The sequence below is a fragment of the Pyrenophora tritici-repentis genome, chromosome 5 (assembly GCF_003171515.1).
Source record: "Pyrenophora tritici-repentis strain M4 chromosome 5, whole genome shotgun sequence".
NCBI classification, from domain to species: Eukaryota; Fungi; Ascomycota; class Dothideomycetes; order Pleosporales; family Pleosporaceae; genus Pyrenophora; species Pyrenophora tritici-repentis.
Genome location: NC_089394.1, coordinates 2,972,142 through 3,240,179, shown reverse-complemented (window position 1 = coordinate 3,240,179; position 268,038 = coordinate 2,972,142). Strand labels below are relative to the sequence as shown.

General features: G+C 51.1%; 93 protein-coding genes across 93 annotated transcripts; 44 read left to right on the top strand and 49 right to left on the bottom strand.

Annotated features, from left to right (window-relative positions):
* Positions 1–597: 597 nt before the first annotated feature.
* On the bottom strand, positions 598–2,895 carry PtrM4_112160 (uncharacterized protein; the record flags this gene model as incomplete). Its single annotated transcript, XM_066107966.1, has 1 exon — positions 598–2,895. The coding sequence occupies one exon, from the start codon at positions 2,893–2,895 to the stop codon at positions 598–600; it is 2,298 nt and encodes a 765-aa protein (XP_065962415.1).
* A 906-nt stretch (positions 2,896–3,801) lies between these two features.
* On the bottom strand, positions 3,802–5,415 carry PtrM4_112150 (uncharacterized protein; the record flags this gene model as incomplete). The annotated part of the gene is made up of 3 exons (XM_066107965.1): positions 3,802–4,131; positions 4,810–5,064; positions 5,185–5,415. The coding sequence occupies 3 exons, from the start codon at positions 5,413–5,415 to the stop codon at positions 3,802–3,804; spliced, it is 816 nt and encodes a 271-aa protein (XP_065962414.1).
* An 835-nt stretch (positions 5,416–6,250) lies between these two features.
* PtrM4_112140 (rve multi-domain protein) lies at positions 6,251–10,780 on the top strand (the record flags this gene model as incomplete). Its single annotated transcript, XM_066107964.1, has 1 exon — positions 6,251–10,780. One exon carries the CDS (start codon positions 6,251–6,253, stop codon positions 10,778–10,780), a length of 4,530 nt encoding a protein of 1,509 aa, XP_065962413.1.
* Positions 10,781–11,238: 458 nt separating this feature from the next.
* On the bottom strand, positions 11,239–14,091 carry PtrM4_112130 (uncharacterized protein; the record flags this gene model as incomplete). Its single annotated transcript, XM_066107963.1, has 1 exon — positions 11,239–14,091. The coding sequence occupies one exon, from the start codon at positions 14,089–14,091 to the stop codon at positions 11,239–11,241; it is 2,853 nt and encodes a 950-aa protein (XP_065962412.1).
* Positions 14,092–14,963: 872 nt separating this feature from the next.
* PtrM4_112120 (uncharacterized protein) lies at positions 14,964–16,019 on the bottom strand (the record flags this gene model as incomplete). Its single annotated transcript, XM_066107962.1, has 1 exon — positions 14,964–16,019. The coding sequence occupies one exon, from the start codon at positions 16,017–16,019 to the stop codon at positions 14,964–14,966; it is 1,056 nt and encodes a 351-aa protein (XP_065962411.1).
* Positions 16,020–16,743: 724 nt separating this feature from the next.
* Positions 16,744–17,727, bottom strand: PtrM4_112110 (uncharacterized protein; the record flags this gene model as incomplete). Its single annotated transcript, XM_066107961.1, has 1 exon — positions 16,744–17,727. The coding sequence occupies one exon, from the start codon at positions 17,725–17,727 to the stop codon at positions 16,744–16,746; it is 984 nt and encodes a 327-aa protein (XP_065962410.1).
* Positions 17,728–18,825: 1,098 nt separating this feature from the next.
* Positions 18,826–20,502, top strand: PtrM4_112100 (uncharacterized protein; the record flags this gene model as incomplete). Its single annotated transcript, XM_066107960.1, has 2 exons — positions 18,826–20,387; positions 20,496–20,502. 2 exons carry the CDS (start codon positions 18,826–18,828, stop codon positions 20,500–20,502), a joined length of 1,569 nt encoding a protein of 522 aa, XP_065962409.1.
* Positions 20,503–22,380: 1,878 nt separating this feature from the next.
* PtrM4_112090 (uncharacterized protein) lies at positions 22,381–24,390 on the top strand (the record flags this gene model as incomplete). The annotated part of the gene is made up of 1 exon (XM_066107959.1): positions 22,381–24,390. The coding sequence occupies one exon, from the start codon at positions 22,381–22,383 to the stop codon at positions 24,388–24,390; it is 2,010 nt and encodes a 669-aa protein (XP_065962408.1).
* A 42-nt stretch (positions 24,391–24,432) lies between these two features.
* PtrM4_112080 (uncharacterized protein) lies at positions 24,433–24,741 on the top strand (the record flags this gene model as incomplete). Its single annotated transcript, XM_066107958.1, has 1 exon — positions 24,433–24,741. The coding sequence occupies one exon, from the start codon at positions 24,433–24,435 to the stop codon at positions 24,739–24,741; it is 309 nt and encodes a 102-aa protein (XP_065962407.1).
* A 4,731-nt stretch (positions 24,742–29,472) lies between these two features.
* PtrM4_112070 (FabG, Dehydrogenase with different specificities (related to short-chain alcohol dehydrogenase)) lies at positions 29,473–30,617 on the top strand (the record flags this gene model as incomplete). Its single annotated transcript, XM_001942110.2, has 4 exons — positions 29,473–30,003; positions 30,060–30,246; positions 30,302–30,418; positions 30,475–30,617. 4 exons carry the CDS (start codon positions 29,473–29,475, stop codon positions 30,615–30,617), a joined length of 978 nt encoding a protein of 325 aa, XP_001942145.1.
* A 262-nt stretch (positions 30,618–30,879) lies between these two features.
* PtrM4_112060 (uncharacterized protein) lies at positions 30,880–31,608 on the bottom strand (the record flags this gene model as incomplete). The annotated part of the gene is made up of 1 exon (XM_001942109.1): positions 30,880–31,608. The coding sequence occupies one exon, from the start codon at positions 31,606–31,608 to the stop codon at positions 30,880–30,882; it is 729 nt and encodes a 242-aa protein (XP_001942144.1).
* Positions 31,609–32,957: 1,349 nt separating this feature from the next.
* PtrM4_112050 (uncharacterized protein) lies at positions 32,958–33,508 on the top strand (the record flags this gene model as incomplete). Its single annotated transcript, XM_066107957.1, has 2 exons — positions 32,958–33,483; positions 33,504–33,508. 2 exons carry the CDS (start codon positions 32,958–32,960, stop codon positions 33,506–33,508), a joined length of 531 nt encoding a protein of 176 aa, XP_065962406.1.
* A 1,054-nt stretch (positions 33,509–34,562) lies between these two features.
* PtrM4_112040 (Dimer-Tnp-hAT domain containing protein) lies at positions 34,563–36,757 on the bottom strand (the record flags this gene model as incomplete). The annotated part of the gene is made up of 5 exons (XM_066107956.1): positions 34,563–35,068; positions 35,113–35,284; positions 35,336–35,959; positions 36,009–36,662; positions 36,707–36,757. The coding sequence occupies 5 exons, from the start codon at positions 36,755–36,757 to the stop codon at positions 34,563–34,565; spliced, it is 2,007 nt and encodes a 668-aa protein (XP_065962405.1).
* A 799-nt stretch (positions 36,758–37,556) lies between these two features.
* On the bottom strand, positions 37,557–38,760 carry PtrM4_112030 (DNA-pol-phi domain containing protein; the record flags this gene model as incomplete). The annotated part of the gene is made up of 4 exons (XM_066107955.1): positions 37,557–37,842; positions 37,889–38,216; positions 38,265–38,604; positions 38,650–38,760. The coding sequence occupies 4 exons, from the start codon at positions 38,758–38,760 to the stop codon at positions 37,557–37,559; spliced, it is 1,065 nt and encodes a 354-aa protein (XP_065962404.1).
* A 510-nt stretch (positions 38,761–39,270) lies between these two features.
* Positions 39,271–39,842, top strand: PtrM4_112020 (HHT1, Histones H3 and H4; the record flags this gene model as incomplete). Its single annotated transcript, XM_066107954.1, has 4 exons — positions 39,271–39,304; positions 39,340–39,459; positions 39,508–39,690; positions 39,739–39,842. The coding sequence occupies 4 exons, from the start codon at positions 39,271–39,273 to the stop codon at positions 39,840–39,842; spliced, it is 441 nt and encodes a 146-aa protein (XP_065962403.1).
* Positions 39,843–40,660: 818 nt separating this feature from the next.
* Positions 40,661–42,561, top strand: PtrM4_112010 (Trichoplein multi-domain protein; the record flags this gene model as incomplete). Its single annotated transcript, XM_066107953.1, has 2 exons — positions 40,661–42,480; positions 42,534–42,561. The coding sequence occupies 2 exons, from the start codon at positions 40,661–40,663 to the stop codon at positions 42,559–42,561; spliced, it is 1,848 nt and encodes a 615-aa protein (XP_065962402.1).
* Positions 42,562–42,679: 118 nt separating this feature from the next.
* Positions 42,680–43,102, bottom strand: PtrM4_112000 (uncharacterized protein; the record flags this gene model as incomplete). The annotated part of the gene is made up of 2 exons (XM_066107952.1): positions 42,680–42,978; positions 43,024–43,102. The coding sequence occupies 2 exons, from the start codon at positions 43,100–43,102 to the stop codon at positions 42,680–42,682; spliced, it is 378 nt and encodes a 125-aa protein (XP_065962401.1).
* Positions 43,103–43,304: 202 nt separating this feature from the next.
* PtrM4_111990 (uncharacterized protein) lies at positions 43,305–46,141 on the bottom strand (the record flags this gene model as incomplete). The annotated part of the gene is made up of 4 exons (XM_001934064.2): positions 43,305–44,313; positions 44,341–44,894; positions 45,325–45,786; positions 45,833–46,141. 4 exons carry the CDS (start codon positions 46,139–46,141, stop codon positions 43,305–43,307), a joined length of 2,334 nt encoding a protein of 777 aa, XP_001934099.2.
* A 713-nt stretch (positions 46,142–46,854) lies between these two features.
* PtrM4_111980 (uncharacterized protein) lies at positions 46,855–48,507 on the bottom strand (the record flags this gene model as incomplete). Its single annotated transcript, XM_066107951.1, has 2 exons — positions 46,855–47,433; positions 47,614–48,507. 2 exons carry the CDS (start codon positions 48,505–48,507, stop codon positions 46,855–46,857), a joined length of 1,473 nt encoding a protein of 490 aa, XP_065962400.1.
* A 444-nt stretch (positions 48,508–48,951) lies between these two features.
* PtrM4_111970 (rve domain containing protein) lies at positions 48,952–54,253 on the top strand (the record flags this gene model as incomplete). Its single annotated transcript, XM_066107950.1, has 2 exons — positions 48,952–49,263; positions 49,601–54,253. 2 exons carry the CDS (start codon positions 48,952–48,954, stop codon positions 54,251–54,253), a joined length of 4,965 nt encoding a protein of 1,654 aa, XP_065962399.1.
* Positions 54,254–57,113: 2,860 nt separating this feature from the next.
* On the bottom strand, positions 57,114–57,302 carry PtrM4_111960 (uncharacterized protein; the record flags this gene model as incomplete). Its single annotated transcript, XM_001942282.2, has 1 exon — positions 57,114–57,302. The coding sequence occupies one exon, from the start codon at positions 57,300–57,302 to the stop codon at positions 57,114–57,116; it is 189 nt and encodes a 62-aa protein (XP_001942317.2).
* Positions 57,303–57,930: 628 nt separating this feature from the next.
* On the top strand, positions 57,931–58,905 carry PtrM4_111950 (Pfs, Nucleoside phosphorylase; the record flags this gene model as incomplete). Its single annotated transcript, XM_066107949.1, has 1 exon — positions 57,931–58,905. The coding sequence occupies one exon, from the start codon at positions 57,931–57,933 to the stop codon at positions 58,903–58,905; it is 975 nt and encodes a 324-aa protein (XP_065962398.1).
* Positions 58,906–58,917: 12 nt separating this feature from the next.
* On the top strand, positions 58,918–61,099 carry PtrM4_111940 (protein conserved in bacteria protein; the record flags this gene model as incomplete). Its single annotated transcript, XM_066107948.1, has 2 exons — positions 58,918–58,930; positions 59,043–61,099. The coding sequence occupies 2 exons, from the start codon at positions 58,918–58,920 to the stop codon at positions 61,097–61,099; spliced, it is 2,070 nt and encodes a 689-aa protein (XP_065962397.1).
* Positions 61,100–63,142: 2,043 nt separating this feature from the next.
* On the top strand, positions 63,143–63,718 carry PtrM4_111930 (uncharacterized protein; the record flags this gene model as incomplete). Its single annotated transcript, XM_066107947.1, has 2 exons — positions 63,143–63,173; positions 63,234–63,718. The coding sequence occupies 2 exons, from the start codon at positions 63,143–63,145 to the stop codon at positions 63,716–63,718; spliced, it is 516 nt and encodes a 171-aa protein (XP_065962396.1).
* Positions 63,719–65,239: 1,521 nt separating this feature from the next.
* Positions 65,240–65,848, top strand: PtrM4_111920 (uncharacterized protein; the record flags this gene model as incomplete). Its single annotated transcript, XM_001942285.2, has 1 exon — positions 65,240–65,848. One exon carries the CDS (start codon positions 65,240–65,242, stop codon positions 65,846–65,848), a length of 609 nt encoding a protein of 202 aa, XP_001942320.1.
* A 1,194-nt stretch (positions 65,849–67,042) lies between these two features.
* PtrM4_111910 (GlcD, FAD-FMN-containing dehydrogenase) lies at positions 67,043–67,693 on the top strand (the record flags this gene model as incomplete). The annotated part of the gene is made up of 1 exon (XM_066107946.1): positions 67,043–67,693. One exon carries the CDS (start codon positions 67,043–67,045, stop codon positions 67,691–67,693), a length of 651 nt encoding a protein of 216 aa, XP_065962395.1.
* Positions 67,694–68,591: 898 nt separating this feature from the next.
* PtrM4_111900 (uncharacterized protein) lies at positions 68,592–68,897 on the bottom strand (the record flags this gene model as incomplete). The annotated part of the gene is made up of 1 exon (XM_066107945.1): positions 68,592–68,897. One exon carries the CDS (start codon positions 68,895–68,897, stop codon positions 68,592–68,594), a length of 306 nt encoding a protein of 101 aa, XP_065962394.1.
* Positions 68,898–72,454: 3,557 nt separating this feature from the next.
* Positions 72,455–77,584, top strand: PtrM4_111890 (uncharacterized protein; the record flags this gene model as incomplete). Its single annotated transcript, XM_066107944.1, has 1 exon — positions 72,455–77,584. One exon carries the CDS (start codon positions 72,455–72,457, stop codon positions 77,582–77,584), a length of 5,130 nt encoding a protein of 1,709 aa, XP_065962393.1.
* A 386-nt stretch (positions 77,585–77,970) lies between these two features.
* On the bottom strand, positions 77,971–79,915 carry PtrM4_111880 (ZnF-C3H1 domain containing protein; the record flags this gene model as incomplete). Its single annotated transcript, XM_066107943.1, has 3 exons — positions 77,971–78,225; positions 78,274–78,660; positions 78,743–79,915. 3 exons carry the CDS (start codon positions 79,913–79,915, stop codon positions 77,971–77,973), a joined length of 1,815 nt encoding a protein of 604 aa, XP_065962392.1.
* Positions 79,916–82,159: 2,244 nt separating this feature from the next.
* Positions 82,160–83,614, top strand: PtrM4_111870 (Trichoplein multi-domain protein; the record flags this gene model as incomplete). Its single annotated transcript, XM_066107942.1, has 2 exons — positions 82,160–82,588; positions 82,631–83,614. 2 exons carry the CDS (start codon positions 82,160–82,162, stop codon positions 83,612–83,614), a joined length of 1,413 nt encoding a protein of 470 aa, XP_065962391.1.
* A 4,311-nt stretch (positions 83,615–87,925) lies between these two features.
* PtrM4_111860 (Dimer-Tnp-hAT domain containing protein) lies at positions 87,926–95,296 on the top strand (the record flags this gene model as incomplete). The annotated part of the gene is made up of 3 exons (XM_066107941.1): positions 87,926–93,132; positions 93,557–94,245; positions 94,362–95,296. The coding sequence occupies 3 exons, from the start codon at positions 87,926–87,928 to the stop codon at positions 95,294–95,296; spliced, it is 6,831 nt and encodes a 2,276-aa protein (XP_065962390.1).
* Positions 95,297–96,168: 872 nt separating this feature from the next.
* On the top strand, positions 96,169–97,821 carry PtrM4_111850 (uncharacterized protein; the record flags this gene model as incomplete). The annotated part of the gene is made up of 1 exon (XM_066107940.1): positions 96,169–97,821. One exon carries the CDS (start codon positions 96,169–96,171, stop codon positions 97,819–97,821), a length of 1,653 nt encoding a protein of 550 aa, XP_065962389.1.
* Positions 97,822–98,499: 678 nt separating this feature from the next.
* PtrM4_111840 (rve multi-domain protein) lies at positions 98,500–103,029 on the bottom strand (the record flags this gene model as incomplete). The annotated part of the gene is made up of 1 exon (XM_066107939.1): positions 98,500–103,029. The coding sequence occupies one exon, from the start codon at positions 103,027–103,029 to the stop codon at positions 98,500–98,502; it is 4,530 nt and encodes a 1,509-aa protein (XP_065962388.1).
* Positions 103,030–106,891: 3,862 nt separating this feature from the next.
* Positions 106,892–108,032, bottom strand: PtrM4_111830 (uncharacterized protein; the record flags this gene model as incomplete). Its single annotated transcript, XM_066107938.1, has 2 exons — positions 106,892–107,428; positions 107,883–108,032. 2 exons carry the CDS (start codon positions 108,030–108,032, stop codon positions 106,892–106,894), a joined length of 687 nt encoding a protein of 228 aa, XP_065962387.1.
* A 263-nt stretch (positions 108,033–108,295) lies between these two features.
* PtrM4_111820 (uncharacterized protein) lies at positions 108,296–110,152 on the top strand (the record flags this gene model as incomplete). The annotated part of the gene is made up of 1 exon (XM_066107937.1): positions 108,296–110,152. One exon carries the CDS (start codon positions 108,296–108,298, stop codon positions 110,150–110,152), a length of 1,857 nt encoding a protein of 618 aa, XP_065962386.1.
* A 2,492-nt stretch (positions 110,153–112,644) lies between these two features.
* PtrM4_111810 (SEC6, Exocyst complex subunit SEC6) lies at positions 112,645–114,936 on the bottom strand (the record flags this gene model as incomplete). Its single annotated transcript, XM_001935595.1, has 1 exon — positions 112,645–114,936. The coding sequence occupies one exon, from the start codon at positions 114,934–114,936 to the stop codon at positions 112,645–112,647; it is 2,292 nt and encodes a 763-aa protein (XP_001935630.1).
* A 329-nt stretch (positions 114,937–115,265) lies between these two features.
* PtrM4_111800 (zf-CSL domain containing protein) lies at positions 115,266–115,568 on the top strand (the record flags this gene model as incomplete). The annotated part of the gene is made up of 2 exons (XM_001935596.2): positions 115,266–115,460; positions 115,512–115,568. The coding sequence occupies 2 exons, from the start codon at positions 115,266–115,268 to the stop codon at positions 115,566–115,568; spliced, it is 252 nt and encodes an 83-aa protein (XP_001935631.1).
* A 178-nt stretch (positions 115,569–115,746) lies between these two features.
* PtrM4_111790 (CyaY, Protein implicated in iron transport, frataxin protein) lies at positions 115,747–116,402 on the bottom strand (the record flags this gene model as incomplete). The annotated part of the gene is made up of 2 exons (XM_001935597.2): positions 115,747–116,004; positions 116,061–116,402. 2 exons carry the CDS (start codon positions 116,400–116,402, stop codon positions 115,747–115,749), a joined length of 600 nt encoding a protein of 199 aa, XP_001935632.1.
* Positions 116,403–116,593: 191 nt separating this feature from the next.
* On the top strand, positions 116,594–117,238 carry PtrM4_111780 (APS2, Clathrin adaptor complex, small subunit; the record flags this gene model as incomplete). Its single annotated transcript, XM_001935598.1, has 2 exons — positions 116,594–116,745; positions 116,794–117,238. 2 exons carry the CDS (start codon positions 116,594–116,596, stop codon positions 117,236–117,238), a joined length of 597 nt encoding a protein of 198 aa, XP_001935633.1.
* A 761-nt stretch (positions 117,239–117,999) lies between these two features.
* Positions 118,000–118,470, top strand: PtrM4_111770 (uncharacterized protein; the record flags this gene model as incomplete). Its single annotated transcript, XM_001935599.2, has 1 exon — positions 118,000–118,470. The coding sequence occupies one exon, from the start codon at positions 118,000–118,002 to the stop codon at positions 118,468–118,470; it is 471 nt and encodes a 156-aa protein (XP_001935634.2).
* A 3,151-nt stretch (positions 118,471–121,621) lies between these two features.
* PtrM4_111760 (Na+-H+ exchanger family protein) lies at positions 121,622–122,854 on the top strand (the record flags this gene model as incomplete). Its single annotated transcript, XM_001935600.2, has 1 exon — positions 121,622–122,854. The coding sequence occupies one exon, from the start codon at positions 121,622–121,624 to the stop codon at positions 122,852–122,854; it is 1,233 nt and encodes a 410-aa protein (XP_001935635.2).
* Positions 122,855–123,143: 289 nt separating this feature from the next.
* Positions 123,144–123,740, bottom strand: PtrM4_111750 (uncharacterized protein; the record flags this gene model as incomplete). The annotated part of the gene is made up of 2 exons (XM_066107936.1): positions 123,144–123,566; positions 123,636–123,740. 2 exons carry the CDS (start codon positions 123,738–123,740, stop codon positions 123,144–123,146), a joined length of 528 nt encoding a protein of 175 aa, XP_065962385.1.
* A 780-nt stretch (positions 123,741–124,520) lies between these two features.
* PtrM4_111740 (uncharacterized protein) lies at positions 124,521–129,116 on the bottom strand (the record flags this gene model as incomplete). Its single annotated transcript, XM_001935602.2, has 3 exons — positions 124,521–124,741; positions 126,923–127,012; positions 128,402–129,116. 3 exons carry the CDS (start codon positions 129,114–129,116, stop codon positions 124,521–124,523), a joined length of 1,026 nt encoding a protein of 341 aa, XP_001935637.2.
* Positions 129,117–130,779: 1,663 nt separating this feature from the next.
* PtrM4_111730 (Utp12 multi-domain protein) lies at positions 130,780–132,103 on the bottom strand (the record flags this gene model as incomplete). The annotated part of the gene is made up of 2 exons (XM_066107935.1): positions 130,780–131,320; positions 131,376–132,103. 2 exons carry the CDS (start codon positions 132,101–132,103, stop codon positions 130,780–130,782), a joined length of 1,269 nt encoding a protein of 422 aa, XP_065962384.1.
* A 1,151-nt stretch (positions 132,104–133,254) lies between these two features.
* PtrM4_111720 (Transcription factor involved in chromatin remodeling, contains bromodomain protein) lies at positions 133,255–136,126 on the top strand (the record flags this gene model as incomplete). Its single annotated transcript, XM_066107934.1, has 4 exons — positions 133,255–133,454; positions 133,549–135,238; positions 135,407–136,019; positions 136,068–136,126. 4 exons carry the CDS (start codon positions 133,255–133,257, stop codon positions 136,124–136,126), a joined length of 2,562 nt encoding a protein of 853 aa, XP_065962383.1.
* Positions 136,127–137,534: 1,408 nt separating this feature from the next.
* Positions 137,535–139,074, top strand: PtrM4_111710 (TIP49, DNA helicase TIP49, TBP-interacting protein; the record flags this gene model as incomplete). Its single annotated transcript, XM_001935605.2, has 4 exons — positions 137,535–137,687; positions 137,742–137,961; positions 138,011–138,558; positions 138,607–139,074. 4 exons carry the CDS (start codon positions 137,535–137,537, stop codon positions 139,072–139,074), a joined length of 1,389 nt encoding a protein of 462 aa, XP_001935640.1.
* Positions 139,075–142,981: 3,907 nt separating this feature from the next.
* PtrM4_111700 (PnbA, Carboxylesterase type B) lies at positions 142,982–144,596 on the top strand (the record flags this gene model as incomplete). Its single annotated transcript, XM_001935607.2, has 2 exons — positions 142,982–143,206; positions 143,256–144,596. 2 exons carry the CDS (start codon positions 142,982–142,984, stop codon positions 144,594–144,596), a joined length of 1,566 nt encoding a protein of 521 aa, XP_001935642.2.
* Positions 144,597–148,584: 3,988 nt separating this feature from the next.
* PtrM4_111690 (HepA, Superfamily II DNA-RNA helicase, SNF2 family) lies at positions 148,585–152,290 on the bottom strand (the record flags this gene model as incomplete). Its single annotated transcript, XM_001935610.1, has 2 exons — positions 148,585–150,593; positions 150,643–152,290. The coding sequence occupies 2 exons, from the start codon at positions 152,288–152,290 to the stop codon at positions 148,585–148,587; spliced, it is 3,657 nt and encodes a 1,218-aa protein (XP_001935645.1).
* Positions 152,291–152,727: 437 nt separating this feature from the next.
* PtrM4_111680 (ArgD, Ornithine-acetylornithine aminotransferase) lies at positions 152,728–154,281 on the bottom strand (the record flags this gene model as incomplete). The annotated part of the gene is made up of 3 exons (XM_001935611.1): positions 152,728–153,801; positions 153,852–154,091; positions 154,141–154,281. 3 exons carry the CDS (start codon positions 154,279–154,281, stop codon positions 152,728–152,730), a joined length of 1,455 nt encoding a protein of 484 aa, XP_001935646.1.
* A 1,971-nt stretch (positions 154,282–156,252) lies between these two features.
* On the top strand, positions 156,253–157,638 carry PtrM4_111670 (uncharacterized protein; the record flags this gene model as incomplete). Its single annotated transcript, XM_001935612.1, has 2 exons — positions 156,253–156,756; positions 156,811–157,638. 2 exons carry the CDS (start codon positions 156,253–156,255, stop codon positions 157,636–157,638), a joined length of 1,332 nt encoding a protein of 443 aa, XP_001935647.1.
* Positions 157,639–157,883: 245 nt separating this feature from the next.
* PtrM4_111660 (amino acid aldolase or racemase) lies at positions 157,884–158,396 on the bottom strand (the record flags this gene model as incomplete). The annotated part of the gene is made up of 1 exon (XM_001935613.2): positions 157,884–158,396. The coding sequence occupies one exon, from the start codon at positions 158,394–158,396 to the stop codon at positions 157,884–157,886; it is 513 nt and encodes a 170-aa protein (XP_001935648.2).
* Positions 158,397–159,646: 1,250 nt separating this feature from the next.
* PtrM4_111650 (Glyco-hydro-16 domain containing protein) lies at positions 159,647–161,040 on the bottom strand (the record flags this gene model as incomplete). The annotated part of the gene is made up of 3 exons (XM_001935614.2): positions 159,647–160,081; positions 160,139–160,682; positions 160,733–161,040. 3 exons carry the CDS (start codon positions 161,038–161,040, stop codon positions 159,647–159,649), a joined length of 1,287 nt encoding a protein of 428 aa, XP_001935649.2.
* A 1,340-nt stretch (positions 161,041–162,380) lies between these two features.
* On the bottom strand, positions 162,381–162,786 carry PtrM4_111640 (Tymo-45kd-70kd multi-domain protein; the record flags this gene model as incomplete). The annotated part of the gene is made up of 2 exons (XM_001935615.2): positions 162,381–162,620; positions 162,697–162,786. The coding sequence occupies 2 exons, from the start codon at positions 162,784–162,786 to the stop codon at positions 162,381–162,383; spliced, it is 330 nt and encodes a 109-aa protein (XP_001935650.2).
* A 983-nt stretch (positions 162,787–163,769) lies between these two features.
* On the bottom strand, positions 163,770–164,345 carry PtrM4_111630 (rRNA processing protein Ipi1; the record flags this gene model as incomplete). The annotated part of the gene is made up of 1 exon (XM_001935616.2): positions 163,770–164,345. One exon carries the CDS (start codon positions 164,343–164,345, stop codon positions 163,770–163,772), a length of 576 nt encoding a protein of 191 aa, XP_001935651.2.
* Positions 164,346–165,101: 756 nt separating this feature from the next.
* PtrM4_111620 (Robl-LC7 domain containing protein) lies at positions 165,102–165,689 on the top strand (the record flags this gene model as incomplete). Its single annotated transcript, XM_001935617.2, has 3 exons — positions 165,102–165,191; positions 165,244–165,592; positions 165,643–165,689. 3 exons carry the CDS (start codon positions 165,102–165,104, stop codon positions 165,687–165,689), a joined length of 486 nt encoding a protein of 161 aa, XP_001935652.2.
* Positions 165,690–165,770: 81 nt separating this feature from the next.
* On the bottom strand, positions 165,771–166,320 carry PtrM4_111610 (uncharacterized protein; the record flags this gene model as incomplete). The annotated part of the gene is made up of 3 exons (XM_001935618.2): positions 165,771–165,832; positions 165,880–166,196; positions 166,244–166,320. 3 exons carry the CDS (start codon positions 166,318–166,320, stop codon positions 165,771–165,773), a joined length of 456 nt encoding a protein of 151 aa, XP_001935653.1.
* Positions 166,321–167,236: 916 nt separating this feature from the next.
* PtrM4_111600 (Redoxin multi-domain protein) lies at positions 167,237–167,887 on the top strand (the record flags this gene model as incomplete). Its single annotated transcript, XM_001935619.2, has 3 exons — positions 167,237–167,286; positions 167,382–167,799; positions 167,852–167,887. The coding sequence occupies 3 exons, from the start codon at positions 167,237–167,239 to the stop codon at positions 167,885–167,887; spliced, it is 504 nt and encodes a 167-aa protein (XP_001935654.1).
* Positions 167,888–168,272: 385 nt separating this feature from the next.
* PtrM4_111590 (actin-related protein 2-3 complex subunit 4) lies at positions 168,273–168,929 on the bottom strand (the record flags this gene model as incomplete). The annotated part of the gene is made up of 4 exons (XM_001935620.2): positions 168,273–168,281; positions 168,332–168,376; positions 168,425–168,877; positions 168,927–168,929. The coding sequence occupies 4 exons, from the start codon at positions 168,927–168,929 to the stop codon at positions 168,273–168,275; spliced, it is 510 nt and encodes a 169-aa protein (XP_001935655.1).
* Positions 168,930–169,221: 292 nt separating this feature from the next.
* On the top strand, positions 169,222–171,130 carry PtrM4_111580 (ubiquitin carboxyl-terminal hydrolase 14; the record flags this gene model as incomplete). Its single annotated transcript, XM_001935621.2, has 4 exons — positions 169,222–169,237; positions 169,293–169,704; positions 169,754–170,997; positions 171,045–171,130. The coding sequence occupies 4 exons, from the start codon at positions 169,222–169,224 to the stop codon at positions 171,128–171,130; spliced, it is 1,758 nt and encodes a 585-aa protein (XP_001935656.2).
* Positions 171,131–171,560: 430 nt separating this feature from the next.
* On the top strand, positions 171,561–172,606 carry PtrM4_111570 (Rad21-Rec8 N terminal domain-containing protein; the record flags this gene model as incomplete). Its single annotated transcript, XM_066107933.1, has 6 exons — positions 171,561–171,579; positions 171,661–171,697; positions 171,754–171,894; positions 171,953–172,087; positions 172,161–172,528; positions 172,602–172,606. The coding sequence occupies 6 exons, from the start codon at positions 171,561–171,563 to the stop codon at positions 172,604–172,606; spliced, it is 705 nt and encodes a 234-aa protein (XP_065962382.1).
* Positions 172,607–172,903: 297 nt separating this feature from the next.
* PtrM4_111560 (TT-ORF1 domain containing protein) lies at positions 172,904–174,334 on the top strand (the record flags this gene model as incomplete). The annotated part of the gene is made up of 1 exon (XM_066107932.1): positions 172,904–174,334. One exon carries the CDS (start codon positions 172,904–172,906, stop codon positions 174,332–174,334), a length of 1,431 nt encoding a protein of 476 aa, XP_065962381.1.
* Positions 174,335–175,798: 1,464 nt separating this feature from the next.
* On the top strand, positions 175,799–178,500 carry PtrM4_111550 (DUF262 multi-domain protein; the record flags this gene model as incomplete). Its single annotated transcript, XM_001935623.2, has 5 exons — positions 175,799–175,904; positions 175,953–176,015; positions 176,065–176,100; positions 176,153–176,315; positions 176,364–178,500. 5 exons carry the CDS (start codon positions 175,799–175,801, stop codon positions 178,498–178,500), a joined length of 2,505 nt encoding a protein of 834 aa, XP_001935658.2.
* A 719-nt stretch (positions 178,501–179,219) lies between these two features.
* Positions 179,220–180,208, top strand: PtrM4_111540 (FabG, Dehydrogenase with different specificities (related to short-chain alcohol dehydrogenase); the record flags this gene model as incomplete). The annotated part of the gene is made up of 2 exons (XM_001935624.1): positions 179,220–179,289; positions 179,343–180,208. 2 exons carry the CDS (start codon positions 179,220–179,222, stop codon positions 180,206–180,208), a joined length of 936 nt encoding a protein of 311 aa, XP_001935659.1.
* A 544-nt stretch (positions 180,209–180,752) lies between these two features.
* PtrM4_111530 (His-Phos-2 multi-domain protein) lies at positions 180,753–182,504 on the bottom strand (the record flags this gene model as incomplete). The annotated part of the gene is made up of 3 exons (XM_001935625.1): positions 180,753–181,179; positions 181,252–182,054; positions 182,145–182,504. 3 exons carry the CDS (start codon positions 182,502–182,504, stop codon positions 180,753–180,755), a joined length of 1,590 nt encoding a protein of 529 aa, XP_001935660.1.
* Positions 182,505–183,160: 656 nt separating this feature from the next.
* On the top strand, positions 183,161–184,513 carry PtrM4_111520 (LldD, L-lactate dehydrogenase (FMN-dependent) and related alpha-hydroxy acid dehydrogenase; the record flags this gene model as incomplete). Its single annotated transcript, XM_001935626.2, has 1 exon — positions 183,161–184,513. One exon carries the CDS (start codon positions 183,161–183,163, stop codon positions 184,511–184,513), a length of 1,353 nt encoding a protein of 450 aa, XP_001935661.1.
* Positions 184,514–185,000: 487 nt separating this feature from the next.
* Positions 185,001–188,282, bottom strand: PtrM4_111510 (WD40 repeat protein; the record flags this gene model as incomplete). Its single annotated transcript, XM_001935627.2, has 2 exons — positions 185,001–187,691; positions 187,740–188,282. The coding sequence occupies 2 exons, from the start codon at positions 188,280–188,282 to the stop codon at positions 185,001–185,003; spliced, it is 3,234 nt and encodes a 1,077-aa protein (XP_001935662.2).
* Positions 188,283–189,075: 793 nt separating this feature from the next.
* Positions 189,076–190,683, bottom strand: PtrM4_111500 (Major Facilitator Superfamily protein; the record flags this gene model as incomplete). Its single annotated transcript, XM_001935628.1, has 5 exons — positions 189,076–189,875; positions 189,923–190,055; positions 190,107–190,369; positions 190,424–190,567; positions 190,656–190,683. The coding sequence occupies 5 exons, from the start codon at positions 190,681–190,683 to the stop codon at positions 189,076–189,078; spliced, it is 1,368 nt and encodes a 455-aa protein (XP_001935663.1).
* Positions 190,684–191,797: 1,114 nt separating this feature from the next.
* PtrM4_111490 (SpoVK, ATPase AAA+ class) lies at positions 191,798–197,532 on the top strand (the record flags this gene model as incomplete). The annotated part of the gene is made up of 3 exons (XM_001935629.2): positions 191,798–193,627; positions 193,891–195,770; positions 195,819–197,532. The coding sequence occupies 3 exons, from the start codon at positions 191,798–191,800 to the stop codon at positions 197,530–197,532; spliced, it is 5,424 nt and encodes a 1,807-aa protein (XP_001935664.2).
* Positions 197,533–198,398: 866 nt separating this feature from the next.
* On the bottom strand, positions 198,399–198,652 carry PtrM4_111480 (uncharacterized protein; the record flags this gene model as incomplete). The annotated part of the gene is made up of 2 exons (XM_066107931.1): positions 198,399–198,452; positions 198,554–198,652. The coding sequence occupies 2 exons, from the start codon at positions 198,650–198,652 to the stop codon at positions 198,399–198,401; spliced, it is 153 nt and encodes a 50-aa protein (XP_065962380.1).
* Positions 198,653–201,237: 2,585 nt separating this feature from the next.
* Positions 201,238–201,549, top strand: PtrM4_111470 (uncharacterized protein; the record flags this gene model as incomplete). Its single annotated transcript, XM_066107930.1, has 3 exons — positions 201,238–201,369; positions 201,424–201,489; positions 201,547–201,549. 3 exons carry the CDS (start codon positions 201,238–201,240, stop codon positions 201,547–201,549), a joined length of 201 nt encoding a protein of 66 aa, XP_065962379.1.
* Positions 201,550–201,918: 369 nt separating this feature from the next.
* PtrM4_111460 (uncharacterized protein) lies at positions 201,919–202,150 on the top strand (the record flags this gene model as incomplete). Its single annotated transcript, XM_066107929.1, has 2 exons — positions 201,919–202,023; positions 202,079–202,150. The coding sequence occupies 2 exons, from the start codon at positions 201,919–201,921 to the stop codon at positions 202,148–202,150; spliced, it is 177 nt and encodes a 58-aa protein (XP_065962378.1).
* A 751-nt stretch (positions 202,151–202,901) lies between these two features.
* PtrM4_111450 (ADAM 8 precursor) lies at positions 202,902–206,053 on the bottom strand (the record flags this gene model as incomplete). Its single annotated transcript, XM_001935632.2, has 3 exons — positions 202,902–202,938; positions 203,777–203,967; positions 204,029–206,053. The coding sequence occupies 3 exons, from the start codon at positions 206,051–206,053 to the stop codon at positions 202,902–202,904; spliced, it is 2,253 nt and encodes a 750-aa protein (XP_001935667.2).
* Positions 206,054–206,780: 727 nt separating this feature from the next.
* Positions 206,781–209,180, bottom strand: PtrM4_111440 (acetate--CoA ligase; the record flags this gene model as incomplete). The annotated part of the gene is made up of 6 exons (XM_001935633.1): positions 206,781–206,843; positions 206,933–207,207; positions 207,258–207,387; positions 207,435–207,695; positions 207,744–208,938; positions 209,098–209,180. The coding sequence occupies 6 exons, from the start codon at positions 209,178–209,180 to the stop codon at positions 206,781–206,783; spliced, it is 2,007 nt and encodes a 668-aa protein (XP_001935668.1).
* A 1,284-nt stretch (positions 209,181–210,464) lies between these two features.
* Positions 210,465–211,881, bottom strand: PtrM4_111430 (uncharacterized protein; the record flags this gene model as incomplete). Its single annotated transcript, XM_001935634.2, has 4 exons — positions 210,465–210,517; positions 210,569–210,850; positions 210,909–211,776; positions 211,831–211,881. 4 exons carry the CDS (start codon positions 211,879–211,881, stop codon positions 210,465–210,467), a joined length of 1,254 nt encoding a protein of 417 aa, XP_001935669.2.
* Positions 211,882–213,897: 2,016 nt separating this feature from the next.
* Positions 213,898–216,576, bottom strand: PtrM4_111420 (Dimer-Tnp-hAT multi-domain protein; the record flags this gene model as incomplete). The annotated part of the gene is made up of 1 exon (XM_066107928.1): positions 213,898–216,576. The coding sequence occupies one exon, from the start codon at positions 216,574–216,576 to the stop codon at positions 213,898–213,900; it is 2,679 nt and encodes an 892-aa protein (XP_065962377.1).
* Positions 216,577–221,244: 4,668 nt separating this feature from the next.
* PtrM4_111410 (uncharacterized protein) lies at positions 221,245–222,710 on the top strand (the record flags this gene model as incomplete). Its single annotated transcript, XM_001935636.2, has 3 exons — positions 221,245–221,646; positions 221,719–222,101; positions 222,158–222,710. 3 exons carry the CDS (start codon positions 221,245–221,247, stop codon positions 222,708–222,710), a joined length of 1,338 nt encoding a protein of 445 aa, XP_001935671.2.
* A 33-nt stretch (positions 222,711–222,743) lies between these two features.
* PtrM4_111400 (Dimer-Tnp-hAT domain containing protein) lies at positions 222,744–225,275 on the bottom strand (the record flags this gene model as incomplete). The annotated part of the gene is made up of 1 exon (XM_066107927.1): positions 222,744–225,275. The coding sequence occupies one exon, from the start codon at positions 225,273–225,275 to the stop codon at positions 222,744–222,746; it is 2,532 nt and encodes an 843-aa protein (XP_065962376.1).
* Positions 225,276–225,728: 453 nt separating this feature from the next.
* On the top strand, positions 225,729–226,331 carry PtrM4_111390 (uncharacterized protein; the record flags this gene model as incomplete). The annotated part of the gene is made up of 1 exon (XM_066107926.1): positions 225,729–226,331. The coding sequence occupies one exon, from the start codon at positions 225,729–225,731 to the stop codon at positions 226,329–226,331; it is 603 nt and encodes a 200-aa protein (XP_065962375.1).
* A 304-nt stretch (positions 226,332–226,635) lies between these two features.
* On the bottom strand, positions 226,636–228,966 carry PtrM4_111380 (DUF726 multi-domain protein; the record flags this gene model as incomplete). The annotated part of the gene is made up of 2 exons (XM_001935637.2): positions 226,636–226,656; positions 227,065–228,966. 2 exons carry the CDS (start codon positions 228,964–228,966, stop codon positions 226,636–226,638), a joined length of 1,923 nt encoding a protein of 640 aa, XP_001935672.2.
* Positions 228,967–229,340: 374 nt separating this feature from the next.
* On the bottom strand, positions 229,341–230,620 carry PtrM4_111370 (Pex14-N domain containing protein; the record flags this gene model as incomplete). The annotated part of the gene is made up of 2 exons (XM_001935638.2): positions 229,341–230,144; positions 230,198–230,620. 2 exons carry the CDS (start codon positions 230,618–230,620, stop codon positions 229,341–229,343), a joined length of 1,227 nt encoding a protein of 408 aa, XP_001935673.2.
* A 251-nt stretch (positions 230,621–230,871) lies between these two features.
* Positions 230,872–232,784, bottom strand: PtrM4_111360 (AceA, Isocitrate lyase; the record flags this gene model as incomplete). The annotated part of the gene is made up of 3 exons (XM_001935639.2): positions 230,872–231,970; positions 232,020–232,308; positions 232,370–232,784. The coding sequence occupies 3 exons, from the start codon at positions 232,782–232,784 to the stop codon at positions 230,872–230,874; spliced, it is 1,803 nt and encodes a 600-aa protein (XP_001935674.2).
* Positions 232,785–233,304: 520 nt separating this feature from the next.
* PtrM4_111350 (GltA, Citrate synthase) lies at positions 233,305–234,925 on the top strand (the record flags this gene model as incomplete). Its single annotated transcript, XM_001935640.2, has 5 exons — positions 233,305–233,352; positions 233,407–233,425; positions 233,477–233,633; positions 233,683–234,661; positions 234,713–234,925. 5 exons carry the CDS (start codon positions 233,305–233,307, stop codon positions 234,923–234,925), a joined length of 1,416 nt encoding a protein of 471 aa, XP_001935675.1.
* Positions 234,926–235,406: 481 nt separating this feature from the next.
* On the top strand, positions 235,407–238,210 carry PtrM4_111340 (BglX, Beta-glucosidase-related glycosidase; the record flags this gene model as incomplete). The annotated part of the gene is made up of 2 exons (XM_001935641.2): positions 235,407–235,991; positions 236,039–238,210. The coding sequence occupies 2 exons, from the start codon at positions 235,407–235,409 to the stop codon at positions 238,208–238,210; spliced, it is 2,757 nt and encodes a 918-aa protein (XP_001935676.2).
* Positions 238,211–238,633: 423 nt separating this feature from the next.
* Positions 238,634–238,828, bottom strand: PtrM4_111330 (uncharacterized protein; the record flags this gene model as incomplete). Its single annotated transcript, XM_001935642.2, has 1 exon — positions 238,634–238,828. The coding sequence occupies one exon, from the start codon at positions 238,826–238,828 to the stop codon at positions 238,634–238,636; it is 195 nt and encodes a 64-aa protein (XP_001935677.2).
* A 1,479-nt stretch (positions 238,829–240,307) lies between these two features.
* On the bottom strand, positions 240,308–241,277 carry PtrM4_111320 (TYW3 domain containing protein; the record flags this gene model as incomplete). The annotated part of the gene is made up of 2 exons (XM_001935643.2): positions 240,308–240,805; positions 240,852–241,277. The coding sequence occupies 2 exons, from the start codon at positions 241,275–241,277 to the stop codon at positions 240,308–240,310; spliced, it is 924 nt and encodes a 307-aa protein (XP_001935678.1).
* A 169-nt stretch (positions 241,278–241,446) lies between these two features.
* Positions 241,447–244,302, top strand: PtrM4_111310 (DUF2461 multi-domain protein; the record flags this gene model as incomplete). Its single annotated transcript, XM_066107925.1, has 8 exons — positions 241,447–241,978; positions 242,028–242,143; positions 242,192–242,210; positions 242,256–242,293; positions 242,441–242,534; positions 243,069–243,277; positions 243,805–243,945; positions 244,183–244,302. The coding sequence occupies 8 exons, from the start codon at positions 241,447–241,449 to the stop codon at positions 244,300–244,302; spliced, it is 1,269 nt and encodes a 422-aa protein (XP_065962374.1).
* A 2,849-nt stretch (positions 244,303–247,151) lies between these two features.
* On the bottom strand, positions 247,152–247,376 carry PtrM4_111300 (uncharacterized protein; the record flags this gene model as incomplete). The annotated part of the gene is made up of 1 exon (XM_066107924.1): positions 247,152–247,376. The coding sequence occupies one exon, from the start codon at positions 247,374–247,376 to the stop codon at positions 247,152–247,154; it is 225 nt and encodes a 74-aa protein (XP_065962373.1).
* Positions 247,377–249,205: 1,829 nt separating this feature from the next.
* PtrM4_111290 (Atrophin-1 multi-domain protein) lies at positions 249,206–250,552 on the top strand (the record flags this gene model as incomplete). The annotated part of the gene is made up of 3 exons (XM_066107923.1): positions 249,206–249,304; positions 249,399–249,644; positions 249,701–250,552. 3 exons carry the CDS (start codon positions 249,206–249,208, stop codon positions 250,550–250,552), a joined length of 1,197 nt encoding a protein of 398 aa, XP_065962372.1.
* Positions 250,553–256,315: 5,763 nt separating this feature from the next.
* Positions 256,316–256,750, bottom strand: PtrM4_111280 (uncharacterized protein; the record flags this gene model as incomplete). Its single annotated transcript, XM_066107922.1, has 1 exon — positions 256,316–256,750. One exon carries the CDS (start codon positions 256,748–256,750, stop codon positions 256,316–256,318), a length of 435 nt encoding a protein of 144 aa, XP_065962371.1.
* Positions 256,751–256,765: 15 nt separating this feature from the next.
* Positions 256,766–257,731, bottom strand: PtrM4_111270 (uncharacterized protein; the record flags this gene model as incomplete). The annotated part of the gene is made up of 1 exon (XM_066107921.1): positions 256,766–257,731. One exon carries the CDS (start codon positions 257,729–257,731, stop codon positions 256,766–256,768), a length of 966 nt encoding a protein of 321 aa, XP_065962370.1.
* A 1,182-nt stretch (positions 257,732–258,913) lies between these two features.
* On the bottom strand, positions 258,914–259,762 carry PtrM4_111260 (FabG, Dehydrogenase with different specificities (related to short-chain alcohol dehydrogenase); the record flags this gene model as incomplete). The annotated part of the gene is made up of 2 exons (XM_066107920.1): positions 258,914–259,518; positions 259,570–259,762. The coding sequence occupies 2 exons, from the start codon at positions 259,760–259,762 to the stop codon at positions 258,914–258,916; spliced, it is 798 nt and encodes a 265-aa protein (XP_065962369.1).
* A 637-nt stretch (positions 259,763–260,399) lies between these two features.
* On the bottom strand, positions 260,400–261,224 carry PtrM4_111250 (Amelogenin multi-domain protein; the record flags this gene model as incomplete). The annotated part of the gene is made up of 1 exon (XM_066107919.1): positions 260,400–261,224. The coding sequence occupies one exon, from the start codon at positions 261,222–261,224 to the stop codon at positions 260,400–260,402; it is 825 nt and encodes a 274-aa protein (XP_065962368.1).
* Positions 261,225–262,347: 1,123 nt separating this feature from the next.
* Positions 262,348–267,278, bottom strand: PtrM4_111240 (MgtA, Cation transport ATPase; the record flags this gene model as incomplete). Its single annotated transcript, XM_066107918.1, has 5 exons — positions 262,348–263,443; positions 263,494–263,723; positions 263,772–266,711; positions 266,768–267,138; positions 267,212–267,278. The coding sequence occupies 5 exons, from the start codon at positions 267,276–267,278 to the stop codon at positions 262,348–262,350; spliced, it is 4,704 nt and encodes a 1,567-aa protein (XP_065962367.1).
* Positions 267,279–268,038: the final 760 nt, after the last annotated feature.

Sequence of the window (268,038 nt, the reverse complement as noted above, 5' to 3'; positions counted from 1 at the left end):
TCAATAATGCTGCCTTTTTTTATCTCCAACTGCCAAATGCCAATGTACTATCCACTGAGGCATAGCCGCCTGTAGCCGTCACACGCTGGCCGTCGAACAAAAATTGCATGACGGAGACGTTTTGGCCCTGGCGATCACTAGTTAAAGGCGTTTGTGAGTTCTCCGTGCGCTGTTACGACAGACGCTGAACATGGTACCACCATCACCGTCTTGCTGCAAGACCGCCAATTCCTTCTGCTTCCATGGCCAGTTATGCTGGCAACAGCCTTCACTTAATCATCTCTTTTCTCTTACCCAAGGGCTTATAATATGCCACTTGCAAGGCGTACTGGTGGTAGTAGAGGTGAAACAGGTGGGGAGGAGGGATATATAGTTCTGTCTCTTATGCAAAAAACGGCAGGACGGGTACCCGCTGTTGTAGTGGAGCAGTGATCGGAATGGTCTGGTCTGGTCTGGTCTGAGGGTACAGACCAGACCAGACCAGGTGCTTACATAAGGACCGGTCCGACCAGACCGGTCCGACCAACAAGACCGCCAAGAATGAGGCTGAAGCAAAGAAGGAAGCCGAGGAAATGTGTTTTACTACTGACTGTCAATCTAGTCGTCTTCGTTCTCACTATCCTCGATATCGCTGTTCCCCTCAGCTTGGGGCTTTCCATACCAGGCCCGGAGACACTCGCACGCTTCTATAATATCTGCCTTCAGCCTACCACGGCGATCGACGATAGTAAGCTTCGCGCTACTAAAAAGACGTTCGCATTCATCCGACATAGGCGAGATCGCAAACATGTCTAGAGCGAAGCGAGCGAGATCTCGTTGGGAGTCGTAGCGAGATAGCCAGTACGCAATAGCCTCATTGCAACCTGCCTCTTCGTTATGAAGCCGGTCAGTAGAGATGTATTGTTCATACAAATCAGTTGTAGAAACTGGAGCGTCTATTCGAATGCGCTTATGTTCCCGCTGGCGATCAAATGCTGGGTCAGGATCTCTCTCCTTCCTGGCTGGTGGTGGCAGCATCTCGACAGGGTACCTTCCCTTATACTCTGTCTCCCAGAGATGCTTCACCGCTAATTGTGCGTTTTCAAACCACCTCTTCTTCTCTTCGTCGCCATGAAGAACCCACTCTTGCCTGAACCATCCCCACTTGCGATATGGATCAAGGATTTGAGCCGCATAATATGCCGGTGGAAGGTCAGTATCTTCAGGGAATCGATTTTGCCAATTCAGCTGCTGATTGTTATAGTACTCAACGCACTTTAACCAAGCAGCATCAGCGCAGCCTTGAAGGTACTTCCATGTAAAGTTGTTATCGTCCTCAGTGTGGATGTCGTGGTAGTGATCCTTCGTCTCGCTTATCTCCCGGAGAAGGCAGTCCAAAGTTGAAAACCAGTCCGCAAGTGACGTCTTCTTACCTTCAGAAAGCAAAGTTGCAGCATAGAAGTCTTTGAGAGCGAGTTCAATCTTTTCAAGCTCAAACCAGTGCTGTCCATCAAGCTTAAAGTTCGCGATCCCTACGGAGCCCTTTCCAGGTACATGACGAGCCGAGAAGAGCTCTAAACGTTCTCGAACATTTAATGCACGTGTAATCGAATAAAACCATGAGTTCCAGCGGGTCGAGTTGTTCTGGATAAGCTCAAGCCCGTCGAATTGCGAAAGATCTCCGCCGATAATAATTGTAGCAAACTCCTCACGCCGTTGTGGAGTAAGCCTGATGTATCGCACCAGGTTGTGAAGACGACCCAAACATCCGAACTTCTTCCAGAGCTCTTCCACCTTCGTATAGTCGCCACGTTGATGATGCTTCTCCAGCTTCGCAAGATACTTCTCACAGTTTCGCCCCATAAGGAACGCCTGGCAACAGAGGTTGATGACATGGCCCAAGCAACGCAGCCGGCGATGACGACGTTGTTTTGACTTCATCCATGGGCAGAGATCCTTGAGTATAAACTCAACAGCGGTATCATTTGCCGAGGCATTATCCAGCATAAAGTATCCAATCTGATCTCCGCTAATGTCGTATTCTTCCAGCAATTCAAGGACCACCGATCCAAGATTCTCTCCAGTATGTTCGCCGTATATACGTCGCATACCTAAAGCGGTAACACGTCGCATGCCGGTAGTATCAATCCACATAGCGACGACGCCTAGGATAGCGTAAGGGTTTGGTGAAGTCCAGAGATCAAAGGAGATAGAGATCCTACTCCGTGAATGGTGTAGGTCCTCCCTAAGCTGTTGCTTCTTCGATATGAATGCATTCATTACCCAGCTTCGGATAGTCTTCGCAGCCTTCGGGAGGTGGTTGAGTAGTGCCGGATTTAAAAAGAGGAGTAGTTCACGAAAGTACTGGTTCTCTAATTGAAAGAAGGCGATATGGCAGTACACAATCCAACGAATTAGAAGCTCTTTAAACTTCTCTACTGACTCCTTCCAGAAAAAGATGCTGGAAGCAGCCCCATCCTTTTGCTGGTCGATTATAGACTTCCGTACAGAACCCTTTCGCTTGATGCCACTCTGGGGATCAATCTGGTGCTTCTGTTCCAGGTGATTCCGGATCCTAGAAGTGCCATTGATGACAAACAACTCTTGCTTGCTCTTCCCAACCCTGCACTCATGGCAGTAATACACCTCTTTCTTATCGCTATCTCGAATGTATTGGAGTCCGTACTTCCAGATGTGTGATGTACCTTGACGGAAATCCTTCCTTGCAATTATTGCACGTTTCACGTACGTGATACCGCCCTGCACGAACTCATCTGGAGATTCGTGATATTGAATAGGAGTGGGTGATAGTATAGGGGTGGGTGATGACGTGGGGATAGGAGATGGAGTAAGAGACGTTAAATCTAGTCTTATAATATTCGATGGGGACGGTGAGGTTGGTGTTGAAGGCTCCATAACAATAGTATATAAGTAGGTTGTTAAGGACTTGATTGTTCTATGTAAGTAGAAGACTTACCTTGATCTTAATGACTCATATTGTGCTAAATTTTCTGGCTAGATTAGTCTAAGATCTAGTCACGTGGACCTATTTATAGCCGGACCGGTCCGATCATCTAGACCGGTCCGACCACGGTCTCAAAAAATCGCCAGACCAGACCAAGTCTTGGCGGTCTAGACCAGACCAAGACCAAGTCAGACCAGACCATTCCGATCACTGTAGTGGAGGGCGTGGTGGATGAGAGGGAAAAGGAAAAAGCTTCGCAGCGCTTTCAAGTACCCTCGCGACCCATGGATCGCTTTCAAGGGGCCTTTGCATACGTAGTGTATGGACAACGGATGAGCCAGGACAGCAGGCGAGCTACTTCGCAAAATTTGAGCGTTTACAAAAATGATGCTTTTCAACAACGAGGAATTGCTACTACCGGTACCGGTACAGTCCGTGCGCAGTCAACGAGCCAGTTCAGTCAACGAGCCACCCCACCAATATGGGACGATCAAAAAGATGAGGTTATTAAGCCACACGCAATAGCTATTATCGTGAGATTTTTTAGTGTATTAATATATAGAAGCTTCTAGAGCGTTTGCACTACTTATATCTCGCGGGCGTCCTGAGTTTGCGGTTGAGCAGGCCAAATTTGGGTGGGGGAGACGCCTCAGGTAGACCAGCGTCAACCTGACTTAATGCAGCACCAACACGACGACGCTTTGTCGGTTTTTTTGCTACTTTGTGTGAGGCTTTTCGCTTAGGCTTATTTGCTGTATCGCGACTTTTTTGAGTGGTTGCAGCTTGTTGTTGTTGCTTTTTGAGCGCCCGTTCTGCTGCCTTTTCTTCAGCGCGCTGTTTCTGCTTGCGATCCCTCTCTATTTTGGCTTGTTGTCGAGCCGCCTTTGCGGCTGCCTGATCCTGCTTTTTGTGAGCTGCTTCTGCTGCTTTCTCTCTCTATCGCGAGCTTTTTGGAGTTGTAGCTCCGCGGCTTCGTCTAGTTCTGCGGCCTTGCGCGCGCGGACGCTAGCAAGCTTCCTAGGACTATAGAATACAGCTCCGCCGTGCCAATCGTCGCCCTCTTGAGTAGTTAGTGTTGTTGATTTAGACAGGCGCGATCTTATAAGGTCGAGTTCAGCGCGTAGCTCCGCGTTTTGGAGGTGGAGAAGCTCGTTGTTAACCTGCAGCGAGTGCAGGCCTTGGGACAGCTGTTTAGCTTCAAATTTGGCCTTGTTAGCCACCGCAGCGTCAAAAATTTTGCGCAGTTGAGGCTAGCTATCGCCGTCGCCTTGCTCTCTAATTCCTGGCTCGTCATCTTGTTGTTGTGGGTGGTTGTTGAAGCGTTGAAGTACTGGGTCTGCGTCCATCGGCTATACGCCTGTAGCTTGAAAACTCTTTAATATAAGATCGTGAGTCATCGTAGAGCTCTAAGCTGGCTAAAAGTTGCTGTAGAAGTCGCGTTTGGTGATCCTTGAGAGGCCTTGGGTTCGCTGGAGGCGTTGGGTAAGCTCCTCGGTGTAGTGCTTTGAAAGTGGCGAAAAGAGCACGACATCTAACGGCTGCAGACTGTGAGTTGAATGAGGTGGATAAACCATAACCATGATGCGTTTAGCTTCACAATACTCTAAAAGATCGGGCGTGAGGTGGCTGGCGTGGTCGTCAAGGATTAGAAGGCGCTATTGCCGGCGAGCTTTGGCTGCTGTATAGCGTTCGAAGACCTGTTGAAGCTAGGCAAGTCCTAAATTATTATTTGACCACCCCGAAGCCGAGTGGGATACGAAAACTTGGTGTTGATCGGCCGACAGGTCGTCAACCTAACTTGATTGAACCCTAGAGATGCCCTGGTAGATGAGAGCGGGCGGCAATGCCTCTCTAGAAGCGCATACGCAAGCCAGCAGCGTTACCCATTCTCTATTGCTATCTCTTATCGCCGCGGTACGCTCCCTTGACTCATAAACTGCCTTAGAGAAGATCCTTTTCCTGCGGTAGGCGATGCTGATAAAGAAGCCCTTCTTATCTATATTGTACGTGTTGCGCTCTTTAATCTTATGTTCTCGCATCTTAGAGTGTAGCAAGTTGAAGTACAACTCGTATTTACGCTTGTTGTCAGCTAGGTGACGCTCACGATCCATACTGGTGTCCTATTTGGTGATAAGCTCGTCGGGATGACGGTGTTGAAACCGGGTAACCTAGCTATCGGAGACCTCATGCTGCGCAACCGCGGTGCCGAAATTTCTTAAAATACTTCGTGTAGGTGGTACACCGTCTCTTGTAGGCCCTTCTATATATCCGATAAGCTCATCCTCTTGTTGTGGGTTGAGGTTTCGTCGATCTTCGGCCGCCTGTGTGTCCCTGGGTCGCTGTGCGCCCCGGTGCCTCCGCGACAGCGTCGTTCGATCAACTCCGAATATTTTTGCAACTTGGCGGTATGAGAACTTATCTCCAGCCTTACGCGATTCGATATATTTAATCGCTTCTTGAATCGGGTCCATGGTTGTGGAGTTATGACGCGTTGAAGTTGGGTGGGTTCATGAGGCAGCGGGGGTTGGGGTGGCTCGTTGACTGAACTGGCTCGTTGACTGCGCACGGACTGTAACGTGTCCGTGCGCGTGATGCGCGGGGAACACCATATCCACTACTTCAAAAATGAAGCTATTAAGCCACGTATATAAGCTGTTATTATACGAATTTATAGAGGGGGAGTAATTAGATGCTTGCGATCAACTTGTACTATCTATATTTTGATGGGAGGTTGACGTTGCGGCCACGTGATGTGAGCTTTGATTGTTGATGTTGATGTTGATTATGGTTTAACGCCCTATCTGTAACCTCCCATAGGGTATTCGGGCGGGTCCCGCCGTGGTCTTATAGTGCTGTCGCACTTGCCTCGTGGAACCTATTCCTAGGTGTTTTGTATCTAAGGGGAGTGATGTCCTGCCTATATACATGTTCGTGAAAAGGACTCCCGCCATTTGAAGCCGTTTTCCTACAATATTCTAGTATTTCGTGGCTTGCGCCTTTGATCGATGCAGTACTGTCGAGACGCGGTGAGAGCCTTCACTAGTATTCACGGTGAATCAGGCTTCCCGTGCTCTGATTGGCCAGGCACTGATTAGTCAGCTGCTCCGTGCGCGCACCATAGATATTCTCCCTTCTCCCGTAGCTCCAATACAACAAGTTCACGCACGTTTTCTCCACCTTCATCAGGTTATGAGCCCTCCTCTATCACGATAAAGTGCTCTAGAGGTGCGATTTCCGCAGCAGCAGAACCGATCAGTTGAACACAACATCAGTCACTCGCGCGACGACGACGACGATAAAGTCACGATGGCGCCATCCACAGCGATGGACGCGATCCCAAAGCTACAAGCAGATGGTAGCAACGCTTACCACTGGGAAGCAGCATTGAAGCTGTACGCAAATATTCACTCTATCGGAGGTCTACTCGACGGCAGCTACATGGTCACATACCCAGAAACACCTCACTATCAAACTGAACCGACAACTACGTCATCGGCATTCAACACGCCACAACTTCTGCTTGACGCTCAGCAACGCGTACGAGCCCACAACAAAGAAGTTACTACACAGTACGACAAAGACTATGAGCTCTATCGTATTTACAACTCCCGAGAATCGTCTCTCACCTTGGCTATACTCAATACAGTACCAAGATCAGTATGGGACAACGTCATGAACCTGCCCACAGTGAGGCAGAAGTACGAAGCTATTACAGCTCGTTATCGTGAACAAGGCGTCACTGAAGAGTGTACTATCTGGGCAGATTTTTTCAAGCTGAGAGCTCAAGACTGCCCCTCTACAGCCAACTTCACCGACAAGTTTAAAGCAGGACTTGCAAAGCTTGACGTCATCGCAGACTGTAAGCTATCTAACAAAGCTCGAGTGTATCAGTTCATTCTTGCTATCAACAACGCCTACCCGGACTACGGACGCGATCGCCGCGCTGATCTGCGCCGCAACGTTACTCTGAACGTCGATCGCATGTGCAGCGAGCTCATTGACGAGGCCCGCCGCGACGACCCAATCAAGACCATTAACACGTCTATCCGAGCTTCTGGGGGTGACAACAACCGCAGTCAGCCTCTTGGTGATAACAACGACGCCAACAGAAGCGCCACCCGTGGCCGCGGCAATCGAGGCAATGGGCGAGCCCAGCGCGGACGAGGTAGAGGTTCTGAGGGTGCGACTCAGAGACCTACAAATACCTCCCCATACTGCAAGCACTGCGACTGCAACCATACTGGAGGAGGTGATAACTGCTGGTACACCTTTCCTCACCTCGCCACTGAAGCCTGGCGTCAGCGCCAAGCTCAACAACAAGGCAAACAACAGCCTACTAGCACCAACGCCGCAGCTATTAATGCTGAAGGCTTTGCCTTTACAACGGTTCATTTGTCAGAGAAGGTACAGAGTCTCACCAAGGAGACCTCTAACTTCAAACAACGATTCATTATCGATACTGGAAGCAGCGATCACATCTGCAATGATCGCAGCAAGTTCCAAATTCTACACGACACTGCTCCTGCTACAATTAATACTGGAGCCGGACCTATTACTGCTAAGCAGGTAGGTACCATTCAGATCACTGTCGTCACGTCAGAAGGTGTACTCAACAAGGTCTCCTTCACTAACGTGCTATACGCTCCGGACATGTTTGTATCAGTCCTCTCCCACTCTAAACTACGAGCGAAAAATCTCTATTACCACGGCTGGGACAGCAAGCTGTACCTCATGCCATCACAACAAGAGATCGCCTTCACACCTGAGATCGACAAGATCCCTACGCTCCTCCTCGCCAACACAGAGCTTGAGGCAGCTCGCGCGTTTGCCTTTGCAACCGCCGCAACCACCAACCCAACAGGTGTACTCGCTCCCTATCGCGAGATTACTCTCCAAGAGCTCCATGAGCTGTTTGGCCATGCCGACCCCAAAGCTCTTAAGCTTCTTGTCGCCAACACCACCGGCCTACGTCTCACTACAACACAGGCATTCTCATGCGAGGCCTGCATGTTATCCAAATCGAAGAAGCAGATCTCACGACGGTCTCCAGCCCGCTCAACCACGTTCCTCCATCGTATTCATATCGATATCGTTGGACCAGTGACGCCCGAAGGTGTCAACGGTGAGCGCTACTGGATACTGTACACCGACGACTACTCACGATACCGCTGGATTGATTTCACAGACTGCAAAGCAGCAATCACATCTAAGCTTATACAACACCTGGACAAGATGGAAACTCAACACCACGTTCGAGTGTCGATCGTTCACATGGACAACGACAACATGTTCCTCAACCAGACGACTGGGCGTTACTTCAAGGACAAAGGCATCATCTCCGAGCCTTCCACCGCCTATACACCCCACCAGAATGGAGTCGCTGAAGCCAGCAACTACGTAGTGGAGGTCCGAGCACGCACAATGATTTTGGCGGCGCCTCACATATCTAAGTCATACTGGCCATACGCAGCCCAGTACTCTATCGACGTCCTTAACCATAGCGTCAGCTCTGCTGTACTAGACAGTAAGACACCAAGACAGCTGCTATTTGAGCACATGAAGGTTGCAAACCCTGTGCCTAACCTATGCTCCTTCCGCACCTTCGGAGAAGCTGGGTACGTCCATCAACCAGTACAGCGACGAGTTCAGAGCGCCAAGTTCGAACCACGATCGGTCAAGATGTACTTCGTCGGTCGAGAAGGATCACGGATCTACCTTATGTGGGATCCAGTCACACAGTCCATACACCGTACGAGCAGTGTTGCTTGGCCTAAACACGACGTCAAAGCTGTAGTCCAAGAAGACACAGCTACAACCAAACCGGATCAATGCTTCTATATCCAAGATCCACCGCCAGCACTAGATCCCTCTTCATTTCCACACCATGAAGTCTCTCTCCCGGAGCAAGGTAGTGGTTATGTATTTGACGGACTAGAGGCTGAAGCGCAGTCTAGCTTTGACTTTGACGCGGACATTGACAACTATAACAGTCTTAACGAGGTTGCTAATGCTCGAGCAACACCTCAGCGTCGGGATACATCCCAAAACGCTCCACGTCACGACGAGATCAGTGCATCATTTGATGCCCGTAACATACTCGATGGACGTCGTCGCATCACTCGACCGCCCAACCGATACGCGGCAGTCTCTCGTTGCTTTGCTACGGCAATTACAGAGGCAACAACAACAGACTTACCGCCTGAGCCTGCCACACGCAAGGCAGCACGCCTTCATCCATACAGCAAGCAATGGATCGCTGCTGAAGATGAAGAGCTCGTATCACTCGACCAGAATGGCACATGGGAGACCACAACCACGATCCCTCCCGACGTATACGCCCTGCCTACTAAGTGGGTATACAAATACAAAGTCAAGGACGATGGACAACTCGAGCGCTTCAAGGCTCGACTGGTTGTCTGTGGCAATAGGCAGGAGACCGACTTCTGGCGCGAAACCTACGCTGCAGTAGCTCGCGCAACTACACTGAAAGTCCTTCTCGCCCTTGTCGCAACCGAAGACTTAGAATGCGAGCAAGCAGACGTTGTTACCGCCTTTCTCAACGGTAAACTAGACAAAGACGAAGTAGTCTATGTCCGCCTGCCAGACGGACGCAAAGCCAAGCTTATCAAAGCTTTGTACGGCCTGCGCCGCTCACCACGCCTCTGGTACAATGAGCTATCGAGCTATCTCAAGGGTATCGGCTTAGATCCTTTAGAGTCAGATCCATGTGTCTTCAAACACCTAGACGGCAGTCTTATCCTTGCGTATGTTGATGATATCATCTTCATCACAGCTACGAAGCAACGCATGAAGGAGATCAAAGAGGCTGTATACAAGAAGTACAAGTGTCGAGATCTAGGACCAATCTCTCACTACCTAGGTCTCCGGATCCGACGCTCACGACCATCCCGACTCATCGAGATCTCAATGGAGTCATATGTCGACAAGCTTGTAGAGGAGTATAGTCGTCAACACGCGCTCCCTCGCTACACGCCGCTTGATACCTCAGTACTCAAGTTGAAGCTGCGATCTCCAACTGATCTTGCAACTCAACAACAAATTCAGAACTACCAAAAGGTTATTGGCAAGCTGCTGTATCCAGCAACCCAACTGCGAGCCGATATATCCTTCCACGTCGCCTATCTCGCCCGCGCTATGAGCAATCCAACTCAACAACACTACGAGTACGCAATCCAGATCATCGACTATCTCAAGACCTTCAAATCTCTTGTAATGAGCTATCGAGCTACATCTCCACACGCACGCATGCCTATCACCATGTATGCGACATCATACGATGACAACAAGAACAACACTAATCCTACGCTACACCTACATGGCTACAGCGACGCCTCATTTGCTGACGGCGAGGACCGCAAATCAACCTCCGGATACTTGTTCAAACTTGCTGGAGGTACTATCTGTCACAAGTCAGTCAAGCAAAAGCTAGTTACAACCTCAACAACTGAAGCTGAGTACGTTGCTCTTACCTACGCCGCTAAGGAGGCTACCTGGCTGTACCGTCTGCTACACCAGCTCGGTTACAACGGTACAGATACCCATCCTATCCTTATCTACGGAGACAACGCTCCATCTATACAGCTACTACACTCAGAGGGTCATCACGAGCGTACAAAGCACGTCGATATCTACTACCATTACATCAAGGATCAAGTCCGCGACGGCAACCTCTACGTAGAGCATGTACGAACTCATGAGATGGCTGCTGACGGCCTCACGAAACCTCTTGAACGACAAGCCCACAGCAGGTATCTACAACAGCTAGGCCTTACGACTCCAACTATCGAAACAAAGGACTACAACAAAGGTGGATAGAGCAGGACTATCAGGTCCTGTGGGGGTGTGTCGAGACGCGGTGAGAGCCTTCACTAGTATTCACGGTGAATCAGGCTTCCCGTGCTCTGATTGGCCAGGCACTGATTAGTCAGCTGCTCCGTGCGCGCACCATAGATATTCTCCCTTCTCCCGTAGCTCCAATACAACAAGTTCACGCACGTTTTCTCCACCTTCATCAAGTACAGTAACTGCTTTTTAGAGAGAGAAACGAAAAAGTAACAAGAGGCAATTTGAGATATAATAAAAGGTTTGAGAGAGAGCGTGTGGGTTGTGGCATCTATGCGGCGTTTTGCCGCGAATCCTACACTGAATAATGCCAAGGAATTCAGCGGGTCTTGTGAAATTCAAGAATAGAAATCACTCGTCATAGAAGGAGTTCGTTACCTTCACGAAGGTCTCGAACTCTTGTGGCTGGTCTATTAATTGCGCGAGGTACGCTAGGCCTTCCTGTCTTGTGCGAGGGGCACGATGGGGCGTAGAGGCCACTTCTTGAAGTGTGTTGTGGCTCTCTTGCAGAACACTAGGTGTTCTGGCGTCTTGGGCCTGCCGCATAGGCATTTCGAGGTATCCTCGTGGTTGAATTTTCGGTGGTACCATTCAAAGTCGCCGTGCGTTGAGCGTATCATAAGGACTTTCGCGAGTATCCTTCGGGGTAGCCATAGCGCTGCGGGCGTGCGCCTAGTATCGTATGGCAGCTGCCATTGCGTGTACCATGCTGATAGCCTACTGCTCTTATCCTTCCACCAAGTGTCCCTTGTATGTTCGAGGAGGCGGCGGCCTACTGTTCGTATACCGGATCTTGTGGGGGAGGCGGCCATGCCGTATGGCTGGTGCGGGTCTTTGGCCTCGTTGTCAGCCAGCTGGTCGGCGAGCTCGTTTCCAACAATCTTCATGTGTCCCGGCGCCCACCGCGTTTTCACGTTGTAGGCCTCCATAGCTCCATGGATTTGGAGGAACGCCCATTGGGAGGAGGTAGGGGCGGTTCCGCGTATGCCCCATATTACCGCAGTGCTGTCTATGCAAAGTACGATCTCCCTCTGGCTAGGCAGTGAGAGTTGTAGTGCGTGTTTGAGTCCTCTGCACGCGCCTATAGCCTCCGCATCGAAGACGTGGCTAAGGGCATTTAGTGAGCCTTGTCCAGTCGCCACGGCGGCCTGGCCCTGGTATATAGCGTACCCGTAAGTGACCACCCTTGTACCGTTGATTTGTTGTTCAGACCCGTCTGAGAAGACAGTGATTGTCTCTTGTCCAAGAGACTCCCACCAGATGGTGAAATTCTGGGCAGCAATGTCCTTTCCTTGCCCTTGCGTTGGATCCTGCCTCGACCCGTCTGAAAAGTGAGGGCTGGCTAGGACGTTTCGGGGTGTGGCGGGTAGCAGTTGTGCTACGCGCTGAACCTTCGATCTTGGTATCCGTCGGTTGCCCGCTGCGCGTCCTCGTATGACTAGTGGCAGTGTAGTTCTATTAGTAAGTGGGTGCTTGTCGTCTATCGTGCGTAGGTGAACTGCAAAGCGGAGCTTGGCCTCCTCTAGCGCCACCTGTGCCGACGGCATCGCAGCTTCTCTTAGCAGTACTGCGTTTGGTGTTGTCCTCCACGCAGGGAGGATTGCCTTCGTGGCTGCTATTAGTGCCTGATCTATCGTGGTTAGGTGCCAGCCTACCCTAGTGCTGACCGTGGGTTTACGGGAAACCCTTGCAATTCGTGGGTTCTTCGTCCTGCCCTCGTACCATGTTTCGGCTCCGTATAGTAGTATGGGCAGGATACATGTTATGGCTGCCTTGCGTAGCGATCCTGCTGGAGGGCCGTGGGCTGTGTTGGCGAGGCTCCGGAGATGGTTCGCTACTTTCCTAGCTTGCGCCGCCCTTTCTGCGACGTGCTTCTTGAAAGTTAGTCCCCTATCAAACCACACCCCAAGCCAGCGCAGCGCTGTCTGGCTTCCCCCCTGCGCAGGGGCTATAGGGTGAATTGTTTGATCTTCCAATTGGATTGGCGGCGCATGTAGTCCTTTCTGGCGCGTGAGGTGGATCAGCTCCCGTTTCTCTGGTGCAAACGTGATCTTGTTCGCAGCTCCCCATTCATTGATAGATTTGAGGTCCTCTGCTAGCAGTGCGACGTTCTCGTCTAAAGAGTGGGAGACCCGGTATAGGTTGATGTCGTCGGCATACCCGAACCGGAGTTTTCGGTCCTGGTTGAGTAGTTCAGCTAGGTATAGGGTGTATAGGACCGGTGATAGCGGCGATCCCTGCGGGGTGCCGCAGGCCACTCGATGTACAGGTGTAGTGACATTGCCTAGGCGTACTCGCACCCTCCTTTCCGACAGGAAGTTCTGGATAAATTTCCGGAGTAGGGGTGGCCACCCTTGTTGCCGCATTCGGTGTAGTAGCCTGTTTTTCAGTAGCGCGTCAAACGCCCCTTGGACGTCTAACGTGAGCATAGAGACATGCTCGTGTCTTGACCAAGCCATCTCCACGTCGTGTGTGAATGCGGTCGCCAGGTCCATCGCAGAGCGTTTTGGCAGCGCTCCACCGTGCTGTGGGCTTAGGATGTCAAAAGCCATAGCTGTGTGTGCTATGCGCCTTGCTATGATACGCTCGAGTCCCTTCCCTAGACAGGACGATAGGGCAATTGGTCTCATTGATCTGGGTGAGGACTTATCCTTCTTCCCGACTTTGGGTATCATGGCCACTTCTACCGTCTTCCAGGCGGCTGGGTAGTGGCCTTGTTCCATGCACGCCCGGTAGATGCCTAGCACTAGGTGTCTAATGTGTTCCCAGCATGCCTTTAGGAGTCGGACGGTCACCTGATCGGGTCCTGGGGAGGTGCTAGATACTCCAATCACGTAGCGTTCAGTCTCCTCCATCGATATGTATGTGTCCCATGGTAGTGGCGTGGTTTGCGGGTCGTTGTCAAGAGGCGGTGGTTCTAGGAGGTCGTCCTCCGCCGAAAAACGGTCGAGGATTGCCTCTCTAAGTGCCTCAGCTTTCTCGAGTGGTGCTGTGATTGTCCTACCTTCGATTACAAGTGGGGTGTCCCGTTGGTCGAATGATAGTTTATGCCAGCCTACTAGCTTGTATAGATCTTTGTCGTTATTACAGCCGTCTATGCGCTGCTGCCAGTACGTTCTCTTGGCTTTTCGTACCGTAGCTAGGAACGCACGGGTGGCTTCTGAGGGGGATTGGCCATAGTCCGACTTTTCCTGGATATGCCGCTTATACGCCACTCTACAGTCCTCTGTCCACCATGGGGCGGAGTGGCCTTTTTCTCTATTTGGTGTTCCCGCCGCGTGCATTGCATCTCCTATAGCTTGGGTGATTCTAGCTATGCTTGCGTCGATTACGTCCGCTGGGGCGCTATTGCTAATTGGCTGTACGCCTACTGTGTAGAGTTGAACTAGCCCGGCAAACCTATCTATGTTTCTCTCGTGGACCCGGTAGTGATGCTGTTCTAGCACCGCTCTCCCTCGGCTTGGAAGGACAGTCACTAGGGTGAAATGGTCTGACCCTGTATACATATCTTCGCGGACTGTCGTTCTAGCGAAGGGTATATTTGAGAAGGATACGTCTAGCACGTGTCCCGCCCGATGTGTTGGGTTACCTGCCTCGCCGATGTAGGGTATGTCGTTCTGAGTGGCCCAGCGGGCGATCTCTGCCCCCCTATTGGCCGACGTGGAGCCGGGCTCAAAAAGTTCATGGCGGGCGTTTAAGTCACCCCCTATAAGGCAGTTACGGGGTGGCGTTAAAGCTGTGAGGTATTGAAATGTCGAGTCATTCTGTGGCTGCCTATAAACATTCAATATGCGGTAGCCGTTGGCCTCGATCCATAGCACATCCCGGCTGATGCGTGGGTGTATAAGAGTAGCCCTTATATTTGGGCTCTTACGGGTATAGGTGAGCACCCGTGGTCGGTCAGTTCCCCACGTTGTGGGGTTGTTCCAGCTTATCACTGGCGATATCATATGGAATCCTGGGTGTGTAGAGGTCCGGGTTCCAGTGAGAGTAAAGGGTTCTTGGATGCATACTATGTCTATGTCTGCTTCCCATGCACGTTCTAAGGCTGTAATGTGGCAAGGCGAGCTTCTGGCCACATTCACCCAGCATACCTGCATTTGTCTGTGTCGGTGTGGCGTGGTTTCGCCGGGTGAATTTGCGGGTTGTGCCCTCATTACGCACTAGATCCGAGGCTCATTTCAGTGTCAGCGTGCTCAGACGATGACGTATTAGGGTCTTGGTCAGCGGTGCTAGGCTGCACGCTTCTAGCAGACATTCGCGCTAGGTTGAGGTCTTGCGTAGTTGCAGCTGTTCTCTTAGACCTCCTAGTCCCTAGGGTGGTTGCGGGCTCTCTAACAGTGGCTGTGTTTAGGTTGTTTACGTCTTGTCGGCTTCTTTTACTTGCGTCCGTAGGTGTTCCCACAGGCTCAGTAGTATTAGCTATGTCGCCGTCCGTGATTTCAATGGAGGTTTCGACCGTGCTGCCTGTCTGTCTTCCTCTAGCTGGCTGCATTGCCTCAGAAGCACGGTCACCCGCCTCCCTAATGACTTTTAGTTCCCCCTTTGTGGGTTGGATGAGTCGGCCGTTCGCCCTCGTTGGGGCTGCTGGGCACTTGTCGTGGGTTGCTGGAAATGGGCCGTGGCAGTTGGCGCACTTTGGTGTGTCTTTGCATTGTTCTCCGTGTGGTCCCTGGTGAGTTGCCGTTGTTTTGCTGCATGTCGTGCAGCGGGCTGGCCTTGTGCAGCGGCTGGTTTTGCAGTACCCTAGGCAGCCTGGGTCGTGCAGCATTGCAGGTGAGTTCTTCTTTATCTCGTGCGCGTAGTCGCCCGTCCCAAATAGGCGAAACGATCGTACGGGTCTGGTGAAAGATATAATCCAGGTTGTCCTTCCCTCCGTGGGTCCATGTCTGGAGGGCCGGCAGCTCGCCGGTTCGATCCCTGTCTGGGACAGAGCTTCGCTGACTATATCGTCTATTGTGGTGGGTATACTTTCCCCTGTGATAGTGCGGTATGAGCTTTCTACGCCCTGGACTGCATAGTTCACCCATCGTTCAGGTAGTCTTGCGCTCTCGCCCTCTACCGCTCGGATCATGAGTTCGCGATTCTCCTGCCCCATAAGCAGGGCCTTGATTTTGTCGTTGCGGGGCGTAATCGCCCAGCCAGTCTTGATATGTTTTGCCGTAGGTATGTCGGAGGGGGTAATTTCCTTAATCGCCTTTACAATAGCCATGCGGGCCGCAAATGGTGATGCCCGTTGGAGCCGAGCCTCCGCTCCAACCGCTATAAGGATACGGTTGTCAGTGTTTAGAGGTCGCCTAGGAGTTTGAGCTAGCTGCTTTGGGGCAGCCGTGGCCGCTTTCGTCGTAGCGGCCCCCCTTGCTGGGGGGTTGGATTTTTCAGGGTCCTAGCTACGTCCGCCCAGGAGCGGTGCGTAGTGTCAGAGTCGCTCCCTGAGTTTGGGGCGTGATTAGGGGCGTGATTAGGGAGGTGTTAATAGCCCTTAGCACCTTCTGTTGAAGGTCCTTAGCCACACGGGCTCCGTCTGGGTCGGTGTACTTCCCAAGGCATCTGTCGACAGCTGTCGCTAGATCCGTTATGATGGAGTGGTGGAGGTTTGTAGCTTTTTGGGCTGCCTGAATCCGCTGGCGGACCGCTTCAGAGACAGCTTGATTGTAGGAGGTGGGCGCAGTGCTACCGATAGAAGGTTCAGCACGAGTATGTGCTCGCTGCCTCCTCTTGTTGCCGCGCAGGTCAGTATTAATAGGGCTCTCAGGCTCCTCTGATCGTGTATGGGGGGTTGGGCACTCCGTGGCGCCCTCTCTGGAGTTTCTACATTAGCCATTCTAACCACCTCCGCGAGAGCAGAAAGCGGTTATTTAGCTGAGGTAGTTACAGGCCGCCGTGCCGTTAAAATGATGTAAAAATCGTATAATTTTATAAGGGTCCCAAATTCCTTAAAAGTTGGTGTTCGGTGATGTGAGCTTTGATGGAGGAGCTGGAGGCTCTTCTTGAACTTGAGCACCAGCGCGAGCAGCCTCAACGCGTTTTTGACGCTTGTTGTTCGATGAGGTAGCTGCTGAAGCTCTCCTCTTTCCCTTTTGGGGTAGTTGTATAGCTTTAGCAGCGTCTCTCTCCTCCTTCTGGCGCGCGCGTTCAGCTGCTTTCTCAGCTCGCTCAAGCTCCCTCATCTCCTTGAGTCTCTGCCTCTCCACACGCCTCTCCTCGAGCTCATCTTGACGCTGCAGTCGAGCCTCCTCGCGCTGCTTCTTGGACCGTGCTTTTTGGAGTTTCTCCTCCGTCTCATCTCGCTCCCGTACTGCTTCTCTAGCTCGAGCCTCACGCAGCTTGCGAGGAGACCAGAAGACAGAGCCACCGTGATACTCCTGGCGCTGTTGAAGGTCAAGAGCTTTGCCCTTCTTCCTGTGCTTCTTTTTATGTTGAAGAGCCTCCTTTAAGCCCTCGTTCTCATGCTTTAAAAGCTCATACTGCACAGAGAGATGGTGAACGCTTGAGCGCAGCTTTCTTGCCTCATACTGATGGCTATCATTAACAGCAGCTCGTACTAGCCGATCGAGCTTTCTCCAGTCATGATCAGAGAGCCCTGACGATGAGCTTCTCTCAGCTTCTGGCGTGCTAGCAAATCTACGAAGGATAACGTTGGCATCCATCGGCCAGATCCCAGTGGCTTCGAAGGCCTTCAATATGAGGCTCTCTGTGAAGGAGGATATCCAGGCGCTCCAGAAGAGCGGGAAGAAGTCCCCTTTCTTGATTGGAATAAGGCCTTGAGCCTTATGGAGATGGTTAGTGAGCTCGTTAGAGTAGGCTTGAGAGAGTGGCTTGAACAGCACTACATCTAGCGGCTGGAGCGTATGGGTCGAATGGGGAGGAAGGATCATGAGGAGGATCCTATGGCGATCGCAGTACTTAATAAACTCCATCGTGAGGTGAGATCCATGGCCATCAAGGATGAGCAATCTCCATCTACCTGATCGTTGCTTTGTAGAGCGATCAAACACCTGCTCCAGCCAAGCTAGGCCTACGTTATCATTTGACCAGCCTGTTGGAGATGATGAGACAAAGACCTTATACTCTCCTGCCTTAATATCCTCTACCTAACTTAATCGTATAGCTCCTTTCTTAGCTGCGTAGATAAGGGCTAGAGGCAGCGAGCTCCTATTAGCGCAGCAGCAGGCCAGGACTGTCAGAAACTCGCGTGATCCATCCTGGAGAGATGCTCGAACCTCCTTCTTCTCCCACTAACGCCTGCTAAATATCCTCTTGCTTCTACCTACTAAGCTAATCAAGAAGCCCTTCTCATCTATATTGTATATATCTCGAGCCTCTAGGTGGTATTGGGTGATCTTTCTATGCAGCAGCTCGAAGTAGAGTCTATACTTTGACTTAGAATCAGCCAGGTGGCGCGTACGATCCATGGCGCTGGTCCACTTTGAGATAAGATGGATCTCGTGTCGGTTGATGAAGCGAGTAACCCAGCTCTCGCTGAGCTGCTGATGGGCTACTTCTGATGAGAAATTCCTAATCATCTCCCTCATAGGGGGTAGGCCTTACTTGGTAAGCTTAGTGATATACCATACAAGCTCTAGCTCTTGATGTGGCGCGAGGGATTGTTTGTCGGCTGTATAGTCGGCTCTCAAGCGTGAAACGCCTCGGTGTCTTCGGCTTAACGCACTCCTTGATACGTTGTACTTATCAGCATATTGCTGGTATACAATTTTATCTCCAAGCTCTCGCGATTCGATTGCTGCTAACGCTTTGTCAATAGCTGCCATGCTGGTTGAGTTATGACGCGTTGAAGTTTGTAGGTGTTTCAGTGTTTTGGTGTTCGGCGTGCGCGCTGCGAATCCGTGCGCGCTGCGCACGGGCACGTTAACGTTAACTTAAGTTAGGTACCTACTCAACACCCCGCTTCAACACCCTGCCTCAACACCCTGCCTCAATACCCTGCCTCAACACCCTGCCTCAACGCCCTGCCTCAACGCCTCGGATCCACTTCAAGCCCGACTTCCACCGGCCCCATGTCTACTATCAGCAAAAAGAACTCGAACAAAGAGTATCGTGAGAGAATAAAAGAGCGCACCAGAGCAGGACACTGTGGCTACAGCCTTTCATGTTCAGATGCACCCGGACAACACACATATTGTGAATTTCACCGTCGCCATCGAGCTACTAAGCAAAGAGCAAAGCGCGCTGAGAATATCCACAGGCACGCATCGACAACTAGTCTAGAAGATTCTCGCGACGTGACGCGCCAAGCTCCATCGGCTCCACAAGCACAAGCAGCATTGCCCACGCGCGCCGTCCATGCGCCAAACGTATCGTGGCAGAAACTATTTTGGGTTTCTTTCCCTGACACAAAGCGACTCGACGAGACGGCCACTCTCGCTATCCAGCTTTTCCCCGAGGACCGCGAGAGCCTTGGTCACGATCCCTGGCTAGCAGAAGCCTGTTCGATGACATTGCACAACACTGTCATACCGTCTGGTAACGAGGACTGCTTCATACACCAAGGCCTAGTCACGGCACTAGCCACAAAAGCACTGGCTCAAATTTCCGTCGATGTGCATACATGGGACTGGCTGGCAACCCAACTCCAAGGGAACCTACTGTCCAGGTCCTGCACAGATAAAGATGGGAATGCGCTGCACGGCATACTATTCCTGCATTGGACCACCAACGAGCCCACGAACCCCACCCTAGACAAGGTCTACAACACGGTACGCCTGTTAAAACACATCCACCCAGCATCGTTTCGCGTCTACCCAAACGAGAATGAAGCCGAGCAAGAGAGGAACAAGCTAGGGGACATTCGGGCCTTAGACGAAGTCGCTTCTTCGTCGCCGCAAGAGTTTTCTTACCGGCCCAGGACATGCTATGGGCATGGTCCATGCAAGCTCCGCGGTTACCAGACAACGGTCCACAAGAGGACACAGAGTGGCTGCGCGACGCACGTCCATGTTCGGAAGCGTGGGGACCATTATGAACTTACCTGTCAGCCAGAGGCGCAAATGCTGGAGACTACGTCGCAGAACAGCCGAGGTCGGAAAAAGAAACCGATAGTGGCGTCAAAGTCATCTAAGACACCAGCACATAGTGCTGATTATTCGGCACATTGGTTCCACCAAGAGTTCGTCCCGTCACTACAGAGCTGTGAGTTTCGAGTCTTCATTGCCACTGAACCAAGCAAAAAAGGCATCCGAGGTCGGATTGGTCAGGTTATTGCCATTGCGAAGACTTCCTTTAATAGTGATACACAAGCACTCGCGGTACGAGAGTTCCTTCCAGAAGACTTAGAGCCCGCATTGACCCGGTTGGATCTCGTTCGATTTGCCCTCTTTGTCTTTGAGAGGCTACGCGCGCGACCAGACAGTATGATCTTCTTTGAGTCTCTCGAAGTTGGCGTGCGTCTTGATATCGGCGTTGCCAACACTAGGACTGCTAAAAAGGCTTTCTTTGTAAACGAAATCACACGGTGGTACGGAGCACACTACTTCTCTTATCACATCTGCGCAGAACCAAAGACGCAAATATGCAAGGCGTTTGCGGGTGCCTTTGCCATGGTTATTAACTCTGGTACGGGGTGCGTATCCTAGTCATGTTGTACTCCTGCACGCGACTCCTGTGATAGTCCGGTGTGCTCCTATAGAGAACAAGGGTCTTTTTATAAGTAGGGTCCGGTTTTACGGAGTTATTAAATTATGCCAAGCCATGATTGCAGTCAGTATTGTAAATCAAGGCGGTGTTTCTAGTATAGGTTTAAGTGAATCCCGTGTGCTCTACCGCTGGAGTTATGAGAGTCACTGTAATGATAAAAGGTCGGTACAAGACTAACAAAACTCCATCTAGCTACCACCCGCTTTAACGTTAGCCTTACCGTGTCTGCACAAAATGAGCTGGTTCGAGTAATGAGTCACCCACAACATCAACACATATACACAAAACACATCATAACTTCACCCCGATGGATTCAATTCAAAACGCAATTCGAGGTATCAAATCACGTAAAGATGCTGCATCTTCTTAGCTATCGCGACAAGGCAAAAAAGTATAGAGTTGATCGGACGACGCTCGCTCGAAGGCATAAGGACTAACGCCAGCCCCACATGCACACCTACCTTTCCTTCCGCCCAAAACACGAGATACAGCTTATACGATACTTCTGGGCAAAGCTGACGCCATGGTTCATCTGATATCGTTTCTCGTTTGCTGTATCTAATGCTGGGTACTGCTTAATCTGACTTTATTTTTGAAGTTAAGATGTGTCCTCCAGCTCTGCGAATTGCTTCTGCAGTATGGCATGATCTCTGTCTTTCTTTATCTGCTCCTTCTATCCATACCATAGTCTACCAATAGCTTGGTGATATCCTTTTATTTCTGAAAGACGGAGATAGGCATTGGTGTAGCGGTGGGCCTAGCTGCAGAGACTCTCTTGCTGAGCGGTAGCCTCTTGCCAGATCCGAATACACTAGAACTGGTGGTCGTTACTGAGGATCTATATGGTGTTGCAGCACTTGGGTACGGTGCAGGGCGTTGTCCTGGGCGGCGATGAAACATGCTGAGCAGATAAGAGCCTTCTAATGTTAGACCGTAGCTACCTATGCAAAAACAGGATAAAGGGCTTACTTCTGAGTAGGGAAGATCTATTTTGGGTACTTGGGCCGGTATTGTGCGGGAAGATAGTCGAAAAACGCCATCGGGTCTTAGGGCATCCGATCCTAGACACCCGTGTGGGTCACGTGACTGTGCCAATCAGGGGTCGAGCAGCGTACCGGTTTTTCGTGTGGGGGGGGCAAGACAAGACAAGATGAATCATGGCGACATTAAAATGCTCACAGTGAGATGTACACCACCTAGACTAGACGAGCAACGATACGCGATCTTGCGCCCTCTTTTGTTAGTATAGGGGGTTTAAAAAGGGGAAAACTTTTTCGGACAACCCCATCTACTATTCGGACAACCCCAAAAGTCCAGATGAGACGAAAGATCAGACGACCAAAATAAGCCGTGAAAAAGATCTACATAATCGACACCTGTAAATTTATTACCCAATTAGGCAATTTCTTTCTAATAGTTCTCAGAGGTTGCAGTGTCTGCCAGAAGCTAACGTTTACGCGAGAGTTACGCGAGGCGCTACCCTAGTATTTTGTAGGTCGATAACTACTGTTAATATTGAAATCTTTCGTCGTTTGGGTGCTTTCCAAGGTCTCCTTTTGACGATGTCGCTTTTTGATGGGGGACGCTGCGGCGTCCGTGCGCACCACCGCGGAAGTGCCAAGATCAGGGTCCAACAGCCGAACACCAAAATCTATTAAGACCTCCAAGTTTTGAGCCCCAGGTGCAACCCCAACATCGACCCGTCGCAGCACTTTTATCGTTCGGTAATTACGAAACAGGATCCCGCGATTCCAAAACACCAAAAATCTCCTAGATCCAATTTGTAGCTGTGTGGAAACAATTCATCGCAATATTGTGGCTTCTCCCCACCCGCTCAGGTGGGGTCGGCTCTCCGATCGCGACTACCCCACGAACAACAACAAATGCGTTGATCCCTCCACCCATTCAAAACCTCGAAAATGACCGAAAACGAGCCTTCCGACAGTGAGATTGATGCCTACGCGACAACATGGGATCCTGACCGCGAAGATCTTCGTTGGGTACCACCCGGAGCTGCTCTTCCCGCCCTCATCAACCTCCCAACCCATACTGAAGCTGTTCAGGAAGCAAATCGCCTTTTGATGAACACAGGATTCGCCATCAGCATTAGGACCCCGCTCTACACGAAGCCCTCAAGGGCAAACCCGGTGAGGACAGTTCGCGGAGCTGTATTGCGGTGTGCACAAGGTAGAACGTATAGCTCGACTGGTAGCAACAAGCGGAAACAGAGCTCCAGAATGACTGCCTGTGAGTGGAAAGGACGCATGAGGTGGGTAGAAGCCGAAGGAGCTTCTGGAGCTTCTGGATGGCAATTCACTTCGGAAGATGGGCGTCACAACCATCCTGCTGCTGGTGTACTTGCTTTGCCGCAGTTCCGGAAGCGCGATGAAGCTTTACTAGAGCGCATCAAGGGCGCGAAGAGCAATCGCGACTCAGCCATGAAGATACTGAGAAAGGAACGTTCGGCGGGAGCCAATATAACACGCTCAGATGTATCAAATGAGTTGGCGAAGCTCCGCCGCGAGGAGCTTGGTGGCCGTACACGTATTCAAGCGCTGGCTGAGTTCCTCTCAACATACTCTTGTGATGACAGCGGTAACGAGGATACCAAGTTCTGGCATAAGATAACCCAGGATGATCAAGGTCGTGCCCGTATCATTTTCTTTGCTCACCCACGCGCCTTTGAGCTTATCAAGTGTAACCCAGACGTTGTTGAGATTGATGCTATGTACAAAACGAACGCCTTCAACATGCCGCTGGTTCATATCGTGGGTATCACTTGCCGGGCAACAACGTACGACATTGCGTACGCCTTTGTCCCAAATGAAGCCGCGGAGACCTACCTGGAGGTCGTACAATACCTGAAGGAGCTCTTCGACTACCTCAGCGTCTCCCCAAAGTGTTTCTTGACCGATCACGATAGGTCTCTTAAAGCTGGGTTATCCGTTATCTTTCTAGGCATCCCGCAGCGTCGCTGCATTTGGCATATATATCAAAACGTCCAAACTGAAGCTGTGAAAGCTTGGGACGTTCGGAGGGTTGCTACAGCGGAGGAGAAGGACGTTATCGAGAAAGCCAGGCTTGATTTCATCCAGGTTTGGCAGAGCTTAGTATCCTGCCCTACCGAAGATGCCTTTTGGGCTTTAAAGGAGCAGATTTGGGAGAGCTATGCTGGCTTTCCAGCGCTTCTGCAGTACCTAAAAGCTCACCAGTTGCCCCATTACCACGAATGGGCAGAGTGTATATGTAAGTTCTTTCCCGACTTTGGCCAGAAAGCCACCTCTCGCGTTGAAGGAGCTCATCGCCAGCTGAAGCTTTCCCTTACTTCCTGGAAAGCTGGCCACATTTACGACGTCGTTTTGGACATCCATCAATTGGTGCTTGTACAGCGAAATGAGCATGACGGACACCTACAACTGGATGAAGCCAGGCATGCAACTGACTGCCTCCTGCTCGAGTTTGCACGCCTTCATCGAAAGGTAAGCCACCAAGGCCTCCGTAAGCTGAAGGAGCAGTTACTGCTAGCCAAGGATGAGCGTTATGACGAGCTTGAGGAGTGTTCAGGCGCTTTCTCTATGAAGTTTGGGCTGCCTTGTAAGCATACACTTCACCGTCAACTCAACGAACCCGGGGGACTCGTTATTGATCCAAAAGACGTTCACCAACACTGGTGGTATCACCCGCCGCACGCACGCGGTGAGGAGGTGCAAGACGAACGATATATACTTGATCCTGAAAAGATAAGGCCTAAAGGACGCCCACAGGGTTCCACAACAGTCACCTTGCCTTCAACACAAGTCTCTCAAAGCCTCCGCGGACGCCAACCTCAACGTCAACCCCGAGAAAAGACGAGGAACGAACACGTACAAGCTACCCAGCAAACCCAGCAAGCTGAGGAAGCTTCTGACGACGATATAGAGCCTCGCTGAGGCAACCGACGTCGTCAGCTAACCCAGAAGGTCCTGGAGAACATGCAGGACCCAGTTGAGATATCCTCTGCCGAAGAAAGCAGTTCTGACGATGAGGTAATCGTCCAGGAGGTTTTAGTTACCCGTACAGCCAAGAGGGTCGTCAGGAAGGTTACCAAGAAGCCAACAGCTAATGATCGTATCCTTGGTGTACTTGAAAAGGTTCTGGCAAACCAGGCGGAGCTTTCCAAGCGTCTCCAGGCTGTAGAGAAGCCTCAACAGGTTTATGATGACTTTATTAACATTAACAGCATCGATATTGACCAGGATTCACCCCCCAAACAACCCAGGAAGAAGCGCAAAGCTCCATAACCCAAGAAACCTTCAATTCACCCCTCTAAAAGACGTCGAAATAGTAGTTAAGAAGACTAATGCTCAGTCGGGCTTGCTTGCTTGAGCAGCTCACAATTATTTGGGTATACCGGAGCTATTTAGACCAATGAGAGGCCTCCGTTATAATTAAAACGCGTACAAATAGCGATTGCTACAGGTACTGTAAGCCCTAGGTTGCGTACGCCTTCGTACGATTCATTGTTAGGTCAACCCAAGGGTTCATCTCATCCAAAAGTCTCCAAAAGTTCATTGTTTTTCATGCGATTTCGTTCTACGGCGTTCATGGACGTTATTAGAAGCTGCCAGAAGCATCCCCGACCGCGATATACCCTGGGTTTGCTTTGTATTGGCTAGGTTGGTGTTGGGGGCTCCATTTTGAGTTTCTTTCCGCATACTGGTTACTCCAAGATCATGCACAACTCCACCACCCCTTGATCAATCTTTTTTGAAATTTTACTACATCACAATCAATGCCATTGAAATCAGCTCCTAGCTTTTGGTATAATTGCGCCGTGACGTGGAGGTGTGGTGTGGCCGCGGAGGTGGTGGAGGATTTGGGTGGGTTAGGTGGCAAATGTCACCAAAATACGACATTTTCCACTCAAAATTGGGGAATAGTATATTGATTTCGGAGACCCAGAAATTGACACTGTTGAGACCCCTACGGGAGCTGTCGAGACCCCTACCCAAAACCTTATTTCTACAACAAATAACCCAATTAGGCAACTATCGAAAGGTGTCGATTACTGTAGATGTTTTTCACGGCTTATTTTGGTCGTCTGATCTTTCGTCTCATCTGAACTTTTGGGGTTGTCCGAATAGTAGGTGGGGTTGTCCGAAAAAGTTTTCCCTTAAAAAGCTAGGTTGCACGCTTCACGAACAAAAAATCCTCCCATCTCATCTCACGCTGGCAGTTAGCGATGAACCGGGATCGTCATAAAGCTAATTTATAAGCGAAGTAAAGCTTATAATTTAAGCTGTGACACGATCAGATAATGTCACGGTTTGGGGTCTGTCCTGCAGTCGCAACTCACATTTGTAATGGAACGATGCCTATTTGGGACTAGCACGGTTGACGTCACCCATCTACATAAACTTTCCATAGCTTGTACAATACAACCTCAGTTCAATCCTTCAATTCTCCGCACATGCGCACTGTTCACTCCACCGCAACAGATAAAGTAGTACAATGTGGAGCCTCCCACATCTTTAATAAGGATGAAGAGGGTTCTTCATTGGAGTACTTGGCTGGTCAAAATTGGTGTCTTACAAGGTGATCTCTGATCGAAGAGGTATTACTGCAGCTGTCCAGGACGGCTCAAGATAGTGAGTAACAATCTTAGTTTGCGTTTGTTCGGACGGCACAGCTCTAAGCCCAGCTCTCATCTTTCAGTCATCTGCTGGAGCTCGACAACCAAGCTGGGCGAACACAATCTATCCAGAAAGGAAATCAGTATTCATCAGCTCATCTCCCTCTAGTTGGACGAACAACGATATAGGTACTGCTTGGCTTAAGGGGGGTTTGAGGGGAGAGATCAGACAAAAGCTCGCACAGGATACCGATTACTAGTCCCTGACGGCCATGGATCTTATTATCTATTGCAACTGCAACAAGATCCCGTTAGCGGTATTTCTCATGCATCCCATACGATTCAGCCGCTTGAGGTTGGAATGCTCAAGTCTCTTTCAACTGCCTATTCAACTGAGCTTTCATCACACCTTCATAGAAGCCAGGGGCTTCTCCCAGTAGTGAAAAGAGACTTCCCCCCGGTCTTTTGGCGTACCTGGAGTGCTACTTTTAAGCCCTTAACCATCATGAAGTCCCTTGAAGCAACTCGGATACACCCACCTAACCCCGAAGTTGTACTCAAAAGATTCTGTGAGGTATTAAGTCTATATGGAAGTTCAACTACTGTAATCAATGGAGACGATTAGCTTAAGATTATATTTCTCGATCATCGCGTCTAGTAGTTCGAAGTGGGGGGCTGTAACTATCGTGATTATCAGCCAGTCAGCGTTTGCGATCAGTATTCGTGGTGTTTTTTTGGAGCGAGATGGGCGCTGTTACGTTCCAAGACTTACAAAATGTTGCGGTTTGTGAGGCAAGGGTATTGCGCATGTCACGTGCGTTGTCCTGGCGCTCCTCCCTCTCCTCCATGAGCACCTTCTTCCCTCACCAGCATCAGAGATACGTCATGTAAATAGACCCTGATTATGGCTACATATAAGGTGGCCATGAAAGCACAACAGACAACAGAACACAATATACTCTGATGACTGCCTCGCGCGGTTACACTTTGATTGACTGCATATATGTCGGCCGGGCAAGCCAGTCTCCATGCATTCACTTCTCACCAGTTAGCTCTCCTCTTATAGGACTAGCTCCTTCTGCTTAAGGGCTAGCCTCCTCTAGGCAGCACCCCGCACCATATAGCTAGCACTTCACTGTTCTCAATACAACAACGATTTCGCCCACTCAGTTCCCCGATAGCTAGTGGTAATGTCGTGAGGTCGATCTGGTAGTTACACAGAGAGAAAAATCACAAAACAATTTACTACAAGCCAGGGCATGAAGTATGTTCATAAATCGGATGGGTTAAGGGGGTCAGATGCTTAAAACTTGCGGGCTGCGTAATGCCGGCTACCCTGCCACAAAAGCTCGCTTGTAGAGTACCTTAATCTGTGATGAAACACGTTCATCCTGAGTAGGCAGGCACGTAGAGGCGAGACAACGCCGCCAAGCGGTCGACAACAGGGTCGCGAAATGCTGCAAGCGAAAGCTGAAGAACAGTGCTCCCCTCATCCATCTCTTTTGAGATTGCCCAGCCTCATATGAAACGACGAAGAGATAGCTATTGAAGCCCCGCCGCCGCTGCTAGATGGTTGCTAGCTGCTGTGATCACTGCAGAAAACCGTTGTGCCGCCACCGCCGCTTCGAAAGCCATTTTAGATGTCCCTGACCGCGACAGCAGCGCTTCTAATGTGTATTCCACCGTTAGGCCCGCATAGCAGCTCTCTATATAGCAAGAGTTTGCATATGAGCGTGGTATGGACCGTACATAACCGACCCGTTCCTGTCGTAAGTGGCTGCCCCCGCCCTGCCGCCGACACGAGCTCGTCCCGCCTCGCCTTCGCACACGGATACACCCACAATTGATATTGCACCGTTCTGTTCAGTCGCGCATCGCGTCCAATAAACAGGCCTAAATTTAGACGCACACAATCCAGATTGATAGGATTACATTGATAAAGTGGGTACGTATCCAATCACGACATTTACTGCTAAAAGACATCGTGACAGTGACACTTCCTACCCGTGGCGCTCCACCTCTCTCACGATTGTTACGTTTTTTCGTTCCATCGTATGTCCCATCGCTTTCGACGGTTTCCGCTGTACTATTTTGGCTTTGTCTCGGCCACGATTGCTGCAGGTTCCTCTCCTACTACCATTGGATGCGCCTACTGTTGGCATTACTGCAAGAAAGGCACAGGCTACTTACTACACTTGTAACCATACACGCGGACTTTTCCGTAACAACGACGACAGCGACAATTACGCCGGGCTTGATTTTAAGCCTGTGCCATACCTTGAGCGGCGCCACATTGCGCGTAGTGGGCACGGCGGGCTTTGCACAGCCCCACCTTCCGTGTATAGCTTAGCGCTAGATGACCGCTGCAATTGGTCCCTCCTTATGCGAAGAGCAACCCTGTGAGCCGATGTTGCCCAATGAGAGCGCAAGTGTAGCAAATATCCAGACCTTACGCTACCTTTCATTGGCCAACATCGGCCCACTAGGATATTCGTCGCGCAGGGAGGGAGGTTAGCTTGTCAACAACCAGACCAGCAGATAGGACAGTGTAGGTGAAGTCTCACAAGTTGACTCAATTCTGGACTGTATTGGTGTGGTCGCGTTAGGGCTGCCCGAGATATCGGCACACAGCTTGATCAAAAAATATGCTTAAGCAGCTGCATCAGACAAAGCCAGCAGACAAAGAAACGTATGTAGAAGCTGGCAAGCGCCGCCAAATTATCCTTGGTAAACTGTGGCCTTCCTCAGGACTGCAACCAGCTATTGTAAGGGATCAATGACGAAAAGTTGGCTTTACTGCGCCTCCTGCTACCAGGAGCATGCGATATTTTAAGGGATCCACGCTAGACCCAAAGCACGTAGATTAGGGGGTGGCGCCACACTAGACTGCAACAGGAGAAAGTCAGCACCTGATTCGCGTTACACGAACGCGTTTTTGGGGCAAAATGCACGATTACCTGACTAGGAAAAATCAGTGGTTGATACCACGAGGCATCTTATACTAAGGTCGGCTCACTCAGTCCGCACTCACCGAGGTTCGGGCAGTCATAGCCGAGCCGAGAGCCATCCTCTTTGCGATTGAAGGAGCTCAGCGTATAGCATTCGGATTGATGGTTTGTAAGAGAGGTAAGAATTTAGTGCGCTTTTACCGCGCTTTTACATGGCTCGAATAGGTTGTCACATTCTTAGTTCACCTTCTAGCTGGAACCATTACAGTTAGACATGATCCATGTGCTAATGAATGTGGCACAGTTTTGTGGATTAATTAGTCCCTATGGACATAAATGCTCTTGTTTTCCCCAAACTAATGTTGACTTTGCGAATTTCATGCTCCAAGCTGATCCCGCCATCCTTTCTGAGCCAACACCCCCGAACATAACACACCATTACAATTCAAGACATGGCCTCCCTATCTGCTAAAGGCATAGCTAAGTCCTATGCATCTGTGATCCAAGGCAAGGTCATTCTCACCACAGGTGTTTCGCCTTCAGGGTTGGGTGCCGCCTTCCTTAAAGCCATCGCAGCCTTACAACCAGCGCTACTCATCTTGGCTGGCCGCAACATTTCCAAGGTCAAAGAGACCGCAAGCCAACTAGCCGCTGAAAACCCAACGATCTCGATCAAATCGCGCATTCTCCAACTCGATCTTTCATCATTGGAAGCTGTCCGGACCGCTGCAAACACGGTCAATAGTTGGTCTGATGTTCCACACATCGACGTTCTTGTCAACAATGCGGGCATCATGGCTACAGACTACGCACTTTCTCCTGAGGGGTACGAGAGTCAATTTGCAACGAACCATCTCGGGCCGTTCCTCTTTACGAACCTTATTATGGGCAAATTGCAGGCCTCAGCTGCACCTCGAGTGGTAATGGTGAGCAGCGACGGTCATAGGCTCGGTTCGTTCCGTTTTGACGACTACAACTTTCATGTAAGCTCTGGTCCGCATCATCCCCTGACTTGTACTAAGGCTTGAACAATTTTCAGCACGGAGAGACGTATAACAGGTGGCAAGCATACGGCCAGTCCAAGACGGCAAACATGCTCATGGCCATCGCACTAGCAGAGAAGCTAGGCGCCAAGCATAATCTTCTGTCTTTCAGTCTTCACCCCGGAGTCATCGGAACTGGTCTGGGCGATCACATTGACTGGAACGTGGAATATCTGGCCTTGCGTAAGTCCTTGGTATATTCACATCAAATCCAACGCGAAGGCTCATTTATTGTTAGAAAAGGTTGACCGTTTCATGGGCAACGCGGAGGGCTGGAACGCAAACTTTGATTTCGTCTCGCACGACGAGGGCTCAGCCACCCATGTAGTTGCTGCATTCGATACCGAAATCTCGGGTAAGTACAGCTGATTACGTTGTTTAAGGTCGTAATGATCATGCTGATGTTGACAGGGCGAAATGGCGCTTATTTGGAGAAGGGTGAGATAGTTGCCGATGACTCCAACCGCATTAAACCCTGGGCGACCAGCCGTGTTGAGGCCGAGAAGTTGTGGAAACTGAGTGAAGGACTGGTGGGACAGACCTTCTCTTACTGAGCTACGAGCCCCAATTATCTATCGCTATACTGTTTTCACCAACGCATATATACGTACTCAGTCGCTAGCTGAAAGACGGTTAGGAATTTCAAGATCTTCTGTTCACTGGTTGAAGCCCACCCAGAATACATGGGTAGCATGTTTTGGAGAGAGCTCTTAAATTATCACGGTGGTAGCATGGGAGAAAACACATGTTATTGTAGTTGTTGAGAGAAGCCACCTTCTATTCATAACGCCCGAGTAGCAACATCAATAAGATACTCTAGTCATCTTCCTGACATGCAGTAAGTTGTTCGGGTAAGTTCTTATCGATCTCGTAGTTCTCTTGGAACAGTCGCTGCCTTTTTTCCATCTGCACTGGTAGCATTTCCTCCAAAGCATCGAGTTGCATGGCCGAGTGTCGGCTCTCAAGCGTCTTCAACATCCGTGCCCAACCCGCTTGATGTGATGTTTCGGCCATGCTCTGAAGCTCGCGGACCCGTGCCTCCAGGATTTCCAATATTTCTGCACTACTTGTGCCCAATGTAGCTCCTCTAAGCGGCACCTGAGGGCCCTTGTGCACCCACACTAGGTACTCGGCCACAGCAGACGAAATGCCTGCAACCTCCATCTGTGTAACGAGAAAATTCGAGCAAAGCGACGTAAGTTGGCTAACCATGTTCAGGCACTCTTCCAACTGCTCGCTGTTCTCACACACAAGACTGCACACCGCTGTCTGAGCTGACGTGTTCAGTGCGCGTACTTCGCGAAGACTTGGCATACGGGGCCGATGCCCATAATCTCGGGCCAATGAAAGTCCGTTCGTCCCGTCTGGTGAGGTTGTACACCCAAGCTGAGACGGTGGATGATCGCTTCGTTTAGAAAGGTGAGGAACTTGAAGACTGTCGAATATGTGACCTTCGAATAGGTCTAGGAACTGGGTCCAGGATTGCAAAGCTGAGGGCTGAAAGAGACCATTGGTGTCCAACGCCGGTTGCATGGTCATGGACATAGGTGTGAGGTCTGAATCGTCGATATCAATGCTAGTTTCAGAAACTGCGATTTCCTCGTTTTCATTGACGGTAGTTCGGGGTCGTTGCCCGAGATGCGCTTCGGCACGGTCTTTTTGGTTAGCAAGATTTCAGCGTTGATCCTTGTGTAAGACCGAGAACAGGGACATAAGTCCGAGAAATGCTTGACCTACCTAATCGCGTTTTCAACCCTTCAATCGTCTAAACAAGATCAGCTTTTGTGAGGTTGTGGTTCAAACTATAGACACATTTCTCCGCTCCTCGAATACACCTATCCAGAAAGACTTACGATTAGCAGATGCTTCAATTCATACCAGGAAGAATGTCTCTTACCTTTGACAAGGGTGCTCTCCATCACATCTCACTTTACGGTCCCGGCATATCCTACATGCAACTCTCCGCGAGCTGCTCATTACTACGCTGCTTGAACAAGGAGGATCGTAGATACTGTAGGTCAAGTCGTGTAACAGCTACAATGTAGTACTCTGCGCACCTATCTATAGCACCGATGCCGTTGTAAAAGAACTGTCGCGTATAACTAAGAAAGGAGAAGGTACTAGCTATAAAGTCTAGAGAGGGCTTAGGGTTGGTTCTCGGGGATAGAACGATATCAATGAATGACTACTGATCCTTCAGGACGTGAATCGTAACAACGGCACATCGTTAGACAAGTAACCACAAGATACGCGGTCATGTTCAAGCCACGTAGTGTTAGCGTTGATTAACCCCTACTCGGGTTTAGCCGCGTTTTGCGCAGCTATGCCCAGTGCAGCAGGTAGGATGGCGAAGATGCGGTTGCATAGGTCCCTGTACGTGCTGCAGCGGAGGATGTGGAAGGGGCTGGTATCGAGCCTGATCTTCTCGGTTCGCAGCTGCACTAGGTGGAGAGAAGACGGACACAGACAGCAGCCAGCACACGCGCCCATATCGTAGTCCGGAATCGTTGCCCAAGACACGCTTCGGCACGGTCTTTTTGGTTGGTGAGCTGATAGATTGTTGCCACCATGATGTGATTGGCGCAAACTGTTGAGAAGGATCGAAATGGACTGGTGCCCCTCCCACGAATCGACGTGCAGCCTTCACATAAAAACGGGACATGGTGCTTGCGCAGTTAGATGCTCCTTAGTGCATGCATCCTGAAATTACAGTCACAAAAAGCTGGCGTCAAGGTACACCATGACTACCGACGCACAAGTAACGTGCCCGTGCGCAGTGTGCCCGGATTCACAGTGTGCCCGGATTCACAGTGTGCCCGGATTCACAGTGTGCCCCGCAGAACACCAACGCGCGTCTCAACACCACAACTCCAACGCGCGATAACTCTACAGCCATGGCTCCAATTGATGAGGCAATTGAAGATCTAAAATCGCGAGGTTCAGAAGAACAATTTACATTGAAGGAAGTTGCTGAAAAGCATGGTGTTGACCGGTCAACTCTGGGGCGGCGATGGAGAGGCGTGACAGGGCCTAGGGATGCCGGGCATGCCAGCAGGCAAGCTCTCAACCCACAACAAGAGTCAGAGCTTGTACGATATATTGAAGGACTTACAAACAAAGGCCTACCTCCTACAAGAGAGATGATTAGGAATTTCTCATCTGAAGTAGCCCATCAGCAGCTCAGCGAGAGCTGGGTTACTCGCTTCATCAACCGACACGAGATCCATCTTATCTCAAAGTGGACCACCGCCATGGATCGTACGCGCCACCTGGCTGATTCTGAGTCTAAATACCGTCTCTACTTCGAGCTACTGCATCGAAAGATCACTGAATACCACCTTGAGGCTCGAGATATATACAATATGGACGAGAAGGGCTTCTTGATTGGCTTGATAGGCAGAAGCAAAACACAAAGACACTGTAAAGTGGCTAGGTGTCAGATTGAGGCGAGGTTTTGCTCCATGATCGAGCCGATGGTGGTTGGGGAAGGACATGAGACCCCCAAACCAGGGCTAGCGCCGGGACTTAGCACTGCCAAGCCCGAGGCGAGGCCACCTCCCACAGACAGAGCCGTAGACAGAGACAGACAATTGTCAAATATTCACTCTCATTTGGAATACTGATGAAATGGGTGATGATCGTGATGATGTTCATTATTGATTGTGTGTCGGTTCTGTCTACGGTTGTGGGCACACCTAGGGGGTGCCAAGCCTTCCTGTGATCTGATTGGCTCTCACAGATGCTGGGTCGCACTAGTCTGACCTCGACCAGATTTCAGGCCTTAAATCTGACAACAATACACACTTGATCCCATCCATAAAAATCTGACAGAAGGACTTCTGTATCTTAGGCTAGTGCATCGAGTTCTGTGCCTAGAAATGCTGTTTCTTAGTATCTATCTGCAATGTGTGACACTACGTAGAGACTATCGTCTATAGTACGCTGGTAAATGGGTCGGGGTTGGGTTGGGGTTGGGTTACCTTAATAGGTAATGACTAGTTCCAAGTTAGCCTAGTCATTACCTATTAAGGTAACCCAACCCCAACCCAACCCCGACCCATTTACCAGCGTAGTCTATAGTTACTTTAATAATCGTCTTCTTTCCTAGTTTAAAGGACAGTGTGTAGGAATTAAAACGACCCTTAAGGCCTGCTGCGCAAATTCGTCTCCCCGATAACAAATTTGTGACGGTTCATGAGGTAAGGACATCCTAGATGCCACTACGCTGGCAAATGGGTTGGGTATACCCAGTCTTGGGTTGGGGTTGGGTTGGGGTCGCACAGACCATGGGTTAGGGTTGGGTTGGGGTCGCACAGACCATGGGTTAGGGCTGGGCTGGGGTCGCACAGACCAAGTGGTAGGGTTGGGCTTGGGTTGGGTTGGGTTGGGTTGGGGTTGGGTTATATTTTTTGGGTACTTTAACGGAACAACACTTAATTAAGATAATGTGTACACGTTGATGATATAGTAGATACATAAAACGAGATATATTAACACAGCTAATTATCACGGTAGCGCTGAGGACGCTGGCGCTTTCGAGGTGGCAATTGACGCTCCTCCTGGACCTCTTCCTCCGACTCTTCTTCTGTAGTCTGGTTCTCCTCATCTATATCGAAGGTATGCTCTAACGAGGCTGGAAGCTCAAAAAGATCATTAACCTCGTCAATTGGCTCTCCATCCTCCCCTAATTGAGCAACTAGGTAGTCTAGACCCTGTTCTTCCTCTTGAGATATTGTATCCTTAAGAACCATTATCTGCTGTATTGTCCGGGCAGATAGTCGGTGCCTCCGACTACCAATAACATCCTTAGCAACATTGAAAACTCTTTCAACCCCAACCTGAGCAATTGGTATTGCTAGTATATCCTTCGCCACTTGGGATAGTCGTGGGTAGGTAGGCTCGTTCGTCTTCCACCACTCTAGAATATCGAAAGAGTCATCTGTCATTACACAGGCAGTACTAAGGTAGGACTCTCCTTCTTGGCGGGTTGGGCCAGTTGTCTTGTCTGATTCTACTAGTGAAGAGTTCTGGGAAGAAAAGCTGTTTAACGCTGATGTAGGGGAGGAGCTGGCTTTCTGAACCACTCATTCCCAAGTGACCTCCTTTTGACTATGCTAGAGCCTGGGGTTGAACCTCTCCCGTCCGTATTATCATAACGATCAAGGTAAGCAAGAAATTGGCCTCGGTAGAGATGCTTGTACTGTGGCTCCCATGAATCGTCCTATAAGCGTAATTAGAGCGTGACTGTGATAAATAGCTGTGATAATCATACTTCATATGCTGTAAGCTTCTGCGTTGGATCAAGGATAGTGGCACAATTAAACAAGAACCCACGTTCTGCGTCTGTCTTCGAATAGTACTTGCTCAGTTTTAGACGACCCCTGTCAGCTGCAGCTCGTACTACGTCTAGCCATTCCCTATCATCTTGATTTTCTTCATCCTCATCTAGGTCCTCTGACATTTTGTCCAAGAAATCAAACAGTCGATTGTACATTAACCAAATATACTGAATCTGGGGCTTCTCGTTCTGGCTGAGGAAGCTAGTTGCTGTTTTAAACCGTTTAAGCATCTCAGTAACGAGTTCGAGATGATGCCACTCAGTCGAAGATAAGCGGAGGCGTTTAAGATCCCGGAAATCAATCTCAGCCATTTGATTGTTGTCTAGAGAGCTATCCAGGTGACTACCTGGCCTTAGCAAGATTTCTTGTTTAAGCCATTCATCAATATATTTTTGGATTTTGAGCGCGCGCTCTAACATGTCGTATGTTGAGTTCCATCGGGTTTTCACGTCGCGGATAACAGATAATCGCTCCTTTGGCGGTAGATGTTGTTGTACCGCAATAAACCGCTCAAAGCGTTGAGGTGATACGTCAATAGCGATACAAATCGCCCTTATCTAGTCTATTATTAGTATGTGATAAATGAATGTGTTAAAAGCGAAATACCTTGCGAAGGGAATTTGGGACTGAAATATGCGTCTCAATGTCCTGTATATGACGTCTCTGTAGGGTATCCCTTGCTCCTAACTCTGTAGTTGCTGCTAGCCGAAGGTGTTGGATAATATCCTGGACAACGAGGTTGATAATATGGGCAAGGCAAGGGATAGTGTTTTCTCTGGCACTCCACTGAATGTCGACTTCTTGGAGTTTAGACTGGAGAGTGCGAGCAAGTACGCTATTGTTACTAGCGTTATCACAAGTAATAGCTAGAAGCTGGGTTTTGGTCTTTGTATCCAGAAGAATATGCAGTACCTCGTCTGCCATAGAAGTACCGGTGTGCCTGCCGCGCATAGGGAGAAAGTCAAGTAGCTTTTCCTGAAGTTTCCAGTCTTTGTTAATGTAGTAACCCTTTACCGCAAGAAAGCAGAGGTGATTAGCTGCAGACCAGGCATCTAAGGCGATTGAGATCTTTGTTGATTTTCCAAGATCTCGAAGGATAGACCTTTTTGCTTCCTCATGTTGACTCTTGAATATCGTCTTGAATTTACAACGACTAATTATCACAGTATCTGGTCGAAGGAACCGAAGAAATCGATGGAAAGATGGTCGTTCAACTGTTCGGAATGACCAGTTGCTGTCGATTACTACCCGTACAAGCTCCTTTTCAAAGGTAGTAGTAGTGTAAGCTGGTATTGATGAAGTACTGTTTCTTTGTTGACGTTGGGATAGAGTAGAGGCCGATAAGTCTGCCTCATTATGAATAGGAGTAAGGACATTTCGACAGCTTTTTGTTTTAAGATGAGTAATAAGGTGCTTTGTCCCAATACCACCTAGATTTGGATGCTGGAGTGCAAGACTACAGTTGTAGCAGAACACGTAGGGGTGGCCAGTTCGAAGCTCAGCAGCTTCTCCAAATCGTAACCATACTGTGCCATAGCGAGTAGGAGAGTTCCATCGTGGGTTATCATTTTTAGGGTTTATACCCCAGCTAGTATTACTCCACCACGCTGTCCATGTCCCTAAGATCTCACTTACACTATAATCTTGCAGAAAACGATTATTTGGATATTTCACTAATCCAATCGTTCTCCTGTCACCCCCTTTGTAACCTGTGGAGAATTGATTTTTAAACAGTTGAGGTCCTCCGGAAATTCAATATTAGTAGGATTAGGCATAAGCTCAATAGACTGTGCAGCTATGTCCATCGCTTCTAGAAAGTAGTAGAATAAGGCATTAATAGTAGTAGCACACAATAGGAAAAAGTTGAGAAGTTTAAGTTTGGATGTAGGACTCAAGGCTTCTCACGCTCCTCTCAGCTTTGCTTGCGCTATGACGCCTGTAATTTAACTTGAAACCTTGGCATATTACTAGCGGAATATCATTTTTAATGCCTCATAGTAAACACAGAGATCGTCAGGAGTGCACGGATATTAATCTGCATAAATGACAGATCACAATCTTAAGTTAAGATTATATGGCGCAATAATCCGTGTTAATTGGTTGTGATAACTGCTTACTATCCCTCAATGCTTGAAAGTGTCTTAGCCTAAAACTCTAATTATCAGACTCAGAAGCGGCATCAGAATCCGGAAACCCCTCAAACTCAGAGTCCTCAGATTCCTCAGACTCCTCAAGCGCTGCCTGCTTCTGTACAGCAGCCCACTGGTCGTCATCCTCGTACTCGTCTTCAAGTGAATTGAAATGCTCCTCAAGATCAGAGTCATAGTCAACCTCTTCTTCACACTCATCGCTATCGTCACCTTTAACGTACGGCTTATCACCCTCCAGCTCAATATCAGCGTCACCAAGTAAGTCGAGAATGCTAGGTGGCTCCCGTTGCCTTATTATATTAGTATCTCTGTGATAAAAGGATGTGATAAACTTACTGCCAGTCATTATCAGTTACGACTTTCATCTCATCAGGTGTAAGTTCCTCCACGAACTTCTCAAACTCTCTCTTAGCCTCCTTGCTCTCAAAGTCGTTGTTGTTAAGCTTTGCTAATCCTTCTTGATAGGTCTTTCGAAGAATCTTTTGCAAAACACCACCTGAGCCGTAAATTCTTGCTATTCCTCTACCACTAATGTCATGGGTGGGCTTGTCATCTTTGCTAAGCACTTGCGCAATCGTGATCTCGTGTTTTCTCATATCCACCTGCTTAGTGATCGCATCCCATTTACGATGCACATGAGTTAGGTTTGTCTCTAGCCATTCAGCTATAGTCTATTAGCAGATGTCTATGATAAACAGCTGTGATAACTTACCAGACTTTTTCTGGGTAAACCGCTTCTTTGAAAGTATATCCCACTCTTTCTCTAGCAGCTTAGCCTGTCTAGCACTATTTGCTAATTTATACTTAGGCTGTTGCAAAAGCGATTTCTTCAGTTGGTACTTCGCGGAGCGGTCGGCTGTTCTAACGCTTTCAAGTACCTTCTCCTCTTTATCGAAAAGAGCTTTGCGTTCACGTTGAGCAATAGCACGGGCGCTACCACTCAGAGAGCCAGTATAGGGGACGCTCAAATTGATAGGTCGGCCTTTTCGTGAACCCCCACTACCTCTTTGATCTAAGATACCGTCAATCTCGTCAGCTTCACACGCAAATCCCTGCTTATATTAGCATAAGCTGTGATAAATGGCTGTGATTATTACATCGGTAAGCTGCTCCCACTCATCTTGTTCGAACCCAGGCGGAGGTTCAAGTTTGATGGCTGGAACTAGGCCTTCAGGTACGTCGCCGACTTGCTCTTTCGCGACAGGCATGGCGGGGACTGTGATAATGCGCTGTTGTAAATGGGGTGTTTTCAATGTAGTAAAGAGAGTTATTAGGTGTTGGGAGTTACTGGGCGTCAGGGGCTGGAGAAATGGGTAGACAGCATTATGCTCACCTAGAAATGGTCCGTGCGCTGCTGCCTGCGCTAGCGCGAAAACGCGGAAATTACCCAAAATGATCAACACATCGATGATTCCTTCATTTTTGGGCTGCACGCATGCGCGAGCTCGGCGTTTATCACAGCAGTTTAACACGTTTGTATGATATGCTCGCTACTGATTTTGCAACAGAAATGGTTGTATGCGATCGTGAAACAGCAAATTACGTCATGCAGTCCGTGCGCTGCTGCCTTTACTAGTGCGGAAATCGGGAAATTGCCGTCGCCCAAACTTTCCAGCTACCTAACTCTTTCAGCCTACTACTTTCTTAATTGTCGACCACATTTATCACAGTAATTAATCACATACGTCGCCTACGTTCATCATCTACTCTACTACGCAATGGCAAGGACAAAACCACGGCCTAAGGTCACCGGTAAAGCCGGCCGGGTGGTCCTGATGGCAAGACAGTTACTGGCGGCAAGCCGGCTCAGAAGGCCCTTGCTAGTAAGGCTAGACGTCAAGTAGCAGGAAAGTCTACGCGAAAGGCACCTGTAGCTGTTAAGAAGAAGCGCAAGTTTAAGGCCGGCAGTAGGTTATCACAGTCGTTTATCACAGCTATTTTCTAATTTAGCTTAGCTGTCGCATTACGGGAAATCAAGAGATACCAGAGAGGTTTTGAACTACTCTTGCGAAAACTCCCCTTTTCCCGCGTAGTGCGCGAATTTGCACAGGTGCACAAGGCCGATATCCGCTTTCAACGATCTGCAATCGAAGCTCTTCAGGAAGCTACAGAAGCTTTCTTAGTTGGTTATTTTGAGGGTATAGTCTATCTACCCTATACTATTTTTCATTTAATAACTTTTATAGACTGCAACATCAATGCTATTCACGCAAAGAGGGTTACTATTCAAGAGAAGGATTCTCAATTGGCTAGGCGCTACTTTGCGCGCGAGTTACTAGCTTTTCTCTAGATTATAAGATATATCTAGATACACGTGCTTAAATGCTAGCTGGCGAAGCCTCTGTATATTATAAATGAAACTAGTTAATGCTACACTGTGTTAATCTACTGTGATACTATATAAACTTTTCTTTTATTGAAATCTATATTATACATCTTGCAATTTTTTTACTATAACCCAACCCTAACCCATGGTCCGTGCGACCCCAACCCAACCCCAACCCAACCCTAAGCTTGGCGCTGACAAATGGGTTGGGGCTGGGTTGGGGTCGCAAAATTTCTAACCCAACCCCAACCACACCCCGACCCATTTGCCAGCGTAGCTACAGGCTTGCAATATAGCGGTAAACGCGACTAATCTATGCCGTTAAAGTTGTCGGCAAAGCGATCATCAAGACCCTTGTCGCGATCTGTGAAGGTCGTCCGAAGATGATCTTGGGTTGGTTCTCGGGGATAGAGTGATGCGATGGACACGAGGGTGTATAGCACGATTGGTAGATCGATGTAATATACGGGGAGTTGAGAATCAAGTACTAATCCTTAGATTTCAAAGTTGAACACAATGAACCGTAAGGGCTCATTGCCTATTGTTATATACTAACGAATGTCCTATGTCCTATACGTCCTACGTTGTCCTACACTGTCCCATGCGTGGGACATCGTGGTACATCGTGGGATTCCTTGGGACACACGTGACATGTCCCATGGTGGCGTTCCGCCAAGCTTTAACGTGTCTGTGCGCGTGATGCCCATAATCGCGTGCCGCACACCCCGCAACATCAACACCAATCCACCCTTACCACTTCAACCACCCATAACTCCACAACCATGAGTTGTATCAACGCTGCGATTGAAGCTATTGAATCGCGTGATCCCGGAGATAAATTTACATACTCTGAGGTTGCGCGCCGCTTTGGTGTTGATCGCTCTACGTTGTCGCGACGCCATCAACAGATCCGGGGCTCAAATGAAGCCAAATCACGTAATCAGCAACTCCTTCACCCACACCAGGAGCTACAGCTTCTAGAGCACATTGACGAGCTTACTGAGGCTGGCTTACCACCGACGAGGACTATGATCCAGAACTTTGCTAGTGCTATAGCCGGAAGGGCTACCTCCCAAAGCTGGGTGACGCGCTTCTTTCACCGTCATCCCGACGCGATTATATCACGTTGGTCAACTGGTTTGGACCGCAATCGCCACCGGGCTGATTCTGTATACAAGTACGAGTCGTACTTTGATCTACTATCTACTAAAATGGCTCAGCACCATATTCGGGCGCAGGATGTATATAATATGGATGAGAAGGGATTCCTTATTGGAGTGACGGGGAGGAGTAAGAGAGTGTTTAGTAAGCAGAAATATGAGACTGGGGGCTTTAAGAAAGTGATACAGGACGGCAACAGAGATTGGATCACTGTTATCGCTGCTATATGTGCTGATGGGAGTACGTTACCGCCCGCGATTATATACGAAGCTACTTCGGGCAACATGTACGCCAGATGGGTTGATGATATCGCAATTGACGATCCAGTCTACGTTACCTCAAGTCCCTCAGGGTGGACCAATGATCAGGTAGGCCTGGCATGGCTCGAACAGGTGTTTGATCGCCATACGAAGGAGAAGGCCGGCAATCACACACGCTTACTCATCCTTGACGGCCATGGGAGTCACGTTACTATGGAGTTTATTGACTATGCGATCGCCCACAATATTATGTTACTCATACTACCCCCCCATAGTACCCATACGCTGCAGCCACTCGATGTGGTAATGTTCAAACCTCTGGCAGCCGCGTACTCACTCAGCTTGCAGCACTACCTCCAGGCGAGCCACGGTCTCTTAGCTGTGAGGAAGGATGACTTCTACCGTCTTTTCAAGCCTGCCTGGGACTCCTCTTTCATTAAGAAGCACGCGTTGAAGGCATTTAAAGCCACTGGGATAGCTCCTATAGATCCCGAAGTAGTACTTAAAAAGTTCCGAAAGTCAACACTAACAGCACCGCCGCCACTAGTGAACGTGAGTAGAGCTACTATCACGAACCTCATTAATCAGGCCTACGATCCGAGCTCTATTGCGGCCAACAACCTCTCAGAAATACTCCTCCGCCTCCAGGCTGCCAAAGAGATCGCCGAGTACGAGAAGGACGCACTGCGCGCGGCGCTACACGTTCACCAGAAGCCCCGCAATCGGCACGAACCTCCCCTAGATCTACAGCAGCGAAAAGCGTTCCATTCAGGGGCAGTTTGGTGGTCGCCGTGCAAGCTTCGAGAGGCCCGCTTCAGGCAGCTAGTGAAGGAGAAGGAGAAGGAGAAAGAGCTACTTGATAAGATAGAGTTGAAAGAGGCAAAGGAGAACAACAGGATCTATCAACTTAAGATCAAAGAGGCAGCGCGGGCGGCGCGTGAGGAGGCAAAGAAGGTGCGGGATGAAGCCAAGGCTGTAAAGGCTGCCGAACTTGACGCCAAACGACGCGATCGCGACGCTGCAAAGGCTATACAACAACCCCAATCGGGCAAGCGTAAGGCTTCAAAGCCCGCTGCAAAGCAACAGCCAAAAAAACGACGCGTGGGTGGTGCTGGCGGTGGCACTCTGGCTGAGGTGGCTGCACCGGCTCCCCACCAACAACCACCCGACGCGGCCGGGCCGTCAATACTCCGGCAAAATATAGATAGACAAAGTTGTAGAGCTACGTCTATAGATCAATACACCGGAAAATCTCGCGATAATAGTTATTGTACGTGGCTGCACAGCCTCAACTTTGCCGTCGTCGCGATATTGGTGGGGTGTGCGGCACGCGATTATGGGCATCACGCGCACAGACACGTTATGGGATGCGGGGCAGGCTTACGTCATTGGTCCTTGTACACCTTTGTACGCCTTTGTCTGAGAAGGGATTCCGACAAGGTCTCCATCCTTCTGCCCTTCATATCTTGCACTGTGTCCTCTCCTTAGGTTCGTAACACGATCCTCGTTGCCGTCCTCGTCGTCCTTAATTATAGCAACTGTCGCGGCGCTGCTGCCCTCGGTTAGCGCTACGATAGCGGCTTTAGGCTGACTCTCGCGCAACTGCGATTCGAAGGTGGGCGGCTCGGTAGCCTGGGACGCGACAGTCGCCAGGGCTTTGCGCGGTGATAGACGCTGAGCTGGCTGTTAGCTCTTATTAATGTGGATAGGCTGCGACTCTATACTGCGAGCAGCGACCTTGGCGCGCTTGTTTGGTGCAAACGCGTCTCTGCGCGGACGTTTAGGGGGTCGAGTAGGCGGCATAGCGACGATAGAGGCAAGTGTAACACCAAAAACGCGTTGGTATACGCGAACAGGTGGGCTTTAGCGGCTTCAAAACGGAGATGATTACATCAAGGTTAACCTGTTTTATCAGTGAGTGCCCCACGAACACCAGCGAGGCGTACGCGCAGCGACGTAGCTCAGCACCACAACACAAATTTTGTACTCTTGCAACAGTATAGTATTATTCAGAAGCGTCACTATTATTTATATCCTCAATTTCTACCTTGCAGGTGCGAGAGTTGTGCCCAATCTCACCGCAACGGCCGCAGCGTCGCCCTGCGCGCACCCTCTTCGCCGGCTCCTCACTCTCCTCACGTCTGCCACCCTCCCTTTCAGCAATTAAGTCTAATACCTCGCCGACTGTTAGTGTCTCCTCTGCCCGTACGTAGCGTCTCTTGCGACTTTTACGCTTTGTTGCTGCTTCAGTAGCAGTATTAAGGCGCACTATCTCTGCGCGCATCAACACCATCTCATGAGCCATCTGCTGCGCGCCTTTTGTCAGCTGCCGCACCTGCTCATCAAGTGAACTTGCTGGAGACCCTCGATGGATTTTCATCCTGTTTCGAACCAGTGTTAATTGCGCCTCCATTTCTTTGGCGTTGCGTGGTGTTTTCGCCTCCCAAGCGGCGTCGACTTGCTGTGGTGGAGTTTGCGTACGCAGCTGCACATCCAGCTTCGATAACACAGCCTGTGGATCATGTGGAGACAATCCAGCGCCTCGAAACCCTGCGCAAGCATTCTCTCTTGTAAACGCCTTCTCAAAAGCTACTTCAAAGGCTGGTAAGAAGGTCTGTTTGCTGATGTGGTTGATGCGATCGCGTGCCAAGGCTGAGATCTGATCACCGTACGCGCGCTTCAATGGCGAGAAACAGGCGACGTCAAGCGGCTGCAGGAGGTGCGACGAGTGTGGAGGCATACAGAGGGCAATAATCTTCTTCTCCTTGCAGCGATCCTGGAAATCTATCGAGCAATGGCTCTCGTGGCCGTCGATAATCAGCAGCCTATACGCTCCTACAGGCCTCGCATGCGTATCAAAGTGATCAAGCCAGGCGAGCGCTAGATTGTTGTTCGTCCAGCCTGTTGGGCTTACTTGAATAACCCAGTTGCGTGGGAGGTCCTCAGTAAACCAGTTAGAGATAAGAACCTTGCCGGCAAAGATGAGGAAGGGTGGGATAACACGCCCTGTTGCGCTGACGCCCTGTATTTACGTAGTCCACTCGCGATCACCAGGCTGAAGCTTCTTCGCTTTCCCAGGTTTCTCTATGCCTGTCACAACAAGTTGTGAAGATATCTTGCCCATCAGGAAGCCAGACTCGTCAAAGTTGTACATGTCGTCGTCCACAATACCGTACTTCGCCTTCATGTTCTGAACCAGCGTGAACCAGGGCTCGATGATCGCTGGGTCTTCACAGAGAGCTCGCTGGTGATCGTATGGACGAGTCCAGCGCGTGCGCAGCTCAGGTGTACGCTTAATAAACCTGTCAACCCAGCATTTACCAACAGGCTCACCGCCGCGGTCGCGCAGCAGTCTATCAGCCATATCTTGTACGTGTAGCTTTGAGGGCGGTACTCCACGTAGGTTCTCGTCAAGTATACGCTGCAGAATCACTTCCTCTTCTAGCTTCGTCAGGCGCTTTGATCTGGGCTCGCAGTCGCGTCTAGAGGGCTTCCCGTCGCGTCGTCGTTGTATCGTCCTACGAGGAACGCTGTAGACTGCCTCAGCACGTCGCAGGCTCGTAATCTGGTCGCATTTAATGTCAGAGAGGGCAAGCTGCACGTCAGCTTCAGTATAGGGCTTGTGAGGTTGTGGTTGTTGAGACATTACGTGTTGAGTGTCGCGCATGCGCTTCGCTGGTGTTCGTGGGGCGCTCACTGAGGTGGGGCGCTCACTGATAAAACAGGTTATGTTTAAATTATCAAATGTTTCTACCAAGCTGTTGTTGAGATCTGAAGGTGCGGTTTTCGTGTTTTTTGGTGGGTTTTGGGGCTGGCCGATGACTGATACAATACGTTACTCCTAGGTAGGCGTAGATGCTGACAATTATACATCGAAGCAATAAACACCCGTTGCGCATGCTCGAAGTCGTCTTCTTCTTGAAAACGCTAAAATGTATGGAAACTCTATCGAAGCGCAAGAGCGACAATACAACAGGCATTCAGGGAAACCCAATCATCCTCTTCCCACTCAGAAACCCACACACGTTCCTCTGCACAGCATCGAACCTCACCGCACCACAGCTTTCGCTCTCAAGATGATTGAACAGCGCCGCAAGCGCCCGGAACTCCCTAGCACATGCCCTGCCCGGGCAGTGATACACCTTCTCCTTATGTACCGGCGAATTGACGTGAGCGTTCAGACTCTTGAGTTCCCTGAAGCCCTTGTGGCACAAGTAGCATTCGTAGAGGCGCGTGTCGCAATTGTAGGATGCAGAAGTAGCCGTGATGCTCGAACCGGAGTCGGGGTACGTCAGGAGCTTCTTTGTGATGAGTTGGTTCGGGTCGCGGCGGCGGACTTCGGCCAGGATGGTGTCGCGGTTGAGCTGGCGAGCTTTTGAGCACGAGCCGGTTTCGAGGTGGTGCGTTACACCTGTGGCTGTTGCGAAGCCGCGTTTGCAGAAGGGACATGTGATGTTAGAGCCGCGGTGGATACGGCTGTTGAGATGCTACGTGGGATCAGAAACGGCATGTGGCTGAGGGGTCCAAACTCACAATGTGCAGGTTGTTCTCGTTCTCGAAACCCTTGTTGCAATCGTTACAGTAGTGGTTGCGCCAGTGGCCGTGGCTGTTCATGTGCTGCTTGATGCGGGCAAATGTGTCATACCACTCATCGCAGGCTTCGCACTCGTACCTGGGACCGTAGTGTCCTTCGTCCTGCTGGTGATCTTCAAGGTCTCTCGAGTCGTAGAAGGCAAGATCGCAAAAGTCGCACTCGAATACGTGGCCGACTGCGTTCATGTGCTGTCGGGCCGCGGCCCAGCTGCTGAATCGTCTGTCGCATTGCCCGCATTCGGGATACATCTTGAGGCGAGATAGTATGAATTGGCTGTGGCGCCTCTAGACGGATTGAGAATGAGGACAGTGTAGAATCGGGCCAGTTGAGTGACGAATTGTCACGGTGTTAGTATGTACAACTATGTGACTATGCCCAGAGAAGGACCTATACCTATTTTGGACTAGCATTATTTACAGTCCCCACTAGATAACTCACCGTAGCTTCACCTACGAAGTACATATCACAGTTCCATGTCTCCACTGCCGTATCACGTAGTACACCTGACCGTTGCTCTACACATCACCGCTTTCCTACTACATACATTGTTCATAGCAACATACAATAGAAACGCAGTTCGATCCTTCAATTCCTTCTGCATATGCGCAGTTTTCATGTCAGACTATCCACTATATATACCTTCATGCTACAACTGCAGGAAGGTCGGCCTTTTTGTAGTTCGACATTTCACACCGCGACAACACTATAATAGGATTTGATGTGACCGCATGAGAAGTACGTCGTGGTTAAATCATGATGCATAAGCACAGGGTTCTGCTTACGTTCTGACGGCTGGAAGCAGGGTGTCCTGTTGCATGCAAACGGCTTCAGAATGTGTGCCTCCCAGCAAACAGAATGCTGCGATCACCCAATGTCGGGATCGGGTGGCAAAGCATGGTTATCGGTTACTGGTACGAAGGAGCTCGTTTTTAGTGAGGAATATTCGGCCCGTGCGCCAACTTCACATTCTTGGCTTAGGTAGAGCTTGGCGGCGGGGTAGCTCCTGCAGGCTACGGTAGTGGGTAAAGCGCGACTTGTCGTTGCAAATGTGAGTATCCGCGCAGTTGTCGAGACGAAAGTAGCTATCGTTTTCGCGTTTTCGTGTGGTACTTAACGCATGTCTAGAAATGGCAAAGGAAGCCCTAGGCCTAGTCTGCCGCGTACCTGTCAATGTGGCAGAACTGGCTTGGCTTGTCGCCTTCTCAGACTGATCATCTGCGTTGTTGCTATTCCAGAAATCAGGCAGTGCGATCTTGCTGCGAGAATATCTTTTCTCTATCTTCTCGCGCTGGCGATTGCTTCCTGAGATGGCCGTGATTACTTCCGATTGTACGTGAACTTGTGGTCTCCATTTGGCCGGAGCCTTTGCAGGGTTAAGGTACCAACAATCAGCGTACTTGTGTGCTTGTCCGCAAACACAGTCTCGAAGACAGCTCGGCTGGGTCGCAGAGACCGAGCTCGATCCAATCACCTCTCGCTTCCGCCGTGGCTGTCCATCCTCCTCATCTGACGTCTTCGGATCACGACCGTGCTTTCTGCCCTGAAGCGTAGCGTGAGCTGCGCGACCTCTTGCTGCTTTATGTAATGGTGTGGAGAGAGGGGGAGGACTGCGCTGAATTGACTATCTGAGGTGGGGTGAGCTACATATATAGATGACCGTACATGAGCTATCCCAACTCGTATTAGAGTGGATCTGGGCAAGGCCCAAACCGTTACACACTTTATCGCTCGGAGGTGCCATGCTCCGAAATTGCTTGATGCAGAAGCTTATCGTAATCCTATTATTAGAGAGTGTTGGCTTCAGCCTACGGAAGGATCTGAGGGTCCTGTCAATCGTGTGCTGTGCTCTTTGTACCGCGGGAGCATCGACTTCGTCGACCGCATCGTCAGAGTTAGCATCACTTGAACCGCTCATTATGGTAGAACCACTGCTTGCTTGTTCTGGGCTGATTGTGTTCAGCGCTGTGATAAGTGCATCCGAGACTCTCTTCATAACCATTGCCGTCTGGCTGATGACAGACGCTTGGCTTTCGGATTGCGCGTCTTTTGACTTCATGTAGTTGTAAAATGGTGGGTTAATATATTGGCACGCTTCAACGAAAGCTTCGCATATCTGCGGCTCGCTGAGGTTCTCGATCGTGTACCGTTTGGCACTGTTGACGAGTGAGGGCCATCGGCCAAGCCACTTGTCCAGGCTTGTGTTACCAGGTCCTTTCCTGAGCTTCTCAAACTCGGTTCGGATGTCTTGCCTTTGGTCTTTCGCGTTCGGCTGAATGCTTTCTGAGAGTGCGACAAGCTTGCTCCTCACGTCATGTTTGCCAAGGTAGTGTTGCTTGAACTCTTGACAGACAGTGTAGTCGATGCGATCAGATACTTTGTCGTATTTCTTCTTCCCAGAGTCGAAGATGCTTTGCAAGCTTTGGAACTTCTGGATAGTGTCCTTGCTTGCTGAGTCTAATGGTTTTGTTGATGTGAAGACAAGGTTCTCGATGCCTAGCGGATCGCAGTACTTCCAAACCTCGTTCCGCTTAGCAAGGTCTTCGATGGAGTTGTACCAATCGATCCAACCGCTGCGAGCGTTGAGCATCGGTAGATTGTGTTCCCTCGTCGACATCATAGACACGTATTTAATTGCTTCTTGATACTTGTCGTCTTTTAACTTAAGGTGGTTGTCGTTGTTCAACCCTCGAGTGTTCTGACGATCGCGGGGATGCGGGGTTGCGGATGCGACCCCTCACTTTTTGTTGGGATCGCGCCGACAATTGCAACCAGCAGCGTGCTTGCAATGAGCAGTTAACAGAGATAGTACTGTCTGCATAGGCTGATAGTGCTGCAGAAGGAAGGTTGACCGGGCTCATGACTGTCGCACGGTTGGGTGCGGGTATTGTGGACAGAAAAACTAGGAGAGAGTGTATCTTCTATTGTTTGTAGCATTCTAGCTGAGCTCATATACGAAAGAGCTCGTTTTTAGTGTGTCCCCACCCAAACACCGAGATGCCGGCTTCCATCCCAAACCTGTAAAATAATCTCAACATACCCACCACAATACTCTGGAAACATGAGTTTAAACCGCAGAAAGCCTTTCAAATACAAGCTTACGCGTACTCTTCGAGTTTCTAAAACTTCTCGTACCGAAATCCCTCCAGAAACGCGTGCATTCATAGCTGGTGCAGCATTACTCGGGAATGTCAGCCACCACGCTATTGCCGCAGCCCTCCACCGCGACCGCTCGGGTATATCAAAGCTTATGAAGAGGATAGAGGACAAGGCAGAGAGTGGGGGCTTCGATCTATGGGACCCAGTCCTATTTCAGGATGACATTGGGCGTGGGGGACCCGAGGTTCTGAGCCAGGAACAGAAGGATGAGATCGTCCGTGTCGGCCATAGGGCTTATCCCTTGGCTCCTCTTTGGGCAACCAGGCAGCCACCTATTTACCCGCTAGTACCTTTACGGCCTAGCTCCTTCTCTCCTCCCACTGCGTATATAGACCTCTTCCCGATAGCTCTAATACGACATGATGATTCTCCCCAACCTTGACGCTTGACAGGTTATGAGCCCTCACCCGCTCCCGTAGTCGCTCACGATAATTCTATTAGATATTTTGACGACCCGCGCGCCTCATCACGATCATCACCCTCCCCGCAAAACAGCTCGGTGACGTCGCAATCGCGCGCCACTTTAGCAATCGCGACCCCGCAACTTGCAGCTCATCGATCGCTTGGACGACGACGAGCTCCTCGCTGCTCACCGCCAAAAATCGCTAGCCGAACGGTCTTCGACGTCCGCCGCGATGGCAACTTACACCTCCTCCACAGCTGTCACAGCGCGCCTTGCAGCCGACGGCAAAAACTGGAAGGACTGGATTAAACAACTCATCAATTACGCAGCCGCCGATGGCGCTGTAGCCGTCCTAGATGGCGCTCCGCGCCCAGAATTTGACGCTACAGACGACAAATATCGCATTACCGCCATGCAGCGCCCGATCACTCATCCATTAGGCACCTCAACAGACGTTATCCAAGCCGAGCTTGACCGTGTCGGCAAACTCAACAAGACTATAGGACCGTTCAACAATGAGGCTCGACAGCTACTTAAAGAGGACAAGCTTGCGCTTGACTCATGGGTCGCCCGAGATGCCCGACTCCAAAACACCATACTCTCATCCATTGACAAGCCTCTCGTAGCTCAGGTGCGCACTTGCCCCACCGCCCACGATATGTACAAGGCTCTCAAGGACCTAAACAGCAACGGTGACTACGCCAATGCTGCTCTCGCGTGGACTGCCTTCATCGACCTCCGCGCTGAGACCCAACCCACAGTCCGCAGCTATATTGGAAAGTTTCGCGAGACAATTAATGACATCACGGTACAAGGCATCACACTTGGATGGAAGAAGCCTTCAGCAGTACCTGGTACATCCGCCGACCGCGACATCGAAGACCTGCTCATCATCCACTTCCTTCACGGCTTAGCTCGTGTACTCCCACAGTGGGTAGAAGCTCGCAATAACGACCTCCGCCAAGGCCATACATGGTCTATCGACACGCTCGTCGCGTCACTCGAGGATCACCTACGCCATGCCCCAGATGAGCCCGTGAAGACTTTCCTCTCCGTCTCTAAACAAGCGGAGGAGAAGCGCGTTCTCACACGCCTAAATGGCCGCGGCAATGGCAACAACAGCAACCAGAACTCTACTCCTACTCCTTCGTCTCTGCCGACGCGCAATAACAACCAACAGAAGCGTACTCCTCAGCCTGTTGGAATGTGCGATCACTGCAAGCGAGAGCACCCAGGACCTAATGAGCTTTGCTGGAAACTTCACCCTTCTCTCACCCCAGATAATGTTAAGAAGCGCACCGCAGACAATGCCGCTAAGAAGGCCGCAGCTGCAGCAGCTCGTACAAACGTTACAGTGGCCAAGAACAGCAACGACGACGATGCTGATCAGTACGATGCTCACTCATACGTGACAGTCGCCACCTTCGTCTCTCCGACTCTCCTCAAGAAGGCAGTCTCCAATCACGACTATCAACAGCGGTACTGCTACGACACTGCCGCTAACCGGCACGTCTTCAATAACCGCTCGAAATTTTACGAATACGCTCCAATCGACAATGACGTACACGGCTCTACCGGATCAACCACCGCCGCCGGCGTTGGCACTGTACGCCTTGAAGTCGTCAAAGCCGACGGAACAACAGAGAAGATCTCACTCCAAAACGTCCTCTACTGCCCCGATTTCGCCACCAACGTCATCTCCCAAGCTCCATTCAAGCGCGCGGGAGTGTGGTATCACTCGGGCAAGGACAAATTGTACACTGCCTCAGATGAGGAGCTAGCTTACTTACCAGAGATCGACGGTATACCCAACTTTCTCGTAGTTACAGAATCCTCCAAGGCGCCGGCCGCTCTCTCATACGCCTCTCTTGTTTGCTATCGAAGCTCTGCCGATGAGCCCTCATCCTCACGGCCAGCCACCGACTGGCATCATATCATGGGACACGCTGGAATAGACGCTATTAAGGACACTGCAAAAGTTGTACATGGGATGAAGCTCACTACTTCTACCGTCACCAACTGCGAGCCCTGCGGCCTCTCCAAATCAAAGCGAAATATCTCTCGAATTCAACAAACTCCACCCAATACAGCGCTTGGCAAGGTCCATGTCGATGTCGTCGGCCCCATCACTATACCTGGAAAAGATGGAGAGCGTTACTTCATGCCTATCACGGATGGCAAGTCACGCCGACAGTGGCTATTCACATCAGACAGCCGCGCTGTACTAGGCCAACAGCTTATTAATTGGTGCAAAGCTATGAAGGCCAAAGGCTTTACCATCACTATCCATACCGACAACGCTCGCGAGTTTATTAACGCCAGCAACAAGCAGTACTTCGATAGCGTGGGCATCGAGGTAGTTACGTCACCACCTTATGATGCCACTCGCAATGGTATTGCAGAGCGCGCCAACGGTATCACAGAGGATCGAACTCGCGGAGCTCTTATTGCAGCCAAGCTTCCTATAAAGCTGTGGCCCTACGCAGCCAAATATATGGCCCGCATTCACAACCTCGTCTCCAACAGCAACCTCCCAGGAAAGATCACTCCTTTAGAGGCCTGGAATCGCTCTATAGGCTACCCAAACCCAGTCCCAAACGTCGCCAAGATGCACGCTTTCGGCCATGTTGGATACGCCCATATACCCGCCCAGAAGCGCGTTAAAGGTGACAAATTTGCACCTCGTGCTCACAAGGGCCACCTCGTCGGTATGATCGGCGAGAACATCTACCAGATGTGGATCCCAGAGACTGATGAGATCGTTACCACCGCCTCCGTGCGGTTTGATAGCTACGACTCACCCTCCACTCCTCCATTGTCTCCCATCATCGGCCCTTCACCATCACCGAAGGTGCTCCCATTTAAACCTCTCATCAACCGCCTCGCCGACGCCGCTACAACTCCACCCGCTCCTCCGCAAGATGGTGATGGCGGCGATTTGGACAATCATCAGCTACCTCGTGCTGATGGCGGAGATGGCTTTGATGGTTTCGAGGATGATGATGAAGCTCCACCAGCTCCTCCAACCCGTGGTAACAACAAGGCAGCGCGTCGACATGAGATTAACGCGGACCTCAACCCAGCTCATATCATACACGGCCCTCGCAATCGCCGGGCACGTGCTTTCTTCACTTCATCTACTTTTGATCGCTGCTTCGCCATGGCTCTCGTCAAGCCCACTCTCGGCTCAAAGCTTTCAGAACTTCCACCGGAGCCTCGCAACTATCGTCAGTTTCTCAAACATCCTCGCCGCGATGATCTACAACTCGCAATGGACGATGAGTACAACGCTCTTATCGCCAACGGTACTTGGCGCCCTGCTACGGCAGAGGAGATTGCCAAGTATGAGATCATCCCAGGTCAATGGGTGTGGACGTATAAAGGCAACGCTCAAGGCTATCACGTGAAAGACAAGGCTCGCATGGTGGCTTGCGGCAACAAGCAACAAGAATCAATTTGGTACCGCGAGGTTTACTCCTACGTCGTCCGAACTTCTACGCTCCGCATCCTCCTCGCCCTTGTGGCTTACTTCGATCTAGAGTGTGAGCAGATCGACATGATTACTGCTTACCTCAACGCTCACCTCGACGACGATGACGTTGTCCTCCTTCGCCTGCCCGCAGGCTGTACTGGCTTTGGGAATATTGTTCGCCTTCGCCGCGGCATGTACGGCCTCCGTCAGTCAGCCCTATTGTGGTACAACGACCTCAAGGACTCTCTCAAAGATCTCGGCTTCGAGCCCATCGAAGCAGATCCCTGCGTCTTCGTCAACCCAACAACAAAGGCCATCATAGTCGTGTACGTTGACGACCTTATCCTTATTACACGTGACGTGACCTCTATGAAGGCACTTAAGTCACAACTCCTCAATCGATACAAGGCTCGTGACCTTGGCCCAATTGGTTTCTACTTGGGAATTCGAATCCTCCGCGATCGTCCCAACCGCTCTCTCTCTATGACGATGGATAGCTACGTTGATCGCATTGTCGATGAGTATCACCTCGCCAACGCTCCAAAGGCAGACAACCCCCTCCCAAAGTCGGCCCTCACCCTCATCAAGCGTGATGACATCGCCGACAACAACCTTATACAGCAGTACCAATCGCTCGTCGCGAAGCTACTCTATCCTACCTCCATTATTCGCTGTGACCTAGCTTGGCACGTGAACTTCATGGCACGCTTTGCAAACAACCCTACGTTAGAGCAACTGTCACTGCTAAAGCACATGCTCCGCTACTACAACGGCACGGCAACTCTCGGCATCAAGTACCAAGGTGACCTTAAAGACGCTAATATGGACGACCCAGATCACATGATAGGCCTTAAGGCCTACAGTGACTCCGCCCATGGCGACAACAACGAGCGCAAGTCGTCCTCCGGCTACGTCATCAAGATGGCTAGAGGCGTCGTCTCATACAAATCGTACCGCCAGCGCCTCGTTACTCTCTCCTCCACAGAATCAGAATATATTGCCATGACGTATGCTGCCAAAGAGATCAATTGGCTTCAACGCCTACTCTCTCAGGTTGGATACGTCGGTAACGACCTCAAGCCCTTCAAGCTGTACACCGATAATCAGCCAGCGCTTAATATGATCCGCAAGGACGGCCATCACGAGCGTACAAAGCACATCGACGCGTACTTCAAGTATACAAAGCAGCAGTACAAAGACGGCAACCTCAAGCTCGACTATCTCCCCGGCGTAGAGATGCCCGCCGACGGCCTTACGAAGCCTCTCGACAAACAAGAGCACGCTAAGTTCATTGGCCTCATCGATATGGTGAACGTTCCCCGCATGTAGTCTCTCAAGGCACCTCCAGCGAACGTCTCTTTACGATTTCCTATACATTTCATTCACTCAGATGGCTTGCCACCTGGTTCCGGGGGGTGTGTCGGCCATAGGGCTTATCCCTTGGCTCCTCTTTGGGCAACCAGGCAGCCACCTATTTACCCGCTAGTACCTTTACGGCCTAGCTCCTTCTCTCCTCCCACTGCGTATATAGACCTCTTCCCGATAGCTCTAATACGACATGATGATTCTCCCCAACCTTGACGCTTGACAGTCCGCATCACAACGCAAGATCGCAACCACCGCGAGGAGGAGCCATGGCAGCCAATAAAGCATCGCCAGCTTCATGCTATCGCGCCTAATCTGAGCATTTCTACATTTGAGAATGTCATGTATAGAGCTGGTTACAAGCGCAGAAAGCCAGGCTGGAAACCACCACTTTCATCTACCCAACGCCAAGAGCGATTGAGATGGGCCCTTGAGCACAACCCCGATCGATACGAGGTTGGTGATGGACTTGGCTTTGACTTCCGCTGCGTGGTATTTACTGACGAAACACCAGCTCGAGTGGGAGAAGAGAGAGGCATGATCCGTACATGGGCGCGCGATGATGAAATTTACAACGACGACGTACGCCACGACCGCAATCGTCGAGACTGTTGTATACAATTCTTTGGGGCTTTTAAACACAACTTTAAAGGACCTTGTCATTTATACTTTCATGAGACTCAAGAGGAGAAAGAGGTAGCGGAGGAGCTTCTAGAGTTGGAGAATGCAGCCACTCGAACATCCTCCAACCATGCCCAACGAAGGGCCCGCGCAGCCCTCCAGGAGCTTGGTGAGGTAGATATAAACTTCGTACATCTACTAGAAAGCTTGAGCATATCAAGAAACATGACTATCACCGCGGTATTAGGTCAAGAGGAGGGGTGGATGGGTATCGCCACCGCGAAGGAGCTCTTAAGAAGGTCGCTCCATGGATTAACTCCCTCAAAAGTCGAGGAGTTGCATGTTACTTACTTGAAGATGGAGCTCCTCCTCACAAGTCTCGTATTGCAAATGACTACCTACAAGTTCAGAAGATTGAGAAGATGGCTTGGCCAGGTCACAGTCCAGATGGGAACGCATCTGAACATGCCTGGTCATGGCTGCGGCGTCATGTGACAAGGCAATTCACACCCTCATGTACTCCACAACAGTGTCAACAACAATGGGAGGCTGAGTGGGAAGCTCTGCCTCAAGAAATAATCAATAGGTGGGTGATGGGGATTCCTAAGGTGGTGCGTAGGATCATTCAAAATGAGAGCAACAACAACTTCCATGGGTGAGGCGCAACTCTAGAAAATCGCTATATTAATAGCTCTAATACAATCGAATAACCTTATCTTTTTCAGCTGTAAAAATGAGCGCGTTGTGTTGTTGCTTCATTGTTTTGTATGGCTGTGCAGCCAAAAAAGTGAAGTTCCTACATGGGTGGGGACACACTAAAAACGAGCTCCTTCGTACCCCAGCCAATACCTCAGCCATGACCTCAGCCACAGGGCTCCTGCACGTATTGGGAACAGCCTCACAACGAAGCTCAGTTCTAATGTGTTCGTGTCATTCCCAAGCCGGCTACGCCGGCTGCCGTCATCCGTGTGAAGGTCCCAGCGATGAGTCGCACTCGTAACGCACGGTACATTTGCAATGGCTATCAGAGGAGACATCGGCGGGGGTAAGTCGTCGCTGTCTTATGCAAAAGAACTGCAGCATAGCATCGATGCTGGTGGCGTTGCGCTATGGCTTATTTATCAGGCTGTGCCACCGAGCACCAGTTAAAACCCAGTTGCTGGTACAGATGGTTTCCTTCTCTAGCGGCAACGGGAGTAAGCCACCGTGATGCCCCCAACTTGCTCACCACCACAAACATAAGGTTGTTGTAACGCGTGCAATAGGTATTATCCTAAGATTTTTTTAACAGAGTCATTTTTATCAGGCTTGCAACCACTTTGTACTAATTGTATCTACGTGGGAGGCGGATAGGGCGGCCGTGACTGCTCAACTTGGGTGCCCCTCGTTACATGATCAATTCCGAATACTTCCGGAGGCTGCTCCGTAGTGGGTTCCGACTCTAGGGGGACCCTATTCATCCATATTACCGTTCCTCCTCGTGACTTGGAGCTCCGACACAGACTATACGCAAGTTTTCTTGTATGTGGTATCTTGAGCCGGGTTCCGACCAACACAACTGCATCCACATTGTCTAAAGCATCTTGTTCCCATGTCGCCGCGATTTCCTCAGCATCTGGGCTTACCTCTCCATAGAGTAGGATCTTGGGCCGCAAAACGCCAACAGGCAGGCCCCTCTTGCCTCCCGATTTGCGCCTTTCGCTCTTAAGACGACACTCTTCGCAAGGAAACCCAAAAGTGTCATCGTAAACCGCGAATGGTACGTGCTTCGTTTTGTGACATATTGTGTAGATGAACGTATCCAACCGTCCGTGCAGCGAGATGGTCCGACTAGATAACTTATGTAGGGAGGTATCTAGACAGTCGATATTTTGGGTGTAGTGGCGAAGAAGACGGGAAGTACTGGCAAGCTCATCCAGAAAGTGGTGGAAGGGAGTGGGCTGTGCTTTCGAGCATATATTGTAGAGAGCACGACTCCAACTAAGAAATTCCTCGGACCAGATAGCAGAGATGTCTAACATATTACGACTGGACATTGTGGTCCTAGAGCGACTCTGGAAGTCGTCCACTACCAGGAGGGTTAACAGACGAACGTACCACAATCTCTTAGTGACTCACCTCCAGCACTTGTAGAGATCCCAGCACCCGTTATAAAGACAATCTTGTTCTTGTCTTGAACAATTTCCCGTAATGAAGGATTGTTCTAGGAGAGAGACGGGCCACTGTGTGGAATGCTGTCGTCTTCGACGAGAATGGGGAATAAGAAACTACTACCCGGACGAAGGCCATTTTTGTCGTCGTCGTGGTTAATTGAGTCGAGTTTATTGCCCCGACCATCGGACGCATCTACATCCTCTTTTTCGGGCACTGTTGCCGGTGAGGCGTCGTCCATCTTGACGTCATGCAGGTCGACGGGCTGGATCCTTTTGTTTTGCAATGACTCAGATTCAGACTCGGAGGAAGCAGAGGAGGCGCTGCTGTCGTCAGAGTCTCGGATGGTTACGACTTGTTTTGACCGAGTACGCCTCCCGTGGTTCGACGCATTAAGGAGGACCTTGGAGGGAATGCGCCGAGATGAGCAGACGTAGACGATGTCGCGACTTAATTCTAAACTGGGAGTACGAGGTCGCGCTTAAGATACGCTTGTAGTAGGTTTCCTAGATAGCTAACCAACCTTATGCGAAAGCAAAGTGCGCGTTGCGGTACCATAAGTTAGATCCCGTCCCCTACGCCCAGTTTCGCGTAACCGCCTCATCACGCGTAGCCGCCCCCAGCGTCGCGCCAGAACGGCCCTCGCAGCCCGCCAGACAGCGTCTCTCATAGGCCGCCATATAGCACTGCAGCATTATAGCACAATATGCGCAGCAGGCTGAGACGGCCAGGCTAACACGGCCAGACCGAGATGGCCAGGCTGAGGCGACCAGGCTGAGGCGACCATGCCTTCCTGCTGCACTTATCTTTGCTGGAGCAGCCTGCCATCGCCTCCTGTTTCTGCTGTGTTCAGTTGCAGTTACACAAACATGGCCGGCACTAAGCCTACTAGCTGCGCCGACTACCACGTAGCATGGATCTGCCCTGTCGCCGACATTGAGCTTCTGCCTGCGCGCCTGATGCTTGACGAGGAGTACCCCACCCCGCTGTACGACACGCACTACGATGAGAACACCTACGTCTGCGGCACTATCAGCGGCCATGCAGTCGTCGTCGCAACCTGTCCACCAGGCGAGACGGGCAACGTCAACGCCGGGCGCTTGACGGGGTCGATGTTCAAGACGTTTCCCAACATCCGCATGGCAGTGCTTGTGGGCATTGGAGGCGGAATTCCTGGCCTGGCTGTGTCGGAAGACTCCCTCGAGAACGTCCACCTTGGAGACGTGGTGGTAGGATGGCCGGGCGACGGCAAGCCCGCGTGTGTCTACCATGAGCGAGGCAGATGGAAAGTCGACGGACAGTTTGAGATGGTGGGCACGATGGGAAACCCAGACTGGAGGCTGACCAACGCGCTCGGCTTCCTTGCGGTGGACTACGAAATGGGCAAAACGACGTTTGAAGATCAGCTTGCGAGACTACAGCGGTCCAAATCAAAGAAGAAGTTCACACGCCCTAGACTCAAACACGACAAACTCTTCAAGACGACGTACCGTCATGCCGGCGACTATAGATCGAATTGCACAACGTGCGACCCGAGCGAGCTCGTCCAGCGACCCCAACGCAGCGAGGAAGAGCAGCACACGCTCGTGTTCCATCGAGGGAGGATTGCCACTGGCAATGCGGTTATCCACGATGGCGAGCTGCGGGACCAGATCAGGGCTCGATGCGACGGGGCGCTCTGTGTGGAGATGGAGGCGGCAGGCGTCGACGCGAACAGACGATGCCTAGTCATCCGCGGCATCTCCAACTATGCGGACTCGCACAAGAGCGACATGTGGAGGTCATACGCGGCTGGCAACGCGGCTGCGTTTACGAGAGAGCTGCTATGCAAAATTCAGCCATGAGAAGTAAAGAAGATGGAACCTGAAGGTCAGTAGTAGCTCTATCTAGTTGCAGATTGTGTTTTCTATAGCATAGCAGTGGATTAATGTAGTCCTTTGTTAGCAGTTGACACGTTGCGCAGTGTGCTAATGTAGAACAGTGCTATGGCTCGTCCCATTACCTAGACCACAGTCCTTTGTCGGCCGCACGACTCAGCTTGCCCAGCTTAGTACACACATATCGTTACAAGGCTGCCACCGACTCGCTATATATGGCCTCGGCGGCTGCGGGAAGACAGCCCTTGCTCTCGAGGCGGCTTATCGGGCGGGAGAGCAGCAGCCTGCGCATGCCATCTTCTGGGTACCAGCGGTCAGCCGAGAGAGCTTCGAGCAAGCGTACCGAGAGATAGGACGGCTGCTGCGCATACCGGGCATCACCGGCGCCAAGGCTGACGTGAAGCAGCTCGTCAAGGCGAGACTGAGCGACGAAGGCTTTGGGCAGTGGCTGATGGTTGTCGACAACGCAGACGACGTCGACGTTCTTTTCGAAGTAGTCGGGGAAGGACGCAGCGGAGACCGGCTAATTGACTACCTCCCGCACAGCCGCAAAGGCTCCATCGTGTTTACTACCCGGACCCGCAAGGCTGCAATCGACCTGGCTGAGAATAATGTTATAGTGCTGGGTGAGCTGAGCGAGAGAGAAGCATTGGAAATGGTAAGAACACGCCTGATTCTCGAACAACAATATCAAGTTGAGGATGAAGTGACGGTCCGCGAGTTTCTGGGCATGCTCGCCTTCCTTGCTCTTGCGATCGTCCAGGCAGTAGCGTTTATCAACCGAAACGATAGTACGCTTTCTGGCTATATTCGACTATACCGAGCGAGCGAGGAAGAGGCAGGCAAGCTTCTTAGTAAAGAATTCAAGGACCAAAGCAGATATGAAGAGATTGAGAACGCTATCGCTACAACGTGGTACATCTCTTTTGAACAGATTCAGAAGCATGACAAAGTAGCTGCAGGCTACTTGTCGTTTATGGCATGTACAACAAACAACAACATACCTCTCTCCATGTTACCAATCGAGGGATCGGAAGTGGAACAGATTGAGGCGATAGGGACGTTGAAAGCATATACCTTCATCACTGAGCGACAGCCTCAAGCAGATAGGCACAAAGCGCAAGAACAGCAGGAACACTCACTGAAATCAACTGCGGCATTAAACGTCCACCCCCTAGTGCACCTAGCAATGCAGGGTTGGCTAAAGGCTCATGACCAGTGGTTTGGCTGGGCCGAGAGGACAATGATGCGGCTAGTAGAGGTTCTCTCTCTTGGCGAAATTAGATTAAGAAAGTCCTGGATGCCATATTTGCCACACGCTACATGTGTCGCGGATATCCATGAAATCTTAGAGTCGGAAGGTAGATTAACACTGCTGAAACAGGTGGGACGTTGGGAGCATGTGCTGGGACGGGATCGAGCAGCAGAGAAAGCTCACCGGCACGTGCTGAAAAGACAAGAATCTACGTTAGGAAAGGAGCACGTGGAGACGCTGGCGAGCATGAGCATGCTGGCACATACACTATGCGGCCAGGGAAAGTACGCAGAGGCAGAGGTGATAGATCGAGAGACGCTGGCACTAAGGGAGAAGGTGTCAGGAAAAGAGCATCCAGACACGATAACGAGCATGACCCACCTGGCACAAGCACTTGGCGGCCAGGGAAAGTACGCAGAGGCCGAGGCGATGCATCGAGAGACGCTGGCACTAAGGGAGAAGGTGCTCGGGCATGAGCATCCAGACACCCTGGCGAGCATGAGCAACTTGGCGCTAGTGCTGGACAAGCAGGGCAAGTACGAAGAGGCCGAGGCGATGAACCGACAGACGCTGGCGCGGCGAGAGAATGTGCTGGGGCCTGAGCATCCAGACACCTTGACGAGCGTGTACTACCTAGCTCATCTTCTTGCGAAACAGCATCGCGTCGATGAGTCTTTACTTCTTTACCAAAGGGCATCCGCTGGGTACGACACCGCCCTTAGAAAGGGCCATCCGACTGTCTTGGTGTGCGACCAACATTATGCTGATCTGTGCGCGACACAAGAGCAGCGTCGACCTGCCTGTTCTCCTAGCACGTTAGATAGTGGTGCAGTAACATCTACAAGCAAGAGATCAAGACTGTCACGTGGTCTAGCCAAGATTGGCATTAAAAGTTTGAAACATTAAGTTTCAGTGCGCCAAAGGATTGCATGTCTAATTACTTTTCCCCCTTAATGTCGCTTCTATGTTACCTGCTTTAAACTGCAGGGTTGCAGACCCGTCCCTCTCTCTATAATTAAGCAACAAAAACCCCTTACAGACCTCTACTAAGTAGTGCACTTTGTCTTCCTTTAGTGTTGCTTTAATCTTTCGTGGCGTAGCATACTCGCTCCTTAATACTAGTTACACCTACTGAGCATTTGACCCCTTGTCTACCTACAAGAGATGTTAGTAATATTGTGTCTCTTATGTTCACTAACGAGATTCTGCGATCTATTCTGCGAGCTTGCCCAAGGCAAGCAAAGCGCGTATTTCAGTATGGTACGATACGCAGATATCTGAGCACGCTACTGCATGCCGAGAGCATCCATAACGCCATGCCCGTGTAGACGAGTTTTAGCGATCTTGCTGCCCGTATAGAGAAACTGCTAGAAGCCACATTCCACACCTTAAGTTGGTCCCTAGAGCCTGCGATCCTGATTTTCAAGATATAGGCTTTCTTTCTAGACCTCCAAGCGGTTAACTGAGACGGTTCGTCGCGCGTGGACAGGAGTATCTAAAGGAGGCTGATTGTGGCGGTTATGAGGAGAAGCGGATCACGTGTGCCACGTGATGGTGATACATCGTGTAAACAGACCCTGCTGCTGCCTTCGTAGAAAAGCGAGCAGACAGAACACGAGAAGACACAATATAAAAAATATACTCTGATTACTGCCTCGCGCGGACACGCTTTGATTGACTGTATTCACTACAACACTGATCGATAGTAGTAACTGTCACGGTTTGGGGTCTCTCCTGTTCTGCTTCTGCAGTCGCAACTCACTTATGGTAAAGGCGCGATGCCTATTAAGGGCTAGTGCTGTTGATGGTCACCCACCTACATATACAGTTCGTAGCCTCACACAATACCACCTCAGTTCAATCCTCAATTCTTCAAGCACCCACTATCCCCACAACGGTCCATAGAAGTACTCCACTTGGATGTGAGCCTGTCTTCGTGTCGGTAGAGGAAGCGTGTAACCCAGCTTTCGGAGACAGGCTGTGCAGCGACATTAGACGCGTAATTCTGCCAAATGGTCCAACGTTTGCAGAGCCTAACCCCTCCTGAACAAGCGCATACTAAGTGGGCCAATGTGCTGCGTGGGATTAAAGGCGAGCGGCATGCAAAAAGCGGAAGCTGCAAGTGCATGTGAGTGTACGTAGATTCTTCGTTGTATTCAAACATCCTAATTAGTTGATAGATCCAACATCTCACAATAGTGGTAGAAGTAGCTAATCGCAAAGAGAGTTAGTTGTCGGAACCCGCGCTCAGAACTATTCATAACCGTACAGCCCCTACACGGCTATAGTCCGCAACAAGCAAGTCAAAGCCTTAATTAAGCCTCTATTAATAAGGAATCGGATCACTTTCTGGGACGTGTCTCCATGCACGGATATTTATTAGATTTGTTTGCCACTATCAATAACAATTAAGCCGGCTTGACTTGCTTATTGCGGACTGTGTACACGGCGCTAGTACTTGTTAGGTAAGTATCCTGAACAACGACTGTGCGCTGTGAATAAATCATGTGTAAGAACCGGAAACCGATTTCGGTCAGCACTGTAGGCGTTTGCAGGTACCGCCATGACAATGCTAAGAAAGTGGGGCAGCAGTGGAGCGTCTGCTTAAAAGCAGGAATGGGGCCATATGCGAAAGGGAATCCGCCCACGATGTGCTTCCGCTAACATCACATTAGTTGATGCGTCGCCAAATCACTTTGGGAGGACAGTTCTATTAAGGTCGCTCCGATAGCCTCTAGAAACCTTATATAGGCAGACTTGTCAACAATCAAGCCACCGATCGGCTTGATTATTGACAAGTCTGTATACGGGTATCTCTGCTAGACAGAGAGGACTAACCCGCAGTCGCTCCTTCATACCCAGACTTCACGACACTCTTTTCTACAATCCTTACTTTTACGTGAGCGACACAAGCGTTCTCCACACACTCCTTTACGTACTTTCTTCACCATGAAGTATGGTGTACTTACCCTTCTTCTCAGTGACTTCACACTGTGCGCCGACTCCACGCCCCATACCGAAGACAACAGCTGATACACAGCCCTGACGGATAAGGTCCTCGTTCACATAGCACCAACAACAGCCTCTTGCGCTGGCGCAGAGTTCCTCGAGGAGTGCACAGATGCGACGCAAGCAGCAAGAGCTATCAACGCGGCCTTCGAAACGTATGGAATCTCCTCGCTCAGGGAAAGGGTTAGCTTAGTGGCCGACATACTTTTCGAATCGGGCAACTTCAAGTACAACAAGAACCACTATCCAGGCAGGCCGGGGCATGGCACAGGGATGATGGCGATGCCCTCTTTTGTCAAGCCCTATGCGGAAAGCGTCGCTGGTGCCGTCGCTGTCGCGAAGGCGGAAGCCGCCGGAGGGGACACGGGCCTGGACGCGCTTCTGGAGTTGGCCAACGGCAACGACGAGAAGAGTTTTAGGATCGCGGCTTGGTTCCTCAGCACACAGTGCGCCGACTCCATTCAACCCGGGCTGGTTACGAGAAAGATAGATGGATTGCACAACCGTAACCGCTGAACGTGATACGTTGTGGCTGGCTACAACGCAGATAATGAACGGCGAGATCTAAGAAAATATCAATTATGAATTTCATAACAATAGTAGTTACTCCGTCTACATTTCCCAGTTCAGTGATTTGCAGTTGGGGTAGGTTTGGAAGGCACACTACACTCTGCGCGTGATGCTCTTATCTGCATTTTCACAGCTTACGAATTTCGTTCAGATCACCAGGCTAGTGATAGATCTTGCCGACAAGCTACGCTGATGACTCGCCCTCAGTCGCAGGCCTCATCTTTCTCCGAACCGCTAAATATGACTTAGACATGTTTCTTAACGTTCAGGCATCGCCGAATGGATTAGATGTGCAGATGCTTTTGTTGGATAAGGATGCAATAGCAGGTTGGGTCAGCGCTCGGTGTCAAAGAGGTTCGTATTCCTCGAGTGCTGAGATGTCTAAGAGCCGCACTGTGCGCCGTGGCTGGGACGGCCCCCACTAATTGCCAGGCCTTAGACAGCTCTTATATCCGGCTGTGCAGGCAGCCATTTCCCTAGTCCTGCTCGTCCCCGTCGCAAAGAACCATGCGAGACGCTACAACGACAACCTTTGTAAATCTGTTCTATCTGCTGGCACCTTGCCCACTTGTGCACTCCTCTAACTTGAGTTCACAAGGCAAACACTGCCTCAGCGCAGATGGTGAGGCGAGGCGGCACAGGATGCTGGGCGCTTGATGTAGCCAGCAGCACCTTCTGCCTGGTTGCATGCACTGCCTCGCCAGGCTGCCTTCACTGCCTTGTCGCAACTATATTATTCTAATCTCACTACCACAAAAGTCGTTTGCGCCTCTAATTACCCAAGGACAAACCCCAAGCTGCAAGCGCCATGCGGCTTCTCCATTTTGACGCGCTGGGCAGACTGATCTTGACAGACTTTCGCGGCAAGCCGATCCCGCCCTACGCTATCCTATCGCACCGATGGAGCGCCTTCGAAACTCTTCTCGAAGACATATCAAATGGAAACTACAGAGAGAAAGAAGAAGGCTACTGGAAGCTCAGGTTCTGCGCCGAACAGGCGGCTCGGGACGGGCTGCAGTACTTCTAGATCGACATATGCTGCATTGACAGGTGGGTCTACAACGAGTGCTCGAAGGCGATCAACTCGATGTTTCAGTGGTACCGGAATGCGGTCCGATGCTACGTGTTTCTGTCAGATGTCTCAGTATCTTCTGCGACAGAGGTGTTCCAGCGCAGCAGCTAGGAGGCATCTTTTTGGGGGAGCGATTGGTTCACTAGAAGTTGGAGGCTCCAGGAGCTGATCCCGCCAGTGTTAGTCGAGTTCCTCTTGCGCGAAGGACAGCAAGTAGGTGACAAAGTATCACTTGATCGACTACTACACGATGTTACCAGCATTCCGTTCGCGGCACTGTGAAACTGTCCTTTAGACCAGTTCAGCACATGTGAACAAGGCGGTGGGTTGAGAATCGCATAACAACAGAAGAAGAAGACATCGTGTACTGCCTGCTTGGAGTTCTTGGCATCTCGATGCCCTTTACGTATGGCGACGGACAGGAGACTGCACGAAGGAGACTGCAGGCCGGGATAGAGGCAAGCGGCAGCGCACCATCAGTCATTCCATTCTCACAAAACGAGTCTTTCGTGGTTTGTGAATCACAGCTCGCCGAACTCGAAGCAAAGCTTTTTAGCTACGACCAGACCACTACTACGCTATCAATAGTCGTGCAAGCGGCAGCGTGCATGAACGCTAGTAGTATGACGTTGCAGCAGCACCAAGCACAGCTACCTGAGCACAAAAAAGCAGCTCTCGAGTACAGCGATGACTCGTCTGAAGGCAAGCTGCGGGGATCTGGTCTGGAAATCACTGTGACTGCTACACTATTTCTCTCTATCAGCCAAGTCCGCCATGTTAATGCGATCGCTGCAGACTATTTCTTGCTTGCTGCATGCGTAGATCTAAATGACATCCCGCTCGATCTTCTAAAGGCAGCTTCGCCACGGGCCAGTGAAGATGCCATCAAAGTACTTGACAGGTATGTGTTCGCCACCGGGCGACCTGCTGAGTCAGCACTCAATGTTCATCGACTCGTCCATCATGCGCTGCGAAAGAGGCTGCAGGTGCAGGGACGGCTCTAAGAATGGATTCAACGCACAATTACACAGCTACTCTGGGGGTTTCCAAACAACGATCACGGTAACAGAAGCAAGTGGAGACGACTGCTTCCGCACACACAGTATGTTCTGTCGCATAGTTAGAGTGATAATGACAAGGAGAGATTAGACCTTGCATGGAACTGTGCAATGACTCCGTAAACTCTCATGCACTTGCAGTTTCCGGTTCTTGCAAGCAATCAATCTTTCATCCCACTCTCGCCTAATGACCGAAGAGCGCTAGCTCTTGTCAGCAGTTCCTTTTGTAGAGACAACAGTATCTCCTAGCCAATTGAAATCAGACGCTTACAGAATCTAAGATGTTTTGGGCAAGCACTCACGAATCGAGACGGTAGATCGTGTGGGATGAAAGCCAGGCAGCATGCAAAAAGCGGAAACTGCATGAGAGTGTATTCTAAAGTGCAGTCATCATTAGATGGAGAATGACCAATCACATAGACTACTCTGCAGCGAACATCTAGCGCTAAGCCATATACAGAAGGTGGGGCTATGCAAAACCGTTGCGCATCTGCGTGGAGGGGTGAAGCCGCAATCGCTAATGATTGTAGGCCAGCGCATCCACTGAAGCCGAGCACTCGGGAGAGAGACCATGCGTGAAGCAGTGGAAAATCATGTTTTTGTGGATAAGCCCGCGATACCTACAGTGGTACAGTGCTGACCAAAATTGGTTTCCGGTTCGCGCACATCATTTGTTCAAAGCGCATAGTCGTTACTTCCCTGACAGGTACTAGCGCCGTGCAGGGGATGTACGGTTATGAATGGTTCTCACTATAAGCAGTCCTGGACTTTCTCATCGCCAATGAACCTGCTGAGGAATGTCGAATGGCCGGTATATGCGTAGCGGAAAGGAGTCGATAAGACAGGCCTGCCGTGCGACTAGCATTCAGTACACGCGATGGGATAGATGCTGGCTGTGTGACCACGTCGTCTCCTTCCCTCACGGTCACAATGAACGAGCGATCCAAAGTCCTGCCAAAACCTTGATGGAGCTTACCCAGGGCTAATGGCATGAGCGAGAAGATCCGTAGGTGATCATGTCCTCGTTTACTGACTGTGTTCTTATCTTGCTCTCGCCGCGCACTCACTGCACGCGTGCTCAGGTTCGTCGCTTCCTTACTCGTACAAGCCCAGCCATCACAGATGCTATCCCTTACTACAATGGAGTACAATGACGAGCTATGGGGAAGGCATCGACGAGCCGTTCACGCGAGATGTGAGAGTATGAGGCAGGCTACTCGGGATCAAGTAGGCCTCAGTCTTGCGCAGAAAGTACCCTGTAGTGCCCCCAGTCAGCTCTTGGGCCTCAACCAGGTAGTAGAGATTGATCGAGACAGATTCATCGCTTCGGTCGAGCCAAATGTCACCATGGAGGCGCTAGTTCAATTGACGAAGATAGAGGGGCTGATCCCCACCGTAATTGCTCCTTCGAGGGCCACAACTGTAGCGGACGCTTTTGCCACTGCGACTTTCGGATCTTCGTCTTTCCAGTTCGGGACTTTTGATTGCGCAGTTTTGTCTCTTGAGGCTGTCCTTCCTGATGGACAGTACGTCATGGCAAAGCTCGGTGATGGTGATGATGCAGATCGGCTGTTCGAAATTTTAGGCGCGCCGGACAGCCCTGCCCTAATCACACTACTAGAAATTGCGCTCACCCCAGCGTGGGGTTATGTCGAGATGACCTACTGGCCCGTCTCTTCGGTATCGGGCGCAAGGCTCCGAATGGAGCCTAAAGGACCCAACTCGCTAATTCTCGATAGAGCGGCGGTGGATGAATCCACCGACTTCGTGGACAGTGTCATGTTCGACTAGTCCTCGGGTGTTGTTGTCACTGGGCGGCTCACGCCCGCAGCAGATCGTATCCACAGCCGCTTTAGGAAGAAGCACACATTTGTGCAACATGCCAAGTCGATTTGTAGCGCACTACGGTACAAACATGAATCATACGTTGAAACGGTTCCACTGGAAATCTATCTTTTCCGGTATTCTGACTGTCTTGCAGCGCCAACGCGAATAAAAAGACGCTCTGGCGGCCGCAGAGACAGCTCAGTAATCCAAGATTGTGTTAGGTTGGTACAAGATATTGTTTTGCCTACCGAATCTGTGGAGCCGCACATACAGAACTCCCTCTTGCAAGAGTCCACTTGGCCGATCAATATAGCTCGAGTCCAACCACACAGCACATTTGGCAGGCGTAGACATGACATGAGGGCCACGTTGGATTCTGTTCTGTGGCATATCCGAGCGCTGAGTTCGGACCTACCGCGCAGTAGCAAAGCCAGATACAGTACTGAGCGAAATCTGTTTCCGGTCCTTGCACATCGTTTGTTCACAGCGTACGGTCGTTCTCTAGAATACCTACCTGACAGGTACTAGCGCTGTGCAGAGGCGGGTTTCGACAACCAATGCCCTTTGCCATTAGTTGCCTCTATCAGCAGCGTGAAATACTAGATCTATTTACTAATTAACATAAATATATACAACAAAAACTCCACTTAGCGCTAGCATATATGTGACGGTTATGAGGAGAAGCAGATCACGTGTTGGTGGTCTGGTGCTGCTTCCTCACTTTATTGAGCACCTCTTACTTCAGCTGGATTATAGATACGTCATGTAAACAGACCCTGCTGCTGCCTTCGTAAAAAGGCGAGCAGACACAATACTACAACATATACAATATACTCTGATTACTGCCTCGCGCGGTTACACTTTAATTGACTGCATTCACTGTGACATTTGCACCGCTGTGAGCGCCTGTTAACTGAGGCAGCGCAATAGGCAGATCAACAAGCTTGCCGTCCGTATTTACAAAGTGGGCGACAACGCCGAGAAAGCCGCGCTTGCTACCTTTTGTCGTCCACGAGTCAAAGCTTATATGTATCTTGCTTAGCGACTGCGACAAAGCCATAATAATCCGCGGCTTAAGGTGGTCGTATACCCGGAAAACGTATCGCGCAACGCTTGTCCGCGACGTCCAGATCGCGCGGGCTGCGTCGGGATTGGCAGCCTCAAGCATGAGGCGAAAAGCTGGTGTTTCAAGCTCGCGGAGTAGGTAATTGTTTTCAAGAAGCTATGTAACAGCAGCAGCTCGAAAAGCATAGATATTAAAGCCCGATAGGTGGTTGGCGAGCTCCTAAGTGAGGCTAAGTTTACCGTTAACGATTACCTAGCGGAGACGCGATAATTTAGCTAGTTCTGGTTGCTTGCCAGCTGCCCAGACTGAGTGGGTTTTAAGGTGACGAGCTGCTGCGGATACAGCGTCTGTAACAAGGTACACTCCTCTGCTATTAATGTCGACCTTCTTGCGTCGATAGCAATCATGACAGACCCAATATATCTGGCTAGGATTGCGGCGGAGAGCAACACGATAGCCGTAATCAAACACCCAACTTCTGCGATTTGACGGCGGATCTAACAGTACCATATACTTTGGGATACGCGCCCAGTCTAACCCAGTATAGTCGTCCTCCAAGCGGGCGTCCAGACTCGTATCTAATTTAGCTCTATCGTTATCTACTAAGGCTTCTGTAGCGGCTTGGCTGCTATTAACGGTGGGCGCAACGATCGTGGATTTAGGTTATGAGTCTCGAAACTGCGACTCAAAGGTTGACGACGATACAGCGGATTGGGAGGTAACGGCTGCCTTAGTAGCTAGGCTTGTTTTAACGCGTTTACGGCTAAGAGCCGCGTGGGATTTATGCGCGCGCTTCATCGCAGAGGCAAAGAAAAAAGACTGTAACACTAAAAATTGTTGAGAATATCTGGGTTCAGTCCAGGGTAGAAGGTGATTGAGAGTCACGTGATGTGCTGGTGTGGCAGGCACTGCCCGGTGGGCAATAGCACCCACCACAACAGCAAAAGTCCTAGAGACACTCAACACGATAGTCAATACAATACGTTGCAGCCACCCCGCCTTATCCCTCCTCCCACTCGGTTATCCATAGTAGTCATACTACTAGAGGGACCTTGTTCCAATAAAAATGATACATATATAGGATTGCTAGACGCGTTGTTAACGCGTTGTTGACGCGTTAAGGCGGGCGAGGCGAGGTGTTAGATCAGTTTTGGTGCTGACTAAGGTTGAAAATCCAAAACTCAACACTAAAAAGTATCGCTAACATGAAAACAGGTTGCCTAGTATATAGCGTCAAGCCGATCAAGCCAACCAAGCCAACAATGACCTCTGGCTTGGCTTGCTAACAAATTTGTATGGCTCAGCTTGGCTTGTTCGGTGGCAAGTATGATGGCGCATTCACTGGTTGTAGTGCACAACCAGGTTGACAAGGTAGACCTCCTCACGATTTATACACAAATCCGGCTGACTGTACTCACACAGCAGAACATCCAGGCAGGCTTCCAGACGACAGGGCTTATCTCTCCTTGTCCAGACATAGTTCAATCTTGAAGTGTACCGAGGGCCTGGGACTGGCTAGAAATCAATAGTGCACATTGCTGCTAATAATTAGACAAACTGTTGAGAAAGAATGACTCTCTCAGTCATGGCATGTAAGTGTGTCAATTGCTAACTATACAAAGCTCGGCTAATATAGAGCGGTGTGGGTCATGTGACTTAGCGTCCTCGTGACAGGTGACCGGAATATTCTCAACACTCCCCCATAAGCCGATCAGCTGTACCCACTACTTTGTATAGGTCTTGCAGTCGAAGCTTCTTCTCCCTTTATATGCTTCCACTGAACGCCTTGCATGCACTTTCCAACACTCCCCCAGAAGTGCCTTGTCAACAAGAATGAAACCTCCCTGTCACCCTATAGTGGCCGTTACGTTGCGAGTCCCTCAAGTAAAGTGAGGTATCGGCCGAGTGAAGAGTTGAGGAAAGAAGGTCGAGAAAGAAGGTCGAGAGAGAAGGTCGAGAAAGAAGGTCGAGAAAGAAGGTCGAGAGAATTTTCGCGTTTGAAAATCAAGGTAGAATCGATATCACCAACATACCGACTCTCCCTCGACTCCTACGTGAGAGTCAGCGCTCCCTCAGCTTGGTACTCCCAGTACTCTAGCTGTGTACGCTCTCCTCTGTCCCAGCGCTCCCCCAGCTTGGTACTCCCAGTACTCTAGCTGTGTACGCTCTCCTCTATCCTAGCGCTCCCCTAGCTTAGTACTCCCAGTACTCTAGCTATGTACGCTCTCCTCTCTTGTTGTCCCCGCTCCGTTCCTCCGCTCCTGCCTCCTTGTCTGTGTCCTATTCAGGGCTCCAGACCCTAACACCCTTATTCTCCCCCATCGTTATATAAGCCTTTGCTTCTTTGCGTTTATTTAACGAAATCCTTTGGAAAGAAGATAAAAATCGATCGAGAAATCGGGTGGGGGTAGGTGGGTAGCGTTCGAGAGAGTAAAAAAACTTCGAGCACCGTCAAACGGTAGGTTTTCGAGTTTAAGGAATTGAAAGTAGCTGTCGAACTGTAGCTACTAGTTTAAAAAGAAGGTCTCGAAAGGTTACTATCGATAGGCAGGCAATTCGAGTTGTTTTCGGAAGAATCGATGGTTACCGTCGGTAGGTAGGTATTCGAATCGTTGTCAAAAGGTTGGTTGAAAAGGGATAGAGCAACCATTGCTCTCTTCGACTCGCGCGTCGGAATTGGGTATAACTCGCCCAAGGTATCTTCGAGACGCTCCCAGCTTCTCCGGACGATAGTCCATTTTTCTTCGGACTTAATACCCTTCGCGGTAGCCAGGGCGACGGCCCAGTGTCTTCAGGACTTAATACCCTTCGCGGCAGCCAGGGCGACGACCCAGTGTCTTAGAATATAGAAGGCGACGACCTCCTGGGTTGTTCTGGCGTAGACACGCATATACCAGCTTGCTGCCCATATCGAAGAAACGACACTCCGGACACTCACAATGCACACGCAAGCGCGTAAGCCGGGCTCATAACCTGTTGAGAAAGAATGACTCTCTCAGTCATGGCATGTAAGTGTGTCAATTGCTAACTATACAAAGCTCGGCTAATATAGAGCGGTGTGGGTCATGTGACTTAGCGTCCTCGTGACAGGTGACCGGAATATTCTCAACACAAACTGTCGAATCGTGAGTATCGGTAGAGACGTCGGCTGCTTGACACTTCGGCCCGACTTCGGCCCACCTTGCGCAGAGCTTAGGTGTACCTTCGTAGCAGCTATGTTCGTAGAAGATCAATACCAATACCAGTCACCAGAAGAACCTCGTTGTTGTTATTCACCCGTACGATCGTACAAGGCCTACCAACACTGATCAGTGATTGCATGGCAGTCACAGACAGTTAGGTTAGAAGAGACAGATCCTATAACCCGCGCGTTCCCTAGATCGCCTATATCAGCGGCGGAGTTATCTGTGCTAAGTTCACTGTTAGCTGTATCAGGCGTCTCATCCGGCTTGAGACCGACCGTTCCAGCCGTATCAGAGCGTTCCCAGACGCAGTCCATACACGCACCGACCCCCACTTGGTCGCGCCATTGACCCGTGTACAACCCACGACTACCGACGAGTCCCTGGCGAACGCAGCCAGCAAGGCACACGTCAACAATCTACGACAACCGACGTATCCCTGGCGAACGCAGCCAGCACGGCACGCGTCAACAACAAATGGCGAGCGAAACAGCAAGCAGTAATGGAGGCTGTACACTCACACGAGAGGAGTTGCTAGGGACCACAAACCTAAAGGCAAGAGAGTGGCGTCACATTGATCCAAAGATCTGGGACGATGAGATCGAAGCCCCAGACGACGAGGTAGACGGAACTGCAGCAACAACGTACATTGCGCGTGCGATCGCAGACTACACAGACCGGCCAACAGCAGACGCAGAGCTCTTTGGTGAGTTCTGTCAGGACTTTGAAGGCTGGACTGAAGCTATGTTTATGCGCGCGCATGCAACGTATACTAGGGAACTAAAGCGGATCCTCCGCTTTAAGGGCGTGTACACTGGCCGTGTTAACATGCCGCCAAGCGAAGCTGTGGCCAAGCTACTGCACAAGGAGGATTGTCCGAAGTGGCCGGACGATCAGTTCCAATCTACTGCCTTCGACGAGCGGTCAGCGGCGTATATGCTGCAACAGCGGAGGCTACTAGGACGACACACTACGGGATCGGTACAACCTACAAACGTAGGGACAGCGAGTCGAGCGCAGAGCCAAACCTCTGCAAGGGCAAGAGACCAAGACGCAGAGGATCAACAAACCGATGTCCAAGACGAGACCCGCACCCGTACCCAGGTCAGCCAACAACTAGCAGATCCGCTTGTAGAGACAATTGAACAGACACCACAGGCAGACGGGCGACACCAGGCGGACCAGCGACAGCAAAGTCATCAACCTCGCTTAACGTACAACAACTTTGACAGATTCCGCGAATACACGCCAGCATACCCACAACGCCCAAAGGGACCGAGCGTCCCTCCAATTATACCTTCAGGGGATACAGACCCATACAAGGCAGTTCCCCCAATCGAGTTTAATAATGGGAAACTAGATCCGAAGACAATCAATGTCTTTACAAAGATGTGGGATCGTGAGAAGAAATACACAGGGAAGCCGTACGACCTCCTAGACGACAAATTGAAGATCTTCTACAGCATCTGCTATCACGCAGACATCCAGCCAGACCAATTCCATGCAGTCTTTCCACGGATCCTGGAAGGCCGTGCGCAAGACTACTACCTCCACTTCGTTGATCAGCGGACAGATACATTCTTGACTGTATACACGAAGCTTAAGAACCACTTCGACACGGACGTCAACCACAGTCACTACTATGCAGACTGGACGACGACATCCTTTGCTAAAGTCCATAGGGAGAATCCTGACAAGACACTCCATGAGGTCCTTGACATTATGCTAGACAAACTCCAGTTATGCCAGAGGGCGCTTGGGCAGCAGTATATGGGAGAATATGCGCTCCGGACCACAGTAATCACAGCATGTCGAGGCGTTAAAGAGTTCGCAATGGCGCTCTACAGGCCGTCTCTAGAATGCGAGGTCCTATTTGGAGATCTACGATCTTCGATTGAAAACTCACTCGCTATGACTACCTCTGTCAACTTCACAGAGGTAGACCAAGGTAACCAGTACTACTTAGACCGCCGGTACAACAGCAATGGAAGAAACCGAGGTGGGTCCCGAGGCGGAACTAGAGGCGCATTTCAAAAAGGCGAACAAAGCTTTGACAGTAGCCGTGGATTCAAGCCACGCTGGAAGAAGAAGTGCTTTGTCTGCCAGAAGGAAGGATGCTGGTCCACAAACCACACAGACGAAGAGCGCAAGACTGCCCGTGCGCAGTTCTTCTCTATGCTGTATTTTACAGGTGCGCCACCACCCAAGGACTTCTCAGTACACCTTGCAGAGTACGAAGGAATTGAGCACACCAGCCAGTATAACCAGAGAGGCTGGAAAGAGGAGGAAGACTGCGAGGATGACGACAATGACGACGGCACTGGCGAACAACAATACTTTGAGCAGCAGTTCTTCAAGGAGCAATGCCTTGCAGACCAGGCGTTCTTGCATCACATTTCTGGCGACGACATATACGGTCGAGGCGCGCCGTCAGCACCAGCGTCGCAGTTTCTGCTCGAGGACCGCTATACACGATCTCTGTACCAAGGTATCCTCCCGGATACAGGCGCTGCCAACGTATCTACAGTTGGCAAAGAGCAGTATCTTGCACTCACACGAGAAGATCCAACAGTTAAGATAGACACATCTACAGCTGGGAAAGCATCTATCAAATTCGGAAAAGGCGAGGCTACAGCGTCTATTGGAACAGTGCAGGTCTCTACAGAGATTGGGAAGATCAACTTCGAAGTGCTCGAGGCGCCTACACCGTTCTTGCTGTGCCTTGCAGATATGGACCGCTTAAAAGTCTACTTCAATAACACTACAGATGAGCTTGTTCAGGACAAGATACGCATCCCTGTTCTACGCAAATGGGGACACCCATGGTTCCATCTCAACAAGAGAGAGAGAGCAACGGTGTTTCTCACTGAGACAGAGCTGAGACGGCTCCATCGCCGGTTTGGACACCCAGCTGTCACGCGACTAGTTAAACTCTTAAAGGACGCTGGCCATAACGACTTTGAAGAGAGAACCCTAGAGGAGGTCACTAAATTCTGCCACCACTGCCAGCTCCACAGCTCCGCGCCGCGCCGATTCAAATTCACTCTGAAGGATGATCACCACTTCAACTATGAGATCCTGGTGGATGTGATGTATCTCAGCGGCAAGCCAGTATTACATGTGGTTGATTCTTCAACTGCTTTCCAAGGCGCAAAATTCCTCAGCGCTATCTCAGCTAAGGAGACATGGCAGGCACTGCGGATGCTATGGATCGACACGTATCAAGGACCACCAGACATCATCACACATGATGCAGGCACCAACTTTGCAAGCGCAGAGTTCCGTGCTGAGGCAAAGATCATGGGAGTTACATGCAAGCAGGTGCCTACAGAGGCTCACTGGTCGGTGGGCAAGACTGAGAGATACCACGCACCACTTCGCCGAGCATGGGATATACTCCATGACGAGCTCCAAGACGATATGTCTGATGAAGCGATCCTTCAAATGGCCGTGAAAGCTGTCAATGACACCGCTGGACCCGATGGTCTAGTCCCGACTCTACTAGTCTTTGGAGCATACCCACGAATGACTACAGAGTCGCCGCCGGCACCTTCAATGGTTAGGCGCAGCGAGGCTATTCAAAAGGCGACGAAAGCCCTGCGCAAGCTTACTGCAGAGCGCCAAGTTGCAGACGCCTTGAACACCCGCAATGGACCAGCCACTGCAGACATGCTCGCGCTCCCACTCCAGAGTGAAGTCTTAGTATGGAGAGAGAGTGATGGCTGGAATGGCCCGTACAAGATCGCCAGTATAGACGGCCACAACGTTACTGTCGATATGGTCAATGGTCCAACAACATTCAGATCTACTGTCGTCAAGCCATACTACAGACCGGACCATCTTTGGAGCGACCCCGATGCGCCACACGCGCTGAATGAGCCGCATGAGCCGGTAGCAGTACCACCGGCAGTGCAACCACGCAAGAGAGGCCGCCCTCCAGGATCAAAGAACAAGCGGAAGGGGCACGCGTACATCACCAAGAAGGAGCAGGACGATCTTGAGCTAGCTATCAAGCTACGTAACGATGGAGTTATCACAACACCAGGCGCACCCTTTGAAGCATCTGATGACCAAGAGATCAGCGACCTCGTAGGTCGTGGAGTCTTCAAGTTTGAGCAATACGACGAGAGGCTACACAGCAAGATCCGGATCTTCAAGTCACGCCTGGTACGTGAGGTCAAGGGAAAGACAACCAAGCCCTATGAGAAATCCCGCCTGGTTATCCAAGGCTACCAGGACCACGGCAAAGAGGCTATCTTGACGCAATCTCCAACCATCCAGCGATGCAGCCAGCGCCTGATCATGTCGCTGGCGCCCGAGATGGTACAACGCGGAATGAACATAGAGCTCCGTGATATCACGCAGGCGTATCCCCAGGCGCAGACAACCCTGAAGAGGACGATACTCGCACATCTTCCTACTGAGCTGGTACCACGATATCCGAGGGGCACGCTACTCCATGTGATCAAGCCACTGTATGGAATCGCAGAGGCAGGAGTCCACTGGTGGACAACCTATCATGGGCACCATTGCAAGGAACTGGACATGGCAACATCTACGTACGACCCATGCCTGTTAATCACAAACAGCGACACCAGCATCTTCGGCATCGTTGGCATGCAAACAGATGACACTCTCATGCTTGGGACACCCGCGTTCTCGTTACTTGAAGAGAAAAAGATCCAGAAGGCAGAGTTTAGATCGAAACCAAAGTCTGTCCTTACACCAGAAATTCAATTGGATTTTAATGGATGTACACTCACGATCGACGCTAGCAAACCAATTCTGAACCTTAGGCAGAAAGGACAAGGAGGAAAGATCAAACTTGTGGACGTTAGGGCACCCGACCGCGCGCAACAGTACACAGAGCAGCGCGCCCGCGGAGCGTACATCGCATCAACATGCCAACCAGAGGCGTCATTCGATCTGTCCGTCGCCGCTCAGGCGCAGCAACCATCAGATGAGGACATCAAGGCACTCAACAAGCGCCTGAAGTGGCAGATAGAGAACCTCGATCGTGGCCTCCGTTACATCACTGTCAATCTCACGGAGGCTAAGTTGATGGTCTTCGTAGACGGCTCCTTTGCCAACAACAAGGACCTCAGCTCACAGCTCGGCTTTGTCCTCATGCTCGTCAACGAGTCTATTGACGCTAACACCTTCACAATCCAAGGCAACATAATCCACTACAGCTCTACAAAATGTAAGCGCGTCACAAGGAGCGTACTAGCCTCTGAGATTTATGGCATGGTCAACGGCTTTGATATAGGCATCGCTATTGCCACTACCTTAAGAATAGTCACAGAACGACTTAGAATACCTGAGGTTCCCTTGGTTGTCTGTACAGACTCGTACTCCTTGTACGAGTGCCTCGTTAAGCTTGGAACAACGAAGGAGAAGCGTCTTATGATCGACATCATGGCGCTGCGTCAATCATATGAGCGTCGCGAGATCACTGAGATCCGCTGGATCAATGGTGACGATAATCCTGCTGACGCCTTCACGAAGGCATCGCCAAACCGCGCTCTTGAACGCTTTATTGACGGCAACAAGCTGACAGTCCGAGTAGATGGATGGGTGCAGAGGCCGACAAGCTTTGATGTTTGATGCTACACACACTGTCACTACCGATACAAGCAGAGTTACTAGCTATCCAGAAAGAAAAGACTTCCAATGTCGAATCGTGAGTATCGGTAGAGACGTCGGCTGCTTGACACTTCGGCCCGACTTCGGCCCACCTTGCGCAGAGCTTAGGTGTACCTTCGTAGCAGCTATGTTCGTAGAAGATCAATACCAATACCAGTCACCAGAAGAACCTCGTTGTTGTTATTCACCCGTACGATCGTACAAGGCCTACCAACACAAACTACAAGATCTAAAATTTACATTTATCGCAACAATAAAAACGCATCTCCGGCCAAATCAACCGTTTAGATCCGCAACTGCGAAACTTATTTTATTGCAGGGCGTCAAAACTTCTCGGTAGAGATCTTCTACGGCCAATTCGCCTGCGGTCTTCCGCCTTCTTCACGCTGTTTCTTGAATGTCCTCTCTGGCAAGTCCGGAAACATGTTTTTGTTCGCTTCCACAAACGGTCTTAGTATCTCATCGAGCCTTCTGCGAGCATGATCAGGATTGTAAGAGACTTTGCTCATCGCACCTCCCAGCTTGCTTGGCAGTCCAGAATGGCGATAAAGATCAAAGTTAGAAGGCCTGCCTTTGTAATCGTACAAATCCGTGACGAAGTCCTGAGTATATTAGCAGGTGTGAGCTGCCAAAATTGCAAGTGCACTTACACCTTGAGAGCGGTCCTTCCTCGCCCTTATATTAGAGATAATTGATGAGATGACTCTAGAAGCTGACCCAGGCTCAATAGGAATACAGTCATCGAGCAACAAATCTAAGATAGGTGTATCCGTGAGTGCAGGGTCAAAATTTGACTTCGGATCGTTTCGCCTGTCACGTACGCTCACGTGGCTTGGATCACTGGCAAGCGTGGCTTTCCTTGTCTCCTCCATAGTACTCATGGGAATGACCTTTATAGGCATGCCGCCACTTTTTGGGCAGCTCGCGACATAGTCCTGTAATTGGTGGCGGAATTTGCAACGATCTCCCCTTTCACAGAAGCCGCGGGAGAACCAAAAGAAACAGGTCAAGCAGTCCGGGGTCGACTGGGTTGGATCCTGCATCGAGTCAGTCATATATCGCAGTAATAACAATACGTCTGTAAGAACCGTCCCAAAGATGGAGACGATACCTACATACCTTGTCATGTATGTTTTCGGACGATACGCGTTTAGATAGCGGACGGTCCGGTAAGCGCCGTTTCGATTGCGTGTGGCCTTTTGTTACGAGCTTGTATCCGGCATTTCCAGTAGAAGCTGTGCCATACGCTAAGTTTAGGCCAGCTTGATCGGAGAAGACGCGATCAGAATCCAAACACGTAGATTCCGTTTTGACTTGTGGCTCTCGTTTTAGAGTCTCATGGTATTCCATATCGATAGACGGCATTCTTGCTTCCCTGATGGGAGGTGCGCCATTAATAGACGGGTCCGCCTTAAGGGACTTTGAAGTGTTGCTTGGAGTTAGCAAGTCCTTTGCTCTATCTGCAGGTTGCTTGTTTGAGGACCCGGAAGGAAGCGCCTTAGACGAGGAAACTTCAGTATCCAGTGCGTTGCTGCTCTCCTGTCGCAGCCAATCAGTAGCAGAAGGCGCTACAGGGCCACCGAGACCAGCTTCCAGTAATACCAGGATATCGGCCTTTGACTGTGAGTCAAAATTTCCACCATCTTGCTGTTTTCCCCAGTAGGGAGCAGTTGAGGGTCGAGCTTTAGCTGCGTTTGCCTCGTCCGAAATAAGCTGGTCAATAGTGTCTAGATTAGCACTAGTGGCTTCTCTCGCCACACTCCCCCTCTTGTCTTCATTTGATGCTCGACTTTGGAGGCCATCAATGTGGCTCGCAGAAGAGTCGTCGTTGTAGCTTAAATAGTTTGGAACAAGCTTCGGAGCCTCGCTGGACTGTTTCTGACCCTTGTCAATGGATCTAGAAGCTCCTTGGCTGCCCTCGAGATTGGTTGGTATTGCTGACTCGCTAACAGCTTTCTCAACACGCATTTCGTCGTCTTCGCTAGCTAAGCACTCAGCTATGGCAGCATTGAGACGGCGTTGTAATTGCGCTGTAATTTGGGATGAGGGACATTCCTTGGCCCCTTCAATTAGGAAGTAGAGCCCTTTTTGCAGAATATCGACTGTACCCAGCATTGCTCCAATCTCTTTTGCCTTGCATAAATTGCTACTATTTTCCCATATTGCCCTCGCTGTATCCACTTTCTTTTCGTCTGCGCCCTCATCCCTTAATGCCTCTACGAGTGTACTGACTAGATATGGTGTCGCTTGGGACTCGAGTGCACAAGATTTGGCGATCGTCAGAGCTGTCATTGTAAAGAAGGGCAGGTTTTCTGGGATATTCGCGAGTACTTTCAGTTGATACTGACAGGTCTCAGGAAGTACAAGCGGGCTTGGAAGTGGGAAGCTGCCCTCAGATCGGGGTCGGACATTGCGCGCTGAGTTCGAGGTAGAGTTGCTATCTTCAGCCTGCTCGGCTCCGTTGTTAGCTGGGGTACTACAACATTAATACCTAGTTCATCTAACCTTGCGCTTGCTCATTCTAAAGGCCATTGTCGAACAACTGGTACGTGACGGGCGGGTCTCTTTGCGTTTGTGGATTGATGTGGTTACCAGTCGCAATAACTTATTTCTCCACTCAGGGGTTTTTCCGCGGCACCCAAAGAAGTTAGACCACGTCAGCCACATGCCTGACACAGCAAGACGCGACGACGGAGCCTAGACACCCCTCTAAGCATAATGGTCACAACATACACAATACAGTCACTGATGGGCTGACCAGGAAGCCTACCGGACAATGTCTGCAACGTCCCACATCGACGCACCCTCGGGCTGAACAGCATCACTTTCCACGCGAATCACCTCACAGACACCCGCCATGCTACCATCGGTGCCACCACATACTTACAGATCATCAGACAACCTCGTCCACTGTCACCCCACCCAGTGTCGAAAGAGTGGTGCCCCTTCGACACACCCGACAAGGTCTGAGGAGATTCGCGCGAGAGCTCTCCTGCTCAGTAGGCTCGACGGCAACGCACGAGCGGAGCATCACTGTTGTGGAGCCGCGTTACGACGAAATGCTGCTGCCGCAGCGCCTGGTGGCAGGTCACACCATACAACACAGTCGCATAGGAACCTAGTGGACGGCATCACAACACTGAAGAATATCGGAGTTTGGAGAACACATTGCAGACCCTAGGGCAAGCTAGCACACACGACAGCTGAACGCTAGGGAGAGACTGAAGGCATTGCGGTCGCAAAGCATGAGGCAAACGTGCCTCTACGAGCCGTGAAACAACGTTACACATATGAGGCTTCGAGTACGGCATACACACAGGAAGACAATTTAAGGAACACAAACACAGGCAAACACAGGCAAACACGTCACTTCTAGAGACGAAATGTACATAGTCGTAGATAGAAGCTAGATTGGATTGGATTGGATTGGATTCATTCCTACTCGGTTTCAGCCGCGTACTGCGCAGCTATGCCCGGAGTGACAGGCGTGGCAGACAGCGGACGCGGTGCGGATCAACGTCCGCACCGCCCCACTCCATCCCTCGAACGGGACTATCTGTCCCCGAAAGCCTGCCGTTTTCCATCAACCACTATCTACATATGCTTGTCCGGCCCATCTAAATAGCAGTTCCACTGACTGTATGCTGTACTTCTAGGCTCGTAGAGGCGCTCCGCCTTGTCTGTCGCATCCGCTGTACCTAAAGTCTCCCCCCAGCGCTCGGCGTCGTCTGCGCATCTCCGATCCCTACTTGCCCAAGGATCTGCGTCTGTTCCATATACTCGATGACTTTGGTGGCTAGCTGTGGCGTGCTCAGGATGGTCCTGAGGCTGTTTCGTCCGGATACGTTGGCGAAGATACGGTTCCGGAGGTCCTTGTACTTGCTGCAGCGGGGGCTTCGCGCCAAGTCCACAGGAACGGGGGACGGCTGGAAGTCCATGCTCGCTACGAATGCATGAACACATTGGAACTGCTAGATACGGTAGAAGTGGGAAGAAGCTGTTGTTGAGCCACCCCGTACCCAAACAAATATCATACACCCACATTCAACACGACAGAACTCCACCAATATGAACCCGATTTAGGAAGCAATTGAAGATATTGAATCGCGTGAAGATGGCGCATCTTTCTCGTACCGCGAAGTTGCGACACGGTTCAGTGTTAGTCGCACGACGCTGGCGCGGAGGCACAAGAGGATAACACACTCAAATGCAGGAGGTGCACAGAAACGCCAGAAACTCAGCCCACAACAAGAGCAGGAGCTTGTAAAATATAAAGAGGCTTTAACAAAGCGAGGACTACCTTCTACGAGAGAGATGGTGCGAAATTTCGCGGGTGCAGTTGCGAAAGAGAAGTGTTCAGATCGCTGGGTTTCCCGATTTCTTCAGCGAAACCAAACTCATCTTACATCCAAATGGACCACCGGGATGGACGGAGACCGTCACTAAGCCGACAGTGAGGCTAAATACAGGCTCTACTTTGACCCCCATTATTCTAAAGTAAAGGAGTACAATGTGGACGCTCGCCACATTTACAATATGGATGAGAAGGGCTTTCTCGTCGGCATCACCTCTCGCTCTAAACGAATCTTTTCTAAACGATTATATGAGCGTAAGGAGGTTACAGAAGCGCTGCAAGATGGTTCTAGAGAATGGACAACGCTCCTAGCTTGTATCTGTGCTGATGGGACAAAGATTCCTCCCGCGATCATCTACCAAGGCAAAGGAGCACTTCGAAGTGGCTGGGTAGAGGATGTAGAGGTCAACAAACACGATGTTTTTGTTGCTACATCACCCTCTGGATGGAGCAACGATAATTTAGGATTAGCTTGGCTTGAACAGGTGTTCGACAGAAGCACGAGGAAGAAAGCGCGCTCGAGTTACCGCCTCCTCATCCTTGATGGCCATGGATCTCATCTGACTATGGATTTTATTGAACATTGTGACCAACACAAGATTCTCCTTATCGTCTTCCCCCCCCCCCCCCCCCATTCAACCCACAGTCTTCAGCCATTAGATGTGGTGATGTTTAAGCCAATTTCTAGTGCGTACTCGTCCGAACTTACCAACCATCTCCATCGAAGTCAAGGACTCACTCCTGTCAAGAAAGGAGACTTTTTCCCTCTTTTCTGGCCTGCCTGGATCACCTCCTTTACCTCTAAGAACATCCTGAAGTCCTTTGAAGCTACAGGGGTGGTGCCACCAAATGCCGACGCAGTCTTGAAGCGCTTCAGAAACACCACTTCAGATGGAGATAAAGGTCCAGAATTGGAGCCAAAGGGCAACAAGAGCAGCGGGATTCAGCTGCGAAAGTTATTTAATGCTACGGTAAAAGATCAAACGGATGAAGCAAGAAAAGAGCTGAGCGCGTCCATCCATTCCCTCCAGGCGCATAACGACATACTTAACACCGAAAACGAGGGCTTACGCCAAGCTCTTACACTTAAAAAGAAACACAAGAAGAAAAGCAAGCCTCTAGACCTTCAACAGCGCAAAGAGTATCATGGTGGTGCAGTGTTCTGGAGTCCTTCGAAGCTCCGCGAAGCCCGGGTTCACGAGCAGGTAAATCGACAAGAAGAAGAAGCAGAAAAACTCCAAAAAGCACAGACGAAAGAGCTGAAAGCGGCCGCTGCCTTGTACAAGAAGAAGATAGCTGAGGAAGCGAAGGCGCTGCGGGAAAGTGCGAAAGAAGCCCGGGCAGAAGAGCGCAAAAAGGCGGCTGAGGAAGCCGCCGCGCGGAGGACCCAAAAAGAGCAAGAAAAACGAGATCGCGACTCTCAAAAAGCTCTACAACAGTCCCAAAGAGGCAAGAGAGCAGCTTCAAAGCCTCCGAAAGGTCGACAGGAAGAGCGGAGGAGTAATAATCGCGGTACGGAGGGTGCTATTGAGACGCAACCTGCACCGCCAGTTCCACCCAAAACGACACGAACACGATCGATAAAAGCACCAAAAAATAGTCTGAATAGTACAAAAGCTTCGCATGCACCCAAATAGCAATACGCTAAGAAATACTATAACGTATCTCACGGCTTCGCGAGCCACACAGCTTCGTGAGCCACTTTTGCCAAGCCCCCACCAAAACTACTACTCCCCTCAATGCCTCAACAACAACATTACTCAGAGAGTTCAAAGGAAGCTTAGATACAGACTGCGCTTTAAGCTATTAAACAAGACACGACACTCTCCCAGCGACGCGCTGCAGCTATCTACAGCGTTTATCACGGAGCTGGTGCGCAGTGGGACTGAGGTAGAATATGTGTTGTACTGTGAGGAGCGTAAGGCTCCGCGAGGTGAGAGCTATCTAAGTGCTGGACCCTGGGGCTAGCGACAGGTCACGTGCCTCACGTGATGTCCTTCCCAGGCAGGGTCAGTACCGTGACAGATACTGACGATCCGACAGGTCGAGTATATGTCTAATAATTACCTCCTCCTCTAGCTAGGTAAGCTTCTTTAAGTTAGGCTAGTAATCGCGTCGTGTAGGCCTGCCAGCGCGTCGGTCGCGTAGCGTTATTCGAGGGACGTTAAACGCGCGAGTAGCAGCTCTCTCAGTCTTGATCTAGTGGCTATTAAGAGATAATATAGTAAGCTGCATATCAGCTTTAGATGAGCGCAATAGAGCTTGTTGGCGTTAAGGCATAACTAATTTGATTTTTAAAGGTGATTAAAGTTGGTGGGGTGGACGACTCGCTTGTAAGGACGACTCGCTTATAAAACACGTTAAAAAAATTGTAAATGAGTATTCGGCATACCCTTCCACATAGTACATCAAGGGGTCCAGTCCATGTCTCCTTCGTCATCGTCCCTAAGGTTGCCCATCATCATAGGGTCCTGGTCTCGCAGCCCTCGTGACCAGCTGTAAAGAAGGTCCAGGCGCTTGCCAAATTGCTTTACACGCTTTCCTACATCCTTCTTGTCTATTTGGCAACAGGCCATACTAAATACAACTTGCCATGCTCGGCGCAAATGGCGGACTTTTTCGCGAGAAATGCTGTGTCCTTGGAAATGTGTTTCAGCGGTGCACATCTTCTTTTGGAAACTGTGCATGCTCTGTGATGCCCTTTGTCAGCCTAGCACCTCACGTGACCTAGGATCACCTGATCACTTATCTCGGTTGTGTATATAATCGCTTCATGTAGCTCTCTCGATACAACAACCTTCTGCCTCTTTTCTGCTCTGTTCTCCCACATCCGACACAAACCTACCTTGTGTTTGTGGGTTGTCACACGCTTTACCCGACTGCTGGATACTCAATTCACTTCACCCAGGTCGACCAAAAGACTGGACGCCAGCACCTATTGGAGTCCGCAAGGTTGAACAAGCTCAAAAGGATCCTAAGATTTCGAAGCAAATAAAGGACGTCCTAAATAAGTGGGCTTCACATCAACAGTATAGAGACAAGATTCAGGTAGATGACGGCCAACCACCTAGTGGTAGTACATTATTCGTGGTTGATCTGCTGGATACAGGTCAGTTATCACCAACTCACTGACTTGGTGACAACTGGGGGGTGTGTCACGGTTTGGTGATAGGACGATGCCTATCTGAGACTAGCGCTGTTTATGGTCACTCACCTACATAAGCTTTCCATAGCTTCTACAATGCAACCTCAGTCAATCCTCAACTTCTTCCCTATGCGTACGGCTCACCCACTCCAACAGGTGTTATTTGCCTTTTTTTTCGATTTTTTTTCTTGATGATGCTGCGTGTCTATTTTTAAAATCAAAATAGAGGTAGGTATAGGGAAATAGTGTGTTGTGTTGTGTGGTGTTGAGATGTTGATGGCTATCTAACCCCTAACCCTATCTTCTTTTGTGGTATCTTTCTTTCCCTTCTTTTCGTTGCCTTGCCTTTTCTTTTCTCGGGTTTCGCTGAGGTTCCTCCTACACTGCTCCGCTCCGCCCTACGCGACACAAGCGACCCTCGCACAGCTTAGCTCGCACAAACGCCATCTTTTTCTCGCGTTTTTGCCAACAAAACAAAAAGCGGATAAGCTTAATTTACCCTATTTTATTTATTCCGTGCCTGCATACTCGCTCCTGACCAACGTTGGCTTGCTTGCTGCACCTGCACCCTAGCTAGCTAGCTAGGCGTCCCTCCGTTAACCATTTACCCGGGACTGGAGGACACTCATGATTTCTGGCAAAGCTGTGCATGATGCTGTGTGCGATTGCAGCGGGATGGGAATTAATTCATCTAGGTGTGCAGAATGTGGTTGTTCTGACGTAGGGTATTTGTCGGGTTTCGTTGTTGTGCTGGTTGAATTGATGGGGGAGTTGGCTGTTGTTGGGGTAGCGGATGGGCATTGGCGTAGGTTGTTGGAGGTTTGGGGGAGTGGTACTCAGGGCGGACCTTGTGGCGTTGGTCTGGATTCTGGGGGGGTTCTCTCTCCGGGAGTTGTTGTCGGATGGTGGGAATACGAGGTTGCTTGGCAGAGAGAAAGGTAGAGAGGTGCTGTCCTGTTCTTCGTCGGCTCTGACTACCGACTTGTACCCTCGACCGTCGCATCGCAATTACTCCCCCCCTTACTTCCCTACAGACTTGTCAACAATTAATCTTGATTGAATGAATGAATTAATTAAATTGAACAAACCTAATTCAATTAATTCAACCTACTATATACAAATTTGTTAGTCGATTCAATCTAAGAGTAAAGAATTGATTAAATTAATTGGATTGATTGATACTTTGTAATATAATAAGCTAGTTGTTAGCTGACAGAAGCGTTTTTGAGGTGAGGCAGTTGAGTTTAGGGATGATGCAATCTCGCGATAGTTTCGTGGTGTTGAGATTAGCTTAGTTAGCAAAGCACCCACCTCTTATCCCCTACTAACGCCCTGGCCCATCGCGTTTCTCGTGCTTTTGAGACTACCTACTTGCTGCTTTTCGGTGCTATAACTCTATACTTTGGTGTCGTTGTTGTCATGCTTCCCGTTGTCCCAAACCGCGCCAAACGCCTGCGCAAGAGCACTGTTTCTAGCACATTCTCTTCTAAAAAACGCGCCAAGATTACCTCTCGTGGCACCGCGTCCCAACTTATCGAGCTTGATACTCAGTCATCTCGTCGCTCATCTCCTCGTGAAGCCCTGGGCGCCGTATCTCAGGCCATCCTATCGTCGCCGTCGCCGCCGCCGCCAACGTTCGAGCCAGGCCTGCGAGAGTCACAACCTAAAGCCGCGATCGAAGCGCCTATTGAAGCCAGCGAGGTGGCTACAATAGCTAGTGAGGCAGCAGAAAGTAGTAGCGAGGACACGTTTAACGCGAGGTTTGCGGACGACTTTAATAGGATTGATTAGGGTCGTCTGAAGCTTTATATGAAGCTAGTCGCCACCCAGAAGCACCGCAAAAGCTGGATATACCACTACGGCTATCGTGTCGCGCTTCTTAATCAGGGCAAGCGTATCTTTTTTGTGTGCAAGTATTACCATCAACACAAGATTATTGACGCTGGTGGCAGTGGCTTGTTTAAGGTAATAAGAGCAACGTCAGCAGCTAGCTACTATCTTAGGCAGCCTACTAAAGGTCATAACTTTAGCAAGCATAGCCCGAAATTGCCCTTAAGGCTTACCGGAGGGCAGCAATCACTCGCCTAGGTGCTGAAATCTGGTGTTGAGGTTGGGCAGAGCGCTGCCAACGCGATAGGAAACTTCAACGTACAGCGATTTCGACTGGCGGCAGTACTCTGGCTCGTCGATAATAACCACCCACTTCGGGAGTTTGAATCTGCTTCCTATAGGGCAATGATTGGGTTTGCCAACCTAGAGGCAGAGGCGGCGTTGTGGGTGAGTTATGTGAGCGTATCAACGTTTGTCGGCATACACACGGTGTGTCGCCTAATAAGGCCCAATGTACCGCCTCGATCCTACTTCGGCCCAACTCGGACCCAACGTTATGTATACCTTCGTAGCCCCCACATTCGTAGAATCATCATACACCAGAATACCAATACACAAGATTACCTTAGCTACTGTTATTCACCGTACGATCGTACAAGGCCTTCCAACACTGATCAGTGATTGCACGGCAGTCACAGACAGTTAGGTTAAGAAGAGATAGATTCTTTACCCCGCGCGTTCCCTAGATTGCCTATATCAGCAAGGCGGAGTTATCTATGCTAAGCTCACTGTTAGCTATATCAGGCGTCGTTCGTGGCTAGCGACCGACCGTTACAGCCGTATCAGAAGCGTTCCAAGACGCCGTCTATACACGCGCCAACCGACCGGTTGAGATTTGACCCGTGTACAACCCACGACCACCGACGCATCTCTAGCGAACGCAGCTAGCGCAACAAGCGTCAACAAGAACACAATGGCAGGAGAGAGAACATCATCGGAAAGAGCACCGGTAGCCAGGACACCGGCAGTAGGAATGGCGAGCAGTAGTAGAAGAGTGGTACCCACACTAGAGGCGCTACTAGGGACCACAAACATAAAACCAAGAGAATGGCATCACATCGATCCAGAGATTTGGGAGGACAACGTTGAAGCTCCAGACGATGAGGTAGGGATTACTACAGCAACAACGTACATTGCGCGTGCGATTGCGGACTATACAGATCGACCAACAGCAGATGAAGAACTCTTTTGGGAGTTCCGTCAGGACTTTGAAGGATGGACAGAGGCAATGTTCCTACGTGCCCAGCCAATATACACAAAGGAACTAAAGCGGATCCTCCGCTTTAAGGGAGTGTATACTGGCCGTATTAATATGGCACCTAGTGAGTCTCTAGCTAGGTTATTACGCATGGAGGAGTACCTAGAATGGCCTCAGGACGTATTCCAGTCGGCTGTGTTTGACACACGATCAGCTGCGCACATGTTGCAAGAGCGGGCACTACGGCAACAACGCAGTGAAGGATCAGTACAGTCCACAGACAGGAGATTATCAAGCCAGGCCCAGAGCCGAACCCAAACGCCTGTAAGGACAAGAGGCCGAGACGTAGACAGTCGGCAAACCCGCGATCAAGACCAGACCCACGCCCGTGTGCAAGGACGACAGGAGACCGTTGAGGAAGAACAACAGATTCAGGACCAGCTAGCAAAAACGATTGAGAAAGCCCAAAACCAACCAATCCGAAGCCAGCCTGTAGAGACAACTGAATCCGCACCGCAGCCAGCCTATCAGCGCGTCCAAAGTCAGCAACCTCCCCTCACCTACAACAACTTCGACCGATTCCGCGAGTATACACCAGCATACCCGCAACGTCCGAAGGGACTGAGCGTTCCCCCAATTGTGCCCTCTGGTGAAACAGACCCGTACAAGGCAGTTCCACCAATCGAGTTTGGCAATGAGAAACTGGATCCTAAGACGATCAATGTCTTCGTGAAAATGTGGGACCGAGACAAAAAGTATACGGGAAAGCCGTACGACCTCCTAGACGATAAATTGAAGATCTTCTACAGCATCTGTTATCACGCAGACATCGAGCCAGGGCAGTTCCATGCAGTCTTTCCACGGATTCTCGACGGCCGCGCAGAGGAGTATTACCTCCACTTCGTCGATCAGCGGATGGATACGTTCTTGACTGCCTACACAAAGCTCAAGAACCACTTCGACACAGACGTCAACCACGGCCATTACTACGCGGACTGGACGACGACATCGTTTGTCAAAGTCCGCAGGGAGAACCCCGAAAAGAACCTCCACGAGGTCCTTGACATCATGCTGGACAAGCTCCAATTGTGTCAAAGAGCACTTGGACAGCAGTACATGGGAGAATACGCGCTCCGAACGACTGTAATCACAGCATGCCGAGGCGTGAAGGAGCTCGAGATGGCACTCTACAAGCCGTCTCTAGAATGCGAGGTTCTGTTTGGAGATCTGCGATCGTCAATCGAAAACTCACTCGCCATGACCGTCTCCGTCAACTTCACTGAGGCGGATACGGATAGCCAGTACTACTTGGATCGTCGGTACAACAACAACAGCTCTGGAAGATTGCGAGGGAATTACAACCCTCGCGGTGGACGCAGCGGATTCACCCGCGGACGCGGTGGGCTTCAGCACCGCTCTGGAGTCAACACACAAATCGACAAGAAATGTTACGTCTGCGGCAAGACAGGCTGTTGGTCCACAAACCATACGCTTGAAGAAAGAAAACGCTCAAAAGCGCAGTACATCACACACTGCGCGATTACGGGAGAGCAAATGGAGTTTAGCACATTTCTCGTCGCGTACGAGGGGGAAGAAGTCGACCAGTTCTTCCTAGAGGAGCAAGACGAAGATGATGAAGACCAAAGACTGGCAGTTAAGTACCTCACAGATCAGGCCTTTCTGCACCACGTGACCGGAGAAGACGTCTACAGGTGCAAGGAGCCTATTACGCCCGCAACGCAGTTCCTTATCGAGGATCGATACTCGCGAATCACGTACCAAGGCATTCTTCCTGACACTGGTGCCTCAAATGTATCGACAGCCGGAAAGGAGCAGTTCCTGGCGCTCCAAACTGAGGACCCCACCGTAACTCTAGATACGTCTACTGCTGGAAACGCATCTGTGCAATTTGGCAAAGGAAGCGTCACTACTTCGATTGGAACCGCACATGTATCGACACAGATTGGAAAGATCAAATTTGAGGTCTTGAACGCACCCACCCCGTTTCTCCTCTGTCTGAAAGACATGGACCGGCTCCACGTGTACTTCAACAATACTACGGACCAGCTGGTACAAGGAAAAGCTACCTTTCCAGTGATTCGCAAATGGGGACACCCGTGGTTCCACCTAAGCAAGGCAGAGCGCGCGCGCGTATTCCTTACGGAGACTGAGCTCCGACGCTTACACCGGAGGTTCGGGCATCCAGCCGTCGAACGGCTGATACGATTGCTCAAACGCGCAGGACACGAGGACGTGGATGAACGGCTGCTCCGAGAGATCCAAACGTTCTGCCATCACTGCCAAGCGCATGATCCAGCGCCGCGCCGATTCAAGTTTAGGCTGAAAGATGATCGGGAATTCAACTTCGAGATCCTCGTAGATGTGATGTATCTGAGTGGGAAACCAGTGCTTCACGTGATCGATTCGGCTACAACATTCAACGGCGCGCGATTTCTACCGTCTATGAGCGCGAAAGACACCTGGGAAGCACTCCGCCTGCTCTGGATTGATACATACCAAGGGCCGCCAGATATCGTCACCCACGACGCCGGCACCAACTTCGCGTCAGTCGAATTCAGATCAGAGGCGAAGATCATGGGAATCACATGTAAACAAGTGCCAACCGAGGCCCATTGGTCTATCGGCAAGGTAGAAAGATACCACGCACCGCTCAGACGCGCGTACGAGATCCTGAGGACAGAGCTTGACACTGGCACCAGCGACGCCGCAGTGTTGCAGATGGCAGTCAAGGCCGTCAACGACACCGCAGGCCCAGACGGGCTCGTACCCACGCTGCTCGTCTTCGGTGCATACCCCCGGATATCCATGGATTCACCACCATCTCCCTCGATAACCCATCGCGCGGAGGCAATCCAGAAAGCGATGAGGGCGCTGCGGAAGGCCTCAGCGGAACATGCGGTGAGCAACGCACTTGGTACCAGGAATGGGCCTACTACAGACGGGGTACTGTCACTGCCTCTTCAGAGTGAGGTGATGGTATGGCGCGAGAAGAATGGATGGCAAGGGCCGTATAGAGTCATCGATATGAAGGACCACGATGTTACTGTAGACATGATCAACGGCCCAACGACGTTCCGATCCACTGTCGTAAAACCGTACTATCGCGATCTGACTACAGCGATAGACGGCGCAGATCAAGGCACAGGTGGATCTCCGACCACAGACGAAGCGATTGCTGATGAACCGCCACTACCGGTACCACCGGCGGAAGCCAACCAAGCGGCTCAGCCGCGCAAGCGGGGCCGCCCACCTGGATCAAAGAACAAGCCCAAGGTGCAGTACCTGTCGAAGAAGGAGGAGGACGATTACGCCCTGGCCGTCAAGCTACGCAATGACGGCGTGATTAACGTCCCGGGCGCTCCATTCGAAGCATCCGATCAGAAGGAGATCGACGACCTCGTCGGCCGTGGAGTATTCAGTTTTGAGCTGTTTGACCCAACTCTACACGGCGGGTATCGTATCTTTAAATCGCGCATGGTCCGCGAAGTCAAAGGCAAGACCATGGTCCCGTACGAGAAATCACGCCTCGTTGTTCAAGGTTACAATGACGAGGGCAAACACGAGATCCTGACGCAGTCGCCAACCATCCAACGAGCCAGCCAACGCCTGATTCTAGCCCTAGCGCCTGCATTACTCGATGAGGGCATGGTTGTGGAACTACGAGATATCACGCAAGCGTACCCACAGGCACAAACAGAGCTATTCCGCACGGTTTTAGCGCACCTCCCAAAGGAGCTTATAACAAAGTATCCCGAGGGAACAATTATTCGCGTAATCAAGCCACTCTATGGAATCGCGGAAGCAGGAGTCCACTGGTTTGCTACGTACCAAGGACACCACTGCAAGGAGCTCGACATGGCTACATCAACGTATGACCCGTGCCTCCTGATCACGAACGGGAGACGGGAAGCGTTTGGAATAGTGGGCCTGCAGACAGACGATACTCTCGCGATTGGGACGCCTGCATTCTCTGGTGCAGAAGACGCTGCGCTCCAGAAAGCCAATTTTCGAGCCAAGCCCAAGGAGAGACTGTCCAAAGAAGTATCACTCGAGTTCAACGGATGTACTCTAACGTTGCGCGGAGACACGATTCTACTTACGCAGAAGGGACAAGGTGCCAAGATCGAAATTATTGATCCGAAGGCAGCAAACCGAGCACAGAAGTACATGGAGCAGCGCGCGCGTGGCGCGTACATTGCGTCGATATGCCAACCTGAAGCATCGTTCGATCTTTCCGCGGCTGCGCAAATACAACAACCTAAGGACACGGAATACGTGAAGCTTAACCGCCGGCTGCAGTGGCAATCTGAGAGCATACAACGAGGCCTGCGATACGTCCCTCTCGACCTCGCTACAGCAAAGCTGGTAGTGTTCACAGACGGATCCTTCGCGAACAACCAAGACCTTAGCTCACAGCTAGGGTACCTACTTATCCTTGCGAATGAGTCGAGTCGACAAGACAGCACGTTTGATATTCGTGGTAACGTAATCCATTGGAGTTCGACCAAATGCAAACGCGTTACCCGGAGCGTTCTTGCCTCAGAAACGTACGGCATGGTTAGCGGTGTCGACATCGCTATCGCTATCCTGACAACCCTCAAGATGATTACAGGACGCCTAGGTCTACCACCGATCCCACTTATGGTGTGTACGGATTCATACTCCTTGTATGAATGCCTCGTCAAACTCGGAACAACTGCTGAGAAGCGACTGATGATCGACATCATGGCGCTTCGGCAGTCATACGAGCGTCGCGAGATCACTGAGATCCGCTGGATCAACGGAGAGGACAACCCCGCGGACGCATTCACGAAAGCAACACCAAATCGCGCGTTAGAACGTTTCATCGAAAGCAACAAGCTGTCAATCCGAGTAGAGGGATCTGTGCAGCGACCTACGGAGTAGGCACATATGCCTATTTGGAATCCCTCTCAGTGTGTTCTTTTTAGAAGACCCGTTTTTCCTTACATCAGTCGTTACAATAAGAAAAGATTGCCAGTGTCGGCATACACACGGTGTGTCGCCTAATAAGGCCCAATGTACCGCCTCGATCCTACTTCGGCCCAACTCGGACCCAACGTTATGTATACCTTCGTAGCCCCCACATTCGTAGAATCATCATACACCAGAATACCAATACACAAGATTACCTTAGCTACTGTTATTCACCGTACGATCGTACAAGGCCTTCCAACACGTTTGTTATTAGATTGTTTTAATTCCTGCAGCCTAAAGTTGTCGCTGCTCTGTCTACTGCTGTTAGTAAGATCCATATAAGCTTTGACAGATGGACGACAAAGGGCGGCAAACGAGGCTTTTTTTTAGTATTGTTGCCCACTTTGCTAACGACTCCGGAATCATTATAGATCTGCCTATCGACCTACCGCAGCTCCAAGGCTTCCACTCAGGCGAGAGGATAGCTGAGGTTATCCAGCGTACGCTCACAACCTACGCTATCACGCCCCAAAAGCTCGGTTACTTCGTCCTCGATAACGCTGCCTCTAACGATACTGCCGTCGCCGCCCTTGGCCGCCTTAATGGCTTTGAAGCCACCTATCGTTACCTCCGCTGCGGTCCCCACACACTCAATCTTGTCGGCCAGGCTATCATATTTGGCAAGGATAAAGACGCGTACGACAACGCTGCAGACGAGCTTGGGGATGAGGAAGCTTTCATGGAAGACTGGCGCAAGCACGGGCCCTTAGGCGTACTAATGGATATCATTAACTACATTAAAACGCCGCAACAGTACGAGCTTTTTGCTAACTTTCAGCGCCTCGCTAACCGCGATCTCCCTACACACAAACAACTCAAAATACTTCAGCCCGTGAAGCCAGTTGTTACCTGGTGGAACTCATTCTATGGCGCCTTTGAGCGAGCTGCACACCTCCACTCGGCCTACAACTCGTACGCAGGATATCGTATTAACCGCGTTGCTCTTGACGACGCTCACGCCATTGCTCACAACAACAAGTTGCCAGAAGCGCCGGATTTGATGAGATTGTCGAGACGCGGTAAGAGCCTTCACTAGTATTCACGGTGAATCAGGCTTCCCGTGCTCTGATTGGCCAGGCACTGATTAGTCAGCTGCTCCGTGCGCGCACCATAGATATTCTCACTCCTCCCGTAGCTCCAATACAACAAGTTCGCACACGTTTTCTCCACCTTCATCAGAGATCAACTGGGCTATCTGCAGCAGATTGGGGGGTGATAACTGAGTATATGGAGTGCCTCAAGCCACTCAAAAACGCCACCTCGCGCCTCGAAGGTCGTGGGAAAGGTGGCAACTTTGGTGCTATTTACGAGACTATACCAGTGTTTGAGTACCTCCTCAGCTCGCTCGAGGCGCTCACCTTACCGTACGCGCATGTCAACTTCAACGCTCATCCTGAAGCCCCCGAAGATCACCTCGCGATCAACCTCAAAGCAGCCTGGCGCAAGGCTAACGACTACTACGATAAGCTCGATCGATCCCCAGCGTACTACGCCGCCGTGTGCCTCCACCTATACTACAAGTTCTACTGTGATAATAGCTGGCGGGACAAGGTTGGCTGGCTCGACACTGCTAACGCTAGATTCCAGCAGCTTTGGGCCGAATATAAGCCAGTATTGCCACTAATATTGCGCCCCAGGGCGCCTCAAGCAAGCAGTATTAATAAGGTTATTGGCGCCTTTGTCAATGCTGGCAATGATAATGAGGGAGTCTCCCTAGATGAGTTTGAGCGCTGGAAAAAGCACGAGCCAAAGTGGACAGCAGAGCAGTATATAGAGGAGGGCAATCCCGTACAATACTGGATGAAACTCCGGCCAAAGTACCCTAACTTGGCAAGGCTCGCCCTCGACGTCATGACGATCCCAGCCTCAAGTAGCGACTGTGAGCGCATGTTCAGCGAGCTTGGTGATCTACTTGAGCCCAAACGACGCGCTATTGGGTCACAACTACTAGCGGCAATACAATTGGTGAGGGGATGGGTTGGGGCTGGCTTCGAGTTACCTACTGGAGAAACACCAGAAGCAGCGGTTACTGACGATGATATTGCTCGAGAATACGGGATATGCGACTAGGGCAATCCAGCTAACTAATTAGTATACAAAGCGGCGTTTTGGGCATTTAATCTACCAATTTGCAATTAAGTTTCAAATCAATCCGCTCCTAAACCGTCACCAATCAATTCAATCCAATCCAAGCCATCCAGCGGAGCCAATCAACTCAATTAAAGGACTTCAGATTGATTGAATTGATTGTTGACAAGTCTGCTTCCCTAATCCCCCATCGCACTCGCATTCTCTTCCTCGAAATCGTTTTTCCCACAAAGCCCCATCTAGCCCACCCTAGTCTTGCACCACCGCTACTCCACACGCAACCAACCAGACCCATCAGCCGATCCGGCACACATGCGCAACTCCCGACGTCTAGGGGGGGGCGGAAGCAATCTAGACCGCAGGCCTGGTTAATGGAGCTAAGGCATGTAGGAACGTATATAACCCAGACGGTGTTATAGATAAGTTCGGGAATATGAGCGACTACTGCTGCACGCGTTTTACTCCGGTCTTTTTGGCTATGTGCGAGCGGGTATTGTACTCGAGGTTGTTGATTGTACGTGATGTGATGCTACCTAAGCCTTGAGCTTTGAGTTCTGAGGACTATGTGTCTTTTTTTTCTTCTTCTTCTTGATTTGCGATGGGGAGAGTGGTGGTGTGAGTGATGTGGGCTGGACTGTTTGGGTATTTACTATGAATCTTCGGTATGGTGGAAACTAGAGATCTGGTCTGCAGGACATCCTTTTCCTGACTCGGCGTGTCTATGAGAAAGACAGTCGTAACCGTGTCTGACTCTAGTCTTCTAACGTACCTCACGGGCGAGTGGGCCACACGGGCGAGTGGGCCACTCCGCTAAGACCCCACCAAAACATACTGTTACCTACAGTACTTTCACAATGAGCCAACAACAAAACAATCTACCAGCTTTAAAAGAGGCTCGATTACAGCTTGCTCTCAAGGCTATCGAACGCGACGCGACGCTGTCGCAGAGACGCGCTGCAGCTATCTACAACGTATCTCGAGTAACTCTTGGGCGCCGACGCGCTGGAATACCTCTTCGGAGCGATTGTACGCCTAACTCAATGAACCTCCTTAAGACAGAGGAGGATGTAATTGTCCAGCATATCCTTGACCTCGACGCGCGAGGATTTCCGCCCCGACTTGCTGCTGTGCAGGATATGGCTAATTCTTTGTTGGCTGAGCGCCACCGCGACCCTGTTGGTCAGAACTGGGCTGCAACCTTCGTCAAACGTCGCCCTGAGCTTAAGGTCAAATTCAATCGCAAGTATGACTACAAGCGAGCCCTCTGTGAGGATCCTGAGGTTATACAAGGCTGGTTCCGACTTGTGGAGAACACAAAGGCCAAGTACGGTATCCTTGATGAGGACACCCACAACTTTGACGAGTCTGGCTTCATGATGGGCATGATATCAACTGGAGCAGTAGTCACAGGCTCTGAGCGTCGAGGACGACCAAAGAGCGTTCAGCAGGGCAATCGCGAGTGGGCTACAGTGATCCAGGGTATCAACGCGACTGGGTGGGCAATCCCACCTTTTATCATCTTCAAAGGCAAGAACCACCTCTCTGCCTGGTACAAGGAAGATAACCTACCTCGCGACTGGGTTATTGCAGTCTCTGAGAACGGCTGGACAACAAACAAGCTTGGTCTAGAGTGGTTAAAGCACTTTGACGCTCACACAAAGAAGAGGACTGTAGGAAACTATCGTCTGCTTATTATCGACGGCCACGAGAGCCACGACTCGCTCGATTTCCAGCAGTACTGCAAGGATCACAACATTATTACTCTCTGCATGCCTCCTCACTCGTCGCACCTACTACAGCCTCTTGATGTGGGGTGTTTCTCGCCTTTGAAGACAGCGTATGGCCGCCAAGCCGAGGATCTAATGCGCAACAAGATCACCCATATCACTAAACTAGAGTTCCTACCGTGCTTTAAAGGCGCTTTTGACGCTGCGATTACAAAGGCCAATATACAAGGAAGCTTTCGAGGCGCTGGCTTAGTCCCATTTAATCCAGAGGCTGTGATATCGACGCTTGACGTGCGGCTGCGCACTCCACTGCTACCTACCGTCGAGGACGGTCCCTGGCAGTCGCAAACTCCAAGCAATACCCTAGAACTTGGGTCGCAATCAAAGCTGATTCAAGAGAGGATTCGAAGACATGTAGATAGCTCACCTACGTATATGGTTGAGGCGATCAAAAGCCTGTCAAAAGGTGCAGAGATGATAGCGCATTCTCTGGTGTTAATGACCAAGCGCAACGCTGAGCTCCAAGCCGCCAACGAGGCCTCAAGTAAGCGTAGATCATATAAAAGGAAGCGCTTACAGCAGCAAGGGACCTTAACAATTGATGAGGGCGTGCGACTGACGACTCTTAAGGAGTTTGGGGCATGTAGTGATAGGAAGAAGGCGAAGAAGAGAGTGCGCGTTGAGGCAGGCGAGCCTAGCCAACGACGCTGTGGACGCTGCGGCGAGGCAGGACATAATATGCGCACATGTAGGCAAGAAGCAGCGATAGATTCTGAGTAGAATAGCCTATTACGATTTCTATTTACTATCTTTGACGGTGCTATATAGTCGTGTACAGTCGTGGTTTTAATGGGGTCTTAGCGCAGGTGGCCCACTCGCCCGTGTGGCCCACTCGCCCGTTAGGTACGTTACTGCAAAAACTTTGTAATTCAACACAGTTTTAAATATCTGATCCTGTGAGACCCTAACAGTTCTCCTTACAGAGTTCCTGAAACTCTAGAGATTAGTGGCTCTTATAGCCATGAATAATAAGCAGGCGACGCGCGCCTACAGTACGAGCCTGCGTGTGTGTGATGGATCAAACCTACGATCCCTCACGCGATCACGTGCCATACAATCACGTGCCACGCTGGCAGTTGGCCCGTGCGAGGAATAATAAAGTTCCCCTCGTACTTGTATATAGATCTGTACACACAATCTCACTTATTAGAGGCATCCTAACTATTGCAGTGTACTAGTGCCTTTACACTATTGTGTGTCTGATGAAGGTGGAGAAACGTGTGCGAACTTGTTGTATTGGAGCTACGGGAGGAGTGAGAATATCTATGGTGCGCGCACGGAGCAGCTGACTAATCAGTGCCTGGCCAATCAGAGCACGGGAAGCCTGATTCACCGTGAATACTAGTGAAGGCTCTTACCGCGTCTCGACACACCCCCACAGGACCTGATAGTCCTGCTCTATCCACCTTTGTTGTAGTCCTTTGTTTCGATAGTTGGAGTCGTAAGGCCTAGCTGTTGTAGATACCTGCTGTGGGCTTGTCGTTCAAGAGGTTTCGTGAGGCCGTCAGCAGCCATCTCATGAGTTCGTACATGCTCTACGTAGAGGTTGCCGTCGCGGACTTGATCCTTGATGTAATGGTAGTAGATATCGACGTGCTTTGTACGCTCGTGGTGGCCCTCTGAGTGTAGTAGCTGTATAGATGGAGCGTTGTCTCCGTAGATAAGGATAGGATGGGTATCTGTACCGTTGTAACCGAGCTGGTGCAGCAGACGGTACAGCCAGGTAGCCTCCTTGGCGGCGTAGGTGAGTGCCACGTACTCAGCTTCAGTTGTTGAGGTTGTAACTAGCTTTTGCTTGACTGACTTGTGACAGATCGTGCCTCCAGCAAGTTTGAACAAGTATCCAGAGGTTGATTTGCGGTCCTCGCCGTCAGCAAATGAGGCGTCGCTGTAGCCATGTAGGTGTAGCGTAGGATTAGTGTTGTTCTTGTTGTCATCGTATGATGTCGCATACATGGTGATAGGCAGGCGTGCGTGTGGAGATGTAGCTCGATAGCTCATCACGAGCGACTTGAAGGTTTTGAGGTAGTCGATGATCTGGATTGCGTACTCGTAGTGTTGTTGAGTCGGGTTGCTCATAGCGCGGGCGAGATAGGCGACGTGGAAGGATATATCGGCTCGCAGTTGGGTTGCTGGATACAGCAGCTTGCCAATAACCTTTTGGTAGTTCTGAATTTGTTGTTGAGTTGCAAGATCAGTTGGAGATCGCAGCTTCAACTTGAGTACTGAGGTATCAAGCGGCGTGTAGCGAGGGAGCGCGTGTTGACGACTATACTCCTCTACAAGCTTGTCGACATATGACTCCATTGAGATCTCGATGAGTCGGGATGGTCGTGAGCGTCGGATCCGGAGACCTAGGTAGTGAGAGATTGGTCCCAGATCTCGACACTTGTACTTCTTGTATACAGCCTCTTTGATCTCCTTCATGCGTTGCTTCGTAGCTGTGATGAAGATGATATCATCAACATACGCAAGGATAAGACTGCCGTCTAGGTGTTTGAAGACACATGGATCTGACTCTAAAGGATCGAAGCCGATACCCTTGAGATAGCTCGATAGCTCATTGTACCAGAGGCGTGGTGAGCGGCGCAGGCCGTATAAAGCTTTGATAAGCTTGGCTTTGCGTCCGTCTGGCAGGCGGACATAGACTACTTCGTCTTTGTCTAGTTTACCGTTGAGAAAGGCGGTAACAACGTCTGCTTGCTCGCATTCTAAGTCTTCGGTTGCGACAAGGGCGAGAAGGACTTTCAGTGTAGTTGCGCGAGCTACTGCAGCGTAGGTTTCGCGCCAGAAGTCGGTCTCCTGCCTATTGCCACAGACAACCAGTCGAGCCTTGAAGCGCTCGAGTTGTCCATCGTCCTTGACTTTGTATTTGTATACCCACTTAGTAGGCAGGGCGTATACGTCGGGAGGTATCGTAGTTGTAGTCTCCCATGTGCCATTCTGGTCGAGTGATACGAGCTCTTCATCTTCAGCAGCGATCCATTGCTTGCTGTATGGATGAAGGCGTGCTGCCTTGCGTGTGGCAGGCTCAGGCGGTAAGTCTGTTGTTGTTGCCTCTGTAATTGCCGTAGCAAAGCAACGAGAGACTGCCGCGTATCGGTTGGGCGGTCGAGTGATGCGACGACGTCCATCGAGTATGTTACGGGCATCAAATGATGCACTGATCTCGTCGTGACGTGGAGCGTTTTGGGATGTATCCCGACGCTGAGGTGTTGCTCGAGCATTAGCAACCTCGGTAAGACTGTTGTAGTTGTCAATATCCGCGTCAAAGTCAAAGCTATACTGCGCTTCAGTCTCTAGTCCATCAAATACATAACCACTACCTTGCTCCGGGAGAGAGACTTCATGGTGTGGAAATGAAGAGGGATCTAGTGCTGGCGGTGGATCTTGGATATAGAAGCTTTGATCCAGTTCGGTTGTAGCTGTGTCTTCTTGGACTACAGCTTTTACGTCGTGTTTAGGCCAAACAACACTGCTCGTACGGTGTATAGACTGTGTGACTGGATCCCACATGAGATAGATCCGAGATCCTTCTCGACCGACGAAGTACATCTTGACCGATCGTGGTTCGAACTTGGCGCTCTGAACTCGTCGCTGTACTGGTTGATGGACATACCCAGCTTCTCCGAAGGTGCGGAAGGAGCATAGGTTAGGCACAGGGTTTGCAACCTTCATGTGCTCAAATAGCAGCTGTCTTGGTGTCTTACTGTCTGGTACAGCAGAGCTGACGCTATGGTTAAGGACGTCGATGGAGTACTGGGCTGCGTATGGCCAGTATGACTTAGATATGTGAGGCGCCGCCAAAATCATTGTGCGTGCTCGGACCTCCACTACGTAGTTGCTGGCTTCAGCGACTCCATTCTGGTGGGGTGTATAGGCGGTAGAAGGCTCAAAGATGATGCCTTTGTTCTTAAAGTAACGCCTAGTCGTCTGGTTGAGGAACATGTTGTCGTTGTCCATGTGAACGATCGATACTCGAACGTGGTGTTGAGTTTCCATCTTGTCCAGGTGTTGTATAAGCTTAGATGTGATTGCTGCTTTGCAGTCTGTGAAATCAATCCAGCGGTATCGTGAGTAGTCGTCGGTGTACAGTATCCAGTAGCGCTCACCGTTGACACCTTCGGGCGTCACGGGTCCAACAATATCGATATGAATACGATGGAGGAACGTGGTTGAGCGGGCTGGAGACCGTCGTGAGATCTGTTTCTTCGATTTGGATAACATGCAGGCCTCGCATGAGAATGCCTGTGTTGTAGTGAGACGTAGGCCGGTGGTGTTAGCGACAAGAAGCTTAAGAGCTTTGGGGTCGGCATGGCCAAACAGCTCATGGAGCTCTTGGAGAGTAATCTCGCGATAGGGAGCGAGTACACCTGTTGGGTTGGTTGTCGCGGCGGTTGCAAAGGCAAACGCGCGAGCTGCCTCAAGCTCTGTGTTGGCGAGGAGGAGCGTAGGGATCTTGTCGATCTCAGGTGTGAAGGCGATCTCTTGTTGTGATGGCATGAGGTACAGCTTGTTGTCCCAGCCGTGGTAATAGAGATTTTTCGCTCGTAGTTTGGAGTGGGAGAGGACTGATACAAACATGTCCGGAGCGTATAGCACGTTAGTGAAGGAGACCTTGTTGAGTACACCTTCTGACGTGACGACAGTGATCTGAATGGTACCTACCTGCTTGGCAGTAATAGGCCCGGCTCCAGTATTGATTATAGCAGGAGCAGTGTCGTGTAGAATTTGGAACTTGTTGCGATCATTGCAGATGTGATCGCTGCTTCCAGTATCGATAATAAATCGTTGTTTGAAATTAGAGGTCTCCTTAGTGAGACTCTGTACCTTCTCTGACAAATGAACCGTTGTAAAGGTAAAACCTTCAGCATTAATAGCTGCGGCGTTGGTGCCAGTGGGCTGTTGTTTGCCTTGTTGTTGAGCTTGGCGCTGACGCCAGGCTTCAGTGGCGAGATGAGGAAAGGTGTACCAGCAGTTATCACCTCCTCCAGTATGGTTGCAGTCGCAGTGCTTGCAGTATGGGGAGGTATTTGTAGGTCTCTGGGTCGCACCCTCAGAACCTCTACCTCGTCCGCGCTGGGCTCGCCCATTGCCTCGATTGCCGCGGCCACGGGTGGCGCTTCTGTTGGCGTCGTTGTTATCACCAAGAGGCTGACTGCGGTTGTTGTCACCCCCAGAAGCTCGGATAGACGTGTTAATGGTCTTGATTGGGTCGTCGCGGCGGGCCTCGTCAATGAGCTCGCTGCACATGCGATCGACGTTCAGAGTAACGTTGCGGCGCAGATCAGCGCGGCGATCGCGTCCGTAGTCCGGGTAGGCGTTGTTGATAGCAAGAATGAACTGATACACTCGAGCTTTGTTGGATAGCTTACAGTCTGCGATGACGTCAAGCTTTGCAAGTCCTGCTTTGAACTTGTCGGTGAAGTTGGCTGTAGAGGGGCAGTCTTGAGCTCTCAGCTTAAAAAAATCTGCCCAGATAGTACATTCTTCAGTGACGCCTTGCTCTCGATAGCGAGCGGTAATAGCTTCGTACTTCTGCTTCACAGTAGGCAGGTTCATGACGTTGTCCCATACTGATCTTGGTACTGTATTGAGTATGGCCAAGGTGAGAGACGATTCTCGGGAGTTGTAAATACGATAGAGCTCATAGTCTTTGTCGTACTGTGTAGTAACTTCTTTGTTGTGGGCTCGTACGCGTTGCTGAGCGTCAAGCAGAAGTTGTGGCGTGTTGAATGCCGATGACGTAGTTGTCGGTTCAGTTTGATAGTGAGGTGTTTCTGGGTATGGAACCACGTAGCTGCCGTCGAGTAGACCTCCGATAGAGTGAATATTTGCGTACAGCTTCAATGCTGCTTCCCAGTGGTAAGCGTTGCTACCATCTGCTTGTAGCTTTGGGATCGCGTCCATCGCTGTGGATGGCGCCATGGTGACTTTATCGTCGTCGCGCGAGTGACTGATGTTGTGTTCAACTAATCGGTTCTGCTGCTGCGGAAATCGCACCTCTAGAGCACTTTATCGTGATAGAGGAGGGCTCATAACCTGATGAAGGTGGAGAAACGTGTGCGAACTTGTTGTATTGGAGCTACGGGAGGAGTGAGAATATCTATGGTGCGCGCACGGAGCAGCTGACTAATCAGTGCCTGGCTAATCAGAGCACGGGAAGCCTGATTCACCGTGAATACTAGTGAAGGCTCTCACCGCGTCTCGACAAAAGTGCCGTAGGGCAATGGACTAATAGACTGGCTTTTTTTTCCTTTGAGACTCAGCCCCCGTGCTAGTGTTGCCTATTGTAACCACGTGACCAGAGTCACATGACATCCTATTGTAGCAGGCACTGCCCGATGGGCAAGTGCACCTACCTCTGAGCCGAGAGCTCTTGTACACATACATTACAACACGACAACAGATAGCAATACAATCGTTGATCCACAGCCTCCACCCGACACTGCTTACGCAGTTACACCTATGGTATAGGATAAGACTTTTCTGAGGACGTTGTGGGTCAACTAACTACACAACATGCACGTATCTTGACTTGGACTGCAGAATATGTAGCTCAAAAATTCTCGGTATTCGTTGGTGACGTTTCGTACTCTCAGTCCGTGTCTGCTGATAGCGGATGTGGGCTGACAAATGGCAATGCGATATGTACGGGTAGAGCGTTCGGCTTATGCTGCAGCACCTACGATTGGTGCGGCGATGACATTCACTTTTGCAGTCCAATTGTATGTTTCTCTGGTGCTCGTACAGTTTCACTGATAAGCACTAAGCATGGAAGCTGTGGGCCAGATGCAGGCGGGCTGACAGCGACAACCTACTCTTCGGACCTTGCCGTAGCGTCTACGGTTACTGTGAAGAAGGATCTAGTTTTTGTGCGCCTGGAAATTATTGAGTCTTAAGACCTTGGTGTGTAATTGATCCTTCACTTACAAGCGATATCAGTTACTTGGGGGCGTGTGCTCTTGACCTAGAGGTCCTTCTACAACGGGTGAATGCGATCTACCTTTCTAGGGCAACAAGACGTGCGCAGACACTCAGTTTGGTCTGTGCTATAGTCAATAGAGATATTGTGGAAGTGGAGACGGGTACTGCAAAGACAGTGATTGCTATTATGGGGCTTGCACGAAGTGGGTGGTTGATGAAGGTTCAATCCGTCTCGGCCGTCGTGCTTACCATGAGAGGTGTCCTGTTTGGCGCCGAGCAAGTGATTCCAGTAACTACCTAGTTGGGTAACGTTCGTTAAATCATGCATCTCGTTAACTGCGGTTAGAGACCTACCTCACATGGGAGCCTGATGGCGCACAAGAAGAACAATGCCATAATGCGCACCCTGACTAACATAATCGTTGCGGATTATCGTATGTGATGTAACGATGAGTCCGATTCACTAATGCTCATGAATGTCGAACGATGCATCGCCCTACATAACGAGATTTTTCGCCCTAGTTAGGCTAGCTTAGGTTACAGTCTGGAGTCTCTAGAATCCACCTACTAGACGTAGTTTAACACATTTGGTGATGAACTAAGGCTGTTCGTGCGGATCTTGGATCTGATCTTGTCAAATTTCTCTAACATGCCCGAATCATGTATGATCCAGACTCTAGCAAAGATCTATATTTCTTCTACTAGGTACAGAGTCTTGCATTACTAGACTTCATGTTCAATCCAACAGAAGGCATCCTAGATGAGGGAGAAAAGGGTGGGTTCTTGGTGATTTACGTAATGGGTAGTTTCACAAGTCATTTCTGCGGACTCGTGTAAGTTGAACAGGTGGTGATTATCGCTGCGAAACAGGAAGTGCTGACTTTTTATCGGCGTAGATATGACCAAAAGAGACATTTGTGCATTATCAGCCCGATCATCCATAACACAGACCAAATCCTTAAACAGAAAGTATGGTATCCACTGGAAGCAGTTCTGGGATTCTGGCTAGGCTAGATTTGCAAGAGGGGGATTGGTACTTTGCCAGAGGACAAGAATCGGAATTATCGGAACGACCGCTTCAAGTTTCAAGCCCTGGGAATTCGTCCCCTACAACAGCGTCATGTTTGAAGATAACATTGACGCGTTCAACGGTCTGGTAGAACCAATCTACAGAAGTTGAAGAGGTTGTACAGGGCGTGGTGGATCAGAATGTGCTTCAAAACATCTACCTTCCACAAAGATTCGCATACGAATTTGTCCAGCGCGCACCACGTCCACGCTTCCGAATGATAGCTGCAGGCCTTGAAGTACACACCACCTCCACCTTCCCTGATCAGCCATTCCACTCCCAGCCCTCCTCTACTCCTTCTAATAACATGGATGCCACAACTAGTCTAGAGCTTTGGATTATTCGACCGCGTAAAAATGGACCCTGGAGGCCTCTACTTATGCTCGACTTCTGAGTTGAGGGCCGAAGATGAATGCTTATTTGCCTTTCCCTTTGCTATCGGGGCTAATGAACATGCCAGGAAGAGCGATGGGAGCAGGTTTGGGTATGATGCAAATGACAAGGATAGTCATGTGGGTCTCTATCGTGCAGGTTACCAGCCTTTGGAGGAGCACCACGAACCAGTCTTGTCAACATATTGAAGAATTGAAGGGGTATGGTGGAGAAGGGGATTTGGTCAATCAATGAGCGCGGGGTGGCAAGTGGAATGGACGTATGGAAGGAGGCAGGTAGCGCGGAGAAATGTGAGGCATATGTGATTCCAAGGGCTGTGGATGGTGTAGAGAGGTAGCACTCCAAGATCCTTCTACTCTGCTCACTCAAGAACAATAATCCTTTCCGTGTACTCATGAAGCTTCTATCTCCTCAACAATGCCACCCACGGTACCTATCCATGGTGTACCAGATTAAACAACCATTAATTGCATGATATTGACTAAAGCTCTACAAACCTTATTCACACATATCTTGTCTCGTTCAACAAACTGAAATCCCATCAAGCATAACTCAATCCATTGTAGCTCTATAAACGCTGAAAAGCACTAAACACAAAGCTCTCTCTTCAACACTCACTCTAGCGACAGCGGCTTACACCGCGTCTACACACACCCTTTACCCGTCCCCACCAATCCCGTACAGTCACCAAACCATCCACCACATGTTCCCCAATCCGCGAAGGCAACGCATCCTCGTCCAACAGCAACCGCCAGTTCGACTGCAAAACCACCTCCTTCATCGATATGCGCTTCTTGTATCGCACCCCATGGTCGTAGCGAAACGACTCAAGATCAGGTGTGCGCGCGCACGTAGGTGTGTATTGGTATGATGATGAACCTTTGGTTAGTGGAGGGCGAGTGAGGCGAGTGCGGCTGTTGGAACGAAGATGCAGTCGACCTGGGATATGTGGACGTTGGAGCTGGGGTGCGGATGCGCTAGACTTGTGATCGAAGTAGTCCTCTTGGTTGTGCTTTCCTTTCAGCCTAGATGCATCATTCACGTGGGTTGGGGTGTTGGGAGACATTTTTCCTGCACAATGTTCCAGGCCAGCTGGTTGGAGTGGTAAGTGCGTGAAGGGCAAGGATCAATTGTCTTACTTGTTTGACTCTTGATTTCAGAAGAATCTACTGCTGGGAAGGAGAATAAGCGAGTATAAATTCTGCATTAACACTGTGAAGGTCCGGTCTGTGCCTTTGTTGCTGCCTATCACAGTAGCCATTCACATGATGATTTGCACAATGTGAAGTCATGCATACTGGTGATGGCTGTCGATTTTTATGATCGACAAACATCTCACTATGTAGCGTTTTCCACGCCTCCCTTTTGCGATCGTCGCATCCTCCATCGCGTTCATAGTTGCTAGTGATCCTCTTGGCCGAGCGTGCCGACATACACCCACTCGTCATCATCATCTACTTGCCAAGGACTCGCAAATATTTTAGCCTTTTCACCGCTTCCTTCGTCTTCCAGGTCCAAATACCATCCCCAGACTGGATGCCATTTCCAGTCCTCCCAGGCTCCCAACTTCTCGGCTGCCGCGTTTGGAAGGATATTGGTACTCGCCTGGCTGACATGTTCCCAGACGTTTCTTGCCTCGTTCAGTTTCCAACGCGAAAGGGAAAGAAATGTACGTTCCGAGGGGATGTATGTGTAGAACTCATGCCACACGGGGTCCCAGACCCATGAGTAGGCTGACAAGGACAGTCGGGGTGTGGTTTCCTGGGCGGACCCTTTAGGCTCGATTAGATTGCGCAGCAGAGCTACAGCATGAGAGAGGTCGGCCATTTCGAGCACTTCAGGTGACAGTGGTGTTGATAACTGCGTTGGTGGACGCCATGCGCCTCTCGACACCAGTTGCCTTTCTATGATTTGGAGTTGTTCATCCAACCTTTCCAGCTGAATCATGGTCTCTTCGTCAGCAGCTGTAAGTAGACTCCGCAACAATCAATTCAATCCGGTCACTCTCCTAGACCCACTTACCTATCTAGGTAGGGCTTAAACTCCTATAGGTAACTACTAGGCTTAAAGCGGTAATCAATCAATCCAATCTGAACCTTCTAGGACCCACTTAATTGATTGTTGCGGACTGTGGCTGTAAGCCGCAATACGGTCAATGTCTCTCTTTCATAGGTCGCTTGTTTCTCATCTACGACGCAATCGAACTTTCTGTTGAGAAGATGTAAGGTTCAGTCCAGGTCGGCGGGGATGAGGCTCGTGGAAGTAAGCCCGAGCAGAAGGACCGACGCGGAATGATGATCTGTCATGTAAATCCCCAGATCATCATGATAATAAGAAGACAGAACAACAGCTCTTAGTGTAGTTCAATCCAATACGTGGTGACCTAACATACCTCTACTCGGTTCCCTATGGTAGTCATACCACCAGAGGAGACCTTGTTCCAATACTTTCCATCTTTTGCATCTTTCATGAACCTTTGTATCTTGGCTTGAAGTGTCACGACCACCTCTGCAAGATCTGGGGGTGTGTCTGCATTCGTCATTGCGGCGATTGGAGGCTGTCGGTCCGTCGCCGTAGTTGAGTAATTTCAAGGCTGATGATTGATGGGCGTGATAAGAATTGATAAAGCCTTCGGTACACAGTTGCCACCTAGAGATGGTGGGTTCTGCCAGGTAGGTATCCATAAATCCGATACATCCGAGGTTTAACGTGTCCGTGCGCGTGATGCGCGGATTCGCGTGATGCGCGGGGAACACCAAAACACGTCAAACCCCTTCACCTTCAACACACGTTAACTCCACCAATATGGACCCAATTCAAGCTGCGATTGAAGATATTGAAAATCTAGAGCCAGGAGAACAGTTCTCGTATACTAAAATTGCTGCTAAGCATGGTGTTGTGAGATCTACGTTGACCCGAAGGCACCAGGGCCAGACAAGCTCAGAAAGAGACAAGAACTTCAACCAGCAGAAACTCAACCCACAACAAGAGCTAGAGCTTGTGAGATATATCGAAAAGCTCACAAAGCGAGGCATTCCTCCTACACGAGAGATGATCAGGAATTTCTCATCAGAAGTAGCCCATCAGCAGCTCAGCGAGAGCTGGGTTACTCGCTTCATCAACCGACACGAGATCCATCTCATCTCAAAGTGGACCAGCGCCATGGATCGTACGCGCCACCTGGCTGATTCTGAGTCAAAGTATAGACTCTACTTCGAGCTGCTGCATCGAAAGATCACCGAATATCACCTAGAGGCTCGAGATATATACAATATGGATGAGAAGGGCTTCTTAATTGGCTTGATAGGCAGAAGTAAGAGGATATTCAGCAGGCGTCAATGGGAGAAGAAGGAGGTTCGAGCATCTCTCCAGGATGGATCACGCGAGTTTCTGACAGTCCTGGCCTGCTGCTGCGCTGATGGGAGCTCGCTGCCTCCAGCCCTTATCTACGCAGCTAAAAATGGAGCTATACGATCGAGTTGGGTAGAAGATATCAAGGCAGGAGAACATGAGGTCTTTGTCTCATCATCTCCAACAGGCTGGTCAAATGATAACGTAGGCCTAGCTTGGCTGGAGCAGGTGTTTGATCGCTCTACAAAGCAACGATCAGGTAGATGGAGATTGCTCATCCTTGATGGCCATGGATCTCACCTCACGATGGAGTTTATTAAGTACTGCGATCGCCATAGGATCCTCCTCATGATCCTTCCTCCCCATTCGACCCATACGCTCCAGCCGCTAGATGTAGTGCTGTTCAAGCCACTCTCTCAAGCCTACTCTAACGAGCTCACTAACCATCTCCATAAGGCTCAAGGCCTTATTCCAATCAAGAAAGGGGACTTCTTCCCGCTCTTCTGGAGCGCCTGGATATCCTCCTTCACAGAGAGCCTCATATTGAAGGCCTTCGAAGCCACTGGGATCTGGCCGATGGATGCCAACGTTATCCTTCGTAGATTTGCTAGCACGCCAGAAGCTGAGAGAAGCTCATCGTCAGGGCTCTCTGATCATGACTGGAGAAAGCTCGATCGGCTAGTACGAGCTGCTGTTAATGATAGCCATCAGTATGAGGCAAGAAAGCTGCGCTCAAGCGTTCACCATCTCTCTGTGCAGTATGAGCTTTTAAAGCATGAGAACGAGGGCTTAAAGGAGGCTCTTCAACATAAAAAGAAGCACAGGAAGAAGGGCAAAGCTCTTGACCTTCAACAGCGCCAGGAGTATCACGGTGGCTCTGTCTTCTGGTCTCCTCGCAAGCTGCGTGAGGCTCGAGCTAGAGAAGCAGTACGGGAGCGAGATGAGACGGAGGAGAAACTCCAAAAAGCACGGTCCAAGAAGCAGCGCGAGGAGGCTCGACTGCAGCGTCAAGATGAGCTCGAGGAGAGGCGTGTGGAGAGGCAGAGACTCAAGGAGATGAGGGAGCTTGAGCGAGCTGAGAAAGCAGCTGAACGCGCGCGCCAGAAGGAGGAGAGAGACGCTGCTAAAGCTATACAACTACCCCAAAAGGGAAAGAGGAGAGCTTCAGCAGCTACCTCATCGAACAACAAGCGTCAAAAACGCGTTGAGGCTGCTCGCGCTGGTGCTCAAGTTCAAGAAGAGCCTCCAGCTCCTCCATCAAAGCTCACATCACGTGGCCGCAACGTCAACCTCCCATCAAAATATAGATAGTACAAGTTGATCGCAAGCATCTAATTACTCCCCCTCTATAAATTCGTATAATAACAGCTTATATACGTGGCTTAATAGCTTCATTTTTGAAGTAGTGGATATGGTGTTCCCCGCGCATCACGCGAATCCGCGCATCACGCGCACGGACACGTTAGTCATCAACGCGACCGACACCATCCGCAGCCGCGCAACATAGTACAGTCGATCCGAGGCACATAAAACTACCGCAGCCAGAAGACTTCAAAAGATTACATCGACACGGCAAATTCGCGATCGAAGCGAAACTTTAGCCATCCACCCAGAACACAGAGTACATTTTCCTGGCATGAAATCAATGTAATCAGTCCTCTAGCAAAACAAGAGATCACCCAAACATACATCCAAGATCTAAACACAGACTAGAAACTCCTAACCACCCTAACATGAAACTGATCACATATATCGCCGTTCGTCTTTTAGTTCAACCGAATGAACCATTCAACTCACCTTTTGACTCAATTATCTCGGCTTGAACCTTCGAATTTTTCCGTCACAACCACGGAAATCTCATTGTCAGCGCATGGCATCCCACTCATTTCTCCAGTCGTGTTTCGATCCATTCAGTAAGCACTAGCATTACACATGCCTGCCTGCCACACACACCCATCCAAGCTATAAGCGGCTCATCCTTACAACCAACGACCTCTCACACATTCACCACCTACCAAAAAAGGACAAAAGGTTCCACCAGCGGCAGCAAAAAACAAAGAAAAGCGAACCAGCGTAAACGCAGCTCCAAGTTTAATTGTAAAGATACACAAGAACGGTAATCCAATCCAATCCAATCCCCGGGGTATCCTCCACACATATCCCTCCTCCTCCTCCTCCTCCTCCTCCTCCCCACATATACATCCCATCCACTCCCCCTCCCCCTCCCTTCCCCCACCAACAAACATCTACAACAACATTGCAGCAACACCAGCAACACCAGCAATCGCGCCACCAACCCTCAAACTCCCCGCCGCACCCGTGAACTGAGGTAGACCAGGCCCCGTAGGCGCACCCGTACCAATCGTACCAATTGTGCCGACTGTAGAAGCCGCGGGCACGAGTGGGGTAGTGGCGGGGGTGGTGGTGGGGTAGTATGCTGACATGCTGGTTGGTGCGACGGGGGTGTGTGGGGTGGTTCCGGTTCTGTTGGTTTGTTAGTTAGAAGTTGGGGAGGGGGGGAGGGGGGAGACATACACAGTGACGGTGACGGTGACGGGGACAGCGCAGGAGGTGTCGGCTGCGGCGAGGGCGAGGGGGGATTGAGCGGCGACTGCTGCGATGAGGGTGGCGGTGATGATTGAGAAACGCATTTTGTTTGTGTGATGTGTTTGTGGTGTTTGTTTGTTTAGAAAGGACGCCGGTGGTGGGTATATGTGTAGTAGAAGCGTAGCGTTTGTTGATTGATAGAAAAGTAAGAAAAGCTGGTTTAAGGAATGTATCTCTCTTTGACAAAAAAAAAGAGTGGCTGACAAACAGTAACTTGGAATGTACTATTGATTATACGATCGCGGGAAGGATGAAAAGCAAAAGGGAAACTACATGGCAGAGGCAGAGAAGAGTCTTATACATCTCGCACATTAATCATCTGACAGCGGGGCGATGAGACACGCCACGCCAGCCATCCCAGCCTTGTTCCCATTGTTCATTCAAATCTCCCTTGAAGTCGGGGATATAGATTGGCTACAAGACCCTTGCAGAGCGTGTGTTGATGTCGATAAGCGGAGATTAAGATCCTGATCTGCCGTTTGCTTGTAGCGAGTGGATGCGCGTTGCAACCTCAGGAAACACAAGGATGCAAGTGGGTATGACTGCGCGTCGTGCATCACAAACTTCCCACTCATGCGCATGATCAGAATCTTGGCCTGTGGCTGCTGTTTCCTGCGCAAAAGTCTTGAATGCAATGCACACCACACCTGTCAGATCGATCAATGCAAGTCCATCATGCGCCACCGTTTTGAAACACAAGGCGAGAACAAATGAAAAGAGCGCGGCATGTATATTACCGTCATTTTGATAGGGCTTGCATCTCAGGTCCTTCTTAATGTGAGACGTCGGTAGCCGCCTGCGTTCCCCTGGCGCTAGGCTCGGTTTTGACTAGGTTGTTTCTTCGAATATCAACGTTGGATTGCTGGTGGTGGGTGGCGCAGAACATACCCGCTGGCAGGGAAGGCTGAAACGTCTTGCCTGTCGATCTGCATTACGTACCGACCTATGACAACATGCCATGCATGATTTTGCAGGGCGGGGCTGGGATGTGGTGGTAAGACGTCATACTGGAGAAGGTGAGGGCAACACAGACGGAGAGTAGGTTTTCGACATGATGGAAGCTTCAATCTAAGTAGTGACCTGTGACGATCAGAAACATGGGGTATTGCTCTACAACCTATGATGAGCCGTCATCTACGGTGACCACTATGGAATAAACACCTCCCAAACGCCAGAAATGCAAACTCCCTCAGTCCTTATTTCACCTTGCCCATGATAGGATCGGGAGGCGAATCTTCGGCAATGGGTTCCGCCGCCTTGGCTTTAACTGCGTTCAACATGGCCCTGTCGAAGTCATCTCTCGTTCGCAGTACGGCCTCCACCCATGTGATGGTAACATCGCGGTACGCGGTCTTGAATTCCACGTATGCGAACTGCACCTGCGACTTGTCGCATTCAAGAAGTTTGAGGAACTCTTGGACAGCGCGCCATCGCTGGATGATGTCTGCACCCTGATCACCGTAGCCTCTAAAAAACTCAAAAGCAGTGAGGAGATCATCCTTCATCTTTGCTGCAAACTGGTCCGTCCGCTTGAACTTTGCGCCTTTGTTGCGCACGGCGCCGAGGTACTGGACGAGTAGCTCATCGGCCAGAGAGTCTATCAGCAAGTCGCGCAGCGAGCGGTGGACCTGGTCTTCGTAGTCGGACAGATAGTCTCTAAAGGTGATGATGATGGAGGCCATGTCGGTTCTACTGTACCATTCCGGTGTAAAGAACTTTGACAAAATGGGCTTGAAGTCGGTTAGGAAAATGAGCTCGCAGAAGGTTTGGATGCAATGCGATGAGATATCAATGTAGCCGTTCTTCACCTCGTCAATGTTCTTGGCTAGCTTGTCAATCATATAGTCCTGCGACACAATGGGCGTGACTTCGCGTTCGAAGACGCTGAGGAAGGAGGCTCGACCGCTGCCGTCAACGTCATCGTCTATGCAGATGATTTGGTCGTTTGCAATTGCGACTAGCCACTCCTGGAAGACGGCTACGCTGTCGCCATCCATGGTGGGATTCAGGCCGGCGTATTTCGCCTTTTCCTCGTCAATGAGCTGTGTCCAGATGCGTTGTCGGGATATGAGAGCGCGGAACATGGCGTCTACCACGCCGTCGGCCACATCTGGACGCTGGCTGCTGGCTGCAACGCCGATGTTCTGGCTGAACAGAGTCCAGACGTCGCCCAGCGATCTGGTCTGAAAGATGCCGTCCGGGTTGATTTCGTATGCGCCTCTGTCTTGATCAAGGAAACTTTTCCTGTCCTGATTGTTGATGCGCTCCATGTATTGGTCCACGGCTTGTATGATGACGGAGCGGTATGTACGGATCAACTCAGCACTACGGTTGTCGATGACGTGTGGCTGTAGCTGCTCTTCTGAAAAGCCGAGCTTCTGCATTTTGATGTAGTACTTATCTACCCAGTTGATGACTGCCAGAAGATATTGAGGGCCCAAGCCCTCGTCATCAGCGAAACTCATGAGGAAGTCATGCATTTGTTTATGGTAGATGTTGGTATACGTCTCGAATATTTTCCACTTCTTGGGCATAAGGTTGACCATGCCCAGCTTCACTGTGTTGAGGTTGTTGAAGTACCATTTGAAGTACTTTTCAACTTTCTCAGGGTCCTCGGTGAACTTTTCTCGCACGTCGTCCATGAGTGCCTTGCACACGTACTCGATGGATGTAATGAACTTTTCCTTGTATCCGCGAAGTTCCTTGGGCCCTTGGGTGATGGACTTGAAGCGTGAGGCCAGGTCTCCAAACTCTCTCTGGGCATCCTGTAGGGCCTTGATCTTCTTGTCCGTCTTCTCCTCCTCCTCGACGATAACGGCCAGGCGAACGACCATGCCATCGTTGCCCGACTGCACCAATTCGATCAAGTTGATGCATGCCTCCCCGATATGTCTGTCGAACCATTCGACAACATCGTCCAAGCGGGCGAAGAGGTCCTGGACGGTAACTCCGCTTTCTAGGGTGAGGTTGTCGATAAGCTCGGTGGAGCTGTCGCTGTTCTTGATCTGGCCCATGGCCTCGTCGCGGATGTCACGTAGCTGGGTGAGGCCGTAGTGGACCTGCAGTAGGTTGGGCTGGTTGGCAGGATCTTGGGCATCCTCGCCCAGCAGCATCTCCAACTGCTCCAGCCGCTGCTCAAACGTCTCAATGTCATTGCGCATCTTCTCGACCGACTCAAAGTTCTTGTGTGTCTGGGCTACCAGATTGATGTGCGGGAAGTCCTGAATCATATTCTGGGCCTCGGCGCATAGCTTGTCTATCTTCATCATCTCTTCCTTTATCAGATTGACAGTCCGTTGCCCCTCGGTGATGCTGCTCATGCCCGACTGGGTCAGCTCGAGCTGCTCCTTGAGTCCATGGCGCAGTTGGCCATCTACAGCCGCCTTCTTCCGTGTGAATTCGGCCTTTAGGGCGGGGATCTTGTCAAGGTCCTCTGGGTGTCGCAGGAGTTCGGCCAGCTTCACCGTCGCGGACTCGACATCGGCCATGGTCGCGCAGGTGCACGTCAAGTGCAGGCGCGAGTCAATTAGGCAAGTGCGCGCCCATGATAGGGTGGGTATCGCGGGTCAGAGGGCGTCAGGTGATGTGTGGGTGTGTACGTGAATGTTGTGTCGTGTGTCGAGAGTGAATGGACAGTTTACATCCGGTGGCATGTACCTGGGTACCTACGTTAGCTGGGGGTCGAGGCTTAGCGCGTCGGAGGTGCACTGCGGCCAAAAGTTCCCCGCCGCCACTTTCCTGCACAAGTCAAAGACAAGCCCGTTGATTGATTCTTCTTCTCACGCACACGCACACGCACACGCACAAAACTAACACCATGGCCGACGAAGAAGTGAACCTGTACGACGAAATCGAAATCGAAGACTGTTTCTATGACGAGGCGCTCCAAATCTACCACCACCCATGTCCCTGCGGTGACCGTTTCGAGATATCCATTTTCGACATGCGCGACGGCGAGGATATTGCGCGCTGCCCTAGCTGCAGTCTGATGATTCGCATCATATTCGACCCGGTATGCCGACAGTGTGGATTGGTACAGACACGGACTACTAACACTCTGCAGTCGGACCTCCCGCCTGAAAAGGACGATGCGCCGCAAACGGTTGCTATTACTGCCTAGACTCGTATACCATTTACTTTTGCACTGCGGCGTTGCATATCACAGGCGTTGGAAGAGACTGTCGGCTGAATTATACCATTATTTTCGTGACTAGCCTTCGTGACTAGCATGAGTCTGAGTGCATCCTTGAAGTGGACTACCATGTGCCTACTCTATCCTGCTGGGTAGAGTCTGCGTATCAGCGCGGAACCTCGTCGTCGACACTGACGTCAACGCCCAGCTCTTTCCTGATGATTTCCGTCAGGGAGCTTCCATCTCTCATGTATACCCAGTCTCCAACGCCACCACCTTCCTTGAAGTCCATACCCTCCTGTGCGACGACCCAATCGAACCGCTTAGGTCCGGATATCGGGGAGCTGAGCCAGATTTGCTTGTTCGGGGGCTGCTTGTTGAGGACGAAGGTGTTCTGTTGCGATGTGACTTCGAGGACGCCGGCCTAGTCCATGTTAGCAATGGCAGCCAGCATGTATGTAGCAAAGAAGAAATGCATACACTGTAGTCGACTTCAATTCCCGGGTCCTTTTCCTGCGCCTCTTCTAACCTCTGCAATAGCTCGCCCAGGTAGTGGTCTGCACGCTCGTGGAACTCTTCTATTGAGAGTTCTGTAGGCTTGCCAGGTTCATCATGGGCTTCACTCTCCTTTGGCTTTGGGTTTTCTGCATCAGGCATGATACTTCGCATGCCTGTTGATGCGTGTAGGCTTCGAGCGGGCATGGCATGGCGGACAGCTGGACCTCTGCTAGCAATGACGCAATTGGCAGGCGATTGAGTGCGAAAGGGACTGCGCATAGCGCGACGGACGGCAACGCCGGCGAAACGGGTAGCTGGCCTCATATTGAGATATATGTGATGGAGATGGGTAATTGCGACTTTGTTGATGGTGAAGGTCGTTGCGGGAGCATGGCAATGGAGAGCTTCGAGCATGGGCCCCGGCGCGTCTCCCCGCATCCTTCATTCGGGGCCAGTCAATGGGATAATATTACGAAGTCAGCATCACCACCACAACATCACCCCTACAACACACCATGATCAACGCCGTACTAGTCTTCAACAACGCAGGCCAGCCGCGCCTGACAAAGTTTTACACGCAGCTGGAAACAAGCGTCCAGCAACGGCTCATCTCGGAGATCTTCACTCTCGTCGCAAACCGTCCAAACTCAGCATGCAACTTCCTACCGTATGCATGACGACTTCCTCCTTCTATAGCATATCTGATCTTGGCCAGTCTACCGCCGCTCCTAGCTAGTAGCTCCAAATCCTCGACTCCCACAACGCCTCACAACGACACGCCCTCGCTGGTGACTTACCGCCATTACGCAACCCTCTACTTCATCGTCATTTCCACCTCGACAGAATCGCCCCTCGCCCTGCTCGACTTGATCCAGGTCTTTGTCCAGGCCCTTGACGGCTTTTTCGAAAACGTATGCGAACTAGATCTAATCTTCAACTTTGAGACGTTGCACGCCACGTTGGGCGAGATGATTGTGGGCGGCGTCGTCGTAGAGACACAGCTCGACAAAGTCATTCAGGCAGTCAAGGCGCAGGGCAGAGTAGCGAAGAGGCCAGTTAATGAGGGGAAGAACCTAGGCAGCGGCAGCGGTGGCGGTGTCATGGGGGGGCTTACCTTTGCTGGCCTGGGACGAGGAGATGGCATCTGGACCGGACGATGAAGGTTAAACATCCGAGCACAAAATTGGCAATGCCGAGCGAACGAGCCCTATAAACGCCGCAGCAAGTAAGCTTGCTCACCAAACTGCGTACCAGTACCCACTGTCAGTTCGGCCGCTTACGATAAGCTACCAACATGGCAGTATCGGTGCTTCTCATCTAAGCCAACTCGGCCCATCGTCGCGCAAATTACTGTCGACTTATGCGCTTTGACCGTTACCATATACCCTCTAGCATTCCATTTCAGCCTCACCGCCTCCGCAAAACTCATGACGAGCCAGTCTCCTTTTCTACTCATCCTGTATTGGTGCTTTCTGTCTATCGGAGCACTTTGAAGAGTTTCTCCGGTCGGCTAAAGACATGGTAAAGGTCTAGGGTCTGGAGAAGACTGAAACAACCTCGCGCGCTACGACTGCCGAGCTAGGATCAAAACAAACAAGCTTTTAATTTACTCTGATGCCACCCGCTAAGCTATTTCTTGAAAAGACTCGGCGATGAATTGCAATCAGGTCCTTTCATTTACGTGTGGAGCCGACAATGTGGGGTAGCAACACTTTAATCGAGAAACGTGTGTTGGGTACCCGCTCAAGCTGATTGCTGGATACTCTCTCTCGGCCAACTTGCTCGGAAATACTTCGACAATGCACAACCTCCTCTGATCCGCCCCATGCATGCCGGCTGATCATGATGCTTATAAGAGGGTGACATGCCCTCGCTCATTTAAGCTCTTTTACCATTGTCACCAACCTCACTAGTCGACAACATGCGTCTCCAAACTCTCATCACGAGCTTCCTGTCCGTCGCTTCAGCCGCCACTCTGGGCAAGCGCGCCGTCACCCCTGGCACCCTCTCAACAGTCACCGACTTCACTGCCCCCACAAAGGCAACATTCCAAATCTATGTGCCCAAGAAATTAGCTGCCTCACCTGGAGTCATCGCTGCCGTTCACTACTGCGGTGGCACTGGGCAAGCATACTACACGGGGAGCCCATACAAGACATTGGCTGAACAGTACGGCTTCATCGTCATCTACCCAACTGCGCCCCAGTCTTGCTGGGATGTAAGCAGCAAGAAGTCGCTCACCCACGAAGGTGGTGGCGACTCAAACTCCATTGCCAACATGGTCAAGTGGACAATCAAGAACTACAAGGCCGATACTTCCAAGATCTTCGTCACCGGTTCCAGCAGTGGTGCCATGATGACCGTACGCTTACCCACTTGTCCATTGTTTTAGCTCTGCATGAATACTGACCATAATCTAGAACGTCCTCGCAGCCACCTACCCCGACCTTTTCAAGGCCGGTATCGTCTACTCGGGTGTTGCAGCCGGTTGTTTCGTGTCGTCCTCGGGAGGCGTTGCCGCCTGGAACAGCACATGTGCACAGGGTACCTCTACCGCCACCCCCCAGGCCTGGGCGCAAGTCGTGAAGAACATGTACCCTGGCTTCTCCGGAACGCGCACCAGGATGCAAGTCTACCACGGCGGCGTCGACACGACGCTCCGTCCCCAGAACTACCAGGAGACGATGAAGGAGTGGGCTGGCGTCTTCGGCTATGACTACAACAAGCCGCAGAGCACTCAGACTAACACGCCGCAAGCCGGCTACACCAAGACTGTCTGGGGTCCTAGTGTGCAGGGCATTTTTGCGGCGAATGTTGGACATTCTGTTAATATTCGCGGGGACGACGATATGAAGTTCTTTGGTTTTGCGTGAGTGTGTGTGTGTGTGGTGCGGGGTGGTAGGCGTTGTGTGGGCTTGTCAGTATGCGATGAACAAGTCAATTTCAGGTGTAAATATTTGGACGGACGCTGAATCATGTGATCAGAGGCTTCATGAGTGCTTTTCATGTAAATATTATCGCGCATAGTTCTATGCATATTAAATTACGAATCCAGCTCTCGTCACTGTCATTACTTTACGAATATTAAATGCACATGACATATTCCCAATCAATTTCTAATCTTGTTGAGAATATCTGGGTTCAGTCCAGGGTAGAAGGTGCTTGAGCGTCACATGATATGCTGGTGCGGCAGGCACTGCCCGGTGGGCAATAGCACCCACCACAACAGCAAAAGTCTGGGACACTCAACACGATAGTCAATACAATACGTTGCAGCCACCCCGCCTTGTCCCTCTCACTCGGTTATCCACAGTAGTCATACTACTAGAGGGACCTTGTTCCAATAAATCTCATCATATACATTCATTTATTGTACTTACACAACACCTTCTACCATCTAAAGCCTCACTTCCACTACTTACCTACTCACCTAATGTCACTTACTGCGAAGCGAGACACAACGAAGCGAGACAGATTATAGGTACTTCGAACTCAAGTTACATTCACAATACAGCAACGTCGACTTCTTAACTTTGCTTGCAGCAATAATATGAAAGAGCTTCTCTAGAATGTCCCTAGTGATTTCGGAGAAAAATTTACTAGCCCTACGGTATTCTTTACAGCTCATCAACAAAGGACATCCTTTTTGGTTGTTGAAGGCCCCTCAGTCTCCAGTACCACACTGTACCCAATTGCAGCTCCAAATCCGATAGATATGTCTAGTGTTATGTACTCAATCTAGCTATAGCGTCAACCAGCTCTGATTACCCCTGTGGCTGCCGCAGAAAGTAGGATTTTGCGACGTTGCCACCCTAGCCGATACATGGAACTTTAGCGAGCAGGAGAAACCAAGACCCGCATTGGGCGATAAGCTGGTATTGAATATTACGTAATGATCTTGGCAGTAGATTAACGTAAGAAAAGGTGGCTGTGCTTTCTAGCCTCTCTTGTCACGATACTCCAGCCTCAGGGACCCCTTCGGAGACCCATCGGCCCGAGCCAGCCACAGTCACGTACCATATTTGTATATCGCATCTCACTGAATCCTTGATTGCTCCTCAAGGATTCGTCTCAATACAAGCCGATACCTATATCTCAGTGCCTGTTCCAATACTCCTTACATCTCTAGCATGATGTTTCACTGTTTGATAACGCCAAGTGCTATCTACTAAGGACTAACTAGTGAGAATTTTATAGCCAATCAGAGTCATGACAGTGACATCACGCTCAGACACAAAGTGGTTTTGGTCACGTCGGTAATTTTCGAAGTTCTTGTAAGGGGCTACGCTCAGGGAGCAATCGCACAGGTATACTGGAGTTGTATTCGATGGGGAAGAGAATTACAAGCTATCTCGTGCTAAAGATTATTCGGAGAGCGGCTCGGAACAACCTTCTGCCTATGGACTGTGCGGATGGTCTAAGCGTCGTTCGGACCGAGATATCATCGAGGATTCACCAACTAGGCTCTAGCCCATCACAGTTCTCTAGCAGAGCCTCATTAGTCTCGATAATAAGATAGATTATCAAGATGGACCTCTAAAACTTAAGCTGATGCTAAATTCTTCGTCCTAGACGAAGCGGATATCAGAGCTCCTGAGTTAGTCGGGGAAGGCGACGCGCCAAGCTTGCTGAGCTGGCTTGTGATGTGGGTCGGAAGCTGAGATCCATGCCAAGGCCTTGGCTAATAAACATAAAGAGCCGTCTTCCTGCTCATCGACGACCTGACATACTTCCCGACTCCACACATTTCATCTCAAGATGGCCGCTAGCCACCCTGAAGATGCACCCTCCTTGCCATACCATGAGCCTGGGATAGTGACCATTCTTATCCAGACTTCATTTCTGCTGCTGCTTAACGTCATTAATGCCGCACTTGATCGACTTCTTTACTGCGGTCTTTTAGGACAGGTTTTAGTCGGCATTGCCTGGGGTACGCCTGGTGCAAAATGGCTGTCTACTAATATGGAAGAAACGATTGTGCAATTGGGATATCTTGGCCTAATACTGCTTGTTTATGAAGGTTAGTATACCACTATTTTTCGTCGTTAATCGTTCATAGTCTGTTTTATGACGTATGTGGGACGTAGATGACGTCCTAAGTAAAATCGCACATTCATCAGAGTCGAAGGAGATATCCTTAATACTAACACTATAAACAGGAGGCTTACACCAGACTCCGCAACAATCAATCGGATCGGCATGATTGATTCCTATCTAGGTTAAAGGCTGCCTAATGAAGTAATTCTTTAACCTATATAGGAATCAATCATGTCAATCGATTGATTGTTGCGGAGTCTGGCTTACACACTTCATTCCAATCTCTGCGAGCCAATCTGCTCCTCTCTTCTGGTGTCGCCTTTACAGGAATCGCTATTCCTGTGGGGCTTTCATACACTCTCCAAGGGTTACTCAATGCCACGCCAGTGCAGGCATTTGCTGCAGGAGCTGCGCTATGCTCAACGAGTCTTGGTACTACCTTCACGGTACTTGGATCGAGTGGTCTATCATCCTCCCGACTAGGTGTTGTCTTAACAAGTGCAGCCATGATGGACGACGTCGTGGGACTGGTCATGGTCCAGGTAATCTCCAACCTTGGAGGCGAAAGTTTCAATTGGGTTGTCATTGGACGACCAATTCTTGTCTCTATTGCATTTGCTATTTTTGTACCTGTGTTATGTCTCCTCGCTCTAAAGCCGACTACATTACTTCTTAATCGCTATCGAGAAGCTCATCCTATGGCTTGGTTCGATAACTTTTTGTGTAAAGCTCAAACAGCTTTCGTACTCCACACTGCACTCTTAGTTGGCCTAGTCGCCGGTGCGACATACGCTGGGACGTCGAATCTCTTCGCTGCCTACATCGCTGGAGCTACCATTAGTTGGTGGGATTCCGAACTGCCCCATCCCAACATTGACAGGACCATCTCCAGTGGGCCAGTCGTACATCGCAAGAAGAAAACCCCGCCTGCTGGAACTTCCGAGATTTCGTCAAATAAACCGTCTGGCTCCGGCGACATGCAAAACAGGCGTGCTACATCTAGCACTGAAACTACAGTAGAAGCCAGCGATGCTTCGAGGACATCCAATGAGGACCAAGACACGTCTGGACGCGCCATCTACCAACGATACTATCACCACGCTGTCGCAAAGATCTTACAACCGCTGTTCTTTGCATCTGTTGGCTTCTCTATCCCGATTACCCGCATGTTCAGAGGAGCTATTGTATGGAAAGGCATAGTATACACTATGCTAATGGTCCTTGCAAAACTTGTTTGCGGGCTCTGGCTCGTCAGATTTTCAATCGGCTCCGGCAACGGTAAGCTCAACCGTGTGATGAAGAGTTTGAAGCTGCCTTCTATTCCACATTTTTGGGGCCATAGCAGTCCGGGACCAGCTCAAACACGCCCGGGCAACTCGACAGAGATGTCCTCTTCGAATACGTCGAATCACGAAACGCGTAGTTGTCCTAACCCGCCAAAACCTTTTTCTCTTCACCCTCCGCTTATTCTTGCACTTGCGATGTGCGCTCGAGGAGAGATAGGTTTTCTAATTTCTGGTGTGGCCGAGTCTAACGGAATATTTCTTTCGGCAAATGACGCTTCACCAGACTCATCGGATATTTTCCTGGTGGTAACATGGGCCATTGTTCTATGTACTATTATCGGTCCACTAGGCGTTGGTCTATCGGTCCGAAGGGTAAAAACTCTTCAGAAGAGGAGGGATATACAGCAAGAAGGCACTGGAAAAGATGTACTTGGCGTTTGGGGTGTAGAGTAAGGATTGATAGGACATAGGTTAATTTCATTCAGTAGCTATATATGCGACTCGGCGCATGTGCACTTGCAGGCCAACGGACCAACGCTATGCTTGATTAGCTCGTTAGGGGACCTCGTCGCCGCCTCCCGTGTGGCGCAAACTGGGCTGCAACTGCACAGGAGGGCAACCCGATTTCGCTGAGCTCTTTAAGGTCAGTCGTCCTAGCATCGAAGTTCATGGTTGCTCATAGCTATGGCAAATAAGCTGTATTTATCAGCTAGAATCGATTCTATTAAACACAAAACCCGCGTCAAACTCTCCTATTATGCAGCATGGGCGCCTCGGGAGCTCTCCATGATGACGCAACCTGACTTTCAACCTGGACTTCACTCTGTCTATCACTCTGTCTCGCCACCTTAGCCTGAGGCTCTCCTCCAGCTGTACCCTTACGCTTTCTTCTACGTTTCCTGGTAGATCTAGCTGCGGTGGCCGCCGCCTGCTCAGCACGCTTCGCTCGCGCTACTTCCAGTTCGTTCCAACCTATAACCGCTCCCTCACCCTTTTCCACCCTCCTTCCAAGCATATGTTCTTTGGCTGATCGTCGAACCTTGGACTCGTCGTTGATCTTCATCAGGAACTGGATCTGGTCCCGCTGAAGGATACCCTTAGAGAATGCCAAATGAGCAGCTTTAGACATCTTCTGGATATTCTTTTCGAGACTAGCTACGGTCGTCTGTTCAAGACATTAGGTGGCTTGCTTAATTATGATATTCTGTAGCGATGCTATCCCCTGCGTTGTTACTGGTGTCATAGGTGTTAGAGGTGATTGAACAGTGTCTTGAGAGTTTGACTCGACCTCTGCCTCGTTCGTGTCGATAAGAGTCAGTTCTGGAGGAGGCTTCGGCATGCTTCGAAGCACTCTGTCCGGGTTGAACGGAAACAATCTATACGCAGAGAACCCAGATCTGATGTTCCTCTGCGTGAAGGCCTTGCTTCTAGCACGGCTATAAAGTGAGGTGAAATGCTCTTTACCTATCGCATTAACACCGCCTTACTCTAGGCGCTCAACCTCATCGCGATAGGCTGTCTTAAGAGGAGCAAACACGGCAACATCGCAAGGCTAGAGCTTGTGAGAGGTATAGGATGGGAGGCGATATAAAATGATGTTGTTTCCAAGGCAAAACTCAAGAACCTCCAGGGTTTCGTGGGTCCCGAGGCCATCACAGATCAATGCCCGAGGCCTACCGTTGGCTCGGTCCTTAGTTTCTAGATTAAAGATGCGCTTAAGCTATTCTAGGCTGATGTGCGAATCAGTATATCCAGATTTAGAGCACGCATACTGCCATCCTGAGGTTGGAAAAATAGTCTAGTTACTCCGATGGGTAGTGGCGGGCCAAATGATTATAGGATTCAGATACCTACCGTCTCCACTAATGCATTCAATGGCGGTCACAGTCGTACGCTTGACTCGTGCACCTCTATGCTTTCGCTTATTATCCTTACCAACAAGGACTTTAACAGAGTCTAGCATAGATAGCATAACTCCTGTCTCGTCCATATTATAGACATTCCCTGCCAGAATCGCTGGATCCCGTAAGACTGCGCCGATCACCTCAAACCAGTGTACACTCTTCGGATATATGTTCTTTTCGTGCCGGTTCTAGTCTAGCGCTCCAACCATCCTCGCCTAGAGTACTAGGTGACGCTCCCTAAAAGCTTTCGTCCAGTTAATGTGCGGCGGCTTTAGGGGTCGATCGGACTGAGGTCGCTGCAGCGTGAGGCGGTGAGCTAGGGAGGGTATAAACTTAATGCGGATAGGATAGCCAAAGTTTGACATCTGCAGGATGAAATTAACGAGTGCTTCCTCCTCCCACGGAGTAAGGTACTGCTGGTCTTGGGCCTTTTGCTCTAGCGATCGTCCGCCGTGAGAACGACGATGGAGTGTCGCGTGAGACCCTCCCCTGTGATCTGCGAGAGCGCGGAAAGAAAAGGGCACACCTGGAGGAACCCCTTCCGCTAATGCACGGCTTGCCTCGTCCATGCCTATCAAAGTGCCGTGGTGGGTGGTAGTGGTGGTGATAGATGGACGAGCAAGGCAGCAATCCTCAGACAGGCAGGCCGCTGCCGCGCGACAAGCCACAGTTATTTTTAGAGTCTTGCCCCAAATGGGTCTAGTCGGTGGCTCAATACCGATTGCATAACTTCGTTCTCGGATCATAAAATACGATTAGTCTGTCCCACTACAGCAAGGGCACGGAGAAACTCTCGGAACAGGGCTATAAAGCTGCTGATCGCGATGGGGCTCTGAGGATACGATCCTTATCACTATAACTTCCTTTTGTGCCTTCCGAAATATTGGTTGATTCTCTCAGGACTTGAGAATCAGGGTAGGAAAGAAGCCAGAGCTTGAAGAGCGCCAACAAAATGATCGACAGCATCAACAACATCGCAGGGATTTTGGCCACAAGTTGGCATAAGAATAAACGAATGCTATAAAACTGGCCACTGTCTGCTTAGAAAGATGCTCTTACGATAGTAAGATATTTTCAGCTCTTCTTGCAAAAGTGTCTCACAACCCTGTGTGTCTCGCTTCGCAGTGGGAGACGTTACTTACCTACTCACCTACTCACCTAACTTACCCACACCAAACCAACCTCCTCACGACCTCCGCTTCTTCAACAAACTCCGCTTCTTCGGCTCCTCCTCTTCTTCCTCAACATCAATCGTGCTCATACTCCACTTGCTAACAAGCTGCGGCCTCGGCGGCTGCTCAACACGACGATTAGGTCCGCTCTGTGCTACATAGCCAGAAGAAGAAGAAGAAGAAGAAGAAGAAGAAGAAGAAGAAGAAGAAGAAGAAGAAGAAGAAGAAGAAGAAGAAGAAGAAGAAGAAGAAGAAGAAGAAGAAGAAGAAGAAGAAGAAGAAGAAGAAGATGTAGGCAGCGGTCTAGTATCCACATACATGGCCGCCTGCGCGCGCCACGAAGCAGGGTCAGCAGGAACGACATGATCCTTCTCACCGCGTGCGTCGTATGCCTCGTCAGTAAAGTCAAAGCTTGAACCTAGGGCGTGGCGTGTGGCTTCTTTTACCTCTGAGATATGTTGTCGTCGCTCTTTGCTCACGGAGAGTAGTTGCTGGTATGCTGTTTTGGGGATTGATCGAGTGGGGAGGTTGGGCTGGGTGAAGTGTGTGTTTAGGCTGGCTTTTTCGTGCGCCTTAGTTAGAGTGCGGTGTTCGTCGCTGGGGAGGCCGCATGAGGTGGAGGAGGTGGGGTAGTATGCTGTTGGCATCTTGGGGTCTGGGGAGGGGGGGGGGGGTCAGTTTGAGTGAGTGGAAAGGGGGTGGGGATGTGATACTGAATGAAGATGTTGTTGATATTGGATGAGATGAGGGTTATAAGGGGGGTGGGAGGGGTGGGAGGGGTGGTGTAGTGAGTGTACAGTGTAGTGAGTGTACAGTGTAGTGAGTGTACAGTGTAGTGAGTGTACAGTGTAGTGAGTGTACAGTGTAGTGAGTGTACAGTGTAGTGTAGGGCTGGAATGTTTCATTGAGGAGTATGTAGTGTTGAGTTGTTTGTGTGGATGGGGTGGTTTGAACAGTGTAGTTCATGATAATGCTTTCTATGAATGAATGGATAGATGATTAAGAGGACAGTGTATGATACTATACTATGCAAACAAAGACTAAGCTCACGATGTATTCCCGTCGAGCTATGCATGATGATGATGATGGAGAAATGCCCATACTACCCAAACTTTCCATTATTTTCATCCTGTCGGTTTAGTGTTTCTTACCTCCCATCCCAAACACCTTTTTCAAAGATGTGCGAAACCCAGACCTCTCCCTCACACCTTTCCTTTCCCTTTCCCCTTCCACCACCATCACTATCTCCTCCTCCGTCTTCCCAGCCGACGTAGGATAACACCCAAAATCCCCCTCCCCAATAACCGCCAACATCCCTTTTACCTCGGGCCCCAACTCCAAATCCCACTCCCACTCCCCCTCCTCCCCCTTTTCTTCTTCTTCCTCTTCTTCTGCACCAGCATGCACTTCACCCACACCAATACTCATCTGCTCGCTCCGCTCACTCCGCTCATCAGCATAAAAGTCCAAATCCTCGGGCAGGATATCGCTCAGACGAGTAGAAAAGCGTTGTGGTGTAGCCATGCCATCGATGACTGTTGGGTCAGTTGACCAGTTTGAATAACTCAAAGTGCGGTAGTAGGAGGAGGGCTGTGAGGCTAGACTGGGGCTGGGGGTGGAGGTGCGTGAGGGTAGGATGGGTGAGTCGGTTTGGAAGATTGGGGATGTAGGGCTGGGACTGGGACTGGGGCTAGGGCTGAGGAGAAAAGTTTGCTGGGCTGGTGATGTGACGGTGGTGGTGGTGGTGGTGGTGGTGTTTTTGATGCTGCGGAGTGTGTGTTGCGAGTGACGACGATGACGATGACGATGCTGTGGAGTTGGGATTGGGAAGGTGGGGGAGTCGATTGTTATTCTCATATTGGAGGCTCTTCGTGGCATTCTTGCGATACGAGATTTACTAGATGATGACTATTCTGTGGGCGTTTTTTGGATATTGTTGAGAATATCTGGGTTCAGTCCAGGTAGAAGGTGCTTGGGGATCACATGATGTGCTGGTGTGGCAGGCACTGCCCGGTGGGCAATAGCACCCACCACAATAGAGTGAGACCTTGACACATAACACGATAGTCAATACAATACGTTGTAGCCACCCCGCCTTGTCCCTCCTCCCACTCGGTTATCCATAGTAGTCATACTACTAGAGGGACCTTGTTCCAATAGATATCTTTTTTTTAAACTACCTGTAAAGGGAGTGCAAAAGTTGCTAATATGAGTGGCTGCTGGATAATGAAAGCTCGGTTCATTCATACTTGTTTGCGTTCGTTTCAATTTGCAGTTCGACAAAGCAGATTTTAGATGGAACAAGAGCATTGTTGCGCATCCTTCTTCCAACACGAACAAAGCGGGTGAAAGCTGCCTAAGCTGATTATGGATAACAAACAAAGAAGAAGTCGATATTATATCAAAGAAAGCTAGGAGAGTACGAGACACAAAAAGGCTGATAAGTGGTGCGTACATATAACATATGGACCTTTTGGAGTCCCTTGTCACGTTTTAATAGACCTGCGCCTGGAAAAGAGGCGCAGTGAATAACATGCAAGCTCATGTACAAAGAAATGAAGTAAAAATTTAACAGGTGAACTTGTTTCAGAGTATATCCATCTGAACATGTGCTCGAGAATGAGCATTTACTGATGGGTAGTACGAAATAAGCCCCAAAAGTAACGTCTTCTTTTTGCCTTTAGTTATTATCGTTGCGTCTCGAAAGGGCATCAGTAACCCATGCAAAAACATCCCAGTAAATCCCCAGACGTATCAGTCTATACTAAACCGCGTAGAAACAGACCTAGCCCTCGACCTCACCTTCCTCACAATATCCCCCCCACTCCTCACCACATCCGCCCCTCTCTGCACCAAGCCCCCCAGACTACTTTTAACACGCGAGCTACTCGACCGGCTAAGCGTTGATAACCGTCTCGACAAACTCGTGACTTCCTGTCCCTCTTGTGAAGCAGCAAACTCTTCAAACCACTCGTCGTTGTAAAACTCGCGGAATCCGTCGATGATGGCCTGTCTGCCGTCTAGCGGAAGGTTGTTGAGCATGGCGGTATGTCGAGCTTCTTCTTCATCGTGCTTGAGCTCAAACGGCTGGAGCTTATCGTTCCAAACTACGTCTGAAGAGAGGGGTTCGTTGTGGATGACTCTGGTAAGCGCGGCGTTTAACCGTATGTCACGCAAGACATAGGAGCAAGATTCTCGGCTACACGGGCGAGGAAGCCGAAGGGGCTCCACGAGCGATATATTTTCCGTGTGATGAGATTTGCCATGGGAGGAAATCTCTGTAAAGGATGTGAGGACTTTTTTGACCGGTGGCACAGATGCATACCCACGATGTGGGCTTTTCTGCTCTACGGTAATGGTATGCGAGCCTGCTGGTGCGCGAGACAATGCATGTAGTGAGGGTAGTGACGTCGGGAGAGGCCTGCTCGAAACCCAGTCGGGAACAGCTTTCGGCGGCCAATCAGGGCTAGTCGGCTTGTACTGCTCGCTAGAGCGAAAAGCAGCGCGTAGATCCCCGACGCGCGGAATGCGTGGAATCTCGCACGCCTCGAGTTGCGCAATCTCGTGGATTCGTCGCGAGGAGCTGTAAATGGACTCGCAAGACCGAGGGAGTGACGACGACGGGTTGGTAACAAGCATGGCTTGTGTAGAGCGGTGTAAGTAAAGTTGGTTTCAACAGAAAAAAGACGCAAGGAAGACTAAAGCGGCGTGTGTCTTTGCAGCCAAGCGGAGCATCGTGGAGTCGTGTGTTGGCAAAAACCACTTCGCTCGCACAATGTAAGTGACCGCAGGGTGAATGTAATGTTCAAGTACTCAAGGTGGGCAGGCTGGAGAATGCACGATGATGGATCGTTCCAGATTTTGACCGCGCACTAGGCCGAACTAACGACAACAAGGTTCTGCCTCTAGTTTGGGTGGTGTGAGTGAGCATGACCGAAAAAGAAGTATAGGGCAAGGAACTTATATCAGACGTGCGCAGAATAAAGGTTGGACATGAGAGCGTGTTGTGTCGCATGAGCAGGTACATGAACTATCAATCGCGAGCCACCCGAACCCAGATGTCCTGGCTCACGGGGCGCTTGCCCTTGTCTTTCGCATTTGCTGTTCCTTGGACAATCTCCTACTGAGAATGTATGGAACCCGAGTGAAGACGCAGCTCCACTGCAAGAACATCCGAATCTGGCCGTCCTCTAATATTGACATCCTCATGTGTTGGTTGGGAACAGGTGAGGTTGCCTCTCGGAATGGGTCCCCGACTAGCTTCGCGGTGCGAATAGCGTCCATGCGGCATGTGATGTGGGGAATTTTCCATTGAGACGAGTTCCAGACTGCGCTTCCCAGTCGCGTGCTGATTTTCATGAGCTTCTGATCGGAGAGGTAGCATTTACTAACACACCAAAGCTCGTACAGAGGAGTAGTCTTCAGAGGGGGGACTTCTAGCAGCCGTGTTGTAAGCATGCTATCCAAAGTGTTTTCCACTGTAGCTACCATGCTGCGCTTTCCCAGCGTTTCACTCGAAGTACGACTCTCCAAACCCCAAGCCCTCCCAGTAACCTGCGCTTGACTTGCCGGTGAATCCCGAACAACAACGTGCGTACCGAGCTGAGTCTCACTCGAGTGGGTCTTGAACGACGCTGTAGTTGTAGTCAGCCGGAACAGGCACACTAGTAGTGTCAGTTTCATTCAATATGACAGGTCCTTGAAGTAACTCAAATCCACAAACACGTAGAAGTTAAGAAGTGTGACCTGAAGTTGTGCGGCGAAGAGTTGGGTAGGACTGACCACACAGAGTCGCTAATGAGGTCCAATATCGTGGCCTGGACGTGCGGTTCGGTTTGGGCTGTGATCTGGTAGGGCGACGTGACCCGTTTAGGTGTGTGGCTGCTATGTCATGGAGCGTCTGATTTCATCTTGCTTGGATGGTTGATGTCCACGTTTTGGGTCAGGATGTGTAGGGAGTTGTACATTGGCTGCAAGCTAGAATTGTTTCGATCAAGCAACTGCGGACAAGGAGACGAGGAAATATATTCATCCATTTCATAATAACATGTCTTGAACTGACTTGCGTGAAATGACCTGTCTCGGTGACAGACAAACGAGGCGAAACCTGCATGTGAAGCCGTCTATTCCACGCTATGCAAATATACGACATCAAAAGAAACACGACGCGGTGGAATAATCTAGACCAACAAAAACGCCTTATAGGAACGCCAAGTGCGTAAACGAATTTTAGGTAACCGAAGCGCCGTGCAGTTGGGCCGTAAGCTGCGGTAAGTTTTATAGAGGACGTTCAATTCGTGGCTTAACGCCGGCTCTTAAGTCCAGCCCTTGCTGCTGTGGATCGTCGCTCTGGTTTCGATTCGTCCTCGCTTTCGGAAGCTCCAGCGTCAAGATCCTCGCTCATGGGGTCTGACATGTCCTCGCCCTCATCATCGTCAGTCTCCTCTGCTTCGTCGTCGATCAAATCTTCATCAGAGCCTTCGCTGCCCTCGTCTGACACATCATCCATCTCCACGTTCAAGCCCATGTCTTCCGACGAGTTGTCATCATCCTCATCCACGTCCTGACGCAATCTCTTCTGGGGTGCAGTGGTACCATCGACCGACTCATCATCGGAGACGTAATCGTCCTGGCCCTCGACGTAGACCAGTGCTTCGTCGGCATCGTCGTTGGCGGCTTGGTTTCGTTTCCTCAGATCAAGCTGGGCTTGGAGCATGTCCAGACGACCCTTGAGTGACATGAGAGGCATTAGACCGCTCGAGCGTTCTTTCAAGACCTTGTTGAGTGCGGTGAGTTGCTTCACGATTTGCGGCTGAGACGCCAAATAGCCTCCATGTGCAGCACTACATGTACAGAATTAGTGTTTATCTCAGAAGCAACTGGTGGGGGAAGACTTACAGTGACCATTGCACCCAGGCCATCAACATGCCCGCCCGGCCTGGGCTTCGGTGTAGCCGCTCAGCCAGTCTTTGCAGTAGTGTGCCAACCAGCGGCGAGGGCAATCGCTCGACGGTAGCGTATACCGACTCGACATCTACAACCTGAAGACAAGAGTCCAGAAGCTCCTTGTCGTTTGTGCGCAGGGCTTGGGTTAACACAGTGCCGAGTGAATTCGCGTTGGGTGGTGCTAGTGGGCGGCTTTTCTGGGCAGCTACTGTGCGCTCGGGGTTGGCATCGAAGGCATCCTCGACGCTGATGACGCGGGACTCGTGAACGGGCTCAGGGCCTTCTGCGCGTAACCGGTCGCCAAAGGTAATGTCCTCTGACTCTGCGGCGTTGTCGTCGTCTGCGGCTCCGTTTGCAGCAGGTGCATCCTGCTCAGCACCTGCCTGTGTGGGTTGGTCGTCCTGGTCCTCTTCACTGTCGTACTCGCTTTCTTCCTCGGCGCTGCTGATTTCGATGACGTCGACATCGCCCGGGCCTGCCACAACAGCAGTGGCGTCGTCAACTCGCTCTGCACGCGCATTCTTGCGGCCATTTGTTGTTGCTACTGGCTTCGCAGAGCTACCATTGAGCATCGCCTTGAGACCGTGCGGGCGGGCAGTTGTGGGCGATTGCGCAAGCCGGGGTTTCTTCGCGGGCGGAGCGCGGTCGCGATTGCGCGGGGTTTGTACAGCAGCAGGCATTGTGCAAGTTCGTCTGCCGACTGTCTATATGGCTGCTTCTGGCGGGCGGGCGAGGCGATGATGGTTGCAGCCTGGAGCAATGCGCAAAGATGCAAGTGGTCGCAAAAAATTTGGAAAGAGCGAATTAGCCACCCCTGTATGCACGGGCCTTATCGACAGGGATGGGTGCTACCGCGGTGAAGCTGTCAAACTTGGCTGCAACGCGCCGACGGCGACTGCGCTCACCATCAAAGAGACGGGCACAATAGGCAGTGCTGACGTCTGCGCATCATCAACCACACCATCGCTGGCTGCACACGAATTTGCAGCCCTTGTGTGTGGCGGCGGAGAGAAGAGGCTGATGGTTCAGTGTTCGGCAAGGACACGTACCCGTCCAGGTTAGTGGCAGGTCAGGGGCTACTGCGAGGCTTGGCTCGGAGATGGAAGGGCCGGGCTACTTAACCCCAATGCCTCTCCTCTCGCGTCTGTCTTCGACGTTCTTGAAGTCCATTTTCCTGATCTGCCTCCAATCAATACGCGCCTGCTCCGGATCACCCAACCCAATCCCATCTCGCACCCCGCCACACCCAACCCTTACAACTGTCTTGCAACCTGATTACACGTCGGTTGCATTGCTCGCTTTTAATCTGGCCTTGTCGCTCCTACGCTGCACCGACAAGTCGGACATAATTAACATCGCACATCATCCGTCTGCCTGCATCCGCACCGCACTAGCGCTCACCGGCCGTCCGAGCACCCAGCCCGCCGTCACCATCCGTGCACACCCACTATCGTCAACGTTTGTGTTGTCGTTGCACGTCTCGACAACGGGCGCACAGCTGCACACGGCGCCTTTATTGGGTTTTCCTCTTTGCGCTTGGCTATCAACCACAACAAACGCGTCGGCCCTTGTCTTCTCCATACCGTCTGACTCATCATCTTCCGCCCAATTCCTGCGCACCTCGCCGCCGCCGCCACTGGTACGTAGTCACGTGCGTTTCAGCCTCCGCAGCATATATTCTCCTGCTGCCCCTCTTCCATCCCTCGCGTCAATCTCCCGACGCTAGCCTCACTTCCTCCGGCCCCACCTTCACCTCACTTTCCCTACAAGCCCCTCCTACTCGTGTCTGTCATCCGTACGCGTAGCATTTGCGCAGTCGCGTAGGCCCAAAATGGCAGTCGCTAACAACACTAGCTTGGCAACTCCCCAAAACACTGCACTTCCAAAGTCAGCCGCGCGCAAACCACCCGTCTTCTTTCATGGCCCTATGGCAGTAATGACATCACCTGCTGTCGATAAATCCTCCCTGGACCTCAAGGCGAGCGCTTTTGCGCCGGCAGACGCAATGGCAGTGGACACCGAAGCAAACGGGTGAGTCGCCCCTTCACCTCGCTTTGCACGCTAGAACGCGCTTGCGCCTTCTTTTACCTAGCGCCTTCTGCCTGTGGGTACTAATACAAGCCAGCGTTCACGATGTTCTCTTTGACGACCCAGAAGCAAACACCAACTTTGACGACGCCCTTGCGCAACCGAAACCAACGACAAACGGAAATCACTCAGATATGGACATGTCGGCGCCTGCAGCAGAGCCTGCCATCGAACCCACGACCAACGTTTCTGCCGGTATCGACGGAGTCGCACAGTTTCTGCCTGAAAACAATCAGGATAGCAACTCTCTGTTTGGCGACTCGGACCTCGGTACAACCGTGGCAAATGCTGTGGAGGCGCCTACCTCAGATGTACGTGATGAGCCACCGACTGCTGAAGAGCTGTCTGCGGTGATCCAGGCAACAAGTGCTAGTACGCAGGAGGTGCCCGAGACACAAATTGTGTCAAAAGAGGAGAATGCGCCCGCAGACTCCATGGACACAACAGCCGATGCATCCGAGGCAGCCAAGCCGACAGAGTCATCTGGAGCACCAACGAAGCCGATGAACGATCTGTCCATACAGACCAATGTCGACACCGCTGCTGCACCCTCCGCTTCTACCACGCAGTCACCGGCGATTGTAGATCGTGAGATGGAAGATGCTCCTTCTTCTGGCAAGGTTCGACCGCGCGAGGATGACGATGAGGACATGGACGGCCCGGAAGCGAAGCGCACAAAGACAGAAGAAGAGGCCGGTGCTCAAACAAACTTCAAGCTTCCAGAACTGCCGCCTGCTCATGGCGAGCCGAATGGAAACGGCGGTACGCCGGGCCCAGCCTCAGATTCAGCGCACGAAGCATCAGGCGTTCATAGGGCCGTCGATTGGGAGGCCTGGCCTACGACGCCGATGACTGAAGCGCAGAACAAGTTTTTGTTGGAACGCATACGCAACACGAAGAAGATCAAGGTTTCCTTGGCTTTCAAGGATCCTGTTGACCCTGTAGCACTCGGCATTCCGCAGTACCCGGAGATTGTGAAGCATCCAATGGACTTGTCAACTATGGAGAGCAAGTTGAAGGAAAAAAAGTACACATACGTAAGGGACTTTATGGCAGATCTTGATCAGATGATTACAAACAGCGAGCTATTCAACAACAAGCAGCATCCCGTCACGCAAGCTGGGTACAACCTGCGAGCGTATTTCCTAAAGGGAATGGGCAAGATGCCTCGCGGCGCCGCAGCTGAAGAGCCGGTAAAGCCAGCGAAGGCTAAGAAGCCGACAGTAAACACTGCACAAAAGGCTCGACGCGAATCACGCGTAGCTCCTCCACCTACCGTCAAGTCTCCGGCTGTTGCTACTCCTGCAGCGACGTCACCCCAGGCTGCGTGGCCTCTGCAACAAGATGGTACACCATTGATTCGCCGTGACTCTTCTACTACCGATGGTCGGCCCAAGCGGGAGATTCATAGGCCGTCAAAGGACTTGCCATATACAAACGCTAAGCCGAGGAGGAAGAAGTTCCAGCAAGAGCTCAAGTTCTGTGAGTCTGTGCTTACGGAGCTCATGAAGCCCAAGTACAGTGCTGTCACGTATCCCTTCATTACTCCCGTAGATCCCGTGGCACTCAACATTCCGTCGTATCTCAAGATCATCAAGAAGCCCATGGACTTTGGCACGATTGAGAAGAATCTCAAGAACGGTGTGTACCAGAGTGCCAAGGACTTCTACGCCGATGCCCAGCTTGTGTTCCAGAATTGCTACAAGTTCAACCCTGAGGGCGATGCCGTCAATCAGATGGGACACAAGCTCGAGGATCTCTTTGAGAGTCTGTGGAAGGAGAAGGCAGACTGGCTTGCCCAGCATGCACCAGCTCCCGAGCATTCACCCAGCGATCTCTACTCGGATGAGGACGACGAGGAGGACGACGATGAGGAGGAGATTGATCCTGCTCAGGCGCAGTTCCTTGCCATCCAGCAGCAGATTGCTCAACTGAATGCCACGGCTCAGCAGCTCTTGCAACAGCAGACAGGCAGCAAGCGTGCCTCGCCCAAGTTGCCTGGCAAAAAGAAGAAGGGAGCTGCGCCACCCGCGAAGAGGAAGAGCCTTCCTCTAGCGGTACCTCCTCCGGCCAAGCCGATGAAGAGTTCTGCAGTCAAGAAGGCCAAGGCTCCAGCTCCTTTGAGCTTCGCGCAGAAGCAAGAGATCTCAGAGGGCATAAGCACGCTGGGTGATCTTGATATGCGACGGGCCGTCCAGATTATCCGAAACGGATGTCCGCATCTCGCTAACGTGAACGATGACGAGATGGAGCTCGACATGGAAGACATCAATGATGATACGCTCCGCGAGTTGTTGAGGTTCATCAAGTCTCTACGTGGTCCTAAGGGTGCCGCTGTAGCCGACGAGGACTTTGAGCCACCGCGACAAGTGTCGAAGCAGACAGCTAGTCGGCCCAAGAAGAACAAGCCCATGGGCAAGAGCGAGCAAGAAGACAACATGCGCAAGATCCAGGAGAAGTTGCAGTCGTTCCAGGGCGGTGCATCGGGTTCAAGCCAATCTCCACCTGGTGAGTCGTCAGTGCGTGTACGGTCCCAACATTCACTAACCTGTGCAGTGCATGATGCATCCAGCGACGATGATGAGTCCAGTGGCTCGGAGAGCGAGGAAGAGTGATGTTCCTCGTCCCTCGTCGGCGCCCACTGCTATTCTCGCGTGACCCTTTTGGCTTGCAGTGCTCTTTTCCACTTAAGTCCGATGACATCCCTTCTCTTCGATACATGATTGAACTGGGCGTTATAGCTTCTCCACACTGCAGTCGGTGCTGATCGGGTATCGTTACCGGCGGCAACTGAGATCTGAGGCGTTCTGTTAGTGCATGCCCTTGCTTTGGCCCCAGAAGTCACTACCACCTGCACACTCACACAAGACCACTCGACTGTATAGTATTCTCTTGGTAACAGACGTCACCCTAGAGGTACCATGATCATGGGCGAATTGCCGACAATGGATTACGAGTGATGAGTTTTGGTCCTTTCAGGTCTTCCTGGTTGAGGGCATTAACAGCCCCCGGTAAGCGGTATTTGGCGTGGTGCGTTTAGCGAAAATGGGGGATATGCGGGTACTCTTTCTCTGTATGAATATGCTGCTCGAGTTGGTGGCCAGAATAAAATGCAGATAATAATCTCATGAGCGTGTGCTGGTATGAGTGATGTTGTACTGCGAGTGATGAGTAAGGTCTTGGCCGGCAGGGTATTCGAATGTCCATGTGACTCTGAAAGTGGACCACCTGACTGGTGGCCTTGGAAGCAAGCTGAAAGACGTGGAGGGGAGTTGCGATGGAAATGGGTTTTTTGGCATAACATTGTCGCCGTAGTTTCGAAATTTCAAGGGACCCAGGGATCCGGGACCAGTTGGGTGGAGTAGTAGTGTTTCGTCGGGGCATAGGGACAGACGGCCGTCAGTCGTTCGGGCAAGGGAGTACCGAGGGGGGCATGGCAGGAACGATGGCGGTGCGGAGACGTGCTTCGCAGTGAGACTGTCTACGATACTGTCAGTGAGTCGTACGATATGGGAAAGAGGGGTGTATTGTACGCTACGCTGCGCTCCGTGAGTCTCGTCCACGCTTCGTCCCTGAGTGCGACGGGGTCAGGATTGTGTGACGGGTGCATCAAAGCGAAGCCGTCGAGGAAGGAGCGATGGTCCAAAAAGAAAGCGGGAAAACGGGCTATACTGGGCAACAAGTTGCGATAGTAATAGTGTCGTCGAAATCATGGGCAAGCGTAGAGACTAAGCTGGGTCGGTAAATGCGCTGCTGCACTGGCAGAGGCGGAGGGGTGGGGAATCAGCGGCGGGCGACCGACTGAGGATGGCCGCACTGTGCCCAGGTGCTGGTGAGCGGCCGGCGCGCTAAGCTGTGCTTTCGCGAACTGCGATGCCTCGCCAAAACTTGGAGCCTCAAGACACGCCAAACAAGACGCGCCCCAACTGCCATCCATCCTACGTTAGAAACTCCCCTGCAAACCCAACAGTGCCGAATTGCCTTGTTATCGCCAGATAGGATTGAGTGTTTGCGACTGCCAAAATGACTACGGTGCCGGTCAGCGACGTAAAGAGCTCGCAAGACCGCTCGTCCCGAACCGCGGCGCATTCCCACATCAAAGGCTTGGGTCTGTCGAGTGATGGACGCGCCACTCCCTCAGCAGGTGGCTTTGTTGGCCAAGCTGCAGCTCGAGAGGTAACTTTTCGACCGCAAGCAACCCGTCTTCAGCATGTGTACTAACCAGCCCAGGCATGCGGTCTAGTCGTCGACCTCGTCAAAGCGAAGAAGATGTCAGGCCGAGCTGTATTGCTCGCAGGAGGACCGGGAACAGGAAAAACCGCATTGGCATTGGCCGTGAGCCAGGAGTTGGGCACAAAGGTGCCGTTTTGCCCGATTGTGGGAAGTGAGATTTACTCTGCAGAGGTCAAGAAGACTGAAGCACTCATGGAGAACTTTCGAAGAGCTATTGGTACGTCATGCTTGCTTGTATGTGTGAATATATACTAACTCCTAGCTAGGCCTACGCGTCAAGGAAACAAAGGAGGTCTACGAAGGCGAGGTGACAGAGCTCACGCCTGAAGAGGCTGAAAACCCGCTTGGAGGCTATGGCCGCACGATTTCCCACCTCCTCATCACGCTCAAATCTGCAAAGGGCACAAAGAAGCTGCGCCTCGACCCGTCCATATACGAGGCTATCCAAAAGGAACGCGTCCGCCTGGGCGATGTCATCTACATTGAAGCCAACACGGGCGCCGTCAAGCGCGTCGGCCGATCAGACGCATACGCAACCGAGTTCGACCTCGAAGCTGAGGAGTATGTGCCCATACCAAAGGGCGACGTGCACAAGAAGAAGGAGATTGTCCAAGACGTTACGCTGCACGACTTGGATGTTGCGAATGCGCGACCCCAGGGCGGTCAAGATATCATGAGCATGATGGGCCAGCTGATGAAGCCCAAGAAGACTGAGATCACGGAGAAACTACGGTTGGAAATCAACAAGGTGGTTAATAGGTATATCGACCAAGGAATCGCCGACCTAGTCCCTGGTGTGCTGTTTATTGATGAGGTAAGATGCTATAACACGAATGCGCAACAAGTCAACTAACATAGCCAGGTGCACATGCTCGACCTTGAAGCCTTTACATTCCTGAACCGCGCTCTTGAATCGCCTCTTTCGCCCCTTGTCATCCTCGCCTCGAATCGCGGCAACACGCACATTCGCGGCGGCACCAACCTTCCTCCCTCTGCACACGGCATCCCGACAGATTTGCTCGCGCGCCTCCTCATCATTCCAACCCACCCATACGGTCCTGCAGAAATCAAATCCATCATCACCACGCGCGTCACGACGGAAAAACTCCACATTTCCCCTGCAGCCAAAGACAAGGTTAGCGCGCTGGGAGAGAAGATCAGTCTGCGCTATGCGCTACAGTTGCTAGCACCTGCCAGTGTCTTGGCTGAGGTCAACGGACGCGAGAATAAGCAAATCGAAGTCGATGATGTAGAGGAGTGTCAGAACTTGTTCTTGGATGCGCGGAGGAGTGCACAGGCGCTTGGAGAGACGGACGGTTACATTTCGTAAGGTGTGCGGCAATTTGTTTGTACGATAGCCTGGCGTTTGGATGTAGAGGGTTCGTGGGCGTGGGCGTTTTCAAACCCATGGGAACGAGATTAGCTTATATCAAAAGTTCAGACGTAAACATGTATGGCGGGGCTTAACATCACGATAACAACCCGGGAGATGGTTTACTGTACTGATGAGGATTAAAGAGGTTCGGGACGCATTTTACGGATTTCTACACATGGGCGACCTCCGTTGCCACTGCTGGCTCCGATTGGTTCCGCAAGCCGCGGCTCACCCGGTCAGTTCCCGATTGCTGAAAGCCGTTTTTGCCTTCCACTCTCGACAAGCATCGGCATCACATCAGTAGTGACAGCAGCGCAAGCCTCACACACGCATAACTTACCTTTGAAAAGTACACACAACCACAAACCTTTTACTTCTTCTTCTTCTTCTTCTTCTTCTTCTTCTTCTTCAACAACCATGGCTTCCACACTGCGCACCCTCACTCGCCTACCGCGCCACCTCTCCCGTCGTCGTGCATTCAGCACTTGTCCACGCCTACTGCAACAATCGCCGTTCGGCTCCGGCCCAGCACCACCGCGTCTCCCCAAATCAGAACAAGAGATCTTTGAGAAACTTCAGCGGCAAAGCACCGGCGCGTTTAGCACACCAAGAGACACAGCCACAGCCACAGACGCAGACGCAGCGCCAGCGACAGAGCCAACAGAAAAGCCAAACCTACGCATGCACATCAATCAATCGCCCGACTCAGCAGCAGACGGGGTACAAGTGCGGTTCGAAAACGGCAAACAGATCAAAAAAGGAGAGGACCTTCATCCTAATATGCGGAGGGGTGCACCACCTGAGTTCGAAGGCGATGTCAATCCCAAGACGGGCGAGGTGGGGGGACCGAAGAATGAACCGTTGAGGTGGGGGGGTGGTGGGGATTGGAGTTATAATGGGAGGGTCACTGATTTTTGAAAATAAGATAAGGTGTTGTTAGGGAGGGGGGGAGGGGGTTGAAGGATGTACTGTAAGAGGGAGGTGGCGCGGCGTGGTGGAGTGTGTTGTGTGAGGTTAGGAAGGGCAGCCGTAAGACAAGACAAGACACAGCACGGAGGTGATCAGATGCAGGATTAGGATGGTTAATTTCCAGAGGGGGGAGTGCAGACGCATCCGTAAGACGGGGTGGCTGAGCTGCGCTGACGATGGTGGCTGAGGGGTTAGGTTAAGCTTGTTGGGCAAAGAAAAGCTTGAGCGCGTCATGGGAAGACACGAGCGAAAGACAAGGGGTGTGGTATTGGTATGGTATTCCGACATGATTGTTTCCACATGGCGTGAGAATGGTCAACGGTTATCTTCGCGGCAGACCATGACATGACATGCACAGAATCGTCCGCCGTCGCCTTTCCTTCTTCTTAGTGCTTACTTACTTGTTGGCTTAACCCCGCCACACCCCCGGGCCAAAACTTTATGAAGACCCAAGAGATCTGATCCTCCACGATGCTGCAGATGCAACTGCCAAGGGTGCATGTCACCGATGATGCTGCATTGAGTAGTCTTGGCCGAATGAATTGATCTTGGGTGGTGGGTGGCTAACCACAAGCTTGTACTGTACTGTACTGTACTGTACTGTATTATCACATGTTAATTATGCAAGTCTGCCGCACTTCACGATACCACTCTTCTTCTCGTATCCTGAACATTGCACCATTCTATACTTGGTCGACGACGACGACGTCAGGGGAATTGAATACGTAAAAATATACTTGGGTCGAGCCATGTGGCTAGGGTTTGGTGGCATCTCACAGGTCCAAATCCATATCTGAAAACGAAGCCCATCTCCGTTGGTGTGTGTGTGCCCCGACGCTTCGGCACGTAATACCATGTTCCATCAGGCAAAGATGATGTGAGGGAATTTTTACCGCCTTATGCCCGCCCACTTCAACCTCGTATTGCTCCCTCCAAGCTATCGATTTCTTCCTTTCCTAGCACAATGCAAGCAACTCGGGGCCGCCCATAAAGTGCGGAGTTCCAACATGATGGTTTTAGGCGGCTTACTATGGAGAAGGGGGCGCCCGTCGACGCAGGGTCTAGATGCCCTGAGCAGATTGTGGCTGAGTGGCTTTCTTTTGTGTAAATTTGGGGGGAAAAATTATATGCCTCGGATACTCTGCAATACCGAGCTACGAGCTACATACAGCATGTGAGATTTTCTCACAACGATGATGAGGGCACACATGCGGGATTTTGCTCCGTGAAGGCCGCATTGTTTGGGGTTTGCCTTCTTTCCCATCTACCGTGTTTGAGCGGTTTGCCAAGCTGAGCGGCGTGGCTAACCATGGAGCCGCATGGCGATTAAGTTTCGGAGTGTAAAACAGCTTTCCAACGACCGCCTCAGGCAGTCCTTTGGGAGGCACGCCGTAGGGGCGTTCTTGTCGCAGCCTCGCGTGTCAGGATTGGCAATAGACCCATTTCTGCAGCGCGTCGGCTAACGTACGTTTTAGTGTGGGCTTGCGAACGTGTGACTTGGGAACGACATAGGTGCACCTACGGACAATGGCAACAGAACAAAGTCCGTGACTCGGGTCCCGGCGGTCACGATACTCTGCTGCTGCCGCGTGCCTTGACACTACAACACCGAGCTCACCGGCTTTGCTTTTCTTTCGGCCGCCCAGAGTCACGGTCCGAGTGTTTTGGTCGCTTGGTTCAGGCGTGCCGTGGACAAAGACGGTTTTGTTCTTGGACGCTTTTCTTGTCTTGTTTATCTCGCACGAGGGTAGAGGTGCTTGCACAAGGAGCCGTTGGCTTCACCCTGGCTGGGGTTTCAGGCACCGTGGGCACTGGGCAGGGATAAGCAGTTACCTCGTTTTAGCATTTTGCAGTTGCATCCCTGGGATGATCAGACTTTCGTATTCTTGGACTCGCTCGGCTGCAGGTCCCACTTGGCTTTTAGATCAGCCCGCCTTACGCTGGGCACTCTCGTTGCCACCTCCAGCCTTGCCCGTCGATGCAATGGTAGATCTGATCTCATCGCACATCTTACAACATGTTAACCATGCGGTGTGTCTGGCTCAAGTTACGTAGCTTCCCGCGTTGCACCCTGGGGTCTGACGACATGTCTAAAACCCTATCGCCGCTGCCATTGCCGTCAACACGCTCTCCGCGGATCTGATCATCATGCTATTGATCCAACAGGGCCCGGGGCAGGAGTGATACTCGGTGTAATTACACCGTCAGCACGCGCGCTACCAGCTGTCGGTAATTCCTACTAACCTCCATTGTTCGCGTGCGATAGGCCTGAGCCCCAGGAGTCCCCGGCCATTCAAACCCTCATGCACGCGAACGGTCTGGATGTCACAGCCTACAGCACCCCTGGATTCGCTGTGCTGCGAGAGCGAGCTAGGCCACAACACCCACCGTTGGCAAGGCGCACGCACTAGGTTTTCTGTCTTAATCTCTCGTCTTAAACCCGCGGGCGCTCTGCCATTGCCTTTTTCTATATCCTTGTTTGCCGTACAACTGTACTGTACCTGACTCATCCTTCACGTCGACGTTGGTCGCACGATGCCAAATCCCTCCTGTTTCTTCACAGTATGTATCATGCACCGGCGGATAGAGAAACACTGCCATTGCCGTTGCAAATGCTAATCCTTCTTGGCTACAGTTCGCTCCTTTGCTATCGTTTACTCAATAAGCATATGACTTCCTGATCACCTTTGTTTTTTAATCCCCTTCTTTGTCAACTTCCCCTTGTCATCGATCTGCGCATAGCCCTGTTCCGTTATAACACCGCTCCTATCGGAACAAGTCCTGTATTGTTTCCGCAACTGGGACAGGGAAAACACGACCGGACACCGAACCCTTTCCTTTAGTTCCTCGACAACTCTTTTCTTCATCCCCAGTTATCGCGGGAAAGCAGACAATGTTGCACCTACTGCTTTGCGCAGTGGTCTTCTGCCAGTCTGCCCTCGCCCTTAGCGACACCGTCGATTTAGGGTATGCACGCTACCGCGGACTCGACATTGGCAATGGCGTTATACGCTGGGCTGGCATGCGGTACGCACGCAATGTCGCTCGCGACAAAGGTCTACGCTTCACCGCACCCCAGGACCCTCTCGACCAACCCGGTGTATCTGACGCGACCAAGGTAATAAGCAAACCTCATAAACTAGGCAACAACCACTAACAAGTCATAGTTTGGACCTGTTTGCATCGGCACAGGCACTGAACTGAAGGCTGAGTTTGGGGGAGAGCATTCGGAAGATTGTCTGTTCATCAACGTCTTTGCCCCTTCAAAAGCTACAAACGAGACTAAGCTGCCTGTTTACGTCTTCATTCAAGGTGGTGGATTCAGCGTCAACGGTAATGCAAACTACAACGGCGCAGACTTGATCGATGCAGGTGACGAAGATATGGTCGTCGTCAACTTCAACTACAGAGTGGGACCCTATGGTTTCTTGGCCGGACGTGAGATTGTTGAAAACTCAACCCTGAGCTTGAACAACGGTTTGAAGGATCAAAGACAGGCGCTCAAGTGGGTCCAAAAGCACATTCAACAATTTGGTGGAGACCCAGGTCACGTAACGATTGGAGGTGCGAGTGCGGGTGGAGGCTCCGTTGTTCTCCAGCTGACGGCCTTTGGTGGCCGAAACGATGGTCTCTTCCATGCTGCGGCCGCCGAATCACCTGCCTTTCCACCTATCCGCGACGTCGAGAACAGTCAGTGGCAATTCGACGCGCTGCTGAAGCAAACGGGCTGCGCGGACATGCACTGCATGGCTTCTATGGATGCTGTTAAGTTCCAAAAAGCGGTCAGGAATATGAAGGAACCGTTTCCAGGCGCTAAGAACCCACCCCTTTACGCCTGGAACCCTACCCTCGACAAAGACTTTATCCAGGACTTCACATTTAACGAATTGAAGAACGGGCGATATGTCAACGTACCATGCATCTTCGGCGTCGCCACGAATGACGGTATCAACTTCACCCCGAAAACCATCATGTCTCAGTCAATGTCTCAAGAGTTCCTCACCGACCAGTTTCCCAGCATCAACTTCAACCAGGTCCGCCAAGCTTGGGATGCCAACATGGCATCGACTGCCGATGCTCGGTGGAGAACGGTGACGGCCAATATTTACGGCCACATCCGATACACGTGCCCGACGCTCAACATCACGGATACATACGCCAAGAACGACACCAACCCGACATGGCAATATCGATGGAACGTCGGAACCGCCTCGCACGTTGGGGAGCTACTGCCGATCTGGAACAATGCCACCTCCGCTTCTGGTGTCTTTGTTCAGGCTTACTGGGCATCCTTTATTCGAAGTTATGACCCCAACAAGCACGCAGCTGCATTTCTCCTTGCCAAGGGCTCCACACTGAACAGTCCGATGTGGCAAGACTCCAATCTCACTCAGGAGAAGAGGTTGGTTTTCAACGACAACGACGATGTTGGCATGGAAACCATTTCGAAGGAGGAGTGGCAGCGGTGCGAAGTCATCAACGACATGGGATTGCACATGAAGCAGTAAGTATGGTGATTAGCTTACATACCTGATACTACAGACACTAACACATACACAGACCAGCTGCTGCTGGCAACACCGCTTCCTCTGGCTCCAGCACTGGCTCCACGGCCTCTGGCTCTCTCTCAGGCGGTCCGAGCAGTCCGAACAACCCACCCAGTTCGGGCGGCTCCTCCACTCCAGCCGACCTTCACAAGTCATTAGGAAATCAACACACTCCCCTTTCTTCGACATACATGGCTGCTATTGCTATACTGCTGGGTCTTGCCCAGTGGAGTTGCACTTGAAGCGCCACACGCGTTACGGGAACTTTTCTCCCAATGTTTTTACTATCAGTTTACTCCTTCGAGAGTTATATTCGGGCTTCAGACATTTGTCTCGCCACGGGCTTTGAGCCCGGAAGATTGGATGCAAATCACCATGGCACCATCACAACAAGATTGCGTTGCGTGGCAACAGAACCTCCAGTTTCACGCTTTCGGTAGCATTGTCTCAGCGCACCCCGCAGAGCGCGACATCCGAGTTTGTATCATCGGTCATCGGGATATAGAGCGATGCAACAAGACGGGACAAGATCAGATGCAATGAGTATAGAAGCATCCGTCGATCTAGAGCATCACGTGGACATATATATCCCATACATGGAGAACAGAACACAAAGAGCACATGGCCATTTCTCTTTCCGTCTAATTACACTCAAGCACGAGTTTTCATAATCCTTGTAAATAGTATCATATCAATTAATCGGCTTCAGCCTTTTCACTCATCACGATGCTGGCCAATCTCGTCACTCAAGTCTTACTGTTGATGTTCACTTGCAAGACATGTTTCACGGTGAATGGCTGGATGCTTCAGAACGGTCTCTGCACATTGTGTGGTGACTGTGTATTCACCTTGCGTGCCAATTACGCACTTTAAGGCGTTTGCTCCCACTGACCCACCAAGCGCACACTCAATCTCGTTGGCTATCAGCTGTCTGGGATTAGTTGTCGCATAGCTACCCGATCTATTGCGCAATATCATGCATTATCAGCAATTCACGACGTCTTCTGGAGGATGGTCAGTGGGCAACCCGCATAGTAGTCGTCGTGATAGTTACAACGAAGACGTCACCGACTGCTTGTCAAACATGTCACTGGACAGCGCAAATCGGACTCAAGGTGAAGTTGACAATGGGTATGGGTCTGTGATTCCAGATTTCTTGTCGGACACTTCCTTCTCACTGGCTGCAACATTGCAAATGCCAGTTGATGCAGAGCACTCAGACGACGACGAGGACGCTTTCCAGGGTAGTCCAACCTTCACTGCAACACTACAAGCCCCATTCCAACAGCCAGACGTCCACTTTCTCGCCTCCACCTTCGCACCTTCCACTCCCCCTCGCACAAACCCCATCCAGCAGTCACGACACACACGCCCATCCCACCTCCACCTCCACCTCCACCGCCGACCATCCACCATGTCCGCCTTCTCCTTCGAGCAAGCAACAACAAAGAAAGCCACCTACTACTCCCACGCCCTCAGCTCATCCGACAAACTCGCGCTCGCCCACGGCGAAAAAAACCACAACCACAAGGAATGGACACCTAAGGATCTGGTCACTCACCATGAAGCCCGCAAGGACCTCGTCCCTGGTGGTGTGATGCCCAAGATGGACAAGGTGCGCGCGCTTGCTGGGATCGAATGTGATAGACAGGATAGTCGGCGTGCGCTCGCCCAAGAAGTTAAAGACCAGGTGGGTACAACGTTTATGTGGCGTGTGGGGGTTTTTGCTGATGATGTGAGAAAGGGAAAGGAGGAGGGTGCGGGTTATACCTACACCTACGACTACGCTGGACGAATGCAGATGACTTCTGATACACCATCGCCGCCTTCACTTTCACTTTCACCACGGCGGCCCTCCCTCCCACTTAGTCAGTCTTACCCTAACCTCACCATCGCCACCACCACCTCTACTACTTCTTCCCACCACGTCCGCGCCACAAGCACCGGCGACTACTTCTCCCACCACCAACAACCCCGATCTACCCGCCCCGCCCGCCGCTCCGCCCATCGCGCCAGTCGCAACATCTCCCCTCTAGCATCTGTCTCAGGCACATCGTCTGATTCCTCGACTCGTGTTCGCAGCCCCTTGGCGCAAGAGGTGCGGTTTCGACGCAATCCAGAGGTTACGTTTGATGCGTTTCTTGTGCCGCATAAGTCGGGGAAGGGGGAGGCGTTTGTTGATGCGGTGAATGCGCGGGGCGTGGAGGAGGGAAAGATGGGAGTGGGGGTCGAGGATGGTGGGGAGGTGAAGGGCATGGGGAGGATAGGGAGGTTGGGTAAGATGCCTTCCATGTCGTCGTTGTTGGGTTGACGGTGTTTGCCAGTATGGGTGGGGGAGGATGGCATTTTTTTTGGTGGAGAACAGGTTTCTGAGACGTGATATTTTATACGGTGCATATCCAAGTGTGTAGCCTTGAACTGTGATTTGAGACAAAGAACATGCTGCAGGACAATGTCTACAGTTTGACGAGTTTGACGAATAAGAATTATTCATCTATTTTCTTTTTTATGTCTTCTTTTCCACTAATAGAAGCTTTCTTGTTCTACATTGGTGTAAGATTCATAATACAGCTAGTGCGGCGACGTTTAATCCTAATTGACAGTGCACTTGCGATGAAGAAGTGAGGACACAAGTGTAAAAGATGGGCGCGGCGCTAGTGGGAAAAAAGAGTAGTGTTAAACTGATGCTTTCTATCCTTTCCTTTCGGATAATATCTCTGTTGTGTACTCGAAAAGCTGTTTACTGGTGTGTTAACGATGTAGCTGCTTTCTTCTAAGGAACTTTTTTACCAACTGCAAGGGTGCCGGTACTAACAACATGGCTACGATAAAAGATTATATGCGGTGCGCGGTACGAAAGTGCTAACACCGGATACGGTACATTAACGGTTCTAGGGAACTATATACCTTTCATTTGAAGCTAGTTCCAACGCGGTGGCGCGACAAGGATACTTAATATCCGCCCATACAAGCACCCACGCGTGACACAACCACAATCTATCTGCGATATTACAACCCTGGAATCCGGAATTGTGGGGTCCAAACTATAATAAACCAACTACATCTCCACCCAGCTCATCCCGCATTTTCCAAATTCACCACCGTCGCAATGTTATTCCTACTCGCACCTATCCTGCCCCTCTTCCTCCTTGTCCTCCTCCTCCCCAGCGCCTTTGCCGCGCCCGTCGACAACGCCGCCGCCGCAGTAACCGTAGGCAAAATTCGCGGCGTCCGCGACCCAATCTATCACCTCTATCTCCAAGCTAGCTCCAAGAACGGTACGTACGTCAAATAACCCCTTCCTCCCACACCCACATCCCGCCTCCCCTTTTACCTACTAAACCCTCTCAGCATCCACACCCGTGCTCGGCCCCGAAAGCGCCGCCGACACCTTCACAATCGGCGGCACCATCCAATCGGCGAAAACAAGCAAATACCTAAACATCGGCACGGCGTCGACGAGTTACAAGCCGCTGGTTTGGGGCGCCACTGCGCAGACGACGGCGTGGGGGTTGGAGGGTGATACGATTATTACTGTGCAGGGGAGTAGTTATGGGAGACGTGAGTTTTTTTCTTTTCCTTCTCCTCTGATATTTGAGCGTTGGATTGACTGCTAATTGCGTGTGGGTGGGTGTATGCAGAGCTGAACTTCTTGGTATGCGCATCGGTGGATGTAGCAGCTAGGTATTACGATTTGTTCTTGCAGATGGGGAGTGATGTGCCGAGCGGGAGGTCGTGTAGCAATTATCAGACTATACATTTGCCGTGTTTGTGCTAGAAGGCAGAGGGGGTGGGTAAGTAGTTATCGGAGTTGGAAGTCGGCCTAGATTATTGTGTGAAATACAGTAGAGTTTACTTTTTTTTTCTGGTATGATACAGATGTGGCATTGCAAGACATTTGTACGGGAAGGATGGTTTAATACAAGCACCCGTCCGCAATTCCCACACCTCAGCCACCTCCAAAGATACTAGAGACTGGGTCGGCTAAGGGCTCCCTCGCTCCGGACTCAGTATCGCCATAGACTAGCCCTCGCATAGGAAGAGTTGGAAGAGAGTCGGCGTTGCCAGAATTATTTCCACCTTCTTTCCTGGCTTCCTTCGCACCTTTCGAAGTCTTTGCTTTCTTCTGTGGCTTGTTCGTTGCTTTTACGTCAGCAACACCATAGCGATGGTACTTGTGTCGATTTGGACGACCAAAAACCTGCTGAGGCGTTTTCAGCAGCGCGAAACTAGCCTGTCCCTCAGCTTCCTCGTCATCCACAGGCAGAATCTGTGCATTCTGGATGATCTCAATGATACCTGCGTCATCCTCCAACTCCTTCGCTTCCTGATGATCGGCACGCGACATCTTCTTTGCGCGGTTGAAGATTGCATGCTCAATTGTATTCTCGAGCACCAAAGTCTCAACAATTACCTCCTTGGTCTGGCCGATCCTGTGCGAACGCTTGATAGCCTGAGCCTCTAGGCCCGGCCTGTTGATTGGATTGACGATGAGCACAACGCTTGCGGCGTTTAGATTTAGTCCTAGAGCACCACATGCGACATCGATCAACAGGACCCGCACGTCCGGATGTTCGTTGAACAAGCGCACATACTCGGAACGTAATGTGTTTTCCAATGTTCTGGCGTAGATGCGGTGGTTGACGTACATTAGCTCGAGGCATTGAGCAATGTAGAAAGCCGCATTGTCGCCATCGTAGAAGATGATGATCTTATCGGTCGCTTGATGTTGCATTACCTTATCCAGGAGATATGTGAGCTTGGCTGATGTTGTACCCACCAACCGTGTGTTGCAGAGGCTAGAATCCACAGGCAAGTTCGCAATCTCTTCTGCAAGAGTGAGCTTGCGCTTCTTTGGACGAACTGGAGACTCTAGCATTATGGTATCCTCGGTATTCTTTGAAAGCTTGTCCGCTGACGGGTTTTTAGGAGAACTTTTGCTTGCTATTGCTGGCGCTCGGCGACCTGCCAATGGCTGTTGATCTCCGACTAACGACGATGGCACTCCAGTCTTCTGCAATGGCGAGCTAGCGACTGCCTTCTCACCCATATCTCTCGCTTTCACAGTCTGTCCTACAAGCTCAAGCCCATTGGTAGGATCTTGTGAGAGCAGGTTGCTGTCGACATGCAGCTGCCCTTCAATCATTTGTGTAACTCCAATCATCGTTGGATCTGCTGGATGTATAAGTGCGAAAGCCTCTTTTGAATCTTCTGGCCAGTTCTCGACAGCCATACCCACTTCGTGTGCTTTGCTGAGCGCGGTCCACGATTTAGAAGTCGCCAGTTTGGAAACGGCTTGACTGCTTTCAAGGAGAGATTGGGCATCTTCGTGTGAGCAGGTCTTGTCTTTTTTCGCAAGATACTTGCTACTGGCTTCAAGCGTCGAGACCACATCGGAAAGACTAAAACCCGTCCAGGTGAAGTTCGACTGCCGTAAATTCATGATAAGACGATGGCGATCCTTCACACTGTTCTTATGAAATAGATAGTCGACGTCTGTTCGCTCGCTGGTAATTGCATTCGCTCGCAGAACCTGAATGAAGAGGTTGGCTGTCATTTTGTCAAACCAACATGGCTGAAGGAATACGACGCGGTGATGCATCGGAGGTAGAACGATGTCCTTCTCAACGTCTTCCGCGCGTGTTTTGACCACTAAACCCTGTAGTGTCCGAAGAAAGCATGACGAGAAACCCGAGTAGGTCTTTCGATAATGGTGCTCATGACGGTAGATGTAGTCGTCCCATTCAAGTTTTCCCTCGGAACTATCACACCAAGGTCGAACCATCAGGAAATTTGAGGCCAACTGTCCCAATGCTTTGGCTGCCTTGATGTTGTCTGGATCCAACCCAAACGTTTTCCTCTTCTCGATGGCCAGCTCGCGTTGTAACGCGGGGTCACAGCCGTCTAGATCCATTGTAGACATGTCGACTTCGACACCAACCAAGTTCTTCGCAGGCGCTGAGGCAAACGTCAGTCGATATGAATAACTAGAATTCGCGGTACTTACTTCCTGATACGACCCATCGCCTCTCTGCTTGGATCTGCTTTGCCAATAGTACTGCATTGGAGAGTGAGCTTGAGAAAGAATGGCCTTCATCGATGATGATCCGTAGCCAGTGTACCCTCTTCAATGGCGACTCATAGACTGAGTCGGCGTTGATGCAATTACAGTCAGGGATTCTGGTAGAGCCAATATAAGGACATTCACAATTACGACCGACCCCAGAAACAACTCGTCGCCCAAGGTCATCTTTTCCGTCTTGGATTTCTTGCTCGAAACGATTGCGAGTGAATAGAACTACATCATACTTCATAAGCTTGGTGGGCGCTGGCAATTCACTTTGGAACTCCATGTTGTCGCCGAGCTCCTGGGTATTCTTGGCTTTGTTACCACGCTTAGGTATGGAATCTACCACAAGAACTTTGAGGCCACCCTGAAGGACGTGCTTGTGTATCTCCGACTGCCATTGATGCAACAAGTTCCGTGGCACCACAATAATTGTAGCAGAAGATAATACCAGCTGACGTGGTGGTGGGATCCTGGTATTTCTATTTATCCGGGGAAGATCAAGCGGTATCTCGTAGAATGGCATATTCCGCTCGAGAGTGTCTTTTAAGTTTGTTAGATCTCCAACACCATTTTCTTCAGACTCTTCTAGAAAGGCCTTTGCTGGTATAGAGTACCTCCCCATGATTGAGGCTGCCATATCTGCCAGCGACCCGACCCTATCGCGGATAGGAGATGGAGGCTGGTATGCGGCCGGAATCTTTGGCAGATGGTGTTTACTTGCTAGTATGACTGCCAGGCAAATGATTGTCTTCCCCAGGCCCATGGTCTCTGCTAAAATGCCACCTCGATTTGTCTCATAGTACCGAGGCTCCTGCAGAAAAGATCCATCTCGAGCACCAAAATAAAACCTCTGTCCAGTAGGTGATGTACGGGTCTCCAGTCGCGGATCAAGTTGCAGCTGTGGCGCAGCCTCTCGCTGCAACATGAGGCTCGCAGAACGTGCCTGATAAGCGTATAGCCTCGTCTTCAGTCCTGCAAGTGCTTGTTCGCCATGCTCTTCCCATTCGGAGGCGGTTGCAGACTTGAGTAGATCATGTACTGCGGCTCGGGTATAACGGTTCTTGATCGAACCCGGATCTGGCGCAGGCGATGGCAAAGTATTAAAAAGGTAATATAACGAGGATAGCTCCGGTTCTGCCCATGGGTCGAAGCAACACACGTCACCCGCTCTGTAATCCCCATGCCAAGCCTTTGGTGAGATATCAATGCTCTGGAGCAGCTGTCGCAGGGATCCCTTCAAACTCTTGCTATTACGATCGATTGAGCGGCGGCCCCAGTCTTCTGGAAGTACATATACGCGAACAAGCTTATGGAGATTCGTGCTTGTATATGGTGGTCGGTGCAAGAAGAGCCGTATCCAGCGTGCCTCGAGTAGCCGTGCAGCTTCTTCGCCAATACTGATTTTAAGTTCATCTGGTAGCTCATGAGGGACAATTTCTATCCATTCCGTACGCGACGGCGATTCCTGACTGATATTGGCTGGCTGTTTGATGTGAAGACAGCCAAGCGCTATGTACCTATCGAGATCACCCCCAGGAGTCGCATTAGTTGGCGACGATACGGAATTCACCGGCTTAGGCGCCATGTATGTAACCGATGGTCGAGAGTGAGAAGAGAAACATGTCGTTTCGATGGGATCTTGTCGTTGATAGTTTTCGGTGGGTGCTGCATCTGTTCGTGCTGTGTGATGAGCATGCGTGCTGCCTGTGGCAAGCCAAGAGGCAGGTGTCTCAACTAAAGTTGGTCCACTCATTGCACATACACATTTCACGCCGGAGTTAGAGAGGCTGTACAACTCAGAGACAAAGATTTAATTTTCAATTGGGAAATGAGGCTCAGCATAAATGCAGGTGAGGCAACTGCCAAGAACTAAGCGCACGGCCTCGGAGATTTGCGCTAACTGCTTCAGTAAGTGAGAACGATGATGTCTAAAAGCGCATTTGTGCAGAACATCTATCGGTGAAGTCCTTGATGTAGTGTACTTTTTTGAACGCCAGAACGCCGTGCTGAAAGTGACCTTGCTCATCTCATCTCTTGCTGACCCTTGGTGCCCTTCACCTTCTCACCTTCTACCCACACGCTCTCCATCGCCTGTCCCAGGATTCGCATACCCTCCTCAATCTCAGCTTCGGTGATGACAAGCGGCGGAACAAACCTCAAAGTGTTTGTACCACAAGTGATGATCAAGAGACCTCTCTCGCGGGCAGCTGTGACAATGGGCGTAGGGTCTACGTCAAGCTGAAGGCCTAGGATCAAGCCCTTGCCTCGAACCTCCTTGATTTGAGTTGAGAAGCGTGCCCTCAGAGCGTCAAAATGCTTGCGGAAAGCTTGTTCTTTAGCAGGTATCGAATCTAGGATCTCTGGAGAGGACAGACGGGACAGGATGTATGAAGCAACACGGGATCCGAGTGGGTTGCCGCCGAATGTGGTGCCATGGTCACCGGTTTTGATATGGTCACATACAAAGTCGTTAACAATAGTAGCTCCAATGGGGAAGCCGTTGCCGAGAGCCTTTGCCGTGGTCACGATATCAGGGTGGCACTCCTTGGGGTATCCTGCGTGTGCCCAGAAAGTGCCAGTTCGGCCAAGACCACACTGAATCTCATCGAAGATCAGAACTGCACCAACTTCTGTGCAGCGCTTTCGCAGTGCAAGGAGAAATTCAGGTGTCGAGACGTTGACTCCTCCCTCTCCTTGGATAGGCTCGATAATGACACCGCACGTCGCATCGGTAACCAAGTCGTTGATCACGTTTACATCGTTGAATGTTCCGTACTTGAATCCAGGGACCATTGGCGAGAATGGTGTCTGGTATTTTGGGTTTGGTGTTGCGCTCAAACTTCCCATGGTCCGGCCGTGGAATGAGTTGTGGAACGAGACAAACTCGTGCTTGTCTTTGTCTGGTGAAATTGACTTGCCCACTTTGCGCGCGAACTTGATAGCGGCCTCATTGGCCTCAGAGCCACTGTTGCATATAAAAGTGCGGGATGCGCTGGCAAATCCTCCGGTCGCATGCGTGAGCTGGATGAGCTGCTTGGATAAGAGGCCAGTGTGGGGGTTGTGGTAGAGGTTAGACGTGTGCATCAGTTGCTTAGCCTGGATATCTGTCAGTTGAACGCATGGCATGTAGCCAGAATAGACCGTACCTGCTCTCCAATGACCTGAGCTACACCAGCATCGCAGTGCCCAAGCGCATTGACAGCAATACCAGCTGTGAAGTCTAGGTACTTCCTGTTCTCGATATCCCACATCCAACAGCCCTCTCCCTTCTCGAACATTGGTGGTGGGCGCACATAGGTCGGGACCATGTAGGGCAGTTGCTGGTTGATGAGGCCTGCGGTCTTTGAGGTTGCGGGTGGGTCGGGTGTTGGTAATGACGCATCGCGCTGTCAAACGTTAGTATGTGAAAAATGATTGAAATACACCTCAACCTACAGCTATCGAGTCCAGCATGTCCTGAGGCAGGCTTGAGCCTTTGACTGCTGACGCTGCTGACGCATACCGCGCAGAGATGTAGTTGACGCGCGGTGCTCGCAATGCGAGGCACACGCGCTTGGAAGCAATTCGCGAAGCCATTACAAAAGGTACGACACTAACTGTACGAGCGGTGAAAGTCCAGATCGCATGGAAGTACGCGTGGTGACTATTTGACGTGTGACGCAACGGCCAAAATTTTGGGCAGCACGATACGGAGGCGGGCCGAGGTCGGAGGGGTTGCAGGGAAGATAGCGTGGCGCCACAGGAGTAGTCTTTTCTTCGTCGTTCTCTATATGTGCTAGCACGACCTGGTAAATTGTAGGAACAAGAGTTCGCGTTAGTACTTTGACTAGGAAATTCTGATCCTAACTCGAGCGTCGTACTTTGGTATGCCCGTAATTTCTTGTAGAAGAACTTTACCCTAACGTATCACATAAAGAGTCTTTTCTGCTTTGAACTTTTGGGGGGTTATGTATCTGCCTTGCAGAAGTATGATGTTGGCTTGTTCTTGATCACAAGGCAATGAATGCACCCGTCTGAATAGACCGTAATGCAATCAGTAGTCCTTCAACCTGATCATCCGTGTAGGCTGGCATAAAAGGGACATATAAGTCAATATATGGGCAAAGTACGTATTAGCAAGCCATCTCTCTGTCCACACCCAATACTTCATGCTCTTTCTACCATATCATACCTGAGCGTACCGCTTCTATGCAATGTACCAGAAATAAAAGTTGAGGATGATTAAAACGTGAGCTACCAACGAACCAGGTTGCGTTATATATTGCGATAGAAATACCTGTCTTACACCAAAACGAAGTGGGATCCATGCGATTTCAGTAGAGTCGATCAGAAATTAAAATAGTCGTTTTGTCAAGAGGATGGAGGATGAATGGGAGCCAGGTTACACGATAATGGAAAGACGTGGGTGGTTGCCCCACTTAACTACCACTGTCCCCCACCCCAATGAGGGGCAGAAAAATCAGGTACGCCGGCAAGTACGATTACTGCGTGCATAGTATAGTGATATAAACGCCAATACTAGGCTTTTTCTCACCGAAGCAACATCAACGCGAACATTGTTCGCAGCTGTCTGAAAAGTCTCGTTGGTGTAGTTGGTTATCACGTGGGTCTCATATCTTCATATATGACTGCTCTCAGCAGCAGAAATCCCAAGGCCGCCAGTTCGAGTCTGGCACGGGACAATTACTTTTTGCTGAAGCTGCGGCCCAACCTAGTTTTGTTTTTGCTACATGTGATGGCTGTGCTGGACGATCTATGAACTTGTGGAAGCATACAGAGCTTGCAGTTTTTAACCTTTGAATCTTATATCTCTAGCTAGCTTTAAGGTTTGCGATGGTATTTGATAATTCCCATAGGATTACAGTGATAGTGAAAGGCGTTTAGGTTCCTGACCATGTAGCATAGCTGAGAAGATGGTGATGCAGAAATTGTGATAGATCGCGCCACGACGTCACTAAAGCTAGAAGATTCCACATATGCTTCTTCCCCCTGCATCACGCTCAAACAAAATACCTGTTCCTACATTTGATGCACCGTCATAGCCCGCATTCCGTATCATCACGACAATTCGCAAGGCTGCAGAAAGATATGAGGTCGAACATTTAAAGTCGCAAATATTCGTTTGTAACCCAGGTCTCCCGAAGTCCCTTAACAACCACGCTGCGTCTTGTCACCAACATCGACCGTGGCAGTGGCGTGACAGAACCAAAAGAAGCCACTCAGTGCGCGGCTCAAAGTGCCGAAGCCATAGAACTGCATCCATCAGCTATCGCGCAGACTAAAGAAAACCTTAAGCATGCCGTTTGCGTGTACCGGCGGGAGATCCGCGATCACAAGTGCCAGGGGCTCGGAGAGATGTTGAGACGCATTGATGTCATTATTCAGCAAAAGTCCGGGGAAATCGCATCGCCCTTAAATCGCATACCACATTGCCATACCACTAAATTCCCATCGTGATTCATCAAAAGTTCATCAACTACGTGGTCAAGATCGATCGCCTTTGCCCGCGACCTAGTCATCGTTTCGCGTATCAGTAGTTAGCAAGACATGCTTCCGGCCAAGCGTCAGAAAACGGTCCGCGATTCTGGCGCGTTCATAGACCACTCCGACAGCGACAGCTCAGACTCAGCGTTTGAATCCGTGCGGCGGCACAAGAGCGACAAGAGCAAAAATAAGAAAAGCAATGACGACGATGGTAAAAACACGACTTCGCCGAATGAAGCCGCTGCTCCAGCACCACACGACTACATCTGCATCCATCGCCCTTATTTCGACGTAGAAGGCGCAGAGTGGCTTGCTTCGTCGTATCTCGACAAGGAGGAAGTCTTCAACAAGTGCTACAAGCCCATCTTTGAACAGGAAGTCAAGGATGGCATCTACAAGGCGCCTCCCAGCGAGCACAAGGACCACAAATGGGTCATGATGTGGGATGCGTGGCTAAAGACGGATCTGCTGAGAAGGAAATCAAGCTATTGCGACCCAAACGCATTTGGCATGAATCTATACAATGACTGGCGGGGATGGGGGATGCATGAGATTTCAGAGAACATGGTAAGTAGGTCGAGTTGTGAAAAGGATCCAAGGCGCAATGCTGACGATATGCAGATGAAGGAATTCGATAAAGCCTTCCGATCGAAAGATGTCAACCGCATCGAGAGGATGTGGGTAGTCGTCAGTGCAGTGGGCTTGTGGATCAACGAAGAAGATCACCTTGATGCCATTATGCAATGCGAGGATGGCGAAACAACATTCGAGATCTTCGCCTTGCTTGGCTGTTCCCTCCTCACCGCACTTGCAGCCATCGAGGCAGCGGACGAACTCAAGCCAGATTCTCGCTTTCTCGACCTGGCCCTTGTCATCGCGTACTACCTCGAACTATCGCACGATATCTTTGCTTACGGCATCGAAGATGAATGTACTGCATGGCGCAAGGATGCTGTAGAGTACTTCAAAAAGGGCAATCTGAACCCGGACAAAGGCATATTCGCTACCAAGATGCGCATCGAGAAACCAGAGGAAGTAGGCGCGTCCGAGGAAGAGACTGACGAGGAAGACGAGAATGCCACAACAGTTCAGACGACTCCCGCCAAAGGTACCGCAGAGAACCCCGTAACCATCGACGACGAGGTTGCGAACAAGGAAAACAAGAAACCCGAGGCAGCCCCCAATACGTGTGTCTCTCCACCCCTCACACCAAAAGTTAAGAGAAAGAGAGATGCGAGTAGCATGGAGAACAAGGGTACCGATCCCTGGAAGTGGGCGCAGAAGTTTGCGGCTTATAAGAAGAAACATCATCCCAAGCTGGGTGGTGAGCATTACGACATTACCAAGATGAGCAGCATAGATCGGGAGGCTGTGGCATTCGACGGAACGGACCCGCTCGCCAACATTCCCAGAAAGGCTTTGAGGGAGAATCTGTTGGATATAGCTTGAAGATCTAGGGGTGAATGTGGAGGGACCGGAACGTTGATGATGGGTATCAGTATATAAGTGAGGGCGATTGTAGTAGTTTAGTCTGCACTTTCAGTCTTTCGTTTTTTTTCTTTTCACACGTATTTACAGCACTTTAGTCGTCGCTTCAACTCTTCCCTTCTTCCATTAACATGTATAATACACCATTTGTATTTTTCGTACTAGCAATATACACACACTCGGTTTTCTCTCTCGTAATACCATATCTACTGTACACACCCCCTCGCGTCCACGGGCCAAATCTCCTTAATCACCCCGTCCCGATGCGCATAATACACATCATGCAAATTAACCGTGGGATCAATATGGCTCGGCACCATCTCCACGCGATCCCCTACCTTGAGTGCCTCCGCCTTACCCTCTTTCCACTCCAAGCTCCCATGCTCATCACCCAACACGCCATACGTATACCCGGGAGTTTTACACTCTGCAAGCCCCGAATCCGTAGTCAACGACTTCAACCCCGCGTCGATGGTAACGATGTTATCCCCCTGTTTGGAAATGACGGTAGAAAGGATGGTTAAACTTTGCTTATACCTCGCGCCGCCAATCGCATTGCGGTAATCTGAATCCATGAATAGGAAGGAACCTGGTTGCACCTCCGTGACGCCGGGGACCTCAGCGCAGAACTCGGCCGTTCCCGTGCCGCCTGTGGTAACAACCTGGATATCGTGACCGTCCTGCCTCAACGCCTCGGCCGTATCAACGAGTATTCTCATACTCTCCAAACATCTACTCTTCCGCTCCTCCAAACTGTGAAGATGCTGTAAATGTCCCTCGTAGCCCTGGATACCCATGAGTTTCAAATGCGGACAATGATCCCGTATGTGCGCTGCTAGTTTCTTCGCTGGCTCCCCAGCCCACACACCCGTCCGATGCAATCCAACATCCAAATCCACCAACGTCAACACCTTTCCTTCAAACCCGCCTTCCTCCTCCTCCGCTTTCGCCAACGCCTCCTCAATCGCCCCCGCCCCCTCGACACAATCAACAACAATCCTCACTTCCCTAAACCTTTTCACCAACTGCACCAACCGCTCCACCTTGGCCTTACCAACAACAACACACGTAATCAGCACATCGGTAAAGCCCAAGCTACACATGACTTCGGCTTCGGACAGCTTAGCCACGCAGCCGCCGGTGCAGCCTGCGGCTACCATTTTCTGGGCGAGGATGGCCGACTTGCAGGTTTTGAGGTGTGGGCGGATGTGCACGCCTGTGGGGAGGAGGAGCGTGGTCAGGGTTTTGAGGTTGGCTTCTAGGAGGGGGAGGGAGACGAGCATGCTGGGGGTGTCGAGGGTGGTTATGGGATCGCCAATTTTGGGGGCGTATGGAGGTGGCATTTTGGTGGTGTTTTGGGTTGGGTTGGGGTTGTTTGAGAGTAGGGTTTGGTGGTGAATGGTGGTGGTTTTGGGGTGTCCCGCCTCTCTGGAGGAAGAGAGAAACGTCTGAATGGTATGAATAGTAAATTAAGTGACTTATTTTTTTTAACAGGCACGGGAAGTTTTCGGATAAAGCCGGATTTTTAAAAGTTCGGTGCTGCGAGTATCGGACATGGAGTTGCATTGAAAGGTGGGATGGCGCTGGTTGTGAAGACGGCCTAATGCGGTAAGCCGAGATGTAACCCACCTTCCTGATTGAACTTTAGCCTTGTACGTGGGGACTTCACATGTCCTTTGCGGAAAGGCCGTCAAGTTTCTTTCTTTATTCAAGAGTGTAGACTAGCAGAATATTGCCTTGAATTATGTTGAAAAGGCTAGTGTTAATGTCGGATGTCTAGGTAAATCATCAGAGCATCGTGTACCTCACAGTACGAAAGTCAGTGACCCTGTTGAAGACAAGAATAATGCAGAGGCATGATTACATTAGAGCACACCTGAGGCGGCATGTATACGATCTAATAAGACCAAAGTCCAGTAAACCCAAATAATGGACATCTACTTACCCCACCATCCCTAAAACAACCAACTCAATACAGCGGACCCTTACTACCACTCAAAACTTTCTTCGCATCAGTCCCACACCCATTATACCCCTTCTGCTGCCACATAGTAATGCTCTTAATCCTCATCTTACCCTCATCTTCCCACGTCGGCAGCCAGCTCTCCCTAGCCTCCCAAAAGTCCATCTTGGCCCGGTAATTCTTGTCGAGCCAAGGCTTCCCAGCCTCGCCATCTACAAACCAGCCGTTTGTTGCGCCAACGCCCAGACTGAGTATGAGGTAAAAGTCTTGGTCAAACGGCGCGCTGTTGCCTTTTCTGTCCGCCCAGGGGTTGTCGAGACGGGTGCCGTTGGGGTCCGAGAGCGGGAACTGTCCGACTTCGTAGAAGGGGTGCTTGAATTTCGTGTACATGACTTGTAGGAGGCGCGAGTTCATGTATGTGAAGATGTACTTTTCGGACCACTGGGGGTTGGTTGGGTTAGCATGATGTTATGGAGGAGGGATAGATTTGAAACGAACCTCAATGCCGAACGTGTTGTAGTCCGCTGCAAATGTCGTGTGCAGAGCGTGACGCTTGACGTTGTTGCGCCACCAGCCGTTGTACTTGCCATTGGGGCCAAAGTGCAGCGAGCTGGATATGTAATTGATACCGCCTTTGGAGTAGCCGACAGCATTGCCTCGTGATTCGGCAATGTCAATCTCGCCTGAGCGAGGCCATGGGCCGTACACATTATCCTTGGGCAACATCCAGATAGCAGGCCAAAGCCAATCACCGCGAGGAAGTTTTGCGACGACTTCGAGGCGACCGTATCTGATATTGGCGCCGAGCTTGGTGTTGATGCGGCCAGACTTGACTGGGTTGATGATAGTGCCGTTGGTCGTGTTGGTACCGGTGTAACAGTCGTACCACTGGGAACCAGTACAGCCCATGTGGCGAAGATCCATGATGGTGGTGTTGTTCATGATCAACTTCTCGTCTTGAAGGGTAGGCTTGATGACAAGCTCGTCGTTCTCGAGGTAGACGTTCTCATCTGTGGCGGTAGTCATCTCAAACTGACCGTTGCTAGAGGATTGTCAGTGAATGAACATCACCCATTCTCCACGGCAACGTACCCAAAGCCACCAAGCTCAACTTCCTTCGTCCATACACTGTCATTCCATGATGTAAAGTTGTCGTGGTAAGCCTCGCAATAGTGATAGAAGCCGACATCGCGCATGCTGTGCCAGACAACGAGACCGCAAGCCATAACGCCGAGAATGAAACCAACAATGACAATGCCGTTCTTTATCTGTGTTCGTCGACACACCTCATCAAGCCATGGCATCTGGACATCTTCAGCCCTGACGCGACGTGACTTGAAGTAATCACGGTCTTTTTCGTCCTGCTTTTTCTTCTCTTCCTCTTTAGTAAGTCTTCGCATGATGACTGCCATGCTGTACGATGATGGCTTTTTGACAGGGTAAAATGTTTGAAAGTTGTTGTGATTGTTGTGAAGAAGTGCTTCTACAGAGAGTAGCAATGCTTTTCTAACATTATTCGCTACCGCCAGAATTCTACCTTGCGGAAATGGCGTTTTACTCAGGGAAGTGGTGATATGTATCTAGCGTAACTACCCTACCCAACCGAGGAAATTACCATGGAACGCTCCATTAGACGCGAATTTTCAAGACATTTAAAGTACTTGTAGGGAGTGGGGTCATTGTAATTTTACTTACGATGATGATGCAGATTGATCATGGCGTGCCATGTAACAGGAAGATATTTTTTGAAAATACCGGTATGGCATCTCAGCGTCGACTTGCAGCTGCCGGAACTTTTGTGCGCTGTCTTCCACCATTGTCCGTTTCCTCAACGCCACTTCCTACCACCCAACGCCCCATGGCTAAGAGCATCCTTCTTCTGATACCCCCCCTCGACTGCCGGTAATCATGTTGAGCATCTAGTACCAGCCCTGACCCAGATCGATGACCCAGGTATGTGTCGTCCACTCGTCACTGCCCCTAGTCAGCCAACGCTACACAAGTTCAAACAAGTTTGTTGCGACCCAACGGCTGCTCTGCTTTCGCACGTTTAGGAGGTATGAAGTATTAAGATAGCACCTTGATTTCTCTCTTGTGTGTACGGAGCGATGAGATCGTGTCGTGAAAACCGGCTGACATATGTCAATATTACTTGTGTGTTCTCGTAATAGATGTGGCATTGCAGTATAGAATACAGCCAAAGTCTATATGGGTATCGAGAGATGTAGAGCTCTGCATGTCAGTCAAGCACATGCAGAAGAAGCGTCAATACTAGGAAGTCAAAGGAAGCGGATAAAAATCGTAAAAGACCGTAATAATCGTCCAAGCCGTTGAGACCGCCTCCGTAATAATGCCCTCATATACCCCACCCCAACACCCCAACGTGCCAAACATGCCATTCTAAGGGTATCCAACCACAAGCACATCCACATCCATATCCACATCCACGATCTCCCAACCCACCAACATTTACATTCCCTCCCGTACCCTATTTACGCGCCCACGGCCAAACTCAAATAAATCCCCCACACCACACCCACCGAGCAACCGAAAACTATCCGCTTATCCACGGGTATCCACAAAAAGCTAATCAGACTAATCGCCGGCCAAAACTTATACCCATCCTTCATCATCGGCCACAGCTTATTCATGCAATCCGCCTTCACAACCTGCATGGCGTCCACGCCCGGTTTACCCTGCGCATTCACATAGCCCATGTACGCCAGGAACATGAGCGTGTTCATAACAGCGCCGATGGTTTGGTCGAGGATGAATTTGATGAGGACGTTTGTTTTGCTGAGGCTCGTTTTGGTGGGGGGGTTTGGAGGACGTTGGTTTTTCGGATGCGGAGGCGGCGGAGGCCACGTTTGTGGGGAATTGGTCTTCGAGGAAGCCTTGCCAGATTATGTTGGGGGGGGTTGCTGAGGATGCTGAAGAGGGCGAATTGGAGGACTTGGTTGTAGTTTAGGGCGAAGGGTGTCTGCGGGGGACAGGTGTCAGGTTCACAGATCTCGCGATTTGGGGGGGTTAATTGTAATATGATGAAGGGGACTTACGCTGTCTTGGTAGGAGGTTATGGCTTGTGCGAGGACATTGGAGGTTATGCTGAGGACGGCGCCTTGTAGTGTTTGCGATATCATAGACATATTTGCGGTGTGTGTAGAGATAAAGCAGCGATGGGGTTGGAATTGCAATTGAGCGCTTTTTTGGGAGACGCGAAAGATGGGTTTACTGCGGATAGGTAGGAGCAGAAGTGGGCAGTTATAGTACAGAAATGTCGTGCAATGTGGCCGGCACACAGCGTTTGTCGGTGGTCTCAGCAATGTTTCGACGCATGGCCGAGACCCTTGTCAGCACCCGCGTTTCGCGTAGCGTAGTAGGGCCATTAGCGCCGTGACGTCAATTCCAGGGTCTAGGCGTTCATCTCAATACTATCGGGGCCGCTCATCGGTAGTACATGTGAATGTATTTCTCTTTGAGGCTTTTCCAGCGCTTCTCTAGCTGTTGAATTGAAATGTCTGTTAAATCAATTCGGTAGGTAGAGGCAAAGACTAGGTTGACTAGCGTCAACCCAAATACCTCCAGTATAACTATAGCACAACTACAAAATCGATTTGATAATTTATATATTACTGGGAGGCAAGGATGTATATTCATGCTCCATGCAATACTGCAAACTTCTGGCTTTGCTCGCCTTTGGTATCCATACCTAGATGATGCCAACTTCCATAGCTTAGGCTTGTTCGCGAGATTTCGTGTTTTTCTGCCCCTTTCCCCAATATTGAAGGGAGAGATTAGTTCTTGTGTCTTGCCGTACCGTTTGAGTTCACGAACCGGTATGGGTGACGGGCACTTTCACAGCTCTTTGGTGCTCCGATCGTCAGCATTCCAGCCGAGAATATCACCCTCCGTCCCCGAAAAGTATTCGCAGTCCCTTCTGGCAATGCGTTACATGATGTGCCGTCCGGTGGATTCGAGACTCACACCTTATGTCTCTCCTGTCGGCTATTTGATGTCCTCTGCTGTTAGGATTTGCCATAATCCAGCAAACTCAATAATCCCGGACCTAGATGAAACCGCGTCGTTCTTAAGCGTACGTCTGGCAGCGATCAGGCAGACACATCTTCAATCAAGGCATCGATTCTTCTCGATAGAAGTCTGCCATGCCTTCCTTGACGACCTTTCGAATCTGTGCGGCTGCACGTCCTATCTCGCCACCAGCTTTGGTGGCTTGCTCCAGCCCTGCAACGATGGCAGCTTCTGCTCGATCGTGAAACAGTCTTTGTCGGTCTTCACGGTCCTCGTACATCTCGGCTTCCTCGTCTCTCGCAGCGCCAAACAAGTTGAGGTGAGCATAGACATTCGATCGTTCCGAAATGACGTGATGCTGCGTGTGCCAAAGCGGGAAATCGTTGCCGTTGATATCAATGGAAGCTGTGATCTGCGCGTGGGAAAGCCCGGCGCGGAGGAATGAAGTCAATGCATTCATTTGCTTGACTTGCATCTTCGTATCAGCTTTCCCGTACGACTTGCCGGTTGACCATTTGCTCGATGCTTCACTTTGCCAACCGAGCAAGCTGAGAAAGCATTTTAGCATCTTCACCCAACCTCCAGCACAGCTGACTACTTCGTCACCAGCAACTCCCAATAACCATTCGAGCACTTCAAGGCCGAAATTACGGATTTCGGTGGCCAAGTGCGTCATTGCAGCTCTTGTGTGGAGAAGCAGCTGATCCGTGTGGCTAGCAACATCGGCTGGTGGCAGACTCTGGAGGAGTTTCATCAGTTGTTGTCGGACACTATTTGATCCATCCAAAATCAGCCGCTGAGCTGTCGGAATGATGACAGATGCAGGCTGTGGTAATGGGACCGTAGGAGGGTTGCTGGTGATTGCTGAAGTTAAGAAAGCCAGAGATTCCTTCCGTTGCGTGTCTGACTTATGATTAAGAAGTCCCAAATGATGAGCGCATTGCGCTTCTAGTGTTGGAGCGGTAGTAGAAAGAGCTTGTTGCTTTAGAGCAATTGCTGGAACATGTTAGTGAGTTGGAGATTACGTGATGTTGAAGATGTTACATTTGGCGCGGAAACTCGTGTCAGTGGTGTTTGCAGCCTTGGGCCTCGCTTTTCCGACTTTCAACTTCGGTTTCTACTTTTGTCAGTTTGGGGTGAGAGCAAGCGACTTGCATCTTTTCTCACCTGAAAGTCCTTCTTCTTGTTCTCCTTCTTTTTCTTCGAGCTTGCCGTCATGATGGCGATCAACCGCAGTCCTTGTAGTTGATTGCTTTTCCCCGGAAGCACGTGGCTTCTAATAAGAGCATAGACGTTAGAAGAAAAAAAGGTTCCGTGTCAGCGATGCGACTTGCGCGTGCTTCGGACGTGATTGCAGGAAAATTGATGATAGATGCTGCTAGGTTTGTATGGGCCTAGACTGGTGAGGCCTTGGCAGGGTCCAGCCGCGGTCATGTACGCCGATGTCATTAGCACAGTAAACACTAACTCCAATTCGCATCTCATCTTCCTGTACCTATCGCCGACCATGGCCCAGCACGCTGTAAGCACTCCGCAATTGTCTCCAAATTCACTTTACTAATGCGCCCCCATAGCCAGAAGAGATTCTCTCGCTACTCACACGTTTGAGCCAGAAGCCCGGTGTTCAGAGCACACTAATACTGTCGCGCGAGAACGGCACCATAATACGCACTTCGGGTCTTATATCGAGTAGCTCCTCCGCGAATCCAAATAGCACACTACCAGCCTCCTCTAGCGAAACTGGCGTCGACAACTTCACCAACGGCAGGCAAGAGGGCGGAATTCACAGCGCGGAAAACGTTGCCAGCATGGTTTGGTCGTTCTTGATAGCGGCGGGGAGTCTTGTTGACGAACTGGACAAGGAGGACGAAGTCAAGCTTTTGCGATTGAGGACAAAAAAGAATGAGCTTGTCATAGTACCAGGTCTGTCCGCTACTTCCACGACTGCGGGGCAATCGCTAACCTATGACTAGACCCCAAGTTCATTCTCGTCGCCATACACGATACGCCTCCGGCCTAGGAGAGGCAATGAATTCACGCATACATTTCATATTTCTGCAAGCGTTACGATACCCAACTACCTTGTATAGCACAGTACGAGTTACCCGTGAGCCTCGCTAATATCGACTATATTGACATCTACACCGTCTTCGAACCATCGCGCTACAACCTTCAGTAATTGGGAAGACTGCTGGAAATTAAGTACTTACTGGCTTCGTCAATATCGATATCGTTGCCGCTCATGTGTCGCTTGCGCATCTTTCCGTCCTCTGCGAACGTCCAATCCTCGAGACCGTAGCATCGCTTCCACTTCATATTATCGTGCGCATCTTGGTACTCGTACCAGAACTGGACTGCGATTTTATTGTCGGTAAAGGCGAACAGCTCTTTGCGTAGTTTGTAGCTCTTCTCCTTTTCCCACTTCTTGGTCAAGAACTCCTCAATCGATGCAGTACCAGTCAGAAAGGACGACCGGTTGCGCCAGATAGTGTCAGGAGTGTAAGCTTTGGCTATCTCTGTGGGGTTTCTTTCATGGTCAGACGGTGCAGAAGACTAGAAAATCAGATTGCATACTGGCTGTTCCACAAATCCTGTGCCTTCTTAACTTTGGCATGGGCAGTTTCCTGCGTGAATGGTGGTGAGAGGGACATGTTGAGGATCAGCAGAGGCCCCTAAACTTGATTGCTAGAACCGTATCTTGCAAGACTTTTAATCATCAACTGTTATCGTGATGAAATCCAGGGTTGATATACACGCGTTGGTGGCCTTGAGATGCCGCTTGATGCTGTGTGCATCGGCATTTCGGCATACTCTGACCTGCAGCACCCACAGCGATGATGACATATAACTTGCCGCATCCAAATATTCTGGCTTACTTTACTTTGAAATTGTAGCATACGTATGATTTTGCAAATCTGATGAGACGTAGGGACGAGGCATTTTGTCGCACATTGCGTGTCGAGCCAAGTCTCCCAAGGTTGAATGAACCCGTTTGTACATATCTTCAACAATCACGTCATCGCTACCTGAACCCAATTCTATAGACCCTACACCATACTTTATGCAGGTTTGTTTCATTGATCATGAACTGATACACACGGCAAGCTTCGTAAACGTTTTAACCTACCCCCTTCCTATCACGCAAGAGCCCCTCTATTGCCAACCCAGCTATACACGAGGGGGAGTATTGTAATTAATCCCATGTCTGCCCAGACACCTCAAACCATCAAGGTACACGCCCCTCTCACCAAACCATGATAGGCCAAAAGTATTTGTCAACCGTCCTCCGTTTCTTGCTTACGCCGGGCGGTACCTCCGATCGCGTACCTCTGCGCTAGATACCTCGGCCGGGCGCACGCCGGACCCTGTGCCCCACTATGATCTCGAAGCTGTCCACGGTTGCGAAAGCTTTGGTACCCCTCTTGGATTTCTTTGGAGCTGGGGATTGTGGATATAAAGGGTCGGGGTTCTTCGACTTCTTCTTTCGCTTTCTGCTTCGTTACAATACAATCCCTCAACACACACTTCACCGAAAGATTTATCTACGAAGCTCACACGATATCCACGATGGCTCCTCTTAAAGTTGGTGATACACTCCCCGAGGGCGTCAAGTTCGAGTAAGTGATCTCACCGCGTACATCTCGCTCATGTTCTTCCTACCGCTTCCGCCTCCATCCATCTATCCACCACTCCCCAACTAACCACGACTTAGATGGGCCCCGATAACTGACTCGGACCCCACGGCCTGCGGGCTCCCCCAAACCTACGACGCCTCCAAAGAATGGGCCAACAAAAAAGTCGTCGTCTTCTCCGTGCCCGGCGCCTTCACTCCCGGCTGCCAAGCCCACCACCTACCCCCCTACATTGCCAAAGCAGCCGAGTTCAAGGCCAAGGGCGTTGACATCATCGCCACCATTGCCAGCAACGACGCGTGGGTCATGAATGCCTGGGGCAAGGTCAACGGCGTCAAGGGCGACGAGGTCCTGTTCTTGAGCGATACAAAGACCATGTTTAGCCAGAACTATGGCTGGCAGGCGGGTATGGGCGATCGCAATGGCAGGTGGGCTATGGTGTTTGATCATGGCAAGGTTGTGTATGCTGAGAATGAGAAGAGCCCTGGTGAGGTTTCGGTAAGTTTTGGATTGGTTGATTTGAGGGGTGTGTTTGCTAATGTGGTTGTAGGTTTCTGGTGCCGAGGCTGTTCTTGCCAAGTTGTAGACTGCTGGTCTCGACGGGTTATGAACTGCTGTTCTCGCCGACTTATCGAGGACAGATGGGTTATTGGGCTTATCTGGGTACGCCTCGGATTACATACTGCATGTAGCTCAAAAGACCAAAGATGAAGATGCGAAAGGACAGAAATGACTAAGAATACCAAGGTGCTTTTCATGAAGCTGTTCCTAAACATGCACATGCTTTCCATATGTGTGATATGTATAGATTTGAAGCTTGTGTTTCTATTCAGTGCTGGTCGAATGCTCAGCTTATATGACAACTTTCTCACGCCGCAACCCGGACCCGGACCCGGCTCTCTGCATTGTCCATCCGTCTTGCTACTTCCACACCTTGCCCGATATGTACAAACGTGGACATTATAGTATGCTCAGTCAAACTGGACTCATGTTAGTGTGTGCTAGGCAGTAATTGTGTAGCCGAACGTACCGGTGTAAGGAAAGACTCAGCCACGAAACGAGCTCTTGCGTTCAACTAGAAACTTGTCAGTCCATGTACCTCAGGAATCCTCGGATTGCTTACGAAGAGCTTCATCTCCGAAATCTCCTTGTCAACCTCCTCCATGAACTGGATGATAAAGTCCACCAGCTTGTGCTTCAACATCTCCTCGGTGTGGAAGTTTGTAATCAGGAACGAAATATCGTAGCCCTTGACCGGCTTTCTCCGTAGAATGTAGAAAGACTCGGCTCTTTGCGTCAAGAAGCGTGTGAACTTGTGAACCAGAATATGCTCAATCTCATCGGCTTGTTTGATCTTGATACTGATTCGTACACTGTTGATACTGGGCTCGATGTACACGCGTTCATTCTCGTTTCTCGATACGGTAAGCGGGTTCAGAATGACTTCCGGGGAGCTTGCAGCTTCAATTTCGGGGACATTGTGGCGTTCCGAGGCCTGCGAGGCAAAGTTGGACAGGGAGAGGGCGGCTGTGAGCGACGAGCGCACGCACTGGAGGTATGGGCGGAGTGATTGCGACTGGGCATGTTAGCATTATTAAGACAAGGAATTGACTACAAGACCGCACCATGTTGCTCAGAGCTCAAGACCAGCTCAAAGGTCGATATTCAGGGCGGCAAGTCGGGGGAGAACCGACTATGACATGTCAGTATGGGGAGTTGGGCCGTCCGTGCCTGCAGTCGCTAGTGGGGTTGAAGCTCCGGGCGGCGGCTGAGCTTGGCGGGCTGCTTTGCCTCGCCCACCGTTGCAGTTGCATGCATCGGCCTTTGGTCTTTTGCCCCCACGAACTCTTATAACCATCCGTCGCCTCCATTTGGCCGGAAATCCTATACATTTCCAAAACGTATAGTTGAACATTCATCATGGCGTCTATACCAGGTACGCATCCACTTATATTTCCAGAGTACCGCATTACTAACTCGCGCGTCACTAGTAATTGTCAAGCATCAGGGCAAGAAGCATGAGCTCGAAGTCGATACCACGTCTACAGGCGAGACGTTCAAGTACCAGCTCTTCTCCATCACCGGCGTCGAGCCCGAGCGCCAAAAGGTCATCGTCAAGGGCGGCCAGCTTAAAGATGACACGGATATGAGCAAACTAAACCTCAAGCCCAACCAGGTCCTCATGATGTTGGGTTCGCCTTCTGGTTCGGGAAGAGTCATCGAGAAGCCCAAAGCCCCCGTAAAGTTCTTGGAAGACATGGACGAGGCCGAGGCCGCACAGTTGGAAGGCGCCACACCGGCCGGTCTGCAGAACTTGGGCAATACCTGCTACATGAATTCGACGCTCCAGACTCTGCGCTCCATTCCAGAACTCCAGGAAGAGCTTCTGCGGTACACTGCCAGGTATGGTCGCTTCTCAATAGATCCAAGTCCTCATACTGACATCTCACAGCCAGGACTCCGGCTCGTCTAGCTCCGCTCACGCACTCAGCCAATTCGGTCTCGGTGGCCTCGGTGCCTCTACAGATTTGACAGGCTCCCTCCGCGATCTATTCAAGCAAATGTCCGAGACTCAGCAGGGTTTCCCGCCACTGGCCTTCTTGAACGCTCTCCGAACCGCATTCCCCCAGTTCGCCCAAAAGTCAAAGGACGGCCACGGCTATGCGCAACAAGATGCGGAGGAGGCTTGGTCACAGATTGTCTCGCAGCTGCGCCAAAAGCTGAAGATCAAGGACAACGAGACGGGTTCAGACGCGACCAAGAAGCAAGAGCTGTCCTGGATCGACAAGTACATGGCCGGCAAGTTCGAGTCGGTCATGGAGTGCGATGAGCCAGGCGCCAAGGAGGGTGGCGAGGAGCCGGTACACAGCGAGGACCTATTCTTCAAATTGAATTGTCACATTAATGTTGAGACAAATCATCTTAGAGACGGTCTGGCCGCTGGCCTCAAGGAGCAGATTGAGAAGAGGTCCGAGGTTCTGGGCAGGAACGCCCTGTACACCAAGACATCAAAGATCGCACGCCTGCCAAAGCACTTGCCCATCCACTTTGTGCGCTTCGACTGGAGACGCGATACCAACAAGAAGGCAAAGATCATGCGCAAGGTCACTTTCCCCGAGGAGTTGGACGCGCTGGAGTTCTGTACAGACGAACTGAGGAAGCTCCTGGTCCCTATCCGCGACAAGATCCGTGAGGTCCGCAAGGAAGAGGAGGACGTCGAGCGTGCCCGCAAGCGACAGAAGCGCATGAAGGCCGGCGAGGAGAACGACACTGACCCCCTTGCCCACAAGGAGCCTCTGCAGAAGAAGAAGGAGGCTGCACAAAAGAAGGAGGATGCCGGAAAGCCAGCCGAAGACACCAAGATGGAAGAGGTCGAGTACAAGACCGATGCTCAAGTAGAGGCTGAACGCGCCGCATCCATCTTGGCTGCAAAGAAGGAGCTTCTCGCTCTCGTGGACCCCAAGATGGCTGCCGACGAGGGAGCGAACCAGACGGGTCTTTACGATCTTAGGGGCGTGATTACCCACCAGGGTGCCAGCGCTGACAGCGGTCACTACACATCTTTCGTCAAGAAGCAGGGTGCCAAGGATCCCAACACCGGTAAGCGGAAGGAGGAAGACGGCAAGTGGTGGTGGTTCAATGACGAGAAGGTCTCCGAGGTCGATGCTGAGAGGATACAGACTCTGTCTGGTGGTGGTAAGTATTCATATCTGTTGATGTCTTCAGTGACTGACACTGTGTAGGCCAAAGTCACTCGGCTCTTATCCTCCTATACCGCGCAGTCCCCCTACCCTCTATTGATGAGGATGTGCAGATGGGCGAGGCATAGGCAAAGCATTCATGAATCAGTCAGCCTCGTCGCCATCCTAAGTAACGCAAGTGGAAAAATGTTTAACGCATAGCATTGGCGTTGATCAGCTGGGCAAGCTAGGGGACAGTGCTGTAGAAAGCATGATTCACGATTCCATGACTTCTAGAATTGCATTAATAGACTAGTTTGATCTGCCACACACGCTCGTTCGGGTCGTCTTCACCTCACTGCGCGTCGCGTGCAAACGCGTCTAATCTTGCTGCTGCCAAGCCTTTTCATGATCTTGACGCTTCACCTTCAGTCCTTGTCTCTTCTGCCCCATTATCCTCTCTTCTACCCCAGTATCGTTCTGTCAAGCTTCCTTACTCGCGGCTCATGCTCTAGTCTTTCATTGTATCATCACGGCCCGTACAGTCCTTCGTTCCATGTATTAACCATCACCACCATCATGTTCTACAGTCACGAAAGTAAGCTTCACATCATGACTGACCAGGCGCTTTCTGCATGCAGTAACAGCAACAGTAACGACAGCTAACTCTCTCTTCCAGTATTAACCTCGCGCAAATATGGCGTCGCAACCGTATGGTGAGCTAGAATAAATCCCCAGTAGCTCCTTCCCTCCACTGACGAAAAACGCACAGGCTCGTCGCCACACTCGGTCAAAAGTCCAGCCTGAAGCGCATCAATCGCAAGCAGATCCTCGAAGTCGATGTTCCGAAAGCTTGTCAGACTATTGTTGATCCGGTGGCGCCTATGGCTTTGCGGCTACAGGGGAATTTGTTGTATGTGGTCACCGAGTTTTCTGAATGTGATGCAACACTGACAATTGATGGTGTATAGATACGGTGTCTCGCGTGTGTACCTACAGCAGTGCGGATACGTTCTTTCAGATGCACAGAATGCGCAGAATGAGTTGCAGATGATGCTACGCACGGTTAAAGATGCTGCGCTGGATCCTGATGCTGGTAGAGCTAGGTACGTACGCTTCCACACACACACACACACACGCTTCCATTACCGAACAATTGAACTCACAAACGCTTCACAGACCCGAACAGCTCATCCTTCAAGACGACCCATCTTTCCTCCCTGACTTCACTCTTCCTCCCCCAGACCTCCTCGCAGAACTCGACTCCAGGTTCAACCTGCACATTGTTCACTCCGGCAGTTCACAGTCCCTGACACCCTTTGGCTCGCAGCAATCCCAGGACTCCTCATCTCATGTCGGTGTCATTGGTGGGCTTGTGCTTCCTAGCTCGTCATCGCCTGGTCTGCCGGCCGAGTTCAGACTCGAAGGCGAGAATGAGCTTGGTGGTCTTGGTGGTGTGCTGGGAGATGAGGACAATATGGTGGAGATTGAAGATCCGGATTTCATGTTTGGAGATGATGGGAATATCATTCATTTGTCGCCGGGTCGTAGGTCGGCGGCTAGAACACCGGTTCGGGCTGTGGGTGCAGAGGTGTCTGGTGATGCTGAGATGAGTGCTAGGGTGAGGAGGGAACATGGAGAGGGACGGCAGGCTGTCGGTCAGGTGAGTTTTACTGTGCTTTTTTGCGTGTTTTTGCACTGCAATCTCGGATGTGTGTCTTGAGAGGTGCAGGTACTTCTCTCACTTGGGGCTCACGGCATGGCTGTTCATGACCTCACCTTTCTGGCGAGCATGCCTCAGATGTCAGATGTCGTCTTGAAGCTTGAGTGCCTCGTGCACACTCCTTTCCTGCGGTCTTGTTATTCCTTCTTCTCCCATTCTTACCTTCTGTCCTATTTGTTTCATCTACTATATTTACAACATGAACACTGACCCATACCAGTTCCCCGGAGATCAAGAAGACATTGAATTCCCCGTCTACAACGAAGACCTTCCTGGAGATGAAATAGCCACATCGGACGCTCCACAACAGTCCAGCGACCACGCCGAAGTAGTCAAATCCTCCGAATCATTTTCTGCACCGCAGCGTCGACACCGGATTGCACGCACTCTTCGCACCGACGCAGCAATTGAGCTCCGCAACAAGGTGCTGTCAGACTGGAACACAGACTACCGTGCGAACATGAAGGCCGCCGCCCGACAAAAGATGCAATATCGAGCTACCGTGCAAGCTCGGAAGAACGCAGAACACTATGTCTGGAACTCTGGTATTGGTAACATCGGCCAACGCATCTTCGGTCTACATCCCAACCCATTCGACATGTTCATCGGCGACGGACTCTTCGAGTCACTCACTGGCTTGAGCCGCAAGGTCACTGGCGCGAAGCACGACCGCGACAGTGGAATCGACGATACCACGCAAGAAGAATCCCGGCGCGTGCGTCAGCGTACCGAAGAACGCGAGTTCGGTCGCGCTGGAGATGAAGAAGAAGAAGGCTTCCTCATACCCGGTGATGACAACGCAGTCGAACTACCTCGCGAAGCCGCATCCGCCCTTGACGACCAGCAAATCTTCTCAGCCATGCCCTGGAACATGAGCGCTTCTGTACGCGGCTCGTCGGCCATTCCCCGCAGTGGACGTGTTGGTATGATGGGCGGCTCGGCAGAACAGGGTCGACCAGGCAGCTGCCGTCTGGTATCCGCTTCCCCACTGCATGGTAAGGGTCAGCCTAGCGCAGCACTGGAACCTTTTCGAACCTTTACGAGTGATGCTGATTTCGGGGGCGACGAGTTTGGGCTTGCCGGTCCTAGTTTGGATTTTCCTCTGCCAGTACATGGAGCCGCTCCGGAGGTGGCGACACGTGTGCGCGAAGCACTTTCTACAGAGGGCGCGAATTTTGCTGCTTTCATTCATGAACGTATCAGGGAGCAAATGTCTGATATCTTGCAAGTCGAGGCCGCTGCCGATATCGACGAGATCTCGTTTGAGGAGCTGCTTCCACCCGCTGAGAATACCAAGATGATCGCTTGCCAGGGGCTGATGATGGTGCTTGCACTTGGTATGAAGGGCATGCTCGACGTGCAACAGTCTGAGCACTTGGGCGATATCAGTCTTAAGCTTACCAGCAAGGCCAAGGCTATGCAAGTCGTTGACATTAGCGACGGCGAAGAGAGTGGCGAAGAAGATGGAGACGGCGCGGAAGATGATGTTCTAGATGCACAAGAGGCGCAGGACCAAGATAGGGAAGATGTTGTCATGGAGGAGGTGGAAAAGGGTCATTTCCAGGATCAGTTCAGCGCAGACCATGCTGCTCAGGAGGAAGACGAGCGAGATTCGCTTTATGATGATTGAGCGGCTGGGGGATATGTTTAAGCTGTGCAATGAGCCCAGTGGCCATATTTTCGTGTATACCAGCGGCATATTCATCTTCACTAGGGGTTGATTTTCAAACTCGACAGATTATTCCAACATATGGGGGACGGAAAAGTTAAAGGGCGTGACTAGATTCATCTTTTAGTAATTTAAGTAATGTTCTGTGTAGAATTCGAGTTCCTTTATATTTGGGAAACGTCGTAAGTTTATGTAGTCTATCAAGGAATGGGGTCGGCTTACTTCACTTGACTACTATGTATATCCTCGGTATCTATTCCAATTGTAGCAAACTAAAGGTGGGGGGAGGGTCCCTACCATGCTTTTTGGATATTGGCTGTAGCCTGTTTCTCAGCCTCTTTTGATGTTGGGTTGTAACCAGATAATTGCATCAGCCCTTTGGATGCTTGAGGCCGTTTGATGCATAGAGTGAACTAGATGAATCATGTTGGAGTTGGTCTACTTAGTCTAATCGTAAGGATTTTTTATAGGTATGAGATTTGTGGCCCGAGGAAGGGATAGAGGTTTGTAGGTTGGCTATTTACCTTGGAATCTAAGATTCAAGATTGTAACAAGATCGCTTCACGTACGACGATCTGTGAAGATAGTGTAGTAACGCGTAGTAACGCCCTTTTTTGCTTTTTATGTTAACGTGTACCGCTCGTATCGTAGGGTGCGCAGATCTACTCCCAATAAGTACCCCAGCGTCATGGGCCTGACACGAAGATACAGGCTTCGCGTACGTGAGTCACACTCTTCTGCACTGTAAAGTGTTTGATACACAATACATATTGACAGGGTAAATGTAATATACACATTACCTTTGTTGTATCACCTGTACGCTTCCATGCAGAGGCACAGCGGTAAAAGGAGCGGTCGCTACCTCGATGACGCTGGCTAGAATCTGAGAGTGGCTCGTGCGTACTTGCCTTAGCGTCATAGGCGGAGATCCATGGCACTGGCACAGCGATTTTTCGCTTTCGCAGGGGGGCGAAACTTTCACGTTTCAAACGGCAAAGTAACGATTATTGGTATGGCTGCCTAATAATGGAGCATATAAAAAGGGGGGAGAAAATCCCCCAAGAAATCTCTAGCATCCGAGCGCTCTCCTACCATCGACCGTGAAGGTACGAGAGAAGCTTCGTGAAAGACGACTGTTTACCTCTAACGGGCTAGTAGCGAATCCGTTTAGTTGTTGCAGAATTAAGTGGGGTAGGCTTGTGACCTCGAGGTTAGTCAAAAGCAGTGGCTCCGTTGTAGGATCGCCAACACGAGGATCCTCCGCGACCTTCAACACCGGGCACCATGTCAGATCTCAGCATGCAAGTCAGCACTAGCCATGCGCAGCCCGGTCCGTATGCATCAGCGCACGACAACGACAACGCTGCCCAATCATACATCAAGAACGAAATCGATGGCGACGACGACGACGACGACGACGACGGCATGTTCGCGGATGTGGAAAGCGAGGACTATGACCCGAATGTTTACAAGCCCCGGCCGGAACTGCCGTCGTCAATTGTCCATTTGCAGAGTTTGAGGAAACTTATTGGTAAGAGTCATTACGGCAACTCGCACAGACTCTGCTGACTATTCATAGTGGAATTAGATAACGGTAGGATTAATGTCGACCCGGAGTATCAACGTGAGGTTGTCTGGACAGGTAAGTCAACAACGCTATATTTTGTAATCCACGTACTGACAGTGAACAGCCGAGCGTATGACTGGATTAATAGATTCTTTAATGGGTAGGTATTGCCGTTGATATTGACTACCGTGAAACCGCTGACGTCAGTACAGAAAATTACTACATTCCCCCAATTATCCTGAACAGCCAGTCAAATACTGCGAGTGGCAATGGAAAGGATACTCTTGTTTGTGTCGATGGAAAGCAGCGATTGTCCTCCGTACGGGCATTCGTCAAAGGAATGATTCCCTGCCATGACTGCAGAGGAGAAAAATGGTAAGTCTAACAGATTCCATTCTGGAATCCACTCACTGACAGTTGTAGGTGGTTTTGCGACTCACCGGGCGCCAGGCGCAAAAAAGTGCTTGACGAAAAGGCCAAGCGAATCTTTCTAGAAAAAGAATTCATCATCTTCCAATTCAAAGACCTTTCCTTGGAGCAAGAGGAGGATCTGTTTGCTCGCGTTCAGATGGGCTTGCAGCTAAGTGCGGCAGAGAAGATGCGAGCGAAGAGCGGTCCCTGGCAAGAACTCACAAAGCTATTTGTGCAAGACTTCGATCTCGTTTACTCTTTACTGAAGGATCGTCAACGAGCGAAAGATTTTCAGTTGACTCTGGCTTGCTTCAGCCAGATTTTGGAAGTCCAGCACCCAAGTACTGCAAACGGGATACCCGCCTTTAGGGCAAACCACAGTCTTATCACTAAACTACTGAACGACTCGCATGCGATTGACGACGCGACTAAATCCCACCTTGCGGACGTTTGGAAAATCCTCCAAGATCTTATACAACTAGACCCCAACACTTTTACAAACGCCGACAGATACCTCAGTGGCGTGCAAACGTTTGCACCCATGGAAATGGTAGCCGTCACCACTCTTATTTCTGAATACTCCAAAACAAGAAATAACGAGTTGTTGCTGGGGGACATCAGAGCTATGCGAGTAGCGTTGCGAGAACACTTCAAAGAGATGCGCATCAATGCAACGATGTGGAAGTTCATTTGGGATTTCATAGCCGACCTCGAGGCAATCCGCGGGGCTGTGGATGGCTCTACAGTGAACCGGAATACGCAACAGTCAGTGAAACCTACGGCAACAGCAATGCTACCACGTCAACCAGTGGTAACGCAGCAGACTGTCCAAAGAAAACGACCACTGCCGAAGAGCAAACAGATACCCGTATTACCACCAGTCATAAAGACGGATTGCGAGCCTCAACTACCGACACCACCTCTACCATCACGGAAACGACAACGGACTGACCATGTGCAAGCGGATGATTTGCCAGTCTCCGATGCCCAAAGGACAGACAGTGCTACCAGTCCATACTCTTCGAACCTTTCGAACGAGTTTCAGGGATCTGTTTATAGCGCTGCGGCTTCATCGTCGCCTCGTGCGTTTACTCATACATTCCCACAGTGTGCAGTTCAGCAGCAGTCACCCGTCAATTTTAACCCGGCCTCGCCTTTGATACCGAACCCAGCCACATTACCACAGAGTGCAGGGGTATCAGGGCAAGGTCAATCAAGAGGTTCTACATACACAACATCGATAATGTCGACAAGTGTACACGTTCCTGCAGGTACGGCAAGACGGCGAAGCCCTTATCAAAGCCCTTATGCTCCTTATACACCTGAGACTACACCTCGCTTGACACCTCCGTGCGTTCAGCCGGCCCAGGCTCCCGAGCCCAACACTTACCGAGCCCCGACGGCGCCAATGCAAACCTCAACACGAGTTGTATCCGCGCCTGGATGCATTTCGTCAGCGAATGGCGAAGCAACGACGGCGAATGAACCACCACGTGCAAATACATCTCGCCCACAATCTCGCCCGAGTAGCAAGGTTCCAGTAAAGTTACAAGGATTTGGCGCATTTGCACCACAACATACAGAGGAGTGGAACGGCGTCATCGCATCCGTGTCTCCAAAGATAGCATCGCGAGTGCTTCCTCCAAAGCCAGCAGTGGCTCCATCGATGGCATCGCACTCGCTCTCGCTTCCTCAGAAGCCACCGGTCGCGTCATCGGGGGCGTCACCAACAGCTGCGCGGAAACTTCCTCAGAGACCATCGGCGGCTCCATCTGTGACTTCTGTGGCATCACCAGTAGCTCCGTCAGCAGTAACAGATCCGGCAACCACATCTCCAACACCAATACGATCCAAGCCCAGGAAGCGGAAGAGCAATACGCTTCCAGTCACCAAATCACCTGCACAGTTAAACGGCATTATTGATCTCACTAGTGACGGCGAGCAGCAAGAAGAGCAACGACAAATTCTCCTTCAAGCTTTCAAGAACAAACCCGCAGCGGTCAAACAGCCCGCTGCTCCGCGGATAAAACCTAACCCTAATATCGTAGGCTATCCTGACTCGGATGAGGAGTCTGAACCTACAAACAACCCATATGCTAGGTTTAAACAGAATCCGAGAGCTGGTGTTGGGGGTAGGGGTGCTAGATGATGAGTTTTTGAAGTGTTGTTTGTGGATATTGTTTTGGTGAAGGCGTGTCTGTTTTTTTTATCATGTGTTTTTTTAGCGGTAGTAGTGGTTTAATGTAGTGTAGATAACGACACCCTGGTTATATTCTTGCGATAGTGTTGTTGATGCGGATTTCTGGGTTTGGGTGTGCTGGTTACTCCTTGTTTGAGGGAAATCTTTGATTTGTGTATTCTCTTGTTATCCTGCTTATACTACTACCGGTATCTTAGTTAGCTGATGTATTGGATATTTTATCTCGAGGCTTGTACTACGACGCACTTGTGGTGTAAAGTTCATAATGTAACTGCTCTCCCAAGGTCTGTCCTACTACCCTCTACAAAATGCTCGTTTGTCGCACATTCGATGCAACTGCCGTGAACCGTTGGCCAGTAATGTTCACCAACACGCACATGGTATCATGGCCGCAATGACTGGTTGCTTCTTCGAGATAGGCCCCTATTCGTCGTTTGATGACGTACTTACATGCTGTGATGCATGTTCTGTCCGTGCGCGCCGGAGATAGCGGCACAACGAGCATACATACCGAGGCATTCCGCTTTCACGATGGCGCTCGAAACACTTTCGTGACAGCAATCCTATTTTGCAATTTGTACCAATTCACCCACGGTCTCACTACCGTCTAAACTTGCAGAGCAGGCTCAATCGCACCACATACAAGAAAGCAGACAAAAACATCCATCATGAGAAAGTCATTCAACCCAGCACAAGACATTGGAAGCCTCGAAGGCAAAGTCATCCTCGTCACAGGCGGTACGCATCCTCACCTTCACCCCCCAATGCACCTCTAACCCACAAATCCCCAGGCAACGCCGGCCTAGGCAAACAAACAATCGCCTACCTCTCCGCCCACAACCCGGCCCGCATCTACCTCGCCGCGCGCTCCGAATCCAAAGCCCGCGAAGCCGTAACCTCGATCAAATCCTCCGTCCCCAATGCCTGCGAAATCGTCCACCTGCCCCTTGATCTAACCTCCTTCACCTCCATCGCCGAAGCCGCGTCAACCTTCAAAGCGCGCGAATCCCGTCTCGATATCCTCGTCAACAACGCAGGTATCATGGCGACGCCGTATAGTACCACGAAAGAAGGGTACGAGATACAATTCGGCACGAACCACATGGGCCACGCGCTGCTTACCAAACTGCTGCTACCAACGCTGTTGGACACGGCGAAACTACCCGGCGCAGACGTTCGGGTAGTGAATCTGAGTAGTCGGGGGCATCTTCTCGCCGTGTCCAAGGGCATAGAATTTAACCAAGCGGCGCTTGAACAGGAGAGTTCGTGGCGCCGCTACGGGTCGTCGAAACTGGCTAATGTGCTTTTCGCCCGCGAGCTGGCCGAGCAGTACCCGCAGATTACGAGTGTCTCGTTGCATCCGGGTGTTATTCTCACGGATCTGTTCAACGCCGTACGCGCGAATGTGTTTTTGAAGGTCGGATTGTGGGTGTATGGCTTTTTGGGCTTGTTTTTACCCGGCCATTATAGGAGTCCAGAGGGGGGCGCGTTGAATACTACGTGGTGTGCGACGGTGAGCAGGGAGGAGTTGGAGAATGGCGCGTATTATATGCCGGTGGGGGTCAAGGATGCGGGGAGTAAGTGGGTGAGGGATGAGGGGTTGAGGAAGAAGTTGTGGGAGTGGACGGAGGGGGAGTTTGTGAAGCATGGGTATTAGATGGACGTGGGGCTTTGAGAGATTGTGTGGGGGGATAATGTGTTTGATTTGCTTCACTTCCTTCTTCGATGAGGTAGTATGCAAGATCTTAATCTCTCGGTGAACAGCTAACCACCTGTGTGGCATGAAATACTTGATGTAATAGTGTACTGTAATCACCAAACATGCCTCTAGGTGCTTATTCACAATGCTGATAGGTGTGTTTGGTGACTACAGTGACCTTTTTGTATTAGTATATTAAGTATTTTATGATACCTAGGTGTTGTTCTATGTCAGCATCACCACGCAACTCCAACCATACAAAAATAACCTTGTAACCCACTCACAAGCATACCTATCTGTCACAACAAAGCTCTCCTACCATTCTGTCTCTGGTACAGAATCTCCGCGTCCGAGCTCATACCTTCCTTCCTTTCATAACCCAGTCTCTCTGCGAGCTCACATATACCAAGCTCTCATCTTATCTCATAGATAATTAATTTAATAATCTACCTATCTCCCAATTCTTCCTAATCTAACCTCATCCTTCCAACACACCGCCAACTTAATCCTCCCCACCCACCATCGAGCCCCCCTGTCTCAAAAACGTAATCTTCTCCGCACTCCCCTCATGTAACCCACACAAGCTTCTAAAATCCACACCTTGCTCCTCTCCTTTCCTCTTTGTTCTTTCTGCAAACTGCGCTAAGGGGCAGCTTTGACCAGGGCCGGAGTTGCAGTCTGGGATTGCTGTTATGCCGTCGTTGATGTTTAGTCTGATGAATTTTTCTTTTGGGGTGGAGGGGGAAGTGGAAGTGGGGTTTGTGGTGGTGGAACAAGACAAGAGCTCAAAAATGATACGACCGCCCATGGGGGAAACTTGCGATTTACGCCATTTGCGGTCGTGAGGGATGTGTGTTAGAGGGAGAGGTGAGGGCTCGTTTATGATGTCGAGGGCTGCGAGCATGGGTGCTATGTCGCCGTCGTGTACACTGTAATCATCGTGTCAGTTCCAATCCTTCCATACCCACCCCAATACAAGAAAAGGAAAAAACTAAACTCACAAACTAAAATAAAGCCCCCCAACCCTCTCCGGCCCCTCGACCAACAAATTCGTCGTAGCATTAACCCACAACCACCCCATGCCCACCCCATACTTCAACCCGGGCCCTGCGCGATAATAATGCAACACATCCCGCGCATACTCAAAGTTTAGAAACTCTTCTTTGGTGAAAACATTACACCAATCGCTGCGGCCGCGCACCGTCGTTTCAAACCCGCACATCTCCTGCATGGCGTAGATTTCTGGGTCGGAGAAAGACATGTCTGTTTGGGTGAGGAGGCGCTCGCGGATCGGCGGCATGTAGGTGGCGCGGTATTGGGCGGCGAGACGGTAGCCGTTGCGTTGGCCGTGCTGCTTGTCTTTTTTATTGAGCAGGCAGGTGCGGCCGGGGGTTAGGGTGTTGGCGCCGAGGGAGGAGTGCTCGGATATTACGGTGAGGTTTGCGGTGTGGGTGGTGGTGTAGTCGAGGCCGAAGAAGCCGGAGGCGAAGTGTTTGGCTGTTTGGATGACGCGGGTGGAGTTGCTGGCCCAGAAGGTTGTGGGTGTCGTGGCGTGGGTGAGGAGGTGCTGGTAGCGGGTGCGTAGGCGGACGCCCGTGGTGAAGGCACTCAGTGTGCCAGCGAAGGGGCCGGTGGTTGTTAGTTGTTCCACTTCGGTTTTGTCGGACGTCCAGTAGAGGGTCCAGTTGTTGAAGAAGGCGAGGTTGCCGGTGAAGGTTTTGTTGCTGGCTTTCATGCGTTGGTAGACAGCTTTTTGGGCTTTTGCGGCTCTCCTGGTTGGATATCGCTCAGCGTGTCTTGCCATCTTTGGGGGTATGTTAGTGATTAGATGTTGAGACACTGGCTACTCCTTGATACTAGACAGGGTGGGAAGAACGAAATGACAATGACATACCATGTGGACCTGAATAACTTCGCATCCATCAGGCGGTGCGATCCCTCCCTCAACAACATCAATGACTTTCTCAACCCATGGTCCATTGCCACCAAGGTGGTATAAAATATTCCAATCTTCCGTTGTGGTTCCTGCTCCCTGTTCAATCTCAGTCCGACTCCGCTGCGGATGCCACCACGAATTCCAGCTCGAATGATAAGGTCTTCCGAGGCGTTCAGAGCTACTGTTCCGGACAGAATTCGGACACAGCGTGGAGCAAAACGGATAGGACAATGAAAGGTTTATCAGGACGTGGCTGAAATAAAACGATGATACTGCTACGATGACTGCCGTTATGGAGCCCCAAGTAGGACGAGGCATGATGTCTTGACGATATAAAAATGAAGCGTTGACTGCGTTGAATGTTCAAGTGACGGGGTGATTACTGTAAGAACTGATGTTTTTCTTCGTTAGTTGGCGACGCCCACGGCAGGCGGTGAGGACTTCAAACCCTCGTTCCTGCCCAAAGGTGGGTCGGAATTCGTGTTTGAAGCCAGCAGGTCTTCCGAGTATACACATTTGAGCAAGAAGAGATGGCATTGTTGAAAATTCTGGTGGTCTGTGGTGCTTGTTTTAGCTCCGCGGATTACCCACAGGTCAGTATTGTGCTGTAAGGCGTGGACTGGAGGCTACACGATATCGCAGGAGACAATAGAATCAATCCTAATCTCCGCTAGGAGTATACATGAAACTGTCACTGACAGATCATCGAGAAAATACCATCATGTATACACCAGGCTCGTCTTTCCCTATCAAGTACGTGGCTGGACGTGCTGCCGCTTTTAGCGCAATGGGGACCTCGGCATCGTCGATCATTCTCCACCTCCACGTCCGTCGGATCTACGCGTCACTCCTCCAACAACCAAATAACCGGCATTCGGAAAACTTGCAAAACCGAGAGCTTCATCATAAGAAGCAGCATTGAAAACGATCAATTGAGCCAGCGTAAAACCTCAACAAAACACACACCATCCAACATGGCAGACACCAAACCACTACCCACAAAAACCGACTCTGGCACAACATACCAAGAGCCCAATCCAGAATCCCACGTAGCCTACCAACGAGAAATCTACGGCGCCCTCCACCCCCCCAAATACTCGACCAAACCTGCACAATGGGAAGCAGCTGCACGCGCCGCAGTCCCCTTACCAAACTTCCTCTATGTCTCCGGCTCCGCCAGCAGCGAATCAACCTACACAGCCAACCTCTCCGCCTTCTCGCGGTACCGGCTGCGACCCTGGATGCTCGTGCAAGCCACCCGCCGCGACATGTCAGTCACGCTCTTCGGGCAAAAATACCCCAGCCCCTTGCTCGTCGCCCCCATCGGCGTGCAAGAGATCCTGCACCCGGACGCGGAAGAAGCCACAGCGCGTGCCTGCGCCGCTGTAAAAGTCCCCATGATACTCTCCACCGCCGCAACGCGCAGCATCGAGCAAGTCGCTGCGGCGAACGGACCGGAGGGAGATCGCTGGTACCAGCTCTACTGGCCGAAACCCCAGGCCGAGGAACTAACCGCTAGTCTACTCTCCCGTGCAAAGACATCAGGCTACAAAGTGCTGGTTGTCACACTCGACACGTTTATGATAGGGTGGCGGCCTAGCGATCTAGACGAAGCGTACATCCCGTTTCTCTGGGGCCAGGGCTGCCAAGTCGCCTTCTCAGACCCCGTGTTCAACCGCATGTTTGCGGAGCAGGAGGCGCGCGACGCGGAGCGCCCTGCGGCGGAGAAGGTGGCGGAGATATGGCAGATTCTCAAGAGGCCCGGTAGTCTGGCTGGTGCGGCCAAAGTGCTGACGCACGCAAAGGTTATGAAGAAGGCCATGTTTTTTACCAGTGTGTTGGCGAGTGGGAGTTATCGCGATTGGGGCGATTTACAAGTGCTGAGGAAGTACTGGGATGGTCCGATTGTGCTAAAGGGTATTCAGACGCTCGAGGATGCGCAGAGAGCGGTCGAGTGCGGTATGGATGGTATTGTTGTTTCCAACCACGGTGGCAGACAACTCGACGGCGCTATTGCATCGTTGGACGCACTTGCCGAAATCGGTGCTGACGACTGCATCAAGAGTTCTGGACTTAGCATCTTGTTCGACTCGGGCATTAGGACGGGGTCGGATGTGCTCAAGGCGCTGGCCCTGGGCGCCAAGGCAGTGTTGGTCGGACGGCCGTATGCCTATGGTCTTGCCATGGGTGGCGAGGAGGGTGTCAAACACGTACTCAATTGTATGCTTGCTGATACTGATAATTCGCTGGCAAATCTGGGTAAAAGGAATCTGGGCGAGATTACTAGGGAGGATTTGAGGGTTATGCAGCAGCCTGCTAAGCTGTAGAGATAGTCTCTGATGGCGGTGGGTGGGTTTTTTTATACTCGCAGGCTTTGAAAAAGCCATGATATTTCCATTTCATCATCTTTTCTTTCTACAAATACATGTTGTATGAAAAACTACAGATGGAACCTACTATACACATATGAAAACAATGAGGAAATGAGAAATGAAAGAAAAAATCTGTTGTCTTCTTTACTTAAGACCAACATCCGCAAAATCGATACTAAAAACTACAATTACGTTTGTTTGTAGGTGATTAGTACTGAGAAAAGGAGAGCGGTCGACACCCCCTTTTTAAGAAAAGAAGAAAACGCCGTTGTTTGTTAGATTCACTCAGTGATGAGCCTTGCTCCGGTATCGTCAAACGCCACAAAAGAAAAAAAATCCCCTTCACCCCTCAAACGCCGATGGTTCGTTGTCGGCTTTGGTTGCCCCAGATCCCTTTACCCCGTTTACGCCCGCTCCCAACCGCACTTGCTATCTATCGTAATTATTCGATCGTCAGGTTTTCCGTCGACTCGACAAAGGCGTCAGTGCCAGACTCGGAGTCATCTGCACGAGTGTCTCTCAAGCTACCGCTACCTCTTCTGCTGCGAGAGGAGCCTTGTGTGACGGCGGGTGATTCAGCGTCTGAGAAGTTGCCTACGCTGCTCTCGCGGACCCGTTGCGCGACGCTAGCTGCAATCTTCTCGTCTAGCATGTTGACTAGCCGCTCCGAGTACTGATCTAGTAGCTTAATCATGATGGTCTCTTCGAATGCTTTGGTCTTCACCCGGTCGCCAATTGCTCTTGCTGTGGCGGCAAGTTCTCTCTCCACCTCTTTTGCAAGCTCCGAACTCAAGTCTTCTGTTGTGTTCGCCAGACGTTTTCTGTATGACCGGAGAGTTCTGCACAGGCTCTCTGTCGATTGTCCGATGCTACCAAACTCACGGACAGGAGCCTTTGTGCGCGCCCTAGCATCCACTGATGCGCGACGCTTGCCCTGTTGCGAACTCCGGGGGCTGGGCGGTGAGGGAGAACGGTTCGGGTTCTTGTTTTTACGGGAACTGCCTTGACCTGCGCTTCGGCTTTCCCGTTGAGTCCCAGGTAACGGAGAAGGATCCAGCTTGGGGGTTGAGGCGAGTGAAAATTTTGATACCTTCTTTCGTAATTTTGGCGATTTGTTGCCAGTTGGTGTGCCAGCCTCTGTTTCTTGTGGTGAACGTTGGAAACGTGCCATTTCTGATTGTGACAATACGCGCCGCAGAGGCGGCTTGTTGGAAAGCAGTTCCTGATTTGAAGGTGTGTTTGGGGCTAGTAGATCCATAGACTTTGACAGCTCCTGGCGATTAGGTGCGGTCAAGCCCAGCGTCCATACAAATATGGTGCCATCGACTGCAACCGTGACGAGTGACTTTTCACTGCCATCATCTCCCACTGCCCCAGGTGATTGCACGAGGGCAATGTCAGAAACACCCTCTGTATGGCCCCAATCCCGAGCAACCAGCGAACCAGCTTCGTCGTACACCCGTATTGACTTGTCGGTGCTTGATACGCCAGCTATCAGTGGAGTGCCCCAGCCACGGGAGACGTGAACCAGAGAGGATATCACAACGGCATCCCCTCCATCAGTATCACACGCGCGGAGGTTGCTAAGACATTGGCCTGTCCGAACATCAAATTTATGAACTTGTCGATCGATGGTTGAGACAAATATCGCATCGTCTTGGTCGACGTCCCAGGCAGATGATACGGGAGTTGCCTTTAGCATGATGGCTCGTGACATTGCAAAGGCGCGGGCCATTCCCTTGCTGTCGCTGAGGGATAACAACTCGCGAACGACAAGACTTCGGTCGCTTGACGTTGACACTAGCCGCGTGCCGTCCCGTGAGAACGAGACACCGTTCACCGCGCCCACATGCTCGTCCAGTGTCTGCAGCAGATCCCACTTCCCTTTCATCCGCGTGAATACCTGTACGGTGCGATCTCGACTAGCGCAAGCGACAGAAGTAACTAGCTTTTCTTCGTGTATGGCAATGCTAGTGATCTCGCTTGCATGTGCCTTGAACTGAAACAGGCAGGCCTTTGTAGTGCAGTCGATGAATCTTAATACACCGAACTTGTCACCTGCCACCAGAAAACTCGCGTCGGTTGAGGTACGCACTGTCCTCAACTCGTTGGGAACCGCATCAGGGTCATCGAGCTGCTCAAGAGGCACTTCAACAGAGCCTCTGAACGAGCCTTGATGCCAGAAGATGACGGTTCCATCAGCCGCCCATGTGTAATAGGAAGCGTCAAACACATTCGGTCGTACAAGACCAGCGTGAACTCCCAAAACAGCGTTTCCGTGGGCAGGTAGGGTATGTACAACGTTGCCGACGACGGATTCATCGTCATCAGAGCACAGTTGTGATAGGCGGATAGCTCGTTGTGAGTCGACTGTGACGACATAGTCCTTCAAACAGGCTATTACGCCAATCTGATTGCAGTCCGTTACCGACACAGTGGGCGACTCGACGCGCGGTGGAGGTGATGGTGGGGGAGTCAGTCTCCCTATAATATCTTTGATGATGAGTGTCTTGAGTGCGCCTTGGCTTCCTGCGATGTGGAGTCGTCCTTTGACATCGACAGCGAGCGAGCTTACGGAGAAGCCGGCGTCGACCAATTTGAAGAATCGATGATCTGAATCCGAGTTATCGATGAGACAAATGTCGCCCTTGTCCGAGGCCACAATGGCCTTGTCCCGGGCTATAGCAACTACACTCGTAAAAGTAGACTCTTTCAGACCTTCCAGGATGCAATTTCTCCCTGGCAGTGTCTTGTGCGTGGAGCCCGAAATAAAGGACGTGTCGCTCTGGCGGGCTTTTGCGAATCGCATAGCAGCATTGAGATCATCAACCTTCCAGACTTTGACATGTCGGACACCAACAGTTACTAATTTGTTGCCCATCCAGGCTATTCGGTGTATGTGACTGACACATTTGTTGCTGGCGTGTAGCGTGGCAGCGCCGGTGCGGGGGTTGATGTGCCATATGTATAAGAAGCCATCGTTGGATGAGCCCAAGCTTGCGAGGAATCGAGAGTCGGGACTGAATGCTACGCAATTAACACCAAAGGTGTGATCTGAGAGTGACGTAAGAGGGGTGTCGGAAGGCGCATCTGGCGCGGCTGAGAAGATGAGTACTCGAGGTTTATATCCAGTCTAAAATGGGTTAGAATGGGAGCGCATTTGGCAGCACTCGTGACTTACCTCTCCCACAGCAAAGTACTTTGCATCTGGACTGAAGCTAACACAGGTGGCGGCCTTTATTTTGTCCTTCATTGTCCATGCTCTGTTGCTCGGTGAATCGGCCCAGTCCTGGCCGCCGGGAGACGGCAGTGGGGAGGCTCCCAGGCCAGGGTCGCGCAGTGAGAGAGTGGTCCGGTTGCGGCTCTCATTTTGGGTTGGGGTCGAGGGACCGCCGTATATGGATGCCGATGGATTGATGGGGTTGGTGGTAGGTCGTGCACGGTAAAAGCGCTGGGTAACATGGCCTTGGTCGTCTATCGAGGCTATAACGGCGGCCGCTCCGGCAGTGTAGCCAAAAGTACTGCCGGATGGCAGACTGTCAAAGGCATTGGGCGAATTGGTCGTGGTGCCGATGACCTGACGCAGGGCCAAATTGGCTTCGGCGCGTCCAGCCTTGACGGGCGAGCGCAGGGCCGTCTTGAAGAATGGTGATGGGGAGGGATTAAGCTTGATGCCGGCCCCAATGGCTGGGCTCACCCGGGAACTGGAGGGCGTAAGCGACATCGCGGCCTCCAGGTCAATGGTGGAGGAGGTTTGCGATGGCTAGCAGACATGTCAAAAAGACGTCATGGCACTAGGCGCGCCTGCTTGTGGTGAGTGAATGGAATGTCGCGTTGGTGAGGGAACTTCTGGCACGCGCCTACTGCAGCTAAGGGAGTGTGGTCCGGCAGCTGTCAATGCGCGTGTAAGGCCTTGGTTAGTGCAGGTGCGGGACGGCTTTAGTCAAACCCAAGCCGCGTGGAGAGGTGAGGGTGAAGGTACAGAGAGCCCTGCAGGACCAGCGCTCGTGCAGTGAGCGGCAACGCGCATCTGAGGGTGTATTGGCCTAACCAAGCCAACTGCTTTCGGCGGTCAGCACCATTTGGGAACCGACGATCGACGTCGCCAAGAATTCAGGAACAGGCGGAGAAGGTCTCGCTAAACCTTGGTGAAATTCCGATCTCCTCTAGATACTCCCTTATCATCGCACAATTTGTTTCAGCTCCGTTCAGTTTCCCCAAGCTTGACAAACGTGTTTTTCAACCGTCTCGCTATCGACCTAACGTCGTGACTACAACTAACGTCTGTCTATATGTACCATGCACCAACACAGCATCTTACGCAGCCAAGACGCACGTGTCCGCCTGTCGTGCTACACGTGTATACGTATCCACGGGACTCGGCGCCTAGACCCTCTTATCAAAACCAAATCAAAAACCAAATTCAAATTCACAAACATAGGGGAGGGAGAGAACAACAGACTAAAAAAACGCCGACATCGCAATTAACATGCCTATCCTAGTGCCCCGCTCCCGGCCTAGCGCGCCAACTTCCATCCGTTCCTTTTCGCATCTAGCCATCGAACATGCCCCAAAGCCAGCAGCGAGACTATTAGCATTAATCCCGTGTAGAGTATCAGCCCCGTAAAGTCGCGTCCCTGTAGGTCCGAGGCGGATTTTCTCGGCAACAGCGCGCCGGCTATAGGTGCGCTGATGACCAGACCAACGCCACGTATACTAGTCATCGCGCCAGACTTGGGATAATACATCTCCGCACCGAACAGCGTCTTCTGCGCCGTGTTGATGAGAATGAGGAAAACGCCATTGACCAACCCGTGGAAGACACACATGCCAATGTAGAGTCCCACGTTGCTCACCGTGGCTGCCGGGAGCCAAAGTGTGAAAGTCGCCAGACAGTACACGGCAGTAGCAATCATAAGCATGTTCAAATACCCGAACCTGTCTGCCAGCCAGCCGGTACCTGGTCTTACTAGGACTCCGACTCCCGAGTTGATAGCCACCAGATATGACGCCTTGCTGATGCTGACTCCAAGGGACTCTGCAAAAATAGGGCCATATCCCATGGGAAGTGTCAAGACCAATGGTTGTGTGAGGTTCACAATCGCGAGAGAGAGGAAAAGTGGATCGCGAATCGTCTTCCAACCAATAATGTGCGTGCTGCGCTTTTTGAAGCGTCGGGGTGGGAGAGCGAGCACACTTGCAATACCCAAGATGACCATGTTCACCAAGGCGACGCTTCCTAGTGTCCAGCGGATACCGACCGTTTCGAGTAGCCCTGTCAACGCGAAGGACCATATCATGCCCCCCAGAGCGGCAGCTATGTATGTTAGCAGGACTTTGATAGAGTATGTGCGAGGCTCTTACATGCATACATGACACCCTGAGCTAGGCCGCCTCGTTGCGGAAAGTACTCTGGCAGAATGGGCCCGAGGACGTAAATAAGGATGCCAGACCCAATACCGACCAACGTTCCCTGGCACCCGATGATTGAGGCCAACTACGGACGAGTCAGTATAATGTATCATCATAGACACACGACTGTCCTTACATTGTGGCTCATTGATGCTCCGAAAAAGCCCAGCGTGACAAAGGCGGTAGCGGCCGCACATAGGGACCTGACATGACATCCCAATACAGGCAAATAGGGGTAGTAGAATATTCCAAAAGCGGCAACGAGTCCTCCACTGCTCATGGACCCGACGGTGGAGATCAAAGGGCGGTTTAGGAAGTCGTCTCCGGCAAGTACGCCCTCCTGGACAGACTTTTGACGCCCATAATATGCTTGGAAGACGCCGAATGTTTGGTTGAGACCTGTACTTGTCAGTCACGAGATTGAATTGCGCAAGGAAAGAACAAAGTACGAACCTATTACCGTGATCGCCACCAGGCACGTCGAAGACAAGATTCTCCACTGCTGAGTTCGTGTCACGACCTCTCCAGCATTCTCGACTTTTGCGTGGGTAGATGGGTCCTTCTCGTCGTCTACTGAGGACTGGGGAGGTGTGGTTCCTAGCACGATCCGTCAGCTCTGCATTTGTTGGACTGTCGCCGAATGTCGAGAGTAGTCGTGTCGGAATAGAAGACTGATAATACTTACTTGCTGATTCGACACAGTAGGAAGACATTTTGTACACGCGATAAATCACAGTTCCGATAGAGAGGTGACGGCTATGAGGCAGTTCTTTCGTGGTGTTCAGTACTTTTGTCTCAAATTAAATATGCTGGTACTCTGAAAAAATTAGGTCTACCAGGCAGCCTTGACTGTGGAACTTGGTTCGACCAGGCGCTAGTTCTCTTTGTTGATTTCGATTTATGGTACGGTTGAACATGGCTTCTTTCATCATGTATGTATACAGTAGGGTGACTCTCAGAGTGCCCTAACACCAAGACTACGCTATGATCATCGGACTTGGGTGGTGTTCTTTGAGATCAGAGATGTCAACAAGCAAGTCAAGCTGGCTTGATTCTTATCGATTGCAGATCACAGACCATTCTCTGGGACGTGCCACTGTGCACGAGCCTCTATATTGTCTGTGATCTGCAATCGATAAGAATCAAGCCAGCTTGACTTGCTTGTTGACATCTCTGTTTGAGATTGTCTGGCCGAGTGGATACCTATGGGGCACTGCACACGCGCACGACTTATCAAGCCAGCCGGCCTCGCTAGCCGACTAATATGATGAAAGAAGCCTTGGTAATGTGTGACATTTCGTAGACGTAAACCATGGTTGTGGTTCTAGCACTGAGTAGGCTACCAAGTCTGAGATTGAACGACAACGTATTCATTGTCAGGCCACCTTCGAACACTTCTCAACACATGTATTTTCAAAGCCCTGAGTCACTAGTCTATGCAAAGCCGAATACTGAGCCTCAGGCTTGCTATTGTCGGGGTTTGAGGGTGAGCTGGTGACGTCATTTGCGTAATAACTATGGTTGAACATTTGATCTTGGCTGAGTCGCAGCGGTGACAACAAAGACTCAAGAGTCTGGCAAGGCTTTCTTGACATGTGTAGTCACTAGGTGTAAAAAGGAGCAGCTTGGAACGGCTCTCGTCAAGTAGTGTTGCATGCATGCGGTCGTTGTAGGCCTAGGCGGGAATAGCCGGCGAGTCTTGGCCGCGGACCCTTGCTCTGGTTGGATAACGTGTCCGTGCGCGTGATGCGCGGATTCGCGTGATGCGCGGGGAACACCAAAACACGTCAAACCCCTTCACCTTCAACACACGTTAACTCCACCAATATGGACCCAATTCAAGCTGCGATTGAAGATATTGAAAATCTAGAGCCAGGAGAACAGTTCTCGTATACTAAAATTGCTGCTAAGCATGGTGTTGTGAGATCTACGTTGACCCGAAGGCACCAGGGCCAGACAAGCTCAGAAAGAGACAAGAACTTCAACCAGCAGAAACTCAACCCACAACAAGAGCTAGAGCTTGTGAGATATATCGAAAAGCTCACAAAGCGAGGCATTCCTCCTACACGAGAGATGATCAGGAATTTCTCATCAGAAGTAGCCCATCAGCAGCTCAGCGAGAGCTGGGTTACTCGCTTCATCAACCGACACGAGATCCATCTCATCTCAAAGTGGACCAGCGCCATGGATCGTACGCGCCACCTGGCTGATTCTGAGTCAAAGTATAGACTCTACTTCGAGCTGCTGCATCGAAAGATCACCGAATATCACCTAGAGGCTCGAGATATATACAATATGGATGAGAAGGGCTTCTTAATTGGCTTGATAGGCAGAAGTAAGAGGATATTCAGCAGGCGTCAATGGGAGAAGAAGGAGGTTCGAGCATCTCTCCAGGATGGATCACGCGAGTTTCTGACAGTCCTGGCCTGCTGCTGCGCTGATGGGAGCTCGCTGCCTCCAGCCCTTATCTACGCAGCTAAAAATGGAGCTATACGATCGAGTTGGGTAGAAGATATCAAGGCAGGAGAACATGAGGTCTTTGTCTCATCATCTCCAACAGGCTGGTCAAATGATAACGTAGGCCTAGCTTGGCTGGAGCAGGTGTTTGATCGCTCTACAAAGCAACGATCAGGTAGATGGAGATTGCTCATCCTTGATGGCCATGGATCTCACCTCACGATGGAGTTTATTAAGTACTGCGATCGCCATAGGATCCTCCTCATGATCCTTCCTCCCCATTCGACCCATACGCTCCAGCCGCTAGATGTAGTGCTGTTCAAGCCACTCTCTCAAGCCTACTCTAACGAGCTCACTAACCATCTCCATAAGGCTCAAGGCCTTATTCCAATCAAGAAAGGGGACTTCTTCCCGCTCTTCTGGAGCGCCTGGATATCCTCCTTCACAGAGAGCCTCATATTGAAGGCCTTCGAAGCCACTGGGATCTGGCCGATGGATGCCAACGTTATCCTTCGTAGATTTGCTAGCACGCCAGAAGCTGAGAGAAGCTCATCGTCAGGGCTCTCTGATCATGACTGGAGAAAGCTCGATCGGCTAGTACGAGCTGCTGTTAATGATAGCCATCAGTATGAGGCAAGAAAGCTGCGCTCAAGCGTTCACCATCTCTCTGTGCAGTATGAGCTTTTAAAGCATGAGAACGAGGGCTTAAAGGAGGCTCTTCAACATAAAAAGAAGCACAGGAAGAAGGGCAAAGCTCTTGACCTTCAACAGCGCCAGGAGTATCACGGTGGCTCTGTCTTCTGGTCTCCTCGCAAGCTGCGTGAGGCTCGAGCTAGAGAAGCAGTACGGGAGCGAGATGAGACGGAGGAGAAACTCCAAAAAGCACGGTCCAAGAAGCAGCGCGAGGAGGCTCGACTGCAGCGTCAAGATGAGCTCGAGGAGAGGCGTGTGGAGAGGCAGAGACTCAAGGAGATGAGGGAGCTTGAGCGAGCTGAGAAAGCAGCTGAACGCGCGCGCCAGAAGGAGGAGAGAGACGCTGCTAAAGCTATACAACTACCCCAAAAGGGAAAGAGGAGAGCTTCAGCAGCTACCTCATCGAACAACAAGCGTCAAAAACGCGTTGAGGCTGCTCGCGCTGGTGCTCAAGTTCAAGAAGAGCCTCCAGCTCCTCCATCAAAGCTCACATCACGTGGCCGCAACGTCAACCTCCCATCAAAATATAGATAGTACAAGTTGATCGCAAGCATCTAATTACTCCCCCTCTATAAATTCGTATAATAACAGCTTATATACGTGGCTTAATAGCTTCATTTTTGAAGTAGTGGATATGGTGTTCCCCGCGCATCACGCGAATCCGCGCATCACGCGCACGGACACGTTAATTGTGAAAGTTGACCATGGCATTGCCATCATATCTAGCGCATCGCTTGCATTCTACCCAACGCCTACAATTACCTCTGTAGGCCTCCTCCCTCGCGATATCTGGGAGCGCCTTCGACGTCCGGATGTACGTGATTCGGTCTGCACTGCGAGCGTCCACCAAAAGACCTCCAGCGCGCTTTGTTCGCGGCCGCCGCTACCCATTGACACCACGGTTACGAACACTACATACGACTCGCCCACTTGCTCAAGCCTCCAATCCCCCGCCAGCGCCAAATAGCACGCCAGCCGACCAGGATGGCGTTAACAAGACGGACCGAGAAAAGGCAACAGCCACCGATGAACCTGCAGACGGTACGGTAGCGTTGGATGACCCCGAGGTGCTCGCGCAGAAGCTCCAGCGGTCGCGGGAAACTTCGCGCCGCTATTCGGCTGCTTTGCGACGCCAACAACGAGGGAAGAAGGCCGATGGGCTGCCGCCTGTGCTCTTGCCCAATTGGTTCCTAAAGAGGAGAGTCCTACGCCGCCAAGACTTGCCTGGAGACTCACACGATGCAAAGTCACCCACACTTCTGTCGGTTGCAGTGACTCATACAAAGTCTGGCGAGCAGGCTGCATGTACTATCCCGGCTGGATTCAACCCAGAAACGGCCCAGATTCTCTCACGACTAGTGCGTGGTCTGTGGAGTTGGCGTTTGGACGACCATGAAAAGGCAAAGGTAGAGCAATACCTGGAGGGGAAGTGGGGTCTGCACGACGAGGCCTCGCACAGCTCACCTCCACCAAACAACGAGCCAGTGGCCAACAAGGATAACGGACCCAAGACTGAGCCTCTCGATGAGGCATTGGCAAGATGGAGCAAGTTCCGAGAGGCTTCTACGATAAGGGATGCTGCTAGGATGTTGACAGAGTTGGAGACTGGCATTTCTGGACGAATATCTCCATTGATCGCTGCGGAAATCCGAGCCACTATCGCCGCGTCTCTTGCATCGCTGCAGCCAGCAATAGGCAACTCATTTCCTGCTACCAAAACAAACCTCATCCTTCATTCACCCACGCCTGAGCACGAAGCCTCGATAGATGCATGTGTAAAGTCTTGTGCGTTTGAATTGGGGTCCGATGTCATCGTGTTGGAGGCTCAGGACCTCGCTCGGCTCGCCGGAGACTACTTGGGCGAAGGCGCAGAACCATCTCCTCGCTCCATCCGCTCTTTAGGTTACGAAACGTATCGATTGAATTCAGATCTAAATAATTTTAGGGCGGACAAGGGAGACGCAGAGGATGCATCCGCTGAAGAAGAAACAGATTGGTCTCAACCCTCGTCCATGGACCAGCCTGATCCCAACTCAGCACGCTCTCGTAGTCCGCTTTCCATCTTTGCCCTCACGCCTGTCTTCCGATTCATGTCCCAGGACGCCAAGATCCAGCAAGTCGGTTCTGGAAATCAGTATGGGACATCAGCTGGTGCTACCAACGACGAGTCTGGACGGACACAAAGTCAGAGCGAATTGCAACTCGAGGATATGAAGCTAGCCAATTTCTTAGAGGCTTTAATCGATTCGAATGACATGAAACAAATTCGTGGCATTGTCGGCAACGACATCTCACCCCCACGTAGCCATTCTGATCGTCTGTCAACATCTCCAAAGGGGCCTGCCTTTTTTGACTATTCCTTGGCCGAGGACGGTGCCCATCTTGAATTAAACTCCTCGTTGCCGGTTTCGGCGAGGCCGGAAATTAACTTGCAGGTCAAGGTTGGCTCGTCATCAGCAAATCTCAATGTTCCGACAAAGTCGAAGATTATTTATGTAAAGAATTTCAAGGAACTAAATGCCACGTACCACGGCGGCCGCATCATCCAAAAACTCGAAGAACTCGTTCGCAAGCGGCGTATTGCTGGCGAGAGCATCATGATAGTTGGAAGCACTTGTTCACGCGAGCTCACTCCTGAGCTAACGACCAGGTACAGGATGCCGGAAGGTGGTCGAATGACTGAGCTAACAAATCGCAGTGGAGTCATGGGTCTACAGAGCGAAGGCGAGAGTGGTGTTTTTAGGACCATTGTTGTTACTACAGATTCTGAACGAACCGGCATGGAGGAGAATGCTGCAAGGCTGATGCTTCCTGAGCCATCTTTCGACCATGTACCGCCAGAAATGAACAGATTCCGACGCATCAATCTGATTCACATACAAGACATGCTCCGATCCTTGGACTCGTCTGCCGCCGCCAGTATCTCAGACATGGATGAAATTTCCGTAAAGTTCGGACAATGGGCACGCATCTTTTCGGAATCTGCCTTTAAGCGGGTGCTAACATACGATGAGGTGCACAGAGTAGCGCTCACAGCGCTAGGCCTACTGATCACAAGCCCAACGAGCAAGTCAGCAGCCTCTCGACAGGAACCAGCGCAACTTAGCTGGGCACATGTCGCGCTTGCCATGGGCTTACTGCGAGCCAGTGATGCGACGAAATTTGTGTATTTTGACAAGATAGCAGAGATGCCCAAACAATCAAGAAATTCGTTCCACATACTGCAAGGCAAGACAGAGGCCGACTTGGCCAAAAAGCGTTTGGGAGAAAAGGCTAAGCGACATCAACAAAACATGCAGCGCATTACAGCCGCGGCTACCAAATGGGAAAAGCGACTTATACCAGGCATCGTGGATGCAGATCAAATCAAGACGACTTTCGATCAAGTACACGTACCGGTGGAGACGGTGGATTCGATACGAACCATTACATCATTGTCGTTGCTCCGACCAGAGGCGTTTAGCTACGGTATCCTTGCAACCGAGAAGATCTCGGGTGCGCTGCTATACGGGCCTCCAGGTACCGGCAAAACACTCCTTGCTAAAGCCGTCGCAAAAGAGAGCGGTAGCACGGTGCTTGAAGTTTCCGGCAGCCAAATCATGGACAAATACGTTGGTGAGGGTGAGAAGAATGTCTCAGCTATCTTCTCGCTCGCACGCAAGCTCTCGCCCTGCATTGTCTTTCTCGACGAAGCAGATGCCGTCTTCGCCTCGAGAGATGCAATGCAGGAACGCGTATCCCATCGTAATATCCTCAACCAGTTTCTGAAAGAATGGGATGGCCTGAATGATTTGTCGGTCTTTGTCATGGTAGCTACGAACCGGCCGTTTGATCTCGATGACGCTGTTATTCGCCGGCTACCAAGACGTTTACTCGTTGATCTGCCGACGCAGGCGGACCGCAAGGAGATTCTGAAGATTCATCTCAAGGGCGAGCTGTTGGATGCGTCTGTGGATTTGGACGATATTGCTAAGCGGACACCGTTTTACAGCGGGAGCGACCTGAAGAATATCTCCGTCTCTGCTGCCCTAGCTTGTGTCAAGGAGGAGAATGAACATGCCGCCAAGGCCGCTGCGGATGTTGTTGCAGGAAACGACGATGTGGACGCTCCTGCCGAGTCTTCCACATCACATCCAGATTCAACACCAGCCCAGCCACAGCCCAAAGCAGCACTCCACCTCGTTCCCGGCCAATCCTACAAATTCCCTGATAAACGTGTTCTACACGCCCGCCACTTTGACAAGGCACTCCAAGAAATCAGCGCTAGTATCAGCGAGAATATGTCGAGTCTGAATGCAATCAAGAAGTTTGACGAGCAGTACGGTGATCGACGGGGCAATAAGCGGAGGAAGGACTTTGGGTTTGGTGTCATGGGTGAGCGGAACGATAGTGCTGCTAGGGTGCGGATATAGATGTAGCCTTTTGTATATGTATATGAATAGAACATTATCATTACCAAAAAGCTCATCAATTGCATCTACACAACTCATACCTATCTCATCATCTCCTCAACCGTCTCTTCAATCTGCTTCGGCTTCCTCCCCGCCTCCGCCAAAAGCCCCTCCAACGTCCCATCATCAATCTCACACTCCCCCTCCTCAAGCGCCTCATACGTGCTACTCCACCACTCCACCGCCGCCCTCTCCATTCCCATCTCCTCGACGTAAAAATCCTCATACGCCTTCGTATCCACAATCTTGAGCTTCACCTCCTCTCCCTTGACCCTACTCACAACGCGCGCAATCTCCGCCAACGTAACCCCCCTCTTCTGCGACAAATACACCGTCCTCCCCGCCCACACCTCACTCTCCGCCGCTAGGATTTTGGCGGTCGCGTATCCCAAATCCGAAATACTACTCCAACAAACCCGCCCATCACCCGCTACAACCACTTCCCCCCCTCCTCTCCCCTTTTAGTCCGTAAAAATACCCAAAATACAACGGCCAACTCTCACTATACAAGCCCTCGCGTAGAACCGTCACTTTACACTTCCCTTGGGCTTCCGCCTCGCGTAAATACGCCTCGGTGCGTATATGCGCACGCATCACACCCGCTTTACTCGGATTGCCGAATGCGAGCGATGTGTAGTAAATGTGTCTAACGCCCGCGGCGAGTGCCGCGTCAATGGCGGCGATGTGGTGGGCTTCGCGGCCTTGGCCTGGGACGGCGTTGTTGTAGTCGAGGTGGATGGCGGGCGTGGAGACGAGGAAGAGGGTGCTGCAGGATGTGAAGGCGGGGGTTAGGGTGGATGGGTTGGTGAAGTCGATGGGGCGGTGGGTTAGGGTTGGGTGGAGTTGGAGGAGGTGGGAGAGGTGCGGGTGGGTTGGGGGGGCTGGAGGACTGTGGGTGTGGGTGGTTAGTTGGGTGAGGGTTGGGGAGGTGAGGGGAGGGAGGATTAGGGGGATAGATGGAGGCTAGGGAGGAGGGACGTACGCAGATTACGAGGTCCTTTGGGTCGATGAGGTTGTTTTCTAGGATGGCGGATATTACTGCTGAACCTAGTTTACCCGTTGCGCTGGTGAGAGCGAGCATTTTGTTGGATTTTCTTTCTCTTCCTCTTTTTTATCAAGGACCTTTTTTCCAGAGAAAAGTTCTTTGAGGCTTTCTCCCTATAAGATCTTTTCGTGATGAAGAAGTTCACGAGATTGGTGTGCTGTAATAAGTCTTCAAATACCGTTATGATGCTGTTGGCAAGACGGCGCTTAATCAATTAATCATTTCGTCTCGTGAGAAAAGGTGATGTACATCTACTGTCAGGTTTCTAAGCTTTTTCTCCACTGCGGTTATGGTCATGACTTCATACTTGTCAGGGTCTATGCAGCCTTGCAGCAAGTGGGGCTCTCCTCCCGGCACTTGCAATAACGCCACACCCTTGAACCTCCCGCGATACTATCAAAAAAGCGAGAAGCTGCCTCTTTAGGCTTGGGAATCTTGTTTATAGTGAATGGGCTGCGATGTTAGGAGACAGATATAGATATGTAAGGATAGGGGTCTTGTGCCTGCAGAGTGTGGCTTAGCTTCGGCTGTTGCTGCAACTGCCGAAGCGGAGGAGGGGCGGCTAGATTAATGGCTGCAGGAACGACTTATAGCAGCCGCAAAGATTCGATTTCTTATCATACTAATATAGGTGGAGGCGCTTTTCTTTCGCTGAAGGAGTAGTCCATTATCTCAATATCTGACTTTTTTGCTGAAAAACGCGCATCAGATCATGGCAGACGTTCACAATCCACACCCTATTCCAGGCCAGCGGAACGTCACTCCTCTCTACATACTACCTCAAGCAAATCTCTCCAACACGGTACCCATAAATCCACCCCAATAATCCTCAACCCTCCCATACCTAATTACGTCCCGTAGAAGCCGCAGCATCTGAAACACAGCACTCACACATTGCATCCCACAAGAAGTAAGAGGATCATATATCAGTTATCAGTTATCAGTTCTTCAACACCATCCACGTTTTCCGAACCCATTTACGCCAGCTGCGGACGTACTCTTTGCCCAATCAAAACGAAGCACGGCTCCACTAGATTACTTTTGTCCATTATTCCCGCGCGTCGTGCGATTGCATTTTCTTCCATAGGCTAGGCACGTAGAGAGTCTCAGACTCATAGTTATATCGCATACGATGGTCCGAAACGATGATAATATGGTAGACGAGCATTTGGACAACACCACCAACATTGTAAACTAAGAACTTGTCAGCAAGAAGAGCATATGTATTCGGGACTAACAGCGCTTTGTAGCAAGGTGGGTCCAAAGGTGATGTCAGTGGGGCGGGGGTAGGGATACCTACCTCCTACCATGCTGGCTTGGAATGTAGCCAAGCAAGCCATGAACTAGTTGAACGACTATACTTATCTACGTTGATCTCAAACAAGGCTTCTTTTATCCGCCAGCTTTTACTACCTCTTTCTTTTCCTCTTAATAGGTACAATCTGAACTGGGTTGCCATACCTCTGCACCTACAAACCCGACATCTCGAATTTACCGCATTTTTTACCACCTGCTTCACGCCCGCCTTCTCTCTAGATCCATTCACGGCCCATATGACCCAGAACAAGTGATAACAGAAGCCCGAACTCGCCAACCAACACATCACTGCCAAACATACCACTAAAGCGCGATTCAATCGTGACAGATATATCCAAAGTCTTCCATACCTTCTCTCTTTAGTCTTGACTGCTTTCTGCCGCTATATTGAAGTTCATATTCTGTCAAAGAGACCAAAAATCGAGTTTTATTCAACCCAACTCCGAAGGGGCATGATCAGGACAAGTAAGTGAAGATCAAGTAATCGATGGTTCTTCAGTTTTGATCAGAATAGTCTTGACAAAAATTGCGGGAGTATTTGTTTAAACCAGCCCTCTATCTTGGCAGCTCCATGGTCGCCTTGGACATCCTCTTGGCTGATTTACACCGCCTTCGAGATAGCCCTCCGACTAGCACCTAACTTACAAGTTATGCTAGATTCCTCTTACAGAGTCAACTTTTGAGACATAGAAACCTCCTCCTGGAAAACCGTAAAACCCATACAAGGCTCTCAGTCTACTTACAGGTCATGCTAGGTCTTTTTTCAGATGGTATTTGCCCTTACCAGTCATGTATCCGGCTCAAACCGGAACTTGTACTATTTGTTGTTCTGCTGATCTGCCATATCTCAGAGGCAAGTAAGCCGAATTCAGAGCATGGCCGAGGCTTATTCATGATATGGACCCGATCCAAGGAGGGCAACCCAAGAAGTTAGTCCACTCATTTCAAGATTGGTGCGTAGTATCATCCTCTAATTCACATTCAATCAGAAAACACCAAGTTTTGACGTGCCTCACTTGTCGACTCCAGCAAAGCAAGCACAGTGTCCAACACACGGCAAAAGGCACGGTCCATAGGGAGTAATATTTTAGTACACCGCGCATTGACTTGTTACCTCCCTGGATATCCGACGCCTATTCTCATCTGTCAGCGCTTACTTTTGAGGGGAAAGCGTTCTGTGTTCATCTTACCATTCGCCAATTTAAACAAGTACTTCCTTCCTCTTTTTCTCAACACGGAAATTTCCTCAACCCTCGGTTACACACACACCACCGACAATCCCTTTATCTCTACGTATCGTCACGATGCAATACTACTTTGTCAACATACTTCTTGTCGCATTGCCCTTTGTAGGCTCTGTGTCTGCCCAGGAGGTAGATCCCAACCTCCCTGTTAACCCCCAGGCGATATGCAGAGCTGCTCCAGCAGAGTGGGGTGTACGTAGATCTTCTGACTATTACACCAGACGCTATGCTAACACATATGACCAGCTGGGAGGAAACTGCGGTTTTTCTGCCGCCTACAAATGCTTTTTTGATGAAGATATCGAGAAGACTGTAAGTTCAGCTGAATCACTAAGGCGCCGTTTATTGTAAGAGTGACTGACATTGGAGTAGTGTCCTGGCCATTGTAAACACCACTCGGCATGGCGGAATGGCAATACTTGTGATTGCTGGCGTGAGTGTTAGAACGAGGATTCAAAAGGCGACGGAATACACACAGCATGCCCAACATCCAAGACATGCCAAGAAGCACGGCTTACCAAAGTCATCATATCCTGGTATGCCGCGCCCGTGTTATGTACTTAGACAGGAGAAACATGCGTCTCGTACTCCTAATTCGGTGATTAAGTTGTTCCTTACGGCCCGTTCCATATAGAAAAGGAAAGTCCCTCAACCTACAATTATCTCTCTCGCGTTACCTTTGTACAAGACACTTACGTACTCTCTCTCTCTATCTTGCTCCAAAGCAATTATATCCTTACGATGCAATTCCACCTCCTCAACGTACTCGTTGTCGCATTGCCCTTTGTAGGCTCTGTGTCTGCTTGGACCAGCTCCCAAGCGAAGTGCAGCCCCTCTCCACGTGGAGTAAGTAGATTTGCCGGTTGCTACATCACATGGCTATGCTAACATGGAGGGATAGCCAGGTGGAGACTGTAGTGCTGCCGACGCCTCCGTGTGCACAAACATCCCATCTATCTTCAGAGCAGTATAATATGGCCTATCCGAGTGTTGTAAAGACATACTAACGTCAGAGTAGTGTGGTATAGCTTCTAGATTCCACTCGGCATGGGCAGAGAACAACCGTTGCAATTGCTACTTTATCAGTGGTTAGAAAGCGGTTTCACAGATGAGATGAGGGATTACACCGTAAATGCGATTCACGCATGATTATGGTTGATATCTCAACATGACGCAGCCCTACGTCATCTGCTCTAGTAGCACTGTCTGCTACGCCGACAAAGCTAGCGTCTTTGGAATCATACGATAATCTTCAAGTTTTGCATCAGTGGCGCGAGTAGCGTACACTATCCAAAGGGAAGCAAGCCTCCGTCTATTCAAATATTAAACGACGTGTATCTAGCTCTTATCTCGTTACCCTCTGATACTCGAACGAAATTCACGTCTTCCCTCGTCGACCACAACTCCCCATCTATCTGGCAACATTCTTGACATGAAAGTGTTATATACCGTAACCCCCCTTACCCGCAAACTTGACATCACACCCACCCTGAAGCAACAAACCCCCACAAACACAGAAATCATTACATCTTCGCCTTGGCACCTACTCTCTAGACCCTAATATAGCCTTCTCCAGAACCCTCACCCTAGTCACCATCTTACCTGCAGACGATTAACCCCACTTCCTAGAATCATCCCCTACCACATCCAATACAACCCCCCATCCACCAAACACTTGCTTTTCTTCTCAGATCACGACAGAAATTGCCCTCATACATAACCACCTACTGCCAGACAACCACTTCCATGCCGTCAAAAGAACTACATGATGAGTAAGCTTACTGCTACGCACGTATTATACAGGCGGGTAATATGCTTACCTACGGTCTAACCACGTATGTATAACGCATGTCATAAAACAACCCTCTTACCACATAACACACAACACAAACATTCACAACGAAGACAATATAGCAGAATATAATCTTCATTCCCCTTCTCACGCTAACTCTCTGTCTATAGTCCAATGCCTACCCTACACACACTATACCCCCATCCTATCCCCAACCCATCCCATATCCCAGCGCGATGCAACGAAACCCCACAACAAAAACAAAAGAAAAAACACACGCACGCACGCAACAAAAGAAACCAAGAATGCAGGGCAAACAGCGCACTCCGCAAAGAAAAACCAACCAAATGCCAATAAACGATGCCAAGCTAAAACCGAGAAAGCGAAAAGTGAAAAATGAGATGACATGACAAGGAGATTTTGCCTACAAAAAAAACAACAACCAAAGCCTTTATCGGAGGTAGTAGGTAGGTAGGTATAAAGGGAAAAAAAGAGATTTCAAGACCGTAAAGTTTCATAATTACGCAACGCAACTAAGCGAGAAGATGCAAAAACGCTACAACAACAACAACACCAACAGTCCCAGCCTACGCATACCGCAAACTACTCCTATGTACCGGCGGAGGCAAAGGAACATGCCCATTCGGCGCATGCGGATCAGGCGCCCACTGATGCGGCTGTGGCTGTGGCGTCCACTGCCCAGCAACCGGCCCGCCATCACCCCTCGACGGCAGATTATTATACTGGCCCATTGGCGGGGCACCACCACCGCCTCTGCTGCGGCCACTGCCACCGCCGCTACGATACGGCATTGGGGGCGGGACGGCAGCAGCGTATTTACGCAGTTTAGAGCGGCGGCGGTAGGACCGGAGACAGCCGCAGAAGATACAGAGGAGTAAGGCGCCGCCGACACCGGCGGCGAGGCCGATGACGAGGGGGAGGTGGCTGTCGATCCAGGAGGTGATTTCCTTGCCGACGGAACCGCCTTGACATACGCCCTGCGATTTTGTTTAGTTATTTGTCATTTCAAATGGGAGCCGGGTTTGGACATGAACTTACGTTGACACACTTTCCCCCGCCGGTACAGCTCGTTCCGTCGAGGAAGTTTTGCTGGAGACCGTAACATCTCGCGCCGAACTCTGGGCTTGCGCAGCTGAGCATGCAGTTGCTGTTGTCGCAGGCATATGTATCGTTGCCTTGGGTGTAACTGCCCATGATGGTCTTGCACTGCATGTCTCTGCTCGTGCACTGGCCGCTGGCACATGTGAGTCCGTTGCCGCAGTCGGTGCCGTCTGGCTTGGTCTTGTCTTCGGGGCAGTAGGGTGAGTTGCCCGTGCACATTTCCTGGGGATCGCAATCACCAACCGAGTTGCGGCATACGGTGTTGGCAGAAGCAAACTGGCAGTTGCGGCAGCAGTCTTCGTTGGAGTCATCGCAGACGGCATTGTTGATGAACTTGCACGTCGAGGGGTTGCAGCACCTGTTGCCTTTGCAGCCCGTGGTACCACCGCAGTCGCACTCCTCGTCGCCCTCGACAATACCGTTACCACAGGTTTGGCCAGTGAGAAGGGTGACGTCTCGGTTGTTGGTGAGACACTGAGACTTGACACTGTTCCGTCCGAGTGCCGAGCAGATGTTACCGATGGAGCACGGGGAGAAGCGGGAAATTCCGGGCGATGTTGAGGGGTTCATGATGAAACCACCGTTTGCATCGCAGGTGCCTTGGCTAAAGGGACAGCACTGCTGAGCGCTGACAAGGTCCTTGTTTGCGCACGAATCCGAGGTACAGTCGTGCACGGCGCCGTAGGTGTGGCCTGTTTCGTGAGCAACGACTTGCCACTCAGTAGCAGTTTTGATGACAACGTTGGCGCCAGCAACAGTCTCACCAGAGTTACCATTGTTGGCCTGTGAGCCCGTGGTGCAAGCCTGTCCGAGCCATGCGAGTCCAACGGCCGATCCAGTGTTGCAGGTAGATAGCAGGGTCCAGTGGGAGTAGGTATCCTTTTGCTGACCTCTCCAAGTTGAGAATTGGTTCAAACGATCCTGGATAGTGATGCTGCCACTGCAGTCTTGATTCCAGGGCGTTGCCTGTTGTTGCTGTGTTGGACAGTCCGCCTCAGTAACAAGCAGGTTAGCCAAACCAAGGGAGATGTTAAATGTGCTCTCAAATAGTTGTGAGGCCTGGTTCATGACACTCATGATGTTCGTCTGGGTCTTGTTCTTGTCACCACCGAAAGACTTCACGTAGGTGCAGTCGGCAGCAACTCCAACGAGCGCAACCTTGCGAGTACCAGGGCATCCGGCAGTGCTGCCAATGGTAGAGGATAGTTCAACACCAGCGCCGTTACCTCCGGGCTGGAGGTCGTTCTGTCGCTTGAACATTGCTGAAATAAAAGATGGCGACATGGCCGACGCCTCGTCGCGAGCGCGCATGCTGGCGTAGATTGGGTGATCATCTTGCGTATTGAAAAGTAGTTCATCGGACGGACATCCTACGTCGTCAGCGCGCTTCCTGAGCTCCGAGTGTTCATCGTATATGCCCATATCCGAGTCGCGGAAGACGACCATGTACTCCTTCTCGCGCAGGTCAACATCCGGGTCCTCTGCCTGGCGCGTCGACTTGTAGTCGGATGCTGTCTTGATATGGTGGTGGTTGTGGTTGACAGTATAGGTGCCTTCAAACAGCGGTTCTAGACCGTCCTCGCGAATGCCTATTCGCGCCCAGCCCACATTGTCCCAGCGATTTCCTCTCTTCAGCCATGCTGTGCCTTTGTAGACCTTGTGTTGCAGGCGCTCTATAGGCTCCTGGCGCGCTATGCTGCCGTCTGCATTGAGGTGTGTTATTTGGCCGCCCTCTACAAAGAGGTCGTGGTTGGGTTCGAGGCTGAGGCGCACGCGCTGCCCCGATACGTCGAAGGCGAGATCAAACGACGACACAGCCGTCACGCGGTGTGTTTGTGTGAGGATGTCGGCATTTTTGGCGAGCGCGATACTTCTCAGCGGTGGGCGGGCGTATGATGAAGCGGATGCTATTGTTGCAAGTCCCAGCGTAAAGGCGGTGCCTAGACTGCCAAAGATACGCATTATCGGGTGGCGGTGCTCTCGTTCAGGAGATGCGGGCCCGTTCGCGAAGAAGTTTGTGGTGGACGGCTGAAAACTAACAGATTTCAACGAGAGACATGGGTGGGCAAAGCTTCGTCTATACGGTATTCAGAAACGCTAGCAGAGGCAAAGGGCTATACTAGAAAGCAATGGTTGAATGGCAGAGCAGCCATCGAGGTCGACTCGTAATCGCTCTGCACAGCCCCTGTCAGCCACCTGCTTGGCAACCGGCTCGCGGAAGAAGAGGGACTAGGCGCGACACGAATGAAACTTTGGCCATGCCCTGCACCGAACACGGCCTGTGCTTTGCCTTTCGTATTGTGTATACGGCTGCTGTGGCTGTTGTGCGAGCGGGTCGCCGGCAGTTGGCATAGTGATTGACGTGATTGACGCAACCTGTCAACCAGCAGAACCAAACAAAGAACATCGACCTTCCGATTGGCATTACCAAAACTAAAAAGATACATGTGACGGCCCGCAACATTCGGCATTGTCGTGATTCAGCGCGCATACTGCCTGCGTCTCACGATGTTCTCGGCGTTTGTCACCCAAGTCACCCAAGAAAACTGACAGATCCCTCCCGCCTAGTAAGCTTCATCTGCACTTGTGTGCTATTCTCACCTCGGCCCGCACCCCCACAGAAACACTGGCACGTTGCCCTCTCTCAACCACTTACACTTCTCCCGCCACTATCGCCAAGTCGAGCCATCTATTTTTTCTTCGACTGGTGCACTATGTCGATGATCTTGTCGACTACCGACGGATCCGAAAGCTGTCCGAAAGCGTCAGCAAACTATGCTCCGTCCGGGTACGCGTCATCGGGCTGCACCACCATGAGGACAAGGAGTCAAAGTTACGTACCGTTGTGATGTCGCCCAGTTGGTCCTCCTCTCCAGCTAGAATCTTGCGCATTATACGTCGCATAATCTTGCCGGATCGCGTCTTGGGCAGATCTGGCACTACAAAAATTGCCTTTGGTGCGGCAAACGGACCAATCGACTTGCGCACTTGCATTACCAAGTCCTTCTTCACTTGGTCACTTGACTCTGTGCCGTCCTTGAGCGCCACAAAGGCGTTGACCGCTTGGCCTGTCAGTTCGTCATGGATTCCCACTACTGCCGCCTCAGCCACCTGGTCTGCGCAATCGTTAGTATCGTGCATATCTGCTTATAAAGCATCGACATACGGTGTTCAATAAGTGCCGCCTCAATCTCAGCAGTCGACAGCCTGTGCCCAGAAACGTTGACAACGTCATCGACGCGTCCTCGAATCCAGTAATAGCCCTCGTGGTCACGTGCGGCACCGTCTCCAGTGAACTGCAGAGGTTAGCACATGTAGGGGTACATGGAATTTGCTCACTCACGTAGTACCCCTTGTATACCGTCAGATATGTCTCCATGTATCGCTTGTGTGCTCCCCAGACTGTGCGTGCCATGCTTGGCCAAGGTTGCTTGAACGCCAATACACCCTCAACATCGTTACCGTGAATCTCCTCGCCGGAGACGGGGTCGATAATCGCCGGCTCAATACCGAAAAAGGGAAGAGATGCGGACCCAGGCTTGGTAGGGGTGATACCACCCAGGGGTGTAATCACGTGCGAGCCCGTCTCAGTTTGCCAGTACGTCTACTACGCGTCAGCTATGTTATACGAGCATACGAGGTTATGACCCACATCAACAACATGTGCCTCCTCCTTGCCGACAGTCTCGAAATACCACTTCCACACTTCTGCAGCAATCGGCTCGCCAACGGATCCGAGTATTCTTAGGTTCTTCATCTTGTGTTTGACGTGCTCATTGCCTGCACGCTTGAGTAGCCGCAGTGCAGTGGGCGCTACGTAGAACTGGCTGACATTGTACTTGTCCACGATATCCCAGTAGCGCGAGAAGTTGGGGTAAGCAGGGGTACCTTCAAACACAACGGTAGCAACACCAAGCAGCAAAGGAGCGTATACAACGTATGTGTGTCCTGTGATCCAACCTACATCACCACCGCAGAAAAAGACATCATTGTCGTGGATATCGAAGACGTACTTTCCAGTTGCTGCTGCTCCAAGGAGGTAACCACCTGTTGTGTGCATGACACCCTTGGGCTTACCAGTCGAACCCGATGTGTAGAGCAAGAAAAGAGGGTCTTCTGAGTTCATAGGCTCTGGTGCAATGTAGTTGGGGTACTTCTCGACCTCCTCGTGCCACCACCAGTCACGTCCCTTGGTCCAGGGGACTTCGGCGCCAGTGCGCTTGTAAACCAAGCAGTGGCTGATGCCGGGACATTGTTTCAGAGCATCATCAACAATCTTCTTGGTGCTGATGGTCTTGCCTCCGCGCTTGCCCTCGTCGGTGGTGATGACAACCTTGCACTCGGCGTCGTTGATGCGGTCGCGTAGTGAATCAGACGAAAAGCCGGCGAAGACGACTGAGTGGACAGCACCGATGCGCGTGCATGCCAAAAAGGAGATGACGGCCTCTGGAATCATGGGCAAGTAAAGAGCGACTGTGTCACCCTTTCTTACGCCCATTTCTTTGAGTGTGTAGGCTAGCTTGGAGACCTGGCGGAGTAGCTCTCCGTATGTGATGATGCGGCCATCGCCCTCGTCGTCGGCCTCGTAAATGATGGCCGGCTTGTTAGGGTCCTTGAAGGCATGACGATCAACACAGTTGTAGCTGGCATTCAGTCTGCCTTCCAAGAACCACGCATTATCGCCATGCTCAAAGCTACCCGAGTGTACGGTCTGGAAGTCGCGTTCCCACGTGAGCAGTTCGCGCGCTAATCTGCCCCAGAAAGTCTTTGGATCGGTAATGGACTCTTTGTACAGCTTCTGGTACTCTTCGAGGTTTTCGAGGTGAGGCCTTGAATGCGGGTGCTTCCTACGACATCGTCAGCTGCTATACAAACTCGATGCGGCGGCCTGCAAATCGGCCGTAGCTCGGCACCGCGGGGTCACCCCGCCCACGGGCTCTGAATGACGCCAAAGCTGTCATTGTCTTGGTACATGATGCAAGGACCAAACAAACTACAAAACTCACTCGTAAAACGCCTTGGGAACGTGGAATGTGTCGACTTCGTGCGCTTCGGCCACAACCGGGGGCTTCACGTTTCCTTCAGACATTGTTGAAATTGTGTGCGCTCGTTGTATACCAAGTCTCTCTGGCGGGGCAAGACGAGATGGGCTTCGGCGCGCGCGCGCTCTGGATTTTCTTCGCGACAAGGGGCGCGCAAAGGCTTCAACGGGCGTAGGACAAAAGGCTACAAGCTACGGGGGCAGAATCGGATGGACGTCTAGATTAGATATATGTCTCAAATTCCGGGTAAAGGGATCGGCGGTACGCTTGATTGATTACCGCAAGGACCCAATTGAGCTGCGTGTTTGTGATATGAGACCGGGGGTCAAGGCAAATGGAAAAGACGTGTGTTTGGATTACAGTGCAACATGGGCGAAGGGCAGCATCTTATGAGTACTGCTTCCGAGGCCATGGCCCATACTGCCGTGATGCTACCCCTCGCGTGCCTTTGCTGCTGCGGGGACAAGGAATATGACGAAGGTCCCGTCGTTGGTCTTTGTCTGGGCCCACCGTTGGTGGGATGGCATCGTCCAATGCGGATAGCATCTACCAACGCCTTGTGTTGCCTCCGTTTCTCCGGATTACTAGTCGACCTCACCTGCAGTATCGCCGCCAGCCAGGGCGCCATCTGCTGTGCCGATCTGGCCGCTCATGTGTGTGACTATGCTTGATTAGGCACGTGTTGCTCGTCTGCAGCTGCACAGAACAAGTTGGTGGCCATGGGCGGGCTCTTTTCCTTCTCCCCACCGGAATATACTGGGCAGGGCGTTTGTCAGGTTCGGTATGACGCCGGCCCGCCTTTCAAAAACTGCACTGTAGAGCTGGCAGAACCTTCCTGTACAGGCGCAACGGGCTATTTTTTGATGCTCGTGTGTTTGTGGTTTAGCGTGACGCGATTATCGGGATTAGGGAACTTCTCGGAGATGTCACAACTCGGTAAGTAGAAACGCTGCATCATCACACAATCGCTGAATACGCAATTATCATCAGAGAGACCAACCTGCAGCTGATGAGCTCAGCCCCTGTGCTGCTCTGTCTCAACCCAACATTGGCACACACTTGGCCGATCACGCGATGTCGCAGCTCCTCGCGCCAATCCGGGCGTGGGGAAAGCCATGGCCGAGGCACCGGCAATTTGTTACCGCTGTATTGGTCGCCATACCCGCACTCCAGCTGTTCTTCCACGGCGGAGCCTTGGAGAAGGCTGAACATTGCGGCCGAAGTAGCCTCAGCTAGCAGTGGGCCCTGCAGAATGACCATTGCACTTTTTCCTCCTCATGACTTTGGTAGCGGCATTTATACTGACGCAGGCACATGTTTATTGCCTTCATCTACATTGCGACGACGACACCCTCGACTATCCTTGTCTCATCCACACCTCCAACTGTGTGCGTTCGTCTCACCAGCCCTGGGCTTATTAAAACCCCTCTCCTACCCGTTCCCTCCCACTCGAACTCGTACAGACCCGGCTGTCCTAACAGCCATATACTGATCTCTAGTGCCTCTGTCATGATGCGCCCCAAGTCATCATCTTTGTCCTGATCACAAGATGCAGGATTCGCCCAGGGGAAGAATGTCAAAGAGAAATGCTCAGCTGCCTCGCGTATGTTTGATTGAGTGAGTCTTGTTTCGCGAGAATCCTGTGAGTTAGAGACGGCAGTGTAGAGGTATACAGAGATGCGCCGATGGAGAGAGGCTGCTGCGATAACACTCGGATCTGTATGCAATGTCAGCCGTAGAACCAAGATACGCCGCCAAACGATGGTAGAGCATACTAGAGGCAGTTTCGGTACTATTCTCGATAATGATCCTACTAAGCTCTTCAGGAAAGACAGTTCCTTGTTCACCCTCGTTGGACTTTGGTGCCGTTATACCAAGCACGTACGCCACGAGCGCATGCTTGAGCGCCGTAGTGGGATTTGAGCAATTTTGAAGGAGCTCCGCCATCTCCACATCCTTGCTTCCAAACTTTGCGATTTCATGCTCCATACTTGGTGTAATACTCGCATGCACATCGCGGTAAAAGCGCTCTACATGCTCATGGATTCTGTCGAGGAGCCCGGAAACTCTACCATGCACCTCGTCATCATGCGCAGCAGGCGGTAAGAAGGCAGTCGCATCTTCAGGTGTCGTCTGTTGTACAGGAATCGGAGCTGGGGGCGGAACCACACGAGGTGCGGGAGTCTGCGAGACCTGCACGTAGGGGCTGTTTCTTCCTCCTAAACTACCAACGCTTTTCTGTTGCATCATCACGAGTTCTGGTGCCGATTCCCCGTAGCTTGTGTACCCTGTACCGCCGACATTGGCACGTGCTTGTCGGTTCTGGCGCTTGAAGAGGAAGAAAGCTGCAATGAATGCGAGAAGTGCGCCGATGATTAGAGTTCCGATGCTGATTCCTGCAACTGCTCCTGAACTTAGTCCACTGTTGTTTCTCTTGCCCGAACTTGGTCCGCCTGTTATCAGTGCAGGGTCTGGAATGATTGTGGTGAATGATGGGCTCGCAGTTGAATAATCGCTATGCGACTTTGACGTCGTTGTTGCAGCAGTTGCCATCTTGGCCTTTGATGAAGAAGTAGTAGTGGGTATTAAGAAATTGTTTGAAGCATCGCCCTCTGAAGTTTTAGAAACGTCACCATTTGGAACCTGAACCGCATCCATGAGCATTCTATCTTTCATCTCCAGCAAAAGCGCACTTACAGGAGCCTCGGGATCCGTATCTCCCATCAGATTGTCAATAGCCGACCCCATCTCAGATTCTCAGTATGAACACCAAAGTAAGCCAAACGACAGCAAGACAGAAACAACAGAAGAGCGAAAGAAGAAGAACAGAGAAAAGAAACACAAAGCCATAAGCCCGCATGCCACCTTTCAATACAACGACTCAGCGCCGATAAGGCAGCCCGCTCAGCCGCACCCACACATGCTGCATCCTGATCGCAGCTCCGCCTCAAGCAAGTGAGCAGCGAACATTGACCCCTCGTACTCGCGCGCCGTCTTTGTCCGCTTACCGTCACACGACTCCCATGTTGTAATCTGGTCCAGGATTGCGAATGCTGTGCCGTGGTAGTGTTTATTGGACCCGAGTCGAAATCCGCCAATCCTTCACCAATGTAAGCGCGAGAACACGAACATCGCGTGGCGCTAGAGTGGATTTGGGGGCCACGATGGATTTGCAGGGTGGAGATCGCTGCACCCGCTTTGTTGGCACAGCCCTCTGGAAGGGTTGGTTCGTGCAGGTTGTGGTTATTGTTAGGCTGATTTGCATTCATCGCTGGGGTGTCATAAAATACTTGACGTAGTGTGTGTAAGCGCGTAATAGGCGTGTTTGGCGACTGTAGTGGCCTTTGTGCACTAGTATGTCGAGTATTTTATGACACCCGGGTGACCTTCTGTTAGGTTGTTATTTGTCTTGTATTACATCATGGTTGTGGTTGATGGTGGTGGAAACATTGTGTGAGGGCTTGGGGGGTTGTTTCAAGCTACGCTCAGTTGGGTCTAGTGTCTGGGGCTTTCATTATCATGACATTGATTACTATCCGTGCCTTATCGAAGGACTTTGACAGCCATGTTGTTCATAAAGAGAAGATTATCTTGCTTCTTTGCTGTCGCCAAACATAGAAATTTTGGTATTGAATGATTCATGTGTTCCTTCATCTCCCTCTAACTGAAGCTATAAATAGCATCACATAGAAAACATTCGGAAAGCTAACTTACACTCGTTGCATTTTGTAACTGATGTGTCCTATTATTAAACTGTAGCTTCTGGAGATGCAGATATTATCTCCAAGTTTTCGCACTGATGGGATCTTGGTTCTGAGAGTAATACCACATTTGCAGTACATTATACGCGGAAGCAACTAAAAGAGTGGAGAGAGGAGGGCATGCGATGTCGAATCGAACACAATTGGGGCCAAATATCCCTCAATTCTTGTAGATAACTCTGCATAAATCATCTCGCCTGGTGTTCTGGCAATTACAGCTACAAGAAACATGGCAGCACATCGCTCCCATCTCCCTGATCCCTTGAGACTGGTTTGCGTAGGCGTATTCTCTCTTTACTATATTACCCAAAGGTCCTCGGCTCTCACAGAAACCCCCCGTGGGAAGCTCATTGGGATATCAGAGTGACTAGATGTCTCAGCCCTGTTCCACCAGACTTTCCAACAAGCGAGCCAGATCAAGCGCTTGACTTGACCGGCTTGAAGCTTGATTGTTCCCTCAAGTCAAGCTGCCTCATAGTAATTAACAAGCCAAGTCAAGCTGAGGAGGAAGCCGGCTTGAGTAGCTTGGTCAGCTTGAGCGGGGAAGAGGCAGCAGCTAGCTGCTGGTGAGGCTGCTGGTTTTGCAGTAGGAGCGATCTCATGATAGTTTTTTAGTGTTGTAAACGTAGCTTAGTAAGCGATCTATGTAACCTCACGCCGTGCATAGCATGCTCTATCCTATATTTTCTACTACTATTAGCCTCGTATACTACGCTTTTAGTGTCGCTTTTTTACTTAGACCTTCGTCCTACACTTCTTATTGTTACTATACTCTCGTACTACGAGCAGCGCGTTAAAGCGTACGAGGCGGTAGACTACAACGCGCACAATAAGCAGAGAAGTCAACAAACAAAACAACCAACATTTGAGGCGTAGATGTTGATTGACTGGCTCATTTCTTAGGGCTACAGTTTGTTTGTTTGAGTTGATGAGACTGAAGAGCCAATTTTTGGTTGGTTGATTGATTGAATATTGATAGACTTAAGGTTCTGAAGGGACGTTTCTATGACAATTCTGCAGGCGGCTCTTCCCACGTTCCTATCGCAAACTCTTCCGTGAGCTCCTCATCAGTATGCTTTGCTGCTGTTGTCGTGCTTGGTGTTGTAAAACCTGCACGAGTCCACCGTTGCAAGCACACCAAAGCAGCCAGTAACTGCGCGCCAATTTTCCGCCTTTGTGGCTCAATTATATCGCCAGTTCCCGCAAAAACGCGCTCACAATCAGAGCTGGAGGCGGGTATAGTCAACACGTCGATCGCCAATCGTGAAAGATGTGGATACTTCGGCTTCAACGATAACCAGTACTGTACAGCTGTTGGACCCTCCTTGTGTTGATCAGACGTCCACATAGGCTCTTTTAACCAGCTATCGTACTCATCCTCCACCTCCAATGTATGCTCGCCGTCCTCATCTAGTATAGCGTCGATAGCGTCGTCAAAGCTGCTCATGGTAGGTTTTGGCGCAGGGGTTGGTGTTGTGGCAGCAGCGGCAGGCTTGTAGGCAGCCCAAACCCGCAGAAACTTCGCGTGCGCGGTGCTCAATTGTGTAGGTTTGTCGCGCCAGAAGCGCTTAGAGTATGTTTTATATCGTGGATGTAGTGCCGTAGCTGCGTAGTAAATGGGACTTTGGAGGATCTTAGTAAAGTAATTGCTCGCTTTTCGCCTCGCGGCTCGCAGGTTGATCGGGATGTGATCTTCGGGCGCCTCAGATGGCTCGTGGTTGACCGATTCGTATGGCCGAAGGCGTGCATCCAGCTCAGTTATCACACTCTCAAATACTGGGATGACCTCGTAGAGTGCGCCAAAACGGCCACACTTGCCGCGGCCTTGGAGGCGATCTGTAGCAAACTTGAGCGGCTGCAGTATCGCCATGTACTCAGTAATCACCGCCCAGTCAGCCGCCGTAAGGCCGTCTGACCTCATCCACCGCGGCACATCAGGCAGCTTGTTTCCTCTAATAGCTGCCTGTTCGTCAGCCTGTTCAGTCTCGCGAATGTGGTACGTGGCGTATGCGTTGATAGCTTGTTGGAGCTGAACTCCGCGCTTAAAGCAGTCGTAATAGCTGTTCCAACGTGTAACACACGGCTTAATTGGCTCGCGAGTGCCGCCGCTGGCGCCTGTGGGCATGCTGTTAACTGCCTCGCGTTGGCAATCTTCAAAAATACTCCACTGCTTCGGCGTGTTGATGTAGTTGATAATATCAAGATACACGCCAAGCGGTCCTTCTTTCCGCCACTCCTTCATGTAAAAATCCTCCATCTTTGTGTTCTCCAGGGCGTTGTTATACGCGTCAGCATCCCTCCCGAACATAATCGTTTGGCCAACAAGGTTAAGTATGTGGCAAGCGCAGCGGAGGCGGCGATCGGAGGCAGAAAAGTGGTACATCGCGGCGAGTTTGTTAACAGCGGTGTCGTTATTGTAAGCGTTATCGAGCACAAAGTAGCCGAGTTTGCTGCGATTAATGCTGAAGGATTGCAGGATTTTGGTTACAGCGTCAGCTATCGCCTCACCAGTGTGGGCACCCACCAGCTGCGGCAGCGCGATGGGTAGGTCAACTATCGCGCCCTTACTGTTGGCGTAGTGAGCAACTACAGAAAAGAAGCCACGTTTGCCGCCTTTTGTCGTCCACCCATCGAAGCTTATATGTACCTTGCTCTCGGCTTCAGCCAACGCGCGCACCACCTGAGGCCGTAGCCAACTGTACAACCTCATCACGAACGCTGACACGCTGTTATGAGACCTCCATAACGCCGCCTCTGCCTCAGGATTAGCAAGCCTGATCATCTTGCGAAAAGCCGGCGTCTCAAACTCGCGGAGTGGTCTGTTGTTGTCGACCAGCCAGAGCGCAGCTGCCTGCCGAAATTCTTGTACGTCGAAGTTTCCTATAGTCTTGTACGCCTCTAGACTAAATTTGACACCGCTTAGAGCTGCCTGACGAAGTGATTGTTGTCCATGTTTGCGGAGAGGTTTGCTTAGGATTGGACCATCTTTGCTGAGCCGATGACCAGGTTTATCAAGCTGGAGGTGCCCGTTGGCGGCAGTGGTTGACTTCGTTACTCGGTGTACACCATTAGGTAGCTTATGAATATGACAGTACTTGCACACAAAGTACAACTCATCTGGGTGGTGAGTACCCTCCTTCCAGACACGCCAGCCGTGTTGAAAAATCCAGCTTGCCTTGCCTCGTGGAGTGCTCAGCGGCGCGACAAACCCCTTTAATCGCGACCAATCGACGCCCTCAAAGTCGCGAAAATCGACGCTCACAGCGCTATCCTCCTCCACCGAAGCCTCAGTGGCAGCGCTAGAGAAAGCTAAAGGCTGTACAATAGAGTCCTCTGGCTTATCAAACATTAACTGCGACTCCCAGGCTGGCTCATCAGTGAGCCGAGAGGCTTGTGAGGCAGCCAAAATAGGCAGTGGTGATGCCCGCCGAGGGCGCTCCTCGGGTTGTTGTACAGGCTTACATGGCGGTTCAATAGCCCGTGTGGGCGGCTCGATAACTTGTGTAGGCGGCTCTGTAGGCGGATCCGGCGTACTTTCTGGCAGCTCTATCGGCTGGGTTGGCTGGCTGCCGTCACCCAACAGCGCTTTGAGCGTAGGTTTGCGCGTACGTTGTGCTCGCTTGAAGGGAGTATCAGCTTCTTCGGCAGCCTCGGGCTTGCGTTTTGCTGGTATAGAGGGCATGGATAAGGCTAAAAGTAAGCCGGAGCCGCGAGAAAGTAAGGTGTTGTTAAATGTTATAAGCCTGATGTCAGTAGCACTAGGAATAGAACATGTGTGAATCGTGTTGTGTATTGTGCTACAGGAATTGAGATCTATGTCTCTGCCAGCTAGCGTTGTGGGCGCTAAGCCTCGTACGTACTAGCCTGGAGTGAGTGAGAGATGGGATGGAACCTAGGTCATATAACTTACACGCGAGTAGGCTTAGTAAGCAAGATCCAACACTAAGAATTCGTCGTTGAGCAGCTATCCCAGAGGCCTCACCTAGGTATCCCCCTCCCTCGCTTACTATCAAACAACACCAATCCTATCAACATTTTGTTCTCAAGATTGGTTGATTGATTGACAGAAATACAGTGGCTAACTGTTGGTTAGTTGGTTGGCTCCGAATCAAACAAATCAAACAACAATATTGATGAGATATTGATTACTGACAACCTTGACAATAAGGCGCCTGAGGACCATCTCGCCATTAAATTACGTGCCGCGTGGGCTAAAATTGTAGCGTTGTGAGGAGAGGAGGAGGACTGCGTTGCATTGTGTAGCTATGGAGGGACTGCAGCTATATAGGTGTGTGTGATGAGAAAGTGTGGTAGCGATAGCCGTACCCAACTCTCACCCAAGTCGGTCTTGGCAAGGCCCAAACCGTTACAAAAATCAGCGAGTATTACGACAAGTTAGACGACTCGCCGGCGTACTACGCTGCTATAATACTCCATCCGTACTACAAAACGTACTGTAACACTGTCTAGAGCGATAAACCTAAGTGGCTCATCGCTAATAACTGCAACTTTCGCGCCCTTCGGCAGCTATATAGCGCCTCACCGCGCAAGGTGAGGCGCCCTAAGGTCCTTACGAGCGACATAGACGACGCGATTGACGGCCTTATCAACCCTAGCGCCTCCATCAACAACACTATAGACGACGACGAGTTCGAGCGGTGGAAGCGTAGCGAGCCGCGCGCGGAGAAGGGTAGCAATCACGCAAACAACCCTATTAAATACTAGGTAGAGCTACGCTATCGCTACCCTAACCTTAGCAAGCTCGCGCTCGACGTACTCTCTATCCCAGCCTTAAGCTATGAGTGTGAGCGCCTGTTTAGTGAGCTTGGCGACCTCCTCGAGCCGCGTCGCCGCGCTATAAAACCGCAACTTCTGGCGGCTACACAGTGCGTAAGACGGTGGCAAAGAGCCGGCTTAGGCGACTTCGAGGTCGCGGCTAAGTCGACGACGACAGACGACGAGATAGAGCTTTTGTACGACCTTAGTAGCTGGGGTGGCGACTATCACGAGACTTAACACTAAGAAATTTTATAGTATAGACTATCAAGCTATCAAGTCAAACCTCAAGCAAGCTACCTATCTCAGCTTGATTATGTGATCAAGTCAAGCTGCTCACCATCTCATCAAGCTCCACTCGAGCCAGTCAGCCGGCTTGACTTGACTTGCTTGTTGGAAAGTCTGTGTTCCACAACCTCTGGAACACCTCGTGCAGTCATTCTGATTGCAGATAGTTATATATGAATCATCTTTCATGGGGGAAAGATGATTTATAGGAACAAGGCCATGTCTGATTGTGTCCCTCTCTTGAACCATCAGCCAATGTTCATCGTGTGCAAAAAGAGGCCGCACTGCCTGGCCTTTCCTTAAAGCCAGCTCATTCGTATGCTTTGGTACAAAATCATACTCCGCAATTGCAATATACATCTTCTCAGTCCTCTCCCGAGAATTATCCAGATGAACCACAGTCGCCAATGATCTTGGGTCGTAATTGATTTGCTTCCAAGCACGCCTTTTGGCTTGGCGTTGCTCTGCTATCCCCACATCTTTTGGTCTCGGCCAACATTCCGTACACTTATGTGTGCTGCACTGCTCCTCTGATGTCAACTGGTAACATATTAGGTGCTGCCAGGTATGACATCCCATACACTCCACAGCGGGACCATCATCATTTGTAACCCCGCAGATGCATTTGTATATCGGCTTCGACCCCTGTAGAGCCTGGATATCTCTATCGACAGGTGCACTGCAAGGTTCTGGCAATGGTAAAGTTTTGTCAATTGTGTTATCCTTCTGTGGCGTGTGTGTATCCACCGGAGGCTCGTCCAGAAGATGGGGGCTGGCTTCCTTAACCCTTGGGAGCGGCATGTTTCCTCCCCTATATATAGGTTCACTGTTGAGAACAAATTCCGCGTAGTCGTTTGAACTTGAAGTGTGTTGGAAGTAGACTCCGCAACAATCAATTCAATCCGGTCACTCTCCTAGACCCACTTACCTATCTAGGTAGGGCTTAAACTCCTATAGGTAACTACTAGGCTTAAAGCGGTAATCAATCAATCCAATCTGAACCTTCTAGGACCCACTTAATTGATTGTTGCGGACTGTGGTTGGAAGACGAGCGCCCTGGTAACTTCACTCGATTCTTCCCATTCTTTCCAAGCCAAGACATCTTTGTCAAGCCACTGGAAACAAAAGTCTTTGATCACACATATGTCAAATGTGCTACCGAGGATCGGACGTACGCAAATCCTCGGTTCATGGTTGGGTCCTGTAACAAGTCCGGTGTAATGTCCAACATCCCAATGGATCCAACGGTCGGATGATACTTCTGTTCGAAACTTCAGCCTGCAGCACTTATCCGGATGGAACGTGGGTTTAAACTCTTTTGTCATCCATCTTTCTCCCTTTTCGCAAAATCTTACTATATCATCAAATGCGTCGCAAGGGTACTTGTCGGAACAAGATTCTAGATGCCATACATTGGTGTCCTTTACATTACTCGAAGTTTCGCGTAGAGCATCCTCTGGGGCTTCAATACGGTTACCAAAAGTGGAAGTTGTACACTCGGAAAGGGAATCCGACTCGGCATCCGATTCAACATCGCGAGGAAGTGCAGCAAGCGCTATGTCTTCCATGTGTCTCGCAAAGTGTATGAGGATTGCGCTTTTTCCTGGCTCTGTCATTTCAAGACACAAAGGGCATTCGAATGTGTTCCAAGCGGGTCCGAGCTCATGGTCAAGCTCCAGATGTCTGCTCCAGAGTTGGCGGTCTACAAAGGGTGTTGTGCTCCACGAACAGTTGGCGTAGAAACACGTATACGGCTGAAGGTCAGCGAACAGATGTTTTCTAAATGATTCAGTTAGTCTGATTTAGTGGCAATGACGCGAAACTTACCTCCAGTCGCGGTTCGTCGTGGCTTGGATTTGTTTCCCACATGCGTTGCATTCAAATCTTGCTCCACTCTTCGCCTCTATCGACAAAGGCGGTATATGAACCCTTTCCCCTCCTCCAATGCTAGTCATGAACGATATTATAGTTTCTGCATACGAAATAGATGGCGCAGAAGGAAGAGATGTACCTAGACCTGAATCTTGAAACTCCGAAGCGGCTTTGAAAGATCTGGACTCCTTGCTTTGATATATGCACACCTCGACCTGTATCTGTGCATTTGCGTTCGATTCTCTTTCTTGTACCATCCGCTGATAACGGTTCCAACTAGTCTCTCCTAGTCGATGTATGAGTTCTGTCTGCGCGCTCGGGAATTTGGCTTGCAATAGTTGTGCATGGTAATCATGCGCAGCTCGCTCTTCTACATTGACGATGCTTGATGCAACCTCTTTCTCGATATCATTTGCTGGACACTCGAAAGCTGCACTCAGATCAAGCAAGCAACCTGTGTAATTCCTGACGTCTTCCACAACGCTGTTCATTCCACTGTTGATGATATCGTCACCAGATGCATCGCTATCGCTGCTATCGCTGCTATCACTATCGCTCGTCGACTCATTGAAGTTACTCAGCAGGAGTTTGACTTGCTTGCAAATCTCGGTGGTCTTCTCAAGCAACTGGGCCATCGTGAGCTTCTCGTCTACCGGCACTTCACACCGTTTTATGCCTGGCCGTGTTAGTGTCGAGATGCGTCAATCCTCTGAATGAACTTGCCAGTTAAAATGATTAGGCACAAGGGATGAAGCACAGCTAGCGTTGTATGCTGGAGATGCTTCGATCGTTCCAAGATTCGGTCTAAGTTGCCGTTCGGTATATCATGTCCATCAGCCCAGAGCTTTAGAGTAGCATAGCACCGCCTAAGGGTATTTTCTTGTCTCTTAGCCATAGATCCGGCAATGACACGATTGAAGTATGCCAAGGAGTCCAGGACCCCCTGACAGAGTCGTGCTATAATATCTGTGTCCTGTTCTTCTGCGTAGGTAAATGTGCTTTCTTGCCAGCGTTTTATTTGATCATTTTCGTTAAACGAATCAATGTTCGATGATATGCGGTCCATGGTCGTGATCCCATCGCTTGGTAGAACGGACGAGTTTGCAGCATTGCAAGATGTCTCTTCTGCTACATCACCGCCGTCGTCTTGGGGTGCTGTGTCCGTGACAAGCCGATTAGGTACCTGCATTCTGTGGTTTGCACTGCTTCACCTAAAGCACGAAGTCAAATAATATGAACGTCTTCTGGTGGGGGGATAAGAGGAGGCAATCTGGGATGCGGCGTAGCAACTGGGGCCACATGATGATGCGGGGCTGCGCATCAGGCTGTGCATCAGGGCTGAACGAGGCAAACCTTCAATACACCACTAGATGATAACAATATCTGCACGATCATTCTTCATAATATCAGCCCGATGTCTGGAATCGAAGTTGCTGGTTTAGTTTTCGGTGTTCTACCTATACTTTTCGAGGCTGTGCGTGCCTATTCATCCGTATCCAATGGCTTGCATACCTTCCGCCATTGGTCGAAGGAGGTCAAGTCTATTGCCTTGCAACTCAGAGTTACCGATGGTATCTTTCTCAACGAATGCTGCCTATTGCTGCGACTAGTTGAGGATGAGCAAGCTGCTGAGCATATGCTCAAAGATCAGGAGGACTGGCGATGGACCAGCAAGGAACTGGACGATAAATTGAGTGAAGTACTCAAAGACAGTCTCTACATTTGCTGCAGTATTATTCAGGAGACAAAGGATGTTGCGGAAACTATGGAGGAAGAGATGAAGAAGTTCAACATTTTGCAAGAACAAAAGCAAAAGGTCCGTGTGCCATCTTAGGCGGCATCGCTGCTTTCCTGTGATAGTCATACTAACCATAACCACCGCCACCAGGATGAAAAGCTCAAATATGCCATCAAACGTCTACGCGGAGCTGTCGCAATATGTTTTGACAAATCCAAGTTCGAAAAAGGCTTAGCAAAGCTACGAGACCGCAATGGCGAGCTTGCAGCCTTGAGACAGCAAATGACTGCTTTCCAGCAAAATGCCAAAACATCAGGTACCCTGATCAGACACAAGGCGCTCCCGGGTCGATTTCATTCGATTCAAAGTGCATCACAAAAACTGCATGAAGCCATTTGCGATGCTTGGTGCTGCGATAATCCAGCGCACCGCGGACATTACGCCAAACTATGCTTGGATGCAGAGGTCCATACTGAAGTTCATCTTGACCTTGCCATCTCTTGTCATGAACTAAGGGCAGGTGCCGGCAACCTGTAAGACCTAAGTTAACTTATTCTCTGTATAAGCGAGGAAAGCTAACATCATCCAGTCACCCTGGAGAGCCACCCATATGGCTGTACGTACAATCGACGAGTATGATGTCAAGTCATTGCCTTGCGACGGCTTCAGGTCCCATGGCGACCCTAACAGCAGCCCTGCCATCCGATTCGTATACAACACCACCTACCAATATCTTGAAGAAGAAAGCATCTTCGGATCTTGCGCAGGCCACATCAAGTAAAAAGAAGGCCAAACGAGTCCGTTTCGGCGATGATACAACTACTCTGAGTATCACACCATCTACCTTGACCACTGCAATGCCACCGATTACAATTCAACTCAATCTTTGCCTTGAAAAGAGCATTTGCAACTATCTCAAGCGAAGCTACCGAGCGTGCGACAGTTCTCCAACCAAGAACTGCGTCGGCTACTTGGAGACGCCACAACTGTATAAACACATGTTCTTCGCCAACACAGATGTCAATGAGCAAGCTGAGCGAGCTCAGCCAATTGAGCGGAGGCCAGCAGCTCGCTCGGCTCGCTCGGATTGGCTGAAACAGGGCTGTCAGCTCGCTCGGCTTGATGGGCTCAGTCCCGATTAGGAAAGTTATATAGAAACCTTGGTGTTGAGTTTCTCAGCTAATATCCCACTTATGTACACCGTATTTCGCGTCCATCTCCTCATCGCTGATAGCCTCCTTTACAGGCACCTCACCACTGCCAAATCCAGCTCTTATCCATCGTCGATCGCACTGTATTGCTGCTAGAAGTTGCGGAGAAATGCTGCGCCGACGGGGCTCGAGGAGGTCACCCAGCTCGCTGAATAAGCGCTCACACTCACAGCTTGAGCCTGGGATTGATAGCATGTCGATAGCAAATTTGCTAAGGCTGGGGTAGCGATCGCGGAGTCCTACCCAGTATTTTATAGGGTCGACGCCCTCGCTAGCGATCGGTTCGCTGCGTTTCCAAGCCTCATATTCATCCTCCTCGTTCTCCGTAAGCCCTGCAGGCTCAATAAAGCTGTTGATAGCGTCGTCTATATCATTGTGCCTGACTTTGGGGCGTAAGCGCGGCTTCGGTAAGCTTTTGTACTCCGCCCACAAATGTTGAAACTTGCGGTTGCTGCTCTCTAGCCAATCAGGCTTATCCGCCCACGCTGCGTCAAGGTAGCTTTTGTAGCGAGGATGAAGGATTGTAGCAGCATAGTAAGCTGGCGAGAGGTCGAGCTTGTTGTAGTACTCGCGGGCTTTAACTAGGGCAGCGCGGAGGTTGATAGCAAGGTGGTCTTCGGGTGACTCTGTATGCTCATCGTGAATGACGTCTTCATAGCTTTGCAAGCGGTCCTCATAGACTCCAAGTAAGTATTCAAATACTGGAATAACCTCAGCGATTGCTCCAAAAGCACCGCTTTTGCCGCGGCCTTCAAGCCGTTTTGTAGCTTGTTTCAGTGGCCTGAGCACATCAATATACTCAGCAATCACCTGCCAGTCATGGGCATTGATCCCATCAGACCTCATCCAATCCGGCGCTGCAGGCAGCTTGTTGTTACGACTTCGGGCGTACGCGTCTTCAGTTTCAATCTTCTGAATATGGTAGTTGGCGTACCCATTAACCGCTAATTGCAACTCAACAGCGCGCTCAAAACACGAAACGTAAGAGTTCCAGCGAGTAACAACTGGCTTGACGGGCTCCTTGATTTTGTGCTGTTCTGTTGGCGCGTTGACAGGCTGGTCCCTAATAGCGAGCTTCTGATACTTCTCAAAAAGAGCGTACTGTTGTGGTGTTTTGATGTAGTTGATAACCGCGAGAAGCACTCCTAATGGTCCATCGCCTCGCCAAGTAGCCATGTTCTCAGCTTCGTTCACGCGCTCAGTCTCCTCGTTGTCGTAGGACTCTTTCTCCTCACCCCAGAGTAGCATCTGGCCAATGAGATTAAGCGTATGAGGACCGCAGCGAAGGCGACGCTCGGTAGCGCTGAAGCCCATCTGCAAGGCGAGAGTGTTGATCGTGGTGTTGTTGTTATGTGCGTTGTCGAGGACGAAGTAACCGAGCTTGCCCACAGTGATTTCGAACTGCTTGAATATTGCCATCACGACCTCAGCCATGGCCTCGCCGGTGTGGGCACCTGTCAGTTGTGGGAGCGCAATAGGCAAGTCCCTGAGCTCGCCAGAGCTATCAACGTAGTGGGCGACGATACCTAAGTAACCGCGCTTGCCACCTTTTGTCGTCCATCCGTCAAAGCTTATATGGACTTTGCTCATTGATTCTGAAAGGCTTGCGACAACCTTTGGTAACAGGTAGTTGTACAGGCGTATAACGTATCGTGAGACGCTGTTATGAGATGCCCACAGGGCTCGTTCTGCCTCTACGCTAGCTAATTGTATCATATTGCGAAAAGACGATGATTCGAATTGTGAGAGTGGGAGGTTGTTTTCGACGAGCCAGGTGACGGCCGCAAGCCTAAACTCTTGTATATTGAAGTTGGTAAGCTCGTTGGCAACAGCCTGAGAGCAGCCCTTCTGAAGGGCGCGTTCGAGGAGAGTTTCTTTCCGAGGAGCGACGGTAGTGCGCTTACTTGGAGGCTTCAAGCCATGACCTTTCTTGTCTTCTCCGAGATGACGTGCTGGCGCTGATGGAGACTGCGAGACGTCATGTATGCCACGGCCAACAGTAGTGAACTTGTGCTTATAGCAATAGTGGCAGATCCACGTGACTTTTGCGACGTTGCTGCGCAAGGCGATGCGATAGCTATGGCTGTATACCCAGCTTGCTCGGTTCGAAAGTGATGTGGGCGGCTTGCAGTGCTTTGGGTAGCGACTCCAATTAAAGCCGTCGTATTTGTCCTCTACCCATACGAAACCCTCGTCGACAGCCTCGCTAGCTGCTCCTGAAGCTGCAACAGTGGCATGCTCGCTGCCCTCAGGTGGTGGGATGATTGTCTCTTCGGCGCGCGACTCTCGGAGGGTCGCTTCAAAATTTGGTGCTTGTGGCGCGGCGACGAGAGCTTGACGCGGCGACAGCGGTGGAGGAGGTGGAGATGGTGAGAATGGCCGAGTATCGACTAGCACAGGTTGGCTGGCAGTCCCGCGATGACGCGCTGCGACTCTAGGGCGCTTCGAAGTTGTCGCGATTTCTAGAGCATTAACGCGTGTTCTTTTTGCTGGCATTATAGCAACGGCGAGGTAGATAATAGCTGCAAATAGAGACGCGTTGATGGAGTATAGGTGAGTGTGGTGGGTGATAAGTAGTAAGTGAAGTGTCGCAGAAGGAGAATATTGTTGCCAGGCCGTTAGCCGGAAATTTAGTAGCTTATTTGCTAGAAATATAGCAAAAAAGAGTGTATTTTAGGTTATAACTAGGTTTCGAACTTACGCACTACACCTAAAAATCATCGTGAGATTGCCCCTCCACCAAGTCCTTCAGCCCCAAGTTTCCAACCGCCCCATCCAACCAAGCTAAGCAAGCTGACTGAGCGAGCGCCTATCCCTAAGCTCGCTCGGCTTGCAAGCGCGCACTGCGCGCTCAGCTCATTCGGCTTGGTCAAAACGTCCAAGCCGAGCGAGCTGAGCGAGCCGGCTCGCTCGTTGACAAGTATGTTCGCCAAACGCAAGACACCCAACATGCCAGAGTACAATACAGTCTACTCTGTATTCGACATCATGCAGCAAGAAGCCGATGACGCCCTCGATTTGCAGGACCAGCTCAAGCTCGCCCATAAAGCTGCTATAGCAATCTTGCAATACAATGACACACCATGGCTCCAGGAACGTTGGCGTCTAAACCAGCTAGGTTATTTCGGAAGCGGAACCAACTTCGACGAAACATCACTGAAAACGCTCCATCTCAGCTCTCAAATATCAACCCCTCACCAGCCCACAGTCATGGACGACATCGAAGCAATAAACCAAGTAAGCGACGAAATCCGCTACGGAATCAACAACCTTCCTCTCTTCTTCCTAGGCGTCGCTCTACTCGAAATCGCACATTGGAAACCGCTCGAGGAGAAAATGATAGCGAGAGACTGCAATGACCAGGTCTACGCAGCTCGTCGTCTAGCATCTGGACGAGCTCCTCTGGGACCTGAGTACCAGAAGATTGCGCAAAAGTGTCTACAGTGTAACTTTGGTTTTGGCACTAAGCTTAAAAGCAAAAGGCTTCAGGCAGCGGTGTACAATGATGTTGTGTGTGAGTTAGAGGGTATGATTGAGAGACTGAATATTTGAGCGGGTGTACAGGTGTACGGCTGTCAACTTGTGATTGTTTCTCGGCAATGTGGTCATATTTTTTTATCTATTGGGATATATATCCCTTCGTTTCCTACAATATATATATAATCATTTCGTGATAACATGTGTGTTAAACAAAAGCCGCGCTACTCTTTCCTCTAGATGTGCATAGTGAACCACCACAGTGATAGGATGTGACAAGGAGAAAACACGTAGATAATGGAGGTTATAGGAATGGATAAAGTAAGGGGATTTGAATTTCTGATTTCTTGTAATCAAGTACGCGTCGCATACTATTTTTCTACTTGTGTTGGAGATAATTCTACCTGATTAGTGTACTAGTCATAACCCTCAACAAACAGCTTTTATTGTATAGTTAAAGAAAAATAATACAACCGATTAACACCTACAAACTATTTCCACATGATCCCCTGCCCATATTTCAAACCCTTACACACCCTCCTTAAACCCCCCCCGAACTCGCCTCCGCCTTCCTCTCCGCCTCCTTCTCCGGCGCCACCTTCCCCGGCAACCCCTTAAAAACGCCCCCAATATCCAGCCCCTTAGTCTTCTGCTGCACAACCTGCATCCAACTCCTCTCCTGCTTCTCCCGCACTGCCTTCTCCAACTCCTCCTTCTCCTTCTCCTCATCGCCGCCCTCCCCCTGCCTACCCTCTTCATTCCTCCTCCTCTCTTCCTCAACCGCTTTATTTTCCTTCGCAAGTGCCACCTCCGCACGCTCCACCTCCTCAACATCAACATCTTCAAACCCGATTTTACGCAGGATAGAACCCGTGATGAAGCGATATTGCAAATGTCCATCAACAAGCTCAGACACATCAACATTCTGCACGCCGTGAACGCCAACAACGGGCTGGAGACCAGCGACACCAAGTTGCACAGACGAAGTGCGGTATAGGAAACCGAGGATGTAGTCTTTTTTCGAAAACACGTTTACGCACCGGCCGCTGACGACGGAGCGGATGCGCCGCCAGTCTGCGACGTCAGAGGGGCAAGGGGCGCCGACTAGCACGACGTTTTCGATGAGACCGAAAGCTCGGCGCTCGGCGAGTTTTTCGAGGCAGGAGAAGATGAGGCGGGCGCCGAGGGAGTAGCCGACGAGCGTTACGGGGCGTTCGCCTTGGACTTTGTTGATGAGGGCGTCGGCGAGGACTTCTCCTGCCTTTTCCGCGCGGTATTTGGCCACGGAGAAGGGGTTGTCGAGCATGGTTGCGAGTTTGAGGAGGCCGAGCGGCCACATTGCTGCTGCCATTGCGGCGAAGACAGTTTGTTCGATAATCTTCTTCTTTGCGTAACCCCAGGCTGCGCTTGTGACGAATGTCTCTAGGCTGTGTCCGAGCTTGAGGAGAGCCTCGAGTTCCCAGCGCAGTGCGAAGCCCTCCGTTCCCTTGTTGATGTATCGCCATGGTTTACTCACTTCCTCGGGTTCGCGTAGCCAGCCGGAAACAGCTATCGCGACACGAAGGCGACGAGACTCGTTGTCTTGATTTTCGGGATCTTGGGTGCGGTGGATGGGAATAAAGGCAAAGTCTTCTACCTGTCGGGCATATTCGTCCATTGCCCTTCCAGTCATCTTGGCCCCGTACGCTCCGAAGAGTCCACCTACGAGGACAGAGGAACCAGCAAGCGTCCCGAGATAGCCAGCTGCGGCTGTGGCTCCTAGACCGATACCACCCATCATACTGCCCACACCCGCTGCGAGGAGTGGAGCAGCAAGCCCACCTGTCACTCCGATGAGCGCAGCACCAGCAACACCGGCAAGTCCAACCTTCCACTTCCGAGCCGTCTGTGATGCTTCAGCTGCTTTTTTAGTCTCAGCGTCGGCGTTGATTTGCTGAGATGCTGCCTCCAATAGACCCTGTGCAACAGTTTCCTCATCTTTCTTCAGGACGGCTCTACTCAGCCCGAGAGAACTTGTAAGGTAGAGTATCAGAACGCGAGAATGTGCCGAGTAGTGCTCTAAACTCAATAGGATGAGCACGAGGGAGTGCAGGATAAGTGTCCGTTTGCTCTCGTCCAGTTGAGTGAGAGTAGTTGGGACAGCTGGGTATAGGTCTTTGAAGATCTTGTCCTCGTCTTCTTCCTGATCATCAAGCTTCTCGATACTTGTCATGCTAGCCTCAGATTGCTTGATCACTTCTTCGACTCTTTTCCCTTCGACATATTTTGCTTGTTCCTTTGCCTTTTCTCGTGAGTTGACAATTTCGCCGATTCGACTAATGACGTTGCCTCGCCAGCCATCGAAATACTTTAGCATTTCCTTCTTTAGCTCTTGCACCTCAGGCTCTGCAAGTTCTTTCCTTGCCTCTTCTTCGCGTTTCTGTCTCTCCTTTTTGATCTTGTCTTCTTGGCTAACATCGACATCATCGAGGTTGGAGGGTGCGTCCCTCAGTACTTCTTCCTCTGACTTGGCAGTCTTCGAATCGATCGGGAGCTCTTCAGCGGTGAATGTGTCGACCAGGGACTGTCGCATAGATGCCGTTATGGTGGCGATCAGGAACGTCAAGTCTGCGCATTGGTCTACATCGAGAAGCGTGGTGAGCGATGTATCGTCCTTGTCGTCAGACTTGTGGTGTCCAAAAGAGGACAGCTTGTTTGCCCAACCAGACATTCTTGCAAATTCAAGCAATGTTCGGGTCTGATGGATGTGTGAGCGGCAGATCTACACGTTGTTGGAGTGGGTGCCAGCCTAGGAGTTGCTGTATCGGGTATGACGTCAAGCAAGAATAGTGGGGCAGTGGCTACCCTTTAGTGACATGCCAACATCGAGACGACCGTACTCCGGAGCTCTCCGAATAACCTGTATGGCCAAGCATGTGTCATGAGCTGATGTGAGAAAGTTTTTGTAAAACGAATAAGTCGTAATTTACCTCACTAAGCCGTAACAGCAGTCATGTACAACAACATGTCCATCCTAGTATGAACTAACCCGCGAGAAATCATATTATTTATATCAATCCTACACTTCACCAAACTACCATCTCATCAAGCCGGCCTGCCCGTAGGTATCGGTGGTGCATTCCATCCAGTAGGAAAATTCCGCGCACTGAGGAACACACCCTTGACGGCTCTAATGTCGCCCTTCAAAACTTCAATCTGATCATTCTTGCTGGTCCCACTATTACCACTCATCCAGCTAAAGTTCGACCCGTAGCGGCCCATGTTCGGGTAGTACTGGCTCTGGTAGTCCATCTCAGACAGATACGAGGTCAGGTCAGACACCTTTGTTCTCAACGCATCCCGTGCTGTGTTGCTGGATTTGCTGGTGGTTTCCATTTCTTGGAGATGTATCTTCATAATCTTGAGGCGATTCTCGTGTGCGGTGACGGTGGGGTGGGAGTCTGGAGGTGAGGATGTCGAGGGACGGCGGGATAGGTTGGGAGTGGTTTGCGTGCCGTAATCGCGGTGATAGAGCTCTGTTGGGTCGGAGTCTGCTTCGGAAACATCGTCTGGGATATCCTTGATTGCTTTGACTTTGGTAGCGGGGTCTACCGATACTGCTTTGCCCAGACGCTCATTGAGTTCCTTCAATTGCGCCTGGGTGTGTGACGCAAAGTCGTGCCGCGACTCTGCGAGCTTTTCTGTCATGGGCGCAATGATAAACTTGGATAGGCCGTATATGCTTGCCATCAGACCTCCTGTTATGTATGCGGTGTTTACTAGGCGGTTGGTCGTTATGAGTGGTGGTGGCTTCTCTGTGCTTGCGAGGAACTCTGGGTATGTGACGATGGGTGGTATTTCGCGTGGTTGAGGTTGATATTCGGGTACGTTGACGGCTCTGGGGGGTGACTGAGGATGTTGGTATGTATCAAGGGCTTCAGTTATAGAAATTGGACACTTACACTTGGCCACGCCTGTTCGTCGACATGCTCCTCAACATGCTCTGGTTCTCTCTCCTCTGTAGGACTCTGTTCCACAACACTTTGTTTCCTCATATCATCCTCCTCTTTCTCACCCAGCAACGTCTCAATATCCCCAGCACTCACACCCTTGGACTCCAAAAACGCGACCTTCTTCTCCCTCGGCGCATCGCGAATCGCCGGGTCGTCTAGAAAGCGAGACGCCTGTTCCAATAACTCTCCGCTTTCCGAACTTTCCGATAGCTGTATTCCGCCATCTTCGCTTTCAACGTCGTCTTCAGTCGGCGTCGGAGCTTCTACTGGCTGTTGTTGCGCGCTGGCGTCTTCCTGCTCCAGAGGCGATGAAGATACAGCGTTATCGGTCGAGGCGCGTTGCCATGCGGGTATACTTGGTTTATTCGACATGTTTTGGCAAAAGATGGAGGGCTACTAGGGGTGGTTAGAGTCGTGGCTGGCACAAGATGAATGTTGGCGCGTGGCTGCGGGTGTTGAGGCATGCTCGGGAAACATGGCTGGACCGAGGCAACATCCCCAGACCAAGCCTTTCCTCTTTGGGTCAACCGCCATATCAGCCTACACGTTTGAGAACATGGCGACTACCATCATGTACTGTGTTTCTCGATATACACATTTCAACTGGTTAACTCTACGGGGTCTTAGAATCCTGTTTCTGTGTTACCCTCACCCATACTTTTGCTTCCCGAACTTCCGCTTTGTATCGCGCCCAAGATGCCGTCAATGTACCCAGCACCACTCCACTTCTGATGCGTCAAGACATCGCAGCCCAGCTCCTTCTCCCTCGACTGTACCAACCTGACATACGCCAACATACCCTCGTCCTTGAAAGCCCTGCTTAGTTCACATGTGATCGTGGCAGTAGAGTGTATACCCGCCAGTGAGATAAGTTGGAACACAAAGCCATGTTTCGCCAGATCCCAGACAAATGACTTGAGAGCTTCCTCAGAGAAGCCTTGGCCCATCCAGTTGAAGCTTGGGGAAAGGTTGTAAACAAACTTCTTACCAGGGTGGACAGCGCGGATTTCGCCGGCGAATCTGGCGGCTTCTTGGACGTTGGGGTCGCCCGTCTCGACCCAGAGCAGGTCGGCGTAAGGAGCATATTCTTTGCCGCGCTTTGTCGCTGCGGCAACGCCAGCTTTGTAGTGGTAGAAACCTTCCCTTGTGCGTGGAATGTCCCAGTTGAAGTAGACTGGTGTCTTGGTGTACTTTTCTGCCACATTTCGACGCTTGAGAAGAGAGTAGTCGGGGTTCTGCTTGACTTCGGCGAGGTATGAATCGATTGTTGATTGGGATGCGCTCTCCTTCTCGAGGTGTTGGACAACGGCCTCGTCAAAGGTAACAAGCTTGTGCTTCTTCACCCATGCTGCCTCATACTGGTCGATTTCCTTGCCCGGCGCACCTGCTGCTTCCATGTTCTGTAGTGTCTCGGCCAACGGTTCGGTGTCTTCTGTGACACCTTTGATGAACTCGTGATCTCGCACGTCGACAGCGCTGGAAATGAGCTTGCCGCTCTCCGAATCGGTACGTGCAATGACTAGGTTTTCACAGCCCATCATGTCCCATTGAAATCTTGCAGCTACGAGGCGGTTGATGTGGTCTCCGACTGGTACGAGGACTTTTCCAGCGAGATGTCCGCACTTCTTGCCGCCATGGAGTTGGTCCTCGAAGTGAACACCCGCGGCTCCATTCTCTGCAAAGAGCTTTGCCAGCTTGATGACTGCTGATAGACCTCCATGGCTATAGAGTGTTAGTTACGATATCCCGCTTTAGAGCCATATCTACGCACCCAGTATCGCCATCAGCAATGATGGGTCGCATATAGTCCAAGTAAGGTGTCTTTGCCCTTTCCTCCGCACTCATCTTCCTTCTGGTGTCCCAGTTCTTGCGATCATGTAGCTGCTGAGCCTTAAAGAGGCGCTGCACTTGGTTTGGTACGGTATTGTATGGGTAATCGCCAAAGTCGGCTGAAACTTCGTTTGTGGTAGTCAGGACGGACGAGCAAGCCCAACCAGAGACGTAGAGGACTTCTTGGTTTGCAGCCTGTTGCGACATTTGGATAGGGTCAATTGCACCCACTGATTTTTGAAAACACAGGATCAGCTATTACTCTATCTATGCAGACTAGGATAAACGCACTGGTGTGTACTGGCTCGCCCTTTGCTGCCCTCTCTTCGAGTAGATTGAAGAGCTTCCGTGCCATCAACGAGCTAGGGTATGATTGTTGGAGCGATCCTCGCTTGCTCACAACATCTTCTGCAGAGTATGGCCTCTTGATGCCCTTGTACCGTGGCGAAGCCCACCAGTCCTTCACGGCTTGTACCTGCTCTTCGAAGAGCGCATCTTCCGCCTGGCCTGCTTTAGCGGCTTCGGGGAGTAATTGAAACGAATCGCCGGGTAGAGCTGTCGATACTGGAGGTTCTACAGCTTTGAGCGTCGAGCTCGACATGCGACATACGGACGTGGAGAGTGGGCGGAGGAGTTGTGGTGCTCGGTTTGCGATTCTTGATGACCTGCTCTGGCGCGCAACCGAACGTGATATATTGCGCAACATGGTGAGTATGAAGTATAGAGTGAAGCTTTAAAGAAACCTCGCTCTACGTTTTAGTGGGATGGCGTAGGAGTGCTACTCCAGGACGGAAAAATATCCGTAAGTCGGAAACAACTCGGTGATGATGTTTGCCACACGCGCTTTCTTTCAATTCGGTATCCCGTTAGCCCGTGGAAGGCAATTTTACTCTATCGTGTCGCGTAAATGCATGTGCAGTACCGTGTTTGCGGCAGAGCTTGTCCAGAATGCCATGCCGACGTCAGAACCGAGGTAGGCCATGGATAGCCGTGAGGAGCTAGCTATGTGCCCCTCGGTACGTTGGTTACGTCGCTCGCATTAACGGGCCAACGCGTGCCTGGCGATTCGTCTGGAAATATTGCCGAGCATTACCGATCAACAATTTTGGCCTGCTGCTCTTCAAGTCTGTAGAACTTCCATTGAGCTTGTCAATTGACCTGTTCTTCAATCTGTGTGTTGAGTAATCGTTGCTTTCCCCCACGTCCTACCCCACATTGAGCTAGCCATGGCATTGAGCGCACGATCAGCTTCCAGAGCTCTACGAGCTGCAAAGGTAGGTCTTCGGAATTTCAATAGAGGGAATTGGTGCTAACTGAAACCCAAAAAGGCGCGTCCTTTTGTCTCTGGTATGTAGACACGCTTCTGAATAGCCCATAATCCTAACACCTACTTTTCAGTACAAGCATGCAGCTATTCATCCTCTTCGGAGCCTGATCTCAAGACTACTTTCAAGAGGGTTCTGCCTGCAAAGCGCGAGCTCTTGAAAAAGGTCAAGGCACAGAGCGACAAGAAGCTTGGTGATGTCAAGGTCGAGAATGCTCTGGGCGGCATGAGGTATGCAAACCGTGGAAACGAGCAGTTGCACATGCTAACAACACTGAAGAGGTCTCAAGGCCATGGTCTGGGAAGGTTCAGTTCTCGACGCGAACGAGGGTATCCGATTCCATGGCAAGACGATCAAGGATTGCCAGAAAGAGCTGCCCAAGGGTACTTCTGGCACCGAGATGCTTCCCGAGGCCATGTTCTGGCTTCTTCTCACTGGCGAAGTGCCATCAGTATCACAGACTCGCGCACTGTCACGAGAGCTCGCTGAAAAGGCCAGCATTCCCAAGTTTGTCGAGAAGATGCTAGATGACTTCCCCAAGGATCTCCACCCCATGACACAATTCGCATGCGCTGTCTCAGCATTGAACTACGAGTCCAAGTTCGCAAAGGCCTACGAGAAGGGCATCAACAAGGCCGACTACTGGGAGCCTACCTTTGACGACTGCATCAGCTTGCTCGCGAAACTGCCTACCATCGCCGCGAAAATCTACCAGAACGCATACCGTGGTGGAGGTGCTCTTCCGGCAGAGGTCGACTTGAACCAAGATTGGGCATACAACTTTGCTGCCATGTTGGGCAAGTCAGGCAAGGAGAACGAGGGTTTCCAGGACCTCCTCCGGTTGTACCTGGCTCTGCATGGTGACCACGAGGGTGGCAATGTCTCTGCACACGCAACACATCTGGTCGGCTCAGCGCTCAGCGACCCCTTCTTGAGCTACAGCGCTGGTCTCCAAGGTCTGGCTGGACCCTTGCACGGTTTGGCTGCTCAGGAGGTGCTGCGTTTCATCCTCGACATGCAAAAGGTCGTCGGTGAGAAGTTCACCGAAAAGGACGTCAACGAGTTCCTTTGGAGCGTTCTCAAGTCTGGACGTGTGATTCCGGGATACGGACACGCCGTGTTGAGGAAGCCCGACCCGCGATTTGAAGCTCTCATGGACTTTGCAAACGCGCGACCAGAAATCGCAGCAGACCCTGTCTATCAGCTAGTGAAGAAGAACTCTGAAGTTGCACCCGATGTACTCAAGGAGCACGGCAAGGTAAGCGTTGCCAATACCTGGATCTTGGCTTGTTGCTGACGTTTTGCGTAGACTAAGAACCCCTTCCCCAACGTCGATTCGTCTTCGGGCGTCCTCTTCCACCACTACGGCTTCAAGGAGACGCTCTACTACACTGCGACTTTCGGTGTCAGTCGTGGTCTGGGCCCGCTCGCACAACTCATCTGGGACAGGGCACTGGGTCTGCCTATCGAGCGACCAAAGTCGATTAACCTTCAGGGTATACTGGATCAGGTTGGCGCGTAAGCATAGAGGTAGTACCTTTGACCATATGACTGTAATGAATACCACTGCTTCCGACCAAGATGAAGTAGCCTGTGAGGCAAACAAAGTGAATGGTTTTGCGAAGCCTTGCGGAACGGGAAGATGCTTGGTTAGTGGGGGAGCTGCCCCATGTGATCGGCACCTAGTCAGGGACGAGACGCCATGCCGGCCCGATGAAACGTCCATCTCGAGCCACGACTGTGGCTGTACTCTCTGTGCTCCCTCGTCCCCCACAGCAAAGATAGTTTCGCTTCTTGACATTCATTCGCCTCGCCATTTCCCTTTCGATTGTCGACTTGTTGTTGTTGTTGTTGCAACTTTGACATGCACACTTCAATGCTAGCCTCAATATAAACAGGGCTTCACGCTCGCGCCGTTCCGATAGCCTCGTCGCTCAAGTCGGCCATCACAACTATACTTTTACAGTCCTATCTTTTGAATTAATTCACATATTTTACACCAAATGGCGCCTTACGAGTCGCACGAGCTGCGTCGCGGCATACAGTATGCCAAACTCGATGCACCTGTCGACGACGATCTTGAAACCCCGACGCGCTTCTCCTCAGATTCCAACGGAACGCTAGAAGATCTCGAGGAACACGATCCCCTCGCATTCGACAGCAAGATACGGCGCAAGAAGAGCAAAGGCGACCTTAAGATACGCCGAACCTCGTACAGGGACAGGGACAACGAGTCGGCCACGCCCTTCCCAACCCGCCCAGCAAAGTCTCGCATCGCTCCAGGGCGGTTTTGCTGCTGGCTGCTGGTCTTCCTCGCAGTGACTGTCCTGATACTTGCGACGGGAGGAATCTGGGCATACAAAGTTTCGGCGCCCGAAGATGGTTTGAGTCCGCCGTGGTATCCCTCGCCAAAGGGTGGCACCGATAAGGCGTGGGAGGAGAGCTACAAGAAGGCGGCTGCACTCGTCAAGCAAATGACGTTGCCTGAAAAGGTAAACATCACAACGGGGACAGGATGGGCTATGGATCTGTGCGTGGGCCAAACTGGGCGCGTTGATAGGCTCAAATTCCCCAGTCTGTGTCTGCAGGTACGTATTCTAATGGGCTTGCTGTTTACTGGTGCTAATCCACCTAGGACGGACCGCTGGGTATTCGCTTCGCTGACAACATCACCGCCTTCCCCGCCGGCATCACAACAGGGGCGACATGGAACAAGGAACTCATGTACCTGCGCGGCAAGGCACATGGAAAAGAGGCGCGGCTCAAGGGCGTCAACGTCTTGCTTGGTCCTGCAATGGGTCCTCTCGGCCGTATGCCAGCTGGCGGTCGTGTCTGGGAGGGCTTCGGCTCCGACCCTGTACTCCAAGGCATTGCTGCTGCACAAACCATCAAGGGTATCCAAGAAGAGGGTGTCATGGCTACCGCCAAGCATTACATTGCTAACGAGCAGGAACACTTCAGACAGGCATGGGAGTGGGGCCTACCCAATGCCATATCTAGCAACATCGACGACCGCACCCTTCACGAGATCTACGCATGGCCCTTTGCCGACTCTGTCAAAGCTGGTGTGACGTCCGTCATGTGCTCGTACAACCAGGTCAACTCCAGCTATGCCTGCCAAAACTCCAAGCTCCTCAACGGCGTCTTGAAGGATGAACTTGGTTTCCAGGGCTTCGTTCAGAGTGACTGGTTGGCACAACGTTCAGGTGTAGCGAGCGCACTTGCTGGCTTGGATATGACTATGCCTGGAGACGGTCTCAGATGGGCCAAGGGCAACAGCCTGTGGGGCGGCGAGCTTAGCAGGGCCGTTCTCAACGGCAGTGTGCCCATCGATCGCGTCGACGATATGGTCACTCGAATTGTTGCATCCTGGTACCAGGTCGGACAAGACAAATGGGAAAACGACGGGCCCAACTTTTCTTCTTGGGCCAATGATCGCATTGGCAAACTGCACGAAGGCAGCCCTTCGAATCACGAAACTGGTGTAGTGAACCAGTACGTCAACGCTCAAGGAGAAGGAAAGGAGGCTCATGGGCATTTGGTGCGTCGTGTCGCAGCCGAAGGCACCGTATTGGTGAAGAACGACGGCAACACGCTACCGCTAGACCGCAAAGGCTGGAAGACCGGAAATGCAAAGACAAAGTTCCGCGTTGGTGTCTTTGGTGAAGATGCACGTTTGCCCAAGGAAGGTATCAACCACTGCCCTGATCAGAGCTGCAATGAAGGAACGTTGGCCTCAGGTTGGGGGTCTGGTGCCGTCAACTTCACGTATCTTGTTGAGCCGTTGTCTGCTATCCGAGAAGCTTTCGACAACGAGACTGTTTACGTCACGGATTGGCTGGAGAATAAACTCCCCAGCACCAAGGAGATTCTCGAGGACCAGGACCTTTGCATTGTCTTCGCCAACGCTGATGCAGGAGAAGGCTACGAGCGCTACGAGAACATTCGTGGCGATAGGCCCGATCTAAACTTACAAAAGGGTGGAGATCAGCTCATCCAGGATGTAGCCAAAGGCTGCGGCGAAGGCATGGGCGACGTCGTTGTTGTTATTCACACTGTAGGACCTGTCATCCTGGAAAACTTCATCGACATCATGAACGTCCGAGCCGTAATCATCGCCAATCTACCCGGAACAGAGTCTGGTAACGCAATTGTAGACGTCCTCTTCGGAGACGTAAACCCATCCGGCCGTCTACCCTATACAATCGCAAAGAACGAGGACGACTACGGTCCAGGCAGCAAAGTCAAGTACCTCCCCACACCATCCGATGGTCTCGCGCCGCAACAAAACTTCTCCGAAGGCCTCTACATCGACTACCGCTACTTTGACAAGCAAAACATCACTCCACGCTACGAGTTCGGCTACGGACTTTCCTACACCGAATTCTCCCTATCGTCCCTCCTCATCGAAGCAAAGGCCCCAAAGACCCCTCTTCCCAAAGCGCGTCCTGCAGGCCTAACACCACCAACCTACTCCACCGAACTGCCCAATCCAGAATCCGTGCTCTTCCCCCCAGGCTTCCACAAAGTAGAACGCTACATCTACCCCTGGCTCACCTCCATCAGCGGCATCAAATCCCCCTCCTCCCCTCCCACCCCAATCGACCCCCCATCCCCCTCAGCGACGCAGGCGGCGGCCCCGGCGGAAACCCCGACCTCTACACCACCATCCTCACCGCCTCCGTGTCGCTCGAAAACACGGGCGACAAGGACGGCGCACAAGTCGTCCAACTCTACATCTCTCTTCCCCAAAACTACAAAGATCCCGAGACGGGTGAGGAGGTTAATTTCCCTGTTCGCGTGCTGAGGGGTTTTGAAAAGGTGGAGTTGAAGATGGGGGAGAAGAGGTTGGTGAGGTTTGATATTAGTAGACGCGATTTGAGCTATTGGGATGTGGGGAGGCAGAATTGGGTGATGCCTATGGGTGTGTTTGGGGTTGGGGTGGGGTTTTCGAGTAGGGATTTGAGGGTTGAGGAGACGTGGTGAGGAATATTTTTGTTTAAGGTGGGTGTAGTGCTGGGGTTGAGAGGCGTTTCGTTTTATTATGTATAGTGTGTATAGTGGGGTGGTGATATCCATGGTATGGTGTGTTGATATATACATCTCACCATTGGAGGTTTGTGAGAGTGGTGGTCACTGTTTCCCTATGTATTTCCTTGTATTCTGAAATTTACAAATCTTATCTCATCTACATGCACACGTCCACTCCACTCCACTCCACTCTCACAGTTCAAAGCTCACTCTTCTCGTCGACAGGCCTCCTCCCCTTCGCAAACAAAATCGTCCGATACACCTTCTTCCCCCCAAACTCCATATAACTCTTCTCCTTATTCGTCACAACATCCACGTCTACAAACCCGGCTTCTGTGAAGAACTTCCTCACGCCCTCGACGGTGAAGTTCGGGACGACGATTGAGGCGCTCATTTTCTTGTGGAAGGCGGCGGATGTGTCGTCGGTGTCGTGGGTTACGTTAGCATCCGCATCTGCGTGTTTATGGCCGTGGTCGTGTCCGTGGTGATGATGATGGTGATGATGAACCCCCTCACTCCCCTCCACCACATCCCCCCCCTCATCAACAAGCACATCCCCTCCCTCCAAGAAATCATTAATTACCAACACACCACCAGGACGCAACCGTTGCTTCAACTGGCTTGCCGCATACACCACGTCTTCGAAGTGGTGGAAGCCGAAACCTACAGTTGCGATGTCGAAGTTGAAGTACTGGGGGGATGAGAGTTCTGGAGGTGAGGGGTTGGTTTTATCGAAGAGGTTACCGGTTGTTGCTGTGATGGAAGAGGGGGAAGGGGAAGAGGCGGCGCGGGAGGTGTATTCCGATATCATTTTTGAGGATATGTCGATAGCGACGGTGGAGGTTACGTAGGGGGCGAAGACCTGTGTGTGGATTGAGTTTTTTCAGGAAAAGGCATCTGTTGTGTTGGAAGGAATGTGTGTTTTGTTTCCGTTTGTATGTACCAGAAGAATATAATAACGGACTTGCCAAGGGAAAGACCACAAAGAGGAGAAAAAACATACCCTAGTCATAAGCCCCGTACCACACGCATAGTCCAAAAGTCGGACTTCTCCCGTGGCTTCGTTACTCGATCCCATGTTGACGAATGGGATGCCGATCCAGGATAGTTCAGCACGCAGGAAGTCTGCGACTTGGTTGTTTACTTTTGCGAACCAGGGTTTGCTGTCGTAGGAGGAGGAGATTAAGCTTTTGGGTTGTTGGTTAGCATATATCTTCATAACAGGGACAGAGGGTAAAGTACTCAAAGTATTGACGGTTGGCTTCTGCGAGGGACATGTTGGAGTTTGGTGAGGGGTAAGGTTTGGGTTTGTGGAAAGAATGGTGTTTTGTTGGTTGGAGAGTTGGAATTCTGTGGTTGTTGAATGTAGCTGGGTAGATAATGTGAAATGGAAATGTTCTGCTCCTTTTATGTAGAGGAAATGGTTGCGATGGTGGAGGGTAAAGTCGTCGGACTGGGTCGGAGACATGTACAGGGACGCTAATGCTCCTATTGGCTGGATGCAGGTAAAAGTGGAGCGAATGCCAGTAAGAAGCGTTTTTTCTGAGTACGTCAATATGGCAGGATTGAGAGTATTATTCATATCGTTCCGAGATGGAGATTATTTCTGGGGGCGTACGAGTTGTTGGGAGCTGTCTGCATTGCCGTACGCTTTGCTTATGGCAAGTGTCACAAGTTCTCGGAAACATTTTTGTCAGACTCCACTCTTAACGCTACTCAAGAGAAGCCTCCGTGATACCTAAAGTTCCCATGTATGACTATTGTAGAACCTTTATGAGTCACAATGTTGACGAAAAATCTCCGAGTCCTTGTTATATCAGGCACCACTAGGAACAATGAAATCCTAATATATCCGTGCTGTGGCAGACTTCTACTAGGAAAACATCCCGTCGATGCTGTTAATATCACCCGCCGTTGATGCATCCACAGAGCTGCTAGATTTCTCTGTCTGTAGAGCTTGCTGCCTTGCCAGACCTTCTTCTCTCTTCCTTTGCTTTCTGGCGGCTGCATCTTCCCAGTCTGGTTTAGATGAACCTGTTCCATTGGAGGTGCTAGGTTGATACATCTCCAACAGGCCAGTGCGGAATCGGCCTATGCGATCGAAATTGATTCTGAAGCGCTCGTTTGCAATATCGACCAAAGTCCGCAAGTATCTCTCGTCAACAAGAGCGATGTTTCTACCTTCGTCGTCTTGGTAGCCTATGATGGAATCGAAAGAGTACCCTGCTGATCGTACTGCCACCATTGGATTTGATTCTCCTGTCTTTGTTGATCCCAGGCTCACGGCACCACTCTCACGGAAGCCACCGGCTAATGCGGCAGTGAGCACACGTTGGGCGTCTTCCAGAGATGCACTCAAGATATGGAGTATCTGTTTCATGTCAGACTGTGCCTGTTGCTGTGACTGTGAAACTTACCATGGGCTCGAACTTGAGGTGAATATACCTTGCAGAGACGTTGGGTATTATCATCCCATCCTCTACCTTTGTCATGCCAAACTCTGAGATGTAATTAGGGGTCGCCTGTTTAGTCTCGATTGGTTCGTGAGAGATGAACAGCCATGCGCCGCCTCCACCTTTCCCTCCAGGTCCAGCACGAGACTCCTCAATTTCAGAGACTGGCTCTACTACTCCTGCATCTGCTTTGCGGCCTTCCAAAAATATGCTGATGCGCCCTGAGCAGCTGCTGGTCGTGACTAGACCTTGAAGGTTGTTGATCTCGCCGATGAGATCTCTGATCGGGGCATCAATTGAGCCCTTTGGCGACAGATCTTGATACTCATCATCCGGACAATCAAGCTGTTCGATAATGTTCCGCTTGCGAGTCTCGAAGCGCGTTGTCATCCTTGCTTCCGTCTGTAAGGAAAACTCGTGACACCGCGCTGTATTTTCGCGTTCGAGTGCGTCATAGGTGGCCTGTGCTCCCTCACACCTCCCAACACATCTGGAGTCTTTGACAGCTACCATAGAAACTCTGTACATCATCATCTCTTCAAAACGCTAACCTAACACTATGCCACGTAAAACGACCAAAAGCGTCAACGCCTCAGCGCCCCGTAGCACGTCCAAGCGCCCTGCACCGGAGACCCGTGCGAGGGAGTCCAAAAGAGCAAGGGCGACGGCAAGGAAATCCTACGTCGAGCCAGAAACCGACACGGACGACAGTGGAGATGGGGCGAAGAAAGGCGTGCAGCCCGACGAAACTGAAGACAATGGCGAAGCCTCCGACTACGAGGAACATGTTGACAAGGACGCATCCTCGGAATCTGAACGCGACGAAAATGCCAGCGACGAAGATAGCGAGACCGAACAAGTGAAACCCAAAGGCTCTGCTGTGAAGAAAATACCCATTTACAAAAAGCACGCGGATGAGAAAGAGTTATGGAAGCCTGGTGCCAAGCTTGAGCCAGGGACTCAGCTGGTTATCAAAAAGCCGAAAGCTCGTGATGCAGGCGACACGCCGTATCTGGATCATACCATCCATCCGAACACGATGTTGTTTCTCAAAGACCTGGCGGCCAACAATGACCGACAATGGCTGAAGCGTATGTGCTCCATTGCGTCTCGTGTCTGAATAGCGGCTCACAATCACAGTACACGACCCTGACTTCCGGGCTTCGTTTCAAGATTTCACTACATTCACTGAAAAGGTATCTGAAAAGATCATTGAGGCAGATGAGACTATTCCAGAGTTGCCAGTAAAGGATGTGGTAAGTAAGAGGGATTAGGACATGACATCAATTTGCTAACACTCTCAGATTTATCGTATATACCGAGGTAAGTAAGGCCTATGGTTGTAGCCAGACATCGTGCTCACATTAGAAGATATTCGCTTCTCAAAAGACCCGACGCCATATAAGGTGAGACGATACCCGCTCTCCATGGCTAGGCGATAGCGCCATAACACACGATACGACGCGCGGCCAAGGCACGCACTGTTTGCACCGCACCTTATCCAATCCGCCTGTTGTGGAAGGACGAGCGAAACGCATACTAATATATCGCAGACCTATTTCTCGGCCGCCTGGTCAAGGACCGGTCGCAAGGGACCATATGCACACTACTATATTCAGGTGCAACCAAACGGCGGAAGCTTTGTAGGTACGTGTACATTTCTCGCTTGTCCTTGTGGAGACGCCGTGGCCACGAGCTGCTGTGGAACCTCAGTCGGACCACGACGTGATATCGTCGCCGATATGGTTCTTCTTTTGCTTCCATGTGCGTCGATAATGCATGCATACCGAAGACTTCTTTCCTTGTGACCAAGAAGCGGTTGCAAGCTTGCGGGCCTCTTCTCGCGGTTCGTACTGTTCGCAAAAGCGGCGAGCCTTGGACACCCTTACTGTATCCAGTACGGGCATCTGCTTTGTACTATACGTGCGGTGTAATGCCTCTGTTTGCAGTTGTACGACGCTCTACTTGATGATAGTGCACACGGGCGCCCGTTCACCGTTCCGGACCGTTTCGATTTCGGCTACCGAAGCATGGTATCGCGTATCGCATGGCTTTACGCTATACGCCGGTGCGCAGGAAGTCCGCTTAGATGATCTGTGTTCATTCAGCAGCGTACCGGCCTATTATGCCCCTAATTGCTTCTATGTTTACAACTACCCGAGCGAGTGCTGACTGCTGTAGGTGGCGGGTTCTGGCAGCCAGATGCAGCTACCCTTGCGAAACTCCGACGGGACATTGATCGTAAACCGCATAAGATCAAAACCATGCTAAGGAATGCTGGCATCCGGAAGCACTTTCTCGGTGGCGTCGCGGATGACGACAAAAAGGTGGTAAAGGCATTTACGAACATACCGATGAACAAGTCAAACGCTTTGAAGCGGAACCCCAAAGTAAGTGAAGTTTGTTGCACAAAGGCCCCATCAGGAAACCCGCCGCCCCGTCGGACAAGGAAGATCATGTGTCACATGTCGTCATCATCGAGATTCGGAGACGGCGGAGGTCAAGCTTGGGTGTTTCTGTCAACAGTGCGGTCGAGATCGACTGTCGGCCACGGATCGATAGCAGAAGTCACACAGAGACACCCATTTACAAGGATGCCTTCCCATGGCATGCCGCAGTTACATGCCTCTACAACGGCCCACTACGATGATTACGCGCGATAAGCTCCAGAGTTTCGGACTCGGAGGTTCTACGTTACAAATACGTGCGATCAGGCAATTAGAGTTTCAAAGGGGCCCCGCACAATTAACAAGTTGAGCGGAAAGTTGGGGGTCATCGAGATCAGCAACGCTCCAGCGGGGAAACCCCCTCCACCGTTGACGATATCGCCAGCCAAACTATTGAGCCCGTCAAAGCCCATGTTTCGCTGTTTCATTAGACATGTTTATTGTTCCATATTTGCTGACGAGCATTCCAGGGATATGACCATGACCACAAAGACATTGACCTCCTGCGGCTCCGCAATTTCACCGTCGGGCGAAAGCTCGAGGATGACAAAGTGGTGGGTACAGGCGGACTGAGTCGAATTGCTGAGCTCGTACTCTGTTTGGAGCCGTTCGTAAGTTGACGATTTTTTTCTTCGGCCTGGGTGGCTCCTCTACTTTGATTGGGTACAGGATTAGGCCAGAGCGGCAGCCATTTATCTAGGGACGTCGATGGTGTCGCAAAGTGGCAGCCAGTAGTGTGCTGGCACTGCAGTCACCCGCTCGTTGATTCCTTCAGGTGCGGAGGGATGACTAGAGCAGTCTGTCCAAGGCCTTGCACACGAGGGAGTGGCGGCTAACTCATTGTGCAGATCACATATCTCAACAGCGTGGTGATGCCAGACGAGGACACGTCAGGCTCGTCGAGCGGCGAAGACGACGAAAGCGACGCGGAGCGTGACAAAGACAGCGGCGACGATGCAGAGGCGTGATGGCAACAATTTCAGGACGCACGGATTGGTCGAGGGTGGGAAAGCGAGCAAGCGTAGTGGGCCACAAGCGCGAAACCTGCCAATAGACGCCTCGGCAATGGTGGAAGCGAGAGGCCATGCGACGGGCCAAGTCATCGTGCGCTAGTGGGCTGCGCTTGTCCAAGATATTACTTGGCGTCTCGGGAAACCGCATGACGCTAACGGTCATGTGACGCGCTAGCCTTAGGGTCTGGGACTGCTGCATGGCCCAGATGCTAGGCCGTGTAAATCCACAAAAGGGGGAAAGCCGCTCGGCCGACCCCGGTCCCAGTTCTTAATCCTACGCTCAGGCGCGGGCCTGCCGTCTTTTCTTAGCCGTTCGTGTTGGGCCAGACAAGCCAGGGGAGGCAGTGCACGCTGCTGCTCGCTCCCTCGCGCGCGACTTTGCCGATGACTGAGGATGCATGACTGCGTCGCCTAGTCGATGACAATGCAGAAGTGCATCGCTGGGGTGGCCAGGTGTTGCCACTGCCTTCTGTATAGTGAGTTGCCCCATCAGCTGCCTCTCCATACAACAGACTTTGCACTGTGACATGCTGCACACGTTGCGTTAGGCTGATACGGCCACGGCCCGGGGCGCACTCGTTGTCCGTCTGGGATGCATGGGCTTCCGCCCTAACGCGTCTGATCAAGGCGAGCTGCATCTCATGACGGCGCGCTCAGCAAGTCGTTGGCTCAGCAGGTCGTTGGCTTGGCAAATCGTTGGCTTAGCAAATCGTTGGCTTAGCAAGTCGTTGAGCGTCTGATGGAGTTTGCGGCGGCTAACTGCGGCATCCGTCAGCGTCCTGTACTCGCACAGAGCCGGAAGAACGAACGGATTGCCCTTCTTCCGTCGCACGCGTTGTTGTCTAAGACTTACGCCATCACCCTCGAGGCCCAAAACATGTCAAACTCAATCCTGGCCGACTGGTCTGTTAAGTTGGCCCGTTGTACAAGACGGCCCTCGTGGCTTTGGTCAAGCCACCAAACGGCGGTGTGTTCGTAAGGCCACAAGGCCAACGATTCATTCACACCGATAAAGTGCAATGCTTCTTTCTTCCGCGAATTAGCACCCGTCGGGCTGATCGCTGGGCCCGCATGGCTTGCAGTCCGCCAGATGATAATTACCGGCGTTTGGTGATACGGTTGCATCTTACGCTGCCAAAACGTGTCGCGGTCCGAACGATGCCACTGCTCCATCGATTATCCTAGCGTGCATTGATACGTACATGGTGGCATGTCGAGTCTGCTGAGGGAAATTCAATTTCAATATTGGCCGTCCGAAGAAGGGGCGGCCGCCCGCAGCGATACAAGAGCGACGAGGTTAAATGGGCCGCCTATCGTGGTCCCTCACAGCGTGCTACTGCAAGGACGGAACTCTTGCGATGAGCAATGTTGCAACACAGTCATGAGCAGATGCATGGCATTGCATAGCCATGACGGGTCAACAAGGTGCGTCGTTTTCAGGCAGATCGGTGAGAGTTGTTTGTTCACACACCACACACACACAGTGTCCTTGTTGCCTGCGTTCTCCCCGCTTGTCAGACACGGTACTGGTGGCACAGGCGCACAGGACACCATCCGCCTTGGACGATATCTTCCCGTCTGCTATCTCTGCTTCTGGATTTACGTGCAGATGGCGGGACACGAAACGCGGCACAAGCGACACGGTGTCTTTCTACTGCTTATGGACGCACAGACATGCAGCCTCCACAATATCCATCTATGCTATGCATATGGCGGGTAAGACTTGGTGATACAAACTTCGTTAATCTACCTGTCAACGGGATACCTGCGGGAATTCCACATCTCGTCCCGGGCCGCTGATACACATGGTACCAATGGAGCCCCCGAGGCGGTTGACGCGCTGTTCCCGCACTTGTAGATACGGCTACGCTGCTGAGGTACAGCATGTGCTTCGCGCCGCAGGCTTCGTGTGCGTCGTGCGGCTATTTGGTTTGGAGAAAGGCGAGGGCTGCGGCTGAAGATCACATGTGCATATCCGGCTTGCTGTTCTACCCCACAAATGCACCGTTCAGTTGGTGTAACCGTCATCAACGGCATTCAACGGCACTTTGGGCAGCGTACAAGCACAAGGCTGCTGACATGTGTGTGCTAAACCGTGCAGCGTCCAGCAACTCGTTCCCAGCCTGACCCTTCCCCAGACCACTGCATCGGCCCTCATCTATTGTGGCCTCGTGACTGACTCGGAAGACGAAATGCGGTGTGGCAGACAATCAAACCACAACAGTAATTTAATGCGATTGGCTGCGACCGGTAAGCCCGCTTGATGCAATTCCATCCAGTGCAGCAGAGTAAGTTGGCCGGGAAAAGGGAGTTTGACCGGTACCAGGACGTCTTGTGACCTGGTGAAGGCTTTTTTTATCCGCGCATGGCACGATAGGGATTTACCCGTCAGCAAGCTGCTGCAAGGCACACGCCAGGTGGGATGGGCGCAGGAGTTGAGTAGTTTTGAATGGGGACATGTGGTGATTGGCCGAGGGGAGAGTGGGCTCGATGGAACCTTTTCAGTGGAACAGGCAAGAGATGGGTAGATATGGATAGATATGGATTGTGCGGGCCGTCCGCCCCATTTTGTCGAGTTGGTTTGGAGGAAAAAGGAATTCCTGGCGTTGGTTAGTTGGTTAGTTGGTTCCTTGATGGTGAAGTCTGTACGGGTGACAATTTCCTGAATGGAGATTTGGGCATCGTCACGGATTATGCAGCCAGTGAAAAATTGACCGACGAGCAGCCGAGGCTGAATGCGCAGGTGTTTCGCGATTCTCCATGGCACGAGTGCCTACATCCGCACAAGTCCGAGGTTGTCGTCATCAGGCGGGAGCTCCGGCACCGCCACTTGAGCACGAGAGGGTGACAAGTGCCGTCTGGTTGTTTGTAGTGGTAGTGGCAGGAGTGGAATCAGTGGGGGTGCAGGGCGCGTCGTCGGTCTGAGCACGAGTTGGCAAGTGCAAGCGTTCGCGGCGCAAGGGAGGCAAGCTTCGCCAAATTGTGGAGGCCAGATTGGGGGATGTGATTCGAGCAAGGAAAGTGGGCATGGTCGCATGCCGGCCGTCTTACACGACAGCTGAAGTCTCCCTACAGTATGAGATTGAGTTTTCACGAGGCTGGCCAGAATCGGCATTACTGGCTCGTTGAAGTTGAACTAGCAGAGTTGGAAGGGCGAACGGTTCTCCCGGCGCAAGACATCGGCTCTCCCGCCCTCTATGCCCCGCGAGCGAGTTGGCTTCCAGTGGCCGAGTGGTACCGGCATTGGCCTTGACTCGTAGTTTGGTGGCCGTCACGTCACAAGGCTGCAAGTGCAAGTGCAAGTGCAAGCAAAGGTTTGCCGAGGCGGACGTGTTACACACCAACAGTCGAGCAGGGTTGTTGCCGTTGTCCAAGAGCAAATTGGCCGACGGAGCCGGACGCATCAGCCCTATCAGATATTGCAGCGTTGTGGGTTGTGTGAAGGGGCGGCGGTCGAAGGAACGGTCCCTCGCATCCCTGCACGGCGTGAATCAAGACAAGACAAGACAAGATGCGGGATGGGACTTGTCGTCGTCGTCACCATGACGGGGCCGGGAGCAAAAAGCAGAACAGCAACAGTTGTACGACGACTGACCGGACCCAGGCTCGTACCGTGGTTTGTGAGCTGGCCCCCTCGCAAAGGGGAGCGAGCAGCGAGCGACACGAGGACGGACGAGGCAGAGACGGCCCGTCAGCGACTCAAGAGCCCGAGGTGCTCCCACTACTGTGCCACTTTCCTTGCATGGCTGGCAGACCTAAGAGCTGCAGCGCTGGCTCGACCTGGACACGGACAGAGCGGATGCGCGCGCGCGAGTTGGCCAGTCGACTCTCTTACAAGCTGCAAGCGCGCGGACGACGTGACGAGAAGCGCGGCTGCTGTGCCTGTCGTCACCGTTCTGCCAACATGGCAGCACTTTTATTATTGCGGCGGCGTGTATAATTAAAGGCTCGTAGATCACAGCGCGACGGGAGTCCCCGAGCTCTTGGCGAGTCACACATCTCAAGCAAGCTGCCGGCCCGCAGCATCATGCACACGGGCCCCCAGTACACCAAGTCATACGCCAAACAGCAAGGGGGCGGGCTGCTCCTCTCAGCTTTGCTCCTCTCAGCTTTAAGCTCTACTGCTTGGGTGCAGATGCGACGTGGGACAGGCGCGAAAGCGGCGAGGCCCACAACCCACACCAAGCGGCGTGCTGGCTGCTCTTGTCACGGTGTGTCGCTGCACGTCGAGGGCGCAACTGCAAGAGTGGAGGAGGGTGCCGCATGGCTTTTAGCGCGTTTGGCGGACCGTCGCCGTCGTCGCTGCATGGGGCCAGCAGGGATTAATTCCCAATCCATTCCCAATCCCAGTCGAGGCGGCGAGAAGGTTGAGTTCGGGCACGCGGTGGGTAGTAATAGCGGCCGCTCCAACCTGAATCTCCTTTTTCGCTTCCACGCTCTTGGGTTCCCGTCTCCTCCACGCGCTTCGAGAAGCCTTTCACTCCACTCACTCCGACACCTCACAAACACTTTCAACACACCCTCGGACCAGACCTCTCCCCAAGACGCCCACTGCCACCTGCCCCGACACTGCCCACCCCGCTGCTCACCACCCAACCACCCAACCCAGCCCAACGCTGACAGCCATCTCTCTCTCTCTCTCTCTCTCTCTCTCTCACACCTGCAGCCGACGTTGCGGCCCGCCTGCCTGTATTTTGTGACACCTCACCCGCCGTCTTTGATTCCCTCGAGCCTGGCACTCGTGTACCACTAGCCCACCTGCTGTTCCACTGGTCCACCCGGCGTGACAGCACCACGTTGCGCCCGCCCAAACCGCCTTTTAATTCGGCCCACGCCCATCCAACCTCAAAGTCCTACCATGTTCCCTCACCAGGGTGGCCAAGGCCAGCTCCCAACCCACTGGCAGCCGCCCACCTCGCAGCAGCCTGCAAATGGCTCTTATGCCCAGCCTCCACACGTAAGTCGACCCGGTCACGCGTACCAGACTTTTGTGACGCTGCACGTCATGTACGTAACCAGAGTGACATGGCTGACACTTGACGTCAATCTAGATGAACACGACGCTCCCACCTCCTCCACCCCAAGAGCCGCGACCTGACATGGCTCAACATCCTCAATACCAGCAACAGCAACCCTACCGCCTGCCCGGCCCAAACGAGTGGACACGCGCTCCTCCACCAGCCGACCCATACCGCCAGCAGCCTCCTCCACCACCACAGTATGTCCAGCAGCACCACCAGCCGCCAGCGCCCCGCCAGCGGACTGCCATTGCCTGCCGTTATTGCCGTCGTCGCAAGGTAAGTTGTTGCGAGTCCGCTCAATTGACCCGAAACAGCCTGCTTACCCAATCTAGATCCGCTGCTCCGGCTTCGAGGCCACCGAGGACGGCCGCTGCTCAAACTGCATGAGATTCAACCAGGACTGCATCTTCACTCCAGTCTCTGCCCAGACTCAGGCTTTTGTTCCTGCCCACACCGTCTGGCGCGGTGTCGGCCAACCCCCGCCCATGTACGGTGCCTACGGGCAACCTCTTCCTCCTGCCAGCCACGGAGAGCCCTACGGGCAAGGGCCTTCGCGCCAACAGCAGCAATATCTGCCTAGTCCCACTGCAGGTCCGTACCCAGCTCATTCTGACTACGGTCTATCTAGTGCTTCTCCAGATGAGGCAAGCCGAGAGGCGCTGATCGGCAGGAAGAGGCTTCATCCTGAGCCTCACACTCCAACCCTGCCCCCGCCACAACCTGGCTCAGCGCTACAGGCTCCTCATCGAGGCACTGGACCAGAGTATGCCTATCCCGAGCCACCGTCTCTAACATCGTCTGCTCCAACAGCAAACGCGTCTACTCCCTACTCCTCTGGCCCACCGCCCAACCAACCCTACTATGCAGCACAGCCTCCGCGCCAAGCATCTCCACAGAGCGCCTATCGCTATGAGCCGAGCCGTGCTTCTTCGTCACCACAGTCACAAGCGCCGACAACTCCCGGTGCTCCACCGACACCATACTACGGCGCGCCTCCACAGGCAAACGGCGTCCTACAGCCGCCTCCTCCGCGCAGTGACGGCCGTACGCCACCGCCACCCACTTCGCAGGCTTCCTCTTCCAGGCCGAGCATGCGGATCAATGATCTCGTCAGCGACAACGGTCCCGCTCGCAGCTCGACGGATTCGTCCATGCTCAACATGCTTAACCGCCGACCAATGTAAACTTTGAGCCTCCCTCAAGGACACGCTCCGGAGCTGGTCTTACGAGAGCGCTACACACCGGATGGAATCAATAGCAACCAGGGCAAAAGTTAGCCTCGAACGCGTGCGTCGTATTTTACTTGTTTTCGTATACGGCCTTTTTCGTCCCATTGACGTCTGCCCTCGCAACGAGTTCTGGCTGGCAACAGCATGATTTCTGTGCGGATATCTCATAAATGGCGATAAAGAGCATCCGACATCTCCTATTTAATACTCGAAGATTTACGTACTGTCTTTTCCGCTCTTATATCGCAACCATGGCCGTCACCGCTGCGATGATGTGCTGGGGTGCACATTCATCTATTGCTGTTTGGCGGCGAGGGCTCAATTTTTACTCGATCTCAATCTACACTACTAAATTGGGTGGTATTCTGTCTTTTCCCGCAAACTAGAACTGGGGGTTGCATTCGTTGATATGCATCATAGCGAGCGTGGGCCGGGCCAGCATTACGTGCTTCACTGCATGTTAGCTGGGGAAGTGGTTGTTTGTGCTTTTGAACCTCTCTCTTACTACTATATCTCATCCTGTACATGTCGCGAATGGGTGCGGTTCACTTATTTCCATTCTTCTCCTGTCTCTACCGCTATGAAAGGTCTACATGTGAAATTCTATTATTGGGTGGGTGGCAATCTGAATATTCTTGCTATTGCAAATCGCGTTGAAGCAAATGTTTTCCGCGCAAATCCTAGTACTGTACGCAACCTGTTTTTGGTTTTCCCCTTCGTAGCTGCCATCTAAATTGAAGACGTTTGGTATTACGCTTACTGCGGCCAGTGAGTGCCATGACAGAGGCCTGCATCGGACAAGGCCGTAGCTCGTCATGCATGCGCACCGGACCACGAGTTAGCCATGTCCAGACTGTGTGTCGCCCGTTGTTTACCCGTCCGTCGCGCCTGGCTTGCCGTCATGTCGGCGAGCTTCAACCCTGGTACCAAGTCAACTACGGAGATTGCCAAGCGGTGCACGTGTCAGCAAAGGAAAATGTGACATGCATGACACGCAGGGCAATCCGAGCACGCACGCACGACGGACGGACGGACGGGTATGCACGTGTTGTACGTATGTACCTTGCTGGCAAGCTAAGTAACTAAGTAATCACTTGTTTTGGGGCCAGCAGAAGTAGTCAAGTTTACCCACTTTGCAAATAACCAGCGACGGAACGAAAAGGAAGGCAAGGTAGGTGCAGGTGCAGGTGCAGGTGCAGGTGCTTGTCAGCCAAACTCTGTATGCATGGCAATGTCCGATGCCATGGACGACGGCCCGATGATCTAACTAGACCATCTTTCTCAGTAGTTGACTTGGTTTCATGTCAGACTTTGGGGAAAGGAAAAGGAAGCAAGGAAGGAGGTTTGGGGTACGGGGGTACGGGGGGGGCCCGGTCCGCGCATCGTAAACACTACTTACGTCCTCGGGTTTGAACTTGATGAGCTTTAGTTATTTAACTATGTGCAGGTAGAGGTAGTAGAACCGAGGCCGTCCATCCATCTCCGTTTTCTCATACGGTACACACACACATGCACACATGCATGCGCAAAACACGGATTACGCGTAACCAAAGCCGCCTAAAATTTGGTTCGCGCGTTTGCGATCCACGGTACAGAGCTCGGCTTCTCTCCGCCCCGGACGGACGTCTCGATCTGTGTTCATGCGCTGCGCTGCGGCGAATGGCGGCGGCGGCGGTCGGTCGGTCGGGGGGTCGGTACGGCACGTCCTTTTTTGTTTCTGTAGTAGGATACGTAGTGTACGGTACAGCACGTAAGCCATGGCCGTAACAAGCCAGCCTGCTACAAGCGTGTAGTCAGTCGACTTGTCTCACTCTCTCTCTCTCTTGTCTGTGTCTGTGTTTTCTCCACAAGCACAAGCACAGGTGGAGAACGAGAACGAGGACTAGAGGAAAACACTTTTCATCCATCTGTCATTCCATGCATGGACAAGCACGTTCTAGTGCGAGGGCCGTGATGACTAGAGCTTCAGCAGCTGTTCATGACTTCATCGTCTATGGTACCAGACCAAACGCGCGCGCGCATACACACACACACACACACAGCGTGGAATAGCATTTCGCAATCGCTTTCGGTGCGGGTAAAGGCCGGCCCGTGGTGTGGCTCCAACCAAACTACTGCAAGTGCAAGATGGGGATGATGGGAAGGTAGTGGGAGGAGGCTGAGGAATGGATATGCAGGGCAAGGGCGGCGCTCGCTGTGTGAAAGCAAACACTAAAAAGGCCGTCAACGTAGTGAGTGGTTTGTTGGCGGGCTCGGGCTCGGTCTGGTTAGTGTACCAAGGTTACTGCTGTGTGTGGTGGTTTTCTTCTTGGTTCTCTTGCGAAATTTTTGCTTCTGCTTCTGCGCTGAGAGGTTAAGTCAGGCTGGACCCTTTTGGGGATCTTTGGTCTGCCGTCTGTGTTGACGTTGGGGCACTGGGTGTTCTGTTGTGCCTTTTTTTTCTTGCCCCATGCGGGAGTCACGTTGGAGTAAGGAGAGGTTCCAGAACGATTCCGTGTTCGTCTGCTGATGCTCGTTCTTTCTCGCGACCATAGACCCGAGTCGCCTGCTTTGCCGCAGTCGGGTATCTGTGACAATGCTATCGATTTCCTCATTGCCCAGCCGGCCAAGTTGACGGCTATGGCTATGGAGCAGACTTGTCAACAATCAATCGATCGACATGATTGATTCCTATATGGGTTAAAGAATTACTTCATTAGGCAGCCTTTAACCTAGATAGGAATCAATCATGCCGATCTGATTGATTGTTGACAAGTCTGCTATGGAGGGACTCTCGGTGGTACTTTGTTGCTATTCTCGTTCTCCAAGATTCAACCTGCTATTCAAACATTGCTGATAAAACGATTCGTGTCACAGGCGGTCTTTTGGCAGCTGGCTTGGCTGCGCTGGGAAGTATCTCCGTCATCGATGGTAGTAGCTATCCGATGCAGGGGTGGGTAGTAGGCGGAACTAGCCGAATATCGGTTCCTCTCTCAAATATTACCTAGTGTACCATTGATCGTTGGGCAATCTGCCTCGCCAGCGCTCCCACTCCCGCGCGATAGAATCTCATGGGTACGTGCGCTTCTTGGCTGACGTGAGCTAGTCGCTGCTCAATACTATCATCGATTAAAGCTCCTAGGTTCATCGTTGTCGCGCTGTTTATTGGCAACTTAGTCGTATAATACGATTCATTTCTTCACCCGCCCGAATCCGTTCCACATGTATATCATGGCGTCTTATTACAACGGTAAACGGGAAGGTGCCTAAGGGCTCGTGCTCGCGCCCTCTTCTGAGCCGCAACACATCGAGGATACCGGATACCAAGGCTTTTGATCCTTTTTCTCGCTTCCTGGACAATCCATCCCTCGGACTACCTGCACATATGCCCAAAGTCCGATGTTCGGACTTTGGAAAAAAAATGCTCAAAGGCTTTGCCCGCGGAGAATCAACCGCGTCATTATCAAGGGACAGACGGGGCGGAAGCTGAATAATGATGATGGGCCTCTTACTATATTTTTTTTGACTGGCGCGTTGCAAGGATTCGGCCGATAAGTCGCCAGTTTGAGAACTGAGTCAAAACCCCTGGGGACAGTTTCCACACCCTTGACCCTGTCTGGAGCCTGATTCCCCTTCCCTTCCCTTGCCTTCCACACCCCCCCTCTTCCCTGACTCCAAGGTGTGTGCATAGGGGTACCGCTACCGGGGGTTTTTTTTGTTTCCCCTCTTTTCGGTCGCGGACAGGTTTCGGAAGGAAGGAACTATCCGGAGTATGTAGGTAAGACGTTTAGCTGAACCTTGGCTGACCCGCAACGACAGCAATTATCGACTGGGATCATTACCATTATACCCACCGGAGTCGAAAAGCGCTGGCGCGAAACCTTAACAGAGCAAGGAAAACCCAAGGCAACCATTGATCACACGAGTCGACGTTTCTTGTCACATCACCACACTGTCAGCTTTCGTAATTAGCGGCGGGGAGACCAAGGCAAGCAAGTCAGGCAGACAGGCAGGCACACATTCGTTTGTGGTCCCCACAGTTTACTGTGCGGTTGCCCGGCAAAAGGAATACCCCCCTGGACCCATTTCTTCCGCGACGAGTTGCGTGTCTCCATGTTCCGCCTCGCTCGCCGCTCTCCACCTGCAGGACGGGGAGTGGCACAGAGCAAGCAGACAAAAAAAATAACAAAAAGGCACCTGTCGTAACCGACAGTCGTCGAATACGTGCCACGTAACCACCTACATACGACTTGCAGCCCCAACCAACTTTTCCCCCGCGCGCAAGCCCGTGTTAATCCGCTGTCTTCCATCACATCCCATCACATCCATCACACAAGGAGGGGACCGCCCGGCTGGCTGGCTGGCCAGAACCGGTGAAAAATAATCTTCGTCATCCACGCATATGTACATACATACACACACGCACATATGAACAGGTGTCTGTGTCAGAATGACCACCACGCCACGCCACGTCCTCTTTCCCAATACACTCTGGTCTCAATACTATACTATACACAGTCATGGCCACGTCCATCCATGCACATCTTTCTCCTCTTTCTGTCTCTTTCTCTGTCAATCTTCAATTCCCACTAACGCCCGCTTTCTCAGCGAGAAAAAAAAAGAAAAACTATGCCGTAACCGCGCGTGATGAAAGACCAACCAACTACGACACAGCAGTCAGCGCCTAACAACTATGTACATACGTACAGCATTCATCATCATGATTCATCCACTCATCCACTCATCCCATGTCGCCATGCTTGTGTTTGCCTCACTTCACATACATATGCCCAGCTTACCTTACCTTACCGCAACATGCCCAAACCAGCGGTGTGAAAAGAAGACTTGCTGCGGCGGCGGCGCGAGCCCTGTCTCCGTTCCTTCCCATCCTTCCCCCTCCCCTACCCTACCCTACCCTACCCACGCCCCAGTCTAACCCCATACACCACATCCCCCATCTAGCGTACCGTACCGCACCGGTACACACATCTTACGCCCCCCCCCTACAGTCTTACAAGACAAATCGGGTCTAGCGCCCAACACGAGCCGGAGTCCATGTCCGTGGTGTAGGGATCCGGGATCCTCGCCGGACCGCAATGTGAGGTTTGATTGTAATTGCGACGTGGGGCGCGCGTCTGGCGGGTCGTCGGCGGAAGGTGCTACTTTGGGGTTTGGGGTCGGGGTCGGGGGCGGGGGTTATTGTGTGTGTCGTGTTGTGGAGGCGATGTGTTGGGCGTTTGTGTTGGTGATGGGATGCCTGAGGTCGCTTACAGTAGGGTGCGGCGGTTAGATGAGGGGACGGTGGACGGTGGATGGTGGATGGGTACATGTGGAGGGCGATGTTATCTGTCACATTGCGTTGGGCATGGGTGTGTGGTATTTTTTGCGGTGGGGGTGTTGTATGTATGTTGTAGTCTAGGTTGGGCCTGTGTATAGTGAAAGCTGTCGTGATTGAGATTGATGATGTTTGTGTCAGGGAATCGACTCTGAGATGTTGGGGCTGATGTGGCATTGTTTCGTTGGTTAGTTAGCATGTGATGCTCTGCAAATCCCATTGTTGTTCGCTGCTGATTCTTAGCAGTGGGGGGTGGGGTTTCATCTTGGTGTACTTATATCAAGCTTTTACTTGGTTAATTATGAGAAGAGAGACTAGAAGACTTCCACACGCCATGTACAGTGTCATACGCGCGTACAAATACTACTCTAGTACAAACCCAAAAGTATCAACATGACAATGCCTCATTGATTCCTGGCCAAATCTTGCCGTGTTTCTGATCCCATGAACATGATACTCCTACCAACGTCCTTTGATTTTCTCTTGAACTTGTCCCTTTTTCTTTCCACAGTCGCGACGGCTGATGCCGCGGGGGCTGCAGGTGCAGGAACTGGTGCTGGTTGCAGTGACATGATCTTCGTACCAACCTCCTTCACCTTTCTCTTGAATCTGTCCCTCTTCCTTTCAACGATCACGGCAGCAGGTGCAGGTCCGCTGGGAAGAGGTTGATACGCACCTGGCCTCAACCTCGCCCTCAACCTGTCCCATCTTCCTGCTGGGGCCGGTCCCGGTACTGTAGTAGCAGTAGCCGCGATGCCGGCCAACCGGATTCTCTCCTGAGCTTCCTCGGCGGCACGTCTTGCCTGGGCAGCACGCCTTGCGTCAGCGATGATTCTCATGTTCTCTCTGTCAATCTACTCGTCCGATCGATAATGGGAAACATCGTGGCCGCCTCGTAGTGCGCTGGCGGGAGCGGTGACGGAGTCGACTCGTTTGAGAGGGTGTTTGAGGGCGAGATTGATTTCTGCGTTCTTCTGCCGCTGCAATAATAGCTTGTGTATGCGCTGCCTCCTTGGCGTCATGGCTGGCTTGGTTACATGCAAGTGACTCCGGTTGACGTTTACCTGCTGAGGGCGTACGCACGCTGGACCTCCGGTTTTATCGTCGAGTGAGGGTCTGGGGTTGGAAGTATCGTTCCAATCCTCCACGGTAATCTCTGGTATTATACTGTGCATGCTGGGTGTGCTGTCTGAGTCGTATGCAGAGTCATCGGAATCGTCTTCTTTGGGCATCTCGAATATGGGCTCTAGAAATCCAAATACGTCCAGCTCTGGCTCACATCTTGCAAAGCCATTCAGAACCAACGGTCTGTGTGGGCTGCGTGGAGGAGGTTCGAGGTAACTTGACGAATTGTCTCGAGGGTTCTCCTTCCTGAGCTTCTTTGAGAAATTGGGAGCCTCCTGTGGTTGTGGGGGCGCATTATCCGGATCCGGATCGTCCGCTGGGGGTGTGTCTGTGCCATCAGGCTGAGGCCGTGTGCCATCTTCCTGTATCTGTTCTTCTACAAGTATATCTCTCTGGTATTGTTTCCAGGCGTACTTCTTGCGAATCCAATACTTCCTGAACTGGCGTTTGAATCTCTCCATGGATCCTTTCGGTACTCTCGGCGCTTTGCGAAGCGTAGGAACTTCATATCCGGTAGTTCCTCGTGGTGCGGGAGCGGGGGGCTCTACCGCTCTTCTGGCCCAATACAAGTGACTCTTTCGGGTTCGGGCGCTGTGTACTGAGGAATGCCAATGCTTCTCCGGGACAGGAAGGATGTTTACAATTGGAAGATGGATAGACGGAATGGTCTGATCTTGACACTTCTCCACGGGCATTGGGTATCGATGTGGAAGGGCGTAGAGCCATTTCGAGATGGGCTTGTCTACGGTATGTCATTATATAGATCGCAACAACAAGGGAGAAATTGTACTTACCTACAGGGACAGCGAACCGATCGAACTGGTTGCGTGGTCGAGGGGGCGGTACGATTAAAGGAGCTGCCGATTGAGCTGGCGAGGGACCGTCGACTCTTTGTTGTCCCTGTTGTGCAGTGGCGGGGGAAGATGATGGACCCGCCGTCGGCGTATTCTCGCGAGTATCACGATTTTCAGACGACGAGTCTTTGTATAGATGAGTGTAATCCCCGGAGAAGTTCGACCACCGGTTTGAGACTATGTCAACTGCAGACTTTCGAGGACTGCTGCGACCAGTCGAGGTAATATTGCCGCTCGCTTGCTTCTCAGAACCTTGTGTTTCGTGCTCTGGTAATGGAGATACAGACTGTGTTTTAGATGACGCCAGGTGAGACTTTGGCTTGATCCGTGCAACGAGGTGTCTAGTGGCACTGTAAGCTATTAAACTCCATTACAGAGGACGGGAAGCTTACACTGGCTTTTTTATGTAGTTAAAATACGTGTCGCGACCAGGAGCCACACTCGGTTGTATGAGATTCTGTTGTACAGATTGCTCTTCCGTGTCGTGCTCCCAGTCTGCTATGGGCGACAGCACGAATGCGGGGGAATCTTGATGATCGTCCGTAGGGCGACCCTTCGGCGCTATAGTAGTACGTGGCTCTGATTGCTTCAAACGTTTGTTCAACGTCCTCTGGTCCGACGTATTGGTCGCTTCCAAAGGTTCGGGACTCTCAGTTATGCGTGTAAAGTCGGCCCAGATTGGCGGCTAGCCAGCACAAAGGTCTTTGACTTCTGAAGTAACGACGTCTCGCGAAAGGACCGATGGTGATTTAACGAGTGATGAATCCACATGAAGAAAACACTTGTATGAACATGTGTCCTGCATCTTGATTTGTTCCGGGTCTGTTGTTGCAGTTTTATGTATGAGTGATTGATACGGTAACGATAGACGGGAAGTGTCTGTTTGGTAACACACGAAGGACAAAAAGATTATTGTGAAAGTGGGCTGTTGTGTATGTGAGTAAGAAGAGAGACGGTTGTGGGTGGCACGAAGATAAAGTTGTACATAAAGCTCAGTTGATCCTGCATTATTTGCAAGCCGGATCAAGGCGGCACTTCCTTCCCATCCCAATCCCAGCACTTGCCTCGGCCCTCGATTCCCACTTGCTTAATCACGTCGATGAGTCGTTCCGCAACCCAGTCGCGCTCAAACAGCTTCTCTTTCTTGACGTTGCTCCAGAAGTCCTTGCTCAGTCCCGTCTTGACCGTGCCCGGGTGCAAGGCAACTGCCATCGCATTGTTGGTAGAAGCAGTCCGGAGATGGTTATCAAAGGTCTTGACTACCTGGTTAACACCTGCTTTGGATGCGCGATAGCTGTACCACCCTCCAAGGCGATTGTCGCTGATGCTGCCAACGCGAGCGGACATGATGACTATAGTAGCCGCGTCCGGCAGACCTTCCATATCATCCTGGTCCTTGCTAACCGCCGATGTCTTCTTTGGGAAGAAAGACGAGAAATGCTTCAGCATTAACATTGGGCCTAATGTGTTGGTGCGAAACGTCAACAACGCGTCGTCGGCATTGATTTGAGCTGGCGACTTTTCCGGGAAAAGTATCCCAGGCACCATCAAAGCAAGCTGAAGTTGACTTGAGCCATCGCTAAACTTTTCCTTACACGCAGCTGCGGCATCTGCAATGCTCGCTTCATCTAGGATACAATCAGTCGCGCGGCACGTCGTCTTGTCTGTTCACCACCTACCCAAAACGTCAAGTTTCAGCACCGTCAGTCGCCCCTCGTCTACCCCTAGACCATCAAGTAGCTCCTCCTTGGTTCTGTCAAGATCCTTGCGTGCTGTTGCGATGACGGGCGTATGTGTAGTTTGCAAAACTCGTCTTGCGAGCGCGAAGCCAATGCCTCGCGAGGCTGGCGAGATCAACGACCAAGGTGGCATTGTTGTTTGTTTAGCAGACAAACAGAAGCCATGATACGTGTACAGCTCTACTGTTGACAAACTCGCAAATAGTGGTTCAGACGCGATCGATGATGACATACTTGCTCTGTAGATCGGCTAGCAGGATATGGGTTAGAAGATGCGGTTTGGGGTTAGCCTCCATTTCTTAGTGCATTTCGTAGCCAGCACCTACGTGTTGACCTAAGCAGTCATCGCGCGTTGTCTTCATGAACCATAGTATTAATCTTGATTCGAATTGAACCCCATTCACATGTTCAATGAGATTATGGTGCGCGGTGTTTGCAGACTTTTTTTCCCTCGCATCAATAAATTCCAGACTTTGTCAAGATGAGATATCTTTCTGATGAGTCCTGCATATTCATGCCTAGAGGGGTATACAACATATTCCATTCAGTATAGGCGGTTACATAATTGAGAACAACACGCAACGAATAGGAGATAGCATGTCACATGGGTAGTGGTCTTTACTTGGATTCTCATTGTTTTCATCCAACCTCAAAGATACGAGCAGTCATTATTTCCATCACCAATTCCGCATCCCTCTTCTCAAGAATCTACTCAACAATACCAAAACAACCCCTCAAGGTCTACAAGAGCCAACCTTTGAGAATCAACATCACAACTTCGAAGTTCCCCTGCCTATCTGACTCCGTATCCACGGCTCATACTTTGCCCGCGTCTCCTCATCCCCATAGATATCAATATCAAACCCATCATCTTCGTACTTCCTCTCTTGCACCACATCAACCTCTTCCTGCACGGCCACCGTCTCCTGCACCATCTCTATCTCTTCCACCGGACCACCAGCCTCCTGCCAATCACGACGAATATAACGCCCAGTATCTTGAAGTCCCAAGCCCTCCATCTCCCGATGGACATCCTTGACCCATTCTGGAAACGACAGGGCCTTGGGACACTGAGCGCGGCGTAGGTGACGGTACACGAAAGCCGAGTTGTCGCGGGTCGTGCTATCAGTTTCTCTGCCTAGAGCTTGCCATGCGCGCGTGTCGTCCAGTGGCGGGTAGTTTGCTGCATTTTCTTCTGCCGTGGCTAGTTTTCTTAGTTCTTTGGCTCTCCTGGAAGTGCGAGAACGAGAGTTTCGAGGCTGGGGCACGGAAGGCACGTCTGCGAGGCGCGGAGGGGCCGAATGATGCGTACTAAGTGGTCCTGCGGTCGCAGTCGTGTGCTCGTATTGAGTCCTTGTGGAATATCCTGCGCGGGGGGTTCGGTTGTCACGTCGCCCTCCGTTTGATCCTGTGATCCTGTGTGGTGATTTAGATCTATGCCCTTCACGTTGTCGGCAGTCAGCGTGTGCTCTAGTCTGCTTTTTTTTCCTCTTCGTACTTGACATGGGTCGAGTCTGTTCAGCCTGACCTCGAATCTTGAACTCGCCGTCTTCGCCTCTAGGTGGTCCTCTAGCATGTTGATGTCCGTAGCGCATGTCGTCGGCCATTTAAGCTTTTGTTGTTGTTATTATTCTGTTGAAACGTGGAAACGATGTAATGGCTACGATGAGTTAAGTGTAAGTTAGTCTGCGGAGTGAGTAGGCTGCATGGGAGAAATATGGGAATTATACTACTCTTAAATGGCGACAAGTGCTCAAAGTGTTCTCAAAGTGCTCTAGGCAGCTCATAGCGAGTTGGAAAGCGTGACCCGGCTGGAGAAGGGACCCACGGCTAGCTTCTGGTAGCAGTCTCCAGGCAACCAGTGAATGACGTTGCAACGACACTACAACCATCTAACCACACGAATTAGTAACGTAGAGGTACGTCAGAGCCAATGCTGAGAGGATGAACAATGTTGGGAATTAAACCAAGGCGGCGAGGTTGACTGGCAATGTTGTTGGATATGAATCTGATGTAATGCACGTGCGCAGTGTGCTCACAACCAAAACAAGAACGGTAGCGATCGATTGGCTGCAACGCTAGCTAGCGTAAGCGGAGAGAGCAAGCCACGTGGGAATAAGTCTACCTAGGAAGAAAGCGACTGACTCCCAAAGACACATTCCTAGATGAGTCACAAAAGTCAAAGCTTCATCGCGCATGAGTTGAGCAGTTTCCTTGGTACTGCATACGCAACTAGCAGCAGCCCAGGTAGCTACCCATCAGTCCTCGGTCTTAAACAACAACATCACTAGAATCCAGACACCACAATGTACACTTTCCGCGTGTTATTCGTAGACTTCAATGAGCCCATGAGGCTGGGTGAGCCATACATGATTAGAAATAATCTACATCCATGCTCGTCAACACCATCTATCCATCGTGGGGAGAACTACCATTCCCCCCCAATACCAGCAAGACAAGCTTCAGAAGAGAGAGTTGCAAGCTTTACATTGCAAAAAGAAGACGAGATAGGACGCCGTGATATCCAATAGGTAGTAGGGTAACAGAAGAAAAGAAAACGTGGTGAAGTGCTGACAAGGTCGGATTGTCAGTGCACTGTGAAACGTAATGACGACTAAGAGAATACGATGGGTTATGTACAAAGAGTCATAAAGGCTTGTAAAGAGGAAAGAGGTATCAATATGCAATAGCTGTCCGCTCCACTAGTCACAAGACATACTACCGGGGAGGACTCCGTGGACTTCGTGGGGGGCTTTTGGGGATCGCAGGGACATCAGGTACATCCTCCTGGTCTTGCCTGAGATGCTCTGGCGCCTCGTCGCGCGTTATGGTTGCTCTCCGTATCGCATTTCGTAACCGGCTCATGACTGCTGGCTGTGTGTTTGGAGGCCCCCCTTGGTAGCTAGTGCGATGACCTTGGAAGCTGTTACGACTATGCGACGACTCCAGACGCGTCAACATAGCCGCCGAAGTAAAGTCATTGCTTTGCTCAAAACTAGGACGCACGCGATCCATCGACATGCGCGCGCGATCAAAGCTCGGTCGTACACGACGATCAGTCGAGTTCGTCTGGACGAGTGGAGGGGCTTCCGCATGGGGTGCGGGTGCGGGTGCGGCTGGGAAGCCATCCATAGAATGACGGAAGGTATAGTCGGTGCTACCGCTACCGTTTTGGCTTCTTGCGTTATGCGTCGTGGCGGTTGGGGCAACAGAGGGCGGGTAGATGGGCCGTACATCTTCGTCCGCATTAGTAGCATTGGCAGCTTTGTACTTCGCGGCGTCGACTTCCGGAGTGGGAGAATTCGAAGCCTCAGTAACCTTCTCTGGTGGGGGAGGAAGAAAGGCGTCGGTCTGCTTCAGGTAGTCAAACTTGCCTTGCTTGACTTGCTCTCGAATGATGTCCGCGTCAAGGGGGAAGTACATTTTCTGCACCGACTTGAAGATGAAGCGTGGTAGTAAACAGGCTATTGTAGCGCAAAGAACATATGCCCAAAAGTTGAGCGTACCGTAAACCTCGGCACCGGATTTGTAGAATTGGGCAGAAGTGGTGAAAGACGTGAAAATGCCGGTCCACATCCAGACGAAGATGGTACTGACGATGACGATAGTAACCATCAGCCAATCCCATCGGTATGTGTTGTACAGGACGTAGATGTTGGCAGCACATACGGCGGTAGTAGCAGCGTAGATGCCCATGCGTCGGTATTCCGAAATGTCCAGTCCGTTAGAGGTAACAAAGGTCGCCGGCGCCATGATTTCGTAAAGGAAGAAAAAGGCGACAGCGGATTGGTAGATACCATCAATCATGTAGGCCCTGGATACGTGTTAGAATATAGTCATGCTGTTCTCGCGCAATTTGCTTACCAGAACTTTGGCTGCGTCCACTCCTTTCGTTCGATACCACGGCGGTACAGCTGCGGTACAGCCAACGACACTCGATCATCGACATCTTGATCAAGAACACCCATGACAATAACAGGGAGTGAAGTAAACGCCAAGTTGAAGAAGATAATGTACGTGTAGTCGAAGATATACTGGCTGTCGAAGTTGGTGTAAATCTGGTACCAGAAGAGGGCAAACGTCCAAACGATGTTCTAAGTGAATGTTAGTGAGAATGTCTTACTTCGTAGGAGATGACCGACCTTGTAGAAGAAATTGGCAATGGTCTCCGCAAGTCTACGGTAGGACCATCGGCCATGCACAAGCACGAGACGAGTGAGGTAGCGGAATTGACCAATTGCGTAATCTGACGACATGACGGCGGCCCGGCCCTCGACACCAGCGATACCGACACCAACGTGCGCCTCTTGGATCATGGCAACATCATTCGCACCGTCTCCGATGGCAAGAGTAAGGCAGTCCAATCCGGTCTTGACCATGTTGACGACGGCTGCCTTCTGGCTGGGACTGACTCTGCAGCAAAGAACGGAACGGCATCGTCTGCAGAGCAAGAGGAACTTCCTTCTCACTGAATCATCCAAGGCCAACTTAAGAGTATCTCCGTCGATGATGATAGCGTGTGTCGGTGGAGGTGGTTCGTGGTCATGTTGAGCAGCGGCCAACTCTTCTTCGGAGCCGGTCAGACCGAAAATTTGCAGCTTGTCGTCGATCTGGGCTTCTACGGATGCGATATTGTCGTCAGTCACCTTGAGAATGATGAGATCCATGTCGTTGTCGAGCAGGTTGCAAGAGAAACCGATGTTGATGGCAGTCTCGACTTTGTCGCCAGTCAGAACCCATAGCTTGATACCTGCCTGGGCAAGGAGTGAAATGGATTCCGGTACACCATCCTGGAGTCTGTCTTCAATGGCCGTTCCTCCAATCAGCCACAGGTGATTTTCGATACGGTCAGATACTTCTTCCAATTTGTCTTCACGTCCCTGAATAGCGTTGGCGGCGATATCGTAGTCCCGGCTCCATTCTTGGTACTCTTCTTCCGAGATTTCCCTTTGAGCAATGCACAAGGTTCGGAGTCCTTCACGGGCGAACATTTCCAAGTGTTCACCGGTATCGGCACGGAGCTGGCGTTGCTCGTTAGGAATAAGCCTAGAATAAATCATACTGTCGGCACCCTTGCAGTACAGAACAATGCGGTTGTCGGGCATCCTGATGATGGCGCTCATGCGCTTTCTGCTAGAGTTGAACTCGAGAGTGTTGAGCACCTGGTATCTACGTTCCTGTCCCAAGACGTTGACGATAAGATGGTCATCTTCACGGCCCACAAATGTGAAACCGACGTCACGAGCAGTAGCGACCAGCGCAGCCTCATCAGGCGATTGGGCCTTGAACTCGATCTTCGGAGGGTCACCAGGGGTCCGTTCGGTGACGACGGTGTGGCAGAGGGCGAGAGCGACCATGAAGTCCTCATTGGCCTTTTTCTGCTCCATTCCGGAATCTCCACGCAAGTCATCGACATAGTCCGGAGCCACAAATGTCAGATCATCGTCCCAAAGGTAAGGATTGTTGTGCATCTTCCGGATCCCTTCGAGCATTCGCACGCGGTCGCGTGCGATTTGCTCCCGCGCTTTGGCACCTTCAACCTCTACGTTGACACCGAGTCTTCGCTGCATACCGGCTTGAGCTTCTGTGTACGCTTCACCGTATGGAACGCCGTTGATAGTCGCCTTCTTGAACTCCATGACGTTCTGAGTGAGTGTTCCCGTCTTGTCCGAGAAGATGTATTCAATCTGGCCGACATCGTCGGAAATGTTCCAAGACTTGGGCGTACAAGGATAATCGAGCTTGGCGTAGTACATGTGAATGTCGCTATAGATGAACAGGGCTTGCAGCGTACGGATGATTTCCAGGGTGATGTAGAGCGAAATGGGAACCAAATTCTGGAAGAGAATAACACCAGCCCAGAAAGCAATGACACCGTCGGTAGCAGGTGCACCACCATATGATCCATACTCGAAAATGGAATGCGATGTATCGTCTCGGGCCCAAGTAATTCCCAGCACAATTCCAGAGACCAGACACATGGCGGCCAGGATAAAGAAGTTGTAGACGACGTTCCAGTTCAGTTCCTTTGAAATTCTGGCGCGCTTGCTGGGAGTGATGCCGGAATTGATCATAATTTTGGTCTCGTCTCCGGTAAATACAACTACGCCGAGGATCCATTCGGTGTTTCGCAACTGACAGCCTCGAAGAATCAAGTTGTTGATGGAGATGGGCTCGACCATTTCGTAGGGCTCCGCTGTGGGATCCTTGGGGTTGTGCTGCTGCCATCTGATGGCTGCGCTATACGAGTACAGATTCGAGTGGGCGCCTTCGCTTTCAATGACGAATTCAGCCCGTTCGCAATGTCGGGCATGGCGCACGTCTCGGGTACAATGCAATGCGTTGCGCACCTTGAGGTTCGTTTCGCCATCGAGATTCTTCGTTTCCACGTAGCAGGCGCCATCGTCGGAAGACGTAGAGAGAACAATGACGTCGGCGGGGATCTCCTCGTCATTGTACAATCGCACGAAATCGCCGACCTGAACGTTCTTCCATGCGTCCTTTTTGAAACGGGCCTTTTCCGGTGCCGAGCTGTGGGGGTTCAACACGCTTCCCCAGAACTTCTGTTTCACGGGTTCCTGCTTATGGTCGCCTCCTCGAACCTTGTCGCCCTCTCCGGGACCCAATGGTAGGCGTGGGGATTGAGCCGGGGATGTGCCCGGTAGCGGAGAAGGAACAGGAGTCATTTGGATATCGTTCTCGTTTCCCAGGTACGAGCCTCCTTGGGATGCCACCGAGGCTCGGCGCGTGTCGAATGAGGGCCGCGAGCCATCGGGATCCTGGCCATTCCCCCCTTTGCCCTTGCCACCTTTCTTGCCCTTTGCGCTCTTGATTGCCCGCCATGTCGTGACTATGACTTTTGTGGTAGCCTTCTTGATCTTGCGCCATAGTGATACGGTGTCTTCGGCAGTGTTTACGTTGTTAAAGTCGACAAGCCTGTGCACTGGGGCATTGTTTAGCTCAACGTCGAGGACCGTTCTCCGCCAGTCTTCCACGGCGTCTTTGATGGCCGTTACCACGAGAATGACAATGAGGGGCACTGCATTGAGTGCTGGATTAGAGGCACCGAAAATGGAGAAGATCTGGAGGGTCGGGTCAGTGGGAGAGCCAAGGCGGAAGAAGCGGAATGGGGACATACGCCCAGAATAATGATAAACAAGAAGTAGACGTTGGCGATATTGTGAAACTGAAACCATAGGTTCTTCGGTATGAAACTAAGGGGCGTGTATTTGGCCGTTCTTATCTTGTTGCGGGCGTAGTGTGCGAGTGGGTGGCCTTCTGGGTCGCGCTCTTTCTGCGGCAAAGGCACGTTGAAGTAGACTCTCCGGCCACCGTCCTGCTCTTCAACGCCTGCGTCTGAACCCTCTGGGGATGGGTCGCCCTGCACGCCGCTTTCTTTGCCCAGGTCATTCTGCTTTTCGCCGCCCGAGCCTATGCGCCGGTGCAGACGCTCTTTGAGCGAGTGCCGCTTGTTTTCCGCCTTGATGCCAGTTGCGCGATGTGTTGCCCCTGCATGCCGAATCAGTACATACTCATACGTCGTCACTAGTCAGTCGGCGGCAGAAGAGTAAAAGCAACTCACAACGTATGCGCTTCTGTGGGTGCGAGACCTCGGTCTCATTGGGCTCCATGTAGGGTTGCAGCGTCATGATGGCTGGTGTCGTCGTTGAGGGTGCTGCGGAGCGTCAAGGGAGGCGACGGCCTGAGCCGGAAAGGCTCTACGTGGAAGATGCTGGCCAATTCGTATGCGGACCGGCAGGGCACGTCGTCGGGGGGTTGCAGTGCATATGGCGCCGGGGGCGAGGGGGAACGACGGCGGTCGCGTTCTTGTTGCGTCGGGTGAGAACAGATGGGCGCTCGTGCATTCGGATATTAAAAGCAACCGGACGAGAAACAACGGTTGCGAGTGTTGGGCGGCGCGTGCGAACGAGCGACTATGTATTATGCGACGGGGCCGCGATTAGTTTGTGTGATGTCGTCAGAGGGCTGAGCCATGGAAGACGCAGCGTGGGAAACGGCGGAGAGGCGAGGTGAATTGCTTCTCAGACCCTGATGCTGTGCCTTTCTGATGTGCTTACAGAAGCATGGGTGCGGGAAGCACACGCCTCACAAGCTTCGCCCGGCCGCTACGGTCATAACCAAGACGCGAGCCTAGCGACACCTCCTAGACTCCTAGTCTGCGCTCCGAGGGGCCCACCACGCGATCTGATCATGGTCAAACACACCTGGAGCCCGTCAGATTCATCGCTGAGGCCTGCAACGACTCGACAGCGCGTAGACGACGCGTGGCCAGGTGGATGCTATTGATATTGATATTGATCTTGATCTTGGTCTTGATCTTGATCTTGATCTTGATCTTGCTCCATCACTCCCCCACGTGGCAGCTGTCTCCCATGCCCAAACTTTATG